The 251,055-nt window shown below is 33.6% G+C and overlaps 2 protein-coding genes and 1 long non-coding RNA gene across 6 annotated transcripts; 2 read left to right on the plus strand and 1 right to left on the minus strand.

Moving 5' to 3' along the window:
* Positions 1-11,919: 11,919 nt before the first annotated feature.
* Positions 11,920-67,876, plus strand: WDR4 (WD repeat domain 4). Of its 2 annotated transcripts, none has more exons than XM_031959223.1 (11): positions 11,920-12,095; positions 15,753-15,818; positions 16,577-16,720; positions 19,059-19,215; positions 31,682-31,794; positions 42,111-42,171; positions 48,106-48,204; positions 54,505-54,569; positions 57,643-57,826; positions 58,299-58,371; positions 66,708-67,876. In XM_031959223.1, exons 1-11 carry the CDS (start codon positions 12,007-12,009, stop codon positions 66,839-66,841), a joined length of 1,185 nt encoding a protein of 394 aa, XP_031815083.1. In that variant the 5' UTR covers positions 11,920-12,006; the 3' UTR covers positions 66,842-67,876. The 2 variants fall into 2 exon arrangements, with proteins under 2 accessions (XP_031815083.1, XP_031815084.1); XM_031959224.1 differs by having other exon boundaries at positions 11,921-12,095; positions 58,299-58,368.
* Positions 67,877-81,705: 13,829 nt separating this feature from the next.
* On the minus strand, positions 81,706-231,397 carry PDE9A (phosphodiesterase 9A). Of its 3 annotated transcripts, XM_031959226.1 has the most exons (18): positions 231,296-231,397; positions 207,152-207,222; positions 203,399-203,476; positions 191,552-191,595; positions 147,423-147,477; positions 145,516-145,586; positions 125,414-125,498; positions 116,519-116,600; positions 112,750-112,824; positions 104,699-104,785; positions 103,364-103,468; positions 99,017-99,099; positions 97,113-97,269; positions 95,889-96,002; positions 93,866-93,970; positions 85,961-86,089; positions 85,267-85,362; positions 81,706-83,014 (listed from the first exon to the last, which is right to left on the minus strand). In XM_031959226.1, the coding sequence occupies exons 1-18, from the start codon at positions 231,362-231,364 to the stop codon at positions 82,994-82,996; spliced, it is 1,527 nt and encodes a 508-aa protein (XP_031815086.1). In that variant the 5' UTR covers positions 231,365-231,397; the 3' UTR covers positions 81,706-82,993. The 3 variants fall into 3 exon arrangements, with proteins under 3 accessions (XP_031815086.1, XP_031815085.1, XP_012399828.1); XM_031959225.1 differs by lacking the exons at positions 93,866-93,970; positions 231,296-231,397 and having other exon boundaries at positions 207,152-207,208; XM_012544374.3 differs by lacking the exons at positions 191,552-191,595; positions 203,399-203,476; positions 207,152-207,222; positions 231,296-231,397 and adding an exon at positions 156,349-156,503.
* LOC116422328 lies at positions 122,339-236,045 on the plus strand. The gene is made up of 4 exons (XR_004232921.1): positions 122,339-122,608; positions 215,049-215,093; positions 230,872-231,340; positions 234,741-236,045. It is a non-coding gene; the product is annotated as an uncharacterized LOC116422328 (long non-coding RNA).
* Positions 236,046-251,055: the final 15,010 nt, after the last annotated feature.

Genomic DNA, 251,055 nt, shown 5'->3' on the forward strand with positions numbered 1-251,055 from the left:
TCATTCGATTTGTGTGAGAAGCAGGTGTACTCCCAAGGGGGACATACCAAATACATAATCAGGAGCAAGTTTTAAATTGTTAGTTTGGTTCCTTGGCTCTCCCCTTCAAGGTTCAGATTGGTTGGATTTATAGTCAGTGTTAGTTACAATTGTTTGGCTTTAAAATCCAAATTAAAATCAAAGTTACAATTGGTTGATTTACAATCCTTTTTATTCACCTATTCCATATATCAAAAGGCTTGTGTCCTTTTATTGACCCTGGCTGGTTTGGGTTGGTTTAAGCCTGAGTCCTTTTGACAGGAACTTTGTTGTTTAGCCAGTTCCTTGATTCATAGGATGATCAGTTGAAGATATCTTTAACAAGATACCCCTCCCTTCATCCTGTTTTGATATTTGTGGAAACCTAACTTCTCATACCCCTCACATATTTGATGGTAATTGGCAATTCTTTTGAAAACTATTTTGATTTTTTGACAACTTTTCTCTTAGACAGTGGTCTTTGGTTGTCTGTATTAGTTTTGTGTTAGTTCCCTTTTTGGGGGCTATACCAGGCCTTTATCAGAGGTATCTGACAAAAATTTCCCCCCAATTGATGGTCTTTTTTCTTATCCTACTTTCACTGATATTACATAGACACAGACTTTTTAAATTTTAGAATGGGAATTAGATCTATGATTTTACTTATATAAGGAATTCCCAGGTGAGGAAATTCCCTAGGGAAGCTAGGTGTCACAGTGGATAGAACCTGGAATCAGGAAGTTCAATTTTAATTTTAATTAAGGCCAAGTCTGGCCTCAGACACTTATTAGCTATACGGACCTAGACAAATTATTTAACCCTCTTTGCCTCAATTTCTCATTTGTAAAATGAGCTGAAAAAGCAAATGGCAAACCACTATAAGTATCTTTTTAAAGAAATTTCCAAATGGAGTCACAAAGAGATTGAAAACTATTAAACAACAATTTTCACTCTGTATGCAGTTCAGTCTTAAAGAGTTATCTAGCATTCAGAAAAGTGACTTCAAGGTTATACAAAGCAAATCAACTTTAACTCTAGTGTTTTGGTTTCAAGGCCAGATCTCTATTATTTTGTTCTGCCTGTTTTTAATTTCATGTAGCTGAAATTGGAATCTCTATTTCTTTTCTCTCTTAGTCATAGTTGAGAAAGGTACATACTTCTATGCTCCTATATCTTTCTGATATGACCTTTTATGAGAGGCAATATGGGGTAATAGAGAATTCTGGCTTTCATGTTACAATTCCAGAATGTACTGGTTGTGTAACCCAGGACAATTTAACCTTTCCACGATTTAGACAGCTAATTAAGATTGTAAATTTCTTTTTCTTCTTTTTTTTAAATTAAAGCTTCTTATTTTCAAAATATGGATAATTTTCAACACTCCCCGTTACAAAACCTTAATTTTTTCCCTCCCTTTCTTCCATTCCCTCCCCTAAACGGCAAGTGATCCAATATATGTTAAACATATGCAATTCTTCTGTACATATTTCCACAACTATCAACTATTATCACAATTATCACAAGAAAAATCAGATCAAAAAGAAAAAAATGAGAAAGAAAACAAAATGCAAACAAACAATAATAAAAAGAGTAAAAATACTATGTTGGGGTTCACATTCAGTTCCCACTGTCTTCTCTCTGGGTGCAGAGGGTTCTCTTCATCAAAAGATCATTGAAATTGGCCTGAATCGGCTCATTGTTAATGAGAACCATGTCTATCAGAATTGATCATAACATTATAAGTTTCAAAGAAGGTGATAACCTTCATTGGTAGAACTGTGGAGTTTTCTTACTGTAGGAGTCCAACTCCAGTGAATAGGATGACTGGATGAGTTTGGATATGATGATGTACTAGTCAGAAGGGAATCTGTTGAGTAGTCCACTTATTAATCTGGAGAGCCAGAGTTTGTATATTCTTTAAGCTAGCGCTACATTAATGCCAGGATTAAAACCAGAACTAAGCTAATTTTGCATTAACACCAGATATTTTCAGGTACACTATGTACATTCCAGGGTTAATGTATATACCATACTTTGACATTTCAGTTTGACATTAACTTTAAGCAGTAACTAGCAGTAATATTAACAGTCATAAATAGCAGTAACTAGCAAAAACAATGTACCTATCATAACAGAGTCCTAAATTGTATAGTTCATGATACCTTGCTCCTGTTACATGCATTCTTCACCAAGATTATTCTAAAGTTATTTTGAGCATGTTTTTCATTCATTGTTGGGAGATGGTGAGTCAATGCTTTGAACTGCATGCCCTTATACAGAGTAAATCTCAAATAATACCTGAACCAGACTCTTCCTCTACTTGGACTTATTCAGTACTGGCCCTCTTCACCTTACCTGGGAGTTTCCTATAAAAGTGAAATCACAGGTCCAATTCCTACCCTATCTCTAGCTTTTTTATATTTCTTTTTCATATCTATTTGAAATTTGAAGGGCAGAGAGTTATGTGACATATGGTATTAGATTTGCTTGCAAGTTGACAAAAGTCTATATAAACCATTATCTATCTAAAGTATTACACTAACATTGTGCAAAATGGCACTCAACACATATGTTTGGATGGGTTTTTAAAAAAAAAATTGGGGAATATGGATCTGTGATTTTCTCTGTGTAAGAAACCTGTGGAGGGGTAGTAGTCCACATTCATCTCCCAGTGTTCTTTCTCTGGGTGTATCTGATTCTGTCCGTCACTGATCAATTGGAACTGAATTGGATTTTCTCATTGGCGAAGATATTCACTTCCATCAGAATATATCCTCATATAGTATTGCTGTTGAAGCAATATCTGATGGAAGTTGAAGTGTATAATGATCTCCTGGTTCTGCTCATTTCACTTAGCATCAGTTAATGTAAGTCTCTCCAAGCCTCTTTGTATTCATCTTGTTGGTCATTTCTTTTTTTTTTTTTTTTTTTTTTATTTAATAGCTTTTTATTTACAGGTTATATGTATGGGTAACTTTACAGCATTAACAATTGCCAAACCTCTTGTTCCAATTTTTCACCTCTTACCCCCCAACCTCTCCCCCAGATGGCAGGATGACCAGTAGATGTTAAATATATTAATATATAAATTAGATACACAATAAGTATACATGCTGTTGATCATTTCTTACAGAACAATAATATTCCATAACATTCATATACCACAATTTACCCAACCATTCTCCAGTTGATGGGCATCTCATGGTTCTTTATTTCAAGACAGTGTAAAGGACTGATTTCCTTTTCATTTTAGATTTGATGTTGGAATAAGAGGAAACAACAGTTAATAAAAGGTTTGTTCATATTTTTGGATTATTTGCTATCTAGGGGAGAGGGTGTGGGGAAGGGAGGGAGAAAAAATTTGGAATGTAAGTTGAAAACTATCTTTGCATATATTTTGAAAATAAAAAGTATTATTAAAAAATTAAAGGTTTAGTTACCTTTAGCACAGAAATAAAGATATCTGTAGCAGCACTTGGATTGATAATTTTTGGAATTCTCCCCAGTCCTCTCCTAAACTCTATACTTGGCTAATCAGTAGGACATAGTATAGTGACTCAAATTGTCATTAGCCATTCACCAAGTTTTAAGTACCCCAATTCCATGTGGCTAGGCTTTTTTAAATGTTCTTAAGTAACTAGAAATTAAAACCCCCCTAGAAAGCTATGTCAAGGGAGGCATAGATTGAGTCTTAGTCACTTCTTACATTCAAATCTAGGGAACAGAGCTTTGGTGTTTAAAGTTTTTTCTTGGGGATTGGAGGAAAGCAAGAATGTAGCCTAACCTCCATGGAGGGTGGGAAGGAAGGGGGAATGCTAGTGGATAGGGATTCTTTCTAGCAGTGGGAGGACAAATATCACTGGAGAGCAGTAAAGACCTATTTTGATAATGCTTTGATGGATCTAAAATTTCAAAGTATCATGATTATTATATAACTTTCTGTGAATATATATAGTCAGAATCTGAAAATAAATGACCAAAGAGTCATAGTGATCATGCAATCACAATTCTGAAAAATACAAGAGTTCACAAAGATAATATCCCAATTTTAACTTTGAAAAATTAAAATAAAACAAAGCCAAAGAGCTTACAGGGGTTATAGGCAATAGGTTATTCTGCTGGAGGAGAAAACAGACACTTGCTGGGAGTCTACTCTAGGAGGAGACACAAGGGTAATACTTGAAATAGTGACTAGACAAAGAAATATGCAGAGAGCTGTAGCAATGGTAGTAAGGATATAACAGTAACAATGAGATAAGTCTGATTTGTAATAGGAATCCATAATCAGTATATAGTTCCTGAATGTGCTTGTAGAACCCAGGACTGTTGTGAAACAATTTTTGATTTATCAGCATTAGAATTCATGGTGGTTGTGGGTGTTACAAAGGATTGTTACTCTATCAAGCTCAGGGTAAATAAGATGGGGCGAATAAGATCACCGAAAAAGACCATTTTCCTGCTAACAACCTATTGTCTAGGTGGACCATAGGGAGCAGCATTGACAGGATCATTTTGAACCCATAGTTTCTGTATACAATTGGATGGTCAAGGTATAGAGGGCAATCGCTGAGGTTATTTTGTTTCCTATAAAAAGTCCCCCATTTCTTCCTATTAGTGGAGAGTTCTACCCACTTTATGGTGTCATAATAAAGCTATTTCCTTTTAACAAACAGTTTTAATTATAGTCTTGATGTTAACTGGTTAGTTTCAGTTATCTGACTGAAACTTTACAGTTTGAGATCTATAACTCTGGGGTAGTATTTGTAAGGGTCCTATTTTATCTGATACAGAGTTTTCTTTTTTGCCATCCATTTTTTTGATGTGTAAATCATTACCTTCCTTTTCTGTTTCCTGGAAAATGCCCTTGTGCCCATCCTACTTATTTAACAAATATCCATATAAGGTCACTGAAATTGCTGCTAACAGCTTACTGATTTTTGTATAAAGTTGGTCTGAGCATAATAAACTGATCTCTGAGAATAACAACAATTTTTTAATCTCTGTGTTGTTGATGGTTACGACTGGCAACATTATCTATCACTGGATCCCTGGAAAATTTCTGCTTGAAAATTTTCCTTTGAATTATATGTTAATAATTAACATAGAGACTATTATTGGATTGAAGGAATCTAATGATGTCAAGTGAAAAGCAAGAGCTCAAAATCAAAGATTAGTCAACATTCCAGGGAACCAAGACAGGATCATGAAGGAGAAAAGTGGTCACAATTTAATCAGTCAGTATTTCTTGTAACTGTTGCTATGCTTATGTGTTCATGGCCTTGATTTTTGCTAACTGGTGAGTTATTCTTGTAAATAAATATTAATAAATTTTAAGGCATAGTATGTATTATGCAAATCCTACGTGCTATGTATCAAGAAAAGTCATGTTTTGGAAGCAAAACAAATACTTAAATTAGCAATTTTGACATATGATTCTGTGTAGTACTGTTAACCTAGGTAGAAGATCTGAATATTATTTTATGTGAGTTCCTTGGCACTTTCTAATATCTGAATATTTATTATAGGTTATACATATTTCTTTATAAATAAATATTTTTTTGGGGGGGAGACTGCCGATTAAGAGTAAAAAATAAAGCTTATCTAAGAAAGCTCTCACCCAAGTGTCAGTTCCCTGAAGCCTATATTGTTGTTTTCTTTTTATTCTTAATTTTCAAAGAGGACTGAAATGACAAATTACTATGTTAGAGCCAAATTAGCATGTCCAAAATATGGGAATGCTCTCCCATAGGTTACACACAAATAGTCACTAAGAACATTTGGGTTGGATTCTCTAATTTTGTTCATCTCACATTTCTTCTGAGCTAATTCATTTCTGCTTTGCTTATAAAGAACATCACTTTCTCTAATAAGGGCGTTCCATGTGAGACAGTCTTGTGTCAGTATCTTCCATATCATACAATCAACTAAAATTATTAAGACTTTGAGACTTAGAATCTTGAGACTGTCCTTGTTTTACTTTTTCCTGATCACCTTGTGAGTGTTTGTCCTGTATGAGTTCTCCATAAAATAGTCTTTTTGACAAGTATACATTCGGCATACAAATGATGTCACCAATGGAATTGTGCTCTCTTTCCAGTAGAATTTGAATGATTGCTATTTATTTTGAGAAAGGACCTCAGTGTTTGGTATCCTATCCTGGTAAGTGATCTTCAGAATTGTCCTAAAACAATTCAAATGAAAGCAATTCGTTTCTTGGAATGGCACTGGTATTCTGTCCAGGTTTCACAGGCATTCAACAATGAAATCAGTACAACAGCTCTATAGACTTTCAATTTGGTAGTCAGTTTAATATTTTGCTCTCCCATACTTTCATTTGGAGTCTCCCAAACATTGTGCTAGCTCTGGCAATGATCTTGGTTAGTATTATTATCAAATGTGGCCATCCCTGGAAAGTATACTGCCAAAATAAGTGAACTTACCCACAATACTCAGAATTTCTTCATTCGCTGTAAGTGATGGTGTGGAGTTGATTGATGGAAGAACTGTGTTTGCTTGTTATTAATTTGGTAGGCCAAAATTAGCATAAGCATCAGAGAATCAATCTGTACTTTGTGGCATTTTAGCTTTGGAGGCTGCATTGAGTGAACAATTATCTGCAAACAAAAAAACATGTACCAACACTCCCTTCACTTTAGTTTTGCTTTGTAGCCTTTTCAAGTTGAAGAATTTACCATCAGTGCAGTAACTTTGTTGCCATGCTTGTAACTCATTAAAGGCATTGGACAACATCCTGAAAACATGCTATGACAAATATGTCCATATATTTATAAGAATTGTACATGTTTAACCTATATTGGATTTCTTGCTGTATTGGGTAGTGGGAGGGGGGAATAGAGGGAGAAAAATTTGAAACAAATGGTTTTGCAATGGTAAATGTTGAAAACTATTTTTGGATGTATTTTGAAAAATTAAATGCTATTAAAAAGCAAAAAACAAAAACAACATCATGCTAAAAAACATAGGGGCATTGATTGCATCCAGCTTTTTTTTTTATTTATTTCTGGTCCTTTCAAAATGAATAATTTACTATCAGTGTGATAGCTGATTCTGATGCTATGTTTGTCCTCATTGAAGGCATTTGATAACATGACAGAAAACATCATGCTAAAAAGCATGGGAGTAAGCACAAGGCCTTGTTTCACACCATTGTTGACTAGGAAAGCTCAAGAGCATTGTCCATTGTCCTGAATCCAGAGAAGCTTGCTATCATGAAATCAGTGCACTATACTGATGAACTTCTCTGGGCAACCACATTTTGACATAATTTTCCATAAGCTGTCAAGACTGACAGTATCACAGGCCTTGGTCAGATCTACAGGTGTTGATTTTACTCCCTGTTTTGCTCCTGGCATTTATTCTGGAGTTGTCAGGTAGCAAACACCATATTGACTGTTCCTTGGCCCCTTCTGAAGCCACACTGGCTCTCAGGTAGATGACTTTCTTGCAGGTATAGTATTAGCCTATTTACGAGGATTCTGGCAAAAATATTACCAGCAATGACTAAGTGAGAGACACCTCTGTGATTCTCACAAGACAATCTAAAGATGGATAGTGGAGGCTTCCTTGAACTCCCAGGGCATAATCTCCTCTTGCCATATAATCTGGAAAATTTTATTCAGCTTTTGTATAAACAATGGACCCCTTCACCTTGTAAATTTTAGCTGAAATAGAATCAAAACAAGCTGCTTCACCACCTGAAAGTAGCCTAATGGCATTCAAAACCTCTTTTTCAGATTGGAACTTCATTTAGGGAGTGATTGATTTCAACTTGAGGTATACAGTCAATTCAGCATTGATTGATGACAATCTGTTGAGAACTCTATGGAGATGTTCAGCTCAGCTCCCTAGAATCATGTCCTAATCAATGTGGCTCCATCAGCACTGAGTAGTTCAGATGCACCATAGATCTTTGGCCTATAAATTGCCTTTAGTGCATCATAAAGGTTCTTTGGATTGTTACTATAAGCATAAAATTAAATTTTATCTGCCTTTTTACTGAGCTAAAAATCCTGCATCCCTCTAAGTTTCAACTGTACTTTTGATGGAATTGAATGCTACTTTCTTAGAGATGAAGTATCCTGCTGGTATACCTTGTGGGGTTTTTATTTATCATTTAGCAGTGTCTGAATTTCCTCATCATTTTTTGTCAAAATAGTCTTGCTCATAAGTGTTCTGGCCCAGATGAATAAATACAGTGCTGTACATCAAATCTCTGAAAGCTGCCCACTCCTCTTCTGCTACATTGTTGCCAACTGTATGTTAGCTCAATTTACCCTCCAAATTAGCAGAAAGCAATTCCCTCTCAGAGAAGTGCTCTAATCTGTTGACATTAATTCTTCTGATAGTCTTTTTGCATTGGAGCCACTGGTTTTGTTAATTGTGAATATTCAGCTTGGAGAGGATAAATCTGTGATCAGTCCAGCATTCTGCACCACACATTGCCTTGATCACTCTCACATCTTATTTCTCTCTTTTCTTGTAGTTAATAGACTAGGTTATTAGTCTGTTAAATGCCTATGTTTTGCTGCGAGGATCTTTCCATGAAGTTTTATTGTTTATAGGTAAATGGAAGACAGTGCTGGTGATGAGAATGTCATAAGATGCACAAGCCTTCGTTATTAATTGACCATCGGTATTGCTGCTTCGAACTCTATTCTTCCCAAGGACTCCCTGCCACGTCTAGTAGTCTGAGCCCACTCTTGCATTAAAATCACCCAGAATTATAAGCTTTTCCTCTTTTGGCACTTGATGATAGAGGTCTCCAGACCTTCATAAAATTTTTATTTGACTTCATTAGCCTTGTCATGATGAGAACATAGCACTGATGATGGTGGCCTAGTATTTTCTTGCAAGTGGTGATGAGATTGTTATGAGCCTATCATTCTCTCCTTTTTCAAAATATACAATATGTTTACTAGATTAGTTTTGATTGTAAAGTCTACACCAATTTCATAGCACTCTGCTTCACTGTGGCCTCTCTAGAAAAATGTGTATCCAGCTCCAATTTCAGCAGATTGACCTTCATCTGATAACCTTGTTTCACTAAAGGATGTTTTTTTGAATGTAATGTTCATTGACTTCTCTTGCAACAAGAGATGCTTGTTTTTCAGGTCTATTGGATTTTGTGTTGTGTGTAAGTGTGTACACATTCCAGGTACTGAGGGTGAGTGGAATCAGTGTTGTAGAAGTTTTTGTACATTTTTTAGTGGTTTGATCACAGGGTAGGATTCCTGCCAACAGGATAAACAGGTCAGAATTGGGTAAGCAAACAATTTTTAGGACACTTTTTCTATCGTCTTCCTCACAGGTAGAGGTGAGCAGTTCAATCCTTAAAATGCTACTCAGACTCCTAGATAGTTGCTGAATCTCAGTGCTGCTTCCAGTGAGAAGACAATCCTATGGCTTGTGCCACCTGGGTTCAGGGTTGTGACTACAGTTCCCATTGTATGTGCACCTGCTGATTTGTAGAGATGGGTAGAAATGGTAAAAATTATATGGGGATGTCTTTTCATTCCTGTATAAATTGGATTTAAGTGAGGCAGAGTTGTATGAAGTCATTATCCTCACTCTGTCTTCTAGAGTCATTACTGTCCAGTGACAGAAAGAGTCAAGATGACTAGTGATGACTCTATTTTAGTATAATTGAAATGTTAGTTGGATTCATGTTCTTAAATTTAAAAAATGGCTTTTGGAATTCTGGTTTAAGTATACTCATTTCCTTTCTGAGAATCACTTTGAGGTATTAGTGTTATATTTCTTATCTATTTCATTATTAGATATTACATTTTCTGGAGTTGATATTAAATTTAAATAATTAAAATTTTTTTTCTCTTAACAAAATTCTATTATGTCTCTCTCCTGCCCTCATCCATTGTGTATTTTATGATTTTTGAGAGGCTATCAGAGACAGAAAATAAAGAGATTTTCTATAGTAATTGTCTGGTTCTTACTTGGGACTTTCACTATTTTCCATTCTAATTAAGGATATTTATAGGATAAGAGACTACTCTTACCTACTGGTATCCTGCATTAATATTTACCTTACCCATTGAGGGTAGCCATGGGACAAATATAAATTCCTTCTAAGCATACTGATCTGGATAAGATGTGTACATTCAGGACATGGGGCAAATCTAATTCTCCAAATTTCCCCATGTTATATTATTTAATGGAGGCAACACTCTTAGCTTTATATTTATATAATAAGCTTAAGTGTTAGGTCTATATAATATGCCTCATTACACTTAGACTCTTGAATTGATATTGGTCATTTGTATCAATCATTTGCAACTTTTTGTGACCCCAGCTGGGATTTTCTTGGCAAAGACACTGGAGTGGTTTGCTATTTCCTTCTTACAGATGAGAAAACTGAGGTAAACAGGGTTAAGTGACTTGTCCAGGCTCCCACAGCTAGTAGGTTTCTGAGGCCACATTTGAACTCAGGAAGATGAATCTTCCCGACTCAAGGCCCAGCACTCGGTATTATGGTGCCCTCTAGCGGCCTTATGGACTGATACCGAGTAAGGTAGTGTAGCAAGTATATAGCAAGCTGGGGATCAGCATATAAAGACAATCATTTCCTCTGATTTTGGTATCTTTTCCTTCGACAACCTGAAATGAATTGGTCTGTCCATTTTCACTCTTGAGCTTCGAAAAAGAAGTGCCTAAAATGAAAAGAACCTGAAGAGAGTAAAGAACTCAAAGAGACCAGCAGGACTCTCCCGATTCTGTCCTGATCTCTGCTGAGGAAAGTCCCTTGGGACTCTAATGACATAATCCTGTTTGAATATTGTCGTGTTTTGTAGCAGTGTGAAGAATGATAAGGCCCATTTGCCTAGACCTAGATTCGCCTAGATTGCAAAGATTAGTTGACCAGGTTGTGGAGAGCTTTAGGAGAATTCCTATATCAAGTGTAAGGAGAATGGATTTATCAAGACACTTGAGATAGTGACTCTGATTAGTAATTTTCTAAGTGAGAAGAAAGAAGAATCTGAAGAAGTATGGTGCTTGAGTGAATGGAAAGACAAGATGAAAAATCTCTTTTGTTGCAAAATCTCTAAAGATTACTCAATACTATGTGGTAGAGAGCAAGGCTTATTAAAAATTTTCCACTCCTGATCTCTTTTTGCCTGAGAAATTTTTACATGACTACAGGTATATAACATTTTATTTTTATTTTTTATTTAATAACCTTTTATTTACAGGTTATATGCATGGGTAACTTTACAGCATTAACAATTGCCAAACTCTTGTTCCAATTTTTCACCTCTTACCCCCTACCCCCTACCCCAGATGGCAGGATGACCAGTAGATGTTAAGTACATTAAAATATAAATTAGATACACAATAAGTATACCTGACCAAAACGTTATTTTGCTGTACAAAAAGAATCAGACTCTGAAATATTGTACAATTAGCCTGTAAGGAAATAAAAAATGCAGGTGGGCACAAATATAGGGATTGGGAATTCAATGTAATGGTTCTTAGTCATTTCCCAGAGTTCTTTCTCTGAGCGTAGCTGGTTCAGTTCATTACTGCTCCATTGGAAATGATTTGGTTGGTATATAACATTTTAAACATAATTTGCGACCCCAAATTCAGTTACCAGACACCAAATAGGATCATGGATCTTTTTAAGTTTAAGAAGTTGGGGTTTAGAAGACGAACACGTTAAATTCTCTGCACCTTTCCTTTCAAAAAACCCTTTATTTGTCTGTAAAATATAGATGATGCTACCTGCAGACCTGCTGATGTGACATGTATGTAACACACTTAATAGAGTTTACAGTTAATTCAACTGCCAGATGGGTCAGGGAGTGCAGGGTTGCGCGAGTCGTCTCTGCGCATGCCCTGTACTCCGAGGGAGTCCTCCTTCCCGAGAGTCCCGTCTCCGGCTCCAAGCGAGCTCCTGACGTCAGCACGCGGCGCGCGTGGAAGCCTGCGCGCGTTGGTTCGCCCCAGGTTCTCATGGCGGGCTCCGCTGCTCTGGACGTGTCCCGAAATGGGCTGGTGGTGAGAGGTGGCAGCCGCTTTCTGGCGACAGGTACAGACTGCAGGTTAGTGGGGTCGGGGCCTAGGAGCCGCGGAGCCGGAGAGTACCCGGATGTCCCTGCTTTGGGGCCAGCGAGATTGTGGCGGGCGTCGGGTGCTTTTCCTCTCCCTGAACCTCTTGGATTGCTGCATGCCGAGAAAGTTAAGAGTTGGGTGCAATAAACTTGCAAAATAATATTTTAATCTATATCTCACATAACACATAAGACACAGCGTCATCAAATAAATAGGTCGAAACTCCCTCGTGCTGCTTAACTTGATGATTTTTTTTTACCTGACATATTCTTTCACATGTGTTCATAGTTTACAACTCTTTCCAGATTCTTGCTAAATCATTTGTGCACGGCTGTCCTGATGTTTTCGCAAAATTATGGCTTAATCATTAGAGAGCTGACCTCAGAACAATCAGCAAACATTTTAAAAAATGCTTCCTGTGTGCCAGAGACCAGATGCAAAGCTAGGACCCTTACTTACCCTGCGGCAGAGTGCTATTTTGTAATTGATTCCTCTTTCTGCTTGATACAGTAGCTGTTAACAAAACTTTTCATCTCACAGGAATCTTTTTTAATACTCTCTTGCAAAGATCCTTAGCTCATAACTTCACCCCGCTCTTCCCCAATTGCTACCATTCATCTCTTCTCTGAGTCTTACATCTTTATTAAATGTCCCTGACTTTCATCTGTTTGGAAATTCTGGAACGCTGCTATCCGTATGTTGTCTGCATCCACTCCCTCATGCTAATTTTCAGTCTCTCCCTTCTTACTGGCTTCTATGCTCCCTACAAATAACACCCAAATCTTATTCATCCTTAAAAAACTCACTAGATCCGATCATATACCATAGCTATCTTTATTATGCCTTTCCTTCCCTTCCTAGCTACTGTGATTTCACTTTCTATCCTCTATACCATATTCCTACCTTATTAGCATTCAACTAAAATGGCTTTCTCCAAAAATTACCAGTGATCTCTTTTTTTCTCCAATTATGAAACTTGTTTTTAATAATCCCTCTTAAGTCCCTCCACTCCACTTGAAAAGAAGGAAAAATAAAACCCTTAATTAAAACTAATTCCCATGCGGTCCATGCTTAGAGAAACAACTCTTTCTGTCACCTCTCTGACTTGATGTGAATAGCATTCTTCATCACTGGCCCTTTGGAATTATGTTCCAGAATTTTTTTTTTTTACAACATTAACATAATTTATTGTATAGATTTGATTCTCATTTTACTCTATATCAATTCATGTTTTCTGAAGCAGACCATTTATTTCAGCACAATAGTAATTATATTCAAATACCATATTGTATTTAGTAATTCTTTAATTGGTGGGCACCCTACAAGTAGTTTCTTAATTGTTAAATCTAATGGCATTTTCATTATCTGTATCCTTTTTGACTACCTTTTTCCTGAACACTTTCTACTGTCAATTTCCATGACTTTTTTTCCCCATAGTTCGTTTCTCTCTCCCTTCTGAGTCTAACATAACTTCTGTTCTCTCCACTAGCACTGCTCCTACCTTTTCAAGCCTTTATCACATTTCTTTGACTATTGCTGTAGGTTTTTAATTGGTCTCCCCATCTTGTCTCTCTCTACTGACTTTCCAAACTTTTTCTTAAAGCATAGGTTTAACTGTCATCTCTCTTCTCAGTATCCTTCAATGATTTCCTATTATTTTGGGAAATCAAATGTAAAGTTCTTAATTTGATGCTGATGGATTGATTTTTGTGGTAATAACATAGAAGTGATGTATTTCTGAAGAGTGACTTACATTTATTTATTAGGCTCCTGATTTCTCCTGAGTTTTGCCCAAGGAAAATGAGTTTGGGTAACTTTTTGCAAATATTTATTGTGTTGTCTTGTTAAAACAGATTTTTAAAGAGTTTCAGGACTTTAGAGAGTATGTATTGGCTGTGATTTCAGATTTACAAAAGTTTTGACACCCCAAGCTATGTATGGGTAGTAACTTGAATTTATTACAAGAAAAAAAAAAAAAAAAGAATGTGAAAAACAAGGCAGGAATCCTGTGATTCAGGAGAAAGCTTTGGGCATTTAAGTTACAGGGAAAATGGGAAGTCAGGGGAGGAGTACTGGAAGAGTCCTCACCCTAGGGGAAGGGACAGCAAGAGTGGGGCCATTCTTCCTCCATGGGAAATGCTAACCCATGAAGGTGGAAGGATTTACTTATTCACAAGTTTTAACTGTACCAACAGTTAATCAGCTTGATACTGACTGTAGCTGCTCTGACTCCCAAGGGCTCTCTGAGAGTTTAATCAGGGTTGAAAGTAGCAAATAAACAAATCAAGCCAGTTTAATTAGGAGAGGCTTTATCCCTGACTTAAACTTCTTGAAAATATGGCAACTCAAGAAAACAAGTTCAGACCTCACTAATTCCCAAGTAGGGGTAAATAAGGATATTTAACTTCTTTGGAGAAGCAGATGAAATTTTGGGTAAGAATGATTGCAATAATTTCTTATCTAGGCTCTAAACAAAAATTAGTTTGATTAAACTCGTTGTATAGATAGCTATGTATGATGTTTTATGTACCTGGTGGTCATTTAAAGATTATTTTTAGATCCTCCCAAACATTTTAACCACAGATCTGTTACATGGCAAAAATATTTTAGTCTTATTTAGACAGTTACTGACAATGCTGAATAGTGATCACCAGGTTTATTAATTCATTCCAACTTCATCAGATGATTTTAAATTATTTGAGCAAATCTGAAGGGTGGCAAGCATAGATTTTTAATGACAAAATTCTCTGTTAACTTCTAAGTGAGAAAGCAGATGAAATGCAATCCCTTGTAAAACTTGACTTTCTAATGTTAAGTCTGTCTCTGGGTATATTTTTCTAAATAAGCAAGATTAATTCTGGATTTAGAGTTGAAATTTCAGTTCAGTCTTGCTTGATTTGTGATCTTTGGCAAGTCCTTAAGTCACTGCACAGATGCAATACTCAGAGGTTTTACTTGATAAATTTTTCATAGGTCATTTTCCTTGTCATAGTAAGATATGTTTAATTGGGAAGAATATGGCCTTCTGGCTAGAATATTGATCTCAGGGAGGAAGACCTGGATTCAAATCCAATTCTAGACACTAGTTTTGTGAATCTAGTTTTCTCAGTTTCTGTTTCCCCATCTGTAAAATTCGAATATAACAGCATCGTTGTGAGAATCAAATAAGGTAATAGTAATACTAATGATGATGATAGCTGACATTTATATAGCACTTGCTATGTACCAGGCATTATGCTAAGCACTTTACAATTATTATTTCATTTGATTCTTTGCACCACCCTTAGATATTCTTATTGTTATCCCTATTTTGCAGGTAAGGAAACTGAGGCAAACAGAAATAAGGTGATTTCCCTAGAGTCACACAGCTAGCAAATTTCTAAGTTGGATTTGAACTCAGGTCTTTCTGACTCCAGACCCATTGCTTTATCTATCAACTAATCTATGTAACCTCTAAATTTTAAAATTGTTGTTATTTAACAAGATGGGATTTAACCTTTTTTTAATTTTTATTTTTTACAATTTGTAATTAGAAAAAGGAAATTTAGATTCTCATTCTTTTTATTGACTTACTCAAGCACAGTAGTGACAACTGCTGACAAATTAGCACCTCTTTAGTAATATGTTCTTTTTAAAATTACTTTCAGTGATGATGACAACTTCTTTACATATGACTGCAGCAAGGCAGAAAAGAAGGCTCAAGAAGATAAAGGGTGAGATGATTGTGGGGAACATTTCAGGGTTCATTAATAGTTTTGAGATATTGAAATTATACTAGTGAAAGTTATTTAGAAACTGAATCTTTTAATTTTCCTGCAACTTTAGGAAATGGTATTGAAGTTTTCAATTTTGAATTTGAGAATTTTTTCGAGGTTTCTGTAGATACTCAGTAAATAGCGATCAGGAGTATTAATAGATATGTGTTTAATATTAACAACAACAACAAAAAAAAATCAAGTATCCCTTTAAGTTAAATGAATTAAAATGGTTTTGCTCCCGAAAAATTTCCATCCTTCTTCATCTCTTATTTTAGCTGGAAGTTTCCTTTTCCCTTCCATTTTCTTCTATTGGGCAATCTTTTCACTAAAGACATTCCCTTTTCTTTTTTTACCTTCTTCTCCATAACCAGCCAATTTTCCCTTTTCCCTCTCGCCTGCTTTCCCAGCAGCTAACCCCTAAGATTTGGAGGTGGCTTAGGAAGGAGAGGCAGAAGATCTTAGGCAGCTGTTAGATGCCTGGGGAAATTATTTGTGATATATAGTATCATAAGATGGATTTCTTTGATTCAATTCTAATTAGTTTTATTTTTAATACAGTTAATCACATTTTCAAACATGAAATCTTTTACTTGATGGATTTTATGAATTAATTTATAATGTTTTAGCGTAATTTTTCATGTGCGTATTGATGCCCAATCATGAAATTAGATAGTGATATTTATTTGATGTTTATTCTGTCTTCTGCTGCTTAGAGAAGAAGGACAGACATTGTATAAAGGAAGTGATAACATCCTGGCTTCCACCTTCTCAAGATCTGGCAACTATTTTGCTTTGACTGATGACAATAAACGTCTGATTCTTTTCAGTACAAAACCTTGGAAATGTCTGAGTATCAGGTATGAAATTCTGCTTTTTAAATCATTCAGGATATCATAAACATAAAATAATATCTATTGTTCAAGACTTGGGGAGTACTTTTTTTGTTTTGCTTTTTTTTCTTAACTATTGTTGAATTTATGTAAGTAATAGCATTTTAGTACTTAAATGCTTTAAGGATTTGCAAAGCGGTTTCCTAGTTGCTATTGCATTATTGTTATTCTTATTTTCAGTCAGGTGCATTCATTAACCACTTTTTCTGTGTTGTTATAGTACTAAAATCTGGGGATACTAAGGAGACTCTCTGCCATCAAGGAGCTCATAAGCTAATGGGAGAGACAAGCAAACACGTAATGTACAGACAAGCTAAATACAGGATAAAAAGGAAATTATTAAAAGAGAGATGAGACTAGAATCAAGAGGAGTCAGGAAAGGCTTCTTGTAGAAAGGGGGATTTTAGTTGCTACTTAAAGAAAGACAGGGAGATCAGTAGTTGAAATAGAGGAGAGAGAGCATTCCAGGTAAGGAAGAAAGCCAGAGAAAATACCTGAAGCTAACAGATGGAGTTTCTTGTACTCTTCAGTCCAGTGACAGTCATGAGGCCATTGTCACTGCATTGAAGAGTATATGTAGGGAAATAAGGTGTAAGAAGACTATAAGTGTAGGACAGGGCTAATTTATGAAAGGTTTTGAATACCAAACTGAGCATTTTTTATCTCTTCTTGGGGAAAATAGGAAGCTACTGAAGTTCATTCAGTGGTGGAATATGGGAGGGATGACATGGTCGAATCTGCAGTTTAGGAAATTAACCTTGGTGATTAAATGAAGGATAGATTAGAGTGGAAAGTCTTGATGCTGACAGATCCTCCAGTAGGCTATTGCAATAATCTAGGCATGAACTGATCCCCTAGAACGGCAGCACTATCAGGGAGAAAAAGGAGCAATTGGAGAGATATTGCAAAGGTGATATCAACAGGCCATGGCTACTGAATGTGGAAAGTGAGAGATAGCAGGGAATTTTAGGGTGAAACTAGGTTGTGAGCCTGAAGGACTGGCAGGACAGTGTTGCTTTCTGAAGTGGAGTGGGGATGGTTTAGGGGTGCAAAGATAATGAGTTTTGTTTTGGATATGTTGAGTTTAAGATCTTTACTTATGATGAGTTTGAGATGTCTGAAACACTTTGGGAGATTTGAGATTGGAAATCACCAGAGAGTTAAGGAAAGGGTGAATAGATTTGAGAATCATTAGCATAGAGGTGGTAATTAAATCCATTGGAGCTGATAAAATCATCAAGTGAAGTAGTATGATGGGGAAGAGAAGAGGGCCCAGGATAAATCCCTGAGGGATGAATGTGGTTAGAAGGTATAGGCTAAATGAGGATCCAGCCAGGGAGACAGTCGGAGATAGAGAAGGAGAGGTCAGATAAATAGGAGGAGAAATAGGGGAGAGTGATGTTCTAAAAATCCAGAGAAAGAAGTGACAATCAAGAGGAGGGGGGTGATAGATAGAGTCAGAGGCTGCAGAGTGGCTAGGAGAATGAAAATTGAGAAAAGGCTATATGAATCGGCAACTAAGACTTTTTAGGCAACAGAGAGAGCTTTTCTCTTCCATTTTGCCTCAGCATCCTCTTATTTGAAGTTAACTCCATTTGTTGGTATCAACCAATTCACATACTTTTTGCTATAATTTACTGAATTTTCAGGTCATTCTACCTCCTTAAGGAAGGGTTCAGTAGAGGAAAGGCAATAAGCATTTATTAAATTGTGTGTCAGGCACAATGTTTAAAAAGAGGAGATTCAATCTTTCTCCAAACCAACAGCTCCTTGAAAAACTAATAGAAATAATTTGAAGTCTATCTCAGCTATTTCTCACTGATGTGACAATGAATAAGGCACTGACCTATCTAAAGTTTAGGTTCCTCATCATTCCTGCTCTCTCCAAAATTACTGATATATATATTCTATCTTTATCCTTATGTGTCTGGATTAGTAACTTATTTTCATTCAAGGTTCAATTTAGGTGCCACCTCTATGAAGCCTTTCTTATCTTTCCCCTAATTTACATTTATGTTTTTATATATGTTCAACTTATATCTTTCCAGTAAAATGTTAGTTACATTTAAGAGCATGATCTCTTTATTTTTGCATCTGATTCCTTAGCCTTTAATACAGTTTTTGCTACATGTTTAGTGAATTGAATTGAATAATGTCACTGTTTCATTTTTTGTAAAATGAAGGAGGTAGATTAGTTAGTGTCTAAGATTTCTTTCATTCCTCACATTCAGTGATAACATTATAAGGATATATTATATTCTTTACTATTTTTATTAATCAATCCTTAATATTTTTTGACTTCCAGGACAGTGGTGAGAAGATGTACTGCTCTGACATTTACAGCTACAGATGAGAAGATTTTGGTGGCAGACAAGTCTGGAGATGTATATTCATTTTCAGTATTGGCACCATTTCAGGGTGGAAAACTTGAGCTTGGACATCTGTCTATGTTGTTGGATGTGGTATGTAGTTGACCAACTCTTTTTTCCCTTTTTCTTTAAAGACTAAGTTTCTCCATCTCATCTACACTAAAAGTATTGGGGTTATTTCTTAGTCTTACTGCTCAGCATGGGAGCTTTGACTTGCTCTATTTCCAACCTTGCCTGATTTGTCCCTTCTTAAACAACCTGGTGATTGGCAAAGCACACTATAGCTTAGAACTCCTGAGCTCAAGAGATCCATCAGCCTCAGTTTCCCTGGTAGCAGGGATTTTAACTGTGTGCTGCTATTCCCAACTCTAACTTTATCTTAAGCCCAGTCATGTGATATTTTAAAAAATAGTCCATAACTTATAATTACTTCTACATTGAGGTTAATGATATATTCTCTCCTATTTTTTTTTTTTTTAAATCATGTGAAGATAAATTGAGAAGGTATCTCTCTATGGTACCTATTAGTCCTAGGAGAATACAAAGTATCATTGTTATTTTCTTGGTTCAGTTCTTCAAAGATATTTAATTTTGTAGGGATGGATATACCTCCTCCAGTATTGTGGATTATAAATTCCATATTATTCACATACAGTTTTCGGAAGTAGCTATGGTTGAAAAATTCACCCCTTTGAAGCAATTTGACAATAAGCCTTCTCAAATTTAATTAAATTAGCTTTCTTATAGTCCGCATAGGAGCTTTCACCAGGCTTATAAAATCTTTCCAACTTATTTCAAGTGGAATAATTTACATTATCCCATTGAATTGGGAGAGTTAGGAAAAATTAAAGACAAATCCCTAAATTAAAATTCACCTCTTATTTTTTTCCCTATACATTGAAAACTTGTGAAATTTTGGGACTCAGAGTTTAGAACTAAGTTCTGTCAGTGATTTACATTTGGAGGAATATAAAAATTAAAATGAAAGCATTTCTGCCCACAGAATGATGTAATGCTGAGTTTGGGGAGCAGTTGGCATGCTAGGTTGGCTAATATCTGGAGCATGTGAAGGATAGAAGTATAGAGTAGATCTGGAAAGGAAGTTTGGAGCCAAATTTTGAAGTGGTTTCTGACCAAGGGAGTAAAATGGTTAGATCTTTGTTGTGGGAAAATTATTTTGGCAGCTGTATAGAAAGATCAGTTGGAGAAGTGAGACATTAGAAACAGAGCAATTAGGAGACTATTAGATACACTGTGTGGCATCCATAATTTGTGTAGAAATTTGTGGTCTTGAACTAGTGTTGAATTAAGGGAATAAATAAAGAAAATATTGTGGAGGTAATTAGCATGATTTGAACAATTCAGATCAAGGGTTTATTAAAAAAAACAAAAGTTAAATGGTACCTGCCTTCATGGAGCTTCTGTTATGATATATGAGCAAGAAAGAGTCAGGAATAACTCAGATTAAAAATTCGAGTAACAACAGACATAGGCAAACTTGCAAGAAGAGCAAGAGTGTGAGAAAAGAAAGAATTCAGTTCCGTGGCTCCTTATTGCCTATAGAATCAAATACAAAAGATTTTCTTTGATATTCAAAGTCCTACATAACTTAATTCCATCCTGTCTTATCAGACTTCTTACACTTTAGTCCCCAATGCATATTCTTCAACCTAATAACATTGGCTTCCTGAGTCTTCCATGAACAAGACATACCATCTTTTTGCTTCAGTTATTTTTTCTGGCTGTTTCCCATACTTGGAACCTTACTTCTACTATTGACTTCCTTTAAGTCCCAACTAAAATTCCATGTGGAAGAACTGTAAGCCTTCCTTAGCCTCCCTTAACTATAGTGTCTTTTCCCTTTTAATTATGTCTTATTGATCTCATAGAGATCTTGATTTGTATATATTTGTTTGCATATTGTCTCTCCAATTAGATTGAAAATTCCTTGAGGGCTTTGAGACCATTTTTTGCTTCAGTTTGCATCTTCAATGCTTACCACAGTGCGTGGCACATAATAGATGTTTAATAAATGTTTATTCATTGATTGAGTTTTGGATATATCATCTACATAGAGATGGTAATTGAAACCATGAATGGTGATAAAGCAGATTCAGGATAAAATTTTATGGGAGACCCATAATTGGGATAAAATGGGAATCATAAACTTATAAAGGAGATTAAGAAAAAATGGTCAGGAATGTAAGAGAATCAAGAGAGACCAATGTTAGTTACGCCAAGGAAGGAGATAATATAGAGGAGTAGTTAAAAATACTTAAAATAACAGAGAGATCACATTAATAAGTTGGATGAGAACAGAAGAAACCAGTGAATTTGCAGGTAAAGATCATTGATAGCCTTGAAGAGAACAGTTTTGATTAATTATGACCAATTGTGGTTAATGTAATGGAGAGAGATATATATATGTAAGGCTAAGGCCTTAGCCTTACTCCAGGAAGATTAAATTTTTCCTTAAAAAGTACTGAAATTATCCTCAATACTCATTGTCTACATCTAAAGATATGGCTTTTTGCTTTGTGATAACTTAGATATAAAGCCATGGCACAAGCAGCCATCAGCTCCTTTCATAACCAACATGTATAACAAAGAGGCAGGAAATCATACCTAATTTAATCAAAGCTATGTTGTTGCTGAATATCCTTTCCCTGCTTTAACTAAGCAAGTACCTTTTTGGTAACTTTATGTATCTTGCAAGTATCCCATTTCATTCTGCTCTTAAACTTGTACTAGACTGGCATGAGTTGGGGAAGTTGATGAATATTGCAAGGGTAGAGTGTTTGATCATCAAAGTTTATATTCAGGTCTGTGTATGAGAGTAAATAGTTTTAGAGCAAAGAAGACTGAAGACGTCATTTTGTTTTAGCTTTTTGTGTTGGGTAATGTGAAAGAAGTAGCAATCAGTTGTAGAATATGGAGCACAGATGCAAAGTCATCTGTAGAGAGGTTCCAGATGTTTCTGTTAATACATAAAGAATGAATATGAAAGGAAGAAGTCTAAACATGAAGTGAAATTGCTTGTCAATAGAATGGTAATTGCATTTCACTATTATAGAAGGAGGGATAGGATAGAAATAGAGGAAGAATAATAATGAGTGAGTTTTGGGAATGAGAATGTATTAGGCAAAGAAAGGTTTGCCTAGATTAGCAGTGTCTCCAAATGACAGATTTGGAGAAGTGGAAGAGGGAATTAGCCATCATATGTTTTCAAATACTACCAGTATTGACCAGGGCTTCTGCTTTATAATGTGATCATAGAAGATAATATGATTTAGAGAAGAAAAAATTAATCTATATAAAAGATGGGGATAGGGATAAAAGGGGGATAGGTACTCTCATTAATTTAGGAAATTCCTAAGTGAGGAACTTGGCACTTTCTCTGAGATTCAAGGTCTTATTTATTTATTTGTTTGTTTGTTTATATTTTTACCCTATTTTTTTTTTTTTAAATTTAATAGCCTTTTATTTACAGGATATATACATGGGTAACTTTACAGCATTAACAATTGCCAAACCTCTTGTTCCAATTTTTCACCTCTTACGCCACCCCCACCCCCTCCCCTAGATGGCAGGATGACCAGTAGATGTTAAATATATTAAAATATAACTTAGATACACAATAAGTATACATAAAAACATTATTTTGCTTACAAAAAATCAGACTCTAATTTTTACAATTGCTTTGAAGGAAATAAAAATGCAGGTTTGTAAATATAGGGTTAGAATTCAATGAATGGTTTTAGTCATCCCCAGAGTTATTTTTCTAGGTATAGCTAGTTCATTCATTACTGCTCCAAGAAATGATTTGTTGATCTTTTGCTGAGGATGGCCTGATCCATCAAACTGGTCATCATCTAGTATTGTTGTTGAAGTATATAATGATCTCCTGGTCCTGTATTTCCACTCAGCATCAGTTAAATTTAAGTCTCTCAGGCCTTTCTGAAATCATCCTGTTGGTATTTCTTACAGAACAGTAATATTCCATAACAATACCACAATTTATTCCCATTCTCAACTGTGGCATCCATTCATTTCAGTTTCTAACCACTACAAAGGGCTGCCACAAAATTGTCAAACAGGTCCCTTTCCCTTCTTTATAATCTCTTTGGGATATAATCCCAGTAAAACTTTCTGGATCAAAGGGTATCAGTTTGATAACTTTTGGAATAGTTCCAAACTACTCTCAAAATAGTTGGACCGTTCACAACTCCAAACAATCATCAATGTCCCGTTTTCCTCATCCCCTCCAATCATCATTATTTTTTCCTGTATCACCAATCGACGGGGTGTGTAGTATCTTAAGTTTCTTAATTTGCATTTCTCTGATTAATATATATTTTTACCCTATTTTTTCCAAATTTTATTTTCCAAATACATGTAAAAATAGTTTTTAACATTAATTTTTGTAAGATTTTGTGTTCTAAATTTTTTCCCTTCTACCTTTTTTTTCTCCTCTTGATAGCAAGTAATCTGATATAGGTTAAATATGTGAAATTCTTTTAAATGTATTTCCATATTTGCTATGTTGTTTTAAAAAAGAAAAGACCCACAGGGAAAAAAACTGTGGGGGGGAAAAAAAAACGAAAATAAATACTCTTTGATCCATAGTTAGTTTCCATAGTTCTATCTCTGATATGGATAGCATTTTCAATCCCAAATCTGTTGGAATTATCTTGAATCATCTCATTGTTGAAAAGAACCAAGTCTATTACAATTGATCTTCGTGTAATCTTGTTACTGTGTACATATTCTCTTGGTTTTGCTTGCTTCACTCATCATTCACTCATTTTCCCAGACTTTTCTGAAATCAGCCTGTTTATAATTTCTTATGGAACAATAATATTTTACTACATTCATATGTGATGACTTATTCAGTTGAGATTTATAGTCTTAATTGGCTAGAATATTAAAATCATAAGTGAATTGTCCTGAAAAAATAGCATCTGTCTTCCAGATAAATAATTGTACATTTTGCTCATAATAAATAATATATAAAGGTTAGCTATTATTAGCTGGTATTCACGATCATTAAACTGTATTCTTGAACTTAGGACATCCTGAAGTGGAGTATACATATTCCCTGTTTCTAGTGGAGTGATATTTTGGGTAAATATCTGTCCATTAGATCATCATGAGCCTTGCTTAACTTTTAACTAACTTGACTATTTTTGCCTCACCTTAAAATGGATAGTGAGATATGTCTAACAGATAGCTTGCAGATGTAGTTTGTCCTTGACTTCTAGCCAAGTGAGAAAGTCTACTAGCTTACTTTCTGGGTGCATAATGGCTGTGTGGTCCTAGTTCACTCATTTTTGGTTTCTGATGGCAGAATAGTTCTTACAAATCTGGCATTAGCTTCTGGGATAGGCAGACTAGTTTAACTGACTGTTTGGGATCCAGTATTCCATTGTTGAGTGAGTGCCATAGTAAGTGCCTACAAATGAGTGCCAGCCCTTCATTCCCCTACCTTAGAGATCTGGTTCATGAGATTTTGATTTTATTATTTTTCTTGTGAGACAGTAATGATTTGTGGAAACTTACCTTCAACTACATAGTCCCCATCTTTTAAAGTACTAGTGCTTAGGGAAGGTTTATTTTCTTTTCTCAGGACAGAATAAGTGGTACTGCTTTCTGGGGTAAAATGTTCTCAGCACTAATTCCTAGAATGGGAACAGGATTTGTGATGTAAATAGACGAGTTGATTAGAGGTGAGTTGTGCTCACCATCTAGATGGTATTTTATTATATTGGAAGGTAAAAATACAGTTTTGTGAGAGATTTAGTGACATAGGACTTACAGCTTCCAGAACTTATAGCAGGTTCCAGGATAGTAAGGTACTAAGTAGATAATCTATTTAGCACTGTTTGCAAGTTCTAGTTCATAATTCATGACTACTTCACTAATTCCTAGCAGTTAGTAAGCATTTAAACACTTTTTATGTGCCAGGCACCATGTTAAGTACTACAGATTAAAAAAAAAAAAAAAAAAAAAAAAAAAAGGGTAAAAAAATTTTTTCCTGCCCAGAAACAGCTCACATGTAACTTAAGTTAATCTCAGAGGAAAGGCACTGATTATCATTAAGACATTACCTATCGTTAATGGAGACAGGGAAAATCTTCTTGTAAAAGGTAAGATTTTAGCATAGTTGAAGAAGGCCAGGAGGTAGAGATAGGGAATGATTCCAGGCAGGCTAACAACCAGTGGAAGTATTGGAAGATGTAATGAATGGATGAATAAACAAACATGTACTTAGCACTCAACTATATTCCAGTTGCTGTGTTAAATACTAGGGATACAAATAAACTTTTAAGGCGCTTGCAATCTAATAGGAGAAAGCAAAAAGAAAGCTGAAAATTGGGAGAAAGGTGAGAAAGAAGATTCCCAGCACAGGGCATGATGTCTAGGGAGAGGAGCTGATGATTTTAATTGTTTTCTGATTTTAATTTTTTTTTCTGATTATACATGTTCATTAATTTTTTTTTTTTTTTTTTTAAAGTTCAGATCTTTTATTGTCTCCAATATATCCCAGTTAGTTTTCTTAGAGGCCTCTCTCTCTCCTTGGTTCTAAGAGCTCATGCAGCTTTGTCACTTGCTTCTGCCTCTGCTTTCTTTTCTTTTCTTTTTTTTTTTTTAAATTTAATAGCCTTTTATTTACAGGATATATACATGGGTAACTTTACAGCATTAACAATTGCAAACCTCTTGTTCCAATTTTTCACCTCTTACCCCACCCCTCCCTAAATGGCAGGATGACCTAGTAGATGTTAAATATATTAAAATATAACTTAGCTACACAATAAGTATACATGACAAAACATTATTTTGCTGTACAAAAGAATCAGACTCTGAATTATTGTACAATTAGCTTGTGAAGGAAATCAAAATGCAGGTGTGCATAAATATAGGGATTAGAATTCAATGTAATGGTTTTTAGTCATCTCCCAGAGTTATTTTTCTGGCATAGCTGGTTCAGTTCATTACTGCTCCATTAGAAATGATTTGGTTGATCTTGTTGCTGAGGATGGCCTGATCCATCAGAACTGGTCATCATCTAGTATTGTTGTTGAAGTATATAATGATCTCCTGGTCCTGCTCATTTCACTCAGCATCAGTTCGTGTAAGTCTCTCCAGGCCTTTCTGAAATCATCCTGTTGGTCATTTCTTACAGAACAGTAATATTCCATAATTTTCATATACCACAATTTATTCAGCCATTCTCCAACTGATGGACATCCATTCAGTTTCCAGTTTCTAGCCACTACAAAAGGGCTGCCACAAACATTCGTGCACATACAGGTCCCTTTCCCTTCTTTATAATCTCTTTGGGATATAATCCCAGTAGTAACACTGCTGGATCAAAGGGTATGCACAGTTTGATAACTTTTTTGTTCATTAATTTTTTAAAAATACACATTTCTTTATGAATCATGGTAGGAGAGAAAAATCTGAACAAAAGGGAAAAACCACAAGGAAAAAAAGGGGAAAAAGTGAGCATAGCATGATTGATTTACATTCAATCTCCTTAGTTTTCTTTCTGGATGCAGATGGCATTTTCTAGCCAAAGTTTATTGGGATTGCCTTGGATCACTGAACTGCTAAGAAGAACCAAGAATTTCTTAGTTGATCATTGCACATTCTTGCTGTTACTGTGTATAATGTATTCCTGGCTCTGCTTGTTTTGCTCATTATCAATTCATGTAAATCTTTCCAGGCCTTTCTAAAATTAGCTTTAATATACTATAACTTATTCAGCTATTCCCCAGTTGATGAGAATCTACTCCTTTTCCAATTCTTTGCCATCACAAAAAGAGCTGCTACAAACATTTTTGCACATTGCGCCCTTTCCCCTCCTTTATTATTTCCTTGGGATATAGATAAAATAGCAGCATTGTTGAGTTAAAGGGTGTGCAGTTTTGTAGTCCCTTGGGCATAGTTCCAAATTGCTCTCCAGAATGATTGGATCAGTTCCCAACTCCACCAACAATGCATTAGGGTCCCAGTTTTCCCACACCCCTTCCAATATTCATCATTATCTTTTCCTGTCATTTTAGCTATGAGCTCTCTTCAAATGGAAACTTTGAGAGGTGTTCTTTATTCTGCCCTCCAGGCCTTCAATCAGAAGAGTAGAGGGATCTGAGAGTATTAATATTAAAGAGGTCTAAGTACCAAAGATGATGCCTTTTCTCAGGATGATGCAATTCCTGATGAAAAGATTGCATGATGTGGAGTAATTATAATCCCTTTCCAGGAGTGTAGAAAATGAAGAATGAATTGAGAAGTCTTTGAGCTATTTTTACATGGAGTTTTATGTAGGGAATAGCAAGAAAGCTGGCTTCTACAAACCAGTCACACTGATGTCATTAGATTATAGAGTATGTGGAGAGGATTAAAATATGTTGTTTGTCCTTCATTCTTGAAGAGGACCGTGACATGAGGGAGGTGATAGTATGACTTCAGAGGGATTGGATTTAAGTGAGGGAGGGTTGTGCAAGGTCACCTGCCTTTCTCCTTTTGAGCTGTCTGGGTTTAGTGACCAGAGATCGATCAGGACTGCTAGAGATGGCTCTGGATGTTGTGGGAGACCTTGGCCTTTTTAAACTAAGATCTTTTATAAGTTTCTGTTGGAATTAGAAAGTTAAAAACAGTGAGTAATCAAGGATGGCACATAGAATGCAAGTCTGGTTGACTGGAAATAATTTTTTTTAAAATTTCAGTGTTATTTTATTTTCCTAATTATATATAAATATAGTTTTTAACCTTTGTTTTTGTAAGATTCTATGTTCCAAATTTTTTCCCCTCTTCTTTCCCCCTCCCTCAAGACGGTAAGCAATTTGAAATAGGTTTTACATGTACAATCAGTTTGAACATATTTCCATATTACTCAAGTTTGACAGAAAAACCAGAATAAAATGGAAGAACCAAAAGAAGAAAAAGTACCCCCCACCCACCCAGCTCCCAAAAAAGGTGAATATATTGTGCTTTGACTCTCATTCACTTTCCCTAGTTCTCTCTTTGGATAAGTGTGGCATTTGCTATCCCAAGTCTATTGGAACTTTCTTAGTTCTAGCTCTATATTGCAGAGAAGAGCTAAATCTATTATAGTTTAATCATCACACAATCTTCTTCTTACTGTGTACTATGTTCTCTTGATTCTGCTTACTTTATTCAACATCATCTCATATAACTATTTTCAGGCTTTTCTGAAATCAGCCTGTTCATCATTTCTTATAGAATAATAATATTCCATTACATTCTTATATCACAACTTATTCATTCATTCTCCAACTGATGGGTATCCACTCAATTTCTAGCCATTACAAAAAGGGCTGCTACAAACATTTTTGCAAATGGGGGTCCTTTTCCCTTTTTTATGATCTCTTTAGGATACAGGGATATAGTAGAGGCACTGCTGCATCAAAGGGTTTGCTCAATTTCATAGCCTTTTTGGCATAATTGATTAGGAAAATATTGATGTCCTTGACAATAATAGGACATTTGAATAGAATACTGGTGCTGCAGTTAGGGAGATTTGAGTTCAAAACCAGTACTAGCTGTGTGGCCCTGGGTAAGTCACTTAACCTTGGTTTACCTCAGTTTTCTCATCTGTATAATGGAGATGATAATCTTGTGGACCTTCTTTGTTCTAGTGACCAAAATCTTTATTTCTTACTCATTATCAAAGAGTTTTATGATTATAACTTTATAGTATTGTTTGAGATAAGGTGCTGGTAGGTTCTCTTCTCCCCACCCGCTTTTTTTTTTTTCCAATGATTTCCTTGATATTGTAAACCATTTGTTCCTACAGATGGATGTTATTTATTTATTTATTTGCTCTGTGAAGTTTGGCAGTATGATTGGTGTGATCCTGAATAAAGTTAGGCAATATTATCATTTTTATTATATTAGTGCAATACTTATGAGCAGTTAATATTTTTCCAGTTATTTATATCTCCCTTTATGTGAAGAATAATTTGTAATTTTGTGTATATAATTTCTGTGTGGGTTCTGGCAAGTAGACTCCCAAGTATTTTATTCTGTCTGTAATTATTTTAAATCAAATTTATTTCTCTTCCTCTTGAATTTTGTTGGTAATATAGAGAAATGCTGATGATTTGTGTGAATTATTTTATATTTGTACCTTTGTCCAGATTGTTAATTGTTTTCACTTAGGTTTTCAGGTGACTCTAGGGTTCTCTAGGTAACATATCATATCATCTGCAAAAAAAGTGATAATTTTATTTCCTCTTTGCCTATATGCTTGTTCCTTCAATTTGTTAACATTTTTAGTACACATTTTAGTACAGTATTGAAAAATAATGGTTATAATGAATATTCTTGCTCTATTATTGATTTTACTGGAAAAACTTCTAGTTTAATCCCATAGATAATGCTTGCTTTTAGTTTTAGATGGATACTATTTATCAGTTTTAAAAAAGCTTTTTTTTTTTTTTTTTGCTTTCTAGTGTTTTTAACAGTAGTGAGTTATATTTTGTCAAAAGCTTTTTCTACATTTATTGGAATAATTATCTGATTTTTGTTGCTTTTGTTATTGATATGGTCATTTATTTTTATAGTTTTGCTAATATTAAACCAATCTTGCTTTCCTGGTAAATCCAGGCTAATCATAGTTTATAATCTTTGTTTTTAATATTGGAATCTCTGACAGTGTTTTATTTAATGTTTTTGCAACAATGTTCATTAAGGAAATTAGCATATAGTTTTCTTTGGCTGTTTTTCTCCCTGTTTTAGACATTAAAACTGTATTTATATTGTAGAAGGAATTTGGAAGGACTTCTTGCTCTGTTTTTTTCAAAACTTATCTAGTCTTGGAATTGTGTTCTTTACATGTTTGCTAGAATTTGCTTGTAAACCTATCTGGTTCTAAGTTTTTATTCTTTGGGAGTTCCTTTATGACATGTTCAATTTCTTTTTTTCTGAGATTGGATTATTTAAATCCTCAATTTCTGTTTCTGTTAATCTTGGGCATTTTATATTTTTGTAAGAACTCTTCCATTTCCTTGAGATTGTCAATTTTATTGACATTTAATTGAAATGACAGGAGCCCAGGCAAAGACAGTGGCAAGAAGGACCTAGGACTCCAGGGAACAGCCACAGCTCTAGGCAGCAGGCAAGGGACCATAGCCTCTGCCTCTACATCAGTATAAATTTAGTATGAAAAAATTTAATTTCAATTTTGTTTTTCAAAATGATTATATCAGTTTATAGCTCCACCAAGAATATATCAATATTGCTTATCATTCCATAAATCCTCTGAAATTGAGTATTACACTTTTCTGTTATTTTTGACTATTTGCAGAATATGAGATTAAATCTTAGAGTTGTTTTGATTTGCATTTCTTTATTTTTAAAAGTATATAAAGTATAATCTGGGGTATATAAACTGTAAAAAATCAAAACAAAACAAAACTGGAAAAGTAGGCTATATTATGAAAGGTATTGAAGGCCAAACTAAGGATTTTGTATTTGATTGTGGAGGTGATAGGGAGCCACTAGAGTTTAGTAGGATGGTAACATGATTGTGTCTGTGCTTTAGGAAAATCACTTTGGTGGCTGAATGGAGGATAGATTGGAGTACGGAAAGACTTGGGGCAGGTTGACCCACCAGCATACTTTTGCATTTGTCTAGGTTGGAAGTAATGAGGACCTATACTAATGTTGTAGGGTCAGAGGAAAGAAGATTTGCAGAGTTGAAAATGGGTAGAACTTGGCAACAGCTTGATTATGGGAGGTGAAAGGTAGGGAGGGGTTGAGAATAACTCCTGAAGGACTCAGAGGATGGTGGTGTCCTCTATACTAATAGACTCTTTAGGGGAGGATTTGAAGGATATACTGAGTTTCAGATGTCTGCTCGTTATACAGTTTGAGATGTCTGAAAGGCAGTTGTGAAATTGGAATTTGATAGTTTGTGGTAGGATAGGTGGATTTGAAATTCATCAGTATAGTGACAAGAATTAAATCCATGGAAGTTGATGAGATCGTCAAGTGAAGTAGTAATAGAGGGAGAATGAAAGGGGGCACAAAAGAAAATACTGAGGAATACCCGGGGTAAGAGAATATGATCTGGATGTTTTTTGACATGGCCAATGCGGGAATTTGTTTTGCTTGATTGATAGATGTTTTTATTTGTTCCTCTCTACTCCCTTTTATAGTAGTGGGGCTGGAAAAGAGAATAAAGATTGTTCTTTGTGGGCAGGAACTGATTTAATTTTGTCTTTGTAATTCCAGTTCTGAACACAGTGCCAGGCACTTAATAGAAGCCAAAAAAGATTCTGAGTTGTTGGTTGTAGTTTTGGGAGTTGTCTACATGTGAAAAATAATGGAAGGCTCTAAGATAGATGGAATCATTTAGGGAAAGAGTATAGACATTTACAGGAGATGGATGGACAGATTTTTGGGGTGACCTCTTTTTTAGAAAGAAAAGCCAACTTACTATTTTAAACTGTTACTCTTTTCCTTGGTAAGAAGTAAGAATTTTGTAAAATGAATTTATGTGAAATGAATTTTTTTTCTTTTCATGGAGGCTATGAGTCCTGATGACCGTTATATTCTCACAGCTGACAGAGATGAGAAAATTCGTGTTAGTTTGTTTGCAGCACCACACAACATAGAATCTTTCTGCTTGGGGCATACGGAGTAAGTAAATTGTCCATCACTTTTGGTAATAGTTGTAATAATCATTCATGTTGATATAATATTTTATGGTTTGTAAAGGGCTTTCAACACAATTCTGTGAAGTAAATAATATAATTAGTTTTATTCTTAGTTTACTCATAAAGGAATTAGGTGATCTATATAAGGTTGCACATCTAGTAAGCAGTTAAGCTGAGAATTGAACACAGGTCTTTTTACTGCAAGGCAAACACTGCTTTTGTTTGATCATAATTCACTTATGAATTCATGTATGATGAATCATTATTTTTATTGTCTAATTGATGCTACAAGCCAATTTACTAGTTTTGTTTAATCCTTATTAGCTTCTCTGCATTGAAACTTAGTCTTCCAGTACATGTATCAATGAGTAGTCAGTATTGCTTTGGAGTTTCTTCTGGAATTAGTGATACGTGCTAATTGTTTATGTTAATTAATCATGGGTTTTTTTAAAGAAGGTTTATTTATTTAAATAATTTCCTTTTAGAACAAAATCTAGTAACTTTTTACGGAAGACAAAGTACAGTTTACTAGCAGAGTGATTTTTAAAGGAGTCTATTGGGTAGACATTCTATTGATTTATTTAAGAGTTTAAAACTTATTTTTGATGAAGTTTTTGTATCAGGAGGCTGGCCACATAATTTGTAGGTATAGAAATTTTCTTATATCATGGACAGGTATGCAGGCAGCAAGAAACATATAGCTTAACATTTTTAACATTTAAGAATTGATTTTCTGAACTAACAAGTTGCTTTTTTATTTTTAAATTTCATTGTGCTTAATTTTATTCTTTTTCACTTAACAAACATTTAGTTTCTTTTGCCTCATATCCTCCCTTGTTGAAAACAAAGCTTACTGGAATAATTCTAGTTTCTTCCCCATTAAAAATAATGCTTGTTAATGGTTTTAGGTAGATACTCTTACCATTTTTCAGAAAACATCCATTTATTCCTATGTTTTCAACAGAAATGAATATTATATTTTGTGAACAGCTTTTTTTTTTGCGACTATATAATTATAAAGCAACAAAAAGTTGCTTTTCTTATTGATAATTGCACACCTAGTTCATTGATCTGCTCTTTATTTTACTGATAGAAGCATTTAGAGATAAACATTTTCTTCTATTGTTTTTGCTGAATCATATAAGTTTTGATATATTGTTATTGTTATTCTCCTTAATGAAATTATTGTTCCTGTGAAAATACAGATTAAAAACTTCTTGATGACTAAATGGAATGAGTAGGTTAAAGAGCAAATCATAGAATATTATCAGTTATGTTTATAGTTTTATGTTATATCATTCTTGTATTCTTGATATAATTTATCACTTGGTCATAATGTATAACCTTTGTAATATTTGGCTCCTGGCTAGTATTTTATTTAGAATTTATGCCTTCATATTCATTAATGAAATTAGACTATAATTGTCTTTCTTTTTTTGGGCTCTTTATGGGTTAGGTATCAAATGAAAAAATCCCCAATTAAATATCACATTGGAAATCCTAAAATTTATAGGTAAAATTAATAAAATTGATGTAAGTTTTATTTATTAATATAATGATTTTGGTGAAAATCGTTGAATTAATAGATAAAACTAGGAATTGGTTTTATTTATAAAAAAACCTAATGAAAATAAAACATGTTAATATCAATTCTTTTTCTTTTTATATTTTTGCTGAGGCAATTGGGATTAAGTGACTTGCCCAGGGTCACAAAGCTAGGACATGTTAATATCCATTCTAAATTTATGTGTACCAAATGCTATAGCATCTGAATTTTTCAAGGAAAAATTAAATGAATTACAGGTGGGAATAAATAGTGATATGATAATAGTGGGGAGTTATTAATCTTCACCTTTTAGAATTATATAATTCTAACTGAAAAATAAATAATAATGGAGGTGAACAGAATCTCAAATAAGTTAGATATCTGTAGAGAATTAAATGGGAATAGAAAGGAATACACCTTATCTCAGTAGTAAATGGTATTTTTACAAAAATTGACCATACATTAGGGCATAATAACTTTATAGTTAAGCAGAACAGCAGCAATATTAAAGGTATTTTTTTTAGATCACAATACAATGAAAATATATTCAATATCTAGAAAGAAAGAAGAAGAAAACCAAATCACTAGTATAAAAATGAAAACGGTGAACATATCACTAAAGAAGAGAAATCAAAGATATTCTGAGGATTTATTTTGGCTACATTTCACAGATTTTGGAATGTTATCTCAATTGTTTTTTTAATTAAATTATTGATGGTTTCTCATATTTGTTCTTGTTATTTTCTTCCTAATAAATTTTTAATCTTTATTTCAAATATTCTTTGTTGAATATAATTTTGTTACATTATGATCAGAAAATGATGCACTTATTATTTCTGTTTCTTTTGGCATTTGTTATGAGATTTTTAATGCCTGATTAGTTTTTGTGAAGGTGCTTAGAAATGGGTGTATTCCTATCTAATTCTATTCACTATTCTTCAGACGTTTGTTATACCTGACTTTTCCAAAAATCTGTTCAGGTTCTTTACTTTCTTCTTTTCTGATTAGATTTATTTAGTCCTAAGATGAGTCATTTGAGGTTTTCCAATATTAGAGTTTTACCACTTTCTTCTGCAACTTTTCCTATAAGAATTTTGATGCTATAGATAATGCTCTTTTCTGTTCTTTTAAAAAAAAAACAAAAACTTTCATGTGAATCTTCTGTTTCTAACTATGTTTTTTTAAACAATATATTGTCGAGTTCTGGTTTCTAATCCATTTTGCCATTATTATGTCTGGATTCACCAGTCATTTACAGTCTCAAGTGAGAAATAAGAAAAGCTTCCATCTCTTGCTACTTTTGTCCCTGGAAGGCAACTTGTCCCTCTTAAAGCCATCCTGATGTTGTGAAGAACCTCTGGTGCAAAGACATTTCATCTCCTGCTGCATTGTACTGTGAGGGAATAGAAGTAGGGAAAGTTAAGTAGGGAGTGGACTAACTTCTCTTACAGTCCACATCCATCTCTTTCTGCAATTTCTTCCCTAATCTCCAGAAGAAGAGTAATGAAATGGAGCTTCCCAAGTGACCATCTTTCTTTTACTTTGTATTCTACTTATATCCAACCTGATCTTTAGTCTGTTCTAAGAAGAGGAATGGCACTTGGACTTTTATGAACATTCTCTCACCTAAGCAGATCCTACATGTCCTAGCCATTCTGTATCCCTATGGCTTTTCATCCATACCCCATTTCCTACTGCCTGATTACTTGTTCCCATTCCTTCCCATACGTTGTTCTACTTAAGTTCCAATTAAATATAATCCATTTTTTACACTGTGCTCTTTGTAATGCCTGTTTCATAGGCAACAGATCTCCCTTCAACTTAAATCATTTTCTCCACTCCTATATTTTAGCTTACTGACACCTGGCCACCTTTTATAGCATTGACTGCACCTTCACTTATTCCCCTCAACTCACTGGTCAAGATTGGGGAGTTGGAATACTCCTTGTTCTCTACTAGCCACTTCTAGGTTTTCTCCTTACCTTTACCATTCAATAACTTCTCCTGCTTTGAGGTTCATAGAATTAATTTCTCTTTCTCAAAGTAGGCTTATTGAAGATTATCTTCTAGCTGAATCCTTTTTTTTTAAACTTTTAAAATATATTTTATTTTTCCAAATACATGCAAAGATAATTTTCAACATTCATCTTTGCAAAACTTTGTATGCCAAATTTCTTTCCTTCTCTTCCTAAAAAAAATAAAATAAAATAAAGCTTTATGGTATAACCGTATACCTTACAAATTGTAGTGATAAATGGAGTAAACTTCATTTACCACTGCCATTCGGAATACAACTATGTTGCAAGGTAAGAGGAAGTCCTAAGGGAAGTTTCTTTTTTTTCTTTTTATTATTATAATAACTTTTTATGGACAGAACCCATGCCAGGATAATTTTTTACAACATTATCCCTTGCACTCACTTCTGTTTTGATTTTTCCCCTCTCTCCCTCCACTACCTCCCCTAGATGGCAAGCAATCCTATATATGTTGAATATGTCGCAGTATATCCTAGATAAAATATATGTGTGCAGAACCAAACAGTTCTCTTGTTGCTCAGGGAGAATTGGATTCAGAAGGTAAAAATAACCCGGGAAGAAAAACAAAAATGCAAACAGTTTACATTCATTTCCCAGTGTTCTTTCTTTGGGTGTAGCTGCTTTTGTCCATCATTGATAAATTGAAACTGAAGTAGGTCTCTTTGTCAAAGAAATCCACTTTCATCAGAATACATCTTCATACAGTATCATTGTTGAAGTATATAATGATCTCCTGGTTCTGCTCATTTCACTTAGCATCAGTTCATGTAAGTATCTCCAAGCCTCTCTGTATTCATCCTGCTGGTCATTTCTTATAGAACAATAACATTCCATAACATTCATATACCACAATTTACCCAACCATTCTCCAATTGATGGGTATCCATTCATTTTCCAGTTTCTAGCCACTACAAACAGGGCTGCCATAAAAATTTTGGCACATACAGGTCCCTTTCCCTTCTTTAGTATCTCCTTGGGGTATAAACCTAGTATTAACACTGCTGGGTAGGGTATGTACAGTTTAATAACTTTTTGGGCATAATTCCAGATTGCTCTCCAGAATGGTTGGAGTCATTCACAACTCCACCAACAATGTATCAGTGTCCCAGTGTTCCCGCATCCCCTCCAACAATCATCATTATTTTTTCCTGTCATCTTAGCCAATCTGACAGGTGTGTAGTGGTATCTCAGAGTTGTCTTAATTTGCATTTCTCTGATTAATAGTGATTTGGAATTAGAGTCAATTCTCTATATATTTTGGAAATGAGGCCTTTATCAGAACCTTTAACTGTGAAGATGTTTTCCCAGTTTGTTGCTTCCCTTCTGATCTTGTTTGCTAGAGTCAATTCTCTATATATTTTGGAAATGAGGCCTTTATCAGAACCTTTAACTGTGAAGATGTTTTCCCAGTTTGTTGCTTCCCTTCTGATCTTGTTTGCATTAGTTTTGTTTGTACAAAAGCTTTTAAATTTGATGTAATCAAAATTTTCTATTTTGTGATCATTAATGGTCTCTAGTTCATCTTTGGTCACAAATTTCTTCCTCCTCCACAGGTCTGAGAGATAAACTATCCTATGTTCCTCTAATTTATTTATAATCTTGTTCTTTATGCCTAAATCATGGACCCATTTTGATCTTATCATGGTATAGGGTGTTAAGTGTGGGTCCATGCCTAATTTCTGCCATACTAGTTTCCAGTTATCCCAGCAGTTTTTGTCAAATAATGAATTCTTACCCCAAAAGTTTGGATCTTTGGGTTTGTCAAACACTAGATTGCTATAGTTGACTATTCTGTTTTGTGAACCTAACCTGCCCCACTGATCAATTGATCTGTTTCTTAGCCAATACCAAATGGTTTTGGTGATTGCTGCTTTATAATTTAGATCAGGTACAGCTAGGCCACCTTCATTTGATTTTTTTTTTTCATTAATTCCTTTGAGATTCTCGACCTTTTATTATTCCATATGAATTTTGTTGTTATTTTTTCTAGATCATTAAAATATTTTCTTGGAAGTCTGATTGGTATAGCAGTAAATAAATAGATTAGTTTAGGGAGTATTGTCTTCTTTATTATATTCGCTTGGCCTATCCAAGAGCACTTAATATATTTCCAGTTATTTAAGTCTGACTTTATTTGTGTGGAAAGTTTTTTTGTAATTTTGCTCATATAATAACTGACTTTCCTTTGGTAGATAGATTCCCAAATATTTTATGCTATTGACAGTTATTTTGAATGGAATTTCTCTTTGTATCTCTTGCTGTTGGATTTTGTTGGTGATATATAAAAATGCTGAGGATTTATGGGGATTTGTTTTATAGCCTGAAACTTTGCTAAAGCTATTAGAAATAATTCATAACTTTAGCAAAGTTGCAGGGTACAAGGGAAGTTTCAAGACTAAAATTCCCTTAGGAAAAAACACTTAGCTCTGATCCACAAAAATAATATCATTTTCTCTCTGGGACTATAAAGAGAAGTGGAGATAGGGCAGAAATACTTATTTTTAGTGATATCATATTGACACTTTGTATATAAACTGATGAATTTTGTGACAGTGTTCATCCTCAAAAGGTCAGTGGAAATGAGGGTAGGAGGACGGTGTGGCTTACCTATAAAATGAAGATCTCTAGTTAAATGAACAGCTCAACATTTCTTTTCAGACCATGGCACTTATTACCAAGAGGCAAAGTGGTTTCATGGAATGCCAATTTAAAAAACCCTAGCTGTGATGTTTATGAATGGTGTAATAAAAACAAATCACAACATCACAACATCACAACATCTCAGTTTCTAAACTGTAATAGTGACAATAACTTTTCCACCTATATGGAAAAAGCATTTAGATGCTTTCTATAAACACCTTTCTCTTCCTCAACCTGCTTTTAAATAGCATCCACACAGATGATGGCTACTGAAATGAAAAGGGAAGAAAATAATTTGGTGATAAAACTATGAAAAGAACCCATATTCCATCCTAGAAACTGAAAAGAGAAAGAGAAAATGAAACAAAAAAAAGTGTAAGTTTTCCAGGTACTCTTGCCCCCAGGATTAAATATAAAATTATGTTTGGTGGCATTCAAAGGACTTTATAACTTAGCACCTACACTTATAAGCACCTACATTTTCAGTTTTCTGGAACTTTACTCTCCAAAACATAAATTCCACCTGTCAGTTTTGGACATTTTCTCTCGGCATTTTGTTTTCTTTCTCAATTTTTTTTTTCTTCTTGATCCAATTTTTCTTGTGCAGCAAGATAACTGTATAAATATGTATACATATATTAGATTTAACATATATTTTAACATATTTAACATGTATTGGACTACCTGCCATCTAGAGAAGGGAGTAGAAGGAAGGAGGGGATAATTTGGAACAGAAGGTTTTGCAAGGAACAATGTTGAAAAATTACCCATGCATATGTTTTGTGAATAAAAAGCTTTAATAAAAAAAAATGCAAGCAAACAACAACAGAAAGCGTGAGAATGTTATGTTGTGGTACACACTTAGTTGCCACAGTCCTCTCTCTGGGTGTAGATGGCTCTCTTCATCACTGAACAATTGGAATTGGTTTGAATGACTTGGCTCTTTTCAACAATGAGATGATTCAAGGCAGTTGCAATGGACTTGAAATGGAAAGTACTATTGGCATCCAAAGAGAGAAGTATGGAGACTGAATGTGGATCAAAACAAATAGTATTCTCACCTTTTTTTGTTGTTGTTGCTTGTTTGTTTGGGTTTTTTCTCTCATTTTTTTTTCCCCTTTAGATCTGATTTTTCTCACATTCTCTATGTTAGGAATGCTGTCCTTTTTTACCTCTATCTATTGACTTTCCTGGCTTCCTTTAAGTCCCAGATAAATCTGGCTTCTGTACATGGCCTTCCCCGCCTAAGCCCTCTTAATTTTAGTGCCTTCTCCCTTTTAATAGTTTCTTTTTTATTTTGTATATAGCTTGCTTTTACATATTTGTTTGCTTCTTGTCTCCCTCATGTTGTAAGATTCTTGAGAATAGGAATTGCCTTTGCCACTTTTTATATCTCTAGCATTTAGCACAATACCTGGCACATGGTAGTAATATTTAAATATTTATTTAATACTCAATAAATACATGTTGACTTACAATTGTGATTGCTAATTCTATTTCCATCCATCTTATTCTCATGATTTTCCTTGCCCTTTCTTTATTCTCCTTCTTTATGAGTCTGTCTTATTTCAGTCTAATGGCTTCCTTATTTTTTTCCTCCTTGTTCTCCTTTTTCCCCCTTACTGTATTATTTTCCTTTTGGGTAAGATATAGTTCTGAATCAACTATGTACATATATACGTATTCTTCCCTCCTTTTAACCAGTTCGAATGAAATAGAAGTAAAAGTATTACCCAGTTACTCCAACACCAACTGTTTCCTCTGTTTTATACATTTCCCATTTTTTCCACTACTGTTCTCATTTGAATTTTTAAAATCTTTTTTTTTTGCTCTTTAAAAAAAAAAGCCCAAATTTTTAAAAAAAGAATTCTTTTTGAGTTTGTGTTCAGTCTGCCTTTCTTTACTTGTAGATGTTTTCAAATCATTCTCTTCTCTATTTTTATCTTAAATTTCCTGTCACCACAGTAGCTATTTATGGTTTAGTTCATATTTTGCTTGTTCATTCTTCTATTACTTCTTCATTTTGGATTTTTAAGTTAGTCCTGGGCTCTGTACAATTATTGGATTGATGTCTGCTGTGGAGATTAACTCCATCCTTTACATCCTTCCACTGCTTTCATAGATCAATTTTGGGCCTGCACATTTTTAGTTTTTCTAAAGTGTTGTGATTTGGGAAGAGATGTGTTCATTGCTTTATTAATCTCTGAGCTCTGCACATTAATGACTCAATTTAAGTTTTGTTGGCTTGTGGATTGTTAATTTTAGTAGACTTCTGCTGGACTTAATTACTGTCAGTTCCTTGGGAGATTCTGTAGGTTCAGAGAGAGAACTACTGACTCCCTTTTGATTTGGCATTGCTGCCTTGGTTATTTTGCTGTGAGGCTGATGGCTGGAACTGAGTTGTGTCTGCTCCTCAAAGGCATATACTTAGGTTTCAAGATCTTGTTTCTTACCTAATACTCATTCAGGGCCCAGGCTTACTTTTAGTTATTTTTTTCTGCCCTTTATATGTGAGCACCTGACCTATATTTTAAGCTAGTTCGGTGATCCCTTAGGTTCTGCTCTGGGGCTACATGCCCTGGGGTTCTGTCTTAGCTTCCTTTTGTTTCCTTGTTCTTCAAAAGCTTTCTGTCACATGTTCTTGCCCAGTGCCTATGCTCATTGTTCATAGACCTCTCTCTTGGTCTCCATAAATTGCCTTGGGTTGAAAGAGTGACTCACTAAGACTTTTCTTGGCTTGCCAAATCGGACATTTATCTGGTATGTTTTTTATGTGGTGGAGAAAGTACGCTGGGTGAGTTGGATAGCAGTGTTTCATCTCTTTCTTCAGTCTTGACTGCTTCTTGTTTCTAAGATTGCTGATAATTTCCAAATTGTTTCTTTAACAATATATGAAAATTTGCTAAATTATCATGTCACACACTCTTTTTGGTATGCCATAAAGCATGCTATGTCTTTAAAAGTCTTATACTCATTCAGATAATTTTAGACCTTTGGAGAAGTTTTCTTAGATCTATGAGGAGAGATGTGGGAAAAATTGTTCTAGTACAGCTAAGATTGTGAATCTGAAATAGGCAAGATGATGCCATCACTAGTTAGGTTAGTAGTAGTTCTTGAACTTTTTTGTCTCAAAATCCTTTTATGCTTTTAAAAATTATTGAGGCTCACAAAGATCTTTTATTTATATGAGTTATGTTTCTTGACATTTGTAAAATTATGAAAAATTATTAACTAAAAATAGTAAAACAACTCCATGTTTTTAACATAAATACATATTTATGTTATACATAAACTGTTTTTATAAATACTAATATAAATACTATTTTTAATGAAAATAACTTTAAAAAATATAAATGAAATTCTTTTTCTGCCTTTTGGACCATGCCATATATTGATTTGGTTGAAGTATATAAAGAAAATCTGGCATCATGTAAATATGTAGTTAGAAAAGTAGGGGAATATTTTAATTGGGAAATAATGTTTTAGTTGTATTATGAAAATAACTTTGATTTTGTGGATTCTACAAAAGGGTCTTGAGGACCCCCAGAGGCCTGCAAGACCACAGTTTGAGAATCATTATTCTAGAGAAACAGTTGTGGAATATAAGATAGAATCCTGAGGTCTGCATATACCATCTCTTGTAGAACTCTAAAATGTTGTTATTTGGAATCATCAAAGAATAACACAAATTAAGAGGCAGCATAGAATGGAGGAAAGAGCTCTGCATTTGGACTTAAGGGCCTTGAGTTCAAATTCTGGTTCTGTTGATGAGGTTTGACCTTATGTAAGATTTAAGCTTTCTGGACCTCTTCAAAGGTAAAATGAAGCTTATCTCTACAGTCCTAACACTTATGATACTAATTCTGTATATATAATCTGTCATGAAGTTGATAAATAATTCACCTTTTACTCCAATTTATTTATTTTTTGGGGGGAGGAGATAATTATTGGGTGAAAGAAGGTTATTTTCTGAGGATAATTGTCTTTATTTAGATATGTAACAGATGATCTTGTTTGGCAAAGATAGTCATGGTTGACAAAAATTTAACATCTTTATGTCAATTTTTTTATCCTTAGGTTTGTGAGCAGAATATTTGTAGTGCCAAATCATCCGGATCTGTTATTATCTACCTCAGGGGTAGGTATTTTCATCATTTCTCTTCATTTTTTTTTTTAAATTTGGACAAGATATGTATGTGGTTTGATGCTACAACTGGGGATTCTTTTAGAGATAGGCTTTTGTTTGTTTTTTATTTTATTTTTGTTCAGTTATCCTAGATGGTATTTTCCTTCTTTTTCCCCCAAGATAAAGAGGTAATTATAATTCTTATTTCCAGCAATTTATTAGACAGAAAATATTAATTTCATGGTCCTTTTAATTGATCTGACATGGACTTAATCTAAGTTGCTTACCATCATTAGCTCTAAAAATGCCTTCATCATCTCAGTGCGGGAGATAGAAGAGAGACTTTTTGAATCTCTGGGACATTTAGATTCTACAGAAGTATAAAATGTAAGGCTATATAGAATGCAACTCTCTTACCTAAGTAAGATACTAAGATTTAATTTAGTCTTCTAGTATCTACTCCAGTAGATGCCTTATCATGTCATACCAGATTACACAGAGTTTTACTTTGACACCAGAAAGCAAGCTTATGTAGTTCCTAACATTCTGGCTTCATAATGAATTGTTGCTCAAAGTCCAGTCTTATAATTTTGGAGATATTTATCACTAGTTGATATTTTCAACCATGATACTCACAAAGCTCATTTGTTTTTCATAGGAAATTGTGATCTAGTTTACTTAAAGGCAGACTTCATACTAATGAAATTATAGCTTTTTGAAGTATTGTGATTCTAAGATTTGTCATCATTGTATTTTTAAAAAAGTTATTAATAAATAACTTTTGTCTTAAAAATAGTATCCAAAACCTAACTGCCAAATGAAAAGAAATTACGTTGATTATTTTTCACAAAGGGATTAATCTTAAGAAATCATTAAATTGAAATTTTGTTAAAATTCTCAGTCATTAAGCAAGCTTTTGAAAATAGTTTCATTTTCTTCAGAGGTCTTCCTTTTGCCCATAAACCTTTTTCCTTGTTGTTTTAGTTTTTAGATTTTTCTTTTATGCACCCAGATTCCTGTTTTTGTCTTTCATGGCTTTTTTGTCTTTGCTAATCTATTTTCTAGTGTTTTTTCGTGTTGATTTTTATCAATATCTGGGTTTATTGAGTTTTTACTTTTCTTTTACTTTGCTAAAACCTTACTTCCCTAGGATCTTAAAATTGTCTTAGAATTTTTCTATGAACAGTGGAAATTTTATTATGCAGGTCTTTCAATTAGTAAATGTTTAACAAGTTGCTTATTATTTATAGAATTCTTGCAATACGAATGTTTGTGGCAGCCCTTTTTGTAGTGGCTAGAAACTGGAAACTGAATGGATGTCCATCAGTTGGAGAATGGCTGAATAAATTGTGGTATATGAAAATTATGGAATATTACTGTTCTGTAAGAAATGACCAACAGGATGATTTCAGAAAAGCCTGGAGAGACTTACACAGACTGATGCTGAGTGAAATGAGCAGGACCAGGAGATCATTATATACTTCAACAACAATACTAGATGATGACCAGTTCTGATGGATCAGGCCATCCTCAGCAACGAGATCAACCAAATCATTTCTAATGGAGCAGTAATGAACTGAACTAGCTATACCCAGAAAAAGAACTCTGGGAGATGACTAAAAACCATTACATTGAATTCCCAATCCCTATATTTATGCCCACCTGCATTTTTGATTTCCTTCACAAGCTAATTGTACAATAATTCAGAGTCTGATTCTTTTTGTACAGCAAAATAATGTTTTGGTCATGTATACTTATTGTGTAGCTAAGTTATATTTTAATATATTTAACATCTACTGGTCATCCTGCCATTTAGGGGGGGTGGGGGGTAAGAGGTGAAAAATTGGAACAAGAGGTTTGGCAATTGTTAATGCTGTAAACTTACCCATGTATATATCCTGTAAATAAAAGGCTATTAAATAAAAAAAAAAATAAATTAAAAAAAAAAAGAATTCTTGCAATAGGCATGGATAATATAAGTGGTATTGGTTTTGAACTAAAAGGGCAAAATCACTATTTCCAGACAGGATAACCACTTAATCTCTTGGAAGTCATGTGATTTTTTTAGCCCCCTGTGCCCCTAACCTAAAAGGTTTTACAACTAATATTTCTTACAATTCCTCAAAATTGGAAGAGAGATTGTTTATTGTAGGGTCCTTCGACAGATTTTCTAGACCTTCCCTCCCATCTCTGAATTTTTATTTCTTTAAAAATGGAGAGAATGGCTCTTCAGAAACAAGATCTTTGTCCAGGTGTGCTGTTGTCTCATTTGTGTTAAGTGATGCTCTCTGAGTCATTAGATCTGGATTTGAGTGAGCTCCAAAAGGTGTTACCTAGGTGAGCTCAGGCAAGGCCTTTAACTTCTTTGGTCTTCAGATTTCTCTTCTGTTAAATGGGGATAACAAAATTCACATAGTTGTTGGGAGGAAAATGCCATGACAAACTTCTTGTGACAAAGAAATGTGAACTATCATTTCTCTCTCTCTCTCTCTCTCTCTCTCTCTCTCTCTCTATATATATATATATATATATATATATATGTATACACTCATACTTTTTTCTACAAGAGGGAACAAAAGACACATTGAAATATTCTTAGGTAAGGGCATAAAAAGAGAGTTGCCTTTTGTGTCCATTCAAACCAGTATGTTGACTGTGTCATTGGCCTTTGTAAAACATACAGGAAATTTCTTCTACTTGAAAATACTTTGTTTTCACACAAACAACCAAGCAAGCAAGATTAGAAAGGAAGCAGAAAGTTGGCTAATGATTTTTTAGCTAGTGTTTCTAACTACTATGAAGGCATTTTTAAAATATATAGAGAATTGAGTCAAATTTATAAAAATGCAAGTAATTCTCCATTTGATAAATGAGGGGAAAAAAGTAATAGGGAATTTTCAGAAGAAAAAAAATTAAAGGAAGCTATAGTCATGAAAAAAATGCTCTAAATCACTATTGATTAGAAAAATGCAATAGCCCTTACCCTAAATGCAGCTCTTTAAGTACCACTTTATACCTACACGATTGACTAATATAATAGAAAAGGAAAATGGTAGATGTTAGAGAAGATGTGGGAAAATTGGGACACTAATGCATTGTTGGTGGAATCGTGAACTGATTTAGCCATTCTGGAGAACAATTTAGAACTATGCCCAAAGAGCTATAAAATTGTGATCCAGCAGTGTCTCTACTGGCTCTGTATTCCAAAGAGATGATAAAAAAGGGGAAAGAACCCACATATGTAAAATGTTTATAGCAGTTCTCTTTGTAGTGGCAAAGAATTGGAAATCAAAGGGATACCCATCATTTGGATAATGGCTGAACAAGTTGTGGTATGTGAATGTAATAGAATACTGCTGTTCTATAAGAAATGATGAGTAGGTGGATTGTAAAGACTTATATGAACTGATGCTGAGTGAAGTGAACAGAACCAAGAAAACATTATACATAAGAGTAGCAAGATTGTGTGATGATAAACTATGATAGATTTCGATCTTCTCAGCAATAGTTATCTAAGACACTTCCAATAGATTTGGGCTAGAAAATCTATCCACATTCAAAGAAAGAACTATAGAGTCTGGATGTAGATTGAAGCATACTATTTTCACCGTGTGTGTGTGTGTGTGTGTGTGTGTATGTATGTGTGTGTGTATGACTTTTCCTTTTTGTTTTTACCTCATGACTAAATGTGGAGATATGGTTTCATGATTGCGCATACATACACATATACATACATACACACACACACATATATCAGATTGCTATCTTGGAGAGGGGGAAGGAAAGAGAAAAATTTGGAATTCAAAATCTTATATAAAAGTTCTTTTTTCTTTTTGTTTTTTAATAGTATTTTATTTTTCTAAATACATGTAGAGAGATTTTTGACATTGATTTTTGTAAAACTTTGAGTTCCAAATTTTTCTTCCTCCTCCTCTATTCAAGAGAGAAAGCAATCTGATATAGATTAAATATGTGCAATTCTTTTAAGTGTATTTCCTTATTTGTCACATTGTCTAAGAAAAATTGGATCAAAAGGAAAAAAAACCCAGGAAAAAAAAGCAAGCAAACAACAACAAAAAAGGTGAAAATATTCTTTGATCCACATTCAATTTGCATAGTCCTCTGAATGTGAATGGCATTTTCCATTCCAAGTCTATTGGAATTATCTTGAATTACTGCATTGTTGAAAAGAGCCAAGGCCATTACAGTTGATCATCACAGTCTTGCTCACTTCATTCAGCATCAGTTCATGTAAGTATTTCCAGGCTTTTCTGAAATCAGCCTGCTCTTCATTTCTTATAGAACAATAATATTCCATCACATCTATATATCATAATTTATTTAGCCATCCTCAACTTGTGGTTATCCACTCAATTTCCAGTTCCTTGCTACTACAAAAGAGCTTTTACAAAAAATTTTTGCAGCTATGGGTCCTTTTTTTTCTTTTATGATCGATCCAGTAGAGACACTGCTAGATCAAAGGGTATGCACAGTTTTATAGCTCTTTGGGCATAGTTTCAAATTGCTTTCCAGAGTGGTTGGATCAGCTCACAACTCTACCAACAATGCATTAGTGTCCTAGTTTTCCCATATCCCCTTCAACATTTATCATTATTTTTTCCTGTCATTTTAGCCAATCTGAGAGGTACAAAATGGTAATTGTCTTAATTTGCATTTCTCTAATCATTAGTGAAAATCTTATAAATATGAATATTGAAAACTATCTTTACTTGTAATTGGAAAAAAATCAAATACTATTTACAAAAAATCAAAACAAAACAATGGATGTCTTCTGATCAGTGCAAACCTTAACTTTTTTTTTTTTTTTTATAATTACAAATTACTTTTAATGCTATTCATTCTTCAAGTTCCAATTTCTCCATTACTATCTTTTTTTTTTTTTTTTAATTTATTTAATAGCCTTTTATTTACAGGATATATGCATGGGTAACTTTACAGCATCAACAATTGCCAAACCTCCCGTTCCAATTTTTCACCTCTTACCTCCCCCACCCCTCCCTAGATGGCAGGATGACAGTAGATGTTAAATATATTAAAATATAAATTAGATACACAATAAGTATACATGACCAAAACGTTATTTTGCTGTATAAAAAAAATCAGACTCTGAAATATTGTACAATTAGCTTGTGAAGGAAATCAAAAAATGCAGGTGTGCATAAATATAGGGATTGGGAATTCAATGTAATGGTTTTTAGTCATCTCCCAGAGTTCTTTTTCTGGGCATAGCTGAGTTCGTTCATTACTGCTCCATTGAAATGATCTGGTTGATCTCGTTGCTGAGGATGGCCTGGTCCATCAGAACTGGTCATCATATAGTCTTGTTGTTGAAGTATATAATGATCTCCTGGTCCTGCTCATTTCACTCAGCATCAGTTCGTGTAAGTCTCTCCAGGCCTTTCTGAAATCATCCTGTTGGTCATTTCTTACAGAACAGTAATATTCCATAATTTTCATATACCACAATTTATTCAGCCATTCTCCAACTGATGGACATCCATTCAGTTTCCAGTTTTTAGCCACTACAAAAGGGCTGCCACAAACATTCGTGCACATACAGGTCCCTTTCCCTTCTTTATAATCTCTTTGGGATATAATCCCAGTAGTAACACTGCTGGCTCAAAGGGTATGCACAGTTTGATAACTTTTTGAGCATAGTTCCAAACTACTCTCCAAAATGGTTGGATTTGTTCACAACTCCACCAACAATGCATCAATGTCCCAGTTTTCCTGCATCCCCTCCAACAATCATCATTATTTTTTCCTGTCATCTTAGCCAATCTGACAGGTGTGTAGTGGCAAACCTTAACTTTTTAAAGATTTGTTCCATCATATATATATAAAAGATTTAATTTTATTTGGTTGGTCTGCAAAGGGCAGAAACTTATAGAAATGAATTTTATTCTCTTTTTTGACTTTATGTAGGATTGTACTCTAAGACTCTGGGAGTACAAAATCGGAAAGGAATTACAGTGCTGTCATCTTAACAAACTGAGAAATCCTGAAACAACACAATGTGAAAAGGTGGGGTTTGTGATTTTAACTTTGTTTTTGTTAACATATTTGTAACCTTTTATTGAGTTGCATTGAGTCTACCAAGCAAAAGGTAAGCTAAAAATGTTTAGTATCTATACTAGACTTCTGGCAGGGTTAATTTAATGTTAAAAATAGTGGAAACAGTCATCATTTTGTCAATCACTCTAGGTTAGGGGAGGGGAACCTTTTTCCTGACAAGAGCCATTGGGATATTTTTATAATTATTTGCTGGCTATACACAAATATCAACTTAGTAGAACTCAAGCAGTGGGGGGTTTTCATTATCTAGCTTTCAGCTCGTCATCATCTGTGGTTGGTTGCTTTAGCAAATGATATCACAGGCATTATATAACTCTTGGGTTGGACATTGCCCATCTCTTTTCTAGGTTGCCATTAAAATTTTTTTTTATTCAAATGTATCTCATCTTGCTAAGCAATTGTTCCTAATTGTCAGGATCAATTAGAAATATTTTAAAAATCTTGTTTAGAAATGTCTTTGAAGTTAGTAAAGAATGGGATTTCAAAAGCAATTAGTATTGTAGTAATGAATTTGGTACTGTCATTTAAAAAATATTTTCCAATTTATTTTAAAGGTATATTTTGTAGCTATACTGCCTTGTGATAGTCACTGAGTTTTATGGTTGAGGAAACTAAAGCAGAGTAAGTGGGAATTCCACTTGAGTCACATGATGTAAAGAACAATTGCTTGGGAGTCAGAAGTCCTGACTTCTAGTCTTCTTCCTAGATATATGATCATGGATAAACCACTGTAACTTAGGCTTTAGATGTTTCTTCATCTGTAAAATTAATGTTTAGACCAACAGAAACTCTTAACCTTGAAAAAGTAAATTTTTTTATTTTTATTTTATTTATTTATTTTTTTTAGAAAAAGTAAATTTTAAAAAAATAGATATTGTTAACTGTATAATTGCTATTTTTTTGTAATCATATGTGTTTTGTTTTATGTATCTTAAATGTCATTTTGAGGAGGAGTCCATAAGCTTCATTAGACCACCAGAGTTCCATGGCTCAAAAAAGATTAAGGACCTCTGATTTATTTGGACTTTTAAGTCACCTTCTGAATTTTGATTTTGACCTCATTAAACAATATGAGGAAAGGTCACTGGGATCTTTATGGATAAATTTATAGATATTTTCCAGCTCAGAACTTTATTTCCTACTGATTTATTTATAGTTTTTGAGCTTCACTTATGAAACCAATTAATTTTATGTGTCCACCCTTCCCCTCCTTTTTTTACTTTTTGATTGGCCATTTCTCTTTTCATTGTTGCTCTACACTAAAGGCTTTAAGGTCTTTAATATTTCTTACACATTTAAAAATCTCTTTGATGACAGATCTTAGAGATATGAGATTAAGAGACTTGCCCAACGGGCAAGGACACAAGTGAAATCTTAGAATTCATGAACAGTTGATAGGCCATACAATGATTTTTCCAGTCAGAATTTTATCTCAACAAAACTCTTTTCTAATGGTCTCAAATCAAGTAGAGTGTAAGGAATGAAACACTAGATTTGACATGAGAATTCCTCATCCAAATCCCTTGATGTAATATTACAGAGTAACCATTTATTTATTTTTTGAACAGTGATTCTAATGTATGCAAATCTTAGAATTTAGGTTATTCACTAAAAAGGAGTCAGTTTAGTGATTATAAGTTTTCCTAGATCTTCCATTTTAGCTAGCATAACAAATTTCAGATTTTTTTTTTCTTTTTTAAACAATGAAATTGTTTTTCCTTCAATTACCATTATGCTATTTTTCTATCTTGTTTATTTCTTGTGGATTCTCATTGTTCATCTATCATATCTCTATGGTTGCCAAGCATATTTAATATCAAAAATATTTTCAGTTCTTTTTGTATTTTTTAAAATATGATTGTAACAATCATGGTGAACTATCTCAGAGCTCATAAATTGAATAATTGGACTTTTGTGTGAATATATGGCTTTAAGCCATTGTATTGAGTGGGACAGAGAATCAAAGACCTGTTTCAGATGTTGTAACATAAATTTGTACTGAACCCTGTCAGCCTGATAACATGATTTTTCTCTCCTTTTATTCAGTAGCCCTTGAAAAGGAATGAAGGCAGTGGATATTGGGAATAATCCAGGATTTAGGCTTGATTGACATTGGGATAAAAAGATAAAGAACTTGAAAGAAGATGGTAGGCATTATAAGGAATCCTAGTGAGTAAGGAATCTTAAGTTAGTGTCGGCCATGTCTTTTGTGTAACTTTTTTTTGCTGAAAACATGAGAATGTGTTTGCAGTTATCTCATGGAATGCCAGGGAAGTACATAAGAAGGGTCAGCCATCCTTCTGGTGCCTTAATTAATGAATATTCTCTATTGCAGGCCTATATTTACCCTAGAAACTTGGCCAGTTCCTGCAGTAAACATAATCCTCCTAAAGGAATGAACAAATATTCTCCTTGCTGGGCCTCTTGTGATGGAGCATCCTGTACGTGGGAGGCTGCTACATCTCAAAAGCCACGTATCAAATGAGAATACTTAGTGTAGTGCCTTCTTTGTTCTCAGCCTACAGAAACCCCTTAGTGGAAAGGGACTTTGAGGGTTCGGACTGGGAAGCATTGCACAGCTTGCCTAGTAGCTGCTCCTACTTGGAGCTCTGAATAGCTGTGACTACGAGTTCTCCCAGACAAGGAATTCAGATGTTGGTACTTCCTCGGAGGGGTGGTGATATATGTTGTATGTGGTTTGTTTGTTACAGTATCTTTAATGTGGCCACTGTGTTTGTTAGTTGTGTATTACTTTTGCACTATGAGTTTCCTCTTCCCTTATGTCTTATTTAAATCAAGATTCTGAGCAGTAATATACTTATACCCACCCTCTTTAAGACAATGCCTGCTGAATGCTAATTCTGAAACTATTTTAATCATACAGGCATCAAGATAGGGAAGAGAGAAAAGTGTAGCCCATGAAAGGGTACCTAATTCCTTTTAGAGATCAACTTCTGTATTCTTTAGTCACCATGAAATAGTTTCAATTAATATTGTTTTGTAATGTAACTGATATTGCTACGTCCTCATTTCCTACTTTCCCCTCATTATTTCCCTTGAGATTTTTTACGTTTTGTTTTTCCAAATATATTTATGGCTTTTTAGATATGTAAAATAATCCTTTTTGATTGGTATATGCATTGTATATTTATTTAGTTAGAATTTTCCTTTTTGTTACATTACTATGTCCCATCCACAACAAATAATATTTCTCCAATTAGCCCCATCTATCCTTATTTGTGTAAAAAACTTTTGTAGTATTATTCATATAGTTTTTGTATGTCCCTTGATTGGTAGGTGGATATTTTATTTCAATTATTTTATACATTTTGTAGATATTTTGAGTGGGATTTCATCTTGGATTTTGTTTGTTATATTAGAAAATCTGATTACTTGTGTAGGTTTAATTTATATATAGTGCCATTTTGCTACCATTTTTGTTTTCACTTAATTTTAAAATATTCTCTAGGGTTTACTACTAGGCCTTATGTAAAAAAAATCATGATTCTGTTTCATTTTTACTCATTCTTAGACTCACTTTATTTTACTTGTATTATTGCTATATCTAGCATTTCTATGACTATCAAAAATATTGGTGAAAATGAATATCCTTGCTATATCCTGGATCTGATTTGAAAGACCTCTATCCATATAATATTGCCTCTTGGTTTTAAGTAGGTAATGTTTTCCTTATTAAAGAAAGGTCCAATTACCATGCATTTTAGTGTTTTTAAGTGGGTTTTGCATATATTAATGTGATTTTCTGCTTTTAATGGTTTATATTCTTTTTATGGTTTTTCTTATAAATCCTACCTTGTCCTAGTGTTTAATCTTTATTTCTTTTTTGTAATCTCTTAAAATTTAATTAGAATTTTGGCATAAACATATTTTAGAATATTGGTTTGTAAGTTGCATTTTCTGTTTTATTTCTTATTGGTTTAGGAACCAGGGCTCTATTTTTATCATAGAACAAATCTGATTTTTCCTTTTCAATTTTTGTAAATAGTTTGTATAATATTCTTTGAAATGTTGGGACAGATTTTGCTTGTAAATTCATCTAATTCCAGGGTTTTTCAGAGTCCAAATTTGTTTATCTATAATTGAGTCTATAATACATATAATTATTTAAATTCTCTAAATCAACTGGGCAATTCATGTTTTTGCAAATATTCTTTTGATTTCATGTTGTCAATTTTATAGAATTGGACAACATATTTTCTACTAGTTTGCTTTATTTTTCACTTTTTTATATACTTTTTTTTAATACTGATAATTTTGTCCAATTTCTTTTTCTTTAAAATCATAATAGCTAATGGTTTATCTTATTTGCTTTTTAAAACCAACTTCTAGCTTTATTGTTTATCACATTCAATGATTTTTTTGCTTTCAATTTTGTTAATCTCTTTCATTTTTAGGATTCCTGTTTTGAATATTTGATGGTTGTTTTTTCCCTTTTCTTCTTTCTTTTGTGAACAATTTCTTGATCTTTTATTTCTTTTAGTGAAATTGTTTAGTGAATGAAACAAAAAATTCCTGTAAGGATGACTGATTCCATCCTTATCATTTAGAGATTTGTCTCATTTTCTTTTGTGATTGGTAGTGTTTTATCTCCCTTGAGATTAAATTACTTATTTTGATTCATTTTATGCTATATTCAAAATTTCTTACTAGAATAGAATTTTTATTGTGTTATAGTTAATAAAGGATATATTTCCTATTTCTCCCTTTGTTTCTGAGATCTTTATACTTTTGTGTATGTGTTTATACCTCTTAACAATTGCTAAAGGTTTGTTATATGTAATTTATTATTATAAAAGTCTATTCTAGTCTCAAATTTTTTTCTTTATATTTTTATGTTTGTCAAGTTCTAAGAGTTTCTCAATTATTATAGCTTTGTAGTGCATTTGTCCCTTTAACTTGTCAGTATGTAGGTGCTATTCCATTTGATACATATATAATAAACAGTTATAATATTGACAGCAACACAATGAGTCTTTGCCTGTAGTCAGGAAGAGCTGAATTCAAATTTGACTTGAGACATTAGCTGTGTGATCTTGGATAAGTTACTTAACCCTGTGTACCTCAGTTTCTTCCTTTGTAAAATGAAATAGAAAATGAAATGGCAAACATGTCAGTATCTTTGCCAAAAAAACTGGGGTAACAGAGTCGGACATAACTGAAAAAAAATCATTGGTATTAATTGTAGTACTTTTTATTAATGTAATATAATCTGCCTTTTCATCTTTTAATAATTGCTGTTTTTATTGTTGCATTGTCTGAGATCATTATTATTATACTTGTTTCTTTTAATTTACATTAAACAATAGACTCTCCATCTTATTTTTCTCCATTGTCATTTCTATTGCCATCCTTAGGTACTTTTAGAATAAAAATCTCTTAACAATTTCTCTGTTGTTATATCATTGTTGTTTTTGGTTATTTTATTTGTTTCCTCTTCTCTTTCTATTGTGTGGCATTTTGAGAAGAAATAATTTTTTTCAAGTCTGGTTATCTTTTTAAAAACTTAATATTCGTAATTTTCATTAATGATTAGGCTCTAGTTTTCAGGGCTCATCACTTTAGTTACATCTTGAATGCCTTTGCTTTTCAGAACACAATGTAATTTCTTGGGAGTACAGAAATTTCTTAGGGGTGCAGAGATGGATTGCATTATTGAATCTCTTTCCTGCTGATCACTCTACATAACTTGTTTGTCATAGGAGTTGTTCAGTTTAACTGCTATGAATCCTGATAATTTTTCCATAGAGTCTTTTGATTGGCTTTTTATTTTTATGTTTAGCAGTTTGGGGCAGTTTTTTTTTGTTGTTGTTGTTCCTGTGAGGCAAATAAGGTTAAGTGACTTGCCCGGGTTCACACAGCTAGAAAGTATTAAGTGACTGAGACCAGATTTGAACTCCTGACTTCAGTGTGCTGGGGCAGTTTTCTTATATTATTGCTTATATTATGGTATTTGGGATTTTTTATTTGTGTTCTTCTGGCAGACTTGTAATGATTAAATTGTCTATGAATCCTGTCCTTGACATCAATGTTTTCCTTTTATAGAGATCGTGTGTCCTTGACATCAATGTTTTCCTTTTATAGAGATCGTGTTTTCTTTCCTCATTCTTCTGTGATACCACTAGATAATTTAAAGGTGGCAGCCCTCATTGTGGGCTGCTGTATGAGAATTATTTGAAAGAGCTGGGGTACAGAAATATAAGCTGTTATCCTTCTTTTTTCCCCCCCTAGATATTTGCAGTGTCAAGGATAACTTACTGTTGCAGGGAAAACTACATTGCCATTTTATGTGACTGGTAAGCTACCAAATTATTGTAATTGCTTTTCCTTTTCATATACCATAAATCTTATTTCACCAGACATTATAGTGTACCATGACTTATAGATAATATAATATGTTAGTGGAACATTGTCATTAAAAATAACCTTTCCTTTTTGAGGCAGGGAGATCTTTGGAATCATTAAAAGAGCTGTTCTGTTTAAATCTCTGCACAATTCCCTATTTGTTTGCATTATTTAGTTAAGGTATGCATATATACACAGAAATATACATACATACACACATACCCCTCTCCCCACATAACCACATATTACATACATTGATAGATGAGCTTCATAGGTTCAACATCTACTTTTATATTATGTTCCAAACAATAAATATTCTAAATTCAGTTGTTTTTTTTGCTCTTTCCTGGCTAGTCTAAAATTTTCAGTACCACACAGTGGGCACTGAAGAGGTACATATGAATATGAAAAGGCTACAATGAAGAATCCAAATGAAGGATGTTATTCAAGAGTTTAGATGGTTGATATGTGTTTATTTGGCAAGAGTTGAGGAATAACTGTTATATGGCACATATGTACCACTTGTATTCTTGCAATGTCAAGAGAAAATAAGGAAAATCATTTAAAACTTGTCACCCTCTCCTTCCATCCCTCCAACTACTTTTAGGTCTTTGCTGTGGCAGGACCTAGGAAAGAGATCCTAGGGGTTGGATGGTCAATAGGTAAATAGTGAGAGGGAATATTTACATAAATAAAATCTCACATCTGTTTAAGAATTTAAATATATCAAAAAAAGGAGAAAAGGTACTTATTTCATTAGACCTTTTCCCTCTAATCTGGGTGCTATGTAATTATAAAGCTAGATTTCAATTTGAGAAATCTTAATAACTGCTTTATTGTCAGGATTCCTCCCTCCAGTGAATTTAGGCTATTACATGAAAATATATATACTTACACTTTCTGCTTTATTAATATAATTGTAATTCAACTCTTTGGTGGATATGTGATCTCTTTCAGTATGGGTATTCTTTCCATTTGATACAGATCATAATGAGTTTCTCATCCTGTTTAACTTGTTCATGTCCTCCCATAAATTTGTCATAAAGAATTCATTCACTGGGCTTGGGATCTGCCTCTATTGTTTTCAATTTTATTTTATTTTATTTTATTTTTTTATTAAAGCTTTTTATTTTCAAAACATATACATGGATAATTTTTTAACATTAACCCTTGCAACATCTTGTGTTCCCTTTTTTTGCTCCCTCCCCTAGATGCCAAGTAATCCAATATATATGTTAATCATGGAAAAAAAATATATGTTACATACAATATATGCATACATATTTATACAATTACCTTACTGTACAAGAAAAATCAAATCCAAAAGGGAAAAAAAAATGAGAAAGCAAATAAAATGCAAGCAAACAACAACAAAAAGAGTGCAAATGCTATGTTGTAGTCCACGCTGAGTTCCCACGGTCTTCTCTCTGGGTGTAGATGGCTCTCTTTATCAAAAGATCATTAGAACTGGCCTGAATCATCTCATTGTTACAAAGAGCCACATCCATCAGAATTGATCATTATCTATACCAATTCTTATTCTGCCCATCCTTTATTTTTAACTAAGTTTTCAATCAAGCTCCTTTTTTGATTTTATATTTCTTAGATAATATCTTTTCTTCTCTTTTCAGTGCCCTTTCATTGCCAGCAAGTTTCATTCTTTGAATGAGGACTTTGTGGTGCTCTGTATTTCATAGCCATATAACATCTTTGGCAGAACTGGTGTTAATCAAAGAAATGTTTATTAATCCACTGTTTTGGGGAGTATACTTTGTTAGAGTTTTCTTTGAGTATTTGTTAAAACAAAACATATCTAATTTTAAAGGAGAAAAAGATTGGGTTAATGTTTAAAGGAGGAGCATGAGATTGACAAAAATGACCTTGCAGTTTCTAAAATATTTGCAGTCATCTTTTCGCTTTCTCTTTTTTGTATATGAACTTATATTAATATATGGAAGGGTTTCAGATTGGTTTCTTCATGGGCATATTTCAGCCAAGATAGTTGGGACAATCATAGAGTAGTATGGATTTTTGGCATGCTGAGTTTTTTTATTTCAGTAGGATTTGACAAATATGTTTATTATTCATATTTCTTGCCACTTGACTTCTTTGTTTCTATTCCCATTATAGTAACTTTTTTGGAGGTAAATAGTTATATTTGTCAAATAGACTGGGATGATTTAGGGAACTCTAAAGGGTTCTGCTACAAACAAAAGTGGAGAGAATTTCATATCCTTTTGAAAGACTACTTTTGTCTAATAGTAAGCATTTGGTATTTTACAATTGTTTAGTAACTTATTCTGTGAAAGCAGTCTTTCTTTTAGCAATCAAGTTAATATAGGATCCTAGTACTTAAATTTTGCTTTTGTCTCTGTATTGCTTTTGTCTAATAGAATGCTTAGCACTAGTAGTCAGTTAATGAATATTTGTTTATTAATAGTGAGTATAGTATACAAAATATATGTAAGCATAGCATCTGTTCATTATAAGAGATGTCTGCAAAGAGTGAGTCAAAACTGTTAGTATTATCTTAATCCTCATTAGTTGTCTTACTGTGAATATTGGTCACATTGCCCCTGATAAAAATAATTTAAGCCATTGATATTGATTTGACAGTAAGTATTGCTAAGAAAAAAAGAACAGTATGATGGGTCACTGGAATGAAGTTAACTCTATCTAACCTTTGAATTAAAAGGGTGAGGCTTTTTAAAAAAACTTGCTGTTTATATAAAGCTGTGCATGTGATTGGTAAGTTTCTAAATGTATATACAAGGATCCTTGAGTATTATAATAGCTTTGAAGAAATACAATTAGAGATTTGGTTTCTGATGATACAACCTTCATATTCTCAATCTCAAGGAAATTTATGATAAAAACAAATAGCAAATCCCCTCCCCCAACTATGTCATAATGTAAGCTCATTGGTCTTGCACTTCACTAAACTCCCTAGTTTTTTGCATGTGAATTGTTAGACCCAGGTGCATTTAGTTATTTTTTCTAATCTTTCTTTTCCTTCCTTAAAAGCATTCCTGTAATCTACATCTTCCAACTTGATGACACCAAGAAACAGCTGATTTACAAACAACAACTTACCTTTAATTACAGAGTGTGGGACATTGCCTTTGAGGAAACACAGGGGCTTTGGATTTTACAAGAATGTAGAGAAATGCCAGTTTTGCTTTATCACCTTGAGAATGGACAGTGGCAGGTAAGAAATTAAGTAACAATAATTATTCACATTTTTATACTGGTTCTGTGCAACATATTTTTGTTTTTTCTTGAAAGTTTTATATGACTGTAGTCCAGATTTTTTTTTTTTTTTAATTAAGAAGAAGCATTCCAGTATAATTGAGTACCAGATTAGAATAGTGATGGTTTGGATTCTAGTCCTCATTCTACCAGTTTGTTAGTTGTTTAATTGTGTCATAACATTATTTTAGCTTCATTTTTTAAATCTGTAAGATAGGTTTATGATACCTTCTCTACTTATCTCATCATTTATAATGATCAATAAATAATGTATATAAATTGCTTTGAAAACTGGAAAGTATCATATAAACCCAAGGTAATTTCATTTCTTTTGCTTTCTTCTGAAACATTTGTTTTCCTCTTTATGGTGAGAGCTCCATGTGCATTGCATTTTAGTTCTGATAATTGTTTCCATTTTTTGTCTTTCTCAGCCTGTTTCCAAAAATGAAGTGTTAAAGAAAATCTCGAATAATCTACATGAGAACTGGACCATGGTGGAAGGTGGTGAGATATTTACTTGTTAATGTAATATTTGAAATTAATTCTAGGATATCTGATGAGGCATTTTTATTCCATGGAACTCTATTGACCATTTTTAGCATTTCCTTTCTACCTCAGTCTACAAATGAAAAGTTCTGGAAGTACCTTTACCATTACATGTCATGGCTATTTTGAGGAAAAGGATTCTGCATCTATGATTTCATTTGGTGTTAATAATTCCTTTGATCAGAGCAGATTAGCAGCTGTTCTTCAACCTAGTATTAGAGATCAAGTGACTTGTCCAGAGTTAGCTTCTATGTTTAAATCTTAGATCTGCCACTTAACTCAGTGAATCTTAATAGGTCACTTCACTCTTCTTGACCTCAGCCTTTACATAAAATGAGGTTAGGTTAATTGATCCCTAGAATCCTGTGTAATTCTGAGTTTTCTATTAAATTCATGCTTGTAAAGTGCATACAAGTGAAGATAGTTATCTCAAGCTCAGTCCAAGTGATCTTATGGCAGATTTAATTTGTTGTTCGTATTTGGTCAGAGAAGAATAAAAATCTTTAATCTTTGTGGGTAAAAGATATTTTAGCAATGTGCTAGTCAAATTCAGGAAACCTGCAATTATTTGATCTAACTTATTGGGGTTCTGCAGTTACATGTGAATCAAGTGGACCTTTTATTTTAAGGAAGGCACAGGAAGATTTTCATTCACTTCCTTGTCAAGTGCTGAGTCTTCCTATATATCTGGATCAGCAAAGTTGAACTGCACTTAATGGAAGTATTTAGGAATTCATTTCCCCATTTTAGCTGTTTTTATCTGCATAGTCTTCCCCTTTCTGTTGAGTGAAGGGAATAAATCTAATTGTCCTATATTTCTAAACTCTTAAATATTTCATAAAATTTTCAGTGTATGAAACTCTTCACCTAGTCATGATGAATGTTTTAAATTTTAATTTGCAGTTAGTCTAGTTATTCTTGTTAATAAGGAAGCATTAGGGCAGGGGTCCTCAAATTATGGCCCACAGGCCAGATGTGGCAGATGAGGACGATTATCCCCCTCACCCAGGGCTATGAAGTTTCTTTATTTAAAGGCCCACAAAACAAAGTTTTTGTTTTTACCATAGTCTGGCCCTCCAACAGTTCAACAGAGTGAACTGGCCTTCTATTTAAAAAGTTTGAGGACCCCTGCATTAGGGTGTATAAACTATTGACATCATTTTCATTTGTTTTTTGTGGTGTGAAGGTGATAAGTTTTGTTTTTACATGCAGATTTGCTTTCTAAATTATCCTTTGTTTAGGCTAATAATAAAAATTATTTCTGTTCTTAAGAACCCACTGACCAGGCAATATGACCCAGGAGTAACTTTATCCAAGACTGGTTATTAATTTAATATCCACATTTTCCATATTAATAGTAAAAAGGGCAATCACAAAGACATAAATTGCCACTATCCTATTTTCCCATTGTGCTGTGTCCACTACAAATTTGTTACATAATTTCAACTAGGCCTTATTATGGCAAAGTAATCTTTTTATGCCTTTTAATTGATTCATTATTCCAGTCTCTACAGAAACTCTTCCAAACCTTTTCATCCTTCTTTTAATCTTCATTGCTCTTGACCCTCTCAACTGAGAATCTTGCCTTATATTTCATTGAGAAAAGTTGAAGTCATTCAATAAGAGCTTTTCTTTCTTTCTCCTCATGTTGCAGAATCCATGCTCTTCTTCAGCTATGTCTCACATTAAAAGGTGGCTCTTCTTGTCAAGGCAAATCTCTCTGTATATTTCTATTCCTCTACTCTATATGCCTTTTTCTCTATTCTCAAAAATCCCTCGCTTAATCATCTTCAAAAACTTTCATCCTATATCATTCCTTCTGTGGCTAAATTCCTTGAGAAAAACACCTATGGTGGGTACCTCTACTTTTCTTCTGGTAGCTTTCCTATTATCTCTAGGATCAAATTAAAACTTCTATTTGACTTTTAATGCTGTTTATAACCTGAACCCTTCCCACCTTTTCACTCTTCTTATACTTGTATTTCCTCCATGTACTCAGTGATCTAGTGACATTCCTTTTTTTGAGTAGAAGTTATCAACAAAAATCTACAACTATAGAGCTCTCCACAAACAGTAAAAACAAAATTGGCTAAGTATTTAAGAAGAGTAGTAATTTACTTTGCCTGTTAGAATTTGTCAATGGATGTTAACATGTGTATATGGATAAAATATATTATCTCTTCTACCTATAATAGAAATAACAATCAAAGTTTTGATTAAAAATATATTTCAAATAATAAATTATGAATGATATAGGATTAAAGAACATTGTGATATTTTCACTTACTAATAAAAAAAAATTAATGCAAATGAAAGGGAAGAAGAGGAAAAGGAATTGGCAATTTCAGACAGTCTTCTGTAATAAGGGTGCAAGGAGTCAAAATATCAGGGAAACTTAGGACTTAATACTTTAATAAACTAAAATATAAAGTATTTAATACTTGCTTTAGCTAAAATAGATATATAATGTTAAGATTAATTTAACTTCTTCTAGACAATTTCAAGAATAAGAGGAAAATATTGGATCAGTTATATTTGTTCTATATAAAATAAATATGAATAGTCTAATTTTTCTCTTTAAAAGAAGTTTTAGAAACAGGTAAGACACATCACTTCATTGCTTTTAGGAAACATACTGACCAGAAAGATTTACTTCTATTTAATTTAAGATGGGTCATTCTATTGAATATTCAAAATTTTTTCTTTAATAAAGTAGACTTCAACTAGAAAAAATGTAATAAGGTAAATACCAACTTCATATAAGGATAAAAAAAAGGATAAAAAATAAAACTATTCTCTTTAGGCATGAAACATGTTAAATTCATAATGGATACTAATACTTAGTTGAAAATATACTCACCTAGGCCAACAGCATAATGTAGTGGAAAGAGCAGTGGCTTGACAGTCAGGGACCTGGGTTCATATTGGTGACATTGGACAAGTTCACTTATTTGGCTTGTTACTCATCTTTAAAATGAAGGGGTCGCACTAAATTTCCTCAGAGGTACTATGCTTCAAATTTTTCAAGAACAGATGATACTTGCGTTGCAAAGATTATTCAGAAATATCAGAAAAGATTGGCTGTTACTCATTTACTTGAAGCATACAAATATGGAATTGATTTTAAAACATGAAAAAGTAATACTAATAAAGTTATAGACCATTTTTGCTTTTGAATATAGATCCAATATTAGCTAAGAGTACAATATGTATGTATTTCATTTTCAACATTCACTTTTAAAAGAGTTTGAGTTCCAAACTTTTTTTTTTTCCTTCTCTACCTCCTTCCCGCAAGACATCAAGCAATCTGATATAGGTTATTCATGGAGTACTACAGTTTATTTAGAAGAGCTATTCTTGTGTAAAATAAGGAAAAATGTAGGCCAGACAGCATTCATTTAGGTGGATTTATAACTGGTTGAATGTTTGGACTCAGAGTACTCTTTAATGGTTCATTGCTGCATTGGCAGAGGTTTCCACTGAGGAGTCCCAGGGATTTATACTTATCTGTATACTATTTAACATATTTGTAAAGAACTTGAATAAAAATCATAGTTATCAAAGTTGCAGATGAGACAAAGGGGGAGTGGGATGAAGGAATCAAAAAAATCTTGACTGACTAGAACATTGGGCTAAATTTAACAAATTGAAATTTAATAGGGATAAATATAAATTAAAATATTTTAATTCAAAAGTTATTTTACAAATATGGGATGGTTGAAGTATAGTTGGATAGCAATTTGGAAAAGATTTGGGGTTTTTAGTGAATTACAAACTCGATCAAGTCAGTAATGTGATGTGCATTGTAACTGAAGTTAGGAAGACCTGAGTTCAGATTTGACTCCAGACATTTATTAGCTGTGTGATCCTGGACAAGTCACTTAACCTGTTGACCTAAATGGCAAGCCACTCCAGTATCTTTGCCAAGAAAACTCCATGGACTCTATGATCCATGGGGTCAAAGAATCAGACATGACTGAAGAACTAAACAACAATGTGATATGACTGCTAAAAAAAACAACAAAAAACAAACTAAACTAATTTTATCTGTTCTGCATTGAAAAAAAATATAGCTTGTAGGAGCTAGAAGCAAGATGGCAGCGGTCTTGATGTAGTCTGTCCTGATCATAGCATATTTAGAATTCTGGGTTTTATTAACTGCTGCTTAAGAATTTCATTGATAAATCAAAGGGTGGTCAATTGAGGGCAGCTAGAATTCAAAAGATCTTCAGTAATTGCCATATAAAGATCGGTTGATGGACTGGGAATGTTTAGCCTGGAGAAGAGAGAACTCAAGGGTGAATGATATCTTAACTTTTTTGAAGAATTGTCACTTGGAAGAGAAATTAGATTTATTCTGTTTATCCCCAGAATTCACAACCAAGAACAATAAATAGAAATTGCAGAAGAGTCAATTTAGGATTTATGACAGGAACATTTCCTTAATAATTTCCACTATTTATAATTGGAATTGGCTTCTTTGGAAGATAGTATTTTCTCCTTTCTTAGAGGTATTCAGTTAAAGCTTAGGGTTATATCCTTTTTCCTCAGGTATACATTGTAATAGTGTGTGTGTGTGTATATATATATATATATTTTTTTTTTTTTTTTTGAGTTTAGACTGTACTAGATGGCCAGTGAAGTCTCTTTGAGTTCTAAAACTATGATTCAATGGAAAATAACTGCAAAAATCTTCAAAGAAGTCTAATATAATATCAGTACGTTAATAAAATATCTTTGCTTAGATTCAATGACATAAAAACACTAAGTAAGTATAGAAAAACTTTTTCTCAATATAACACAATAAAAAGTCAGATAATGAAAGTAAGTCATTACTATGTAATGGAAAAACAGTAAAAGCATTCACACAAAAACATATACAAAGCATGAATACCTACCTAAACTGCTGTTATTTGAAATATAATATTGAGTTATTTGATATAGCAGATAGTAAGAGATTCACACTGAAGATAAGAGGTCAGGATGTTAGCATTTTTAAATAATGAGCTAGAACATTTGGGTTGTAAGTGTAATGCAAAAACGTTCAACTTCCTCCACTAAAGAACTCCTTAACTAAAGAGCTAATGGTTATAGAATAATCCATACAAACGTCTGCATTTCTTATTTACAAGTAAAATTAATAAACAATTTTTAAAAATCTGAATATAGTATTTGATAAACTTACATTCAAGTCTTTAGGTCAAGACCTCATTATTGACAAAAATTGTTGGGATGACTAACTAGAAAGCACTTTGGCAAAAACTAGACAAAGATCAACATCTTACACCAGATTCCAAGAGAAAAATCAAAATGTGTAGATGATTTAGATATAAATAAAGGGTGATATCATATGCAAATTAAAGACATGGAAAATTTGACCTGTCAGATCTTTGGACAAGGGAAGAATTTATGACCAGACAAGAGCTAAAGAGAAACACAGGAAGTAAAATGGATAATTTTGATACATAAATTAAAAAGGATTTACACAAATCAATGCAGCCAAAATTAGGATAACAGGAAACTGAGGGGAGAGTTATAGCAAGTTTTTCTGATTAAAAACCCAATTCTTAAATATAATGGGAACTGAGCCAAATTCATAAAAATAAGATTGTCCAATTGATAAATGGTCATAAGTTATGAAGAGGCAATTTTCAGAAGAAGAAAATCGAAGCTTTCTATAATCATATTTTAAAAACCCTCAAAATCACTACTGATTAGAGAAATGAAAATTCAAACAACTCTGAGGTAACACTTCACACTCATCAAGCTAAAATAACAGATAAAGAAAATGAAAAATGCTGGAAAGCATATGGAAGAATAAGAACACTGATGTACTGTTGGTGGAGCTATAAACTGGTCCGACCATTCTGGAGAACAATTTAGAATTATAATCCAAAAGGCTGTCAGGCTGTGTGCCTTTTGACACAGCAATACTACTACTAAGTCTGTATCCCAAAGAGATCAAAGAAAAGGGGGGAAAGATTTATATGTACAAATATATTTATAGAAACTCTTTATAGCAGTGACAAAGAATTGGAAGTTGAGGGGATGCCCATCAATGGGAAAATGGTTGAATAAGTTGTGGTATATGAATGCAATGAAATATTATTGTGTGATAGGAAATGATAAGAAGGATGATTTCAAAATAATCCGGCATATGAATTGATGCAAAGTAAAGGGAGCAGAACATGGTACATAGTAACAGCAATATATTTTTTTTTATTTTATTTTATTTTTTATTTTTTATTTTATTTTTTTTTTTTATTTAATAGCCTTTTATTTACAGGATATATACATGGGTAACTTTACAGCATTAACAATTGCCAAACCTCTTGTTCCAATTTTTCACCTCTTACCTCCCCCACCCCCTCCCCTAAATGGCAGGATGACCAGTAGATGTTAAATATATTAAAATATAACTTAGATACACAATAAGTATACATGACCAAAACATTATTTTGCTGTACAAAAAGAATCAGACTCTGAATTATTGTACAATTAGCTTGCGAAGGAAATCAAAAATGCATGTGTGCATAAATATAGGGATTGGGAATTCAATGTAATGGTTTTTAGTCATCTCCCAGAGTTCTTTTTCTGGGTATAGCTAGTTCAGTTCATTACTGCTCCATTAGAAATGATTTGGTTGATCTCGTTGCTGAGGATGGCCTGATCCATCAGAACTGGTCATCATCTAGTATTGTTGTTGAAGTATATAATGATCTCCTGGTCCTGCTCATTTCACTCAGCATCAGTTCGTGTAAGTCTTTCCAGGCCTTTCTGAAATCATCCGTAACAGCAATATTGTAATAAGGACCAACTATGAAAAACTTAGCTACTCTGATCAATGCAATTAGCCAAGGACTTATGATGGAAAATGCTATCTATCTTCAGATGGAGAACTGATAAATTCTGAGGGCAAATTGAAATAAACATTTTCAATTTCTTTTTCTTGCTTTCTTTTTTGCAACATGACTAATATGGAAATGTAGTTTGCATTGTTTCTTACATATAATTGATAATACTGCTTGCTTTGTCAATGACTGAGGAAGAGTCTGGAGGAAAAAAGAGAATTTGAAAATCAAAAATTAAAAAATGTTAACAAATAAATATGTTTTTTGGGGAGGCAAAAAAATCTGTATAGGATGACAAAAATTATTGAATGTTTGACATTTAATGTATCTAGAAATACAGAGAATCTCTATGCCAATAAGTATAAAACTAAAAACACTAAAAAACTTGAGAAATGATAAATTTTCTTTTTTCCCCATAATATTTGTTCTATAAAATGGCATTCAGGGAATCTGGAGAGGAGAGATAGTTGCAGAAATTTTTGTGATAAAAGATAGTGAAAAACTTAATTTTTAAAAAATGAAAATCATTGTTAGCCAAAAGAAAGATATACTCATTATTGACTTAATTGGAGTTTTCAATCATGTCCAAGTGTAATAAAATTCACAACATGGATATACTGTTTAACTTAGCAATTCCTTGGTTTGAGATGTACCTGAAGGTATTATATATCACCATCCCACCTCCCAAAAAGAAAGGACTGCAGTGCTGAATTACCTATTCAAAGATTTTTAGAGCAGCATTTTATGCCCCACAGTAAGCTCATTAGTTTAAAGATTTACTTTGATATGATTAAGACCAAAAAGTAGGAGGAATATAAGGAAATTTGGAAAGATGTTTATGAAAAAATGTATAATATGAAAAAAGCACAGCTGGAAGAGTGGAGTATGTTATGAATATGAGAATAATTACTGATGGGTAAGAGTTTAAAGGAGAAAAAAGAAGGAAAAAGTGCTACTATTGACAATGAAATTAATTATAATTACTCTGAAAATTTTTTCATTATGTTTGGTTAAGTTTTGAATAAAACATTTCCATTTTTTAAATTAAAAAAAACATTGGCTTAAATGCTTGATGAGTCATTGTAATCACAAAATCTCAAAATTTTAGAACTGAATGATCTAATCTAGTTTTAACAATAAGAAATCTGAGCCCTAGCATTTCATTTGATTAGCCCAGTCTCAGCTGTGTCCTTATTGGAAATCAAAAGTATAACCTAGGTTTCTTGATTGTAATTTTCTATACATTATCTTCTAGATGTTTCCTAATTCCCAAAGCTGTCCTTTCATCAGTTTGATATAAGGGCAATCCATTTTTCTTTAAAAATGTAATGTATGTGTTTATTAACTTTATAATGGGGCTTTGAAAAAGTTTAGTTATATTTTGGTGGTATAACAGCATCCTCCTATTAAAGATTCCCTATTAATTTTTTTTCCCCATTACAGGATCCCCTGGCATGGATGACAGTTTTAGCAGTCTTTACAAGACCACGTTTGATAACATGACTAATTACTTAAAGAAAAAAGAAGAAAGAGTACAGCAGCAATTGGAAAAAAAGAAGAGAAGGAAAAATCCTTGACTCAGTCTTAGGAGGCAAACAAAAAATAAATGAAAAACACCCATGTGACAGTTATTTCCCTAATTGTTTTGAATGTCATAGGATCATAGTTTTAAAAGTTTTTCCATCTTTATTTTATACATCAGAAAATAGGTTCAGAGAAGTTTTGACTTGTCTAAATTCACACAGGTTGACAGTGACAATTGAATATTAGTTCTATAACTCCAAATCCAGTACTTGGTAAAAATTCATGAGGGCAAAAAATCATTTTTTCATTGACTTGTCTTTCCATTATATTTGAAAAAAGAAATGGTGTAAACTGTTTATATCTCCTAAATTTGGTGATGGTTGGTGCTATTTAGAGCTAGGCACTTAAATCAAGCTGTTTGAGATAAAATGGCATTATCCTTTGTTAAGAGGAAATGATATTGTACCTATGGTCCTTTATTGTATATATGCTTTATCCTCCAATTGAGGGAAGAAATAAAGTTTGTAAGTTTAACTGAAGATATTATAAATAATTATAGTAAGGAATACAAGGCCTCTTACCTTCTTTTTGAAGGTAGTAATCTGGGACCTCTTGTTTCTCACCAGGTTAGATGTGTTATTTTGTGTCATCAGCTATTTAAAACCTCAGCCTTCTGACACTCACCAGTATATCTCTGAGCCAGACTATATAAGACGCATGAATTTCAAAGCAGAGGCATAAAATGAAAACCATAGTAAGGTATCTAATCAGGAATTGAATGAAATCTTCATTTCTTAATTTCAAAATATATTTTTAACATATCCCTAATTTGTTTATTAGAAAGTCTGATATGACCCATCACCTTCACATTAAATATTATTTTAAATATTGATAATTTATTTTATATGTCTGAAGGGATCTTTATAGAGTGGTGAAAAGTAGGGATAAACTGATCTTTTTCTCTGAACTTGACAAATATGAACAAATATAGATGTTTTAATAAAAAAAGGTTGCCTGCAAAACTGCATATTGCCATTATATGCTGTTTTCTTTTTAAAAATATGTAATAAATGCAACACTAGTTTTAATGCTGTTGTGGTTTCTAATTTTCTCTAGTTCTCTTTTATGCATTTGTTTCCTTTTTCTAGGAAAAAAGTCTCCAAAAAAATGTCTATTAAAAAAAACCCAAAAAACTTTATAACAAATATGCATGGCTAAGCAAAACAAATCCATACATTGGCCATGTCTGATAACGTGTAAAATTGTCTTCATCAAATGTAGTAGAACTTTGAAGAATGATAGAAATTATTTTCTTTAACATGTATATGAAGAACTGGCATTAAAAAGCAATAGGTATTCAGCAAGGAATATATTTTACTTGTGCTAGGAAGTTCCCTAGGAAGTCATAAAATTGGTTTCTTGAATCTTAGTGTAAGATTCCTACTGAACTTATCCTCATCAAAGCCCTGTATGAAACAAGACTGGCAAATGAAACCAGCTTATGGAAGTCAGAGCTGGATACATGTTTTTCTGGAGTAACCACAATAAAGGAATGCTGTGAAGATGGCATAGGTTTTGTCCTTAAAATTAATCTAGTCAGCAGGTTTGTATATTTACCAAAAAGAGTGAATGACATACTTATGGCAATGCAATTGCTCCATGATGAATCCTGATTTGATGAAGACCTAGAAGTCGCCATCATCAATGTGCTAAAAGAGGACAAGCTTATAATTCTGGGTAACTTTAGTGTAATAGTAGGCAAAGATTACCAGACATGATTGGAAGTCGGGAACAAAAACAGTCATTTACTGCTGACGACATGCATCTCATGATAATATCACCAATCATTTACCTAAATGCAACAAAACTTGGTAGGATGCACCCTTACAAGTAAACAGGATAAGAGACTGACCAAGGCTATGTGTAGCACAGAGTCTGGATTGGTCATTGACTTAATCTTTCCAGGCTAAATATTCACATTTGGCAAAAGTGGCAGCCCCCATGTAAGATGATTAATAGAAGGCTTAACATTAACAGATTAGAGCACTTCTCTAGAGGAAACAGTTTGTTACTAACTTGGATAAGTTGAGCCAGCACACAGTTGGCAACAGTGGAGCAGAAAAGGAGTGGGCAGCTTTCAGAAGTTTGGTATACAGCATCACATTTACTCATCTAGGCCATGTCCTTCACAAACATTAAGATTGATTTGATGAAAACAATGGGGAAATTCGGAAATTACTAAATGGAAAGTGAGAAATCCACAGAGTTAACCAGCAGTATAGTTCATCTTTCTCTAAGAAGGTTGCATTTAACTTCATCAGAAGCAAACTGCAAGTAAAACTTAGAGGGATGCAGGATTTATGGCTTAGTAAAAAGGCAGAATGAAATTCAGTTTTTTAATTTTCAAATTATTTTTAAAAATAATAGCTTTTTATTTTCAAAATATATGCAGAGATAGTTTTCAATATTCACCCTTCCAAAACCAAATTTTTCTTCCTCTCTCCACTCCCTCCTCTAGATAGCAAGTAATCTATGTTGAACATGTGTAATTCTTCTATATGTATTTCCACAATTATGCTGCACAAGAAAAATCGGATCAATAAAGGAATTGAGAAATGAGAAAATGAGAATGAAATGAAAATGAAATGAAATGAATTTGAAATGAAAAAAATGAAATGAATTTCATTTCTCATTTTTTCTCCCTTTGGGCATAGTTCCAAATTGCTCACCAGAATGGTTGGATCATTTCACAACTCCCTTAGCAATGTATTAGGATCCCAGTTTTCCCACATCCCCTCCAACATTTATCATTATCTTTTCCTGTCATTTTAGCCAATCTGAAAGGTATGTAGTGGTACCTCAGAATTATCTTAATTTGCATCTCTAATCAGTGATTTAGAGCATTTTTTCATATAACCTGAAATGGTTTTAATTTCTTCTGAAAATTACCCATATGCTTTGGCTATTTATCAACTGGAGAATGGCTTGTATTTTTATAAATTTGAGTCAATTATGTGTTTTAGAATGAAGCCTTTATCAGGATCCTTGGGTGCAAAGATTTTTTCCCAATTTTTGGCTTCCCTTCTAATCTAGTCTGCATTGATTTTGTTTGTGCAAAACCTTTTTAATTTAATATAATCAAAACTATCCATTTTGTATTTCATACTCTTTGACGATAGATTCCTTCCTTCACAGATCTGAGTAGATTATCCTTTGTTCTAATTTGCTTATCACTATGTCTAAATCATGAACCCATTTTAACCTTATCTTGATATAGGATGTTAAGCGTTGGCCAATGCCTGGTTTCTGCCACACTATTTTCCAATTTTCCTATCAATTTTTGTCAAATACTAAGTCCTTATTCCAGAAGCTGGGGTCCAGAAGTATAGATTACTATAGTCATTGATTATTGTGTCTTGTGAATTAACCTATTCCACTGATCAACTAATCTGATTCTGATAGTAATAATTCAAAGTGCTTTTATGATGACTTGACTATTTCTGAGCCAAGATCAATGGTACATCTCAACTACTTAGTGCTGATGAATTCACATTCATCAGTAATAAGACCATGATCCTGGAGAGATGGGCTGAACACTTTCATAGTGTTTTCAACAGACTTAACAATCAGCGCTGAAGCCATTAATTGTTTATGTGAAGTTGAAGTTAATTCCTGTCTAGCCAAATTTCTGATTGAAGAAGAGGTTTTGAATGCCATTCAGCTCCTCTTATATGGTTAAGTGCCTAGTGAAGATTCTATTCCACTTGAGATTCACAAAGCAGGGAGTCTGCTGCTTATACAAAAGCTGCCCAAAGTCATCTAGGTTAACTGGCAAGAGGAAGTTATTCCCCAGGATTTCATGAATGTTTCTGTTATCCATCTCTATAGAGGGCAAAGGAAATAGGTTGTCCTATGACAATTGGTGGAAGGGAGGGAACATAGGAGGGGAACATGTCTCTTAGTTACTGTTAGTAAAATTCTTGTCTGAGTCTCCTTAATAATGGCTGAAAGGTCATCTACCTGAGAGGCAGGATGTTTTCTGTCCAACTCCAGGTGAACAGAACAGGTTTGTACACAATATTCTTTAATCAAAGGCCTTTGATATTGTCAGTTCTGAAGATTTATTAAAAATTATGTCAAAATTTAGTTGCCCAGAGAAATTCCATCAGTATTGTATGTCATTTTTATGATGGGTTGCTTGCCTGGGTTCTGAATAATGGACAATGCCCATGTGCTTTTCCAGTTACCAGTAGAGTGAAGCAGACTATGTGTGCTTGCTCTCATGATTTTTATTTATTATTTTAATTTTAATTTTTTCTCCATGTTTTTTAATATGGTCTTTTCAGCAATGCTTTCAGATTACCTTCAATCAGGATGAAACAGCAGACATCAAGATTAGCTGATGCACTGATGATAAATTATTTAACTTGAAAAAGCTAAAAGCCAAAACATAATGTGGAGGGAGAGTTGGTGCATGATTTTTTGTTTGCAAACGATTGTGCTTTCAGTGTAGCCTTAGAAGCTGAGCTGCAGCAAAGTATGGATCAGTTCTCTGCTGCTTGTGCTAATTGTAGCCCAAACCAATTAGAAACACATGTTCTTCGCTAGCCAGCATCACACCATCTGTGTGTGGAGCCATTAGTTCTAGCTGAAATGGACAAAAGACTGGTCTCCTCCTCCCTGGGTCAAGGGGCCTCAGGCTTATAGGAAAATGTTGCTTAAACTAAAGTTAGGGAAGTGTTATGTTCAGACTGGGCTCCATCCTCTGGCTCATGAGACCCTAGATTTTCCGAGAAGCAATTGAAGTCCCAGACTTTCTGAGAAGTGTGTGCCTAACAGAGTCAGGACAACATTGCAAAACATGTCAACAGGTTCCGTTGTGTGCTTACTCACATCCAGACATATCCCCGTTGTAAACAAGAAACTTTGTCAGTGATTTCTGAAATTTGTAACTGCAAGGCTGGATGTGGCAAACACTTAAAAGTGTACCTCGCTAAAGGTTCGGGGCTGATCTCTACTAGTCTGTTCTAGTGGGATCAGTCACTGACCAGCCAGCCAATAAAGGATACTTTAAATTAAATAATCCGGTCTGAGCTGTCTATCTCGTGTCTCCATTTCACTAGCAAGTGGAGAAATTTTGAATACTGTGGATAAGTTCACTTACTTTAGCAAAATACTTTCCTTGGCTATCCCATCTAAATGATGTTGATACATGCATTGCTGGAACTAGCCTTGAATTCCTTCATGTCTGATATAGTAGGGGTGAAATGATTCAAACATGCCCCAGGAATACATATCAATGCAATTCATTATCATTTGAGGCAAATCCTGCTAAAACATTTCATATTCACACAGTTTTGCATAGTTTATGATGCTTTTGTATTCTGAATCAAGGCAAACTAAGATGAGTTAAATTTCATAATATTTGCTTAGACTTTTCTAGAAAAAAATTATTTTAAATAAATGAATAAAGATTGGACAAACCAAATAATCTGGTCCTTTTTATGTTGTTGTGTGATTTTAGGGAAAAGTTCGGATTCGCTTCTATTAATGACACTCTCAGACTCAGTCAAAGTGAAAGTAAAATTTAATTACGCAGTGCACGGAGTAGAGTGCTTACAATATCAATTACACAATACACAGAATAGAATGCTTACAATAGCAACTAATATAGCAAATAATACATAAAGGACAAAGAATAATGAGAATTATGATTAGGACAGCAGATAGAGAGAATACTTCACCGATCGGGGAGAGCTCCAACTCTGACTCATATTGGCTGGGAAACCCCGGTAGTTCAGCCTTTGAGTCCCGAACGGGAAAATCCTAGGCAGATCGTCATCTCCATAGGTGAGGTTTCAAATAGAGAATGTTTTACCTGCCTTTTATAGGAATCAGGACAAAGAAGGCTTTGAGCCAAGTAAAGACATCATATAAGACAGGGAAGTACTGACAAGGGCTCCAGGTGGTTGTGATCAAGTGTTGCATCGACAAGGAGGCCAGTCCTTATCGACAACAACTGTTCCAAGGAGTGGTGAGTTCCCAGAATCATGTAGTTGGAGCTAAAACACATGTGGTACATTCCCAGCTTATAGGTTAAAAAATGGTCAAGTTCTCATGGGAGAAGGAGCTAAAACATAGACTCCTATGGGTGAGAGAACGGTCAAGTTCCCACAGGAGAAGGAGCTAAAACACCTCTTCTTATGGGTGAGAGAACGGTCAAGTTCTCACAGAAATCACATCATACCTTGATTAGATTCACATGGTTTGCATGGTGATTAGGTTCACATGGGGAGAGTCATTCACATGGAGATTGGGTTCACATGGTTTGGATGGAGATTAGGTTCACATGGGGAAAGTCATGTTCTTACAATGATTTGAAATGAAGTTACTAATAATATGGAGATTTCCTATTCATATGTGCTAATAATTGACTTCACACAGCTAATGGCACTTAATTTAGAAAGCCCAAGGGCACCCTATTTACTCTGGATCATCATGAGTCATCTTGATTTTTCTCTTACCTCTGGACTTCCATGACTGGGGGAGAGAGTAAGACTGATGATTTTGTGTAACTCTGCCAATTCATGAGCAAGTCAAGATGTCATCCCTATGATATCTTCAATTGTCTTTGAGAATGAAAGACAACAAAAAGTTCTCCCTGATCACTTCACATACTCCTTTAATTTGTACAACTATTAGTATTCCACATCACTTCAACATTAGTATGAATTTACTTATTTTCTTTCATTAAATCTCTTAGTTTCCCATGTGGAAAGTTCCTTCCAGCTAGATGTTCAGTCAAACACAATAAAATTGGAAATCCATTTACCCTTGATAAAAATGAAATTGGTTCTTCAAAATGAAAACAAGGTCCCTTACTCCCAAAGGATCCTTTAAATCTTTTAAACTACTATTAGTCATATTGTATACTGCAAAGTTTTGTTATGTAAGAATTATTATGCAAACCATGGGTAGTGTTTCCTGTAGTATTGAGTTGTATTCTCTAGGATTTTCCTTGGAAACCTGTGCAAAGGTACCAACTGAGTAGATTTCTGTCAAAAGAACTGGTTCATTTCTCTTTGAATTTCTGAGACCTAAACAGATTTCTTGGAGAATTGTTAAATATTGTGGTATATGAATACCAAAGAAACATGATTGCATTATAAGAAATGACAAAAGAGGAAGGGAATAAGTGAACAAGCATTTATTACTAGCATGTGCCAGATTCTTTACAAATATCTCATTTGATCATCTCAACAAGCTCTTGAGATAAGTACTATAGTTACCATTTTACAATTGATGTAACAGAGGCAGAGGTAAGGTGATTTGTCCAGAGTCACACAGTGTCTGAAGTTGCCTTTGAGCTTGTCTTTCTTACTCCAGGAACAGAGCTCAATCAGTATAACCTCATAGCCATTTTATGCTTCTCTTGAGTATTGTGTTTGAATGTCCTATTTTCCATTCAGCTCTTGTTGTCTTTTTCATCAGGTATTTTTAAAAGGCTTTTTTTCCCCATTAAATATCCAGTTTTTTCCCTGAAGAAGTAGGGAGGAAGGATTCCTGTTTTGCTGAGTAGATTATTCTTAGTTGTAATTCTGATTCCTTTGCCTTTGGGAATATTATATTCCAAGCCTTTTTCTCCTAGAGCAGAGGAAAGCTGCTAAATCTTGTGAGATTCTGACTACAACTTTATGATACTTGAATGGTTTCTTTCTAGCTTCTTTCACTGGTTTCTCCTTGACCTGGGAGTTCTGGAATTTATTTAGAATTTTTCCTGGGAGTTTTTATATTGGGATCTCCTTTAGGAGGAGAGCATTGTATTCTTTCAATTTTTATTTTGCCTTCTGCTTCTAGGATATTGGGGCTGTAACTTCTTTTTAAAAATTTTTTTTATTATAGCTTTTTATATACAAAACATATGCATGGATAATTTTTCAACACTGACCCTTGCAAAAACTTCTGTTTCAACTTTTCCCCTCCTTCCCTCTACCCCCTCCCCTAGATGGCAGGTAGTCCCATAAATGTTAAATATATTAAAGTATATGTTAAATACAATATATGTATATGTATTTATACAGTTATTTTGTTGCATTGTTGAATAAGAAAAATCAGATTTAGAAAGAAAGTAAAAATAATGAAAAAATAAAAATGCAAGCAAACAATAACAGAAAGAGTAGAAATATTATGTTGTGGTCCATTCTCACTTCTCAGTGTTCTTTCTCTGAGTGTAGCTGGTTCTGTTCATTACAGATCAATTGGAACTGATTTGGATCCTCTCATTGTTGAAGAGACCCATGTCCATCAGAATTAATCTTCATATAGTATTGTTGTTGAAGTGTATAATGATCTCCTGGTTCTGCTCATTTCACTTAGCATCAGTTCATATAAGTCTCTCCAAGCCTTTCTGTATTCATTCTGCTGGTCATTTCTTATGGAATATCAATATTCTATAACATTCATATATCACAATTTATTCAACCATGCTCCAGTGGATGGACAACCATTCAATTTCTAGTTTCTAGCCACTACGAAAAGGGCTGCCACAAACATTTTTGTACATACGGTTCCCTTTCCCTTCTTTAATATCTCTTTGGGATATAAGCCCAGTAGTAACACTGCTGGATCAAAGGGTATGCACAGCTTGATAACTTTTTGTGTTCCAAATTGTTCTCCAGAATGGTTGGATCCATTCACAACTCCATCAACAACGCATCAGTATCCCAGTTTTCCCACACCCCCTCTAACATTCGTCATTATCTTTTCCTGTCATCTTAGCCAATCTGATAGGTGTGTAGTGGCATCTCAGAGTTGTCTTAATTTGCATTTCTCTGATCAATAATGATTTGGAACACCTTTTCCTATGGCTAGAAATAGTTTCAATTTCTTCATCTGAGAATTGTCTGTTCATATCCTTTGACCATTTATCAGTTGGAGAATGGCTTGATTTCTTATAAATTAGAGTCAATTCTGTATATATTTTGGAGATGAGGCCTTTATCAGAACCTTTAGCTGTCAAAATGTTTTCCCAGTTTATTGCTTCCCTTCTAATCCTGTCTGCATTAGTTTTATTTGTACAAAAGCCTTTTAATATAATCAAAATTTTCTATTTTGTGATCAATAATGATCTACTTCTTCTTTGGTCACAAATTCCTTCCTCCTCCACAGGTCTGAGAGGTAAACGATCCTATGTTCTTCTAATTTATTTATAATCTCATTCTTTATGTGGGGCTGTAATTTCTTGAAATATGATATCTGGACTATTTTTTGATTATGACTTTTAGGTAGTCCAGTAATTCTTAAATCGTCTCTACTAAATCTATTACTCAGGTTGATGGTTTTTTTCAATGAGATATTCCATATTTTCTTTAATTTTTTTCATTTTTTGACAAGTTTATTGTTTCTTTGTGTCTCATGGAGTCAGCTTCTACTTGCCTAATTCTAATTTTTAAGGAATTATTTTCTTTAGTGAGCTTTTATATCTTTTTTCCCTTTTGGTCAATTCTCAGAGAAATGGATCCTAGATGAATTAGCTGATTCAATTGCCTACTGGAACACACACATATATACATATATGTATATATGTCTTGCTTGTTGACTTCAAAGATATATTTTGTAAAAAAAAATTAAATGTAGTATAAACAGTCGCTCCTCAAGCTAACAATTCACAGAAAATATTTATTCAGGAACCAAATATTCAGAATTTGGCAGGCATAATGATGGCAAATATGAATCCATTTATTACAAGGAAACAGTCTTCTGATGTATTGGTTGGTAATATATAAATTAAGCCCATTAGTTTCTAGTTCTAGTTTTATTCAAAATATTTTTCCAGAGTAGGTTTCTATGAACCATTTTCACACTGCTATGTAAAAATGGCAATTCTTCGGCAATTTGAAGCAAACCCTATATTGTTTCTACATCATAAAGTTTATAATTCTTAATGTCAGGAGACACAGTCTTCTGTTTCCCAGTTACCACGATTGTTGACTAAGCTTGCACATACTGGCTTTGTACAAATTCTCAAGCAGTTCATGTTTGGTTGACCTTTTTTGTGTTTAAAATTTCTGAACTACCCCATTGCTACCTGTAGTTATATGTCAACTAATGTCAAACTTCTTTTTGACTGAATTTTGCATTATTGCGTTGATGACATCAACTGTTAGTTTCTAATAGCATTCTTCAATTTATTCAGCATGGACTCCATGATTGCAATATTATACAATTTTATTTCCCTCCTGAAGGGGCAGATGCAAGGGCTTTCTTCCCCAGAGCTACTACTCTGGTTATTCATTTTTGGTACAACTGGGCTCTGGAAGCCAGAAGAGGGGAGAGAAAGAAAGAATGGTACAATCCTTTTTGAAAGAGTCAAGATAAAATCTACTTTCCCTGGTCATTGGGAAAAGAAGCTAGGTACTGAAGTTTACATATGCTCAAGAGAGCTAATTGTTAATCAGTGAGAGTTTTTACATTTTGGAAATAGACAAGCCTTACATAACAGAATTTGATTTAGTGTTTTGTGGATTGTTTAGATTTAAGAAAGTGACAGACACTTTTAACAATGCAGATTAAACTTAAAAATGTCTTGTGCATTTTCAGAGACCTAGTTACTAAACAACATTTACTAGTATTCCTCTGCTAACAGCTGACTTAATCTCTACTAGTTTAGCTTCTTTCCCACCAAATGGGAAAGATTTACACAAATCCTGTACAAAAGAGAGTCATGCATAACAAAAATACATTTTTTTTATTTGAACAAGCAAATAAAACTTTAATCAGGGAAGTTGTGCAGATTAGGTTAGGCAATAGAATATAAAAAAAGGAAAGCTAGATCTGACCCAGGAGTTAGATGAAATCTCATTTCAACTTATAAGAAAATTATTTCACCTAACTAGTTCACTCTTATTAATCTCTGTGAGATACAGGCTTTAAGAGGAAATAATGGAGTACTGGCTCTTCCTCTCATACCTACAGCTGTTCCATGCCTCCTTCCTCACTTCATCTCTCCCCTTTTCTGTTTCTCTCTTCCAGAAAGATCTTAGCTAATCAGAAGTTACATCTCCCTAGAGCTATGTATTATGACAGGTCTGTCCATCTGGGTACTTTTGATCCTTCCTGAGTGGGGGAGTTATACAATTAAATTCAATACAGAGATAAGAGTAACATTGTAAGAAGAATTGTAATAAGAGTAACATTAAAAAACTCAACAACTTCAGAAGTTTAAAATGGGAGACATGGTTATTATGTACAACACATCTGTTGTACTATGTAGCACCACATTTTAGGAAGGATTTTGATAAAAATAAATATCAGCCAGAAGATGGTAGCTAGGAAGGACCACAAAGGGCCTCTTGATTTTGTCATATGAGAAGTGGTTGCATGATGAACCTGGAAACAGAGAAGAAATAGGAATTTTAACCGCCTTAAAGTGTTTTAAAGGGTTTTTTATGGAAAAGGTATTAGACCTATCCTATTTGACTGCATGACTGCAAAAAAAGTAGAAGCAGTAGCTTAACTTCAGAGAGGTCTCTTTTGACTTGGAAAACCTTCCTTAGTGTTAGATTTATCCTTACTTGAGCAATTCAACAAAACCCCGATGTTGTGTCAGGATGATGTGGCCTATTCTAGCCATTAATACGTTTCTACTGATGTATGTTCTAGATTCAAGATGCCCCAAAATATCAAGTACTGAACAAATGTCACTGAATGAAAACTCCTTGTTCATTGAACTTGAGCAAGTTTTAGTCTGGAGATCAGCTCAGAAGTATTGAATTGATAACAGAATTTATTTCTATGATCAAACATATTAGAATTTTTTTTGCCATGAAGCTCCTAATGAACTATTAAATAATGAATCTCTAGGAAGGTTTCTCAGACTTCAGCCAAGGCCGCAGAAGTAACCCTCTAAACCTATGAAAAGAGCAATAAATCAGCAGTTAGACAGAGTTGAGAGAAAACAATTTTTGCTTCCCCAGAATTTCTGGGAAGAGAAGAAAACATCATGGACATATATATATATATATCAGAAATGGGGCCTTTCCAGAATTCCTCTAAAGGGAAGTCTAAGAAGCCATTTTGGTTGTTTTTCCCAGAGCCTATCACAAATTGGTTTAATCTGATAGGCATAGCTACCTGGTGCCTTTAGACAGCTAACAGAAACCCACCTTGAGATGGGAACTCCCAGATTTACAGCCTCCCCCCATTTTCATCTCTTTGGAGGCCTCTTTCAGTCAATCAACACATTTTTTTTTTTAAATTAAGCACCTGTGTGTGAGCACTGTGCAAAGATTGAAACAATCATTGCAAGAAGTTTACATTCTTATGGATTAGACAAGCAGTCATTTGAGCTAGACACATTCTCCACTCCTTAAGCATCTCTGAAATAGGAATTATGTGTAAGAATTATAGCTAAGAAATCAAGAACCCTAATAAGGTATCAACCTGATTGACAGAAGAAAAAGCTGATCCCTTTTTTGCTCACTCAGCACCCTCACTAGACATATTATTCTTGTAGGGTTGCCCAAGAAGAACAAAGGACTTGCAAAAGAATTCAACTCTACCCCTTCCCTCCCTGTATCAGGAAAAGCCAAAAGCCAGATGCTTGCTCTTTTTAGAACTATAGTGTGACAACGCTTACTAGCTACAATGAGGAATAGAGGAAAATGGGGTAGGAAACAGGATGTTAGTGTATGTGTGTGAGTGTGTGTGTGTGTGTGTGTGAGGGGGAAGTATGTGCAATAAATCAGAATTTTGAACCTGTAAGGGCAGGAATTAGAAGCATCTGAATTTCCACATACCTTATGAAGTGCCCTTTGACCTACTCAGAGAGACAAATGAGCTGCCATAGAGGAGGGAGCAAGAGGTTGAAAAATGTCAATAACTGCAATAAGCCTTGTTTCAATTCTGCTCTTTGTTTTGACATTAGTGGGGAAGATAAGAAGATTGAGATAGAAAAGGATTAAAGAAATGATGAACAATTTTCTAGTTCAAAATGAGAAGCAGCAGCAACACTATAATATGTACCATGAGGGAATATATGTTCACTCACTGGAAAACAGTAAACAAGAAAAATGAATGTTTATCAAAGCTTGTTATAATATAGATAAATGTTAAACTGTTTTCAATGTTGAGATTTTCTGGAAGTTCACTATGAGTTTTAGAGAAATGGGAATAGATCTTTTTTTGTTTTGTTTTGTTTTGTAGAGAGTAAAACTAAGACTATATATAAGGGGAAATATGAGGGAAAAGCCTAGGTTTTATTAGAGCAATCCAAAAGTGGAATAAATTTTTGAGAACTACATTTAAAATGGAATGGGCTGCAGCAGGATGAATTAAGTTCTTCATCTGTGGTGATGTCCTTTAGGAAGGATGTAGGAAGAATGATCCTTTGTTGGGGAAGTTGCTGTACATCCTTTGTTCTCAAAGAGGACTCAAGGGGAAATTGTGGTTCATCTGGAAATTAAATAATCTCTGAACTCTCCAGACTATCTGGGTAGTTTCTCTGACTCTAAATCTCTTAAAGTTTATCACCAGTGCATTCTGTCAGATCTGCAGTAGAATCCTTTTGTATTGTCTTTCCTAATTGGAATGTGAGCTTCATGAGATCAGGAATTGTCTCGATTTTCTATTTGTGTCATCAGCACAGTGATGAAGACATAGTACTTAGTACTAAGTACTTAAATACTTTTTTACCTATTCCGCTATAAATAAGTGGTCTATGAACAAACACTTCTTAAAAGAATTGCAGGCTATTAATAAACACATCTAATAAGAGAAATGTAAATCAAAACAATCCAAAAATTCACTTCAAACATTACAGGCTAACAAACATGACAAAAGATGGGAATAGTCAATCTTGGAGGGTTTGTGGAAAGATATGCACATTAGTTCATTGTTGATGGAGCTATGAATCAGTATAGCCATTTTTGAAAGCATTAGAAATTAAGCAAATGAAGTGACTGAAATGTCCATATCCATAGGTTCCATTGTTGGAATTTCTCCCCTGAGGAAGTTATTGATAAAAAAAAAATGTCCAAAATATTTATAGCTTCATTTTTGTAATAGCAAAGAATTGGAAACAAAATAAATGCCCATTAGTTGGGGAATGGCTAAACAAATTGTGGTGCACAAATATAATGGAATATTAGTTTTCTATGAAATGATAAATTTGGTGAATGTAGAAAAGCATAGAATGATCTATATAAACTATGGAAAGTGAAGTAAGCAAATCCAAGAAAACCATATACATGATGACCACAAACTAGAAAAGAATGAAAAAATGAGTAAACAGCCCTCAATTGGGGAATGGCTAAATAAGTTATAGTATATGAAAGTAACGGAATATTATTGTTTTATCAAAAATGATCAACAAGCTAATTTTAGAAAGACCTGGAAAGATTTACAAAAACTGATGCTGAGCAAAACAAACAGAACTAGGAATACATTATCAATAATAACAGCAAGATTGTGAGATGATCAACCATGAAAGACTTGGTTCTTCTCAATGGTTCAGTGATCCAAGCCAATCCCAATAAACTTTGGATAAAAAATGCCATCTGCCTGCAGAGAGAACTATGGAGACTGAATGTAAGTCAACATATGGTGTCTTCATTTTTTTTTCTTCTTCTTTTTTTTTTAATGTCATGGTTTTCCCCTTTTGTTCTGATTTTTCTCTCTCAACAGGATTCATAAAGATGTGTGTATTAAAAATTAATATACATGTATAACCAGAAAAAACAATAAAAAATAAAGTAAAATATTTTACATTGATATACATTTTTAAAAAAAGAAATAACCATAAACATAAAAAGGGCATGTTGCAAAATTAGAAAGAACAAGCATAGCTGGAACAAAGGGATATAAGAAGATATTCCCACTCTACTCCTTTGCAAAGTTGGAAGGTTCACAGGCATTGCAGATTGTACATGTTTTCAGACTTTAAAAATGTAATGATCAGTTATGAAGATTTTTCATCTTTTTCTTCTTTTTCGGCTTGTAAAAAATAACATGTTATATATGGGATAACTCTATGGAAGGGAAAGTGGGAGAGATATTGGGAAAAATTGTGGTAAAATTAAAAAATCCCAAAAGATCAAAAAAAATTTATTTAAAAAAAGAAATGTTTTTCAATCATTCCAACTCCTGTTTTACGAATCCTCTTGAAAGGAAAACCTCACTATATAGAGACAAATTTTACTTCACATAGAAGATATTGTTGACTATTATTTTTAAAAAAATTATCTAGGTTTAAAATAAAGTCTTGAAGTTGGAAAACATGGCTTAGTATATGTCTAATTCTTTTCCAGAAAGAATTAAAGCAAATGTAAACAATTATAGGCTTTGTCCTCAACTTCTATGGGTATCTTGTTATACAAAATATTTCTAGAACATTTAAAGTGATAGTTTATCAGATAATTTTTGATAAGAAGCTAGTCAAAAACCGTAGTTTTGCCTTCCCCAAATGCCAAATTTCTTGAAATTGTTGCCCTCCCTAATCTTTAAAGCAAACATTTAAATCATCATTTCACTGGAAATGGACATATTTTTGTTTTCATTCACAATCATTTTACATGTTTACATATACTCATAGGATACTGAATCAGTTCACCCTCAATTATACTGTATAGGCTGACATATCGTATATGTCCACATGATACATATGAATGGGTTTCATTCTTACTGCATGAACATTTCAGAAGCACATTCTATTTGCTTGTACATATATACCATTCCAAGTTTTAATATTATAACTAGTTTTCATATATATATATATATATATGTATATCATCATACCTGTCAATTGTTCTAAAATATGTTCTAGAAAAAGTATAAATTTCCTTTTCTTCATATGTGAATAGTAGAAATGCTTCCTGTTTTCAATTAAACATTTATTCAACAAGTGTTTATTTTGAAACAAAAGTAGCTATTTTACACACAAATGTACAAAGTAAGAACAGTACCTCTTTCTGTATAAGAATATGTTATTTAAAAGACAGTTTAAAAATAAAATTCTATAGACTATGATGAATTCAGTTCTCCTTTCCTTTGACATCTCCCTTTCCTCTTCTCTTAGTTTTTCCATTAATAATAATTCAGTTCTTTAGAAAATAGGGTTCTGTAAGACTTCAGGATGTATCATCTTTGTTCTGTGCTGAAGAATCCCGAGATATCTAATAGACCAGTCTATAACTGAGTTCAACAGTCTTCTAATCTTCCTCATAAATGGCCTGGAAAAGGAAAAAGAAAATATTTTCAGTGATATGTGTGTGTGTGTGTGTGTGTATGTATGTGTATGTGTTCAAAATTCCAAATCAACACTAAAATCCATAAGATTACATCTCAGATCTGTGGCATATGTAGAGAGCCCAGTAAATAGTCCTTGAAAGGTATGAGAAGCAAAGCCTTAAAGTGTTCTTTTGGTTTGCTTGGAAATGCTTTATACAAATATTCTAATAGCACTGTTGACACAGGTGGAGCTCATTTGACCTTCACTAATTTGGATTATGAAAAGATCTGGATGGTTTAATGTTATATTTCAGAGAAGACTGAATGCATGAGGCATATTAATAATAGGAAGAGCATACTTAGAAAATTTAAGTAAGAGAACTCTTTTCAAGCATCTATAAATACTTTGGGAGTGGTCTTTTAAAATACTGTACTTTAGTCTTCACAAAAAGGAAGTAGAAAGGAAAAAAATTTTTCCTTCCCCAATCCAAGTAGCTAGGTAGCAATGGATAGGGTCCTGGACCTGGAGTCAAAAAAACTCGAGAGAAAATATCGATTCAGACACTTACTCTTTGTATGGCACTGGGTAAGTCACTTAATCTGTTTGTGTCCTTATCTGTAAAATGAAGCTAATAATAGTCCTATCTCCTAGGGTTATAATGAGGATCAAATGAAATATTTGCAAAGTTCTTAGCATGGTGTCTAACACATAAAAGGTATTTAATAAATGCTAGCTCCTCTTTCCCCTTCTCAAGCTCCCCAGTTTTTATTGGTAATGAGCCAACTAAAAGATTTTTGTACGATTTTGATTTATCCATAATTCTTATAAGTTCCTGAAGAGTAGCAATAACTCAGGATAATTCATGAGTAATCAAGATTCTGGTTGATTAGGTAATCCAACATTCTCAGTGAAATTTGGGATGGAGGTCCATCTAAAGGAAGGTCATCTAATGGGAGAAAGAAAGTCTAGAAAAAGTGACTGTGTCCCTAAATTCTGACCGTCTAGAAGAAAAGAGGAATCAATCTCTTATTGCTTTCAATTTCTACTGGAATCTCCACACCTTGCCAAAAAACACCACCTTTAGTTACAACTGTCTAACTACATATGTCTTTGGAAACATATGTCTTTCTTATATGCATTAGGAAAAGAAAGAATCTAATTAAGTAGTTTCTCCTTTTAGTTGACAGAATCCTCACTTTTCTGGTATCATCAAAGAGGAAGACCAAGAGATTATTTAGGTCTCAGCAATAAGTATTTTCAGTTTTGAATCATAATATGACTGAAACATCTAGGAAATGTGTCATCTCCTGTGATGAAGTACCAAATCACATACTGTACCTGCTTGGCTAGGGATAGGTAGAGAATATCTGTACATGCTATGTATAGCTCATGTTACATAGAAAAGCAAATAATATCAATTTTTTTTTTACATCAGTATTTTTGCCTATTCATTTCTCAGGACAAATAACCTGTATAGCCCTCATTTTTTTCATTTGCAAAATGAGAATAATAATAGCACTTATTTCACAGGGTTAATGTGAGGATCAAATGAACTAATATGTACAGTGTTTTGTAAACATATTAATGCTAGTTATTATTTTTAATATCAATTAACAATGCTTTTGTCAATTGGGCTCACTTGCAGAAACTTGAAACAATTCCCTTTGGGTGTGGGGAAAGTTTTTTTTACTTTATTTGTTTTAAATATGTACTTTGTTTTCACTGTAATGTTTACCATAGATGTTTGCTAATATGGATTAATTTGTTAGACATATAGTTGAGAGGAGGCAATTGAGTAGAGAACATCATCCAAGAAAGAAAGAGAAATCTAATACTGATAGCTATTGCTAAATGCTATCTCTGGCTGGGAACTTAAAGCTAAAAAAAAAAAAAGAGTAGGGTAAGTGGGGGCAAATAAGAATGACTGAATAATCACACTTAACCATTGCTATAACCATAATGCTTGATATGAGAATAGCCTTTGGATTTGCCATATTGCACTATTTTTCTTTTTGGGGAAAAAAAAGATCTACAGCATGAATATGAATTTGGAGGACTCTTTCTATACTTAAGAGAATTATCTATTAACGTATTGCTTTTCAGGAAAATTGAAATGTGCTTTTACTTATTCTTATATAGAGTATGTTAGTGTCATTATTTTCAGCTACTATGAATTTTAAAAGTTTTTCAATATGTAGTCAAGAAAAATAGCTGGCACTTAGGTGCCATCAGTAAGGTGTTAAAATACTTTACCTTTTTCTTGGCATCATCTATTTTTTTTAATTCCTCATAACGATTTTTAGATTCCCAAAGAGGCTGAAGCATCAATTCTTCAACCATAGGAAAAAGCTGGAAGAAATAAATATACATTTAAATATTTCACTATTCCCAAAACAATGAAAAGTAATCAAGAATAAATGTATCTTACTCCTCTTTTTTAAAGGAGCTAAGCAGACGACATCTGGAATTCTAGTTTAATAGACACTGATAAATTTCTAGGTGAAGGCATAGATGGCCTTCAAGTCCATACCAGGAAAATTAGTTGAAGAAAGGCTCAGAGTAGTTATAAAAAGTTTGTTATTTGAATGAAAGATTTTACTTTTCTACTTGGGCCCAGAAGGTAGAATGAGTGGCAATGGGTAGTAGTTACAAAGAAGCAAATTTAGGCTTAACAAAAAATTTTCTTTCTAATAATCAGAACTATCTAAAAGTAGATTATGTCATTTGAAGAAGTAGTAGGTCTCCTCTGACCAGAGGCTTTAAGGCAAGGGATGGTTGACTACTTGTTAAATATATTGTAGGGGAAATTATTTTCAAGGCATGGGTTGCCTTGAAAAGAGTGTATGTATATATACACATACATACAGTGAGAATCACAAATATATATATATATATATATTATATATATATATGTAGGTAGGTAAATATTCCAATGCCAGTTATTTACCTTGGTAACTGTTTCAAACATTGGGATCAAAACAAACTTGATGAATCCAATTTGGGCTGTAGGTTTGGTCACTTTATCTCGGTCCATGAAAGGTGCCACTGGAAGTCCTTCAGATTTTTCTCTGTCACTCTAAGGTAATGCAAGAAGCAGTGTATTAAAGACTAGAGCTTAAGACTATCTCAGAGGACCACAGTGCGTTTATATATCCTTTTTAATATAGTATTTTATTTTCCCCAATTACATGAAAAAACAATTTCCAACATTCTTTTTAAAAATTGAGTTCCAAATTCTTTCCCACCCTTGTTGAGAAGCAATTTGATATGGGGGTAGTCATGCAAAACATATTTCCATATAAATAATGTAAAGTAAAATTGTAATATTTACTTGTACTTATTTGTATTTAAGGTACATTTGCATAGAGGAGAAATTATAGTAAACCATGATAAGATGGTAGAAAATTATTTTAAAATTATTGCATCAATTGGCATTCCTGGTCTAATATATCATTGGATAGCAGTTCAGCTAATGCGTAAAGCATTTATAAGTATAAAACTCTTAAATTTCTTGGAAATTTGAAAGGATTGAAATCATTCTATTTATATGCTCAATATTAAGTAATTATAAATATTCTGTTATTGAAGCTGTCAGTGATTAATGAATGAGAAGTCATAAATTCACATAGCTTACTATAGCTAGTCCTAGACTGGGCCATTCAAACTATAACTCATATTCCCTCTAGCCATTCATCTGGAGCATAGACTTATAGATCAAGATTTAGCCATTATAGATTCAATCATCTAGCGTAAGCCCTTCAATTTATTTACTGTCATGGTCATTTGGGATCATAGTTTGAGTGCTTCCTTTTAGTAGAAATTAAAATCAATTTATGGGCTTTTATTCACATGATGAACTCTTGATCATAGACTTCTATCATTTCATTTGTCCCTAGATCTTACTTTATTAAACTTATTCTTCATTCTCATTGTGACTTATAATCTATTTACTCATTATTTTATCAGGCCATCATTCTCTTTCTGGTTTCCTATTCTTTGACCTTTCCCTTGATCCTATATTTAGCAATTTAAGCTCTATCCTATTTTCCACTTTCAAAAGTTTTGGATTAAACTCCTACATCATTTATTTGTACTTTGCCAATCTCTCAACTCTGGAATATTACCTTCACACACCTCATCCGCTACAAATCTGTTATTGAATAGAGCTGAAGTTATAGTACTATGCTAAGTCCACAACAAATGTGTGTTATTTAATATCATCTGGATGCTTATAAGATAACACTTTCATATTACCCTAATTGATTTTTTATTTCATTTATCATCCTGATTATTTGAAACTCTCTTTTCTCTCCTTAAGTGTCCCATAAAGATCTCCTCTCAAGCTCACTGCTAAGAATGTCATATCACATTTTACTGAGAAAAACAAGGCTATTCTATACAATCTCCTTCCCCTCCCCCCCCCTTCTCTACATCTTATTACTGCTTTACTCTCTGCTCTCTTTACTTTCTCTTCCCACTTACTCTACTTTCTAATGAAATGGCTTTTATCCATTCTCTTTCCTTTCACTCCCTTGAATCTTTTCTTATAGATTGTCTCTTCAATTTTCCCTTCTCTTCCTAATAATGCCTTCTTCTACCTACTAGTTCATTCTCTGTTGCCTACAGATACATCTCCATATAGTTTATTATTTTTTAATATAGTATTTTATTTTCCCCAATTACATGAAAAAACAATTTCCAACATTCTTTTTAAAAATTGAGTTCCAAATTCTTTCCCACCCTTATTGAGAAGCAATTTGATATGGGGGTAGTCATGCAAAACATATTTCCACATAAATAATGTTATTAAAAAAACACAGACTGAAATAAAAACTTAAGAAAAATAAAATAAAGAATGTGCTTGGCTGATTCAAGATGATTTCAATAGACTTGGGATGAACTTGCCTTCTGCATCCAGAGAGAGAACTATGGAGACGGAATGTGGATTGAATCATGGTATTTTCACCTCTTTTTGTTTATTTATTTGCTTTTTCTTTCTCATGGTATTTTCCCTTTTGGTCTAACTTCTTGTATAACATGACAAATATGAGATATGTTTAAAAGAATTTGACATGTTTAACATTTTTTTAAAGAATATGCTTGTATACAGATTCCATCAATTCTTTCTCTGGAGTTGGATAGCATTTTTCATCATAAATCTTCAGTTGTTTTCGATCATTGTAATGTTGAGAATAGCTAAGTCATCACAGCTGATCATCTTACAATATTGCTGTTACCGTATACAATGTTCTCCTGGTCCTATTCATTTCACCTTGCATCAGTTCTTGTATATCCCCAGTTTTGTTTTGTTTTGTTTTTTAACAATTCTGAAATGCTTTATTTTCTAGGTAGCTGAACTATGACTATTCTTGAGAATGATATGCTGTTTTGAGTTCTTACATACTATAATTCTTTTTTTTTTTTTTTTTTTTTTTTGCTGAGGCAATTGGGATTAAGTGATTTACCCAGGGTCACACAGCTAGGAAGTATTAAGTGTCTGAGGCCGGATTTGAACTCAGGTCCTCCTGACTTCAGGGCTGGTGCTCTATAGAACATACTATAATTCTTAAACTTATATTCTAATTGCAACTGTACTTTGATTAATAAAAGGAAACTGTTTTTTTCCATGCAGCTCTTTTTTTCTCCCATGGGACTATTAATACATAGGTCATGAATAAATGTGTCACTGATTTTTATATATCTTGCAATTTAACCATCTGAACAATCACCTAAAAATTTTCTAAAGTTTACCTAGTCAAATAGATTATAATAAGCTTCATCAACATAAATGGTTATTGCTTGTTTAAAAACAAATTACTCTCCCTAAATAATAAAGTTTATATATTACTATGAACATTTCCATTTGATAGATTATGTTTTAATAGGTACTGTTTGTAAATATCTTGGTTGTATGGTGGAAAGGATACCAGAAAAAAGAATCAATAAGATTGTTTCTTAACCAAATAGCTGTGATTTTGAACAAGTGATTTAATCTCTTTGGTATCACCTTCCTCATTTCTCAAATAAAGATGGTAATGGATGGGACTGAAGACAAATTAAATTTTACATTAGCATGTTCCCAGGAATTAGGATGTTATCAAAGATGCATTCATTCTTCATTGATGCAATTAAAGAGTTCCCTAGACCTTCCATATCTATAAAGCCTAAATGTTTGTTATAAGATTTCTAACTACCAAAGCTACATGAAAAATTGAGTTATTTGATGCAGTTGTGGAATTATGAAAAGAATACTTATAACCAGTGTCCTCCAGTGTCTCCAGGTTTTTCTGAAAGCATGTAACATCATTTCTTATAATACAATAGTATTCTATCATAATTATATACCACAAATTGTCCAGCCATCCCTTAGTTTATGGGCATTCCCTCAATGTCCAATTATTTGCCTCTAGAAAAGAGCTGCTATAAATATTTGGGCATAGTTTCAAATCACTTTACAAAATGATTGAATCAGTTTGCAACTTTACCAATAGTGCATGAGTATCTCAGTTTTCCCACATTCCCTCTAGCATTTGTTATTTTCCTTTCTGTTTTATTAGCCACTTTAATAGGTGTGAGATTATACCTCAGAATTATTTTAATTTGCATTTTCCAATCAATAGTTATTTAGAGCTACAGATGTTCTATATTCTTTACCTGAAAATGATTCATTTTTTTGATCATTTGTCATTTGAGGAATGGCTCTTATTTTTATAAATTTAACTCAGTTCTCTATATATTTTAGAAATGAGATCTTTATCAGAGAAACTTGCTTCAAAATTTTTTTCCATGGTGATGATTGCTAACTATATTTCCTTCCATATTATTTCCCCCTGTTGATTCTATTTTTCTCTCCTTTTAACCTATCCCTTCTCAAAAGTATTTTGCTTCTTTTCCTCATTCTATCCTCCATTCTATGAGTACTCCCTTCTCTCTTCCCCTTTCTCTCCTACTTTCCTGCAGGGTAAGATAGATTTCTATACCCTACTGAGTGTTTATGTTATTCCTTCTCTGAATCAATTCCAATGAAAGTGGGAATCAAGCATTCCCCACCTCCTCCCCATCCAACCTCTCCCTTTCTCTTTCTCCCAGTGCATTCTTTTTTCTCACTCATTAAATTTATTTTTTTTAGATAATCCATCATCTTCAAGTCACTCTGTGTCCTCTGTCTATATATACTCCGTGTAAATGCCCTAATAATGAGAAAGTTATTATGAGTTATTAGTATTGTCTTTTCAGGTAGGAATATACATAATTTAACCTTATTGAATCTCTTGTGATTTCTTTCTTGTTTACCTTTTTATGCTTCTTGAGTTTCCTCCATTTTAAAAAAATCTTCCACTATATCCACCTTTACCTCAAACTATTGTCCTTTTTCTCTTCTCTCTTTCTTAGTTAACGTCCTAGAAAAATAAGATTGTTTCTTAACTAGGTAACTGTGATTTTGAACAAGTGATTTAGTATCATCTTCCTCATTTCTCAAATGGAGATGGTAATGGATGGGAAATTTGATAAACTTGGTGCCTGTTCTCTTTCCACTTCATTGCTCAGCTGAAACTCCTCTATCCAGAATTATCTCTTAGGACCCAAATCTAGTGGGTTTTCTCAATCTTCCTTCTTAATCTATCTTTGTATCATCTGACATTTTTGATCACCTCTTGTACACTCTTTTTGTTGTGTGTGTGTGTGTGTGTGTGTGTGTGTGTGTGTATGTGGAAAACATTACTCCTTTCTGGAGAGAACATACTACCAGTCCAATTCCTCCACTATGCAGTCACTCAAAAAACATTTAAGAAGTACCTTCTATGTGTCAGATAGCACACTAAGAGCTGAAGATACAAAGAAAAGCAAAAACCAATTTCATGGAGTTCATAGTCTTATCAGGAAGGCAACATACAAACCACTATGTACAAAAAAGCTACATTTAAGATAAATAGGAGATAATTAACAGAGTAAAGCCATAGAATTAGAAGAGAATAAAAGGCCATAGAATCAACCACAGCCTCTTGTAGAATGTAGAATGTAGGATTTTAGCAAGGATTGAAGGAAACCAGAGAAGTCAGGATGTAGAGATGTGGAAGACAAGTCCAGGAATGGGAGAAAGCCAATGAAAATGCCCAGGTCATGGAGTATCTTTGTGCAAGGAATATCAAGGAGGCCATTGTCACTGGATCACAGAGTACATTATATAAGAAAGATATAAGACATAAGAAGACAGAAGAAGTAGGGAAGGGTCAGGTTATGAATGACTTTAAATAACAAAGAGAGGATTTAATTTGAACCTGGAGGTGATAGGGCATTACTGAGGGGAAGGTGTGGGAGTGACATGGTCAAATTTGTAGGTTAGGAAGATTAATTCGACAGCTGAGAAGAGAATGAAATGGAGTGGAGAAATATTTGAGGCAGGGAAACCACATAGTAGACCATTTTAATAGTCCAGGTATGAGGTTATGAGGCTCTGTACCAGAGTAGTGGAAGTATCAGAAGAAAAAAAAGAACATATATGAGGGATGTCACAAAAGGAAAAATCAACAGGACTTGTCAATGGATTGGATATAGGGGTAGTGATGACAAAGAGTGAAGACTTGAGAGTGACATCTAGCATGTAAGGCTGGGTGACTGGGAGGATGGTGGCACTCTCAATAAAAATGGGAATTTAGGAAAAGTTTTTGGGGAAAAATAGTGAATTCAATTTTCAACATGTTTAGTTAAAAATGTTTGCATAATATCTGATTTTAGATATCCAATAGGCAGTTAGAGATGCAAAATTGGAGGTCAGGAGAAAAATTACCATCACCACCATAGAGAGTTGATTAGATCACTAAGTAAAATGCTATGAATGAAAAAGACAACAGAAACCAGAATAGAGCTTTGTTGGATATCCACACTTAATGGACATGACTTGGATAAAGTGCCAGGAAAGGGTACTAAGAAAGAGTTGTTAGATAAGGAAAGGAAGCAAGAGAGAGTGGCTATGAGGATATCACTTTTAATATATTTCTGTTCTAGATACTCAACTCTTCTTTCTCTACACTTCTCAGTCATCTTATCAGCTCCCATAGGTTCAATTATTATCTCTATACAGGTGACTTTCAGATCTATGTAGCCAGTCCTAGTTTCTCTACTGAGCTGAGTTCCATATAAAATGTTCCAAAATCAGAAACTTACATGATTTCATCAATGGAAATTATATTAAAATTGCATAACTATGTGCTTTATCTTTGCATCTTAAGGACCACTGAAGAAGGAAGGGACAAACCACTCCAAGTATCTTTGCCAAGAAAACTCCAAATGTATTCATGAACAATTGGATGTGACTGAAATGACTGAACAACAAGGATCATAAAAACTTTCCATTTTGCTTTCTCAAACCTTCCATATTTGTTATTTTCCCATTAGAGCATGAGTTCCTTGAGAGGAGGAATTGTTTTGCTTTTCTGTTTTCATCCTCAGCATTTAACACAGTCCTTTGCACCCAGAAAGCATTTAATAAATCTTTTTTTCATTCATTTCATTCATTCATTCATTTCTAATTTAACAGGTCTAAAATTTAATTATCTTTGATTCAAATCCATATATCTCTCGAATTTTCTTATTATTCTCAAAGATATACTTTTAATCAAAGATTTGCAATGTTGATGTCATCTTTGAATACTCACTTTTCACTCAATCCACATATTCAATCAGTTGCTACATTTTGTTATTTCTACTTTCATAACTTCTCTCTTATTCTTCCTCTTCTCTCTACTCACATCATCATAGTTGAGGTATTTAGCAGTTTTCATCTCGACTGTTATAATTGCTTCTTAATGGGCCACCCTGCTTCAAGTCTCTTTCTCTTCCAACTCTTTCTCTATAGAGCCACCAATATGATTTTCCTAAGAGATGATCCTAACCAGATGACTTCTTTAATCAGTAATCTCCAGTGACTTTTTATTACATCTTAGATCAAATATAAATTCTTCTGCTTAGCATGTGAAACTTTTCAGAATGTGGACTCAACCTGCCTACACTTACCAAACATTGCCAAACATTATACTAAGCAGTAAAAATAAAAGAAGAAAGACCCTTTCTCCAAGGAGCTCACTATTCAGTTATTGCAAATTCTTCTATTTGTCATCTATTTCATATTATTTCATCTATTTATTCTCCAGTTGAATTAGCCTTCTTATTTTTTTTCATATATGGCACAGTGGCTTCTGATATCATGTCTTCCTATTGGCTATCTCCTATTTCCAGGATGAATTCCTTTTCACCTCAGCCTTATAGAATCCCTGGTTTCATTGAAGGGATTACTGCAGATACTACTGTCTTCTCCCCTGTTATCTGGTATTTACTTTGTTCATCCATCCATCCAGCTAGCTGATGTTTGTCTGTCTGCCTATTTATCTAACAGTATCTACATAATGTGTATGTGGGTGCGTGTGAATGCATGCATAATCTTCCTTAACTCCTTCCAAGACTCTATTTTCCTTTTTTTTTTTTTTTTTAAATTTCCCCAATGCCTAGCATAGGGCTTAACACACAGTAGGAGCTTTAATCTTTTAAAACATTTTTGACATTGTATTTTGACTCCCATGCAGTTTTTTTGACCAGTTAGACCAGGGGAGCATTCATTAGTAGTGTATTGTGATCCAACTATATTAGCATTTGTGGGTTGTCATTGTCTTTGATTTCAAAAATTGTAGCCAATTTTATTTCAAATATAAGCAAGCAACAATCACCCCTAATTTTATCAAATCTGTGGAGATATGTGATGTTTCATTACACCTTATATACAACTTTCAACTACTGACCATTGATAAAAACATGACTAAATGCCATGATATAAAGCTTAACTTTGCAACATTCTTACCTGCATGAAATATTCTTCTAATAAACAGTCAACCCAGGGTTCTGCTACTTCCATTGGTCTGACTTCATTGGATATATCACAGCATTTTATCAATATCATTTTTAGCTGAAAGAAGATGTTTTATTATCAAGAGTTTTGATAAATATCCATAGACATGTGGATTTACAAGTCAGTTTCTGACATTTATAGTAATTAGAATTTCCAGGTAAGTCACTTAATCTCTCAATGATCTAGGCAACTTATTGAAGACTAAATTTCAGAAAAAGTGTTGACCTTGTCTTGTTGTATAGTTTTCTTACCCAAGGTTCCTTACACCAATAAAATAAAAGATTTATTTCCCATTCCTATTTGTCTTCTCTTTTTCACTGGTTGATTGGTAGACTTTTCACATACTTTTTATTTTCTAGAAAGCAGATAATAGCAAATGTATTGATTGATTAGGAGAGTTTATCTTCTTATCCATTAGTCTTTGCTATGGTTTACTGGAAATAACACTCAACTTGAAGTCAGGAGAGAATGCGTTTTGATTGTGTTCCTTTATGTAAGTCATAACTACTCATCCTTAGTTTCATCATTTATAAGTCCATTTAAATACTTCAGTGGATCTGAAATCTTATCAATGAAAGTTCTCTCTCCATCATTACATACCACAGTCCATCTATGGGTTTCTTATCTTCTATGATCTTTTTAATATTCTTCCATATATCCTTTGTAAAGAATCCACACATTGAAGGTCATCTTTAGATGTTTTATGGGTAATAGTGGAAAACTTGGTCTGTCCAGTTGTTATTCCTTGCTAGTACCATAGGATCAGTACATTTTCTTTTCTAAATCATCAATTTCCTTTTGGATATTCTTTACATCACTCCTCACACATGGGTCATTACTGAGAAAATATTGCAGTTTATATCCACCATGGATTTCTCCATCTCTTTTATGTCACCTGTAACTTATGTCCTTTGGAAGACTGTGGTAATCCAAATAGCTTAGATTCCTTGGAGATGATGGAAATCCAAGATTCACAACCAAATCATATTGCCAAGTATACATTTGTATTAAAAAGATGATTTCAGTATAATGAATATTCTATGGTCACATTCTCAGAACAAGTCTATTATTATATGTGCCTTTCATTGTTCTAGGGGTACTTTGCATTAATCCTGTGAACTAGGTGTATTCATATTATGATGTCCACTTTATAAATTAATAAACTGACAGAGAAATTAATCGACTTGCACAAAACCATGCAGTTTATATTAATTGCAAAGCCAGGACATGAGTTTAGTTTTTTCTGAATCCTAATCTATTTGAATTATAGCTCATAATCCATTTCAAACCAAAGAGTTTAGGAACATAGATTAATCTTTTTCTGATGATCTATTTGAAATTCTTGCAGTGTTGAAGCGTGATCTTTTTCTCTTTACTATGGATGTGCATATTTTCCTGTTTTAAATAAATTTCAGTCTAATAAAGTGCCAGATGTAGAGAGTTCATTATAGTAACAAGAATGCAGAACAAAATTAATTAATTTCCTCCATTTCCAAAACAGATCACATAACAGAAACTGGAGAATGTATTATATTTCAAGGCTGTTCAGCAATAAGAAGACCTCAGTTTTTAGAAATCAACTGGGATTTCATAAATCAGTATTGTTTGCTGATAGAGACATAATCTTTCAAAAGCAAGTTTACATTATTGTCTTCTTGGTTAGTTTTCTTGGGAGGCAGGTACACTGTGATATATTAACAGCAGGACACTTTAATTAATTCTGTGATTTTTCAACTTTTAGTTTATCGATGTATATTTGTTATGGATTCTGTCATATTTGGGGCACAAATGGCATTTTACAGAATTGACAATAAACAAAATTCTGATAGCCACTTAACAGTTATAAGTTCACAAGGAAAATTATGACTTTGCAAGGTGGTAAGCATTGCATCCTGCACATAAATATGATAATATAAGCAAAAGACTTTATTGGATTGTGGTCACTGGAAGAATGAAACATCAGAAGCCTACTTACATAAATCATATGTTCCTCATTTGTGTAGTCAAAATTTTCCATTTTTTCCTTAAAAGAATCCAAAATTTCTGCATGTCTTGCCATGTCAGTGGCCAGGATTAATGTAATTATCCCCTAAACAATTGAAATGAAAATGAATGAATCAAATAATCTATCAAAATATTTATAAACACATTTATAAATATAAAATATTTATATGCCCATTAAACATTTTCTCTGGGATTATATTTTACAGCCAACCAGCAGTAGGATTTGGGAGGAGTGCAAAGTATTAAATCAGTTGTGGCAGAGATGGTTTCTGGATCTCTCAGCCCACAGACATTAAGGGGATCAAACAATTGGTCAGAAAGAGACTACATGGGTCCCTTTATTGGCACCAGGGGCAGAATTCTTTTGTATTGTCTCTATTTGGATCTGGGTTATATTCCTGGGTCTTAGTCCCAGGATTAGGAGGAATCTTAGTATATTAGAGCTTGTTTCAACGAGGGATCTGGGATTCTGGTTGTGATTTCAGGGCAGAAAAGTGCTTGTATACACAGACTAATGTATAGGCTAGAAGAGTAGAAACATGCCTCTTCCTAGATCATGCCACTTTGGAAGAACTGAAAATGTACAGGTCTACAGAATTATATCTGCACAAAACCCCTAAAGCTTGGGACAGTGCCCCTTATACTTCAGAAGCAGCCCCACTTTAGCAGAGCTCTAATAGTCAAGTAGACTAAAAAAATGTTCCTGACTATAGAAAACTATTACAGTGACAGGGAAGCTCAGAATACAAACTCAGAAGATAACAAACTCAAAACTGCTACATTCAGAACTTTAAATAAAAATAGGGGTTGGTCTGAGGCTGTGGAAGAGCACAATTTTTTTTTTAATCAAGTAATGGGGGCAGCTAGGTGGTACAGTGGATAGAATACCAGCCCTGAAATCAGGAGGACCTGAATTCAAATCTGGTCTCAGACACTTAATACTTCTTAGCTGTGTGACCCTGGGCAAGTCATTTAACCCCAATTGCTTCAGCAAAAATAATAATAATAAAATAAAATAAATCAAGTAAGGTAAGTAGAGGGAAAATTGGAAAGAGAAATGAAAGAAAAATGAAATATAAAAAGAAAAAATAAAGTTATGAAAATTAACTGCAATAACAGAAAGAAAATGTCATAGAAAAGTGTCCTCTGCTCCCACAGCCTAGACATAATAGTTATTTGGTCCCTATTTACAAACCTGCCTTATCTTTTTGAAATCTTCTGGTGTTACATTGGAGAAAATATTGCATTCAGGCTGGGAAATGATCTGGAAAGCCACTGCACAGTGATGGTTCTCCAGAGGTGAAATATCATTGTAACGTATTGCAAGCTCTGTGCGTGCATTAATCTGGTAACTGATATCAAGAAGAGAGTGAGAAATGTAAGTACCACATACATTTTATACAGATGTTATATATATTGTGATAAAAATCTATGCTATCTTAAATTATATATATATATTATTTAATTTTATTTTACCCATATAACAACACTGTTAAGTAAATAGTTTCCCTATTTTACTATCCTTATTTTAGAAACGAAGATATTATAACTCAGAGAAGGTCATAAGTATTACATAGGAGAGATGTAACTCAAATTCAGACCTTCTATTGACTAAATAGATTATATTTTGGACTATATCCTACATATAAGGTAAGAATTGCAACATATAAAACACTGAAGCCTTGTAATTATTTTCTTTGGAGTAGAATTTTTTACACATTCAATTCAATTTCATTTAGCAAAGTTTTTAAAAATGTTACTTTTTTTATTAAAGTTTTTTATTTTTCAAAACATATGCGTGGGCAATTCTTAAATATTAGCCCTTGCAAAACTTTGTGATCCAATTTTCTCCCCTTGCCCCATGCCCTCCCCTAGATGGCAAGTAGTCCAATATATGTTAAACATGGTAGAAATATATGTTAAATGCAATATATTACAAACTTTTTTCTAACACCTTCTACATACAAAGCACTGTACTAGGCAATGACAATACAAAGATGAAAACCATATAGTTAACTCTTGAAGAACTTAAAATCTAATAGGGGGAAAATTTAGAGACAAATTTTATGTGTCAAGTTTGATCATAAAGCTAAGAAGTCTATGCTGTGAGTGGTTTCTGAAACTAATTTCATTACTTTATGTCTTATTATATATTTATGAACTTGCTCTAGCTTTCACAATGTATCTACCTCTCCCCCATTTACACATGTATAAATATGTCTGTGACAAATATATGTGTGTGTGTGTGTGTGTGTGTGTGTGTAGTTAGGGATTGTTCATAGATTTTTTTAATACTGAATTTTGAGAAAAAGGTATTCCATTACAAGGTCTTATAAAATGCTAACATTTTCAACAAATTAAAAGCAATTACTTAATAAATAAAACCAAAATCTATTTTCAAGTCAAACAGTTTTTAATTTATTTCCTATTTCATAGGATCATCAACCTAAAAGAAAATTTAAAAGCTGTTTAGCACAATCCTCTCAATTTCTTTGCATGACCAATTAAATAAAAACTTAGAATTCGGGGCATCAGAGAAACTGAGAGATTTAATTAAATTCACACAGCTTATCAGAGTTGAAATTTGAACCCAGGTCTTAGTCTATAATCAGTGATGTTTTTATCTTGTCAGACTGTTTCATATTCATGTTTGAGCATATGTTGCTGAGTGTGATTATGCAAAGAAAGGACATAAATTTTATAATTTCCTCTAAGGAGGTAAGTACATTCTCTATTTGTGAGAAACCATGATTATAATGGATAAAATGAGGATAAGAAAAGAGTATCTTCATAAATGAAATCATGACCTTCCCAAAATACCATTACTTCTTCTTAGAAGAAAATAGAACTTACTTTTATTTTTTCAAATTTGCCATACTGGAAATTCATATTATAGATGATAAGATATATATAAGGAGAGACATGAACACTTTCATTAAAAGTATATGTCAAATATAAAAAAAGAGAAAGTCTAATCTTACAGCTACAACTTTGAATTGTTACGAATATCAGATGATTGTTTGATACAATGAATCACTTCTCTTTTGCTTGTAAGTTTATCCTTTAAAGTAAAGATGACAAAAACAATTGTGAACATACGTATTATTGTATCCTGGGTGATCCAGATCATGGCAGATAGCTGCAGTCATTAGAACTAAGATATCCATTTGAGAAAACTTTTCCTTCAATAGAAAAAAAAAATGCAATATTGTAGTGATTCAGCTTTTTACTCTCACTTTACAGAAGAATGATGATATTTGATGAAAGTGAACGATCAATCTCACATAGTTAGAATGAATTCCTTTCTTACTTTGACTTCTTAGAACTTCCTTCAAAGGGACACTTAGGAGGTACTATTTGCATAAGGACTTTCTAAATGCTTCTCCTACCCCCACAATTAACAGGATTCCTTGTCTCCTGAAATTGTTTTGCTTGTTCTTTGCATTTACTTATATATCACACCTCTTTCAACAAAGAACCAAACAGAATGCTGCAGAAAAGGTAGTTTGTGCTGGCAATTGGGAATGAATTTATTATTTCTTATTATGATACATTCTATCCCATGGATTCAGAGATGGTGTGTACTTTAACTTTGAAGTTTATTACATGAACTGTGGAGAAAATAGAAAGGAAGTGAGATGAAACTTATCTCTTATGAAAACTGTTTTAACTGTTAATATATGAAGAAGTTTATGAAGAAGGGGCAGTTCACAGTAGCTTCTGCAAGACTGCTCCCTGCGATGGCTGAAGAAAGGACAAATTTGAAAGACTATCATAACTAGCTATTTTCCCTAAGAAAATGAATTTAACTCTCATCTTGAGGAAAAGTGTGAAGGGGAATCTTAAAAGACTTTTGTCAGCCTCCTTAAAAGTGTTTGTTTCTGACCTTCCCCAAACTTCCCTCTCTACTATCACTTTCACCCCTTTGAGAAGAGGCCTTTTAAAAGGATGACTTTTACTTGATTCTTCTCAGGGGTTTAGTGACCCAAGGCAATTCCCAATAGATTTGGGATAGAAATTGCCATCTGCATACAGAAAAAGAACTTTGGAGCTTGAATGTAAATAAACACGTTATGTTCCTTCTTTTTTCTGTTGTTTTTTTAAATTCTCTCACATGGTTTTTCCATTTTGTTCGGATTTTCTCTCCAGCATGATTCATAAAGCAATGTGTATTAAAATAAAGTTTAAAAATAAGAATAATAAAAGAAGTGTTTTTTTTAAGATTTTAGTCATTATGTAAACTGAATTGTGAAATTATGTGGAGCCCAGAAGTGAGCTCTAATGAACTGGGGTGAAAATTAGAGGTAACAATTGAGAAAGAAGTTACAATTTTATTAATTAATAAAGTTCCAAACATTCCCCTAGATTACTTTAGAATTCAGGGTGATATTAAATATAGGAATAAGTTAAGTAGCAGACTTTAGAAATGGCCAACAAGGATATAATGGACCTCAGACCTTCTGTAATCTTGATTATGTATACATACTGCATTTCCCCAGTACATATCTCCTAATAGATTCTCTAACAGACTCATAAACATCTGTTTAAATCTTCCCCTCTCTTATCAAACTTCCTATAATTTTGTTTCCTACCACTCTCTCTGCTGAGGACTTTGCTTCATAGTTCACCAGAACAATTGAGGCCATTCACTGGGTTTGACCCTGACAAGGAGAAGAATCACCTTTTTTTTTTTTTCCCCCATCTGAAACTGAAAAGAAGAGTGGGAGGTGGGAGGAAGACATTTGAGTGATATGAAATGAGCAGGGTAAGAAAAAAGGGAGTTTCTTGGCAAATGATCTTTGAGGTTTGTTTTATTTTTATGTTTGTTTTGGAGAAAGTAGATTTGATTTAGTTGACATAATTGATTTATGGAATACAGTGAGTCACATGTGATAAAGTATTATATTTTAATAGGCATACATATTTATACAATTATCTTGCTGCATAAGAAAAACTGATTAAAAAGGAAGAAAAATGAGAAAGAAAATAAAATTCAAGCAAACAACAACACAAGAAGTGAAAATGCTATGTTGTGATCCATATTCAGTACCCACAGTCCTCTCTCTGGGTGTAGATAGCTCTCACTGTCATAAGATCATTGGAATTGGCCTGAATCATCTCATTGTTGAGAAGAGCCACATCCATCAGAATTGATCATGTGATGAAGTATTGATTCAGTAAAAAGGCTCTGATATTTGTTAATTTGTTTATGAAATATTAACATTTATTTCTAAGTCAGAAAGGGCAATATGGGGACAAAGGTCAATTTATTAAAAAAAAACTCACTTTGGGTTCATGAGAAAGGTAGGCCCAAATATTGAGAGATCAGCCCAAGAAAGATATGACTTTGACATTTGGAAGAACTAAACAAGGAAATAACCTTAGCCATCTGTGTTCTCTCTATGTGTGTCTCATTATCATTGTACAAGTTTATGCTTATTCTTTCCATGGATGCTGTATGTACTTTCAAGATAATGGACCCTTAGAGTTATGGTAAGGGTAGCAGGGAGGTGGTCATGGTGGAGGTGAAGTGAGAATGTTTTGTAATTATTGTTTTTGCTATACCATCTTAGTAAATGTTTTTGCTAACAGCTAATACTATGTCTACGAATTGATTGTTAATGGAAAGTAATAAGGATAATCATAATAATTAAATAGCTATTACTATGTGTCAAGTATTTTACAATTATTATCTTATTTGATTCTCACAACAACCCTGAGAGATAAGTGCTACTATTATTTTCATTTTACAGATGAGGAAACTGAGGCAAAAAAGGTAAATCACATATCTAGTGTCTGAGGCCACATTTGAACTCGGGTCTTCCTGATTCTAGGCATCGTGTTCTATCTATACTATGTAGCTACATACTTGGTGTACTTCCCATTTTATACCAGTCTTGTGGATCTCACAACATGGCCAGACCCTGTTTGAAGTTAATAAGGAGAAACTGGTGCAAACTTTTTTTCACTAGGTTTTCAGATAAGGACAAACCACTTCCTGCCTCTTCCTTAGGGATTCCAGACTGGGAAAAACTAATCATCTTCTCACTAGGACTGTGGACCATTCAGAGAGTACAACTCTTACTGTTTTTCTGCCAAGAGGGGACTGGGACAAACCACTTTGCCATCCCGTTCCCATCAATTTGATTTTAAACTCCTGGCTTCTTTGTTTAGAGACGGTGTGAATAATGGAGAAAGAGGCAGATGGTGGAAATAATTTAGGGTTAGAGTTTAGTAAAGCATTATTTGCAATAGGAGAAGAGAGCAAAGGATGTAAAGTTAAAAAATAGTGTAGTGTTGGGCTAATTCACCAAAGAGTTAAGTTTGAGAAAATGGAAGGAATGACAAAGGAAAAAGTTTAAAATTAAAAGAAGTTTGTTCATTTTGGAGCAGGTATGTCAGAGGACAAAGTGGGCAGCCAGATCAAAAGTGGAACATTAATGAGTAGAGTTGAGATGAATGGGAGTAAGCAAGTGGGCAGCTGGTTTTGGAGAATAATGTTTGTACATCATTAGGTGAGCATTCTGAATTCCTGAGATTAGAAGCTGGAATGTGCTAAATATTGAGAAGTTTGTCCAGCTAGAGTGAATTTTGTGAGAGAGAAGTCCTGCCTTGAAGGAGACAGATGATAAAGACTATTTGAAGTCCTTGCTTGAGGTGGACCTTGCAGCAAGTGGTGATGCTAAATGCAGTGAGGCCTCAGGAGATCTACAATGCAGTAGGAAAGATTCAGGAGGCAGTGGTACTTCTCTTTCTCTCTCTCTCTCTCTGTGTGTGTGTGTGTGTGTGTGTGTGTGTGTGTGTGTGTGTGTAAATGAAAGAAGAGCTCTTATTCTAAAGCTGTAGGATATCTAGGAGGCCATAGAAACCACCTAGCCCTGGCTTTGTGGTCCCAATTGAGTTCTGCTTTGAAAGTGGCTCTGAAGGAAGGTAGGAAACTGGTGATATGATGACAGAGGGCAAATGGGGGAGCTTGTCTCTTGTGCAGGTTCTATAGCAAAGACCAGAGCCAACAGAATCTGTAAGCTACATGTGAGATGAATGGTTAGGTCTTATCTTCAGGGACTAGGAATGGTGGTACTGCTGTGTCAGATCTCTGGGACATAATGGTTAGATATGAATAGTAGACATGGGAGGGTCTTGTGTATTCCACTGACAGTCAACGTATAAGAGGATAAGAAAACAACAGAATATAACATTAACGGCTTTGAAACTCTTAATTTTAATTTTAGGCTGGGGTAAATTTGGAGGTAGATGTCTGTCAACGAAAGACTGCTAATAGAGGGTTCTCCTTTTCCTCTGCCCAAAAAAGGACACCTTTTTTTCCCCCCAGATAAAATTTGGATCTTGTTTTTATTCCTTCCTCAGCATTATGAAGCTGTGATGAGAGCCCAGACTGAAAGGAAGGAGATTTATGTTCCTAGAGGAGGCAGAACAAGGACCCACCTGGAGAAAGCAGAGAGATATCATGCAATACATCATCTGGGTCACACAGAAGCAGTGTCGAAAGTTATGAAAAGGGTTGTTTCTATAGTTATCATGGATGCAAAGCTGCCAAAATAAAATAAAATAAAATAAAAATACACACACCCGAGCTGAATTTCTGACACTATTAAACACTTATGCTTTTCTAATATGAGGAATACTATCCATCTTTTCTCTCCATTTCTGACACTAACTTCAGACTTTGTTGTTCTTTTTCCTTCCCATCTACCCTCAACCAGATCTTTTTAAAGTAATAACAATGGTCTTTATTAGTATCAGGTGCCTCTCTCTGAAGATACTGAAATGACCTGATAGATTCCACCTGAAGCAATTAAGATTACCTTTGTGACACATGAGAAAGATGGTTTCCATAAAGTGAAATTACTTCCATGAGACATGTATGAAATCAACAATAAAGCAGAGAATAGAACTTGGATCTTCTAAAGCAAGACCCATTAAAAGACATCATATCACTTTACTTATGTTAGTTTGTACATTTTTTCTTTGATTCTCATTTTCTTCAAACTCATCAAATACAGAGATTAAGATGCAAGGTATATTGTTTTATTTATAGTAAAAACAGGCTTTAGGAGTTGTGTCACCAATCAGTTCAGTTGTCCTTTGTTTTTATTTTTTATCTAAAACTGTAATTTCAGTGAAGAAAAGAATTCCTGATGAGGAAACTCAATATACAAATGATGATCAACCATTCTTGAAATTTGTAGTCTCAGAAGTGGTCTTGAATAGAAGCTATAAATTAATTCATTTTTTAATCAACTCAGAATTAGAAACATCACACACACACACACACACACACACATAGACAAACACACATATACATACTTGTCTCATCTCTATGGTCCCAAGACTTTTCTTGAGCTTCTGGTTGCTAACATTTTCCTTAGATCTTGAATTTTTCAGGCCATCACATCAGAAAAAATTTTTCAAGTTGGATTTGCAACCATATCAATTTCTATTCTCATTATATACTATAAGCTACTTCATATAATATGCTTATATATAATTTCATCTAATTTTTCTTGTTTCATATAATATGAATATACTTCATAAAATATGAGTAATTTGCTGTTTCATATAATATGATTAATAATAGCTTATATAGAAGTTATTTCAGCTTGGTAGAATTAAAAATCTTTTAACAAGAAATCAAGTTTCTAAAAGCGCTCCTGAGGCCATCCTTCAATTTTAGGAAGCTCAGTTTTGTTGGAGAAGTATCTGGGGAATCAAAACATTTGCAATTCCAAACGAGAGACAAATTATATGCTTAATAGTTACCAGCCACTTCTTTAGCGTGATAGGGTTGATATTAAAATCTTTGACTAGACCAAGATCATGGTACATGTGTTCTAAACAGCTTAGCATCTGTAAGGAAAGTGAGAAAGGAATTGTTACTAAACATGCTGACTCATTATAGAATCCAAGATTGGAGAGGGATCTGAGAGGATATCTAAGACTTCCAGAACAAGCAGATTCTTGTTCCTGACCAAATATCCGTGCTACAAATCACTGAAAGTGGTCATCTTGCTTCTACCTGAAACTTCCCATTTCACTTTTGGATAGTTCTAATTGTTAGCAAGTTTTTCCTGACATCAAGTCAAAATCTGCCTCTAAAACTTTCATCTAGCTTAGTTCTACCTTCTGAGACCAAACAGGAAAAGTCTAAACCCTCTTTCTTGGCAATACTTCAAACATTTGTGTACTAATTTCTTCAACAGCCTCCTGCTTTGAATATGGTATAAATTTCCCTTGCATTATCTACATATTTAAGGTATCAAAGAGATGGGTAGTTTAAAGCCTTACTAATATAAATCTAGTGACAGCATAAAGAATTCTTTATTTTAGAAGTCAAGAGGAATTCTATAAAAGGAGGAGGGGTAAACAAAGGGAAAAATATGTAGATGGGATGGCAAATGGCCATCTCAAGGTTACATTTATTTTTTCTGTGTATTTAGAAAAACATCTATTAGGGAATGGCTGAATAAACTGTGATATGTGATTATGATGGAATTCTATTATGCTATAAGAAATGATGAGCTAGGTTCTCTCAGGAAAAATCTGGAAAGACTTTTATGAGCTGATGCAAAGAGATATGAATTGGGTAAAAAGTAACAATATCATAAGATGATCAACTGTGAATGGCATAACTGTTCTTATCAATACAATGATCAAAGACAACAGAAGGACTTAAGATGAAAAATGCTATCCATACCCAGAGAAAGAACTGATGGTATTTTGAATGCACATCAATGCATACTTTATTTTATTTTATTTTTTTGAGGGGTTTCTTTCTTTCTTTCTTTCTCTTTTTATGGTTTATGTTTTCTTTCGTAGCATGACTATAATAAAAAAAATTACATCACTACACATGTAAAGCCTATTTTGAATTGCTTGTATTCTCAAAGCAAATGGGTAGTGAGGGAGGAAGAGAAAAACATGGAACTCAGAAGTTTAAAAATAAATGCTTTTAATCCACTCTGCTATCTGCTTCTGATTCATGGGAGAGTTCATTCCATTCACATTCACAGTTAAGATTACTAACTCCAAGAATAAATGTTTAAAAAAAAGTGTTTTTACATGTAACTGAGAAATTTTTAAAAAGAAAGAAAAAACATCTCTTTAATTAAAAAGTTAGCTCAAGACTCCAGTATAAAAATATTGAAAACAAAATCCAAGTTCATTTCTCTTATAAAAACACTTCAAAGGTGTAATTCAAAGGTATACATAAATATATAAAGCATAAATATAAAGCAAATAAAAATAAACTTTGTTATACTTCAGTAATGTCTCATTCTTCTTGATCCCATTTGGGATTTTTTTTCTTGGCAAAGATACTGCAGTAGTTTGCTATTTTTCCAGCTTATTTTACAGATAAGGAAACTTAATTGAATAGGGGAGTCACTTGATTTAAAGAAAATCACTTTGACAGCAATCTGTAGGATGGACTGGAATAGAGAGAACCTTGAGCCAAGGAGACCAATTAAGAGTTCCTCTAGACACGAAGTGAGGATTACTTAAACTAAGGTAAGAAGTAAGGTAAGATTAGGTGAGGTAAGGATTCACACGCAAGAGGAAGGGGTAGTATGTATATCTATATGTGTAGGTGCATACATGAAATGGTAAGATTTGTTAATTAATTATGTGGGATAAGGGAGAGTGAGAAATTAAGGATAAAATTGAGATTATGAACCTGGGAGATTAGAAAAATGATAGGACCCTGGCAAAATTAGAGAAGGAAAGAAGGAGGGAAGGTTTTTTTGGAGGGAAAGATAATGTATTCAGTTTCTGACATATTAAGTTAAATGCTTTTGAGAAATCTAGTTTGTAATGTTCAGAAGGCAACTGGTGATGCAGAACTGAAGTTCATGAGATGGACTGGGACTGAATTTATTGAATTGTCTGTGAGATTTTATTGGCTCAGGGACATTTAAGACTTGGGATACTGACGTAGCTTTCTGGCCTTCTACATACAACATAGCAAGGATTTAAGGGGCTAGACTTTTTCTATTAGGTTTCTGACTGAAGACTATTAGGATAATTTAATTCTGACTTAGAAGAGATTAGTTTAGCTGAATCAAAACTATATTCTGAATGAATATCTAGTCCCTGCTCTGAATGGCCTTACTCTGAAGGACTAAGCAAAACTTTCTTTGTTAATTTGTTAGATGGATTATGAGTTTCTCTTTTCATTCTAATTTCAGGCCCAAAATACAGGAGGACTAGCCTGAGTTGGTTTGAGTCCCTGACATGTGGCAACCGTTGACAGTTTTTAGAATGAGCCCTAGGTGACCTCTGTGCTTTTGATGATTCTTCTGGTAGTTCAAATATAGGGTGGCCTTTTATGTAAGGTTTGTCTCATAATCCCTGAGGGACAATAAACTGTCTGACCTTTCAGTAACTAGTGTTTCTAAACTATGTTTATCTTCAGTTTCATCAATAATTATACCCTGAAGGGAACGGCAGAAATATTATGCATTGAATTTGCATATTTTAGATGGAGAGGTATGATAATTATCTTCAGATTCATCAGGTGTGTTGACCCTGGGCTTTCTAATTTTTATTAATTTCTAATTTTCTAGTTCTACTAGGAGATTCTCTCTGAACTCAATTTATGTTCAAAACAGCTGGGAAGGATTGGATTTTTTTTTAGCTTTTTATTTTCAAAATATATGCATAGGTAGTTTTCAATATTCAATTTTGCAAAAATCTTGTGTTCCATATTTTTTCTCCTTCCCTTAGCTCTACCCACTCTCTTAGAAGCAAGTAATCCAATATATGTTAAATATGTGCAATTTTTCTATACATGTACATATAAATGTGGAAACATTTATTATGCTACACAAGAAAAATCAGATCAATAAGGGGAAAAATGAGAAAGAAAATAAAAAACAAGCAAACAAGAACAAAAAAGGTGAAAATATTATGTTGTGATCCACACTCAGTCCCCACAGTCCTTTCTCTGGGTACGGTACAGATAGCTCTCTCCATCACAAGTCTATTAGAATTAGCCTGAATCACATCATTGTTTAAAAGAGCTCGGTCCATCAGAATTGATCATCACATAAACTTGTTGTTACTGTGTACCATTGTACTACTCACTTCACTTAACATCAGTTCATGTAAGTCTTTCCAGGCCTTTCTGAAATCATCCTGCTAGTCATTTCTTAAAGAACAATAATATTCCACAGCATTCATATAACATAACTTATGCAGCTATTCTCCAATTGATGGGCATCCATTCAAGTTCCAGTTCCTTGCCACTACAAATAGGGGGTCTACAAACATTTTGCATATAGGATATTTCCCCCCTTTTTATGATTTCTTTAGAATTCAGGCAAAGGATTGGATTTTTGAAATGAGAAGTTTTCCCCTCAGCAGAAAAAAAATGAATAATGAAGAATCCTGCCTTGCCTTGTCTTTGTTGGATCTACATAGATTTACATTGATAGTAGTCATCTACTGAAGCCCATTGAATAAGGGAAGCTCCTATAACCTTTAAGGATTATATAAATTATATTGTATATAATCTGTTAAATAATTTTGATAACATTCTATTTTGAGAGTTTATGACGAATGGCTTTTATCTTTTAGAAACCTTAATGCTTTTTGTCTCTCACGTTGTATCCTGATTATTTTCTAAATTTGGTGGTTAGTGGTCTTTATTGCCAAAGAGTGATTTGATCTTTTTGTGATGTTTGTATATTAATGAGGGAAAGAACTGTTTAGTTTTCAAATACTTACCTGAGCTGGAGCTAAAGCTAGAGGTAGAGGGAAAGTTTCTCATGTCCTTGATATTATGAATTTTATGAAAAATACTATGTAAACTGTTGTTCCATAATGCAGTATTGTTGTTTTTATGTTTTTCCCTCCTCCCTTATATAACCATACTTCTGTCCAATCCTGGGTCTAGTGTCCTAACTCATTTTTTTTTAAAAGAAAAATTTATAAAACATAGGTGTTAGGTTTCTATATAGTGCATATATCTTTTGTACTTTACTCCTAAGTCAAATTTATTTGGCATTTTTTTTTTTTTTTTGGTAATTCTCCCACCAATCTTTTCACTGAAATTACTGAATATTAAACTGATTTAATTTTGAAGTTATTTTCTTACTCTTTATAGAATTTCTCTATTGCCATATCCTTTATAAGAGTAGTTAGTATAAAAATTGCAATTAATTTCTTGGGAATCCTTTAACAAATATTCATTATAAGCACTGGGATATGAGTTAACAAAGTGTGATAAAGATCTGACATTTAGCAATTAAATAAGTGTTTATTTTTAGCACTCTGATTTCCATTTTGCCACCTATCATTGTCATTGTTGAAGCAGAAAGTGGTCTTTACGGACTTAGTTCTCTTTTATTTTTCTTTGTTTCATTTCCATTATAACCTATGGTTCGTGGTTTCCCCAAAGACTTTTGGTTCAAGCATCCTCATGTTAAATTGATGTTGCTAGGGATTTGACCCTAGGTTTAGAGTTTCAGTTTCCTGACACTCTATTGTTTCTATTCCATTAATCTCTAAAATAAAATAAGCATAGGTCAGTTTCTCCAATTGTGGGTAACACGACCCTGTCTTCCTCAAAGGCACTGTTTATTTTTGCTCCCATGGAAAATTGATAAAGTACTAAGGACTCATAGCAATCGATGATCAAATATATAAAATTAAAATCCATTAAACTCTACTTGAGAAGTAAACATATTTGGGCTGTTGGAGACCTTTCTTTAACTCAGACCTATATCATCTAAGTAACTTACTACCTTTGCTCTTGAAATTGAATTCTTCATATTATTTCCCTCTGGGCTTTGTAGACCTTTCTTCTCTTTCCCTGAAAAGTTCATAAAGGCTAGCTCTCAAGACCGTCAGTGCCCAAACACTTGAATTCAGGAATTATTAGATTGGGTAACTCTTGATTTTGACCTCTTGATTTTGGGATTACCCATAAAGTGCTTCTGAGAGCTGAAAAAATCCAATTTTCATATATCTCCCTTTAGTCCTTGTGAAAGCAGGAATATCTACAAGCAGGTCATGTATGAAAATATCTAGTTCTGCCCTGTGTTTCTTTGGGGGTTCTTTTTAATGTCCTGACTACTCTCATGTCTTGGATATAGCAAGTACATTCTTAGATAAGTCTGCTTTCTGATTTGTCACCAGGAAAAGAAACAGAAAATAAAAGGTGATCAAGAACTGAAGATCTTGGAATTTCCTTTTTAGACTTGCCCTCCACTTATCTTTCAATATCATTGCCACCAATTTTGGAACTGTCCAGGAAGAAAAATTTTGATCAGGTACTTACAAATTTGTAGCAATTTGTTTGCATTTTCATGAGCTAGACATATATCACCTACTGCCTGCTGGTTTAACTCCTAATTTTTACTTGATCAGATTTTTCTCAGAATTTTATAGAGTTAAGAAAAGAAGAAAAACTGTACTTAGTTTTCATTTTTAGGTGATTTTTGTTTGCAGGGGGAAAATCATAGTCATTAAGTAACCAGGAAAATATCAATAAAATATATGATAATCACTATACACATGTAATACTGCATATTAAGAGGCTTCCATATGTAAGGAATACATAGGGAAGTTGGTAGGAAGTATATTTCCTTTTAAGGATGTCCCACCAATAATCCTGATGACAACTGTGGCATATAGGAACAGGGTTGGGTGCTAGAGCTTGTATTTTGAATATAAGCTCCCTTTAACTTGAAAAGAATGTAGGGTATTTAAAGCAAATTTTCCTTGAAGCAGGAGGTTTCACATGCAAATTCTTTTTTTTTTTTTTTTTTTTTGAACTTGGCTTATTTTTGCCAACAAATCTAATCTCAGTTTGGAGCAGGAGTGATACTAAATTGCTTATACATATGCATATCAACACGTGTACACATATACATATATGCACACATACATAAATAAAAATTTGATGTCACTACTGATTCTGTCATGTATGTACATCTGTGAGTATGCATGCATATGAATACATATATGTATTTATACATAAACACATAAATATGTAATAAATAGATGATTGATTTTATCATAGATAGATATTTTATTTATGGAAAAATGTGCCTGCCAGGAGGCATGATTTTAAAAGGCCTCCATTGCATTTTAGAATTCAAAATAGAGTTAGTGGCAGATTTCCTTTTCCTTGTGCTCAAATGTACTAAAGTGGGGAAGACTTCTGTCCTATAGAGATCCAAAACTCCAAATCTCTATGATTACTAGCATTAATCATCCTAGACAAGGATTTAATGTTTATCCAATTTTCTTTTGTTTAAAGAGGGTAGGGAATACATTATTAGTGTAAGAGTAGTGAGCAAGGTGGAGGAAGGTGTTGCAGAGTCTGTTTGGAAACAAAGCTGGTGGTTTGTGCTGCCAGCTACTGGGACAGAATTAGCTTCCCCTTCTGAAGGTGACCTTCTCCCAAGGGGAGAAGAAGTCATCCAACAGCTTAATGGAAATATTAACTTAGAACTAAATTTGTTTTTTAATAGACAAGGGAGGGAAAATACAAACATTCTTTTTGTTGATCTATAGTTTTATCCTGAGTACTTTACTAGATTTTAGCCTAAAAGTAGAAGGTCACTTCTCAGCTTCCAATTCTCATTTTTTGCAAGTGAAGCTTATGAAATGATAGTGGAAGGGGCAGGAAAGTTGACATCCTGAAATCCTGTGCTTCACTTGACTCTGGCTGCCTTTTCTACTGAATAGCAGGGAAGGAGAATGGCCTCTGGCTTCTCTCTCTCCTAAATGCTTCTAAAATATTGTCTCAGAAATCCAAGGTCCACACACATTACCACCTGGTGAACTCTGATATCACATCTATTTGATTATCTTGGGGTCTGTCAAACAAAGGCTACTCAAAAAAGGAATTTTTTTCCCCCTTTGGAGAACTTTTAATTTGAAATGTGAAAGAAAATAAAATAAAAGAGCCTTTGTAAATAAAACAGAAAACCCTTAAATGACCATTTTCTTCCCAAAATTAAAGTCAGTTCCCAGCCATTTACAGTGCTAAGACAAGTTCATATCCCATGACATAATTTTCTATTCTAACATTGATCCTCCTGTAGTTCTTCTTGGCCCCAACCTCTGCACAGAAGAGATAGAGATAGAAACACAGATGAAAGTCCCTGCTTTCAACTAGTTTATATTTTATTGGCAGATATATACATATATAATTATACACAAATTAGATATAAGAAAAGTTTGGGGGAAAGGTATTGTGTAATGCTAGCATTATTACTAAATTCTTTAGTTTCAAGGTCCTACTTTTTGTGTGATTAAAGTAATGATGCTATGTTGTCTTTGTCCAGTCATTTTAGTGATGTTCTACTCCTCAGGACTCCATTTGGGGTTTTCTTGGCAAAGACATTCGAGTGGTTTGCCCTTTCTTTTTCTAGCTCATGTTACAGATGAAGAAACTGAAGCAAACAGGTGTTAAGTGGCTTGCTACACAGCTACTTAGTATCCAAAGCCAGATTTGAACTCAGGGAGATGAATCTTTCTGACTCCAGGCCCAACACTATCAATTCTACCACATAGCTGCCTGATGATGCTATACAAATCCTTTTTTGGACTGCATAAGATTATATATCCTTATCTTTGATTCACTATCACTTAGTTATGAAATATATAATTTAAACAAGCAGCCTGGATATTAAAAATAAAAGAGGAGGCTGAGAAAGTTCTATTTAAGGTTAAGTTTAACTCGACCTATCTCTTTTGTCATCTTCATTAGGGCCATAGAATTAGATGAGGAAATAAGTTTTGCTTAGGATTGTTTTCAAGTGACTAATTGAGGATGTTAAATACATTGATTGTCCACTCACCTCATTGGGCTCCCAGAGCCAGACATCAAATGTAGGCTTCTTGAGAGCTTCTATAGTCTCTTGAGAAAGCATGTACTGAAGAAGAAGAAGATTCAGTATTATTTGTGACTGCACTCCTATTCAAGCTATGTAGAGTTAATTACAATATACTTTAGAAGAATAAAGAATTGGTAAAGTAACTGTAGAGATTATGTTCATGCTTGGGTCGTACCAATATAATAAAAATGGCAATACTGCTTAAATAAATTTATATATTAATTGCTATGTTAATTCAAAAAGCAAAGACATACTTAGGAAAAGGTCTAGAATCTCAAGGGAAAATGTGGGAAAAAAGAAAAAGGGAGAAATAATTCAATATTCAATAAGAACTATTGGGAAAATTGGAAACCAGTTTGACAGAAATTAGGCTTTAGCCAATATCTTACCACAAAATGTTCTACATTAATATTCAATCAGAATATTAAATTCATACCATAAAAACTAAGAAGAGAATCAGCACACATATGACAGTGGGAGAGTTCATAACCAAACAAGGCAGAGAGATGATCATAAAGGAGAAAAAAAAAAAGGTAAAGTTTTATTACATTAGGTTGGAGTGTTTTTTCACTTTTAGTGACCTTGTCAACCCTTATGATCTTAATTATCATATGACTCACAAAACACATTCATATATACAATGTGTGTGAATATATGTATAAGCATATATGTACATATGCATACAAATATATGCATATGTATATATAACCACATGTTGCATGTATATATGTACACACACATATAAGCACATACACATAGTTTTTTAGGTAAGTGGACGTACCCAACGTCACTAACTTTCTATCAAACATTTTAAACAATCCCATAGATGTCTCAAACTTAACACGTTTAAAACAGAACTCAGAACTCATTATTTTTTTCTCCCATACCTATCACTCTTCTAAACTTCTTTGTTTTTGTTAAAGGTACCATCATTAAATTAGTAAACCAGGTTTATTACCTTGGTATACCAAGGTATACTTTGATTCTTATTCTTCTTCATCCTACAAAATCAAATTAATTAATTAATCTTGCTATTGTGACCTGCACCATATTTCTTACATCTGACACCTTCTCTTTCTTCACATAACCAGAAGCTCCTAGTTCAGGCCCTCATTACCTCCTACGCAAATCATTACAATTGCTTACTAATTGGTTCCATGTACTAACTCTCCCCTTACCCTAATTCATCCTCCACAGAAGTGCCGAAGTTATTTTTTTAAGCAGAGATCTGATTTTGAAATTTTCTTTACAGATGAGGACAACAAGGCACAGAGAAATTAAGCTATTTGTTCTTAGTCACACAATCAGTAAATGGAAGAGCCAGGATTAGTACCTAGGTCTTCTGACTGAAAGTTAGTCCTCTATTCTTTCTCTGTATCACACATGGTGACAGTGCAATGTAATGTGAAATATGATAGGAGAGATTTGATTTGAATATCCAGTCCATTATATAATGTGTAGCATACTGGAAAATATATTGAACCAGAAGACCAAGATACAGGGTCTTTCAGTGTGACTAAAAATGAGTCACTTATTCTCCCTGTGACTCAAATAAATTACATATTTATGTGTTTATGTATAAATACATATATGTATGCATGTGCATGCATACTCACAGATGTACATACATGACAGAATCAGTAGTGACATCAAATTTTTATTTATGTATGGGTGCATATATGTATATGTGTATATGTGTTGATATGCATATATCAACTCTTCTGTTTGGTTCAGTCATTTTTCAATTCTGTCTGACTCTGTGATCCTATTTGGGGGTTTCTTGGCAAAGATACTGGAGTGGTTTGCCATTTCCTTTTCCAGCTCATTTTACAGATAAGGAAACTGAGGCAAATAGGGTTAAGTGACTTGTACGGGGTCTCACTCTAATAAGTGTCGAAGACCAAATCTGAACTCAGGAAGATGAGTCTCACTGACTCCATACTCAGCATTCACTCCATTGTGCTACCTAGTTGCTTGGCTTTATCTGTACAATGAGGTTAATAATAATATTATAATGAGAACATTACTATGTGTTTGAGCATATAACTTGAGAAAACTATCTACTAGATAGACTACACATTTGAAAAAGAACAAGACTATGAGGAATTCTGTTCAGCACAGTGCTTGGCATATAGTGAGCACTACACAATATTAACTATTATTGTTGTTGTTATTATTATTATTATAAGGGAACTCCCTTTAATAGTGCATATCATAATGATGCAGTCTTACCATCCTGTACAATTCTTTTATACACACACACACACACACACACACACACGTTTATGTACCTATATATATGCTTACTCCTAGAAATTCTCCATATAAGATATTTTCAATTTGTTGGGGATCTTCCTCTAGATCACTTGCTACTAAATTGATACCAGTGATATGACTAGTCCAATTTTATTTTTCAGGGTTACATTTCTTTAATAATATATTTTACTTTATTTTTTCTGTGGAATTCTTCATTGGTAAAATACTACATCCCACTCAAGCCTTCCATTTGCCTTTTAGTTATTTGAAACTTTAATTCTTCACTTAATTCTTTTAATTCCATGTTTTAGAGCTTCATGGGGATTCTGAAAATTTTATGCATGGAAACTAGTTTTGTGATTTCACAGGTATAGGGAATTTTCATTGAGAAAACTTCCTTGACTGATTCAGATTGGTACCTTCTCTTCCGTGGATAGTTTGGAAGAGTTGCTTGAGGATACTAAGAGTCAAGTAATTTTCCCATAGTTACATAGTCAATATGTATTCAAAGTATAGGAGATGAACACAGATCTTCATGATTCTAAAGCAAGTTCTTTATCCATTGCATCATGTTTACTCTCATTGGAGAAATATTGGTAGTAAAAACTGATGCTAAAAACTTCTATTCCTGTGAGAAATTTGAGGGGCATTAAAAGCACCTAAGCATATTTTCAAATGTAACTCAATTATATTTAACCTCTGACAGAATTTTGGACTCAGTTTATTGACTATTCTGCATTGTTTGCCCTATATATACCCACACATGATTTGAAGGAAGCTATGAGGCAGAGATGAGGAAGGGAGGATATTTCAGGTATGAGGAATGGGGCAGAGAAAATGCATGGAGCAGAGAGTTTCCTATTCATGGAATAACCAGAAAGCTAGTGTCATTGGATTGAAAGATATGTGTGGGTAGGAAGTATAAAATGTTTTCAGATCGACTGAAAAGGTAGGGAAGAGAGAAGAATAGGTCATGAAAGGCACTGAAGGCTAAATAGAGGATTTTGAATTTTATCCTGATGATGATAAATCATTATTTATGTAGCACTTATTATATATCAAATACTGTGCTGAACATTTTACAAATATTGGGAACCACTGGAGTTTATTGAGTAGGAGGATGACATGGTTGGATTTGTATTTGAAAAGAATTACTTTGGGGGCTGAATGGAGGATACATTGGAATAGAGAGAAACTTGTGGCAGATAGACCAACCAGAAGGCTGTTGCAGTATAGCTAGACTATAGTATAGCTAGACAGTTGCTATATAGTTAGACTTGTCCTCAGAAAGCTAACACAGTTTATTGTCTTGATAATAACAGCCTGGCAGAACTGGCAAAACTTATGAACCACTGATATAATTTTCAAGAATTTTCAAGAAGGTCACTTTTATATCATGACAAGGCATCAGAATGCATGAGGACCACATGAAAATAGACTTGCTGATTCTTTCCTTGGCTAGAGTTTTATGTCTTACCTTTGGATAGGCTGGGATATCTCTCTGTGGTATCAACTTCCTGTTGTTATCCAACAAACCATACTTACAGGGACAGGTTGTCCTAAAAATAGGAAAAATATGTCTTATTCTTTCTGCAGATTTTTATTCATGAGTTTATTGAATCTACTTGTAGAATCTTAGTGTTGAACAAGACCTTAGATATTATCTAATCCAATCCATACCTGAACAAGAATGAATAAATTTTAAAAAGCATTATTAAATTATGTGCCAAGTATTGTGCTGAGCTCTGAAATACAAAAACAAAATTAAAGACATTCCCTGCCCACAAGGAGCTCATAGGATATAATACAAATGGGGAAGTAGAGCCCAGAGTTTGTTATTATAATTTACAAAATTATAGGGAAAAAAGGAAAAAGTTAAAGGGATGAAAAGAGGAGCCAAAGAGTAGAGTGATACACTTTTTCAAGTGGCAATGGCAGTATTGATTTGATTGAGATTCTAGCAGTGGAAAGCAGAAGAGAAAGGAGATTTCACAGATCACCTCTAAAAAATAATACGCTTCAAACTCCAAGACACGTAGTGGAGAAATTCAACAATTCCAAAGACAAACAATGAATTCTGTAAGAAAAGGAAAGGAAATTCAAATAAATCAAGACTATTCATCATCCACCAGAAACCAGAATAGGATTTGGAAAAAAATATATTCTGAAAAGTAAAGGGGCTTAATATGCAACCCAAATTGGCATATCTTGTAAATCTAAGCCTAATCACCAATAAAAAGAATGGATATTCATGAAAAGAAAGATATTTGAAGCATTCCTGAAAAAAAAGGGAACAAATTATTTGACTTGCAAACAACAAAAATACAAGAAAGTTAAATAAGTACAGCTATCCAAAAGAGCACAAAATAAATTTCTCCATTTCTAGAGATTATCTAAAGAATAGAACTAAAAAAAGAAAATATCTATTTAAAAAAACAAGAAATTACAAAACTGGGACCATCAAGGAATTGTTTTCTTAAAGTATAAAAAGAAAAAAATGAAAGCCGAATTTAGAGAAATGGGAAAAATAAGAGGATAAATAGGCCTGAAACACCATGGTCTAAAACCTCAAATAATCTCTACTAGTGAATCAAAATATTTTGTGGGACTAAATTACAGAAAGAGAGGGTGCATTGCCTCTGGGACTGGATCTCAAAGCTGTTTCAGCTTCTCGTACATTGAGAAATTAACATTTCATGGACCTTAGTTCGCTTTTGGGGAGAAAGGGATAGCTGATTATCAGTCATAGTTCTTTCAAAATCTATACTGAACCTTTCCCAAGTGTTTCTCTGTTCTCTAGGTCTCTGACTGGACTGAGTCATTGTTTGTCCTTTTTTGCAGGTCTGAGACAAAGTATTTTAAGGAAAGTTTCTGCAATCCCTAAACTATGGGCCAAATCAAGTAAAGCATGGTTGCCCTCCACCTGTATTTCTCCTCTTATACTGGTGGCTGGTCAGAGACTACGACTCTATTTATCTAGGTTATGGATGGGTTTTTGTGCTGTGATGGATCAGGGATAATAGTTTTGGTGAGACATGTTGAGTATATATATATATATATATATATATATATATATATATATATATATATTAGAGATTGGACTTCTGTTGAACCTCTTAATTTATAATTCTATGGAGAAGGCTGGATTGCTCTACCTTTAAGGCATAATTAATAATTTAGAGAGGGTTTTTTTTAATAGTTAGTAGGAATTGGACCCCTTCTTTTTGGTCACATGATCCAGAACTTTTTTTAAAGGAAACTTTAAGGGATTTTAAAATTGCTGTATTATAATCAAATATAACTAAAAAGTCTAGTATTATACTGCACAGAAGGTTATGTTAAATGCTATATATATATATATATATATATATACATATATACACAGCTATTAGCTATTATTATTAGCTATTATGAAATAACTCTGCAATGATCTTTTTATAACATGCATATTTTTTAAACATGGAAAACCACTTAATTTATCTTCTGTAAGAATGGATTTTTGTCTATAGGGTTCTACATAAGGAGGAGTACATCCCTAGAAGATTATGCAGCTAAGGGATAGTCTACAACATATGTAAAAATTTATATATAGAAATTTCATTACCTTAGGTTTTTTATTATAATCTGTTATTTTTGTCCTGTGCTACAGATAATTGAAGTAAACTATAACTTCAGTGATAAGTCTTACTAAAAGTCAAAAGTATAAATGTATAATTTTTTCTCAGTCTAGAGCTATTGTAAAGAAAAGTAATTTTAAAAGTTTCAAATGCTATACAAATGTCAATTATTGCTATCATCACACAGAGGAATATGTATTATGTTTCCACAGGCCTACAAAGAATTTTTAATCTGAGATAAAATGGTAGAACCAGCAACATTCAAAAGAAGTACTTTGACTTTTTCTAGTAAACAATCCTGTGTAGCCATGCAAACTCTCTGATGAATAACCAAAGACTCCTTTATCTTGGAACTTAAGTAAATCTTTTTTTGAGCAAAACCAAATGGTCAACGGAAAATTAGTATTTTAAAAATAACTTTCCCCAAGTCATATCCATTATATTTAAGAAAAATAAAAACACTTTAGGTCTAAGTGAAGTAATTTCCAGGATATCAAAAGAACTAGAAGATTGGTAGGCGTTGGCATTATCATCGATATTTGGATGATCTTAGGAGATGTAATACTGGATAAAAGTAAATATGCACTGTTACTGAAAAGAGGGAAGAAAATGGAATCTTCAAATTATGGACCAATGAACTTGACCTTGATTCTAGGTAAAATTCTACATCAAATTAGATAAAGGAAAGTAAATATATAGAAAATACACTGGTAACTACAAAGAATCGACGTGACTTCCTCAAGAACTGAAGATTGAGATTCATATATTTTTCAACAAAACATTTGATGTAGTAGTTCATACTATTCTTGAGCAAAAGATGAAAAGATATAGTCTAGATTTAGGTAGATTCAGAAATAGCTGAATGCTAGATCTAAAGAATAGTTATCAATAGCTTGATGTCAAAAAGTAAAAAAGTCTGTGGTTGTATATGTCAGGGATTTGGGTTTGGCCTTTGTGATTTTATGTGGGGAAAATTATATGTTTATATTATGTGGAGAAAATTATATTTTTATCAAATTTGCAGAAAACTGAGGACATTTAATATTGTGAAAATATGAATTATAAATTGTTTGTAAGTTAATTCATCAGTTTTTGAGAACAATCTCCTAATAAGGCAATTCAATCAGTATCCAGAAATATTTAAACAGGCTAGATAATAATAATAGCTAACAACAAATAGCACTTATACATGCCAGGATCTGTGCTAAGTTCTTTACAAAACCTTAGGGGAGGGTAGGTATCATTATTATTTTCATTCTATAGATGAAGAAACTGAGGTTTAATAATTTGCTTAGGATCACATCACTTGTGTCTAAAACTAGATCTGAACTCAGGTCTTCCAGACTCCATGCCCAGTAACTTCGTCACTGTACCAAATTGCTAATGATTAAATAACAAGGCTCAAAAGAGATGAAAAATGAAATGGAATCAGGAGAGCATTAGGATGTGAGAGAAAAAGAAGCTTGGAATTGAAGTTAATGACCTGAAGCTAAGACCAAAAGGAACCAGAAATTGTAGAATTAGTTGTACTTAGCTCTATAAAAGTCTCTCTAAGTCTGTCATCTGGGGGACCTATTTACAATGCTCTGCCTGCATGAAGAAGAGAGCTGAACTTTTTGTCCTCAGCCTTGAACACCTCTGTGCCCTTTGTTCTGACATGCCTTCTAGTGAGTATACCCAATCTTCTTGCCAAGACCCTGACAACTGTATACTTTTAATCTTCTGATTGGCTATCTTTATTTTTTATTTGTTTATTTTGATTTTAATAGTATTTTATTTTTCCAAATCCATGCAAAGGTAGTTTTCAACACTCAACTTTGCAAAACCTTGTGTTTAAAATGTTTCTCCCTTTTGTCCCCTCCTTCCTTGCCCATGATAACAAGCAATGTGATATAGGTTAAACATGTGCAATTTTCCTCAACACATGTCCATATTCATCATGCAATGTAAAAAAAATCAGATAAGGAGGGGGAAAAAAGATGAGAAAGGGAGAAAAATTCAAGTAAGCAAACAAACAACAAAAAGGTGAAAATACTATGCTTTGATCCACGTTCAGTGTCTATATTTCTCTGTGGATATGGATGGCTCTTTCCATCACAAATCTATTGGAATTGGATTGTCTCTTTTTATCAGAGCTTTTCTTATTCCCTGCTACCTCATCCTTAGTTACTCTTCTTAGCTTTGCAACAGTTAATCTGCTTCTCTCTCTAGCCCCCTCCCCTTCTCCCATAACCTAGTTTCTTATGCCCTACCCTTCCCTTTCCATATACTACTCTAATTATGCTTACCATTCCTTTCTATTGTAATGTCTTGAATTCCCATACCATAATGAACCAATCTCTATTAATTATAAACATTTTCTTCTCATATTCCCTTTAGCAGCTAATACTCTCAGAGACCCGACTTTGCCAAAAATGACCCTACATCTAGTCATCCTCTTTTCATTGGCTGAACTTCTTTCTTGCCACTCTCCTCCCCACTGTGACTTAGACTCTTTTTTCACTGCCAACTCTCAGAAATCTTCCTCCTTTTAAGAATGTAACCTTTCTAGGTCAGGCTCTTCATGTGACTGAATATATTCTGGACCATATGTGTGTGAAGGTAGGCAGGCCCCTTATTGGGGATCTCTCTCTTTCTCCTCTCCTCTCCTCTCCTCTCTTCTCGTCTCCTCTTCTCTCCTCTTTTCCCCTCTCCTCTCTTTTTCTGTCCTCTCTTCTCTTCTCTCCTCTTTTCTTCTCTCCTCTCCTCACCTCTTCTTTCCTCCCCTCCTCTCTCTTCTTCCCCCCTCCCTTCCATACCTTTTCCTCTCCTCTCTCTCTCTTTCTCTCTCTCTTTCTCTATCTCTCTCTCTTCCTCTCTCTTTTCCCTCTTCCTCTATCCTCCTTTTCTCTCCCCTCTTCCCTGTTTATCTCAACTTCCTCACACAGTTATATATTATCATACTATATAATACATATATTACATGAAAATATCATTATTATATGTTAGATAATAATAGATTAAATTATTTTCCTTCCTACATTGTAGAATTCATCTGAACTTGCTCTCCTTTGCTCCTCCCTCCCTGCCCCCTCCCATTCTGAATTCTATCTCCTTTCTCAGTTCTTTGATATAAGTTGCCTCCTATGTTTGGAATATACACACTCATCACCTCTTCAGCAAAGGATGCCTTCCTTTAAGATTTACCACAAGCACTAATTTCTCCATGAAGCCTTCAGTGATCTCCTTGACTTCTGATGACTCTTCTCTTTCTTCTCTACTGCAGCTCAGCCCTCCTTTCACTTTTCCATTTTAGTCACATTTTTCAGTTTTTCCTTTTTCTTGTTGCACTTGTGCTGTCAATTCTTTTTGCCTCAACTCATTAAATCATGGGTGAGGTGTATATAGTGTTTCCCAATAACTGCTTTCTTTCAGTCTTTTTCTTATAGAAGGTGTGTGTCCTTTGTTTACTACAAATTACTGTAATGCAAGTATATCTTCTGTTTACAAAACTGCAGTAATCTTAAATCTCAAATGAGAGGGAATGGTTATTCTTTTGAACTACAAGAAAGTAAGGAAAATATTAGAATTAAGTAGAAGGTGAGATTTTAGCTGATACTTGAAGGAAGCCAGGTAAATAAAAAAAATAGATGAGAAGAAGGAGCATTCTAGGTTTCGGGACAAGTTGTGAAATTCTCTGGAGCCAAGAGATGGAGTATCTTGGTGAAATATTGAGGCCAGTATAATTGGATTGAAGAAGGGAAGTGTGAGAAGAATGGAAAAGTAAGAAGAGTAGGTTATGAAGGGATTTGAAGAGACAGTCTCACAAGTAGGCTATGTGATTGATGATGACATAATGTGATGAGGTTCTTTATCAGAATGGTGGAAGTATCAGAGAAGAGAAGGGGTATATTTGAAGGACATTGCAAAGGTGGAGTTAATAATTCTTGGCAACAAATTGAATATATGAGGTAAGAGAGATTCTAAGTTGTAAGGCTAGGGAACTAGGATGATGGTGGTGCTCCCAACATTAATAAAGTAATTTGGAAGGGGCAGAGTTTAGGGGGAAAGATAATGAGTTGTTTTGGACATACTGGGTTTGAGATGTCTTCAGGATTTCCAGTTCAAGATGTCTAATACATAATTAAAGATGTGAGACTGGAGGTCAGCAGAGAGTTTAAGCTTGGTTAAATGTATTTGAGAATTATCAGTATAAAGAGGATGATTGAATGCATGAGAGCTGATGGCATCACCATATAGCTCGAGGAAGTAAAGAGGGTCTGGGAAAGAACGTTGAGGGACACCTAAATTAGCCAGTATAATCTGGCTGAGGATCTAGTGAAGGATATTGAGAAGAACAATCAGAAAAGTAGAAGGAGAACAAGAAGGGCATGGTTAAATAGCTGTTTTTCCAAGAAACATTTAGGAATTTTAGAGAACTGAAAGCATAGTATGAGGTAATAGTGTGATGTAGCAGCAAAATAAAATTTTAATGCAAATTTAGGCAGCATTTAATGAAGCATATATCTAGGATTAGGTATCATATTCTGATTCAGTTAGATTGAATTTAAAATGCTGTGCTCCATCCATTCATTTCTGAGTGCTATAGTTTAAGGACTTTGATCATCTAGAAAGTATCTAGAAGTAAGACGCCAGGAAGGGGAAGGACCTTGATATCTAACTATAGGAGGATAATTTGAAGGGACAGAGATTGTTTACTCCAGAAAAAAAGAAATTTAAGGAGGACTAAAAAGTTGACTTAAAATATTTGAAAGTTTGGTATGTGGAAGAGTGGGTAGAACTGTTATGTTCAGCCCCATACTGAAGAATTTTGGGCAGTGGTTAAAAGTTCAGAGAGGCAATTTTATGTTTGATGCAAACTGAAACTTTCTAACAATTAGAGTTCTCCTAAAGCAGGAGACAGTGGGTTTTCCTTTCAGGATACTTTCAAATAAAATATGGATAATCAATGTAAAGTTTAATTGTAGAGGGAATTCTTTTTAGTTGTGGCCCACAAGAGGTCCCTTGTAATTCTTAGTCTGAGATTCAGGAAAATCCTTTTTTTTTTTTTTTCTTGCTAGTAATACTCTACATTTTCTAAGACATTTGGTTAATTTGAGAGTAAATAATAAAAAAAATTTAAAAATTTTGGAACACACACATCTGACATAAACACACACATATATGAATTATATATAATACCTATATATATACAGAATATGTGCTTATATACATATGCATATTTTGTCTGCAGATTTAACTTTCTAATTTTATTTTGCTTAGGTGCAATTGAGATATTAAAATCAATGTGCAGTACTGTGACATATTTAACATGTATAGGACTGCTTGCCATCTTGGGGAGGGGGTGGAGGGAGGGAAGGGAAAAGTCGGAGCAGAAGTGAGTGCAAGGGCTAATGTTGTAAAAAATTACCCAGGCATGGGTTCTGTCAATAAAAAGTTATAATTATTAAAAAAGAAAAAGAAAAAAAATCAATGTGCAGTTTTTAAGTATATATATCACATAATATAAGTGAAAAGTAGTCTGGATAATAGCATAGACAATATGTAACAAATCATTAAGGATTAGCAGTTTTCTCTATTATTTCTGTGTTAAAGAACTATAACTCTGAGGAAATAATTTTGTTAAGTATTCTTAGAATAATTGTTGTAAGAAATGATTGAAAACCAAGATGTCAGTCCCATTATTTTTCTGGCATACAAATTTATGTATTTTAATTTCCATTTATTCCTATTATATAAAGTAAAAAGGATTGATGACAAAAAATATTATTGTTTCAAGTAGGAATTTTACATAAACCCAAAGCACTGGAAGGTCAAGTGACAGAATATATAGATGATTACTTTTTTGGGAAATATAAAAGAATTAATTCTTTAGTTAGGGTTTGGATGACATTCTCTCTAAAGTATGATTTAACAATGATATCGAATTATTTTTAATAAGATTAAGGTATAAAAAACATATTATAGCCACAAAGTATTATATACAGTCATATCATCATCATCTTCTTCTCTTCCTTCTCCTTCTCCTTCTTTCTCAATACTCAAGCATTACAGAGTCTAGTAGACTCTGTATGAAACATACAGCTTTTTCTCTTAATCTGTTTCATCAATTCTCTTGTGCATGTTATTCCTTGACAAAATAGACTGCTTTTGTATTTTGAAAAACCAGGGAAAATTTGTATGCCAATTGCACATAAAATCACCATGTCTTTTTTTTTTTTTTAATGTACCGTGCTTTTTACTGAACCTCGGTAAATATTAATGGGATTTCTGAGATACCAAATTAGAAGGATAAGTATTTCATGGTCGCATGCCTTCTTGAAAACCTTTCCTATTATAAGAACAAATGGCAATAAATAAACAAGAAGATGGTTAAATAGGTTTTTCTCTTTTTCTTTATCCATAAATCAATTTCTGAATACCAAGTCTTTGTGACTCCATTTGGTATTTTCTTGGCAGAGATAGTGGATAGGTTTGCCATGTCTTTATCCATCTTTTTTAAAAGATGAGAAACTGAAGCAAACAGGTTTAAGTGACTTGCCCAAGGTCACATAGCTAGTTAGTGTTTGAGGCCAGATTTGAACTCAGAAAAATTAATTTTTTTTTGTTCCAGGGTTACAGCCCATCCACTAGACCCCCTCCTACCCTTGTTTAACCTTAGGGAAAAAACCAGATTACAAACTTCTTCAGTCTTAACAAACAAGCCTCCTCTGAGCAGATAGTTTTTGACTGAATATTAAACTGATGTCAGTTACCTGTTGTTTCTTGCAGCCATCTCTTCCCTCATCTTTTTGATGTCACTCTTGCATTTTTCAATCTCCACCACTTTGAGTCCTTCCACTGGCAACAAAGAGAAATAACAAGAGTGTCACCATGTAGAAACTTGAAGCATCTTTTTTTTTTTTTTTTAGTAATGGCAATAACTCTCAAAGGACTTCTAAAGGGTTTCAAAGCTAAACAGGTCCTTACAAAGACATGTTGGCATTGACTTTTATTCCCATATATGCTCATGATGCTAAGACAAGATTCAACCACTACCATTCAGGTTTTGCACAACACTCAGTCCAACAACCGTAAGCAAAGTCCTATTACCAATTTTGAATCATTGCTTAAAACACCTGTTCATATAAACCCTATAATACTGATGATGATATGAATGATAATAGTAACAATAATAATAATTATTAAAATAGCTAATATTTATATAGCGCTACATGCCAGGTACTGTGCTAAATGATTTACAATTACTATTGCATTTGATTCTCAGAGCAATCCTGGAAGGTAGGTGCTATTTTCACTCCCATTTTATAGATGAAGAAACTGAGGTAAACAGAGGTGAAGTGATTTGCTCATAATTAGTACGTGTCTAAGGTGAATTGAACTTAGATCTTCCTGATTCCAGGTCCGGTGCTATATCTACTGTGCCATAAAGCTGTCCTGCTCCATCTCCTTTTCTCCTCATATACTGCATTCTGTCCTTAATTACATTAACATCTCTGGCTCTAATTCTTGTCTTCTCCAAACCTGAAGACCTTTGGACATCTGATGAAGATGTCCTTTGTGAGAAAGTTCACATCCCCAAGGAATACTAAATGAAATGAAATATTTGGGCAGCATGACACAAGGTTTCTATGAAAATAATTAAGATAAAAGCTTCTCATTTATGGATTATTCCACAGAGGAGCAGTTAACCAGGGAATGTTGCTATTTTAAAATATATGAGAGGCTAATAAGCAATGTAAAGGATTTGCAAATTAGACTTAATTCTGCTTGTATTAAATTATTTCATAGAAGCATGACCTAAAGGGGTTTAAAAAAATTTCACCATAATTTACATATCTAAATGAATATTATATCAAAATAGTAGTATTAAGAGTATCACATAAGTATAATGTTTGAGTATATCTTTACTCAAAATATTATTCAATCCTTTTTTAGACTGCTTTTGAAAGCAGTTTACAGCAAATAGCATTAGTTTAATTATTTTTAAAAACATATTCCATTATTTATAGTGAAATAAAAATGGGAAATTCATTTCATATACTCTTTTAATGATTCTTTTCTCTCTCAATGACTTTTTCTAGTTTTTAAAAATAAAATCAACTATCAAAACATATAGATTGGCTAGTAATGATGTTTTACAGATTATGAAAGCAACTTCAGAGGAGGAGCTCTAAAAAAGGCTTTTGAGCAATCTGCATCATTAAAATAAGTGTATAGCCTATCAAAGACTATTTTAAAGGAATAACATTAATTTCATTCATATAACTTGAATACTACTTTTCTTAGAGATATTTGATGCAAATATTTTCCCCACTTGATAGATTCTCTTTTTATTCATTTGGCATTAATTTTGTTTGTGTAAAAGCTATTTAATTTTATGAAATAAAAATTTCTAGTTTATTTATATTCAAATGATTTTACTATGAAAGATATTGATGAAATTTTAAAGTTTTATTAGTTTATAGTTATACCATATAGTTCTTCCTTTAAATTTCTAAGAGTTTTTGGAATCAGAAGCTAAAGTAATTTATTGTGTTTGGAAAACTCTTCATTCTGCTAAGATGGAATGTTGAAATTTGTGAAGAAATTTGACATCAGGTTCCACATTCAATTGTCATGATATTTAATTCTATGGAGCTTGGAGAGCTTTTGTGTATAGTTCAGAGATCACTTATCTCCTTCCTGCCCTTTTATTTATCACTGCATTCAAGAATATATAAACTTGAGGCTTTTAAAGTCTATATTTTTGAGGTTCAGATGATTACAAAGTTGCTTGTTTATTGAACTGAATACCAGTAGGCATATTGATATTTTGGAAACTAAAGGAAATTTATTATTGTATAAATTTATTAGTTCATTAAACAACAGTCAGCAACTTCTCCCTCATACATGGCATAATTTTTAATGAGAATAAAACAATTTAGAAACTGCAGAGAAGAAATTTTTTGCATTATATACTTTTTTTATGGAAGTGAGAACAGACCTTGGTGTCATTCTCAGAAGAATGTTTTAAATACATAAGAAAATACATAGAATTACAAAGGAAATTAATATTGAAATATAGGTATTAATAATAAAAATTGGAGGCAATAACAGAAAGGGGGATTCCATTCAAAATAATTATAAAAGGTATTTAAAGATCAACTTACAAAAGCACAGAAAATGATTTTATAGATTCAATTACAAAGTACTCTTTTAATAAATAAAAAAACCCAACTTAAATAGCTGAAGTAATATTGAATGCATATGTCTATAATGTGTCAATATAATAAAAAATAAATATTATAGAATGTTAAAAGATAACAAAATTCATTTGGAGTGGTAAACTATAAACAAAAAAATGAACAAATAAATAAAATATAAAAGGGATTTACTGAAAAGAGGTAAAGATAAAGGGGAATAGCATACTGAGACCTCAAATTATATTATAAAACAGCAGTTATCAAAACCATTTGCCACTGATTAAAAATAGAAATTCTATCTAGACACGGAAAAATAACAACCAAGGGAACTCAATAACACAGTATTTGATAAATTGGAAAAAATAATTTTTGAGGGGAGAGAAGCTCCTTATTTGATGAAAATTTTAGGGAATATGGAAAACAACCTGGCAGAAATTAGATTTCTAATCTTTTAGGCTTAATGGCCTAATTAGACCAATACTTTACACCATATTCCATAATACATTCTAAATAGACATGGCTTTAATATCAAAGATAATAATATAAAAAATTAGAAAAGATGCAGATAATTCCTTTCACAACATTGGTAGATGTATCCTTAAGCAAACAAATGACTGAGGCAATTATAAAAGATGACTCCACTTCTATGACTTTTATTCTCTTCTTAATTTTCCTGCATTCTGATTCTGGAATTTACTCTGCTGAAACTGTTCTTTTCAAACTTACCAATGATCTCCTAATTTTCAGATCTAATGGAGTTTTCTTAGTTGCCATCCCCCTTGATCTCACTGAAGATCTTTGACCCTGCAGACAACCTCTTCTTTCTCTTTTTTTTTTTTTTTCTATAATAACAATAATCTCTCTTCTTACTTGTCGGCTCCTTCTCAGACTCTTTTGCTGGATCTTTATTGAAGTGTGGCTGCTAAATGTGTATCCCCCCAAGACTCTGTCATGGGCCCTCTTCTCCTGCTTTTATATATCACTTAATCTCTTGATAGTCTTATTAGTTCCCATGGATTCATTGACTACCTTTATGCACATAATTCTTAGATCTATTTGTCCAATCTTAATATCTCTCACGGCCTCTAGTTTCAGATTTCCAAATGCCTATTGGAAATAGATGTCCTGTAAACATCTCATCCTAACCACTCATTCATGTCAAGGTAACTACCTCCCTCCCAGTCATACAGGCTTGCAACCTAGGTGTCATCCTTGGCTCATTCTTTCTCATCCTCCATAACCAAATAGTGGCCAAGTCTTGTCCTTTTTACATTTGTAGAATCTCTAGTCTATTCTCTCCCCCAATCTATCCTCTGACAGTGCTTCCCCCAATTCCCTGCAAGATTTTATCATTTCATGCTTTATCAATTGCAATAGATTTCTGGTTGATCAGCTTCAAGTCTTTTCCTAGTCCAACCCATCCTCCACTGAAATTGATTTTCTTATGTCATGTCATGTCAAGCACAATCATGTTACTCTACTATGCGATCAAATCCAATGACTCCTTGTTGACTCTAGGACTAGAACCTTTCTTAACTTTTAAAACTCTTCATAACCATGCCCTTTCTACAATCTTCTTACATCTTACTTCTTTCCTACTCATTGTGTGGTCCAGTGACAATGATCTTTTTGTTGTTCCTTGCATAAAACACTCCATCCTGCAGCAAGCATTTTCACTTTCTATACCCTATGCCTGGAGCTCTTTCCATAATTCTCTCAAACTCCTGGATTCCCCAACTTCTTAGTAGCTCTATTGACGCCCACTCTACAAGGAACCTTTCTCAGTCTTTAATCTTAGTGTTTTCTTTCTGAGATTATTTCCACTTTATTATTTATATTATTTTGTTTGTACATTTTTTGCATGTGCATAGTTGTCTGTGCCATTAGACTAGTCTAGATATTATTGATGTCTTTATTATGATTTGGTAATACCACCAAAACTCATTTGTGTGTTTAATGTCATGAATTTCAGTTAAAAAGCTTGAAATTCAACTAAAAAGCAATGAAGGGGAATTTGTGAAGTGATAAACAAGATGGAGGAACAGACATTTTCTCTGATCTCTTTAACCTCTTAAAACTCTTCAAAACAGAAATCATATAGCAAAGATAAAGAAATTACATCTGTCTCCAGGATATAGGAAACTTGGAATTCAAAATAAGGAAAACAAATAAACCCATGAACTGGTTTCTACAATGAGCTCACTTAACGTCCATCTCCTCACTTCATTCTACAGCTGACTCATACTAAGTTTACCACAAAATCTCCAAAACATAGTCAGATTTTTTCTCTCCCTCTTTTTAGTATTGTGATGCTACTGGCTTTAGGCTGAGAAAGTTTTCTCAGACTAAGACAGAGCCAACATGAATCTACAGCATTCCAGACTATGGAAATTTATTGGGGCTATGCAGAACAGATGGCAGAGTGAATAGAGCACTAGGTTTGGACTCAAGAAGACTTGAGTTCAAATTCAGCCTCATACCACACTTACTGTGTAACTCTATGCAGGTCAGTTAACACTATTTGCCTCAATTTCCTCACCTATAAAATGAACTGGAGAAGAAAATGGCAAAACACTTCAGTATCTTTGCCAAAAAATTCCCAAATAGGTTCACAAAGAAACACTATTGAAACAGTTGAACAACAGCCAGAGTTTCAGTGGTCAGCAGATCAATTCAGAAGAATCAAGAAAAGAAGGAAAGGTATCATATATGTCTGGGCTCAAAATAGAGCACAACACCACATTCTCCCCAACCCCCAATTCTATCATATCTTTCTAGAGCCTCAAAAACCAAACTATACAAATCAGTCCAATGGCACCTGCATAGGTGCTTTCTGAATTGTCAGTGCCATTTCAGAGAACTGAGGAATAGAGGTAGTAGAACAGGATGCAATATATTTAGTAGCTACATAGCATTCCATTAAGCCTAAAAGAAAGTACGCAACATTCAGCTACTGTTAGTTTGGTGCACCCAAAAAAATCACTTGGGGCAGAGATATAGGCTAGTGTATCATGAATTGCCCAGCATGGGAAGAAACTGAAATGCTTTAAATTAAGGAAAAAAAAAGACAGACATTACCAAAGATCTCAGGAAGAAGAAAACTCAAGAGTCCTGGAACATAAACAGATAGATCAACAAAAAAATCAACAGAAGAAAGAAATATGGCCTTCAGACATAGTAAACAAGTTCAGGAACCTATGAATAAACACTGAAAAACAAAGGAAAATTGTTCAACATCTGATGAATCAGAGGACCTCATAGAATTTGAGAACTTGGAACTACAACATGTCATTCATAAGTGATTCAAAAGAGAAATAAGAATGGTGAGAGCAGAATTAATGGCTTGTACAGTAAAAAATAATAGGTAGAATAGAAAAATTGGGATCCATAATGGCAAATCAAACCAAAACAAAATCAAAAGAGAACAATAGTTTGGGAATGAAAATATACAGAAGTGAAGGTCAATCTACAAGAAGAGAAGCAAAAATTCCTTAATAACTTTAAAAGAAAATATATTCATAATGTAAACATAATATATAAACCTCAAAGACAAGATGTTTAGAAACAACTTATGGATCAAAGGTCACCGAGAAAAAGAAAAGAGGATGAAAACACTTTACATCAGAAATGCAGGAAGAATAAATATGATAGCCAAGGACAACAGCAGAAATAGCAACAGAATGACAGCAGAGGGTCCAGCAAGAAACTGTTTTCATATATACACAGATACATAAGGTAAAAGTCAGGTAGGTGAAAGTCAGTGAAGAGATAGGCCTGGGCTATTATAGACAGAACCTATACAGAGGTGAACTGATGTGCCTTTTTTTTTTTTTTTTTTTTTGATGAGAGTACATTATAAAAAGAAAGAAGATGGGAGAGGGGATAGAAGGGAATCTGTGATTTGCACAAGTTAAATCAAGGGTTAGCAATACGGGGAAGATGATCCTTATGATCTTAGTAAGAGAAAAACCTGTAGGAAAGTGGGTGGGAATCAGGGGAGGAAGACTGAAAAGAAGGGCAAAAGAAAAAGGACTTTTTTGGTGGAACAGGGTTCTACTGATGAATGCTTCTATGGGTGAAGAGAGATCTTCTGTGAAGGAATATAGGGACCAAGCACTGAATATGGTTTGGATGATTTAGTGCTTCAAAAGGCCATTCATTCTATCTTGGAAAAGTGAAGTTGAAAATTCTGGGGGCACTCATCATCTGTGCAAGCAAACCCAGGGGGAAATTTTGAGGCAAATTGAGAAAAAAAAGTTAAATAGGGGAAGGTATAGATTAATGGTGGATGGTATAATAAGGGACATAGTGGGAAAGAGACCCTACCATGTCTCTTTTCTGACACTTGACATAATTAGTATTGTTCTCAAAGTGAGACACAATGTAAAAGAAGAATACATGGGTGAATTCTATGAGGCAGTGTCAGAAATTGTCTAGAATGGATACTTTAGAAATTTTGATTGAATAAAAAATACAGAGAATAGAGAGATTATAATTATAGGGATCATGAAGGTTTGTAGGAGAAAAATGAGGATGATATAGGAGAAAGAAAGAGAGAATGAATAATGAAGAGAGAAGGGAGATAAATACCTTTTGAAATGGGGCACAAAAATGAAACTCAAAAATTAATGAACAAGGCTCATTGAAGGGTAGGAGGCAAAAGAGGAATTTACTTGACTAAGAGGGAAAAAAAGAGGGAGAATAATTATATGATCAGATAAAAAGGAGAGAACTAATAGGAAAACTCTAAAAGAAAAGCATTAACAAAAAAGAGGAGAGGATTAGGGGTGAGAGAAAGAGAGCCACTGAAATTAAGACCACTTAAAGAAAAAGATTAAGGTAAAGAAACTGAAGGAACAATTTTATAGCAGAAGAAGGAGAAAGATAATAATTTTAAAAACCCTATAATTAAAAAGCAATAAAGAAAATCTCATAACTTTAAATGTTAATGAGTTAGACAATCCAATAAAAAGAAAAAAAATGACATATTGGGTAAGAAAATAAAACCCTACATTTTTTTCCTTATGAAAAAATACTTAAAAACAAAGCTATAGACAAAATAAAACTGAAGGTCTGGGGAAAATTTTACTATACATGAAACAAATCTAAACAAACAGAAAGTACAATCATGCTATCTGACAGCAAAAATAAACATTAAAAAAAATAGGAAAAAACAAGGAAACTACATTATGTTGGAAAAAAAACATAAACAATAAATCAACTCTGTATTCTGTAAATCTGTTAGCATCCACATTCATAAAGGAAATATTATTTGAGATGAAAAAAACATACACACTATCATGATAATGATAAGAGACTTCAATATCCCCCTCTTAGTTCTGAGTAAGTCTAACAGATAAATATACAAAAGGGAAAATTTGGAAATAAACAAATTTCTGGAGAAACTAGAGTTGAAAGCTATATGCTGGTTTCTAAATGGGAATGCAAAAGGATGTACATATTTCTCAACAATAAAAATTTACAATGTACTAGGGTACAAAGATTACAAACAAATCTAAAAAGGCAGAAATGGTTAACAAATCCTTTACAGACCATGATACAATAAAAATAATCATTGGTTCAGTAACTATAAACAAAAGACACAGAACCAAATGTATTTTTAATGATGAAATCCTAAATAATGAGTGAGTCAAGGAGCAAATCATAGACATAATTAATAACTATATGAAAAGAAATTATAATGATGAAACAACATACCAAAATTTCTGGGATGCAGCTAAAGCAGTCCTCAGAGGAAAAATCATATCCCTACAAATATACATTAACAAAATAGAAAAAGAGAGAATTAATGAAGGGATATACATTTAAAAATTAGAAAAACCAAAAACAAACTTAAAATTATAGGGGAAAAGGATAAATTGGAAGCAAAAAATAATATAAAGATAAAAAATAAAATTAAGATAGTTATTTGAAATTATTAATAAAATTGAAAATCTTAGTTAAAATGATTAAAAAGAAGAAAGCAGAAAATCAAGCCAAGAAAATAGCAAATGATCAAGGTGAAATTCCAACAAAACCAGAAGAAATAAATAAGAATAATAAAAATATAATAAGCAGTTACATTTTATAAGAATCAAGAATACAAAAGAAATACAAGAATAACTAAAAGAAATAGCTTAACCACATCAATGATAAAAGCAACAAAAACCATATAATAGTAACAGTAGCTACAGAAAAGTTATTTGACAAAATACAATACCCATTTCTATTAAAAATACTAAAAAGCATAGGAATTAATGGAGCCTTTCTTAAAATGATTAAGTATATCTATAAGATAAGTATATCTTAATATCTAAGTATTATCTGCAATGAGGATAAACTAAGAGACTTCCCAATAAGATAAAGGGTGAAACAAGAATGTCACCACTATTATTTGGTATTGTGCTAGAAATGTTAGCTAAACCAATAAGACAGGAAAATAAATTTAAGGAATTTAGTAGGCAATGAGGACATGACACTTTGCAGATATTATGATGGCATACTTAGAGAACCAAAGAGAATCAACTAAAAACTAATTAAAACAATTAACAAATTTCTCAAAGTTGCAGAATATAAATTAAATCCACATAAATTTTCAGTATTAATATATATTACCAAAAAACCCCACAACAAAACAATAAAAACCTTAGGAGGAAAAGATAGAAAGAAAAATTCCTTTTAAAATAGCTGCAAACCATACAAAATACTTGGGAGTCTTCTTGCCATGATAAATCCTGGTACATATGAAAATAATTACAAAATATTTTTTACACAAATATAGAACTAAACAATTTGAACAATCTTCATTGCTCATGGGTAGACTAAGCCAATATTATAAAAATGACAATTCTACCTAAATTAATATACCTGTTCAGTCTCATATTCATCAAATTACCAAAAGGATTATTTTTATAGAACTAGAAAAAATAATAACAAAATTCATTGGGAAGAACAAAAGGTCAAGAATATCAAAGGATTCAAGGGAAAAAAAAGTCAAGGACGGCAACCTAGAAGTACCAGAAGTATCAATAATAATTATGGGGGGGAAATGGTACTGGATAAGAAACTGAGCGGTGAATCAGTGGAACAGATTAGATTCACATTATACAGTAGTAAATGACTACAGTAATTTAATGTTTGCTCAATCCAGAAATCTAAGCTTTGGAGGTAACAGTCCACCATTTGATAAAAATTTCTGGGTAAACAGGAGACCAGTTTGGCTTAGATCAGCATCTCATACTATAGAAGGTCAAAATGGGTAAGTGATTTAGATATGAAGAGTTATATGATAAGGAAACTAGAAGACCATGGAAATTTTCCCTGTCAGATTAATGGATAAAGGAAAAGTTTATGACCAAACAAGAGATATAGAGGACTATAGGAAATAGAATGAATATTTTTTGGTTATATGAAAATAGAAAAAGTTTTGCACAAACAAGACCAAAGCAGCCAAAGTTAGAAAGAAATCAGAAAACTGGGGAAAAATTCTTTCACATCAAGTTTAATAAATACCTTATTTCTCAAATATGGAGGGAACTGAGTCAAATCTATAAAAAGAAGAGCCATACCCCATTCGACAAATAAATGGTCAGGGGATATAAATAGGTAGTTTTTGGAAGAAAAAAATTCATTAATAGATATTATTAATTAGAAGAATATAAATGAAAATAATTCTGACCACCTCATACCTATTAGATTGGCTAATATGACAGAAAAGGAAAATGATAAATGCTAGAGATATTGTGGAAAAACATATATTGTTGATGGAGTTGTAAAATGGTATGACCATTCTGGAGAAAACTTTGGAACTCTGCCCAAAGTGCTATAAAACCATGCATACTTTTGGACTCAGTTATACCACTATTGTTCCTTTTTTGGTAGCAAAGTTTTCATATACAATTGTGATGAAATACTACTATTCTTTAAAGAAATGATGAACAAGGTAGTCTCAGAAAAAACCTGGAAAAGTGAAGTGAGGCAGAGTGAAGTGATCAGAACCAGAACATTGTATACAAAACAATAATATTGCAAGATGGTAGATTGTTAATGACAGCTACTCTGATCCAAGACAATACCAAAGAACAAATGATAAAAACTGTTATCCATCTCCAGAGAGAGAGAGCTGATGAACTCTGATTATGTACTGAAGCATACTTTTTTCACTTTATGTTATTTTCTTTTTTTTTCCCTGTCAGCTAATATGGAAATGTATTTTGCATGACTTTACATGTATAATTGGTATCAGAGTGTTTGCTTTCTCGGTAGATGGGGAAGAATAGGAGGGAAAGAGAATTTGGAACTAAAATATTTTTAAATAATAAAAATAAATAAAATAAAATAAAAATGCATATTTTTATGCTTTAGGAACTTTAGGAAATCACAGTCTCAACTCCAGAAAAGAAAAGAGATCTAGTTGTAAAGGAATTTCCAAAGGAAAAAAAAAGCTCCTAGTTTTGATGGATTAACAGAATTACAGTAAACTTTCAAGGAACAATTAGCATATTTAACAAATTATTCTAAAAAATTGGAAAAAAAGGCATTCTACCAGAATCCTTTTACAAGACAAATGTAATTCTAATACCTAAAGCAGGGAAAAATAAAACATGGAAAGAAAACTATATGCCAATGTCATTAATAAATATTGACTTAAAATATCATTAAACAAATTCTGTCAAAGAGATTATAATATTTTATCTGAGAAATTTTTCATCATGACCAAGTGAGATGTCTACCAGGGATTCAATATCAGAAAAGTGACCAACATAACTAATAACATAAGCCTAAACATTCCAAACTACATGATTATCTCAATAGATGCATAAAAGGATTTTTGCAAAACATTAACTCTCTCTTCTGCTAAAAAACAAACAAACAAACAAACAAACAAAAAAAACACCCCTGTGTAATATAGGCATGTGGGGACTTTACAAAAATATTATAAACAATTCTGTCTAAAACAAAAAGTAAGCATCTTATGCAATGAGGATACCTTAGAAGTTTTCTTAATACATATAGTTAGTTGTGAAGCAAAGATGTCCACTCCTCCAACTATTATCTAAATAGCTATTGAAATGCTACTAATAACAATAAAACAAGAGAAAAATGTTAAAGTTATAAAAATAGACAAAGAGGAGATAAAACTATTTCTGTTTGCTGAAGACATGATGTCATACCTCTAAAATCCTAGGAAATCATCAAAGATACTAATTGAGATAAAATCTTTAACAGGGTTGCAGACTATGAAAGAAATCCTCAAAAGTGAAAAATATTTTTACAAAATAACGAACATAAGAAGCAATAATAAGATAACCAAATTCTAAATAACTGTAAAATATATAAAACATCTGAGGATCTATGTATTCAAGCATACAAATGACTTACGTACATGCTACTACTACAATGTACTCCTTAAAGAACTAAGAACAATTTAAATAGCTTCAAGAATATTCAGTGTTTATGGCTAGGCTGTGTGAATTACCAAATTTACCAAAATTCATTTATATATTTAATATGACAACAATCAAATTATGAGATACTTTATAAAAGAACAAGATGATAACAAAATTTATTTAGGAAAATGAAAGTTAAAGAATATCTAGGGAAATAATGAAAAGAAGTAGGAATGAAAGGGTAATAGTGCTTGCAGACCTTAGACTTTATTATAAAAAAAGCCATCAAAAACCATCTGGTATTTGGCTAAAGAACTCAGAGATAGAACAATGGAACAACCTAGATAAGGGAGAATCAGAAACAATATAAGTTAATATCTCAGAGTTTAATAAAAAGTAAAATATCAATTAGCTAGGGAAAATTTATTTGATATAAACTCCTGAAAAACTGGATAATAGTCTGGAAGAAATTAAACTTAGACCAACACTTTATACATTATTCCACAATATATTCTAAATGAATATATGACCTTAACCTTAAAAATAAGGCATAGTGGGGATACCCATGATTATGTAAAAAATAGAAATCAATAAAAACTTATTTTTAAGACAAAATCTATGAGTGTTTTATAAAAAGATATTCTCAGAAGCATTAAACATTTTTAAATGCAACTAAATTTTGATTCTGCAACTTGCAGGGACAGTGTCCTAGACTTCAGAGAGATCTAGAAAAAAAAGGATTTCTATTTTGTAAATTAGAGAGAAAACAATCTTTGTGGCTCGATGAGATTAGAAGCTGTATTATAAGAGAAAGAACTGAAAAAAGAGAAGAGAGAAACAGGAAGCCACTGTTGTATATGGCCTCAAGAAATTTATATTATAAAATGATATTTTAATTTGAGGGATCTGACAAGCAGGAGGTTAAGGAAAGTTATAGAAAGAATTATTGAAGGACTAACCAAGAGAAAATGGGCAGTTGTCCCACAAAAGGTAAGAAAGGGGAATGATCTGTTGTTTTTAGACTTTAGAAAAAGTTCTACAACCAATAATAGGAAGTATCTTATCCTTGAAAATTTTAAATGAAGGACATTTTGGGACTACTTGGATTATTTGGTTCCTGGAGAAACCATATTCCATGTATGATATTAAGAGTATGGACCAACATCCTGCCATCTAGGGGAGGGAGTGGGGGGTGGGGGGGTAAGAGGTGAAAAATTGGAACAAGAGGTTTGGCAATTGTTAATGCTGTAAAGTTACCCATGTATATATCCTGTAAATAAAAGGCTATTAAAAAAAAAAAAAAAAAGAGTATGGACCAAAAAAAAAAAAAAATGATTTGACCTCAGTTTAGATTTACTATTATGGAAAAGATAGCCCTGTCAGTATATTATATCATTATGGAAATAAAGAGCTTGACCCATGGTATGTCACCAAAACTGAAAATACTGATTACTATATTAGAATGGGCCAGGATCACCCCTAATGACTGGGATAGAAATCACTCAGTCAATGCTTAAGCAGATGTTATTTATAACCAGAGTTATGCTCACACTGAAATTTTAACAATTGGCTCTCTTGAGCCTATTTGAGCTGGCTTCTGTTTGCTTCTGCTTGCCCTGAGAGAGCCAGTGCAAGAAAACATGTAATGGGCTGAAGTTTGAGTTGATGCACTTAGGTCCCAAGTACATGAGGCTAAATAGTAATTGGGCTATACTCTATTAATATACATGATTGGATAAAGAATGGTCCCTGCTCACTCTCTGTGCAAGTCCTGATGTGTTGTACAGGAAATGACGATTTTGGTGGGTGGAGGCAGAGAGAGGAAAAGGAAGAGAAGCTGGGAGAGATTGGGCCTGGATTCCATTTTCTCCTGGCTGCTGGTCGTGTGGCTGCGGGTCTAGCTAGCTTCTTGACTCAGCTGCACACATTGCTATCGCCGATTCTCTTCCACCTCCGATCCTTCTTCACTGAGAATAAAGACTGACGATTTTCCCCTAACCTGAACTCCTGACTCCTGATTTTAAAAATACACGGTCTTCACAAAAACAGGAACAAAGCTTTTTCTGTGAGAAGATAGCAGCCCATCTATATTGTTAACATGCCAACTCAGGGATTTCACCAGATCAGATAAAACACTTCCTGTATAATATAATGATTAATTATCATTAATAATTAATAATTGATTATCAATCAATATTATTTATAAATTATTATTAATCATTGATTAATTAATAATTAGTTATTAAAATAAGTAATGATAAGAGTTAATAGACATAATCAATGCATATGTCATGAATGAGAGCATTATTTTCATTCCACAGAGCATGAAGTGGCAATTTGCCATGCCAAGCTCATTCAACTGGGGAGCAAATCATCTTAGAAGACAATAGAAAGTGAGTCCAATATTCTGAATTAAGAGCAGTGTGGTTAGTAGATATTGTGAAGCTATTCTGCATATATTACATGAAGGCATTTTGTATGGCTCCAAGGAAAGCAGGTTCTTCTTCCTTTTCCTTTCTTCTTCCAAAGGAGACCTTAATTTCTGCCAGAATAGGTAACAGGAAATTGGGGAATAGAAAGTTGGCCACTTTGAACTATTTGTAGAGTAGGGTGTTAGGCTGAAATTATATCTATCTGTTCTTTTAAATATTGTTAGTCTAAATTTTGAGATACCATTACACACCTGTCAGATTGGCTAAAATGACAGGAAAAGATAATGATGAATGTTGGAGGGGATGCAGGAATACTGGGACACTGATGCATTATTGGTGGAGTTGTGAATGGATCCAACCATTATGGAGAGCAATTTGGAACTATGCTCAAAGAGTTATCAAACTGTGCATACCCTTTGATCCAGCAGTGTTACTACTGGGCTTATATCTCAAAAAGATATTAAAGAAGGGAAAGGGACCTGTATTTGCAAAAATGTTTGTGGCAGCCCTTTTTGTATTGGCTAGAAACTGGAAATTGAATGGATGCCCATCAATTGGAGACTGGCTGAGTAAATTATGGTATATGAATGTTATGGAATATTATTGTTCTGTAAGAAATGACCAGCAGGATGAATACAGGGAGGCTTGGAGAGACTTACATGAACTGATGCTGAGTGAAATGAGCAGAACCAGGACATTATTATACACTTCAACAACAATACTATGTGAGGATCAATTCTGATGGAAATGGCTATCTTCAGCAATGAGAGGATCCAATTCAATTCCAATTTATGAATGATAAACAGAAGCAGCTACACCCAGGGAAAGAACACTGGAAAACGAGTATGGACTGCTTGCATTTTTGTTTTTCTTCCTGAGTTATTTTTACTTTTTTAAATCTAAATTTTCTTGTGCAACAAGAGAACTGTATAAATATGTACACATATATTGTATTTAAGATATGCCTTAACATGTTTAACATGTATGAGACTGCCTGCCATCTAGGGGAGGGGGTGGAGGGAAGGAAGGGAAAAGTCAGTACAGAAATGTTTGCAAGGGTCAATGTTGAAAAATTACCCATGCATGTCTGTCAATAAAAAGCTATATAAAAAGGAAATATAAAAAATATTGTTAGTCTAAGGGATATAATTTTCAGGTTCAAGATAAAGTCCTAGTCACTATTAATGGGGAGAGAAGGATTTTACCCTCTTCCCCCCACTGAATTAGTTTTTTATCCAAGGTTTGACTCTCTTCTCATCAGACACCAGTTCCATAATGAACACATGGAGCAAGTAAATAAGAAACTTACTTATTCAAACACAATTACTCACTTATCTTGCTATTGACTTAATAGCAAAACAGAAATAAAATAAAATAAACATAGGAAAATATATACCACATAATATAGAGAAAAGGGGATCTCCCATTGAGAGTGAGGTAACTCAGTTCAATTGAGAGACACACAGAGAGAGAGAGAGAGAGAGAGAGAGAGAGAGAGAAACAGAGAGACACACACAGAGAGAGACAGAGAGAGACACACACACAGAGATAGAGAGACACAGAAAGAGAAGACACAGAGAAACAGAGACAGAGGCACACAGTGAGAGACAGAGATACACACACACACAGAGATAATGACAAAGAGACAGAGATACACATAGAGAAATAGAGACAGACAAGAGACAGAGACAGAGATAGAGACCCATATTTCACCCAAGAGGAAATTCTCTGAAATCTATAGTATAAAAAGTTAGGAATAGGGACAGGGTGGAGGCTGCTAGCTCCTCTCATGTCTTTCTCTCAGAGTCTTATTCTCCCTTTAGCAACCTGAAATGGATTTGACATTATGAATGAGGAGAGATTCCCATATCAAAAGGCTTTGGGTGTCAGTTTATAGAGTCATGAGAACTATAAGGGAGAACATGGATAATGATGTAATCAATATTGGCTCTTGGTCAATAACTAATAGATTAGTCACATAAAGGAAAGGTAATTGGAAAATAAAAAATGAGGTATGGGGAAATGAGTTATTGCAGGACCTAGCTAAGCCCAATGTAAGATTTTAGGCTGGGCGTTATTTTTTTGTTGTTAAGTCATTTTTCAATTGTGTCCAACTCTTTGTGATCCAATTTGAAGTTTTCTTGGCAAAGATACTAGATTTGCCATCTCCATCTCCATTTCTATTTTATAGATGAGAAAACTGAGGTAAATAGGATTAAGTGACTTGCCCAGCATCACAGAGCTATTATGTGTCTGAGGCCAGATTTGAACTCAGAAAGAAAAGTCTTACTAACTACAGGCCTGGTACTTTATACATTGTACCACCTATCTGCCCTGGAGCGTGTTATAGCTCCTACTAAGAGAAATCAAATGAGGTAAATTGGAAGAAGGTGGTAAATTAAGGAAGAGAGAGGTACAAGAGGATAGCGAAAGGTATAGAATCATGGAGGAATGGGTACAGAAGAAAATCGGACATTTGGGTATATGTCCATGACATCTTAGATAGAAGATAAAATGTGAATAAGGGCAGTAAAAACAGGCAAACAAACAAACAAAAAACTCCTATATTACCCTATCACGTTTTCAAAAGCTAGATAACTAATGATTAGGTTCTGAGAACAGTCTAGCAAGTGGACTACAAGTGGGTAAGTGGCCCAGTTGATGATAAACTTAATAATGATTATCTAACAGTGATCTATATATGAACAATTTAGTTTTTGTGTGTTCCTGTACAAGAGTTGATACCAACTTTACTATAAAAGTAGTTAAATGTATCATGGGCTATAATAGTCAGTCTGTGAAAATTAGTAGAGATTAAGAATCATACTTTACAGCTCAAAAGATTAAGAATTAGGCTGAAGTCCAAAGAATCATGTGGAATCTAGATTTACCATATAATCCCCAAGTGACCTGAATGATGGAAAGATTTAATGGAATGCTTAAGACCCAAGTTAATAATAGACCCAAATGGAGACTTACCAATGAAATCAAATGAAAAAGTCAAAGGACAAATCATGAGGACAATTAATAACTATGTGAAAGAAAATGATGATGAAAAACATACCAAAATTTCTGGAAAGTAACTAACAAAATACAAAAAGTGAGGATTAATGAACTGAGTATATATTTTTAGAAAAACGAGAAAGGCAACAAGTAACCTTAAAATAAGCTCAAAAAAGGAGACATTAAAAATTAGAGGAGAAATACACAAGTTGGAAGGCAAAAAACTCCCATAGAAATGATAAATAGAACTAGAAACTTTTTCTTTGCAAAGACTAATACAATTGGTAAAACTTTAGCCAATATAATTAAAAAGAAGAGGGCAGAAAGTCAAAACAATAAAATAGCAAATGAAGAAGGAAAAATTACAACAAAACCAGAAGAAATAAAAAGAACATTCAGAATGCATTATACACAATCAAATACTAATAAAACTAAAAACACAAAAAATAGAATAGTTTGAAAAATCTAAAATACTCAAATTGATGAAGACCAAATCTAATCTTATATCTCAATCTAAGAAAAGGAAATAAGATTAAGTTTAAAGAAATTTCCAGTCAGAAAAGGACTCCTAATTTTGATTGATTCACAGAAGAATTCTATCAAATTTATAAAGAACAATTAGCATGGATACTGCACAAATTATTCTCAAAAACTAAGAAAGAAAGCACCCTACAGTAATTATGTTATGATACAACTATGGTCCAATTCGCTGAGCCAAGGAAAGATAAAAACAAAAGGGAAACTATAGACCAACGTCATTAGTGAATATTGATTCAGATATTATAAGCAAAATAAATAATTCACTATGAGCAAATTGGATTTATACCAGGGATACAAGGACGTTTCACATTAATTAACATTATTAATCATATTAAAATCTAAAATATCCCAAACCATATAATTATCTCAATAGCTATAGCAAAAGTCTTGGACAAAGTATAACATTCATTCATTCTAAAAACTCTACAAAGTATAGGCATAGAGGGATCTTTTTTAAAAATATAAAAGCTAGGTGCTGCAGTGGATAGAGCACTAGTGCTGAAGTCAGAAGGACCCAAGTTCAAATTTGATTTCTGACACTTAATACTTCCTAGCTGTGTGACCCTGGGCAAGTCACTTAACCCCAAATTACCTCAGCAAAAACCAAAAACCAAAACAAAACATGTCTTTGGTTTTTACTTAGTATCCTGAAAAATTGACAAAGATGAGAATAACTTGTGATAATATTGGAAGGGTTATAGAAGGGTAAGTACACTAATACATTTTTGGTGGAGATATTAAATATCAATCATTTTGGAAAGCAATTAGGCAAAGAAAGGGATTAAGATGACCATATTCTTTGAACTAGAGACTTTATTGCTGGGCTTATATTTCAAAAAAGTGCATCAATAAGAAGAAAATCCCAATATATATCAAAATATTTATAGTAGTACTTTTTGTGAGAATAAATAATTACAAAGAAGATGATCATTGGGGAATATCTAAACAAATAAAAGTAATGAAATTCTACTTTTCTATAAGAAAAGATATTTCTGATGAATATAGAGAATGAAAATTTGTATAAAAAAGTAATGTAATGTCAGAAGATCCTTACCTCTGGAAATCGAAAGAACAATATAGACATAGACACACAAATAAAAAGTGAATGTAACAAAATTATAAAGCATGACTTAAATGAAAAATAAAGAATGGGAAGACATATCACCTTCCTGGAGGTGAGAGGTCCATGGGTGTTGCACATTATATTTTCATATTTTTTCAATGTATTGCTCAGTTGCCTAATTTTTTCTTCCTCTTTTTCTTTTTTTCCCCCCCTTTAATCATAAACTTAGGTTATCAACCACCAGTTACAATATAGATATAATTTGTAAATATTCCTAGTCAAAATAAAAAAAAATCCACCAGAAACCCTATCCATCAGTTAACTCATGGGCTATAACTTGGACAGACTCTTATTTTCTCCAAATGTGGAAATCTGTGTACTATTATCTTATCATCTGTGTATTGTCATCTTAAAGGGAGACACACAGCCTCTGGCTTGTGCCAGAGGGAACTTTGTCATGAATAGTGGTATAAAAAAAATGTTTATCTGGATTTTATGAATCAGGTTGATGGTTTGGTCATAGTGTGTTTGAATTGGTATTATTGAATAATCTACAAGGTTTGAGTGTAAGTAAGTGTGTCTTATTAGGCATGTCACTTCTACTAAGTGTAAGTAATGGTAAGTCTGTATTAAGTTTGGACTGTGAGCAAAAGCATCTCATTGATGCTTTGTACATATTTGGGAATGTACATGCCAGACTGGTGAAGGAAATGTTTTGTTACTACTGCTATTGCTTTTCCACTTTAATATATTTTTTTGCTTTGAGATTTTTTTTATCAATTTTTATCAATTGCTTAAATATTAAAATGGGAAGCACTGCTCTGTGCTTGTGCAGATTCACAAAATATATTCAACCAGGAATATTTCCTTTGGGGATCCAACGCATCAATGTGAGTTGGGGAAAGAAGGTACTCTGGATAGCACCACATTAATAATGTAATAACAAGATAAAAACTTAAATTTTCCTGATTTCTGGTATGAAAGGTATGACATAAAGTGGCCAAAATTCAAAATTATAAAGTTTAAAATATGGATTTATATTCACTATATACCCATATGTATATAACCACAATGTATATTGTGCTTTGAGATATTTACTCAAGGGAAAAGGGATATTTCTTATAAAACATTTCAGTAGGAAAGGTATGATTAACTCCTATCACTTACTCAAATTCAGAGAATATTAACTTCTTCATTGAACTATATTGTTCATTTTAATAATGTGGATGTCAGGGAAACACTTACATTCAAATCGTTTCTCCAGCATTGCCAAGTGATTAGTAACTTCAGTTTTCAGTTCATTGATTTTGAAAGCCCTAAGAATGTAAAAAGAAAAATACATCAAAAACATTAAAATACAGATCTACAATATTTCATATTATCACTTCCTTTGATGTCTTTTTGGTAGCAAAGGCAGATGCTTTCTGAAAATCATGGAGCCAATGAAAACAGACATAACTTTAAAGAAATAGAAAACATATATATGGTAGAAAAAACACGGTCAATCAAATATTCTGGATATACAAACAAAACACTTTTTCATAAACTTACAGTAAGTACTACTAGAAAAAACTACTCCAATCAAATAAAAATTTCTTAATTCATAAAAATAAATAAAATTTATACATTTTTCAATTAAATGAGCAGCATCAAGACAGTATACAATATACAGCATACAATAACAGCAATATTATATGATGATACATTGTGAATAATGTAGCTATTCTCAGCAATACAATGATCCAAGACAATTCTGAAGGACATGATTAAAGGTGATGCTCATCACCAGAGAAAGAACAGATGTAGTCTGAATGCAGATTAAAGATACTTTTTAAAAAATTTCCTCTATTTTTTTTGTTTTGTTTGTTTGTTTTGGTCTATGTTTTCTTTCACAGCATGGGCATGTATTTTTTTTAAATTAATTAATTAGTTAATTTACTGATTGATTTCTGAAGCAATTGGGGTTAAGTGACTTGCCCAAAGTCACACAGGTCCGTTCAGGACTGGTGCTCTAACCACTGTGCCAGCTAGCTGCCCCATGTATTTTAACCTCTGTCAACTTGCTTGCTTTCTCAATGAGAATGGAGGAGAGAGAGAGAATTTGGAATTAAAAATTTGAAAAAGGAATGTTAAAAATTATTTTTATGTGAACTGGAGAAAAAAAATCATTTTATATTACTTTTTATTTTGAATCATAATGATTGTATGCTGTGTCTTGTTAGAACTAGGCTATTTGATTACCTCTTTTCTTACTTTCCATCTGGGATGGTTGAAATACTAAATCCAGGATTGGTGTCAGCCCTCTCAAATTGAACAAAAACTCTAGATTCTTTTTAGGAACTTATTAACATGACATTAAAAAAGTTGTAAATTATTTTTAAAATCTTCACACATACTTTCTTTCATAATCATCCAGCAGTTGTGGAAGAAAATTTGTAAGACACACAAATGGTATACTGGAAAATTATAGTATGGTTTTAAATAAATTAGAATTAAGTTAAGATGAATCTACCTTTAATATGGTCAATAGAGGCTAGTTGTTAAAATAAAGGAGGAATTCTGTTACAAGATTTTTCATGTAATAACAGGAGCCCTCAATAATGATATAATAGCAAAGCTTTAAGTTTTGCACCTCCTTTTTAAAAGAACCATCTCCCTTAATCTCCTCTTTTTCTTCTTCTCTCCTACTTTTTGGCATCCTAATTCAAACAAATTATTTCTCTTTTTAAAAAATAGTATTTCATTTTCCCAAAATACATGCAAAGATAGTTTTTAACTTTCACCTTTGCAAAACCTCTTGTTCCAAATTTTTCATCCTTTCCCTGTCTTCCCCTCTTCTAGACAGCAAGCAATCTGATATAGGTTAAACATATGCACAAATTATTTCTTTAAGAATATATTATACCATACATCCATATGTCTCTAATATTTTGTTTTTCATTGTAGACACTCTTACCATTGACATATTTGCAGCTTGTATATGACTTAGATGTTTTTTGAGAATTGCTGTGAGTTTCATTACCTAAGAGTTTCTTAAATTTAGTTAAGCTGGTTCATGAATGGTACTTGTATATATCTTTATCTAGATAAATAGATAACTAGATACAAATGTCACTTATATGTGGATATAGATACGTATTTAAAGCATTTACCTTGAAAACTGCTCAGCAACCTGTGTCAACACACTCTGGAATAACTCCTCTTTTTCTAAAAAACAAAAGGAAAATCAATGGAAAAGAATCAGCAGATACTTCTCTATCCTAAGTTCAACATATTGTGGGTACATAGGCATTTGTAAACCGATTCAGCACATTGAAGAGTTCCAGTTATGTTATGTATTTAAATTCAATGTAAGGAAAATTTCCTGGAATTTCAAAGTCATTCTATCTTCTTTCAAAGACAGAGGAACTCATGAGGAAACCTGCTAATCTGACTTCGATTTCTCACTAAAGCAGAATTAGTTGTTGAAGTAGAAGTAATAGGAAACTTAGCTGGGAACTTATCCTCATCTCCTGCCTCCATGCCTTTGAAAAGGATATTCAACAAGGATACAGGCTTAGCTCTAGAAATGGCTCCTTTATCTTCTTTTATTCACCATGCCTAGAAAGTGCTTCTTTCTCATGTCCATTTTCTAGAAATCTTAGTTTTCTTCAAAGTCAGCTCATATGCTATTATCATATATCCTTAGTTATTAATACTCTCCTTAAAGTTAGCATGTATTTACATAGCTGTTTAAATATTTTACCTTCCTAGCAGAATGTAAACTTCTTGAAGTTAAGAAATATTTTAAGTTTTGTTTTTTCATTCCCAAAGCCTAGCAGAGTAGTATATCATGGGAAATTAATAAATTCTTGTTAGATTGTTTTGGAAGGAATAAAAATAATTTTAAAAGGAAAGAAAGTGGAACTGAACAAATTTTAGTTCATCATAAGAATGGGCTTAGACAGAAGAAGACCTACAGCTAAAATGAATTTATGAGGTTCAAGTCAATGACATAATATAGCTAAGGTATGGTTTTTCTGGTTTGTTGTTTTCCACTCATATTCAATACCATATGCCTCAGAGAAAGACATAAAATTACTCTGTGCAAGTCTACATCATTAAAAAGATATGAAATTACCCATGCATATGTTTTGTAAATAAAAAGCTTTAATTAAAAAAAAATAGATATGACCTGTTTGGTGATGAATTCATTTAGTTCTGTTCAATGAAAATAATAAATTTGAAAATTTATTATTTGAACAAATATTATACTCTGAAGTATGTACTATGCTAGGCACTAAGTATAAGCACTTAAGTATATATAAGTAAAACAAAAACAATTGTAGACCAATTTAGAACCTAAGTGAATATGAAAAAAGGTATTGTGAAGATAGAATCAATGGATCTCAGGAGTTAGGGTGTGGAGAATGGAAATACACATGTACATGCAAATGCAAAATATATACAAAGTAATAGCAAGAAAGAGAGAATGCTAGTAATTGGATTAACCAGAAATGGCTTTGTATAGGGAGTGGTCATTGGTCTGTATTTTGAAGGTTCTGGGATTCTTTGTGAGACAGGAGAAGATAATGAGGAGAGAATGCATCTTTTGCCTGAGGGATCATTTATAAAAATATGTGGAAGCAGAGGATGAAATATATTGTATACAAGAAAACTATTGGGCCATTTTGACTAGAGCCAAAAATGTGGGAAAGGAACTAATATGTGTTCTAGACTAAAACTAGACTAGAAAGGTAGGTGGGAATCAGATTGTGAAGGGCTTTAAATGACAGTCTAAGGATGTCTAGTTTATCTTAGTGGCAATAGGGGAAAATTAGATTTTTTTTTTTTTTTTTTTTGGTAAGGAAGTAAAATGGTGTTTATGGGCTAGGCCTGATTCAGACTAGTCACCTGGAATGAAATGAAACACTAAACCTTTGTAGCTAATAATTAACAAAAGGAGTAATACTGAGCCATGACAGAAAGGATATGGAACAAAGTTACAGACTTAGCTCTGGTAGTGGCTTTCTTTGTTTTTATGTGGAACTGTCTCATATCAGCAGGGCAGGGTGTGATAAATAGTTGACAGTCTTGTTACTGTCAGGGCCTAACTGTTATTAAAGGGCCTAACTTTTCAAGGGAAGGCTTTTTTTTTTCTTTGCCATTGAGTAACTAGGAAGTCATTACAACATGGTCTGAGACCATCAGGAAGTTATGTCAACAGCTAGGCAGCCTGAGATTTAGCTCTCTGGGCCAGGCAAGTTTTGGGGATAGCTTCTCTTGACTTTTAGGTAAAAGAATTAGTCTAGCCTACTTTGGAAGGAGAGCTTGGGTAGATACTGATCATATAACATAAGGTCATAGTTTTGTTGTTTTTTTTTTTTAGTTATATCAATCTGGCTTCTGTGTTGTTTGGAGGCAGTTGAGACCAATTTGAAAGCTATTGCAAGTGAATATGAGAAAGGTATTATGGAGATAGAATCAATGAGATTTAATGATTTATTTGATATGGGGGTTAAGTGAGAAGAATTAAAAAGTAAGCTCAAAATCTTTTATAAGTTTTGGTTTAAATGGCATTTCTTTGATTTTAAATGTTTGACTATTTTTCTTTGGACTTAGGATATTTATTTTAAAATTAAATATAAAGGAAACTAAATATCTACTTAAAATTATAACATTAAGAGGTATACTTCAAAAAACAAAAAAAGCAGAACTTAGGGATACAAACTAATTTTATTGGATTCAGTGGAGTACTGGATTTTGAGGGTCTGAGCTTAGATTTTGATATTTATTAATTCTGTAGCCTTTTCCCACTCATTTTATGGACCTGTTTTCTTACCTATAAAAACGAAGGGTTTGGATTAGGGACCTTTTAGGTCCCTTCTAGCTATAAATCTATCATATCATAGGTGGAAATACATTTAGGAGAGACATGAGAATTAATTTAACTTTAAAAGTACACCAGAAGGTAGCTGCTACAATAGCGGCAGCAACAGCAACTTCAGGAGATCTTAATTCTGGCATAGTAAGGGAGTTGGATACCTTATCAGAGAGACATTACACATGACCCTTTACTGATAAGAGGTACAACATATTCTGATTGACAACTCTATCACCCATATTCAGGCCTGAATCATAGTTCTAGGGCAGAGAGAAGCATTTCTGATCTGCCACAAAGGAATAGGGGAACTGATCACAGTTTCAAGGAGAGAAGTAGCAGCACTTATAGCTCTAGGGGAATGGGGGACTAGGTCTCAGGTCTAAGATTGAGAGTAGTGTTAGTTTTTTTGTGGCTGCAGGGAAGCAGAGGTTCTTCTTAGGTAAAGACCAGAATTTAGATCAGAAGAGCAGTCACTATACCTCTCCCCACATCACACCATTTTGAAAGCTATAAAAATCAGCAGACCCCCTAGAACTAGCTCTGATGATAGCTGCAAGAAAAACTTTACAACTTTGCCATCTACATTTATGTGCAGTCCACATTTAAGAAAAAGTTCAAAGTCAAAAAACAAGGTAGAAAAATGAGTGAGCAACAATAACAACAAAATTAACTATAAAAAAGCTACTTTAAAAGCTACTGGCTAGTAAGAAAGACTAGAAATAAGATCAATAGAAGAAAAGACTGAGAAAATGGCTACAAAGCCTCAAAGAAAAATACTAATTGGACACAAGTCCAGCAAAAATTCCTAGAAAAGTTAAAGAATGAGATTATATTGATAGAGGAAAAATTAGGAAAAGAAATGAGAGTTATGGAAGAAAATTATGAAAAAAGAATTAACAGCTTGGCAAAAAAAGACTAAAAAAATACTGAAGAAAATAGAACCTTAAAAAAATAGCCATATGGTAAAAGACACATAAAAATTCATTGAAGAAAAGAACCTTTTGAAAATTGGAATTGGTTAAATGGAAAAAGAACAAAATCTCACTGACGAAAATAATTGCCTAAAAATATGAAATGTGCAAGTGGAAGCTAATGGCTCCATGAGACATTAAGAAATGATAAACAAAGTCAAAAGAATGAAAAAATAATAAAAGAAAATGTGAAACATTTCATCAGAAAAATAATTGACCTGGAAACTACATCAAGAAATGTGATTTAAAGAATTATTGGCCATGATCAAAGAAAGAGCTTAGGTATCCTTTTATAAAAAAAAAAAAAAAATTATCAGGGAAAACTGCTCTGATCTCTTAGAGTCAGAAAATAAAATAGAAATTGAAAGAATTAACTGATAATCTTTTGAAAGAGATCCCAAAATGAAAACTTCCAGGAATATTTTAGTCAAATTCTAGAGCTGTTGGTCAAAGAAGAAATATTGTAAGCAGCGAGAAAGAAAAAACACAAGATTCAAAAGAAGCATAAAAAGCATAATTATAAAGAATTCAATAAAATTAAACTGTTTACATTTTTACATAGGGGGATGATACATGTAACTCTAAAGAACTTTTATATTTTTTGTTGTTTATAATTGGAAGGGGTCTAAATAGGTAGAGGATATGAATGTGAGTCAATTATATTGGGATTCTATTTTTAAAAAAAGAAAGGAAGAGAAAGAGATGCATTGAGAGAAAGAAAAAGGGAGAGATAAAATGGAGAAATGAACCAGAAAGAATTTTTATTTTGAAGGTAAAATAGGGGGAGGTGGTGGGCAATACTTGAACCTCACTCTTATTGGAATTGGTTCAAAGAGGAAAGAATATGTATCACACTCAATTTTGTACAGACATCTATTTTACACAACGAAGAAAACAAAACAGATTTTTGAGGGACAGGGATAAAAAGAAAAAGAAGAGAATAAAGGAAGAAAATATAATGGAGAGTTTTTTTTACCTTAAGGTACAAATGATCACTGAGGACAAGAAAACATACTTAATACAGTTAATCATAACTCTGCATGTGAATGGTATGAGCCCATTCAAAAAATGGAAGTAAATAGCAGACTGGATTGAAACCAGAATCCAACAATATGTTGTTTATGAGACACTCTTGAAACAGAAAGACACACAAAATTAAAACAAAGGTTTGGAACAGAACTTAATATGCTTTAGCTGAAGTTTAAAAAAAAAGATAGGGGTAGCATCCATGATCTCAGATGAAGCAAAAGCAAAAATAGACTTAATTAGAAGAGATAATTGGGGAAACAACATTATACTGAAAGGTACACTAGCCAATGGAAAAAAAAAATACATCAAGTTTAAGGCATCATTTCTCAGATATTTAAGGAACTGAGTCAAAGTATAATAAGTACTATTCCTCAATTGGTAAGTGGTTAAAAGCTATGAACAGGTAAGAAGTTTTCAGAAAAAATCAAGACTAGCTCTGGTCATATGAAAAGCAAATTAAAACAATTCTGAAATACCAACTCACCCCTATCAAAAAATGATAAATGCTGAAGTGGATGGGGGAAAATAGATACACTATAGTACCATTGCTAAGTTGTGAATGGGTCCAACTGTTCTAGAGAGCAATTTGGAACTATACCTAAAAGGTTATAAAAACTATCCATAACCTTTGACCCAGCAATACCACAAGTAGATTTCTATATCAAAATTTCAAAGAAAAAGGAAAAGGACCTATATGTACGAAAATACTTACAGCAGCTCTTTTTGAGGGATGCTCATCAAATGGGGAATGGCTGAACAAATAGTGGCATATTATTGTGATGAGGTACTATTGTGTTATGAGAAATGCCTGGAGGGATGTGTTATGAGAAATTTCAGAAAAATGTACAAAGAGAAGTGAGAAAAAATGAGAGACTGCCATGCATTGTAATAGCAATGTTATAATTCTGATTAACTGTGAAAGACTTGGCTACTCTGATCAATACAATGATCTAAGGCAGTTCAAAAAAATTCATAATAAAAAAACACTACGTAATTCCAGAGAGGGAACTGGTGATCTCTGAATTCAAATTGAAGCATAATTTTCTTACTTTATTTTTATTGCTTTTTTTGGGACAATATGGCTGATATATAAATGTGTTTTGTATGATTTAAATGGATAATTGATATTATTACTTGTCTTCTCAGTGGGTAGAGCAGGGATTGAGAGGAAGAGGAGAGAGAATTTGGAACTCAAAATTTAAAAAAGAAAAAATGTTAAAAAATAAATAAATAATAATTTTTAAAAGCCTATAGAGATCACCAAATTAAAACTGAGAGGAATAAAAAAGACATCTCCCCCCCAGTAAAAGGTATTTACAATCTCCTTCTGTAAGTCATTTAAAAGTTTGTTTTTTTTTTTTTAAAGAATGCTTCAAAGAAATATGGTGCTATTGATTTTGAAGTTAGCAGAGAAAAATGTTCAAATAACAACAAGTGTAACACACCCCCTTTGACAGTGACTAAGATTGTTAGAGTAGACATTGGCGTTGGATGATTCCAGTTCAGTATGGAAATCTCCAGTGTATCCTGACTCAAAGACTAAAGGGATTGTGATCTCGTCTGAAACAGCAGTATCCCAAAAGCTTCAATGCCACCCCCCCAAAAAAATGGAAAAATAGAGAGTACAACCATGGTGGATGGAAGACTTCAAACCCATGAGAAATGAAAATCATAGACTTAGTGCTAGAAACTCCTCATTATAGATGAGACAAGTGAGGCCAGAGAAGTTAAATATCTTTTCTGGCATTACACAGCTGACAGAGAAAGATTTTGGATCCAGGTTCTCTGAGTCCAAATATATTACCACAGTTTCTACTAGACAATATTCCCTTTAGCAGAGGATGCTGTGACTTTACTATTAGCACTATGTGATTAGAAATGGGGAAAACCAGGCAGAATAATGCAGAGGCTGTGTTTGAGCTATGGAAAGTTCTGCTTAAGTCTACATTTCCATTCTTTGTCTCTTTCCCCTACCTTTTCATTTTCTTTCTAAGGAGAGATGAATCTGCTTTACGAATCCCTGTTCATTAAAGTCTATTTGCTTTCCATTTTACCTCTTGATCAAAAGAAAGTGATTTTCTCTAAGACCACAAGGTCTTACTTTATCCCTCTTATGACATTCAAGTGGGAAAATTTAAGCATATAATCTAAAGGACATTGATGTTTTTTTTTACCTTAAAGTACAAATGATCAGTGAGGACAAGAAAACAACTTTGAAATAATTGATTACTAATTGTTCTTCATGTCAAGGATATTATTTAGGTACTATATGGGTCCAGAAACTGAATTTCCTTATTCAATTTGTTGAATAAAAAAAAAAAAAAACTAGGCAGAAATAAAATTTGCTGAAATTATGGATAGGGCCTGGAGGCAGGAAGACCCAAATTCAAATCTAGTCTCAGACACTAATTGTGTGACTGGGCAAATCATTTAATCCTGTTTGCTTCAGTCTCCTCATTTGTATAATGATCTAGAGAAGGAAATGACAAACCTCTCTGATATCTTTGTCAAGAAAAGTCCACATGGGAACAAGATTGAAACATCTGAACAATAATAACAACAATGTTATGGAAATATTATTGTTTGGCAAACCTGACTAGGTGACTATTAGGATTATCAATGCCCCTAATATTTCTTGCTTGGCAGAAGTCAGTTTACTTTTGGGAAAATTCCAGAGAGAAACTGAGCAGAATTTAGTCCCATGTTAGCTCAATTTCAGGAAACTATTGGGAAATCAAAAAATTGTATGCTATATTGGAGATACCATTTTACTGTTGGGTAGAATAATATCTGTTCTCCTTATCTTTAAATTTGTTCTCAGAAAACAAACCAGAATGGATATGGAATCAAGTCAACATCTAGACTGAGAATAATCTAAGATTTGTTTGAATTAGATCATAATCCCAGCATCTATCCTGAAGTGCTTCAAATATGATCTGGCCCTGGGGCGAGGGAAGCAGATGGACACTGATTCTCCTGCTGTTTTGTCAGCTTTCTTTTGCTAGCAATTAGGTCATAACAAAATTGTTCTCTTACCACCATACCATTTGCACATAGTTAAATTTATTTTTTGTTAATATCTGATTTTCTAGTTTGCAAGAAAAGAGAAAATAATGGAAAATGATTTAAAATAATTTATCATAGAACCATGGATATCACAGATCAAAAATTTAAACCTCTGTCTTCTAACACCAAATCCAGTTTACCAATAGATTCTTTTTCATAGAATTGGAGGAATAGATGCTTCTAGAAACTTTTAAAATCCATTTAAATCTAGATGACTGCTAGGTCTATATAACATAAATTAAATAACTATAATTAGTTTATTTGATTACACCAGGCAGATAAATTATGTTGCTGACCCTGGAACTCTGGTTTGATTAATTAGTTTATCAATTTATTTCTAAATAATTTTAATTTGTAATTAAAAAAATAAAATGTATGTCTCAGATACAAAAAAAATTAGATAGTATGATGTTATATAGTGGAAAGGGCACAAGATTTGAAGTCAGAGAGTCTGGGTTCAAATTATGGATCTATCATTTATTATGTGTGACCCTGTGCAAATAACTTCTGCTCTAGTTTCCTCTTCTGTAGAATGAGATGTTAGGCTCAATGACCTCTAAATTCCCTCTCAGTTCTGCAAAGCAACATGGACCTTGAATTCAAAGCATATAAATTTAGGTGAGTAATTAAAAGCATAATTTTAAAATCTAGCTGTTTTTTACACTGAATACTATTATACAAACCTGACTTATATGAGTATTGCATATGATTTTAAGATGTTTCACTTTTTCAATAAAAATAAACGACTATATTGTAAGCATTTCCGAATGGCTTAAGGCTACTACATTTTTTAAAAAATAAATTTCCTTATCATAAGGCTGTACTAGAGACAATGAGCCATGTCAGTCCATATTTCCTCAACATCTGATTTATCCAACTGGAAGATCTCAATGTCACCCCTACCATCATACCCACAACAAACAAACAATCAAACAAAATATATATTTTTTTAAAGTCCTTAAAGCCTAAGAGTTAATTTGTTCCCTTTGTCATTTTCTGACCCCAGATTTCCCAAACATGAGAAAACAGAAGTTCCGCAAAAGGGAACAGGAAGAGTTTTCACTTGTACAATAGGAAAGAGTCGATACAAAGGCAACCTAAGCAAGACTTGTTATTTTAGACTTTTAGGAGAACTCTAATTCCACTTACCATTCCCAGCACATTGGATACCATGAAATCTGGTGCTAAGCATGAGCACAGAGCCTTTTCTGTTTCTGTTTATTTTGTTGTTTCTCCATCACGATGATGGTGGTTACAGGAAGAGGAGTAGGTCTCATTGTTCATATGTGCAGCTGAAACTCTGTTCTACTTTCACTCTGTCCCTATCCTACAACCAATCAAAACACTCTAAAAGTATCAGTACATTTTAATACAAGGAATGACCATTGGTAGTTTATTCTTTATAGATGTAATAAAAATAAAATTAAAAATGAAGATATATGAAGATATGCGTCTTTACAACTCCAGAATGTTGTAAAATTATATGGTTAGAAATGACTTATGACTATTCTCTTAAAGAGACAAAGGCCCATTTTTTCAAATAGTCTGTTTAAATAGGAAAGCATAGATGAAACAAATGAAAAGGAAGAAAATGAAAGAATATTTTTGAATTCTGATGTCCTTATCAATGCTTAAATTTGTTTATGTTTTCAATTTAATCTATTTTGTGTTCAACCGGTTTAGGCTTTCAGTTTAACCTATAAATAGGTTTACCCATAGGTTTATAACCTATAAAATAGGTATAAATAGGTATAAATAAGTTAGTATAACTTATTTGTGATTTCAGGAGCAAAATGTGAAGGAAAATATTAACAGCCAATACTAATTATGGGGTCATTCTAAAATTCACAGAAGCTTCAATTATGTTTTGGAATAAGTCTTCTCTGTTTTTGAGGAATTGCTTTTTTCCCTCTCTATTTTTAATTTGGCTTGAAATATTTACTTATGATTTTTCCTCTCTACCTGGATCCTTTACTCTGATATTCTTATAGATTCTTTCTTGGTGCATGATCTGAAGCTCTTAATTTCTATGACCTCTCGATTTACAATTCCTCTATTACTTTCTGAGTGGGAAGTAGGAAATTGTTGTAGAGTAAGAGGAAGAGAAGAGACTCAAAACTGAAGAAATTGTTACTTCTGTGTACTTCCACCTCTGCCTTGGCTAACTGCCTTTCTCCTTTCTAGTTCAGGACTGTGCCTTGCTGCACTGTCTCAGAATGGTGTTACACCCAGATATGGCAGGGTAAAGCTATTCTTTCTTATAGAAAAATAACAGCAACATACTTTCAAAGTTACGCCTCTAGAAATCTTTAAAAATCTTCTTTGTCTATGATGGAGTTTGAGGGAAGAATTAGGCACAAAGTTTTATAGTAATTGTCTTCATATAATTTTAGATAAAAGTGCAACAGGGACTATATTAGAAAATAAAGATAGTCTGTATCCTTGTATGTATTCTATCAACTAAGTATGCCTGTAGTGAAGCCTGTAGTGAAATCCAATTCTTGTTTTTAGGCTTATGAGAAAAATTTTGCTGTATCAGTCTTTTGCATTTTTCAGAAGAATTATAAGACTAAAATACAAAGTGATATCACATTCCTAGAACTGTTGTGAAGATTTAATCTATATCTAAATATCTATCTATATGTATATGTATCTATTTATATCTATCTATCTATTTATCTATCTATAGTATGAGCATCCTAGGCAGCATTTCGGGTGCTAATATAATGATAGTTGCTCATGGCAAGGTGTGACTTAACCTTATACCAGAAAAGGAGTATAGTTTATGGTTTTTCTCAGCAGTTGGCATGTCACAAACTTATTGTTTGAGATTATTAGATTTATAATTTATAGCTCCAGAATCCCTATCTCTGTTAGTCTGAGAAATTTCTAGTTCTCTTTCAACACTAGATGTTGACAATATACAGGCAATGAACTCTTCTGTAGCCATAGAACAGTAAAGTAAAATTGCAAAGAAACTATCAAACTTTCTATTCCAGAGCACTTTGCCCAGTAGTCTCAAAATCACTTTCCAATGACTTACTTTTTTGAAGTACCCTGAGGGACATTCCTATACCACTTGCTACTACAACTCACCAAAGTGATTAAAAAGAGAGTTTTGCTACTGGTAATGTCCTGGGGTATAGCCTTATATAAATGTTGGTAGGCACAAGTACAGAAAGTAGTGTTGGGGATTCAGAAGTATCTCTACCATCTTATTAATTACAAAGATTTTTGGAAACTATTCTTACTACAGTTTTATCTGTGCTCTCCACATGCTGGTTGCTGATGGGTTGCTCTGGCTGCTAGTCTGATCCAATTCTTCTATGCTTCCAAATCTTCCTCCTCTTTTCAGATAAAAGTTCAGATCCCATTCAGTGTGCTGTCAGCTTTCTGCCAGAATGGCTGATAGGAAGTTTCTTTTGGGCTAAGGACATACCTTCCACTTGATCTGAGAACCTTAATTCCCTAGAGTTAGTTAAAACTACTGAGTCTCAGTTAGCAGTGAACAAATGTCTCTATCGTATGCATGGTAAAGGGGGAAAAAAAGAGGGAAGTTCCCTGAAGCTTCAAAGTAACATGGGAGGAGGAGGAGGTGAGCAAGTTTCTCAGCTTTGTCACAGCTCTGTCCTTTTTTAGCAGCTTCCTGCTCACCAGGATTCTCTCCCCACCCACTTCCCTAGGAGGAAAAGATGACCTACTCCAAGGTCTGATTTTCCTTATATAAGGAAATTTGTGTAACTTATTTGTTACACAAATATTCTCAAAGGGCAGAGACAAAGCTAGGAATCAAAGTTCTCAAAACTTTAATCCTTTAACTAAGACTAATTGATGACATTAATTAGTAGCAATTAGTAGTAGAGCTAAATTTTATTCTTATCTTCTAAATAGAATTACATATGATATTAAATGATAGAAAATATCAAAAAGGAATAAATATGAAACATTTTATGTAAAATGCATACTTAACTTGAATGTTAATCTATGTGATAATTTATACTTCTATGTGATGAAACTAGTTTTTTGTGATTAAGTTAGATAATAAAAAAAGTAGAAATTGAATGGGATAAAATATGATCTTTCAGCAATCGAGTTATTAATATTGTATTGAATATTTTTCATGCAGGCTTATGATTTTTATTAATGTAGGGAATTCCTCGTGTGGTAACTCCTCAATCCATTTAAATTCTTACTGCTATCTAAGGCATTGAATTTAGGTGACTTTTTCCATGGCAACAGAGCTATAAACAGGACTTGAATTAAAATCTTTTTAAAAATAAATTTTAAATGATATATTTTGCTTTTGCATTGCTTACATTTCCTTTTAAATAGCTTGTCATTTTTATTTTTCAGTGAACACATATTTTAAATTAATCTCTCCCTTGCCTTTTCCCCTGTCTCTTGCCAAGCAAATTAAGAACAAAACAAAACAAAAGTCACAAATGTGAAGCTAGACTTTGGCAAAACAAATCCCCTATTAGCCAAGTACAGAAACATCTTTCTCTGCATTTAAATTCATCATTCCTTTATCAGAGAGTGGGTGGCATATTTCATTTTAATTCTTTTGGACTTATGTTCCATCCTTGTGTTCAGAGTTTTAAAGAGTTTCAAAGTTGTTTTTCCCCATAATATTCTATTTCTGCTCATTGTACTCTTCATCATTTATAAAGATATTTTGAAGTTGTCTATTTATTATGGCACTGAAATCAATATTTATTGTGGCACTGAACTATTCCATCACAAACTGTACTTCAATTTGTTTAATCATTCCCTAACAGGACATCTGATCTCATGTCTTCCTAAGATTAGTCTGTTCTTCACAATATCTTATTGCCTTTCAATTAACTGCATTAAAATATAATGATAATAACCCCCCTCAAAAATTCAACATGTAATGTGTGTGGTAGTGGTGGGGGAGAATGTCAAAATAGGGTCATAAGGGTGAGGGTGATACATTATGGGGATACAAAATGGCCCAAAGACCATTATAGCAGCTGTGAAGACCTGGCAAGAATGCTGAAACTGGAAAACGGACTGCTGTTATTCTACTAATTGGAATATTACACTTGTTTATGTGACACAATTATTTCTAAAAATCATATAGTCGACATAGCAGAGGAATATTGACTAACCCTACTAGAAATCATTGCAATGATTAGCTCAACATGAAAGATAACAAAGTAAGTTGTTCCTTTCCATGTTCTGGTACCACTAGACAGATATGCACATTAGATCAAATCAGAAATACCAGTACTCATCTGGTACAAATACTTCAGTGAAGATGACATTGACCATTAAAAAGGATGAATCATAAATGTAAATGAAATGAATGAATATTTTTATTGTGCATAAGTAATATATCATAACAAAATTGGGAATATATTAACAATTATAAGTAAGGGTTGTATGTTATTCTTTTTTTAATGGAACTTTCAGTTCCAAGGCACACAATAATGTATTGCTGACTAGTATTGGGCAATAGTAAGAAATATCTTCTTCCCTAAAGCTAGATTAGATAAGAAATGAAATTGAGAAGCTATTAAAATCTGAAAGGGAAAAGATGGAAAGCCTGAGGCCTGAGGTCACTGAAAATATACAAACTCCAGAAATTATATTTAATAATGAAAAGTATATAAAGAAGACAATATCAATGTGAAATAATTTTCAATGTAAGATGGGCATATTAAATTGGAACACCAAAAAGCTCCTTTTGAATTTGACAGGATGAATCTGATTATAAAGCTGGCATTTGCTACATTCATCCTGAATACTTGACAGAAATTATAAAATTATTTCAATACTTAGACATAGCAATACAATGCCATACTAAGAATGATAAGGGGAAAGGTGGAACTATTGAGGAATATTTCATCAAATACCAAAATGGGAGAAGTAAATGAAGGAAAAAGCAAGTATGAAACACTTATTATTTGCTAGGCACTGTGATAAGAACAGGAAAGTGCAAATGCATGTAAAGTAAGACAAACAAGGGCTTATATTAAAATGGGGAAGATAACCCATAAAGAGGAACTAGAAATTACAAAGGATAAGCTTGTTTGCCATAGCATGGTATAGGATTGGTCAGAAAGTGGTGAGGTGTCTTGGTTTTAGGGAAATTAAGGTGAAAACCTGCCTGTTTTAACCCAGGGTATCTAAGGCAGAGTCTAAGCTCCATTGGGAGGGGGATGAAGAAGATGGCTAGTTTGTACATGATATGCTTTGGAAATGTCCAGAAAGTGATGTAATGACTTAGTTATAGTCCAGATAATGTGAGAACTCGCCTATCAGAGCCCAATATTCCAAGGACAGAATCCAGGTCCAAGTAGTAGAGGAGTGAAGAGGATGGTTAGAAGATCCTCAAAAAAGTAATGGAATATTATATCATTATCTGGCTGATACATGCAGCAGAAAACTTGAACACCTGCTTCCTCAATTAGTCAATCAATCCCTTAACTAGCATTTATTAAGTACCTACTGCAAGCCATGGACTACGTTAAGCACTGAGAAAATGAAAGGCAAAGAAAAATTAAAGGCAATAAAAAGAAACATGCTAAAGGAATATAGAAAACAAAAAGGTGTCAGAAATTCTAGATTTCTTTAACAATCGAAAACAAAAATAAAAAAGATTAAGGAAATACAAAGAGACAAAGCAGTAGGAAGAACAAAATAAACAATTCAATACCATATAAAAACTTTGCTACAGAGGTTTGAAAGGTAAAGAAATCAAAGTAAAGAGAAACTAGGAAAGAGGATGCAGAAAATGTCTGGTCATCTATTTGGTCACAAGAATTCCAACACAATATAAATACAAACTGAGTTTAACATGAAAAAGAAAGTTTTTATTTTATTATTATTATGAAGGGCAGAACAGTTATAACAAGGTCTCACATTCAAGTTTCTTTGCAAAACTGGAAAGCAACAGAACTAAATTCCATGATTGTTGGCTCAGAGATTTCACATTGACAAATACATTATTAAGTCACTTTACTAGCTTCCTCCTCAGATGCATGTGAGTTTTCCACCTTTCTTAGTTTGCACATAGTAAATGTTTAATAATCCTTTTCTTTCATTCATTCTTAATCAAAGATATGATCAAAGCAGAACATCAGTGATCACTATAACTATAGAGCAGTTACATGTTTATGTATTTAAATAATGAAAAAAATTTATTCCTAAGAATATTTTACAAACACTTAAATAAAACAATATATTGTCTGACAAGAGAAAATGCACCCCAAAGTTTCATGAGTATAAAGAAAAATAATATCTATTAATTAATTATGGGCCAAGTAAACTGAAAGTACCCTAACATTTCTTTATTGATTATTAGAACGCCTTTTACTCAATTTCTGCATTCACAATGTACTCCAAATATAGAAACTATCTATAAATATACTATGGCATTTGCATATATATTCAACAAAATGAATATGCTATATATAATATTTGTATGTAGTTCTTATTATATGAAAATATAATATTTGTTCATTATAAATATATAATAAAAATGCTATTGCATGTGATGTCTACATGATAAATTGGTTTCTATTAAAACATGCTGCCACCAAAATGTGAAAAATATTTGATATTAAATATGGCATTCCTCAAGAAAAGATCATCATGATTCTTTCCAGCCCTGAATTTCTAGCTCTGATATTCCTGAATAGAAATGTGTAATAATAAAGATAGTAAGAAGTTCAATTGAACACAGCATCCCTATTTGTCATGTTGTTGGGTTTGTCATCCAAAGCCTCAGGCCCATTTGGAGTTTCTAAAGGCCAATAAAGGCTCAAGGACAGTTTTAAAAATCTTAAGTCTGTATGGTAGAGGAATTATATTCTATATCCCTTGACCTCCTGAAAAAAAAATTTTTTTAATAACTTATTTAGCTTTAAGATTGTAACTGGACAATTCTGATTTCAGGAATGCAAGAAACATGGCATAAGCACTATTGGAGGAGGAAAAAAAAGACTAAAACAGAGCAAAGAATGCAGTAGCCATTTGAAGGGGTGACTCAATAGGGGAGAAAAAATATTAGCAACTCTAGTTTCTCTACTTCAAAAGGATTGAGTCATGGATCTAAAAATTCTAGTTCATGTGGTGGATGATGTCAGACATCTATAGTTCAGAGTAGTATAAAAAGGGGATCATGAGCAGGAGTAGGACCAGAGCCATAGCAGATAAAGTAACTTATATAGTTATTTACCTTTGTTATAGGTCAGAATCATTTATAGTTGGGGAGCTAGGAAGTCATTACTTTCTTGTATGTATCTTGTTTCAGTGATAGGTCAATACCAATAATTACTCTGTACCACTACTCACTTTATCTTCTCTGATCCACCATTGTGACTTCACCTTCTCCTTAAACTCTTGAGTACACAATGAAATTTTGCAAATATAGTATCACTGATGTGCTGGCTCTTCTTTGATTCAGGGTGCTGTGCTCTATTCCTGAGATCAGAACCACCCACATAGCTACAATTTGTTCTGGAACTTGTTCCAGGCACAGTATCAGCTAAGACCATTGCTCACATCCATTTTTCTTTACCCTGGATATGTGAATATACAGAACTGGTTAGTGGTTGACAGAATTGTCAAATGATATCTATTTCTTCACCTAGTGCTGGCTCAGGGATCCCTTGAGATCTCTTTCTGTCCAAGTACTTCCTTCCCTAGTATGCTGGCATGACCCACTTTCCCAGCCATTCCATTCTTGTACTTCTGACTGGATCCTATTTCCAATATTCACAGCTCTCTGTCTTCTCTTGAAATTATTGTGAACTGCATAAATGACTCACTATGATTTTTTTTAACTTTCCCAATCATAATTCAGTCTGCTGTGTTCTCTAGACTTTTGTCAATGATATAGGGGGCAAGGAATTGCCAAACAAGATTCTAAAGCTTCCTCTCATTCTGCTACCTTGATTTTGCCTCTTTGTATTATTAGGAAAACAGTTTTGAGCTTGTGGATCTCCTAAAAAGGATTTCAGTAACTACCATAAATCTTTGTATCATAACTTTGAGAACTACTGGTTTATAGAATTTTTGCTAACTTAGATATTACATAGTAAACCTGTTTTCCAACACTTGAGAAAGATCTTGAACATAGTAAAATACTAAGGCAAGCACATTTCACATTTCTGGAATCTACATTTCAGTGTATAGAGGCCAGGTGTCTTTGTAAATTGTGTGAACTGTAGCTTTCAAAAGATATCAGAGAGAGGAACAATAAGATATGGAGAATAGAACAGAGTACTATTGAAAGGATTGTGAAGAGAAAACTTATGTAGAATCTATCAAATCTTGTGAAATCGGGAATAGAAAGAAGTATGAAAGAATGCAAGAAGGATTACCATTGGGAGACCAAATTTGCAAATACCTCAAATGGGTTAAGAAAACAAGTCAATATTATTATTATTCAATTGTTTCAGTCATATCTAAATCTTCATGACCTCATTTTGGGTTTTATTGGTAAAGATGCTGGAATGTTTTGCCATTTTTGTTTCCAGCTCATTTTACAGATGAGAACACTGAGGCAAACGTGATTAAGTGACTTGCCCAGTGTCACAGAGTTAGTAAGTATCTGAAGTTGGATTTGAGCTTAGAAAGACAAGTCTTATTGACTCCAGGGCAAGTAGTCTACTTACTGCACAACCTAGCAAAAAAAAAAAAAAAAAAAAAAAAAAAAAAAAAAAAAAAAAAAAAAAAAAAAAAAAAAAAAAAAAAAAAAAAAAAAAAAAAAAAAACCCAGGCAGAAAAAACCCTCAACCCCACAAACAAACAACTCCTTGAGATGCCATTTGGGATTTTCTTAGCAAAGAACTGAAGTGGTTTGCTATTTGCTTTTCCATTTCATTTTGTAGATGAAGAAACTGAGACAAATAGGGTTAAATGACTTGCCTAATGTCACTTAGTTAGTGTCTGAGACGGGATTTGAACTTAGGTCTTCTTGACTTCACACTAGGAACTTTATCCACTGTGGCACCTAGCTCAAGGCAAAAATTTGCAAGAAAAATTTTTGAAGTATAACCAGTATTTAAAGGAGTATACCAGAAGTCCATTCCTTTGGATAAGTAGGGGGAAAAAATGAACTGAGACCTTTACAAATGGTAAACTGGGTGGGGAGTGGAGGGAAGAGAGAGCAAGAGTGAGAGAAAGAAAGAGATAAAAAGACAGAGAGAAACAGAGCCAGAGAGACAAAAAGAGAGAGACAGAAACAGAGAGAAAGAACAAATATCTCTGGCAAGGTGAGAGCAGCTACTTTCAGGCAACTTTCATGTCAGAATTGAACTCTAAGAGTAACCTATTCCTGTCTATTTATCATATTAGAAAATTCTTGAGAACAACAAGCTTTGATTAAATTTTTGTTTACTTTGATCATCTATGTGGTTTGTGCAGAGGCATAAAAAAGGGCACAGTTAAGTAGTGACAATGAAATTTTTTAAAAAAAAATTATAAGCTTTTCATACTCTAAAGTGAATTCAGGGAAGCCTGACTTGGAAGTTTTTCCAATATCAGAAGAATGGAAGAAATGATTAAGGCAGAGGTGTAGTAAGTAGAAAGGAGTGTTCTAATTTCATAAGAACCTTCTGTCCAGTGAGAGAAGTAGGTGTCATTGAACTTGGTCTCTTAACTCCCAAATCCCTATAGTAGAAAGGAAAGCCCTTATGCAGTCATCTTGTTTTACAGTGACACCTGATGGTTGTACCTAGAATGATCATTTCCTCTTCAATTTCTCACAGAATTCTCTCTTCCTTCAATCACCAATTTTTAAAACGAAGCTTTTCCCAGTTTCTCCAACTTCTCCAGTGCCCACCGTATCTAACTTCTTTGTATTTAAATATATATTTGTATTTTTTGTTTTCATACTTATATATATGCTTGATATGTCCCACATTAAAGAATATGTTATTGATCCTTTGCTTTTGAAGAGATTCAATATTAAATTCCCCAAAGGAAGGGATAGTTTTCATTCTTTGTAACTGTATCCTTTGCACAGTGCCTAACATCTAGTCAGTGATTAACAAATACTTGTAATTGTTGATTGACTGTATCTTCTCATTGAATGTAATCTTCTTTGGAGAAGGACTTTTTAACTTTGTATCCTGAGGATTTGATACAGTGCTTTGAGCATAGTATGTGTTTAATAAAAGTTTTGTGAATTGAATTAAATTATATTTTGTGAAACATAAAGATAGACTTTTAAACAAAATAGAATTTTACAAATAGCAAGTGTGCAGTTATTCCCATAGAGAAAAATGGCAAACAGATTTAATATAAAATGGATTTTTTGACATATACTGGGATTTGACTCATAATATATATATATATACATATATGTATATGTATTCATTGATATATGCCTTTCTATGAATATGTGTGTGTATGTGTGAGTGTGTGTGTGTAAAATGTATTTGTGTGTTCTAAACATTGCCTTTACAAATAGTAATTCATTTGATCCACACTACAACCCTGGGAGGTAGGTAATATTATTATCCCATTTTTATAAATGAGGGACCTGAGACAGACAGAGATTTGTCTATGGTTCAATTTGAACTCTCTGACTCCAGATCCAGATACTCACTCCTCTCTAGTTTTTCATAACATGAGACTCTTTCCTCGCTCTCCTATCAGATTTACTGCTCCTTTTATGTTTTCTCATCCATGTTATACCCAGTAATTATAGATTTCTCTCAAGAGATAACAAGTAGGAAGTAGATGTTATGGAAAGAATTATTAAAGGACTAACCTAACTTCTAAATCTTGTTTTCTCCTATCTTGATGACATTACTTAAAAAAAAAAATATTTCTATAACTCCACTCATACAACTGCAATCCCAGTTTGGGACCTAATCACTTCACTCAGTTTTGAAACAAGTTTCTTTGCACCTCTTCATTATTCACTGAAGGAATTGAAAATGATGAGGTTCAGCGCCCCTTGATTTCCAGTCAGGAAACCAAAAATGATGAGATTTGGCACAGGGCAAAGAGTTGTGGGAACCCCTGGTTGGAGCAGGTCCTTTGTAAATGAATTTATAAATCCGAAAAGTTAGACTGGCAAAAGAAGTTTATTGGCACTGGGAAGTCAGGTTTTGCAGGCTAACTTCCTTAGTGGCAAGGTCCCAACAGAGAAGTAAAGGTCTAGCAGAGAAGTACTGGCAAAGAGAGAGATAAAGTCCCTAGGAGAGAAATCCTGACAGAGAGGTAAAGAGAAGTATAGTCCTATTAGGGAAATGTGTGAGAGAGACAAAGAGAGGTTAACACTGAAAAGAGAATGTCTTTTCAGTGGGCAGAGAGTCCCTCCCATGCAGCTATGCCAAGTGAGGTTCCTTGGCCTGGCATGATTCCTGTTTTGGCCCTCTGCAAGGAATTGAGCCCAGTTGCCTCTTTTTATAATTGAAACTTTGGCTGGAGGCTGGGGAACTTTGAGTTGAAATTGGAATAGAGATTCTTCGAATTAAATGAGAAGGCCTAGACTAATCTTCAACTCAATAGATGAAATAATCAGTAATGGGTGTTATCAATGGGGATGTGCTAGTCTAACAGAATGAAACTACTTGTCTTGATTCCCTGAGGCAAGTCTTTTGCAAAGAGAAGGGTTCAAGGAGACTTTCTCCTTCAAGAGTTTTGATCTCATGGCCCCCTTAAGTTAGAGAGAGAGAGAGAGAGAGAGAGAGAGAGAGAGAGAGAGAGAGAGAGTGTTTTGTTGCTCCCCTCATCAGAAGTCTTGTAGAGGAGTTGTAGAGTTTTGTTTATGGTAGTTCAGTTCTGTTCCTTGAGCTTTTCTTCACCAGTCTTTATATGATCCTTACATTTTTATTGCCTTTCAGGATAGTTTACCTCTCAGACCTGTGGAAGGGGAAGGTCTTTATGACCAAAGCAGAACTAGAGATCATTACTGATCACAAAATAGAAAATTTCGATTATACCAAACTGAAAAGTTTTTGTACAAACAAAACTAATGCAGACAAGATTAGAAGGGAAGCAATAAACTGGGAAAATATTTTTACAGTCAAAGGTTCTGATAAAGGCCTCATTTCCAAAATATATAGAGAATTAACTCTAATTTAGAAAAAATCAAGCCATTCTCCAATTGAAAAATGGTCAAAGGATATGAACAGACAATTCTCAGATGAAGAAATTGAAACTATTTCTAGTCATATGAAAAGATGCTCCAAGTCATTATTAATCAGAGAAATGCAAATTAAGACAACTCTAAGATACCACTACACACCTGTCAGATTGGCTAAGATGACAGGAAAAAATAATGATGATTGTTGGAGGGGATGTGGGAAAACTGGGACATTGATGCATTGTTGGTGGAGTTGTGAACGAATCCAACCATTTTGGAGAGTAGTTTGGAACTATGCTCAAAAAGTTATCAAACTGTGCATACCCTTTGATCCAGCAGTGTTACTACTGGGATTATATCCCAAAGAGATTATAAAGAAGGGAAAGGGACCTGTATGTGCACGAATGTTTGTGGCAGCCCTTTTTGTAGTGGCTAGAAACTGGAAACTGAATGGATGTCCATCAGTTGGAGAATGGCTGAATAAATTGTGGTATATGAAAATTATGGAATATTACTGTTCTGTAAGAAATGACCAACAGGATGATTTCAGAAAGGCCTGGAGAGACTTACACGAACTGATGCTGAGTGAAATGAGCAGGACCAGGAGATCATTATATACTTCAACAACAATACTATATGATGACCAGTTCTGATGGACCAGGCCATCCTCAGCAACGAGATCAACCAAATCATTTCTAATGGAGCAGTAATGAACTGAACTAGCTATACCCAGAAAAAGAACTCTGGGAGATGACTAAAAACCATTACATTGAATTCCCAATCCCTATATTTATGCACACCTGCATTTTTGATTTCCTTCACAAGCTAATTGTACAATATTTCAGAGTCTGATTCTTTTTGTACAGCAAAATAACGTTTTGGTCATGTATACTTATTGTGTATCTAATTTATATTTTAATATTTAACATCTACTGGTCATCCTGCCATTTAGGGGAGGGGGTGGGGGGTAAGAGGTGAAAAATTGGAACAAGAGGTTTGGCAATTGTTAATGCTGTAAAGTTACCCATGTATATATCCTGTAAATAAAAGGCTATTAAATAATAAAAAAATAAATAAATAAAAGGCTATTAAATAAAAATTAAAAAAAAGAAAAAGAAAATCAAGGCAAACTAAATCTCTAGCATGTAGTATCCCTTTCATAAAATAAGTAAAGTTATTATGACAAAAAAAAAAACCATTTTTATTGCCTTTGATATAATCTCTCTATTTCTCACTCCTTCCCTTGACCTCTCTCCTTTCTTTTCTCTGTTGTCTGTTCCCCCCACTAAATCCCTTCCTTAGATCTCCTGTCCTTCTCCTGACTGGACTGAATCAAAATCTTCCTCTTTTTATATGGGGAATGTATGGGATAAACTGAATGAAGAGCTCTCATGGGAATATGGCCTTGAGACTTTGCAATAAAAAGTTGAGCTGTAGCTAAAAAGCTACAGGTGTTTGATTGTTTTGGATAAATAGCTATCCTACACATCCCCTCTCCCCTACCCCCATTAGTATTTAAGTACTTCTTTTAAAGGTGATGATAGCTTTGGGAATTGCGGTAATAGAATTCTCTCATCTAAGAATATCTGCTTGTATATCAATTTTCTCAAAAAAAATTTGAGTTTTTATTTACTAATATTTCTTTGTTTTTGAGATAGATTGCCATGTTTAGAATGTAAGTCCATACTCCCCCAGACAATGGGAGAAAAGAGGGGAATTCTGTGTTTATGGTCTATTTAATCTTGGGTTTTGCAGTTTGTGCTTTGCACTCTTCTATTAAAACCTTGTCTCTTAGTTGTTGCCCTTTCTCTTGCCCTTTATCGTAATAAATCCCCTTTTGCTTTTTCTTACCTTGAAAGTCTGGTTTTTTTTTTTTTTTTTTTTTTTTTTTTTTTATGGTTGCTATTATCCCACACAGGGAGAAAAGGCACAAAGGGTATTTGAAGGAGGGTTTCTGCAGGTCTCTCAGGTCTTGGTCAAAAGGCAAGTTTTTTTTTTTTTTAGCACCCCTTTTCTTCCTCATATTCATGTGACTAGGCATGATGAGTGCTTTGTAAGAATCTCCACAGTAGAGATATATGTGATGAATTCCAAAATGAGACGCAGTCATAAACATTTAAGTTATCTTATGCTGCTAACCACAGAAGCTGTAAGTAGAGGATAGTTGCTGAGTGAATGGTTTAATATTTATACATTTTTGGTGTATTAATTTATAATGATTTTATCTTGTCTGGTGATGTAAACTATCTTTCCCTGTCAGGAAGAAGCTCATTTGGCAATTATCAGATAAAACCAGTTTTCAGACTATCCAGTTGGTTCAGAATGATTCCCACTCCCTCTTGAGTTTATGCCTTTACTCTTTTTTATTTTTATTTATTAAAGCCTTTTATTTTCAAAACATATGTGTGGATAATTTGTCAACATTGACCCTTGCAAAACCTTGTCTTCCAATTTCTCTCCCCTTTCCCCATCCCCTAGATGACAAATAATTCAATATATGTTAAACATGGTAAAAATATATATTAATTGTATAAATATGTATGCATATATTAGATTTATCTTGTTGCACAAGAAAAATCAGATCAAAAAGGAAAGAAAATGAGAAAGAAAATAAAATGCAAGCAAACAATAACAAAAGCATGGAAATGCTATGTTATGATCCATACAGTTCCCATAGTCCTCTCTCTGGGTGTAGATGGCCCTCTTCATCACAAGATCATTGGAACTGGCCTGAATCATCTTGTTCAAAAGAGCCACATCCATCAGAATCTATTATTGTATAATCTTATCATTACTGTGTACAATGATCTCCTGGCTCTGCTCATTTCATTTAACATCAGTTCATGTAAGTCTCTCTAGGTCTCTTTGAAATCATCCTTCTGATAATTTCTTACAGAACAATAATATTCTATAACATTCATATACCATAACTTATTCAGCTATTCTCCAGCTGATGGACATCTACTTAGTTTCCAGTTTCTTGGCACTACAAAAAAGGTTGTCACAAACATTTTTGCACATATGAGTCCCTTTCTCTCCTTTAAGATCTCTTGGGATATAAGCCCAGTAGAAACATTGCTGGATCAAAGGGTATGCACACTTTGATAGCCCTTTCGGCATAGTTCCAAATTGCTCTCCAGAATTTAGAATCCACCAGAATTAGTGGATCACTTAACAACTCCACTAATAATGTATTAGGGTCCCAATTTTCCCACATCCCCTATAACATTCCTCATTATCTCTTTCTGTTATCTTAGCCAATTATGCCTTTCCTCTTGGGAAACTCCCAAGGCTATATTTCCCCTATAAAGGATCTGCTTATGAAGATCTTTGCTCTAAGTTCTCTTTAGGACTAAGCTTATTATGAGGTTACTCTCCCTCCTCAAAGTCCCCCCTTGTTTTTGCTAGCCTGTCAAATAACTCTATGGCTCTAACCTGCAAGTCAATAATTTACTCCCACCTCATATGGAGTTAATTATGAGTTCCCCTGGGGAATTTGCCTTTTCCTTGTTAATTATATGCTTTCTCAACTCTTTAATATTTGTCACTTCTGATGCCTATTTTATCTCTTATATTGTCTGTAAATTCTTCTCCTAAACAAACTTTCCTTTTGGCAAAGAGGATAGCCGTTGTAAATCTGTACATGTTTATTTCAAACTAGGTATTGCTACCTCGACCTTATCATGGGTTCATTCTTCTTTATTCTAGAAATTTAATGTCTAATTGGTACATAATTCCTTTTTATTTATTTTTTTGGGAATGGTTACATTGGTCTAGAGAAAATGAATAATCTACTATCTTGATAATAGTTATGTAGAATAGAAGTCAAAGCTACATAATTTTAAGGTGATTGAGGGATTATCAAGGAACACAAAGAGGATGCCAATTAGCAACTTTATTGCTTATTACCCAGTTCCCTGGTTTATAGATCCATCTTATTAGTGACATTAAAAAAAAAAAATCACCAAAAAAAATAATTAGTGATCCACATATCTACATTCCCAATTGTATAAAAATTTTATTGAAAATATTCTACATACACACTGAATATTCTTCTTGATGTGGATATTAGAAAGAAATGGAGGCTCTTGAAATTAATATTACATAGTAGATAATATTTTATTTTAACCAACAATTAACTGGAAAAATGTAGGTAATAATAAAACAAACCCGCAATACACATTCTTATTAAAAACTGATTCAGTATGTAAATACATTACTTGAAGGTTCTCCACCAAATGGATATCTTCCATGCATGTGTCAATATTGTATTTTATTTAAGAACTCTCATATTGGGAATATACATATTAATTTAGGATGAATAATTATTTTGCTTTAATCTATCATTGTGCAAGTAAGTAGTTGTTATGTAAATTTGTTTTTTCTGATAAATGTGTTATGGCATATGTGTCTTGAATTTGATAAACAACTACTAATGAATTGTGGATATGTTCCAAATTTGGTAAACAACTAATAAGCACTTGTCATTGATTTTAATTTTAATAATTTTCTTTCATCATAAATTCAAATAATTGATCACCAAACAGAACTTAGATGTAAGTTGTACACATCCTTAGCCAGAGTCATAAAAAACCTGGAGATACTAACCATTAACCTACTTTTAAGTGGCTATCAGAACTGACTTCTAGTTCCTTTCACTCACGGATTTGAGCACCCTTTTTGTTTGAGAATGCAGATAGTTGAAGGAGAATTGCTAGAATGCTACCTCTACAGATATACATGCTTCTGGCTAGACAGAGAGGAACTTTGTCAGGGGCACTGATATGAAAGGCACTTACTAAAACAAACTACTTTTCCTCTTTACCCCTTTCCCTTCTCATTCCATATTTTCTTACTTATAGAACTCTCCCTCATGATGATACAAGTTTCTTGGTTATCCTTTTCAGTGATGGTCACATTTCACTCATATTCCCAAAGTCACTGGTCAAGGAGGGAGAATTGAATTACTCATTGCTCTCTATTATTTCCATTTCCAGACTCTCTCTCTACTACCATCACTTAGTAGACATTCATTCTTTAAGGTTCATTTAATACATGCTCATCACCCCACCAAGTTTCCAGTAGCTCTTGTCAGACCTCCAGGACATTTTCCTTCTTTATTCAATGAATTCTGTGCCTGGAAGACAGATTTTCTCTCTTCCCTAATTCTGGACCTCATATTATGTAATTTCAATATATATTTTGATGAGAAGTACTTTTAGGAGAAGCATAATTAAGATGGCAGAGTGCTAGGAAGAAATACAGCCTAGTTCATTTACCATGCCTCTTGCACAAATTTTTATAAAGTACACCAGATTGAAGATGGCAGAATAGCTGGAAGAAATATAACAAGTCCTTCTCCTAAATCTCCACCCCCAACAAATTTTCTAAATAAATTTAGAAAAAGTACCAAACTGAATCCTGATGAGAAAAATCAAAGAAAAAGTTACAATGAAGCTTTTTCCCCCAGTCTATATCAGCATAAGGAGATGTAGTTATGGAAACACTGGGAAAACAGGTTTGGCCAGGAGCAAAACTGTATGGAATTCTCTAATTCCCTGAAGAAAAAAAACAACCATGTACCAGAGCAAGAGGAGGTCCCAAGTCATGTAGATCATCAATTTGCATGCAACAGAATATGAGAAAAGATGCCAATTTGTAACTTTATTGCTTACTACCCAGTTCTGGCTCATAGATCCAGCATAGACTAAGGAGGGGATTTATGCCCAAGGGTGGTAAAATAGCAGCAGTGTGGTTCTGAAAATGATGTAAACTGAACTCTTTTGGGGAAAAATGATGTAACCTTTGAGGGGAGCCCTGGATACTCCCAAACCCTGGGAAAGCATACTTTCCAGATAAGCCCTTCCCAAGTTAAGCTGCGTCATTCAATTGGAGATCTTGGTCAAATCACGCTCCATTGAATCTTTTGGGGATGGCCTGGATCTCATTCAGGGAATTCCCAGACTCTGGGTAAAATCCTTCAAAATTTTATTTAATTGGAGATCGCTGTCTGGTGGTTCTTTATTGATTAGTCCAGACAGCTGCCAGCCCTAGGCCAAGATGTATCCCATATAATCATGACTTGTCATCCATCTCTTGCCAAATTCCTCATTAAGAATGTGCCCACTAAGAAAACTCCTTCTTACTGAACAATAAACTTTCCTTTTCTGCCATTCAGACTTTTCGGGTTCGTGAATTCTTTTGTGTTGGACCTGCGTCAATTAGAGGGGATTCCCTACTCTAATTCTTTTCCACTAGCCTCATCATTTGCATCACATCAATACTAAGAACATTAGTGTTTCATTTCCAGTTTCTAGCCTAGTCAGAAATCTGTATAATAATCAGGGAGAGCAACAGAGAACCCTTCTTATTGGAAGAGAGCAAGAAAGCAGCAAGAAACCAAGGAAGCATAAGGACAAGTCTCAAACTTCTCTACAGAAGTGCCCAGAGACCACCCCAAAAATCAATGGTGGAAGTCAAGAAATCAAGTCAAGAATCAAATAGGCAATTAATGGCTTATTCTAAGAGTTACAAAAAACTATGCCAGATCAATAAATTCTTTTAAAATTAAAATGTACCAAATAGAAGCCAATGACTTCCTGAAACAAGAAATATTAAAACAAAGTCAAAAGATGAAAAACAGAGAAGAAACTGTAAGATCTCATAGCAAAAACAACTAAGAAAACAGATTAAAAAGAGAAAAAAATCTAAGGATCCTTGGACTACTTGAACACCAGGGCAAAAAGAAAAAGCCTAGAAATTGAATTTCAGGAAATCTTAAAAGAGAAAACCAGAGTGCAAAGTAAAAATAGAAAGAATTCACCAGTCACTTATTTAAAAAAACAAAACAAAACAAAAAAACCTTCAATCCAAGAATTATCAAGAATATGATAGCTCAAATCTGGAATTTCCATGCCAAAGAAAAATTACCACAATAAGGAAATAAGATTTCAAGGATTCAAATCCCAAGGGGCTATAATCAGCATCACACAGAATTTGGCACTCACCATTCTAAAGAAATAGAGAACTTGGAACACAATATTCAGATGGCAAAGAACACAGACCTACAGCCAAGAATTACTTTCCTGGCAAAACTAAGTATAATCCAAAGGAGAAAAATGTCTTTTACTGAAGTATACAAAGCATTCCTAAAGGAAAAATCATAGTTGCATAGAAAATTTCAAATTCAAACACAGTACTTAAGAGAAGTACAAATAAATAATGATGAAGTATAACTATTCATATTCTACTCAGCAGCAAAATAGGAAGGAGGGAGAATTAGAGGGATAGCAGATTAAGGGAGGGATTAATCAAAAGCAACAAGAAAAGATTCTTAAGAAAGTACAGTAAACAAAGAAAAAGAAAAGTATTAGAATATAGATTAAAGAAAATGCACAATTAACACTCATAACTGAATGTGAATAGGATGAACTCATCCATAAAATACAAGAAAATAGAATTATAGATTAGAAACTAGAATACAACAATGTTATTTAAGAGAAACACACTTGAAAGAGAAAGATACACAGAGTTAAAAAACTGAAATAGAATTTATTCTTCAGTCAAAGTAGAAAGGGCAGGGGTATCAATTATGATTCTAGACAAAGTAACAGCAAAATAGTTTTAATTAAAAGACAAAAATTTCTTGGTGGAAAAACTATTGACAATGGATTGATATTAATTCTAGACATATATACACCAAGCAACATAGAAACTAAAATTTAAAAGAACAGTTAAACAAATTACATGGAAAAATAAAGAAAAAACTAGTGAAAAGCCTCAAAATTCTTCTTCCAGACCCCCCCCCCCCCCCCAAGTAAAAGACATAATAAAATTTTAGAAAAGTTAGATATGTAATCCTAATGGACGTGGCTCTCTTCAATGAGATGAACCAAATCAGCTCCATTTGTTCAATAATGAATAAAAGCAACTACACTCAGTGAAAGAACTCTGGGAAATGAGTGTGAACCACTACATAGAATTCCCAATCCCTCTATTTTTGTCCACCTGCATTTTTGATTTCCTCCACAGGTTAATTGTATGTTATTTCAAAGTCCAATTCTTCTTGTGCAGCAAAATAACTGTATGGATATGTATACATATATTGTATTTAACATATACTTTAACATATCTAACATGTATTGGTCTACTTGCCATCTGGGGAAGAGGGTTCCAAAGGTAGGGGAACCTTTGGAACAAAAAGTCTGCAATTGTCAGTGCTGAAAAATTACCCATGCATATATCTTGTAAAAGCTATAATTAAAAAAAAAAGAAAAGTTAGATATAATAGACTTTTGGAGAATACTGAACTTCCACCTCCATCTCTTGCTTGTCCCTTTTTCTGACTGATCTCTACCCTTTGCAGGAAAGAGGCAAAATGAAGTATGGCCTTCCATCTGACCATGTTACTCCCATTTCATGTTGCATTTACCTCCAGCCTTATTGGTAATTTAAATTAAGAATTTAATGATGAACATTCTTATATTTTATCATATCTTTCACTCCCCAATGATTCTAAACCTTTGAAGATAAATTTCCAAATCCCATTCCCCACTCTTCCCATCACCTAATTCCTTATTCTTATGCCCTCTCAACTCTCCTACACTCATGTTTCATCAAACATCAGCCAGTTTTCTTGGAATAACCGTTTCATGAGCAATAAAGTTCCCTTCCTAATTTTTTTCATCTCTCATTCCTTCCATCTACTAGATATTACTGAAATCTACTTCTCCCCAGATGACAATCTCCTTGGCATTCTTTCCAGCACAGGCTGTACTTTCATTTATTCTCCTCAGCTCATTAGTCAAGAAAAGGGAGTTGAAATATTCCTTGTTTCACATTGCTACTTCCAGGTTCTTTCCTCAATTCCATTAGTCAGTGACCCTTCTCTTTCTTTGAAGTTTATGCAATTCATATCTATCACCCAAACAATATCCTGGTAGTTGTTATCTACTGATTGCTTCCCCCTCCACCAGATTACTCCTCTTTTTCCTCAGTGAGTTCAGTGTATGGCTCACAATTTCTCTCTTCTTCCCAAAAAGGAAGGTTTTTCATCTGTACCATAACTTACATTTCTTTGATTCCTCCACTCTCTAGTTGGTCAACTCTTTAGCATTAGCCACTTCCTCTTTTTGCCCCATTTTGACTCTTTGTTGTACCAATCCAACTCCATATTGTTCTTTGTTTTAAATCCCTAGCTCACTTATATTGCTGATTATATTCTGGTTTATGACCTTATTATTCATCTGAAAGTAATCTCTTCAAAGTTACTGATGATTGCTTAATTGCCAAATCCAATTGGCTTTTCTCAATCATCATCATTCTTGACCTCTCAACAGCCTTTATCACTATCATTCCCTCTTTTCTGCTTGATATTTTCTTCTCTCCAGCTTTTCATGACCCTTTTTTTCTCCTTGTTCTCTTCTTACTTATCTGATGGCACTTTCTCTATCTCTTTAGATGGAATTTCATTCACATTACAAATGCTAATTACAAATGCTGGGGATCTCCCAAAGGCTATTACTATTTCCTCTTTTCTTTTCCCTCCATATTATATCACTTGATGATCTCATCCTGCTTCCATGATTTTTCATTTCTATACAGATGACTTTCAGATATACTTATCCAAACCTAACCTCTCCTTAACTACATTCTCACATCTCTGACTATCTACAACTGGTTTTCCTTAGACAATCTGCACTAAATATGTTGGGAAATGAACTCATTTTCTTCCCAGATCAAACCTTTCCCTCTTCTTAAGTTCTATGTTATTGTTGAGAGTTTTTCCAGTCACCCAGGCTTACAAATCATATTTCACTCTTTACTATCTTTCATTTTTCATATTCAATTAGTGCTCAGTTCCTGATGACTTTACTTTCATAAATTTTCTCACATGCTTTTTACACTTTATCCCTCTGACACTACCATCACCCTCGTGTGAACCTTCATCAATTTACACCTGAAGTATTTCAGTAACCTGCTGATTGATCTCCCTAGCTCAAATTCCTCCTGACTCCAACACTTCTCCAACCAATTGTCAAATTGATCTCCTTAAATGCATTCGATGTCATTTTCTCTGTTCAACAAACTCTAGTGGCTCCCTGTTACTTTTAAGATCAAATATAAAATCCTGTTTAACTTTCAAAGCCCTTCGTAACTTGTCACTTTCTTACCTTTTCAGTTTTCTTACATACCTTATTTCTCTCCACATACTCTTTGGTCCTGTAACACTAGTCTCCTTGCTCTTCCTCAAACACAATACTCCATTTCCCAATTTTGAACATCTTTATTGGCTGTCCTTCATATTTAGAATGCTCTCCCTCTTCATCTTTACTTCCTACATTTTCTGATGTCCCTTGAGTCTCAATAAGAATCCCACCTCAGCTCAAATCCCAAAATACCTTTTCCAGACCTCTTTAATTTTAATCATTTCCCTCTTAGACCAGTTTATTATTTTATATTATAATAATTATTATTATTAGATCCTATTCCCAGTTTATCCTGTCTGTATCTTTTTTTATACATAGTTGTTGCATGTGGCCTCTTTCAATAGACTGTGAACTCCTTGAGAGCAGGAATTACTTTTTTTTTTTATCTTTCTCTATATTTTCAGATCTTGGCACAGTACCTGGAAAATAGTAGTTGCTTAATATTAGTTGGATTTAATTGATTGACCTTTAAGAATCAGGCTGGTGTTTTGTTTCTGGAGAGATTGATTTATATTGTTTTGTATGTATTGATTAATGAAGTTTGATTGCATGGATTGAGAAGTGAAAGTCCAGTTGGTGTTAGTATTTGTAACAATAAGTTATTTTGAAATATGCACCATGTTACATCCCATTTAATAATATGAAGTGAGCCATAAGGAGATCCACTGTAAAATAAAAATTGAAAATATTCTGTATATATCGTGTTTCTGTTTGTGGATAACATTGAATGGATTCAGTTAAACCCTAAAACATTTCAGTCTTTTGGTTGGGATTCATAATTATTCAAAGGAATTTGGTCTGATAATACATGAAAGAAAACAATCATTGATATATGGCTGGATGGACAACCTAGCAAAGTTATTCATGAGTATCACTATCTGTCTCTATCATTTCTCTATCTATTTATTACTATCACCTATCTTAATCTATTTGTTTATCTCAACTACTACAAATTAAGAATAAGTGAGGCTCTGAATTAAACAGTATAGTAGGCTAGATTGATTATCTTTAATAATTTGCAAAGTAATTTTATTGGCTCTAAGCCTCTTTTTGAAACAAAGAACTTTCTTTTTAATATCACTATTGTTCCAGTGATGTTATATTGCTGAAAGACATGGAAAACTATAGTCTCTGAAGAACTGCAGTGAGAATGGCTTTGGAGAGAAGATGATGGGAATGGGCAGAGTCACATGGGTAGTATATAACAGAGGTAAATCGTGAAACAATGTGTTTATATCTTCTAGTTATTACAATATGCTGCCTCAGCATATGGACTACACAAATTAAACCAGGACTTTCCACTCAGCTTTGTTTTCTTTGTAAAAATTGTTTTCTTCAAAAATACTTTCTGTCTCATGTCATGATTATTTTAGGAGAATAACTATAAAGTACCTTAATAACTTGTACTCATTATTTTATACTAACATACTTATTATTCAAGATGTTTTGAGCTGTTAACAGTGAACATGAACAATACAATCCTTTTGGTTTAATTTGAATCAGTTTTACAAATTTCCTGTTTCTCCTGATGGTGGGAATTCTAAGCTCCCCTCTCCTAATACAAACTAGGGTAATTGTTCTTTAAAAGGTATTGAAAGTATCTTTGAAATTTACTTTGATACTGATATAGACTACTACTGTAGCTTTATGGCCCACTGGGTACAAAACATATAGACCACAAGAGATTGCTATTTCTTCTTCATGTTTGTGGCCATAGCTCAGTAACAGGAATAATGTGGAAGTTGTACTCAGCTGTGCTTTAGCCTCTATTGGAAAGGTAAAAGTCAACATTTTTGTTCAAATAAAATGACAACTTTTCTCTTGGAAAGGATTCCCAGTCACACCAAAAATTTGATAAAGCAAGTAGGTTGCATAATAAACTGATGAGCTTCCTATTCATGTAAAACCATTAATCAGCTTTCTTTGTACAGAAGAATAACTCATCCAGTTAAATATAGCAGAATGCTAGTCATTGGTTGTATATTCTAGAAGAGTTATATAAACCAAATATGTACATTGGGGATGGGGTGGGAGGAAGGGTTGCTGTTACTAGTAGGAGGTCTCCCTTAAAACAGTAATACATTTCTTTTCCTTTCAATTTATTTGACCTCTAATCAAGTAGATCATCTGGTGAGCAAGATTCTCTCTGGATTTCTCTAGGAACCTGATTAAGAAATTCTCCGACAATATATATCCTTTACCTGCTCTGAAAGTCCTTCTCCTGTCATAACTAAGTAAATCTCTGCTTGTTAATTGTTAAGTGGATTCTGAGCATTTTGTTTCATTCCAATTTCAGACTTAAATTAACAAGGAACTGGGCTGCATCAGGTCAAGTTCATTATATTTGCCAACAGTTGTGCTAGATTAGAATCAGGGATGAGCACATTGAAATGGAGTTGGATGATGCAAAAGGTAAATCCTAGGTGCATTCCTTGCTTCTAGTATAGCATCTTGAAATGGTGATTTTTCCCATTTTCTCTGGGGCAATGGTGAATAAAATGCCTGTGACTTTTAGCCAATTGAAAAAAATGTGGATATGTTCTATGTCATTAAGCATTATACCCTAAAAGACCTGCAATAAACTGTTGATGATTGAGACTGAATTCTCCTTTTTTGTAAAATAGTAACCTTCAGGCTTACTGGTTGTCTTGATTCTGAGCCTTCCAATCTGGTTGCTTGAGTTTCCTCCACATTCTATTAAAGAATTTCCTCAGATCTCAGTTTTCCTTGTGATAAGAAAAACTCTGGCTTAGGCTCCATCTTGAACCTCCTGATGTCATTTGCTTGAAGCAAGCACATCATGTACCCTGCTGTTTTCAAAATCAAGCTTGAGACTTAAACCACAGTTCCAGTTTTTTAACCTACTAGTTTCCTGTTTTTCCTCATGGGATAATATTTATCTTCCCCTTCTGTTATCTATAAAAGTCTACTGAACACTCCCCTTTAAATTGCTTATGCAACTGAATGCTATAAAGGACCCGATGATATTTATGTAGGATATACATTATTATAGAGATGATTATCCAGTACCACCTTTATTCTGGGTGAATAAATGGCAGTAAAATTTTTCTTTGACTTGTGCTGCCTTATTGGCGCGAGCTAGTTGATGAATTCATCCAGCACCTTCAAAACATCAGGAAGGAATTAACTTTGAGGAATGGGAATTTTTTTTTCCTTTATAGAAAAAGACAAAGACTTTTTGGAAGCAGTATGATTTATAGTAATCAATAAATTGTTTTTAGGGAAAGTCCATCTAATTTAGAAACTAATAGGAAAAGTCCACCTAATATAAATTTGACAGTATTGTATCTTGATGATTTAAAAGAGAACATTTACATTTTGTTAGACCTAAGATCCATTATTGTAACTTGATTGGATTAATTGGGGTTTTATCTCCAAAGAGTAATTCTACTTTACTGAGATTTGTGTGTGAATGAATGAGTAAAAAACTCTGGTTTTCAATGGTTTTAGGTGACCATAATTATAACTTATAATACCACTAACATAATCTCTAACATCAACCTCCCTGGGAAGGCAGCCATTACATTACATTACATTATGATTCCCTGCACTAGACTGTTGGATTTGTTAGAGAAAGAGGCAAATTTTATTCCATTGTGCTTCCTCAGAAAGGAAGAAAACACCATTCTTTCCCTCCAATTATGTGTCTGAATTTGTTTCTGTGTGGGTACCTTTCCCACTTCTACTCTTTTTCAGCTGCATTGCAGCTTGATAACCTGAAAAGTCTCCACACTTAGGCTGAATTCTTAGGGCTGTTAATCTGTCTGAACTTCTCTCAATGATTAACAAATTCTTACCCAGTCAAACTCTCTTCATCCTAATGGCTGCCCCAGCAGTCATTATACAAACTGCATTTCCCTTTCTAAACTTCCCACTCTTTTATTCCTATCTTCCTCAATCCAACCCCTCCTTAAATATTCAGCTCTGATGAGATCTACCCCTTCTATCATGTTCTTTGGAATGCTTGTCCTGTCGTTTAAAAACAAACAAACAAACAACTGGTTTTCATCTTGAACATTTTCCTTAATATGCTTCTTTCATGTTTTTTTACTCCCTGAATTTGACACTCTCCCATTGATATAGCTTCTCTGGTCACCCTTTCCAATTCATGCTCTTGACTTACTGGTTGAGTTGGAGAAATTGTGATACTTCTTTCTTCCTATTACTACTTTCAGCTTTCCTTTTACTTCCATCACTCAGCAACATCTCCTCCTTTGAGGATCACCAATCTACACATAATGCTAAACTTTATACAACGATGGACATAGCTTTTATCTTTTGATTATTCATGAGTGTTTCACTTCCATGTTTATAAACTATGAAATTCTTTTATCTGATAACAACCATTTATCATTGCTTCTTTTCCTCAGCCTCATATCCTACAATCCTATTCACCATTCTCATTGTGATCTTTTACTCCTCTTCCCCTCTATTCTTTTCCAGGTCATTCATCTGCACTTGTTACATTGTCCTCCCCTCTCCATTTTGATTCTCTTGATATCCTCAAGTCCCTTGACATTTTATTCTCTTGCCTAACATGCCATTTTAAACTTAATCTTGAATTATTTCCATACATGATTTTCTTCACATACTGCTAACTAAGGTTGGAGAAAAAACACAAAACTTCACTGGCTAGGTCCATTGACATATGATATATTATCTCGATTGAACCTTCACAATCCTTTTACTCTTCCTTGATTGATTCGCCATTCCATTTACCACAAATCATTGGAAATGAACAAATTAAGAAACTGGGAGATATAGAGTATTTAAGGGAATATAAATATGTATGTAGGAATCTCTAGTATGAAGGTAGGATTTGAGGGGGAAAGAATATGAATCAGGCACTGAATTCATTGAGGAGAGGAGAGAATCTTGGAGGTTGGTAGGTAATAGTTATTGGAATCTTAGTTGGGTATTAAATATGTATTGAGTGAATATTAAAGGTTACTAAGTGATGGCAGTAGAGGGAGAATCTAGAAGTGTCAATGAGGACAAAGAGTATTCCAAATTCTTTAACATAGCTATTAATTAAGAGAGGATATGAAATTTTGAAAGTAAAACCATTGCTGGAATGAGTATCCAGTGCCATCTGGAAGGTACTCTGAAATTCCTTTATCTGGTAATAAAATTTTATCATTTCTTCTGTCTTATAGCACGTAACCTTATTCATCATTCATATTGTGATCTCAGGGTGTAAGAGAGAGTAAAATGGTTAGTACTGTCCTATATCTTTTCTGTTCTTTGTGAATAAACTCCATTCAAAGGAACCACAACAGATGCCTCCGTTTTCTTACCTCTCTCAACTCTTTAAAATCCAATTTCTGACCCTATCATTCTATCAAAACTTTTCTTTTCAAAGTACCAGTGATTTCTTAATGGTGAACTTCAATGGCTTTTTCTCAATCTTCATTTTCCTAGACCTGCCCATAGCCTTGACACAATTGATCACTCTGTTGTTTTTACTATTGTTTCTAGGTTTTTCAGGACACCACTTCCTCCTGCTTCCTCTATATATCAGGTCATTACTCAAATCTCTTTTACTGGATTCTCATCTCCTCTGAATGTAAATGTCTAATAGATTTCTGTCCTGAAACCTCTTCTTGTGATATTATCAGCTCCCATAGATTTAGATACTAACTCTTTGCTGATGATTTGCACATTTATCCATCTTGCCATAATCTCTTAACTGTCCTCCAATATCATATTTCCAATTGCCTTTCAGATATCTGGAATTGACTGTCCAGTAGATATCTTAAACTTAACATATTCACAATTAAATCCACACTCTTTCCCATTAAATCCTTCCCTGACCCCCCAACTTCCCCAATGGAATTATAGAGGGCAACATCCTCTTCCCAGTCCCTGAGACTGGGATGTTATCCAGATGTTATTCAGATGTTATCCCAGACTAGATCTCAACCCCCATCTTCAATCCATTGTCAAGGCCTATATATTTTACCCTAGCTATATCTCCTAAATATGTACTTTCTCTCCTTTGACACTGCCATAACTTCATCATGCTTAATTGTTGTAACAGCTTGCTGGTTGGTCTGCTTGCCTTGAGGCTTTCCCTATTCCAATCCATCTTCATTCAGGCACCAAGTGATTTTTCCTAAATTACATGTTTGATCATATCAACACTGCCCTGCCTCCCCACCCCAATATACTCAATAAACTCCAGGAGCTGCTTATCATTTCTCTATTTGGCATTCAAAGCTCTTCATGTCCTAGCCTCCTCCTATCTTTCCATTTTTCTTAGATTTTACTTCTCACCACACACACTTTCATCCATTGAAACGGGTCTTCTCTCTGGTTCCTCAAATATAACTCTATATCTTGACTCCAGGCATTTTCTCTGGTTTTCCCTCACCCCTATACTCTCCCTCTTCATCCCAGCCTACTACCATATTAGATTGTTAGTCAATAGGTAGAGTCAATAGGGAGACTGTTAATCCATTCTACTTTGAAGCTCTTGTTCTGGAGTTGAACCATCTTGATTGATGATATAGTTACTTTAGACTTACCAAGTCTATTTTAGGTAGCTGGATCAGATCATGAATCACAATCAAATGAGCTAACCAGACAAGCTATTTTATCATCTATCCTATTTCATCTTCTTTAGGCATGGTAATCAATTACTACCATTGCTTCTGATATGTTCTCCCATTTTTTCTCTCCTATCTCTACTCTGGTATACAATTTCTTTCTCTTTTTTTTTCATTTCTTCTTCTAAGATTATTAAAACACAATAAGAAAACTTTATTCTTTTTAAATTTGATTCTTTCTAAGGCATCCCTGAAGGCATTAGGGTTGAAGAGACACATAATTAAAATGTAAATAGTTCATCTTTATAAAGTAGTTTCTGATTGCTCATGTGTATTTTACCTTTTTGTGTTTTTCTTGATTCCAATATTTGTATTCAGTTTCTACTCAGTTCTGGTCTTTAAGACTGCTGCTAAATCTGGTATGACCTTGACTGGCTCCTCAGTTCTTGAACTCTTTTTTCTTGGCTGCTTGCTTTATTTTTCTTTTGACCTAGAAGACCTTTATTTTGATTATAATGTTCATGGGAGTTTTAATTTTTAAGCTTCAGGAAATAACTTTCTATTTTCACTTTCCTGCTTTTCATTAAGAATGCTGCTAAATCATGTTACTACTGGGCTTATATCCCAAAGAGATTTTAAAGAAGGGAAAGGGTCTTGTATGTGCAAGAATATTTGTGGCAGCCCTCTTTGTAGTGGCCAGAAACTGGAAACTGAGTGGATGGCCATCAATTGGAGAATGGCTGAATAAATTGTGGTATATGAATATTATGGAATATTATTGTTCGGTAAGAAATGACCAACAGGATGATTTCAGAAAGGCCTGGAGAGACTTACATGAATTGATGCTGAGTGAAATGAGCAAGACCAGGAGATCATTATGTACTTCAACAACAATACTATATGATGATCAATTCTGATGGACCTGGCTATCTTCAACAATGAGATGAACTAAATCAGTTCCAATGGAGCAGGAATGAATTGAACCAGCTACACCCAGCGAAAGAATTCTGGGAGATGACTAAGAACCATTACATAGAATTCCCAATCCCTCTATTTTTGTTCACCTGCATTTTTTATTTCCTTCACAGGCTAATTGTACACTATTTCAGAGTCCGATTCTTTTTGTACAGCAAAATAACTGTTTGGACATGTATACTTATTTTGTATTTAATTTATATTTTAACATATTTAACATATATTGGTCAACCTGACATCTGGGGGAGGGGGTGGGTGGAAGGAGGGAAAAAATTGGAACAAAAGGTTTGGCAATTGTCAATGCTATAAAATTACCCATGCATATAACTTCTAAACAAAAAACTATTAAAAAAAAATACTGCTAAATCTTGCATGATCTTGACTGGCTCCTTAATCTTTAAACTCTTTTTTCTTGGCTGCTTGCTTTATTTTTCTTTTGACCTAGAAGATTTTTATTTTCGTTCTTAGGAATTTTTGTTTTTATGTTTCAGGAGGAAACTTTCTATTTTCATTTTGTTTATTTTAATATATGAAGGCAGTTTTTCTCCTATGATTTATTCAAATATGATATCCAGACTTAACATTTGATCACAGATTTCAGGTAGACCAATGATTCTCAAATTCTTTCCTTGATGTATTTTCCAATTTAGTTCCCTCCTCCTCCCCATCCCTGCCCAGGTTAGTTGTGTATGACAAAATGGTTTGTACTTTTATTTTTTTCTATTTTTTTATGTTGCTTTAATATTTTTTATTGTCTTGTGGAGTCATTAACTTCTGTTTGGTCTGTTCACATTTTCAAGCAATCTATTGACTTAGTATTATAGGATCAAGGTTCTTCTCTCTCTGTTTCCCCTAAAACTAGGATTAGTTTTCCCTAAAAGCCAACAAAACTTTGTCTGGGACCTGAATGGCCCCTGCCTCCCCTGATAAAGCTTACTGATCATGTGAGGGCATACCAAGTCCTATCCATGTGGAGTCAGGGTTTCTTTAACTTGGCAAATGTCTAGAAAACAGGTGAGTTAGTTATTAGACTTTGTTCTGCTGACCAGATGGGTTTCCATGGAGACAAAGTGGAGGAAGGGAGAAACTATGTCCAGAGAAACTTAAGTGCCACTTTATTTTTTTTTCATATTTTTACTATGTTAGGGCATAGCAATAACATTTTGTTATGTTCAAAGACTGTCCAATGACTTATTTTATTCCAGAATTGAACTTGGATTAATAGGATGCTAGCTAGCATTAGACTTACTATCAATATTTGGCAAAGACAGCAACTGAAATGAAAAACGATGACTTATATATGTTCAATCCAGAAACATCTGGAATAGAGAACAACCACAAAAAGCAAGTAGATCAGTGCTGAAAGAGGTTATCATAAAGAAAGGTTATGTCCAATATTTTTTCATTGTTACTAACCATCCTGCAGAGAAATCAGACTGAAAATATGTTGACTAACAAATGAACTGGTCCAGCTCACTTGGCAAATAGAAATATCAATTTTAACTTTAGGGACTGTGCAATGAAAGATGAAGGCTACATAATGGAGATGGTAACAGACTACATCTAGGAACCTACTATATGGTCTCTGTCCCAAAGGTTCCGGTTCCACTGCATTTCATTGAGATTGGCGCCATGAGTCAAAAGACTTAGAATGGAAGAAGAGACTTGGGAACTCCCAATGGTGATGGGAAAAAAATCATCTTATTTGTGCTCACTAAAAAGTTGATTCCCTGTATTGAGGAAGCAAGAAGGGCTTTCTTTCCTAGTGAAGAAACTTGGGAAATTTCATGAAAAGTTCAATAGAAAACTGATAGAATGATGAAAATCTTTAAGGCATGGTCTAAAGGAGCCAATGCTGAAATGTTCTACACAGTTCATTTCATAGACTCCAGGAACAATCTAATGACTGAATTTTACAGTTTCATAAATTTAATGAAGCTTACAGAAAGGGATCACTACTAAGTGCCTACTTAGGTGCTTAAGATAGGAGTTATTCACGTCTAGCTCCATGAAGATGAATTTTCATTGTAGCTGGCTCCCCAGTAGGTAGTCTACTGGGAAAGAAGGGAGTAAAGTTCCTAAATGAAGTAAATTTGATAAGCTGGGTTTATGTGGGTCTCCCTACAGTCTGCTATACCCTGCTAGCCTTAGGGGCAATTAAATGCCACCTTCAAGGTAAAGTCCTACCAGAATAGTTTCAGAATTTAGTCTTGGTAGTCCTTTACCACAAAACTATTCTGATGTGGACTGATCATTTGATGAAATTTGAACAAGATGCTGAGACAGCCATGGAGTGGAAAGATGCTGCTGTCAATATGAATAGGTGCAATGATAATGGTGGAGGGGTCATGGAGCCCACCAGGTTTCCAAGAGGGCAGAAGTCAATGATTGTTGTCATCTCAATTGTGTCTTACACTCAGTAACTTCCTTTGGAGTTTTCTTGACAAACTTACTAAAGTGTTTTTCCATTTCCTTCTTCAGCTTGCTTAGTGACTTGCCTGGGGTCATACAGCTAGGAAGTGTCTGAAGCCAGATTTGAAGGAAGAGAAGTTCACCTGACTGCAGTCTTGGTATTTTATTTGCTGTACCATCTAGAGATATGATTCCTGAAATGAGGGGGTAAGAAAGGAATTGATTGCTAGTCCTCATGGATGCTAGCAAAACTCTATAGGAAAATTCTGTACCCTGGCAGTAGATGCTCTTGAATCATGTCAAGATGAATCTTGAATCATGAACCAAAGACAATCCCTAAAACCTTAGGCTCATTTGTATCACCCTGAGGAGATTAAAGAAGGGAGAATATGGAGAAAAACATATTACATATTTTGTGGAGACAGAATATATTTGAGACCTTTCAGCAACTTCTGTGAGTTTCAGTCAACTGAACTGTAGTTAACACTGAAGAATATTAAGTGTGAAAGAAATTTCATTTCTAGTGATGCAGATGAAGGAAGTTGGAATACTCTGTTATATCAGCTCCTGTAGAGAGCCAGAACTCTGGAGAAGTATACTTGAAACAAGGATACTTACAACAAGGTGTTAACTCAGTGGAATTGATAAGATGATGGTTCTTTAGTATACTTATACTTAGTATTTAGCATGGTGATGTAATGGTTCTCTAATTCACACATATTCAGTATGTTGTAATGTTGTAATTGTAATAGGGTATTTAAAGGCTGAGAGGACTGGAAATGAGACATTCCATTTTTGACCATCCTCCTGGTGGCTCTCCTGCCCCCCTGCACTCCTTCACTAAGATCAAGATTGGGCCAGAATAAAGAATCTAGACTTTACTCCTGATCATTCTTGTGGTGTCTGTCCTGCTGATGAGACCAAGGCTCATCCAAAGGAACTCCAGAAAGCTAGCCCGAACATTATAAGCTCCTCTTATAACAAACATGGCTTATCCTTGTAGGAAGACAGATAGTACCTGATATATTACAGTGGGCTATAAGGAACTGAACAAACTTAGCATACCCATCCCTAAAGCTGATTCTGACTTCACCAAAAATTGTAGAACATCTAATTCAGGGCTAGAGTAAAGGAGGTAGGGAAGTATGAGAGTTATTGACCTTACCACTGCTTGTTTCTCTATTCCTATGGTCAAGACTAGTCTGGGAAGGTGTCTTCTATACCTTCTCCATGGTTACATGACCTTTCCTTCATACAGCCATGTTATAGTAAGCAGATACCTGAAACAGGTCTTTCTTCCTGAAAGCACTGATATATACCACTACATTGATAATATAATATTGGCTGACTAGAAGAGGCTATGGTGGCAGAAACTTTAGATCAGATAGAAAATAAAGGATAAGAGTTGGAAAATCAACCCTAAGAAAATCCAGAGTTCACCCTACTCATTCAAGTTGTATATAATAATGAATGGAGAAACCTTCAAATGTTTCCAGGCATAGTCCAGAATACACTATTGATACTTGTTTTCCCACAACTTAATAAGAAAGCCTAGAGATTTATATGACTTCAGGTTTGGAGTACTTACTGTTCCCATTTGGGTATCTTGATGGTACTCATTTACCAAGTGTACTACAAAGCCACCTTTTTTTTTTTTTAAAGTGGGGCCCAAAGTAGGCTATAACCTCAAAAGATATAAAGACAGATATATAATAGTCTTTCTTCTTAGACCATTATGACTCTGCAAGGCCAACATTCTAGAAATTTTTTACCATAAAGACTAGGCTGAATAGAGTCTTCAGCAATCATCAAAGGGTATTGTTAAGCTTATGGACCTTCAAGTTCCCCAAGGCAGCCATTCATAACAGAACTTTTAAAAAGCAGTTGCTTGATGGAATAGAGTTAATACTAAACAGAAGACGTAAGGTTGAACAATCACCTTTTTTTCCCCTCTACTTTACAATTTTGTCTATTGTTGTTGGATTTCAAAAAATCAAGTCCTGTTTTGTAGTATTTGTAAGTTTCTAAGGTACAAATATTCAGACTGAAAGTCTAACAATTGACACCTCTGAATATAATCTTTCTGAGGGCAAAGACTACCTTTTTGAATTTGGGTTCCCAGGGTTTAGTAAAGTACCTGCACATTGTGAGATCATACAAACTCCTGTATCATTTAAATTTTTAAAATCTGGCCCCTTTCTACCTCTTTAATCTACTTACATATCTTCTTAAAAGACAGACAAATCTATTTGCTATTCCTCCCAATTAAATCTTCACTTCCTATTTCTGTGCATTAGCAAAGAATTGGCATTGGATGTTATTCAGACTTATAATGCTTTCCTGACATCCATGCCCTTATTGCTTGGAGCTCCCAACTTTCTTCAAAACTCAGCTTAAGAACTATTTTCTGCATGAGGCCTTTCATCATCCTTTTACTTATTAATGTCTTTCCCTTCACAGTTACTTGTTATATGATTTGTATATCTGTTAGGACAGGGATTGTATCAATTTTTTCTTTGTATCTTCAGAGATTAGCACAGTAATAAGTACTTTGTTAAATGCTCAATTCTTACTCTTTTGTTGATTGATTTCATTTGTATTGTGAGAATGAGAATCAAAAGATGACCAATTACAATATTTGTAATACAATATTTGTATCTCTGAGATACTAAAATATGTAGAAGGCTTTAATGGTACTGGATACAAACTTCATATAGGGTTTATGTGAAAACATGTACAAGGATCACACAGAATGAGAAGGCTTAGAAAGACTTCCACTTAAGAAGAAAAATTATTCACATCAATGGACATGTAAAATGTGTCCATTGGATATGGACACATAAAAATGTAAGTATGTAGAGTAACAGCTAATCTAAGATCTTCATTTACAAATTCATCATCAACATAGCTAAACATAGATTAAATCATTTTTTGATCAAATGCTGTTATTTGTCAGTTTTGGTTATTGATTTTTCTACAGAATATTTTTATTTATATATTTTACATATCAAAAGTTTCCATGGACTTAGATGTATATTTAAATGCATATCTGAAAGAATATATCCTAAAGTATGGCATTATTCAAGCCCTTTTGAAAAATAAAAATAGGAACTTACCAGAGAATTGTTTGATGGCTACGGGTCTCACTTTGTAAGGAGTGCTGTAAAAAAGAACATAGTTCCTTTTTTATTGACTCATAAAATCTTATCTTATGTTGAATATAAGAGATTTATACTTAGAGTCAGTTAAAATTCAACAGACTGAGAAATAAGTTAGGAAGTTCCGATCTCTTCTACAGTTGAATTTTAAGTGTTTTAAAATAATTGTTGATAATCATTCATGAAACTCATAAATGATCAGCAAAACAAATATTGTACCAATTTTAAAACTCACCATGTTCGAATGTATCAGTTAAAGTAATAACTATATGACTTTTACTTGACTTCTTAAAATCCCAAGTTCTAAAGGTAATCCAAGCATATTTTTGAATACTTCTTATTTAATCATTAAAAATGCAAACACTTTCTCATTAATTAGTCACCACTTCAGTTAATTAAATACTGATTTGTTAGTATACTTGAGAAACTCAACTTTTGTTCAGTCACTTCAATAATATCTCTGACTCTAAAAAAAAAAGTTATTTTCAAAATATATGCCAAGATAGTTTTCAACATTTGCCCTTGTAAAATCTTGTCATATTTTTCTCCCTCCCTATCCCTACTTCCTCCTCTAGACAGCAAGTAATCCAATATGTATTAAACATGTGCAGTTCTTCTATATGTATTTCCACATTTATCATGCTTTGCATTAGGAAAATCAGATCAACAAGGGGAAAAAATAACAAACAAAAGGAAAAGCAAGCAAACAATAACAACAATAAAAAGATGAAAATACTGTGCTGTGATCCACATTCAATCCCCACAGTCCTGGGTGCAGATCTCTCTCCCTTCACAAATCTATTGGAATTAGCCTGAATCAACTCATTGAAAAGAACCACATCCTGTGGTGTTCTTTTTCTTTAAAATATAAAGGTTCTCTCTGGGAGCAGGTTTCTTGGGGAGGTTTTCTGGAGGCAGCCTTAGTTTCAGTTAAAAGTAATAATCATCCAAATGCAGCCAGGTGCTGAAAGTTCAGATCTTTTATTGTATCCTTCAATATAGCCCGGTTAGTTTTTCTTAGAGGCCTATCTTTCTGCTTGGTTCCAAGAGCTCTTGCAGCTAGTCCTTTGCCTCTGCTCCCTTCAGCCTCCAGCCAGTACAAAGATGGAAGATGCAATGAATCTCTCTTGTCTCAGAGAGAGGGCTTGTGGGCTTCCTCCCAGAGTGCTCCTCTCTGACCCCTGGGAATGTTCCAAAGTAACTCCTTTGAAGCTCTAAGAGTTTCTTCTATATATATGATCTCCCAAAGGTTAACTCCTCCCAAGGGAGGGATTAAGGGAGGTGTGAATTTGGATATCTCATACTAAACCCTGAAATCTCCCAAACATGTAAACTCCAATGAGTACTTAAATACTTCTTGCTTATATGAGCTCTCTAAAGGTGTGAACACAAGCACTGTTTCTATCAATTGTACTTAGTACCTTGTTTCAAGTTCTGGCCCATAACATCTCCTCGTAGGATCAGATTAATCATACTGAACCATGCTAAATTAGATAATTATTGTCTCTATCAACTCTAATGACTTAACAGTTTGTAAAGATTCCAACAACATCCATCAGACTTGATCATCACATAATCTTGTTGCTGTTTACAATGTTCTCTTGGTTTTATTATTTTCAGTTATCATAGTTCACGTAAGTCTCTTCAGGCCTTTATGAAATCAACCTGCTGATTGTTTGTTACAGAACAATAAAATTCCATAATATTCATCTATGATAACTTATTCAGCCATTTTCCAACTGATGGGCATTCACTTGGTTTCTAGTTCCTTGCCACTACAAAAAGGGCTGCTTTGGGATACAGACAACATTTGATTCTTTGTGACCCCATTTCAGATTTCCTTTGCAACAAAGAGGCGTGTTTTGCCATTTTGTTCTCCAACTTATTTTATAGATGATATATTAAGGCAAACAGGATTAGGTGACTTGCCCAGGGTCCTTCAGTTAGTAAGTGTCTGAGGCCAGATTTGAACTCAGGAAGGGGAATCTTTCTGATTCCAGGCCTGGCATTCTATCTACTAATCCATCTAGCTGATCTATGCAGTTTATTAATAGAGCATTCAATAATACAAAGACATAAATAATTATAATATTTAGCTGTGAGATAGATTATATCTCAAGTCACCCCTAACAATCACTATTACTCAAATATAGTCTCACCATTCAGCCTTTACAGAGAGCAATCAAAGCCTTTCATAAAGAAGAAGAATATTCTATTGCTAATATAAAGGTAAATTCAATCACTTGGTGGAATAGATTTATTCTTTCTGTTACCTCATAGTTAATCTCTAGAAATGACAGGAAAACAGTTGACTCATAGGTGACAGTTAGATTTCTTTATAGCTCACAATAAAAACTCAAAACTTTTCTTTCTTTTTATAGAAGAGAATTAAAAATCAGTTTCTCTAAAATAATTAAAATTCAATCTCTTTTCAAATAGCATTTAAAGCTATTTGTCCCTATAGACTTCTCATATATTAAGTCTCATATGACTTAATTCTCATAAATTAAGTTCTAGCTATTCCCATTAAATCATAAGAAAATAGCAGTTAGATTGCCATTTTCTTGCATACTTTTCAGAGAATGATCACTGACCTATAATTATTCAAGATAACAAAGCCAGCAAAGATGGAGGAGTAAGGGAAACAGTATATCCTAATTCTCCCCCACAATGACTCTGTAAAAGATCTAAGAAAAATATCAGACTGAGTTCATTCTTAATCATTCATTTTAGATGAGGACCATTGACAACATGGAGTGATGTCTTGACTTGCTTATGAATTGGATTTGAGTGGGCAGAGTTACACAGGCTCTCTCTTCCAGACTCAATGAAATCCAAGGGCACTACAAAAAATGAGGATAATTGGTTGCAGTGGATGACCACGAGTTCTTTAATATCTGACCAAGCTCTAAACACTCCATATCAACTGCTTCAGCTGTTTTCATGCTTTTGGAACAATTGTTCTCTTCTGACCATTCTACCAAGGGGAAATATTCACACACTAGTGTAGACATCCCCCTAACACCTCAAACAAGTTTGAAAATTGTCAGTTATCCTCAACCTAGTTTAGTTTGTCCTGAAAATCTAGGAGTCATTTTTTGACTTCACACATCTAGGTAAGTAACCAGGGCCCAAACTGTGGAACAGGAATGAATCTGCAGCTGTATCACTTTGACCCCAGAAAAGGATGCTATACTATACTATAGTATACTATATCTATAATCCTGGTTCAAGATCTAGATTAAACGTCCCTTATGCAGGCCTGCATCTCTTACCTCTGAATCTATGGTCGTCTAGCCAACTGGTAAGCTATATCTAGCAATTGTCTACTGGAAGGACAGCTCTACAACTGTGTTGTCTTACCCCATACTTGGCTCTGATTCCTGGAAAGTCCATGAAAGCCCTGATAAGAAAACTGTCTAGATCAATCTCAGTGAATTTACTGTCCTTTAGCTGGAACTGCCCTATGATTCCTGAAGAACACCACACTCAGTAAACAGAGAAAGCAGGAACAAAATCCTAGACAATACAAAGCAGGACCAAACAAGGCCCCAACTTACTCTTTAAAAGTGCTCAGCACCTGATTCAAACAAAAGGCCCAATTCAGGATGTAAGGCTGGAAGAATGATTAAATCTGAAAAAAGATTCCTTATAATAATGTGTCACCAAGAATTCTCAAAATAGAAACCCAGCAGTAATAAGTAACACAAAAAGGATGAACTCCTCCTACCATGCCCTTATAAAAGCATTTTTAAACATGTGCATCTCATTCCTTTTCCTAGATCTCCACATCAAATACTGTAGAGGGCTAAAACTGGTGCTAGCGCAGTCATCACAAAATACCTCCGTCCCTTTCCTCCTAACTGTTAAGTAAGATATTATCTGATAATGGCTTAAGTTATAACACTTTCCAGATGTATGTGTTGTTGTTGGGGACTCAAAAACCTATAAGCCTTCATGTCGCAAGGAAATGAAACTGAGGCAGCTAGATGGTACAGTGGATAGAATACTGACCCTGAAATCGGAAGGACTTGAATTCAAACCCAGACTCAAATACTAATACTTATTAACTGTGTGGCTCTTAATGTCAATTTCCTTGCCAAAAAAAAAAAAAAAAAAAAAAAAGGATAAAAAATGAAACCATATTGGTATTTCTCCCTCAAGTAAGAATGCTAGAAGAGACCTTCAAGAATACCTAGTTAATTTCCCTCCCTGGGGATAAGGAAAGTAAGAATGCTTGAAAGGCAGTGTGGAATAATGGAGAGGAACTTGCCTTGAAATGCAGAAGATCTGGATTCAACTCCTGCTTCTGAAACATAGTGGCTATGTGAGCAAGAACGCATCATTTGTCACTTACATCTCAATGCCTTTAAGCAACTCTAAGACTGAGTACAGAGAATCTGGTAGAGAGAGAATTTCATCATTGGGAGTTAGCTATAATCAAGAGATAGTATATGCTATCTAGGGTGGCAGGGAAACAGGAGGATCCCTCTTCCTTTTAACTCCTTTTTAGCCAAGCCAACCTACTCTTTAATCCAATTAGCTGCTTTACTGCTGACACTACTTGGATGAGATGAAATTAACCAACTCTTCCTTCCATTGAGATGGATGGCAATCAGGAATCCTAATCATCTACCCTTTCTCTAGCATTGTTATCTGAATTATGGATGTAACTTAAAAGATCCTAGGGCCTGGCCACCAACCCAACCCTTGTATCCTAGGGATTTTCTAGCTATTCCATTTATTATGATTTTATGTGTTAGCTCTTCCTAAGAGAGTAAGCTCCTTGAGAGTAGTAACTATCTCCTTATTTTCTGGTTTTATCCCCAGTTAAGTTTGAAACAAATTTGGCAGAATAGTTAACATATGAACACACCTAGAATGAGTTCCTGTAAAAAGCTTTGTTTCCTCCCTTCATTGGTTAAACTTTATTTCCAGAGATTTTTGTTGTTTTCAGTTTTTTTTTTTTCTTACTGCTTGTTTAGAATTCCAGTTTATTTCTCATTTTGCTATGCAGTATCTTTGTATTATATCCACATATTTAAATTTAAAAATTGTAAATTCCTCTCTGTCCCCCACCTAGAGAAGCTATTCACATGAACAGTATACTACCTCTATCCTTTTTGGGAGGAGGTGAAAGGAATTCACTCCATGAGTCAGCTAAGAGTAAATGCTGGTTATCTTTAATTAAGAGGGGACAATAAATAAAAACTTAAGTAACCTACTGGCCTTTTTATTGACTAGCTAAGTGGAGCCACTAAATAGTTAACAAAACATCGAAAATTCATTGATTAAATCTAAAGCATGTGGCCTTGGACATCTCTTAGTAAGAGAATGGTAGCTTCCCTCAAACAGTGAAAGCAGAGGCAAGAAGCATCAGGCAAGAAGCATGTTGATGTTTCAGCAGGACAGAGCAGAAACTCCAACAAATAGTAGCACAGAAACAATAGAGAAGCAATGTATAAAAGCTTCAGAGTTTTGGATAGCACTTTAGAACATTACATTGTGGAAGTGGAACCATCCAAAAGTAGCACAAGAGCTCTAGGCAATAAGGATTTATGGAATTGTAATCAGTAACAACAGCAAGAAATGGAAAAAAAATGTGGAAAATTAGGTAAGAGATTTTCCAGCTACAATGCAACAAAGAGGCTAAAAAATCTTTCCTCTCCTCATGCATGAGATTTCTTCTTCCCTTCTCCAGCAAAACATTACAAAACTTCTATTTTTTTTTTTTTTTTTTTTAGTGACATTTCCATTGTTTAAGCTGTCTTTGCTGAAACATTTGACAATGCTAAGGACATGGATAGTGAACAATTTCTGTAGTTTTTCAGTAGCTGGGGCTGCTGAGGAGGTAGAATGGATAACAGCTTTAGTAGTAATTGCCATGATAGGTCTTTACAAGGTTGCTTCCATGACCAGTGGCTACAGAGGGTATTCCAGAGGCAGTGGATGCAGAGGAATGCAGCTAGTCCTAGATCTCTTGTGTTTACCTACCAAGTAAAAGCTGGTTGTAGTAGTTGGTGAACTCCTCTAGATGGACATAGAGGTCAGAAGTGAAAGCAGCACTGTTTCCCATTGCTCTTTATATGTTAACTACAAAAGTTTGACCTAACCATATATATATATATATACAGGGGGAAAAGTCAGATTAAAAAAAAAAAGATTAGCCTAAATTTTTGAGGATGCCAGAATATATGAACAATGTCTATTATCAGAATTATGACATGCAGTTACTTGGATGATCTATAGTGATAACTCATCAATTCATATATCTGAGACAAATATTGCAAATGGACAACTTTGGTTCAAAATTAAACCAGAAGGAGAGAACAAGCTGGATTGACTTTGAGAAACTGTGAAGCTCCTTTAAAAATGCTAAACATGCTCTAGAAACAAATGCATATTTTTAATATCAATGTTTTGGTGGTAGTGTCATAAGACTGTGAGTCATAGAATTCTATAGTTTTCAAAGAATTGAAAATGACTTTCACCCAGAAGGCAAATGGAGAGGATTAAAGTGGGTGTGAGTAGGCTGCAACACAAAATAAATACTTATGAAGAACTAGAATAAAGTATATTATCAAATAAATGTATGGGCAAAAAAAAGATGGATCAATTAAGTAGTAAGAACTGGACAACTCATGTTCTCCACTGGTTATCTGTGGGTTATTGAAAGAAAGCAATGGAGATCAACAGGCTGGACACTTTGGATTTATGACAAGAACTGTATAGGTGAGGCAGGGGAGGATGAGTTTGTGATTTGCAGTATGGTAAGGAATTAACCATGTTAATGAGATCACAGGTCTATTGAAGTATAAATTTTGCCATTCTTTCTCAATTATATATAGTGTTAATTTATAAATCCTGATAGAACTGTAATGAAGTACTGGATGGAACCTCAAAATGTATTTTTTTCTCACACTGATTCTAGACTTTATTAATATATCTTTTAATTGTTCCACTGGGATATTTAAAAAAGCAAAACAAGTAGACCAGTTCTATTAAAAAAAAAAAGGCTTATTGATGCTTTAAAAAAAACTCATACAACTGTCACGTTCCAATAATCCCCTTGGCTGACCTCTTCCCTACATAGAATTCTTCTTTGTAACAAACAAAAGCAGTGAGATAGAGCAAATTTTCACAGTGAAAATTGCTAATAGTTTATGCTACATTCCAATTCTGCTATCCATGACTTCTCTACTGAGTGTGTCAAATCGTTAGTCCTCTAGAAGCAATATTGGTTCTTTCATTCAATCTGAGTTCTGATGTCTTTCAATATATTTTGCATATGCATATATATGTTCCTACAAGTTATCTAAATTTTTCATATTTGTCATTTCTTATAACAAAAAATATATATTCCATTCCAATTTAACAAGCACTTATGAAATGCCTCTTATGCATGAGACACTGTATTAAATGCCAGAGACACAAAGCAATAAGGAATTTTTATTACACTGAGTAGATATGTAAACATATAATATATGCATGACAATTTGAGGAGGGGGAAAGCACAGACAGACACAAGGATCAAGAATAACTTCCTAAAGGAGATGGCATCAGTACTGAACACTGAATGAAGCTAGAATCTAAGAAGTAGAGATGATTAGTACATTGCAGGAAAACCACATTTATTCAGTCATTCCCCAAAATGTATGTTTTTTTGTTTCTAAAAATTCTTGTTTTTTGAGGTTTTTGTTTTTGCTATCACTAGAAATGCTGCTCTGAATACTTTGGTACAAATGAGCTCTTTCTGTCTTTCTTTAGCCTTGATGAGTCATATGCTCAGTAGTGGGAGCACTAGGTCAAAGGATCAAATAGCCTGGTAACTTTTCTTACAATATAATGGATTCTAATGTCCATATGTTTCCTTTTTCAGTTTTAGGGAATGTGTTTTAAGCAAAATACTATGATTTAAATCACCATTCCTCTGATCTCCAAGTTAAGAAAATTAAGGAAAAATAATTTAGGCAAAGGTTGGACTTTTAAACTAATTTTCCATTTCCATTTATTTTTATATCTAACCTATGGAATTCTACAATGGAATATATATGTATGTATACATATATATATGAAATATAACCTACATGGACTATGTACATATATCATATATAAATATGTGTGTGTGTGTGTATATATATATATATATATATATATATATACAGAGAGAGAGAAAGAGAGAGAGAGAGAGAGAGAGAGAGAGAGAGAGAGAGAGGGAGAGAGAAATGTCTGTGCATTGACAAGCATCAGGAAGTTGAAGAAAAAACTGACACTTTCTTGTGATTTCTTTCACCCTGGAGAAGTGCTCTCAGTAGCCTGTAAAACTGAAGAACTTCCTCAATATGTCATTCTCTGACCCATCCTCTGATACCTTTATTCCTTAGAAGTATGCTGGAAAGTAAAATGCTACAATTCCCATTTCTGGATTTTTCCTTCTATTGAACTTGTTGGTAATTTATAGATAACTCCTAGAGTTGTGACCAAATTTCCCAGCCTATTGGAACAATTTTCTATTTGGCATTATTTTACTTCATCCAAAAGTTTTCAGAGACTTAGACTAAGATATTTTGGGTGATTGATTGCTTGAGATATATTCTCATTTAATTAAGGCATCAGAGCTAATATGGTTCTTTATTATCTGGTTTAAATAAATTCTGCAGAGCCTTCTGTCAAGAAATCTCCAGAAAAAGCTGAAATAACTAGTAATTAAATAAAGTAATTAACATTCTTGTTTTCTTCAGAAGATTTAAAATCCCAATTTAGCAGAAACCCCCCCCCCCAATTCCTCCCTCAAATTCTAGTCCCAAGATATCTTCCTCTCTTTTCCTCCTGAGAAGAAATACAATTCTCAGCATTTTTAGCAACATAGGATACCTACTCTAAATTCTGCTAGAAAACTGTTTCCTAGAATGCTAGAATGACATTCACATGAGGATAACATTGGTAGATTATGTAAAATCTATATCGAAAGTGATGAAAATCTGAATATAGCTGGTAGCTGGAGTGAAGAGAAGAGGAAGAATTCAAGACATATCATGAAAGTAGAAATATCTGATGGAGATGGGGTAGGAAAAAGAAGAGTGAAAAATCAAGGATAATGTTGAGGTTACAAAATTGAGAGGGCAAAATAGTAATGCCTTTGACAGAAGAAGAGAGAAGAATTTAAGGAGTAAGATAATTAGTTCAGTTTTAATTATGTAGGTTTAAGATGTCTCTTGGAAATTCAGTATGAAGAGTTCAATGGACAATTTGTGACATAGGATTAAACCTTGGGATAGAGATTGACACTGGATTTGTATAGGCATGGGAACTAATGAGAAGGAGTAAAAAACTACCAAGTGAAGGGGTAAAGAGAAAGAAGAGCAGAGGGTCCAGGACAGAACCTTGGGGAGCATCCACAGAAGCCAGCAAGAGTCTAGTAGGACAGGAAGGAGGTAAAAACTAGGAGAGAGTAGTGTTACAAAAATTCAGAGAAAAAGAGTATCCAGGAGAAGATAGTCAACAAAGTGAAATACAGCAATTAGGTTGAGAAGAATTAGAAGAAAAGATAGCAATTAAGAGAAAAATGCTAACTTTTGGAGAGAATAGTTTTAGTTGACTGATGAAATCTGAGAAAGATTTTAAAATGAGAAGTGTGTGAAAAGAAGAAGTAAGAGATTATAGGAAACTTTTTCAAGGAGTTGAGCTGAGAAAAGGAAGAAAGATATATGACAACAGCATAAGGAGATTGAAAGATATATTGTTGCTCAATTCTCTATTTTCTCATAGGTGTCTTTACAGGGTATGATGGAAGAATATTCCTGAGAATCAGAGTGTGTGTATAGGAAATATCTAACAGGCAGCAAAGTCACTTGACCTTTATCTAAAATTGGAAGGAATCCTAGAAACCAATTCCCTCATTTATAGAGAAGGGTAGATGAGTTCAGTAAGATATCATGGTGTAGAGAGCGCCAGGCCTAAAGTCAGGAAGATATCTTCCTGAGTTCAAATGTAGCCTCAGCTATTTCTTAGCTGTGTGATCCTAGGTAAGTTACTTAACCCTGTTTGCCTCAGTTTTCTTATCTGTAAAATGAGCTAGAGAAGGAAATAATAAACATTCCAGTATCTTTGGCAAGAAAAATCCCAAATGGAGTTACAAAAAGTCAGACAAGATGGAAATAAATGAACAACAATGATAATGGATGAGGAACCTGAGGCCTACGTAGACCCAGGTAATAAATATCAGAGATACGATTTGAACACAGGTCTTCAGAGATAATATTCTTTCCAATGAACCATGCTGCCTCCCCACTCACTACAGAAAGAAGCATCTTGAGAACCAATCCTGGAGGAATTAGGGAACACTTTGTTATCTATGTAGATTATGGGCATTCAATTTAACTCTCATCAACCTTATCAATGAATTTTTATTGAGAATAAACATAATATAGGTTCTAAAAGGAATATACAAAAAAAGTACTAGGGATTGTCCTTGCTTTTGCTATTTGTATTCGCAATATATAACCCCATGCTTGACATATAAGTGCTTAATATATGCTTTATTCATTCATTTATTCAATACAGTAGTATTTTGCTGGCACAGAATTTACCAATTTTTTTGAGAGACGAGACCAAATTTAACATTGAAAACAAACATTAATTGATCAACTACCATTAGCTAACTACAGTGCTAGTTGTCATAGGAGTATAGGCAGTTATGCAAAAATTCAATGCTTTTAGGAAAGCTATAATTTATTTAGGGAGATAATATATACAAAACAGTAATATAATACTAAAAAATATAAATAACACTTCTAAACAACAGGACAACAGGAGAGATATCACAGAGTAATACAAAGATGTTAGATTAATTTCTAAAACAATAATTTCAAAAAAGTTCACAGAAAAGAAAACTCATGTAGGATGATGAAAAGTCTTTACAGATTAGGTGAATTTTTGCTGGTCTTGAAGAATGATGAGTGGGTAGACTTTCTACAGGTCAGTATATGTATATGGATGAGGGTTGGAGAATAAGAGGTGAATAAAGTATAGACCATGTTAGGAGCAAAGTTTTTTGGTTTTAGACACTACAACTTAAGAAGAACATTGGCAAACTATAATATACACAGAGCAGAATGAAGAGGAAGATGAGAGGAAAATTAGAGGAACTAGTTAGTTTTTTAAAAAATATTAAATGAATTAGTGAAATTTCCTGTTTAAAGGAATTTTATTAAGAATATTTTCAGGGTAGCTAAATGGCCCAGTGGCTAGAGCACCAACCCTGAAGTCAGGAGGACCTGAATTCAAATCTGGTCACTTAACGCTTCCTAGTTGTGTTATCCTGGGCAAGTCACTTAACCCCCCACTCCCCAAAAATATTTTTTATACTGCTGCAAAGTAAATAATATAATAAGCTATAAAAATACATTTTCTGATCTGGGTTTGCTTCAAGCAAATTATGTCTGTCAGTTTAAAACTACTAGATATTAATTATTTGGAAAGCAAAATTTGTCTACTAATAAAAATTAAGAACACATGTATCTGTTCTCTCCAAAATCTGGTATTTAGAAGTGTGGGATATTGCACATATTGTAAGACAAGGTTGATATGTTGGTAAATTTGTTGGATTGCTTTTGTTCCTCTTTCTTTTTTACTTTTTGTTATAAGGCATACCTTGCTGGGTGCTAAACAAGAAATATATTTGGAAATGAAGGTGACACAAAAACTCAACAGAACATTTTAAAAACAGAATGGGGGGATTTTTTTTAAAATTACAGAACATTGTGTTAGGTCACATAGTATGATAAAAAAAGAAAATGTTATTACCTTTCTGAATTTGTTGGCATTGTTGGATCAATAGAAACCATAGCATCATCTATGGTCAAAAGTGATATTGTTGTATTCCTGAAAGATATATTAAATAAATTTTTTCAAACCTTAGTTTTTTGAAGACCTCTGAAACAATACATCATGTTAAAGATTTTTTTTAACTTAGAGGAAATATAACCACAGTAAGTTCAAGATATGATATGCATTCAATTAAACACTTATTAAGCAGATACTATTATAGAACTATCCTAGGTATTAAGGAAGATTCAAAGAGAAATGGCATAGTCTCTATCCTCAGAATTTATAAACTCTGGAGTTTTGAAATAAGGATAATGATTGAATTGGAGGATATGAAAAAATATCATTTAATAAAAAAGAACCAACAAAAATTACAATTGCATTCATAGAAAAATAACTTTATTACATCTTAAGTAAATATCATAAAAATTGAAATAATTGGATATTAAATTTATTTTGTTAATTTCACAAGTAAATATCTTTATGGGGCAAGTAGGTGGCACAGTGAACAGAGCACCAGCCCTGAAGTCAGGAGGACCTGAGTTCAAATCTGTCCTCAGACACTTAACACTTCCTAGCTGTGTGAGCCTGGGCAAGTCACTTAACCCCAAGTGTTTCAGCAAAACAAACAAAAAATAAGTAAATATCCTAATCATGACAAGTAAAATAAAATTACAATTATTGGATAGAGGTACATGTGAGAGAGAAGGAGACTGAGTTCTTCTTAAAAAGCAAAACTGTTTAATTCCTGATCACAAAAGGACCATTGTTATAATTTAATCAGTGCAATAAATCTCTCAAATTATGTGTAGTGGGATTCTTTTCCCCCAAGAAAAAATAATCTATTCCTGATCTAATCATGGTTCTTTATAGTGCTTTTATTTGCATTTGTATTAAATTTGTTTGTGAACAAATCTTACATTAGGCTCCAGAAGGACAGGAACCCCACATTTTATTTACCTTTGTATTGGTTTCAATGCCTTGCACACAAATGCTTCTAAAATTCTCAAATTAATAAGCTAAATTTACAAATGAATTTGTAGGGAAAAAAATGACAAGAATAATCAAAAAATGCCTCTTTTTCAGTTATAGGATCTGAAATACTTAGGGGAGTGGCTAAAACTAAAAGGAAAATTAAAATTAATATTTACTTTGAGAGTCAATAAAACCATATTTGTTCTTTTCTATTCACATTTCTCCCAGGATTCAGTATCTGAGTCGGCATATACTCATAATATGAAATACAGAAATAATATAAGCTTTTCCCCAAGATTCTTTTTACAAATAAAGTATATTGCTTTCTGATTTAGTTGCTAACTTGGGACCTTACAGGTTTTTGTTTCCAAATGAAGTCTAAATTGAAAGGCAGAAGCCTAAACTACTTTAGCTTTTGGGTTTTAGTAAAACATGTTCACCTTGGTTTGAGGATAAAAGCTCTCCCTTTTATCATACATATGAAGGTTGCACATGAAATATTTCTAAGAGGTAAAAATGCTTTCAAGCATGGGTACTTCCATTAGTATAATTTTGCATGGAAGGTGGTCTTGCTAATATGTCAGCTTCCATAAATATTCATTTGTTCATTTATTCATGAGCCCAACATTCCTTTCAACAAGTACATATACCCACAAATTCTTACATATATTTTTTAGCAGTAGTCATACAATTTTTGACAGAATCTCTGACATCAGGAAAATTCAAAAATGTAAAGTAGAAAATATCAGTAACCTTCATCTATAGAATATTATTCAAATTATTAGTCAATTTAATTGCAATCAGTTTCTCTTCTAACAGGAATGAAACAGATGATTTTCAAGGATATTTACAACTCTTACATTGTATGATATTAGAATTCTTTCCTAACTGATTGTTCCTTACTTATGAACAATTTTATAATTAATAGAAAGTGTCTGACACTGAGAGTGAGAAGACGTGCATTTTAGTGCTGGCAATTATCATTAGGAAATTCATTTACTAAAACAATTTATCAAGAAAGTACCAATAGGAGTTACCAGAGAATATCTGCCAATCCAGTGGCATTTTCTCAATCTTCATTCACCTCAATTTTTTTCACATTTTGAAAATGTTGATCATTTTTTCTTCCTTCAAACTTTCTTCTCTCTAAGTCTCCAGGATACCACTCTCTCCTGGTTTACCTTTTACCTATTTGACAATCTGCTCCTCAATCTGCTTTGCTGGCAATCTCTTCACTTCTCCAGCTATATTACTTTACTTAGTATACCCATCAACTCCTCTGGATTTAAATAACAATCCTATGCTAATGATACTCAAATCTAACTTTTTTTTCCCCCATACCCTCTCTATTGAACTTTTATCTTACATCTTCAACAGCCTTTCAGTAATTTCAAACTGAATGTCCAATAAACATCTTAAACTCAAAATATCTAATACTGATTTTGTTATTTTTCTTCCTAAACATTCCACTTCCTACTAATTTTCCTATTATTATAGAGGATGATATTATTCTCCAAGTCACTCAGGCTCACAACTTAAGTAGCATCCTTAATACTTCCTAACATCTGCTGAACACTCTCCTTTCTTTCCTTTGATCTCATGCCTGGACTTTTACAATAATCTGCTATTGGGTCTACTTGTTCAAATCTTTCTCATCCTCCATTCAGCTACCTAAATCATTTCCCTAAAGTAATTTTCTTACCATATCATCCAAAGTGCTCAATAAATTTCAATATTGCCTCAAAATCAAATGCAAAATCCTCTGGCATTCAAATTCCTTTATAATCTAGATCCCTTCTGCTATTCAAATGTTCTTACACTTTATTTCCTACTACATGATCTTTAATGCAATAGCATGGACCTCTATACTATTGCATGAATAAAACATTTCATTTCTTGACTCCAGGCATTTAATCTGGCTGTCTCCTATAACCGGAATGTTCTTCTTCCTCATCTCTGGCTATAAGGTTTCTTGGCATTCTTTCAGTCCCAACTAAAATCTTATCTTCTAGGGGAAACCTTTCCAAATTCCCTTATGCCTAATGTCTTCTCACTCTTAATTTTTTTCTTATTTATCCTGTATATAGTTTGTTTATACAAATCTGTTTACTTGTTTCCCCCATTAGATTTCATGATCTATGAGAATAGGTACTATCTAGCACAGTAAGTGGACAGTTAATAAATCATGATTAAATTGACTGATTGATACAGCAACAAGTGATGAAACTATATTTTGACCTTTAGTCTCATTTTTGATCATGTTTTTGCCTGATGTTATGTTTATACATGCAAAAGGCTAAAACAATTAGAAGATTCACTCAGTTTTGTTATTTAGTATCTATTGACCAAATCAAATCAAAATGACTGTTTTGTCCTCCAAATATATTTGTGTTTATATAAAACTTGTTTCTTCTTTTGTCCTTTGGCATTGTTATTGTGGATATTAAGTAGTTAACTGAAAAAAGCTTATTTTCCATACTATCTGCAAGCCAAGAGAAAAGCCAGAATTTTAAATCTTAATCTAAGTCCCTAGTCCTCACAAGATGACAATGCTTAAGTTTTGCTGACTTGAAAGAACTCTTAGGGCAGAAGAGGTGATCCATGTTGGGCATGTCTTTAATACTGCCTTATTTTCAGCAATACTCTAGTTCCTCATAGTGATAATTTTCTCTGCCTTATCTTTTCCATGAATTTGAACTTAGGAAACTTACAAGACAAAATACTTGGTCCAAAAAATGACAATTCTGGAGAACTTACCGAGGTAAACCAGTTGCGATGCAAACTAGATCCATGATGTCACTGGAGCTGCAATATTTGCTAAACACCACCTTTGAAACAGAATAGTAACAGAACAATAAAAAACAGGTCAGGAAAATCTCCGATTAGTTTCCTGATGATATCAAATTCTATGTGCTTTTAATATAGTTAAAATTTAATAGTTCATTTTTTTGAGCAAGTAAAATATCTGTGAATACTGGAATATTATTATATTACTAGATACATTTTAAATTATGCCTTTCTGTAAGTATTATGTAGCAAAATACTTTTATATAGTATAAATACAATTTTGAAAAAAAGATAAACTAATCTTAAAATAGCTGCTTATAATAAAATATTACTCTAATTATCATTAATATTAGACCATCTTAGCATTCTAGGCTGAAACATCAAACTAATATAGTGGTGGTAGTGGTGATGGTGATGGTGGTGGTAGAGAAGAAATGATTGGGATACCCCTGATCAATTGATTTTCTCACAGATTAATTAACAAAATCCCAGAAGCTGAGGAAATAGTTATTAAAGAAAACAGGGTGTTAAGGTCTTAAATAATTTTTTAAAAGGTTACACATTGATAGCATTTCAAAAAGTATGAAATTCTCCCATTAAAACTGATGGAATTAATGGGCAGCTACTCATTGACTGATTAGCTATGATCCAAATAGCTCTTTAAAAAGTGAGACATAATCTTTAAATCATCATTTGAAGTAGGATCCAATTTTGAAGAATTTGAGGCCTGGCAGCATGGAAGAGAGTATGTTAGGAAATAACTTTGTCTCTTAGGAAAGGGGTGGAATGGAATTTCTTCTCCTTCTTTTTATTGGTCATGGTGTCTCCTATCAGTAGGAGACATACTGAGGCAAGAAAAACTTGGAGTTGAGAAGAGAGCTACCCCTGGCCATTAGACATTGAGTCATGCAGAAAAAAGAGGCTCAAGGGACCTAGATGAATGACCTACCCACTAGAAATGGTAAATCCAGAGGAAGAAAAATGAGGATATTTAAAGAAGAGAAATGATTCTGGGCTTTGAAAAGTCCATTATTTGTGAGTTGCTTTGATCACATGTTCTTCCTAAATATGCACATTTCTACTGGTATATTCTATATGTGTGTTCAATATTCTCATTGCAGCTCTATAGAATTGTAGGATAGTGTAACCTAGATTTGTGATGATGGTACAGGGAATATATTAAATATTTTTATTATTTCACTATTGATGGTGCTTTTAAACATCAAGTAGCTTTCCTGTTTGTTCTTTTAATCATGTCAATTTTTTCAAACTGGTCTAATACCTTCATTTTGTAAAGTAGAAAACTGGGACCTAAGGAAGTTAAAAGGCTTGCCCAAGGCCATGTAGAATTGATCACATGCAATATTTAAACCCTGGGATTTTTTTTTATTATTATTACAGAGCCAATGTTCTTTTCACTGAACTGAGCTTTCTATTAATTCTGTAAGCTTCTTGGCTAGTCTTTTATAATCTTTTTTGACTATCACATTCATCCACATAAGTATAAAATTGTGGCAACATTCTTTTCAAAAAGATTTATGACTTTTCCTTTGAAGACTTAGGGATTAAGGACAGTTGCTTATTTCACATTATTTCCCAAACTCTTTGTGAGTCTTCAAACTTTAAATATATTTCCTGTAAACAAAATATTGAACTTTTATCCATTCTGTATTTCTCTTCCATTTATGGTTAAGTTTATTCCATTTACAGTCATGACTATGACCATTAATTGTGTATTTAGCTCCATCAAATTCTCTATTTTCTTTCTTTGCTGCTATCTTTTACAAAAAAAGACAGAAAAATAGGACTGTAAGGAATATTGCTATATCTATAAATAAATGGCTGCTATCAGTGCATTATCTCTCTTCTTTTTATGATAGCCTGGTGCCAGTTACTAAATCTTATATGTTCTTTATTTTTTAAAAAATCTCTCTATTAAAACTCACCCACTGAAACAAACAAACAAAAAAAATTACTTCTGTGTATTCTCTGACATACTTTAATCTGTTTTTAAAATTCAACTTCCTTCTCTTTTCATTCCCCATCTATTTTTCTTTAGAGTCTAATTTATTGCTGCACTGAATTATATGTATGTGTTTTGCGTTTTTACTTTCCCTTACCTGGTTCAGATAAAAGTGAGGTTCATAAGATGCCTGTTCCTCTCACCCCTTCCTGAATATTTTCATAGTTTTCTTGTGCTCCTTAATTATGAGAAATAGTATGTCCCTCATCCTACTTTTTCGTTTCTTTCTCACAATGCATTAATTTTCCATTTCTTTTCTTACATCTTTAAAAATAATCAAAACAAAACAAAATCATCCTAAAACACAGAGTTTTTCTTATATCTTCTTCATAAATATGATTTAAGCAGTTCATCATCATTTTGTTGATGTTTGGTAATGTCTGACTGTGGGTAGATCAAAGGAGTTTCTTTTAATTAACTAAATATAAACAGAAAGTGACTGAAAAAATTTATATTAAAAAGCTAACATGACAAAGATTAAAAAAAAAAAAAAAAAAAAACTTCAATCCAGAGCAAGTGATTCTGAAAGTTTAAAATTGGAATGAATTCTAGAAAAAATTGACAATTTTCTGTATGCTGAAAGGTTTTTTCCCTTTTTGTAAACCACTTTAATTTGTATGATCACTGTGATGGACTTGGCTCTTCTCATCAATGCAGTGATTTAAGACAATTCCAATATTCTTGGGATAGAAATGCCATCCACACCTAGAGAGAGAACTATGGAGACTGAATGAGGATCAAAGCACAAAATTTTAATTTTTTTTCAGTTTGTTTTTTTTCTTTCTCATGGTTTTTCTCCTTTTTGTGTGATTATTTTTATTCAGCATGGCAAATGTGGAAAAAAAATTGCACTTGTTCAACCTATATCAGATTGTATATTGTCTCGGGAAGGGGGAATCAAGGGAAGGAAGAAGAAAAAATTAGGAACACAAAGGGTTACAAAAAATGAATGTTGAAAACTATATGTGAATTTAGGAAAATAAAATATTGAGAAAAAATTGCATGATCTCTTAAAATCCCCTGAATGATCAGAGCAAGAGAAAAAAAGATCTCTATCCAAATTAGGAAAATTTAGTTTTCTTAAGTGACATCACTTTTAAAGACATTGGAAATTTTCCCAGGTTCAGTGGAGCTTTTCTCCTCCTCTAGCAAATTAGATGACAAGAAGAGAGTGCTAACAACACAGGAAAATATTGAGAGTATGCATGAGCAGAGTGACTGTAATGGCTACTGAAAGAATAATTTAAAAAAAAACAACAATGTTTCAAATTTTCTGTGGCTTTATATTTCTAATCCTGCAAAGTTCCATTGAGTTCCAGAGTCACTATGTTCAAGAGTCAACTATCTGAAACTGCATCCAAAGCTTTTTTTTTTTTTTTTTTTTTTTGGCAAGTATTCCCATTCCAAGTATACAATGATGAATTATTATTTCTTGGAGGAGGGGTGTGGAGTAGGAATTCTCAAAGTTAATTCGTCCTGAGGCTCACAACAAAGACATGAAGGATGGTTACTGCTAATTTTTTGGTATCAGGAATCATGAGGCTGAGCTGTATTTTAAAAGAATTTTGGAGTGTTTTTGGAAGATATGTAAATTTGAAAGATACATTCTTTTGAAGAGTTTTTCATAGAACAGAAGATGTCAAAACTAGGAACATAGCAAAAGGATGCAAGAGGACTGAAGCTCAGTTCAGTCATTTCCCCCACCCTTACCTCATTCTTTGTATCTAGTGAATTAGAGTTAGAACCTTAACTTAAAGACCATTGTAATAGACTGAAAAAACTAACAAATAAAAAAAATCACCATAAAGAGCTATTATGGTGAAAGGGGAATTCAGCATAAGAAGAGAATGACTTCAAAAGATCTGCAAGCAATGTCTCCAAAAAATGCAGCTAAGCACAAATTCAATTGGAATTTTTGAAAGAGATAAAGCGAGTTAAATAATTTCATAAACCAAATGAGAGAAAAAATAATGAAGTCATTAAAAATATGAAAAGAGAATTGAAAGGTTGGAAAAAGCCAAAAGCCTGAAAAAAGTAGAAAAAAGGGAATGCATCTCATAGCAAAAGTAACTAATCTGGAAAGCATATTTAAGAGAGAGAATCTAATCTGTTTGAAAGTTATGACCAAAAAAAAAATCCTACACAAACAAAAGACAAATACATAATAAAAATAAGAATTCTATCATAAAAGAACATTGTCTGAATTATCTTAGAACCAGAGGTCAAGATAGAAATTGAAAGACTTCACTTGTCACATGTTGAATTCAAGTGAACTTCAAGTGAAAATTCCTAGGAACATTATAGTCTAAATTCAGAGCTTCTAGGTCAAAGAAACAATACTACAAGTCACCAGAAAGAATGAGTGCAAGTACTAACGATTCAGTCAGAATGATATAAAATTTAACTGCCAACATTATAAAGAAATAGAGAACTTGAAATGTGATATTCCAGAAAGCAAAAGATCTAGGCTTACAACCAAGAAAACTGACCAACTAACCTAAGTATAATCCTAGAGGGGGAAAAATAGACCTTGAAACAGAGAATTTTTAAGAAATTCTAATAAATCCAATGAAAGAAAATACACAATTAACAACCACAGCCATGAATGTAACTGGGATGCGCTCATATATAAATCAGAAGAGGGTTATATATAAGAAATCATACAAACAGAACATACAAAATCATACTAAACAGAAGAGGAGTTATCTATTGATACAAAAACTCTTAATTCTTAAAGGAAAAGAAATTAACTTGAAACAGAAATATAAACATGGTATTAAAATGTGGGATTGGAACTACAATGTTTCTATAGAAATAAAAAAAGGTGGGTTAGCAATCATATTGTCAGAAAAAAGAAGAACAAAAAAAACTAATTAAAGGCATCAACAGGAAAATTATATTTTATTAAAAGATTCCATAGACAAAGGATTAATAGAAATACTAGATGCATATGTACCAAATGATATAACATCTACATTTTTAAAGGAAATATTCAATAAATTACAAGGCAAAAGAGACCATTACACTATGATAGTGGAGGATCTCAGTTTATCCTTTCAAATCTAGATAAATCTTACCAAAAAATAAAAGAAATAAAGGACCTGACTAAGATTTTAGAAAAATATGCATATGATCAAGTTCTGAAGAGTTTTGAATGAGAATAGAAAGGAGAATACTGATTTCCCATCTGTGCATAGCACCTTCACAGAAATTTATCATGAAAAAAAACCCTTTCAAACAAATTCAGAAAAATAGAATTATCAAATGCATCTTTAAGTGGCCTTCAGGTAATAAAAACAACAATAAATGATCTTTGAAGCAAAGATTAAAAACTATTTGGAAAATAAAAAAAAACTATTTAGAAAATAAGTTAATTCTAAAGAATAAGTGGATCAAAAATAAATGACAGAAAAACCTAATAATTTCATTGAAAATAATCAAAACAATCAAAACAACATGTCCCAAATTTTGAGATTCAGCCAAAGCAATACTTTGGGGAAAACTTATGTCTTTAAACATATTCATCAATAAAAAAGAAAAAGAACATATCAGTGAATTAGATATGCAACTAACTCTCTGCCCTCTAGAAAATCAACAAATCAATAATTCCCAATTAAATGTCAAACTAGAAATTCTGAAAATCAAAGGAGAGATGAACAAAATTGAAAACAAAAATCCCCACTGACAATAAATAAAACTGAGCACTTAAAAAAACATAATAAAATAACTAAGGCTTTAGATAACTTAATTAATGAAGAAAGAATCAAATCATCAATATTAAAAATGAAAAACATGAATCACAACAATGAAGAAGAAATAAGATGTTATTTGGAGCTATTTTACCCAAATTTGCTGTATGCCCCAAATGGCCAGTTTTATTATGCTAATGAAAATCTTACTCTAAATGAAATAGAAAGACATTTATTTATAGGAATAAAACAGGAAATTGAGTACTTAATCCTATATTTGAAATAAAAATTGAACAACCTATAAATGAACATGTATAGAAAAGCATCCAGGACTAGATGGATTTACAAGAGAATTCTATCAAAAAGAACAATTCTATTATTGTTCTGTAAGAAATGACCAACAGAGATTTCAGAGAGATTTGGAGGGACTTACATGAATTGATGCTAAGTGAAGTGAGCAGGACCAGAAGATCATTATACATGGCAACAGTAAGATTATATGATGATCAACTCTGATGGATGTGGCTCTCTTCAACAATGAGATGATTCAAACCAATTCCAATTGTTCAGTAATGAAGAGAATCAGCTACACTCAGAGAGAGAACTATGGGAAATGATGGTAGACCATTACATAGCATTTCCATTCTTTCTTTTATTGTTTGCTTGCATTTTTGTTTTCTTTCTCAGATTTTTTCTTTCTTTTTAGATTTGATTTTTCTTGTGCAGCAAAATAACTGTATAACTATGTATACATATATTGAATTTAACATATACTTTAACATATTTAATATGTATTAAACTACCTGCCATCTAGGGAAGGGAGTAGGGGGAAGGAGGGGAAAAGTTGGGATGTAAGGTTTTGCAAGAGTCAATGTTGAAAAATTACCCACGTATATGTTTTGTAAATAAAAAGCTATAATAATAATAATAAAACAATTCTAATACTATACAAACTGCTTGAAAAAATAGGAAATTCTATATCATTTTGGTAACTTCAATCAAGAAGAGTCAAAACAGAGAAAGAAAACCATGGAACAATAGCCTTAATGAATATTGGTGCAAATTTTTGAAATAAAATACTATCCAGGAAACTACAACAACATATTACCCAAGACTGTATATATAAGTGTAGTGGAATTATACTATTAATGCAGAGATAGCTCAATATTAAGAAATTTATTAAGATAATTGGTCAATATAAGAAATACAACAGAAATCATATGATTATATCAACAAATGTAGAAAAAGTTTTTGACAAAATATTATTCCCATTAAAAACATTAGAAAGCATAGGAACAAATGAAGCATTCTTTAATATAGTAAGTGACATATGTCAAAAACCAAGAGACATTGTTATCTGTAATGAGGATAAGCCATAGAGATGCCTTACCACTAAAATCAGATGTGAAAAAAGGATATTAATTATCTTTATTACTATCAAATATAGTGCTAGTAATATTAGCTATAACAAAAAGAAAAAGAAATTTTGGGTGATAAGTGTAAGCAGAGAAATAAATAAAATTATTACTTTTGTGATGATATGATGGTTTATTTAGAGAATCTTACAGATTTCATTAAAAATTAATGAAACAATTAACTTGATCAAAGTTGTAGGACATATAACAAACATACATAAATCACTATCATTTTTATATATTACTAACAAAATCCAACAGGTAGTGATGGAAAGAGAAATTCCATCTAAAATAATTATGTTAAGTTGTTTTAGTCATGTCTAATTCTTTGTGATCCCATTTAGGATTTTATATTAGCAAAGTTTGTCATTTATTTTGCCAGCTCATTTTGCGGTTGAGAAACCTGAAGCAAACAGGGTTAAGTGATTTGTCTAGAATCAATAGCCAGTGTCTGAAACCATATTTGAACTTATGAAGATGATTCTTCCTGAATCCAGGAGTGGCACTTTACCCATTGTGCCATCTAACTATTCAAAATAATTATAGATAGGAGGCAAAAATGACCAGTTTTGATTGCACAAAGCTCCTAGGTTATCATATCAGGAATTTCTAATCTTAGGATAGAGCTAGTCCATCATAGATAAAGATAAGAGGAAGCCGGGTTGTCATCATCATGTTTCTCTGACCTTGAAGGTAACATCTTTCTGCTGAAATTGCATCTTTCTCTTTATTTTCTGTAGCTTTCCTCAAGTCAAATCCCTTTTACGTCATGGTCATGCAACAAGGTAAGGAAAGTGCTGACAATGTTAGAGAACTAGAAAATCCAGATGCCCCATTTCTCCATGCACTGGAAGATTATTTGAGGTACTTGATGCATCAACTGATAGCCTAATTCTAACCAAAGACAAAAAGCTGTACTCATCCACTTGGAATAGTCAGGTTCCTTCTGCTAACTCTAATTAAACATTACCTCCCCATGTTGGAAAGATGGTGATTTATTTAGTAGTGGCCCCTCAACTATGACATCTCTTAATTACAATACTAATAAGTGGGCTTAATAACTCAACAATAGTTTAAATAAATTCCTGGATGATGGATCAATAATGAATTAGTTGAAAGATAGTAATGCCTGGAATATATCCATATTGCTTAGAATTGTTACGAAAGATAACAGAACATGTTTCTTGATACCACTACCTGGGAACAGATTATATAGACTGAGAATCTGACTTAAAATCAGTTGAAACAGTTCCAGGAGTCTTTGAGCAATTTATTTTTTAGCTTTGGATTTTAAACTGCTTTCAACCAGACTATTATCTGCTAAATCTTACTGTCTTTTCTGCACTAGTGATTTTCAGGAGATATTAAACAATACTTTGCAATCTGTAATGAATGTTTTGTATTTCGTAATTCAAAATCTGTTTAATTATCCTTGATGTAGTCACTGGTTTTGTAATTTTTCTTGTTTGTTTTCTTCTTTGTTTTCCCTTTATTGTCTCTGAAGAGGAACTATAAAATTAGATGTAGCAATAAACATGCTGCACCCAGAGAAAATGGAATAATCATTCTCTCCCACTAAAAGACTGCTAATTCTAGGTTTATATTGACTGGGTTCAGGTCTGGGAGATGAGGAAGCCTGGTATCTAAAGAAAGGGGTCAAGTTCTTTTTTTGATAATTTGGGTTTGTCTGGGTTTGCCCAGATTGCTTAATAGGGAGGCTCTCTGAGGGACTTTTGGAACATGTCTATATTGTCTAACAAGGAAGCCTCTGTACCTTCTATCACATAGGTAGTTGTAAGCCTCCTCTGACAGGCTACATAGTTAGAGAAGGCAATGTTTTTAAACCTGGCAGGACTGAGATGGCTGTTTTCCTTTTTGTCAATTTTTCTGCTGCTCTTTCAGTCTCACATTCCTTTGTCCTTGCACTCTAGAAGACCATGACTTAAACTCAAACCACTCTGAACTTCATTGATTAGCCAACAAAAGGTCTGAGACTGCACTTATTTGGTCTTTGTTTTGACCCAGTTTGGCTCAGAGTAAAAATAAATATCAATTTTTTTTATCAGAAACCCTGAGGGCCTTCCCCTTCCAGATAGATTACTTTTGGGGGGGGGGGGCTAGGTAAAAAGGGTTATTCTTTACCTCATTTCTTTCTAGTCTTATTCACTGAAAAGGTACTTATCTCAGTCAAACTGAGATTTGTTCAAGACCTTACCTCAAAAAGACCAAGGTCCACTGTATTAAGGTAGTCATCCTGATGGATAACTGATCATTTGGATGGGCCACCGGACCTAGATGGTTCCAGAGGAGATAATGAACCTCTCACAGTTTTCCTTCACTCAAATCCAATTCATTTGCATGATATGGCAATACCTCCTTGATGTCATGGTTGTCTTTGAGAACAAGAACAAAAAACTTTTTCTGCTATATTCAAAGGGTAGAGATCACAGTTCATCCATGATTCAGGTAGTGCCAGGAATTAAATTAATAAGAGGAGAAGGATTTTCTTCCCTTACTCATAGGTGATCTGGGCAAGCACCAAGAATCTCTGATTATGTCTCTTTTTGCCCCCACCTTAGAACCCTGAGGAAGATTACTTAAGGTTGAAGTTCGGCTCATAGCTAAAATTCTCCCTGAAAAGGAATATTAAAGTATTCAATGTACAGAGTAGATCAGATATAGTATAGGTATTTACTCCACACAAAGGAAGTGTATAAAACACAAAATGCCCAAATGTACAAATTGACAAAGACTTAAATATTATACAGTAAGCAATAAAGGAGAAGGAAACACGTATGTTCCATGCACTTTGTAAAGTGCTTTATAAATATCTCATTTGATCTTCATAACAACCTTTGTGAGTAGGTGCTACTATTATTTCTTTTTTACAGATAAGAAAAATGAGGCTGACAGAAGTGAAATCACTTGCCTGAAATGATTTAACAGAGTTTAAGTGACATACCTAGAGTTACAAACCTATTTAGTGTCTAAAGCCAAATTTGAACTTAGGTCTCCCTGATTAAACATGTAGTGTTCTAACTACTGCAGCACTTTCCAGTTCAATTATATTCTTCTAAAATTCACTATAATAACTTAATTCCCATTATACTTTCACTAGAGATTGATATTTAAAATATTAAGATATGAGGCAATACCTTAAATAGGCATTTGACTTTAACTTGGATTCTGCACTGTCTGAACAACATCCTTGAGGACCTTGAGGTCCATATCTTTTGCCAAATCAGGGACAGGGGTAGTGTTTATTCTTCTGTTGCTGGTCATTTTTTTTTCCCCTGAGGCAATTGGGGTTAAGTGACTTGCACAGGGTCACACAGGAAGGAAGTGATAAATGTCTTGAGACCAAATTTGAACTCAGGTCCTCCTGACTTCAGGGCTGGTGCTCTATCCACTGCGCCACCTAATGGCCCCTGCTGGTCATTTTCTGAGAAGTTTTCAAGTGTCTGCAGTATCCATATGATGTAATAAGCACTGATGAGTAATTTATAAACTCATGGGCTTCCAAGGTAGTCATGGATGTTCAGTTATTTATGTTCAAGGAAAGAAACATGGAGCAGAAAAGATAACTGGTGGTCTGAAGTGCAGATTCAGACTTATCTAGGCAACATTTGTTGTAGCTTTTATTTGAAAGTAGCCACAATAAATACTCCTAGGCCAGAGGAGAAGTAATTCTAGGGAATCCCAGAGAGAGAGTTCCATGCACACATTCTTGGAGTATGTTAAATCAGGGTGGGATTTCCAAAACATCTCACATCTTGTAGCCTGGTACATGATTTACTTGTCTTCAATATTATCCTTGCAGAAATCTTGTCCATATATTTTCATAAGTTAGCCAAATTCTAGGGACTATTTCTCTTTTATTTTGATAATACAACTCTCTCCTTGCATGATTAGCCCAATGCTTTGTTTTGTTTTTTTAATCATATATTTATTTCTTTGATAAGAGAGCTCAGGGCTTTGATCCACTTTTTAGTAGTTTAACAGATTAATTAAGCAAAATGATGCACTCATATCTGTCCATGCTTCCTTTCTCTTTTTTCCCTTTCCTCCTTTCTTTTTTCTTTTTCCCTTTCTTTCCTACTCTATTCTCTCCCCTTCATCCACCATTCTTTCATATATATCCTCTACTCTTTTCTACCTCATCCCTCCCCACTTTCTTCTTTCCCCTTCTATTTTCTTCTTCCTTTCTCTTTTTACCTTGAGTTTTTCTTTAGGAAACAAAAATCTTATTTCCCTGTCAAAAAATATAATTCTTTCCATGAGAACTTGTAAAAAGGAATTGGAGTTTCTCCCAGATCTACTTCATATCTGCTACTTATAGAACTGGCTTCACATCTGACTCAGTTATTATTTATGCAAAAGGTTGGCTACCACAGGCAAGACTGAAAGCCTAAATTACAGTTTTTGTTTCCTACGATCTGGGATGTTTGCTTGCTTTTTTCTCATACCCAGTGACAAACTCTTTAAACAATTCTTCATCCTTCTCATAGTTGGTCCTTCTGGTTTTTCTACCGTGTGATATGATACATGAATGTAAGGAATATTTCAAAAGCCTATGCAGGTTTTGATTGGCTATATCTCCACATGCAAAGACAGGGAAAAAATTAGGCTGGTAGAAGAGGCAATGACCTTACTCCTAAGATTTAGCTTGTCTCAATAACCACCTATCCATCCCCAACAAACACACTTACATAAAGTAAAAGATATTTTGGGTTTGCTAACCCAATGTGGTTGGGAGACAGGAAGTAAATCACCTTTACTTAGAGCATAGTTTAGTGTTCAGAGTTTGAAAATTGGCAAGTACATAAAATGCCTGCCTTAAACTTAGATGAGGTTTCTGATAGAGATACATAAGTCCCTGGACTAGGAAAAAGAATACAGAGAATACACCAAGTTTTAGGTAGTTAGGACAACCCCTTCCTTTGATCAAAAAGTTTGACATTTGGGTTGAAGAGTTTCTTGCTGGAAGGATAAAAGATTTTAATTTTAAAATCTTTTACCCTTCTAGTTTATCCTACTAGTTTAGACAGATGGTGACAAAAGAAGATAACCAGAAAAGAGGCTTTTTGATCACTGCTTAGTAGACATTTCTATTTTTTATTAAAAAAAAAAAAAGATGAAATTTCTGGACTTAATTTAAGCTGAGAGTCCTGCAGCATCTACTTTTTCCTTGAAGAGTTATCTAATAGTTTTCATCTGAATGAAAAGAAGTCAACAGTACCCAGAAGAGGAGTTTCTGGTAGAAATTTTTGTTAACTAGTTGTTTAGTAAAGTGGCATCAAAACAAAATGATGAATCTAACAACGCTTTATCCAGGAGAGCACAGGGCAGTAGAACAATCCCAGGTAAAAATTATAAACCCATTTGAGCAATGTCCATAATAAACTATGAAACTGTCTGGAAGCAGGCCATGTGGAAACATTGAGATGACATCACTGAGGACAAAATAGGAGCCTTTAATAGCATCAGAGATAGGAGTTGCTCTTCCATGAATGTGCTGCAATTCCTTTGACCACGTATTTACACCCTCCTATGCATTCACCCTAAAGACCTGTATCCTCTACATATGTGCTTCTATACATATATAACCTCTGGCCACATATGTCTCCAATATGTGCCATCTAATGCTATGTGCATCTAAAGATAGAGATTATTTTACAAGTAGGAATTCCTTAAAAGTAGGGATTATCTTGTGTATATTTACATTCCAGGAATTTAGCAGGGTACCTGGCATAATAAATACTCAATAAATACATTTTTATTTATTTAAAAAAGAAGGAACAAGTAGTGGGAGCTAAAGACATATGAGTAGTACTGTAACGTACTGGTTACTTTACTAATAATAAGGTACATTTAAGGTATTGGTTACCTTACTGGCCAAAATGAAGAGAATTTTACTTGTGGACTTTTTCTTCTCGCTGCATATTATTTAATGATGGTGTTTGATCCATCCTTGGGGATCCTCCAAAAAACAAACCTTACATTATGTTGGAAAGAATTGTGAACTTGTTATAGAGTGGTTGGAGAAGTTTCAGCAAGGTCTACAGAGTAGACTGAAATTATAATAGAAAAAAAAGCTTAAAAAAAAAAAAAGAAGAAAGAAAGCCAAGCACAGTTTCTCTAGCAATTTTTTATAAGTGTGTATCCACTTCCTCCCAGAATGCATTGGTAGAAAAGTGTGACCAAAATTTATATGCGAATTGTGAGTTTTATCAATTGTGTACTTGCTTTAATATAAGTGTTTGTGGTATTTTTTTTGCCTTATAGCTAAGTAAATTTAGCTGTTTTTCAGACCTAAAAATGTTATTATTACAAGTAGTTAGTTGTATAAATAACACTGACCATGTGGGTGTATTACATTTTGAATGGTTGGTTGAATAAATAGAAATGCATTGGAGGAGGATAAGAACTAGAATGTAGAAGGAGGGTGAATTGTCCCTTAACAGAGAATATGACTCTTTGGTAATTTGATAATAATGGAGAGTAGCATTATTGTGGATGGGTTTTCTCTTAGGTTCTAAATCTGTTATTATGAGAAAAGGTTGAGTTGACTGAGCCAATCCAGAAACTAAATAGATATCTAATTTGAATATATAGAGAGATAGATAGATAGATAGATATTAAATTGCAATATAGAAAAGGAAAGATAATTTTTATCAGTGCTTCATTAGTCATTTTCATTCTCAAGACTGTGCCTGTACCTTAGTTATTATTTATATGTACTTTGTAATAGTAATTTGGATAGAACTTTAGCTTTCTCTGGAATGCTGCAGACCAAAATCAGAACAACCAGAAGAGAAAACTAACAGTCAACAAAAATTTAGTAAGAACTTACTATATGCATGGCATTTTTCTAAGTATTATGGATACAAAAAAAAAAGCAAACAAATATTATCTTGTCAAGGAGTTTAAGTTCTAAAGGGGGAGGCACGCAAGTTAGAGTAGATGGAAGGAAATCTGAAAAAGGGAGGGCATTAGCAACTGGGGGGGGGGAGGGAAATCAGAAAAGATCTATAGAAAATAGATATAATCCAGGCTTATCTGGCATATCCAGTTTGCCTAACATGGAGGAGCCCTTGGAGGCATTTGGAGCATGTCCAGACTGCCTAATATGAAGGGATTCTGTGTTCCTTATCATGGGTATGTGGATAGGCTCTTTGAATTGGCTGCATGCATTTAAAAACTAGTCATACTTACCTGATTATTCTCTTTTAAGACACTTTTTCCTGTATTCTCCTTCCTGTAGCTTACTCACCTATAGCAATGAATGCCATGAGCTGGTAAAGAAGGAAAGTATTTCATTCCTCTGCTCTTGTTTTACTTTGGCTCAGAGAAATAAGCCTGGGAATGTTTCTGTTCTGTGCTGTTTATCCTCCGCAGGTTCAAGTGCCAGAGGTGATCCTTACAGGATCTGAAAGTTCTTTTTGGAGCCAGGATTGAAAACAGGAAGATGTGACCAGCCAATATAAGTCTATATAAGTTGTGATGATGCTTTTGAAAATCAATATTGACACACAAAAGCCAAAATCTCTGTTATAAATTACAATATAATAGTGTAACAAAGACCATCCTGGTTGCCACCACCTGAAGGCCAGGTAGAAGATATGTTACATTTCAAGATTCTCTTCTAAGATTCTCTAGTATTTTTAAAAGGGTCATGGGGAGATGGGGTGGAGTTTAGGTACTTTGTAAATGGTTCTAGCTCTCCCCATTGATATTCCCTAAGTGCAAGAGATGGTCTTTTGCCTCCTAGTTCCATTAGCTGCTAACAGATTAACACAATATACAGAAACAAATGAGTACAGTAGCCTAATATTTGGTAAATACAAGGATCTAAGCTATTTAGGCAAGAATTTACTATTCAATAAAAACTGTTATGGAAACAGTAAAGCAATCTGGCAGAAACTAATTATAGACCAATATCCCACACCATATGATGAGACAAACTCCAAATGGATACATGTTTTAGGCATAAAGGGCAACATTATGAACAAATTAGGGAACAGAGAACAAAATATCTATCAGATCTTTCACTAGAAGATTTCATGACCAAACAAAAGATAGAGAGAGAGGTCTACAGAAGGTATAATGGGCAATTTTGATTAAACAAAACTAAAAAAAATTTTTGAACAAATGCAGCTAAAATTAGAAGTAGCAAATTGGGGGAAATCTTTGCAAAAGATTTTTTCCATCAATTATATAGGGAATGGATTCAAATTTATAATATTAAGAGATATTCCTTAGTTGATAAGTGATCGAAGAATATAAAAAGGTAGTTTTCTGAGGAAGCCTTGATAGGCTTCTTGCTTTCTTATAGTGTAGATTTAGTTATCATTGCTCTACACTAGTAATTCCTCTTTTGAGAACACTTGGGAGTTAGAGGGTATCTTGGTCACATAAGCCAGAAAGTTTCAACTCCATATATTTAAAGAAACTCTAAATGCTGAAAAATCGGAAATGGATGAAGAAATTAATGTCAGTTGAGACTATTACCATTTTCTATTGAACTTTAAATGATATAAATCATTCATGAAAATGAGTAGCTAAAAGAACCTTACAACTTCACAAAATCAAAACTTGTTTACTTTGTCATGTGGCAGCTAAAGACAATTAGAATATAAAAACATTTATAAAGGACCGAAAGGGGTAATGGAGAATTTAAAGGACTGTTACTAGGAGAGAGACAAGGTTTATTTTATTTATCATAATGCAGTAACCACCACAACTTGTAGCCATATGAAAACATATTCTTGATAATTATAGATTTTTTAAAAAGAGAAAATCCAATATCTTTATTGTGTAAGTCCACCCATGGCAGGGTAAAGGAGTCTGTAGACCTTTAGGTCTAAGATACTTTTTGACCTTGGAGTTGGCATGGGTGATACCTGATAGAAAAATAGTTATTACTCTTCATCCTTCAATTAAAAGAAATAAGGGGGGTAGGGCTCTTGCAGGCATTTAACAAGTGTTTGTTTTATCTCATAAACTCTTGACATAGGAGTAGAAATGGCAATTGAAAAAGAAATAATTAATTGTGTAGCCAGAAGATAATATAAATATGAAAGGTGACTTGCATTTCATTTCATATGGTCATTAATGCATGTGGTAATTGCTGCATATTGTCATCAGGTAGGTATAATTTTGCTGCTTTTTTGCATACACCATTCACATGCATAACTTACATAATCTGTTATTATGTAGTTCTTCTTATGCTACTATTGCATTTAATTTTAGGCATATTTATTGGTATCTATAGGTATGTACTGCTATCACATATACACATAATATGCATATATCTTAGATTTGTGGTCACTAGGCAGCTATCCAGCATTTAAAACTAGTATGTAGACAAAATCAATTGTTTCTGGGAATAGTATATGTTTAACTGGAGGGAGTTGTGCTTCTATAAACATAATCATAGAAAAAAGGGAAGATAAAGTAATTGACAAAACTGGCCAAGTCAGAACCCTTTATGGAGTGTCAAAGACTCTATTAAGTGCAACACCAAAAGATAAGGAATGTTAGAATAATTAATTTGGAACTATGCCCAAAGAGTTATAAAACTGTTCATACCCTTTGATCTAGCAGTGTCACTATTGGGTCTGTATCCCAAAGAGATCATAAGGGAGGAAAAAAGACCCACATGTGTGAAAATGTTAGCAGCAACTCTTTATGTGAATGGCAAGGAACTGGAAACTGAATGGATGTCCATCAATTTCAGAACAGCTCAATAAATTATTGTATATGAATGTAATGGAATATTATTGTTCTATATGAAATGATAAGCAGGCTGATTTCAGAAAAGCCTTGAAAGATTTACATGAATTGATGTTGAAGGAAGGGAGCAGAACTAGGAGAATATTATATGCAGTAACAGCAAGATTATGTGATAATCATCTCTGATAGATTTAGCTCTTCTCAGCAATACAGTGATCCAAGAGAATTACAATAGACTTGGGATAGAAAATTTCATTCATATTCAGAGGGAAAACTATGGAGACTGAATACAGATTAAAGCATAATATTTTAACCTCCTTTTTTGTTTTCTTTTTCTTTCTTGTGGTTTTTCCCTTTTGCTGGCAACTTAGATTGAACAATCTACTTGTCCGTCTTAGAAGTTTCTCAAAAATAATAAATATAGGAGTCATTGATGGCTTATTCTTTGTCCAAAAAGCAACTCTATCTTAGGATCATAGGATCAAAGATTTAGACTTTGAAGAAACCTTCATGAGCTTCTAACCAATCCTTTTATTTCCCAGAATTCTGAGAAACCTAGAATCTTGTTTAGCTTACTGAATTATTTCCTCCCTTCCCCAGTTTTTATGAAACATTGCATTTATTGACAGCTTTATAATTGTTTCTCAGGGGAAAAACATTTTTTGTATGACTGTGTATAACTACAAAGATATTTGTGGATATGATCCAGTATACAATGTATAACATAAAATTTATTTCCATATCTTTCCACACATATGCACATAAATACATATAATAATATGTAAGACATATATGTATAATAGTCTTACAGATAGTTTTGTAAATAAGCCATTTTCCTTTTCTTTCTATTCAACATATCAAAATTTTCTTTTTGGACCAGGCTATGTAAAATTTCTAGCAAAAATGGATTATCATATTTTGTCAATTTTTTTTCTGTATCTCTTGATATAATTATAACATTGAATTTTAATAGTTTAGTAGCTTATCTATTTACACTCTTGTTAATCATCAATATTGTTATCTGTTTATTTTACTTTATATCAATTCAGATAAGATCTATGTTATTGTTTTCATCATATCCATGGCTTCTAATAGTATAGTAACATTCTATTACATTAATGTATATATTCTATTTATTCATTCACCAATTGATGATTTTCTACTTTGTTTCTAGTTCTTTGCCTCTACAAAAACTACTATTATAAATATTTAGGTTCATATTATACTTTTCTATTTATCAGTAGCCTCTTTGGGAATTATGCCTACCAATGAGATATGTGTATCAAAAAGTTTGGACACAAAATCATTTTCTTAGCATCATTCCAAATTGCTTTCCAAAAAGGTTAGACCAATTTGCTACCTCATCAGCAATGTATTAGTGTGCCTTTCTTTCCACAATCCTTCCAACTAGTTCAGTTTTTTGTCATCTTTGCTAGTTGGCTGAATGTAAGATGAAACTTTAGAATTTCATTGACTGATATCTTGTTTTTCTTTATGAATTAGTAATTGTTTTATAGTTGTTAAGTTTGAAAATTTTTCTGGAGTTCATATTCTTTTGACCAGTTATTCTTTAGAGAATAATAATAAGTAACATTTATATAGTGATTTAATGTTTGGAAAGAACTTAGCAAATCTTATCTCATTTTATCCTAACAACAACCCCAGGATGTTTTCTATTTTACAAGCAATAAAATGGAAATAAAATTGTTATTGTTCCCATTTTACAAATGAGGAAACTAAAGCAGACAGAATTAAAATGATTATTCTAGGTTTTTTTGTTCAATCACTTTTAGTCATGTCCATCTCTTTGTGATCACATTTGGGATTTTATTAGCAAAGATACTCAAGAAGTTTGAAATTTCCTTCTTTAGCTCATCATACAGATAAGGAAACTGGGCAAACAGAGTTCAGTGACTTGTCCAGGGTCAATGATTTGAACTCAGGAAGATGAGTCTTCCTTCCTCAAGTCCAGTGGACTTGGATTCATTGCTCCACTTTGCTGTCTCCTTTTCAGGATATATAGCTGGTAAATGCCTGAGGTCAAATTTGAACTGAAATCTTCCTAAGTCAAAGACTAGTTTTCTTATCTGGGCTGCCAAAAATGATTTTTGAGCTTACATATTTGTGCTAATTCCTAATATATTGTGGATATCAGATTCTTAGCAAATATATTTAATACTAACAATTTTTTTCAGCCACTTCTTTTCTTGTCTTGGTTATAGTAATTTTGTAATTGACTATTATCCTTTTTATAGTTAAGAAGTTTTGCCTTAGCCATAACTGTTAAAAGTTTATGGTCCACTTTTCTTCTACTACATTTTTAAATGTATAAGTTTTTATGGTTAGGTCATATATAAATTTTTAGCTTATTGTAGAATATGATATAACTTATTGGTCAAATTCTTATTTTCACCAAATTCCTTTCCAATTTTCTTAGCAATTTTTGTCAGAAAAAACATATGTTCTTGGATTTATTGAACTTGAGATTATTGAATTTAATTGTTATTCTTATTTATTTTTTCCTTTTTCCTTTCTAATTTTTTTTAGTTAGCAATAAGTATAAAAGAGATTTGAAAGTTTATCTTCTTCCTTTCTATGTTCTTTGTGAAGGATATACTAGGAACATAAGTGATATAAAAACAAAAGATGTCAACTTGAAATTTTAAAAATAAAATTAAAATAATGACAATATTATTTTGATGAACCTCAGAATACCAATCAATATATCAATAAACAAGCATTAAATAAATGCCTATTCTGTATCATGCATTATGCAAGAATCTAGATATGATACAAAGTAAATTGTCTCTACTCTCAAGAATCTTATATTTTTATCAGACAAAATAGTAGACAGAAACAATTGAATTTGTATCTATACAGATTGAATAAAAAATAAATTTAAACTAGTTTATGGGGGAGGGCAGAAAAGATACCATGTAGGAGATACTGACTGAGTTGAGTCTTGAAGGAAATAAAGAACTCTGAAGTAGAGGTAAAGAGGCAGATCACAGACAATGGTTACTACAAAGGTGTAGATAGGAGAGAGAACATCAATTACATGTTAAGAATAACAAGAAAATAATTTTGGTTAGATAGTAGGGTGTGAGAAGAAAAATGTTGAATAATAAGACCAGAAAGGAAAGTTTATGAAAAACTTTAAAAGGAATTTATATTTTCTCTTAGAGGTAGTAGTGGGAAACTGGAATTTATTGACTGAAACTATCAGACCTGTGTTTAAGGAAACCATACTCATTTTAAAAAGGAAAAAACTGAGGTGTTTTCTGATGATTGATGATACAATACAGGTGAAAATCTGATGTTTTTCTGGGCACAGCTGTATAGTTAAGAAGACAATTAAATCAACTATACCAGAACAATTGTACCTATGAGAAAAAAAGTTTTTAAAAGAAAACTTTTATCCCAATGAATCTCCAACAATTTGATTAACCAACTGGTAATTTGTGAACCCAACCAAACTCAAGGTCAATGATTTTAGCCATGCTGGGAATTGAGGACCTTTGAAATATATTAGACTTGTCATATTCTTGGGTCACAAGGTAGGAGGGTCAAAATTTAAAGATTTGAAGGTCTTCAAATCTCTGTAGGTTAGAAGGAGCAGTTATGATTAGAAATTGCTGGCATGTCCCTTGTATTTTTTAGGGTTAGCAAGCATTTCTAAAAGGAATGATGTATGTAGTTGATTAGGTATGGCACAGTGAAATAAACACTGTACTGAACTGGTCATCTAATTCTGCTCTTTCCACTGTTTATTGTTTAACTTTAGCATGTCACTTTTCTTTCATTCCCCATTTGTAAAATGGGAGAGTAGAACTCCATTTCCAACTCAAATTTTCAATAATCAGATTTTTCTCTAAATATCTCTTGCTCCAACCCCAATACAGAATTTCCCAGTGGAATTCTTTTTTTTTTTTAAATCATCTCCTGAACTTTGGGAGTTCATTCTGGATCCTCTTAATAAAGGTCAAGAAACATAGTGGTCTTACTATGAAAGGTTAAGGAACTCTGTAATAGAGGGTGAGGACTTAGACACAATGTAGAATAACAGAATTTCAAATCTGGAAAGGATCTCAGAGGTGGTCTAATCCAATCTAAGTAAGAATACCTCTCTCCGGTATCTAGTATAAAATAAAATCAGGAGCTTGTAATATTTTTGAGGATGATGAAAAGTGAAAATATGAAATCATCCTAGCAATTTTCATGATTATCCTATTAATACTTTCAACTGCCCCTCTATAGAACATATGGTGAAATATACAAAAGTGAATCTCCACCACAACATACCTTTCAAGTGAAGATCCAGCCTCTATTTAAAGATCACTGGTGAGGGGGAAGCTTGTTGTAAAGAGCTTTTATGATTAGGATGTTGTTTTTGTATCAAATCTTAACCTGCTTCTTTACCATGCTCACTTTTCTGGTTCCAGTTTTGTCCTCTGTGATCAAAGAAAACAAGTCTGCTTCTTCTGTGTGACAAATGCTTCATGAAAGTATTTTTCTAGGCTAAACATTCCTAGTTCTTTCACTTGGTCTTGGTGATATGACACTGTGGTGATCTTGAGGATCTTTCCATCCTGGTTAAACTACTCTGGACACTCTCTGAATTATGAATATTAAAATGAAATTACTTGCTAGTCCAGGAAACATTTGTTTGGATCCAGGCCTTGTTTCCATTTTTATAATAGAAATAGAGCAAAATATAAGGAAATAATCCCTTTTCCCTTGGTGGAATTAATTATATATCCTTTTCAGTGTGCCTTTAAAGATTTTATTGTGAAATTATGAAGTATGACTATTATTGATAGTATTTTCAGGCTGTAAACTAGTGAGGATAAACTAGGAATAACAGCTATATATATATATGTGTGTGTGTGTGTGTGTTTATACATACATACATGTGTTTATATGTGTATGCATACACACTTATACAATATATGATATACATACATGTGTACCTATATGTAAGTTAATATAGGACTATATCTGCATATCTACATATATATATGTATATATATATATATACACACACACACACATGCACAAGTGCTATACAAGTAAAAAATATTATACTAGACTATGTGGTACAAGTACAATAAATGGCAGTGTGTTACATTGGATTTGACTTAGAAGTAAGAAGATCTAGGATTGATTCCTGGCTTGTTGTTTGCTACTGATAGAGTTTTAAGAATTTTTCTCCATAGGATTTAGGGAATGAACATCTTCATTTTTCAGATGAGTAAAGAAGCTAAGAGTAGATAACATGACTGATTCAAAGTAAAAAACCTAGTAAGTAGCAGAGTCAGGATCTGAGACCACATTTTTGGACTATAGATCCAATGTTTCTACTATACCTTTCTCGTTCTATTGTGTGAGCTTAGGTAAACTATTTAATTTTTTTGAAATCTTCAGTTTCGTTATTTATAAAATGATTGGAGTAGATGATTTTTAAAACCAAGATTTTAAATAGTAGTCTAACTCAAAAAGTCAGGCTTCCTTTTTTTTTTTTTTTTTTTTTTTTTTTTCTAATCACCCTGGTAAAAACAAAACCTATCTCACCTTAGTTTAGATCCTTCCTGGTAGCCAGATCTGTGTTATTTTTTAGCTTTATTCTTCATTTGTTGAAAAGAATACCTACAGGATTAGTATTAGGAAAAGTTTATTGTCTAGTTTAACATAATAAAATTCCTTTAGTCGTTTATTTAAAAATTGGAAAGGCAGACCCACTCTGATCAGGTTGGATTAAATCAGACATTTGTGGAGTTCAGCAGGATATTAATGTCATTCATTTGTTGGAGAAAGGAGAATGGCAAATGCAGCTTCAAATGGCAAGGGAAGAGGGGTGTGTGTGTGTGTGTTGGTGGGGAGAAGGAGAGGGAAACATCAATACTTTTCATTTCACTCTAGGCTTCGATTTTAGCTCTGTCTCAACAGAAAGCAAGCTACATTTTTTTTTTTTTTTTTTTTTTTTTTGGAGTGATTCAAACCATACAGTTTTGGTAGAGCATCATGTTCCCCCTCCCCCATCCCCATGATCCACTTTCAATGCTATTCCTTTTATATCAGTGAAGACTTGGCAGCTGTATTTGATTCACTGAAAAATCTAAAGATTTATCTAGGATATAATTTTACCTCACATTTTTGTCCTCAAGAAAAATTTAAAGGTACTTCAATCTGCTCAATTTGGGGGTGGGAGGAGGGCATTCCCTGCCAATCAGAATGAGACAAAGGATATCATAAATGCTTGTTCACGTTAGAGTTCATTTTCAGATAGGGAGAAGGCAATTTTTGATTCTTTTTCTAAGTGAGTATGAAGGGCACATGCCCAAGAAGAGGGGGAAGGGAACGAAATAACAAACTAGAAAAATATATTATCATGGATGTTTGGAATTTGGCATAGCAGAAGTAGCACAATATCAACAGTAATTTATGAAGATAAATTCTCTTGGAGATTACCTACCCTACAGACAGGGATGGAACAGTCCTTTCCATTTCCAACAGTCTGGGTCTGTAATCTCCCAAGCTACCTCCTGTTAACTGTATTTGAAATAATACTTGCTTCTTAGCTTACTGAGGATGCAGCATAGCTCAGATATTAAAATACACAAATATACTAAATTTTATGTATGTAATATGTGCATGTTTCTGTGCAATTGCTTGTCTTACCTGAAAGTAAATTTAAAATTAATTTCATTAACAGCAACAACCTATTAGTTTAAAAAAAAGGGGGGGTTGCTTTAGAAGCAGGGGGAAAAGCTTTGTCCCTATAGTCTTCGTTCTCAAGGACTACATCATATTTTCACCATCACTTTACAGTCTCTTTTGTAAAGGATGAAAACTGGAAAAAGACCTCTCTCTCCACATGCTAAAGTTGGCACAGAAGTGAAAACACTGGCACTATACAGAAGCCTGGGGAAGAATCCAAGAAAACAATTATCATAGGCATTTGCATGCTGACCCAGGAGTTCATGCAGCACGAAGACCTTGCTATTCTTTCCAAGAAGAATCATTTCCTTTTTGGAAACCCAGGGGAGGCACAGAGTGGCAGATTCCTTTCAACCCAATGTACTGGGCCATCTGCCATCAGGACCATTCAAACCCTGAGAGTCACCCTTAATCGGTAAGCAGCAGATGCAATATACAGCACTCAGAAAGCTAAGACACAGAAAATATGGAAAGGGGAATATACATTTCCGAAGAGCTTTCTGCCAAAAAGACAAGGACAGAGAAGTAAGGGTACCTTTTGAATTCTTCCATCAATATCCAAATAAATTGCCTTGGGCCGGTAAGTTGAAAAGCCAGATCCCATCTTCTGCTGAGCAGCTACTTTTTACTGTACTTTCCAAATGCCCCAGCAGTCTAAAGGGAGAGAGTGGGAGGGAGAAAGGAAAGGGGGGGGGGGGGGGGGGGAAGATTAACCAACCAGAGCTGAGCCACCACAGCCGGATTTCTTAGTGTTTCTGCTCTATATAATAGAGGGTTCAGTGCTTATAGCCCCTACTCAATCAAGCTGTATTTTGACCACTTGCTTCTCTCTCCTCCCCCTCTCTTCCTTTTCCTTTTCTTAGTCTCTCTTTTTTTCCTCTCCTCTTTCCATTCACTCTATAGTGGATCATGAGAGAGGGAACTTTGGACATCAGGACAGGATAGCCAAGACTATAATGTTTTGTAAGAAGATGTGTATTTCTTCTAGTCCAAGAATATGGAAAGACTGAGAAGTGATGAGAGTCAAGGTCATGGGACATTTGTTATCAATAAGATGCAGATTCCAGTGGCCCCAATAGAACAGGAAGACTCGGGAGAATATGGGCTATGAAGGGGCAATTGTGAGATGAAAAAGTAGAAGGGGCAAAAGATTTTCATTGTATAAATGTTGCCTCGGATAAGTAGAACAGTAACTGGGAATCTGACCCTCATAGCAGAAGACTTGATCAATTAAAAGAGGCCACCTACCTTCTGGGATCCTGTGATAATTGAGTCTGGAATCAATGCCTCTGTCAGTGGCCCAGGATCTCCCAAGGTTCTGAAGCCTTGATGCCAATGGAAAAATAAGGGGATCATTAGGTCTCTTAAGATTAGGTTGAACTCATGTTCTGTATTCATGCTGGTCTTTCCTGAAACCTTCCCTCTTCAGAATATACTCTTGATTCTTCAGATTTTTCTCTACCATGCCTCTAAACAGTATTTTTTCATTGATGTTATTCCCTAATTATCATATAAGGTCCTCGAAAACAAGCCTTTTTTTTTCCTCCTTGTATTCTCTTCCCATTGGTGAAAATGATGCCCCAAACAAAGGGAAGGATAGAGTTAGGTGAAAAGCTGAACTTTACTTTTCAGCCAGTCCTTCTTGGAGGACTAATCATTAAGGTACTTCTGATTTTCACTTTCAAGAGAAGGGGTTTAAGATGCCAATACCACGTCAGGTTTCTGAAGGAAAAGACTGGGAAAACATGAAAGGAGCCAATAGTCTCCAACCCGTCCCTGATTCCCAACTTGCTACTCTAGAAACTTCAAGGAGTTTCCACTTAGATGAAATCAAAGGCATTTTATCTTATTTGAGCTAAATTATTCCAAAGGGAAAACTCATTCACTCTGTATCATTTTATACACATTTCCTCTCATTTTTTCCTCTCATTTCTGTTTTGCTACAATTTGGATAATAATTATCATTATTTGCTATATATATTTGTTGTGGAACTGGTATTAGGTGGGAGGGAGTCAAGCTTTGGATATAGAGCTTGGGATCCTCCTTTCTCATTAAATGACAAAGCAATCAAAAATCAGATATTCCCTAGACAAACAATATTTAAGGGAACAATATCTATAATTCTGGTCTGGTCTGGTCTGGTCAATATCTATAATTCACCTTCTGGCAGGACTGAAAGTTTCTCTAACTTTCTTGGGTGTGTGAGGGAGGACAGGAGCGAGGCAGGGAGGGGGGGTAAGGGAGAAAAGAGAGAGAGAGAGAGAGAGAGAGATGGAGAGAACATTAGAGAGTCTCTTGCTTTCCTATAAGCCACTCCACTCCCACTATCTCATTCTGATATATGTAGTCTCTCTCCATTAGAATATTATTTTTGATCACTTATTTTTGCAAAATATTGTTGGGTTTGGTGGTTAGATTTTTTTTTCCTTAAAGTTGGAACAATTTACTTTCTGTCCTGTATTACTTCAGTTATATTTCCCCCCCTTGGATCAGCCTTTTGTGTTTCAAATGGAGTTAATTAACTACACTTGTAACCCCAAATCACTTTAGATTTTTATTGAATCATCAATAAAAGCTAGTACAAGCCTTTTGGGGCTAATTGTTCAGATTTTTAAGGCTTTAAATAAGTTAAAATCTGTGATTGTTTTATACTAACCTTTTGATTAGAAAGTTAAAGGATCTTCCTTTTGCATACCAATATTTTTGTGTTCTTGAATCATAAGGTCATCTTCTTTTGTCTCAATTCTTATCTACTCCTTAGTGATTGCATGCCCAGTGCCTAAGATAAGTAAACTGAGGTTTGGAAACTATCCCTGATTTAGAAAGAAAGCTTTGGCATTTTTTTTCCTATGGCTAGGATTATTCCAGAAGTGAGATTTCTCCCTCCCCCCCCCCCCATTTTGGAAAAGACTTGTTTACATTATTATCTTTTATTTTCTCATCATAGGAAGTAAAACATTTTTAGCATCACAATTTTATTTCTTCTTGATTATGTCCTGGGTACTTTTTTCACGTAATTTTCATTTCTTTATATTATATTTCTCAAGGTATAATAGCTTAGCTTCAACCTAATGTTATATTGAAACATAAAAACTTATTGATACTCTTTCTGTGATTTGAATTCATATCTTTTACTATAATACTATAATACAATAAAATTATTTAAGCACAGCATACTAATTGAATAACCAATTGCTTCAACACTGTACATTTGTTAACTGTATGAATATTTGTGTATTAATGTGGGTACATGTGGAACAATTTTTAGAAGAGGTATGAGCTAAGATACTTCAGGAGTACTTTTTTTTTTTGCAGTTGAAAAGCAAAGAAATCTCTTAATAACAGAAATCAATTTATTTTAAGGATATTGAGCAGAAGGTTGAAAGGGCTGGATGATCATACAATTAAAATCACTGATGTGAAGGCAAGGTGAGATAGCTCAGGAAGTTGTTATAATTCTGCCTGAAAATTTGACCATGGAAATATTTCTAAGGAATTAACAATATGAATTTAGTTATTCTTGGGAATTTCAGACTTGTCCAACCTTTAAGGATGAGGAACTGTTTAAAGAAATTGTAGCTTTTCTAATCCAAGGAGGCAATGCTATGGAGAGATTGAATATTACAATTATATTGAGGAATTCTATTTCATTAATGAATAAGGCAGAGGCTATACACTGTGTGATTTACAAAGACCATATACCCCAAATTGATAGAACTATTTCCCCAAAGAGAACAATCTTGGGACATTTGAGTTGGACCCACAAAAGTGGACCCAAGATTTTGAAAGATCCCTGGGGTTGATCAAGTGATGGGCATATAAGAGAGCCTTAGGCAGACACCTGCAAAGGCAGTGGATACCTCTTAGAGGTAAGAACAGATGTCACTTGGATAGAATGAATAAAAACTTTAGCTCAGATGTTTGAGGGGATGCCATATCTATAGACTCATATGCTAATTTTGTCTCTAATATTGTGCAGCACCTGTTGAGATCTTCCTCAGAGTGAAGCAACCTGTGCAGAGACAGATACAGATGGACTCTACATCCTGAAAATGCTGGAAAAATCACATTGCTGAAATTGTTCCAGGGCTTGGTACTTGACCCTCATTTGGACCTCATTTGGAGTACATATGATGGGATAATGTCAAGCACATATAAATAAATGTTAGTTGTTATTTTTTTATCCCTCCACAGCATGGAATACAATATTTTTAAGTTCTTTACATTTTTTCCCCTGAAGACATCATTGGATGATAGTTTTGTAGGAAAAAAATATTTTTTTTTTCCAATTGAGATTGTCACATGATTCTGCTTGACTAATTTAAGGCCAGTTGCATAACCAAATGTGCAGAAGCACAGGTAAATGATTAAAACAATAACTCTATTAAGACACATGGAGAACAGGATTTGAATCTCTTTTATATATCCAATATAGTAACATGCATACATGGTTGATAGTAAATTATTGGAGTCAGAAAATACTGAAATTAATCATTAGAAGAGATTTAAAATTTTGGTGGTGACATATAGTGGAATCATATGTCCTTGTTATACTAATATATTGATTCAGAGTATGGATTTGAAATCACAGGATCTAGGTTTAAATATTGGTTTTACTAACTTACTATCTATAAAACATAAGCAAGTCACTTGGATTTTCTTAAACTTCAGTTTTCTCATTTATAAAATGAAATGTAGGTAAGGTGGTCTGCAAGAAGCTCTTCCAACTCTGTATTGTATAATCCTATAAATTTTCTTATTTTCTTTCAACTAAATCAGTAAATAATTCTTATTCTTTGGTCACTATAGCTACCTGAATGATTTAGATGCCTGCTTAAGTTTTCAGTTTTTGCTAATATTTTTCTTCCTAAACTGTTCGAGAAGTCCCACATCATTTGTCTTTGTTATCTTTCCCTTTATGAAATACAGTGCCTTTCTCTTAGGGGTAATACACTGATAAATGCTTGTTGAATCTTTGTGAATTGATAAGTCTATGACCCCCTTGAAATTCTGTAATGCAGTGGTAAAATAGACTGTAAGATGTTGACCTATAACACTTTAAGATTATTTGTAAATATGCTTCTTCATATTATCTTGTGAGTTTATGTATGGTGAATAAGTAATTGATATATTCTAATAATGGATGATATATAACAATTGTTTTGATTCTGTGTTCTTGGCATTTTAATTCAAATGGGTATGTTACTGAACTTCTTTGCAATATATTAAAACAGGGGCAGCTAGGTGGTGCAGTCCTCCTGAAGTCAGGAGGACCTGAGTTCAAATGTGGCCTCAGACACTTTAACACTTCCTAGCTGTGTGACCCTAGGCAAGTCATTTAACCTGATTGCCTCAGCAAAAAAAAACAAATAAACAAAAAAGAAATATATTAAAACATTAATAAATATTTGTTGAATATTTGTGAATTGATACATCTATGATCCCTTTGAAATTCTATAATGCAATGGGAAAATACACTGTGAGTTGTTTATGTATAATACTTTAAGCTTATTTGTAAATATGCCTCTTCATTTTATCTGGTGAATTTATGTATGGTGAGTAAGTGATTAATATATAGTAATAATAGTTGATATATATTAATTCTTTTGATTCTGTATTCTTGGCATTTAAATTCAAATGGGTGTGTTATTGAAACTCTTTGAAATTTCTCCAGGTATAAAATAAGAGGATAGGAACAAAAAAACCCTAAAATTCCTTTTAAGCTGATGATTCTTGAATGAGTGCTTTGACCATGCTTTATCTGTATAAAACTATCAAGTAGAATTAGAGATCTCTGCTTCTCCTTACCTTTCACATTGGCAACCAGGCCAAGATGAACGGCCCTTCAGATATCCAGTTAGGAGGAAGTAATAGGTTCAATACTGGATTGAAACTTGGGTCAATACACCTAACACTATATACCAAGATAAGGTTGAAATGGGTTCATAATTTAGAAATAAAGAGTGATATTATAAGCAAATTAGAAGAATATAGGATAGTTTACCTCTCAGATCTGTGGAGAAGGACGGAATTTGTGACCAAAGAAGAACTGGAACTCATTATTGAACACAAAATAGGTAATTTTTATTATGTTAAGTTAAATTATGCATTTATGCATTATGCATTAGTTTTGTTTGTACAAAAACTTTTTCTTGTACAAATAAAACTAATGCAGACAAGATTAGAAGGGAAGTAATAAATTAGGAAAGCATTTTTGCATTTAAGGATTCTGATAAAGGTCTCATTTCTAACATATATAGAGAATTGACTCAAATTTATAAGAATTCAAGCCATTCTCCAATTGATAAATGGTCAAAGGATATGAATAGACAATTTTCAGAGGAAGAAATTGAAACCATTTCTAGTCATATGAAAAAGTGCTCTAAACTACTATTGATCTGAGAAATGCAAATTAAGATAACACTGAGATACCACTACACACTTCTCAGATTGGCTAAAATGACAGGAAAAGATAATGATGAATGTTGGAGGGGATGTGGGAAAACTGGGATGCTAATACGTTGTTGGTGGAATTGTGAACAATCCAACTATTCTGGAGAGCAATTTGGAACTATGCTCAAAGGTTATCAAATTGTGCATACCCTTTGAACCAGGAATGTTTTTACTGGGCTTATATCCCAAAGAGATCTTAAAGGACGGAAAGAAATCCACATGTGCAAAAATGTTTGTGGTAGCCCATTTTGTAATGCAAGAAACTAGAAACGGAGTGGATGCCCATCAGTTGGAGAATGGCTGAATACTAAGTTATGGTATATAAATGTTATGGAATATTATTGTTCTATAAGAAACAATCAGCAGGATGATTTCAGAGAGGCCTAGAGAGACTTACATGAACTGATGCTAAGTAAAATGAGCAGAACCAGTATTTCATTGTACATGGCAATGGCAAGATTATAAATTGATCAATTCTAATAGATGTGGCTCTTCTCAACAATAGGATGATTCAGGCCAGTTCCAATGATCTTGTGATGATGAGAGCCATCTAAACCCAGAGAGATGACTGTGGGAACTGAGTGTGGATCACAATATAGCATTTTCACTTCTTTCGCTGTTGTTCACTTAAATTTTATTTTCTTTCTCATTTTTTTCCCTTTGTGATTTGATTCTACTTGTACAGCAAGATAATTGTATAAATACATATTCCTATATTGGATTTACATATTTTTTTACCATGTTTAACATATATTGGATTGCTTGCCATCTAGGAGAGGAGGTGGGGAAAGGGGGGAAATTGGAACATAAGATTTTACAAGGGTCAGTGGTGAAAAATTATCCTTGCGGAAAGGGACCTGTATGTGCACGAATGTTTGTGGCAGCCCTTTTTGTAGTGGCTAGAAACTGGAAACTGAATGGATGTCCATCAGTTGGAGAATGGCTGAATAAATTGTGGTATATGAAAATTATGGAATATTACTGTTCTGTAAGAAATGACCAACAGGATGATTTCAGAAAGGCCTGGAGAGACTTACATGAACTGATGCTGAGTGAAATGAGCAGGACCAGGAGATCATTATATACTTCAACAACAATACTATATGATGACCAGTTCTGATGGACCAGGCCATCCTCAGCAACGAGATCAACCAAATCATTTCTAATGGAGCAGTAATGAACTGAACTAGCTATACCCAGAAAAAGAACTCTGGGAGATGACTAAAAACCATTACATTGAATTCCCAATCCCTATATTTATGCACACCTGCATTTTTGATTTCCTTCACAAGCTAATTGTACAATATTTCAGAGTCTGATTCTTTTTGTACAGCAAAATAACGTTTTGGTCATGTATACTTATTGTGTATCTAATTTATATTTTAATATATTTAACATCTACTGGTCATCCTGCCATCTAGGGGAGGGGGTGGGGGATAAGAGGTGAAAAATTGGAACAAGAGGTTTGGCAATTGTTAATGCTGTAAAGTTACCCATGCATATATCCTGTAAATAAAAGTCTATTAAATAAAAAAAAAAGAAAGAAAAATTATCCTTGCATATATTTTGAAAATAAAAAGCTTCAATTAAAAAAAAAAAAACTTGGGTCGAGAGGTCTATAGGATCTAATTTATTGACTATTGAGATTAATGAACTCCTGTGAATGAATCCAACCATTTTGGAGAGTAGTTTGGAACTATGCTCAAAAAGTTATCAAACTGTGCATACCCTTTGATCCAGCAGTGTTACTACTGGGCTTATATCCCACACAGATTATAAAGAAGGAAAAGGGACCTGTATGTACACGAATGTTTGTGGCAGCCCTTTTTGTAGTGGCTAAAAACTGGAAACTGAATGGATGTCCATCAGTTGGAGAATGGCTGAATAAATTGTGGTATATGAATATTATGGAATATTACTGTTCTGTAAGAAATGACCAACAGGATGATTTCAGAAAGGCCTGGAGAGACTTACATGAACTGATGCTGAGTGAAATGAGCAGGACCAGGAGATCATTATATACTTCAACAACAATATTATATGATGACCAGTTCTGATGGACCAGGCCATCCTCAGCAATGAGATCAACCAAATCATGTCCAATGGAGCAGTAATGAACTGAACCAGCTATGCCCAGAAAAAGAACTCTGGGAGATGACTAAAAACCATTACATTGAATTCCCAATCCCTATATTTATGCCCACATGCGTTTTTGATTTCCTTCACAAGCTAATTGTACAATATTTCAGAGTCTGATTTTTTTGTACAGCAAAATAACGTTTTGGTCATGTATACTTATTGTGTATCTAATTTATATTTTAATATATTTAACATCTACTGGTCATCCTGCCATCTAGGGGAGGGAGTGGGGGGGGTAAGAGGTGAAAAATTGGAACAAGAGGTTTGGCAATTGTTAATGCTGTGAAGTTACCCATGCATATATCCTGTAAATAAAAGGCTATTAAATAAAATAAAAAAAAGAGATTAATGAACTCCATTATTTCTGATTTGTTTTTTTCTAGTTTGTTCTATTACTCTACTCTTTTTTTTTTTTATGGAAAAGGCAACATTAAATATCTTTAATGGCTGTTGCTTAATAATCCAATGTTCAGAAGCATCATTCCCCATTCATTTCTATCTTTTAAAAGAAAATTATTTCCTTAGGACAGCTAGTTGGTGTAGTGGATAGAGCACTAACCCTGAAGTCAGGAGGCACTGAGTTCAAATTTGGTCTCAGATACTTAACACTTCTTGGCTGTATGACCCTGGGCAAGTCATTTAACCCCAATTGCCTCAGCAAAAAAAAAGAAAAAAAAAAGAAAGAAAATTATTTCCCTTAATGGTCTAGATCTTTTCACCAAATGAATTTTATTTTGTTAGTTTAATATTTTTAAAGTATCTTTTTATTGATATAATAATAATAATAGCAATAATAACTAACAAATAATGCTTATTGTGTGTCAGATACAGTGTTAAGCATTTTACAATTATTATTTCATTTGATTCTCAAAACAACTTTGAGAGTTTTGGGAGGACATTAAGATAAACAGATGTGAAATGAGTTTAGCAAGGTCATCCAGTTGTATCTGATGGCAAATATGAAATTAAATCTTCCTGACTGAAGATTCTAGTGTATGGAAATTAAAGAGATTAGAACTCTAAGTCATAGTGGTAACTAAGTTAACTCCAACTTGTGACTCAATTCTGGAGTTAGCTCTTTCCATTGGTCCTTTCTATTCAATTCTATAGTCCAATTTTTGTCTTGCAAGAAAATTTTATTCAAGTGTGGGAATTGAGAGAAAATCATCACATTGTTTGAACCTAGCCCTGTGTAGCTGGGAAGTTAGACTACCTCTACTTACTGTTTAGAGAGACCTTTAACTAAGGACTTAAGTTATCCTGATCGTAAAACCAGTGAGATCTGAAGATTGATGCAAAGAGTTTTCTCACAAAATAAAGAAAACCACATGGCTCCTATTCTCAAGGAGTTTACATTCTGAAGGAGAAGATAAAACATAAAGGGAAGCTGGTGGGGATACCAGGTGGAAGAATTTGAGTTCCCCTCCCCCCATCTTGTTTTGAAACATTATCCTTTGATAAAGTTGCTGGCCAAGAAAAGCACCAGACTGTCTGATGTATTGCTTACTGTGTAGTTAGCAGTAAAGATAAATTCTTTTTTAGAGGTGAAAGATAGATATGCGTATATATATACATACATACATACATATATATACATATATATGTATATATATATGTATGTATATATATTTGTTTTATTCGGGATGGTTGAATTGAGGGCTAGAGCCATAGAAATAAAGGGGAGCCAGTGATACTTTCTACAGGTCTTACAAAAGTATCTGAAGGCAAACATAGCATAAAGTAAATCATGAGCAGCAGTGGTTGTGGCATGAAAAATTGTGACTTTTTTAATTTGAGAAGTTTGCATCAGCCAGCATTTCAAAACATAACCCCTGGGGAAGGAGGAGAGAACTAGTTCACTGAAGCAAGTAGTAGCAATTACCATGGTGGCACAATCTAAGTCAATGAACAATTTTAAGGTCTGAATTCACTTATGGATACCCCTTGGTGGCTTGAATATTTTACATTTATTCTTATACAGATAATAGAAGAATTTGTTTAATTCTCTGGTATAAGGAAATCCCAGTGTGGGAATTCTCCATATTAGATGAAACTGGCCTATAACTTAATAGATAAATAATAGTAGTTCCCTGAGGCATGCAGAAAATAAATGATTTACTCAGGTTAACACAAATAGTGTTGGAAGTAGGTTTTCAATGCAAGTTTTCTTGACTTGACGCTTATGTGCCACTTCAAATTTTTACAGATTGGTATTCTCCATGGAATACCATACAAGTATAAATAACCATGTGGGATAATTGAAGTTTGTTGTACTTTTTATTAAAGCTTTTTATTTTCAAAATATATGCATAGTTTTCAATATTCACTCTTGCAAAACCTTGTGTTCTAAATTTCTTTTCTCCCTCTCTTCTCACTCCCTCCCCAAGATGGCAAGTAAGCCAATATATACTAAATATGCGCAATTCTTCTCTACACAGTTCCACAATTATCATGTTGTTCCAGAAAAATCATATCAAAAAGGAAAAAATGAGAAAGAAAACAAAATGCAAGCAAACAACAAAAAAAGTTAAAATACTATATTGTGATCCACACACATCCACTGTGATGCCACAGTCCTCTCTCTGGGTGCAGATGGCTCTCTCCATCACAAATCCATTGAAACTGGCAATCACCTGAATCACCTATTGAAAAGAGCCATGTCCATTAGAACTAATCATCACATAATCTTGTTGTTGCTATGTACAGTGTTCTCCTGGTTCTGCTTACTTCACTCAGCATCAGTTCATATTGAACATTCCTTATAATATTCAATAACATTCATATGCCATAAATTACTCAGTCATTCTCTAACTGATGGGTATCCAGTCAGTTTCCAGTTTTCTGCCACTACAAAAAGGGCTCCTACAAACATTTTTGTACATGTGCATCCTTGTCCCTTTTTTATGATTTCCTTGGGATACAGACCCAGTAGAGAAACTGCTGGTTCAAAGGGTATGCACAGATTGATAGCTCTTTGGACATAATAAAGACTTTTTTTAAAAAAAGTTTAGGGTCATTAAAAATAATGCACAATTTCTCAAAACCAATACAATTACAGATCTAATTTATTATTTATTAGTAATCTCTGTTTAATAGAAATGTTCTAGTCTTTTGGCCATAGTTCCAGAGCCAGGGCTTTTTGCACAAATAAAAATTACTGCAAACAGCCAGAAGAAAGAACAAGTAATCAGGAAGAATAGTCAGAATTATATAAAATTATGCGGCAAAGAAGAGAAAATCTTGAAATATGATATATAAAAAGGAAAAGTAAGGAATAGGACCACATATTTCTGTGAGACAGAGATGAAGAGGAGATAATAGCAAAAGGCTTGTGAATAAGGTGAGATAAAGAATAGTAGAGAAGAGTGAATGCATGGAGAAAGGCCTTAATTTTCCCCCTATAAAATATGAGGTAAGGTTCTCCACTGAGACAGTGTTAGAGAAGGGACCTATGTGAGGTCTGAGGAATGATGAAAAGGTGACATCTGCAGCATCAAAGGAGTACCTCCTCTTTTCTTTTTGGAAATCTGGAGACTAGTCAATGTGGAAAGTAAGAAAGTGAGTTGATATGGGAGAATTCCATTGAATTAAGACTAATCAAGACTAATTAAGACTAATTCAATTCCAGCTTAAGCCCACCCAGCCCCCATCAAGAGCAAATCCCAGTTTGTAGCCAAGTCTTCTTTTATAAAAAGAGCCAATTTTAAGCTGAGTCCTTGCAGAAGACCTAATATGCCATGCCAAGGAAACTCTCTCCCTGGCATAGCAGCAAACCTCTGCCTGCTGAAATGATATTCTCTTTCAGCGCAATCCCCTCTTTATCTTTCTTACCTATTTCCTTAACAAGACTTTATACCTCTCTGTTGGGATTTCTTTACTAGAAACTAACTTTATTTCTCTGTCAGACCTTGCCACTAAGAAATTCATTCTTTGTATTCATAGCAAAAGCTGATTTCCCAATGCCTATAATAAACATCTTTTTTATGAGTCTAGCTTTTCAGGTTCATAAATTCCTTTATGAAGACCTCTGTGTCACCAGAAAGGGATTCCCACAACTCCCTGCCATGCATTGAATCCAAAGGGCATTTAGGGGAGCCAAAGCTCTTCATTTTCCCCCAAAACCTGCCACTAACCTTATCATTTAACTCCCAGACAACCAGTTACCTCATCTCATCAGTGGGAATCATCAAAGGCTAAGATTATCAGGACTTAATCATTAGTATGATAAAGGAGCCAAAGAATCAAGTCAATGGTATAGTGTAGAGGTGACCTGGTTCACTAAGGGTTGGAGATTGGAAGAGGAAAAAAAAAGGTAGTATGGATTGATGGCTTGTGAGATAACTGAGGATTCAAGGGATTGAAGGTCACAGTGTTGATGAATTTGGTTCCCTGAGATAAGACAGAGGAAGAGATGGAAAGCCTATAGATTATGGCCTGATAAGATTTTTGGAATTCTCAAATAAAGTTACACCTTCTGTAACAAACTTTTCCCAATCCTCTTTAGTATTCTAAATTTATCTTCTGCTTCTCTTTCTCTGGTTTTCTCTTTACACACAGATACACACAGACACATATATACACACATAATACGTGTCTACATGTTTCTACATATGTATCTCTCTCTCTCTTCCTCCCTTTTTCCTTTTTCTTCCTCTCTCTCTCTCCCTCCTTCCTTCTCTCTCTCCCTCTCTCTCATTTATAAAGTTAATTGTACGTTTTCTTTTCATTAGATTGTAAATTCCTTAAGAGCACACTGTTATTTGTTTTTACTTTGGCCTTTCTTTTAATCTCCGGGGTTTAGCACCATACCTTACAAATAATAGGTGCTTAACAAATGATTGTGATAACTGATTATATGATTCCTATTCAAAATGTTTCTGTGGCTCATTATTTCCTTTAGGATAAAATGTTAGGTCCTTTACAATGTTTCAATACTGTTTTGACTGTATCCCATAAATTTTGATACATTATCTCATTATTGTCATTCTCTCTATGTTTTTTTTATTTGTTCTTTGATTCACTTATTCTTTAGGGCTAGGCTAATTTCCAATTAATTTTTACTTTATCTTTCCACTGCCTTTGTTGAATGAAATTTTTTAATGCAATATGATCTTGAAAGAATATATTTAATATTTCTGCCTTTCTACATTTGATTATAAGATTTTTCTGCCACAATACATGGTCAGTTTTTGTGTAAGTGCCATATACTGTTGCTGAGAAAAAAGTATATTCTGTTCTGTTCTCATTCAATTTTCTCCTCCTTAGTTTCTTTCTTGTTAATTTTTGGTTGAATTTATCATGTTTTGAGAGGGGACAGTTGAATTTCCTCACTAGTATAGTTTTGCTATTTTCTTCTTATAACTCATTTAATTTCCCCTTTTAGAATTTGAATGCTGTACCACTTGGTGCACATGGATTTAGTATTGATATTATTTCATTGTTTATGGTACATTTAGCAAGATGTAATTTCCTTCTTTCTCTCTTTTAAGTAGATCTATTTTAGTTTTGCTATGTCTGAGGTCAGGATTGCTACGCCTGCCCTTTTTTTTTCTTTTTTTTTTATTACTTCAGTTGATGCATAATAGATTCTATTCTCTGTGTGTCTGTGCTTTTAGTGTTTTTCTTGTGGGTTTTTTTTTTAATAACTTTTTATTGACAGAACCCATGCCAGGGGTAATTTTTTACAACATTATCCCTTGCACTCACTTCTCTTCCAACTTTTCCCCTCCCTCCCTCCATCCCTTTCCCCAGATGGCAAGCAGTCCTATACATGTTAAATAGGTTACAGTATATCCTAAATACAATAGATGTGTGCAGAATCGAACAGTTCTCTTGTTGCACAGGGAGAATTGGATTCAGAAGGTATAAATAACCGGGAAGAAAAACAAAAATTCAAGCAGTTTATATTCATTTCCCAGTGTTCTTTCTTTGGGTGTAGCTGCTTCTGTCCATCTTTGATCAATTGAAACTGAGTTAGATTTCTTTGTCAAAGAAATTCACTTCCATCAGAATACATCCTCATACAGTATCATTGTTGAGGTATATAATGATCTCTTGGTTCTGCTCATTTCACTTAGCATCAGTTCATGTAAGTCTCACCAATCCTCTCTATATTCATCCTGCTGGTCATTTCTTACAGAACAATAATATTCCATAACATTCATATACCACAATTTACTCAATCATTCTCCAATTGATGGGCATCCATTCATTTTCCAGCTTCTAGCCACCACAAACAGAGCTGCCAGAAACATTTTGGCACATATAGGTCCCTTTCCCTTCTTTAGTATCGCTTTGGGTTTTTTTTTTTTTAATCCATTCTGTTATCCACATCTGTTTTAATGGAAGAGTTCATCCTATTCACATTGACAGTTACGATTATTAGCTGTGTATTTCCCTTCCTCTTGTTTTTCCTATTGTGTGCCTCTTTCCTTTCACCATTTTTTTCTCCTCAGCATTGTATTGCTTCTGCCTACCACCTCCCTTGATCTGCCCTTTTTTCTGTCATTTTCTTCACTGTGCCCCCCAACTTTACTTAATCTCTTCCCCTCCTAATTCTGTGTTGGGTAAAATACATTTTTATCTTCAACTGATTGTGTATATTATTCCCTCTTTGAGCCAATTCTGACAAAAGTAAAGTTTAAGGGACACCAATCGTCTTCTCTCTCTCACCTAACTCTCTCCTGTAATATATTTTTTGTACCTTTTCACGTGAAATAAAAATTTTTTTGGCTAGGCAATTGAAATTAAGTGACTTGCCTAGGGTCACATAGCTAGGAAGGTCAGATTTGAACTCAGTTCCTCCTGACTCCAGGACTGGTGCTCTATCCATTGCACAATCTAACTGCCCCTATCTGAAACTATTTATCCCATTCTCCATCTCTTTTCCTTCTGCACCCAGTGTGCTCTTCTTTCTCATCCCTTAATTGTTTTCTTAGATCATTCCAAGAATTTATCTTATACCCATCTCCTCTGTCTATGTGTATTCCTTCTAGCTATACCATTAGTGGTACAATTTTTAAGAATTACAAATATTATAATCCCACATAGGGATATTACAAATATCATATTCCCACTAGGGATGTAAATAGTTTATCTCTATTGAGTTCTATGTTTTCTTTTCTTATTTAGGCTTCTATTTGGTCTAATAGTGGAGATCAAATTTTTTTTGTTCATTTCTGGTCTTCTAATGAAAGCTTAAAATCCTCCTCCTTCATTGATTGAAAAATTTCCCTTTGTATTATTATGCTTAATTTTGCCAGGTAAATGATTTTTCTTTGTGATATTTTTTTCCTGAGGCAATTGGGGTTAAGTGGCTTGCCCAGGCTCAAACTAGGTCACACTAGCTAGGATCTCTAAACCTTCAATGTTGCAGTTGCTAAGACCTGTGTAATACTGATTCTGTCTCCCCAATATTTGAAATGTTTATTTTCTGGCAACTTGCAGTACTTTTTCCTTGACCTAATAGTTCTGAAACTTGGTTATATTCTACCAAGGAATAGAGAAAATATCACATGAGAACAGATGAGCACAATGACACACATTGTAATGCACTATTATAGTGTTCCTAAAATCATCTTTCTAGGTCAGGACTTCATTATTTCCTTTTTAGGCTCCTGTCATAAATGGTTTTCTATCTCCAATTACTTTCAACTGCATCCTTTTAACACAATTAAAAGATAGTAAAAAGGTAAAAGAGAGGCTGGACATATCCCCTAGGCACAGAAATATACTGGAAGGCAAGATACCAGGATGAAGGCAACAGCACCTCATCAATCAATCAAACATTTACTATGACTGTTTGGTGGCTGCCACTATATTAGGTTCTGGAGAGACAAGAACAAAAAAAACCCAAACAAAAACCTTGAGCTTTTAAAAAGCTTATCTTCTAAAGGAGGAGACATATATATACATATATTTATGTTTATATATATATATATATATATACACACACACATATATATACATATATATACATATACACATACCTAGGATGCATATATATATAAATATATAGATGTCTGTATATATACATATGCATACATACATATGTATTGCAGTCTGTTGGAGTAGAAGTTAATGTGCTGGGGAGATGACTAAACAGATGATCTCTTGCTGGGTTTCCCCTGGTTGTGTGGGCAGTCACTCATAAGGCAATCATCTCAGAATGTCAAACTTTCAACTCTCTAAGTCTTCACTGACACCCGTCAACTCATTTTATTTAGGACTGGCTTTTCTAGGTATCCTTTCTCTTTCTTTGGAATATTTGAAAAACATAAATCATTAATATTTCTCTTTTGTGTAGCCCTAAGATATAGTTTTCCAGGAAAAGTTTCATTTCATATTATATATTTATAAAACACACACACACACACACACACACACACACACACACAAAACTCTTTGCTGGATACTTTACTACTTCTCCCTGATTATTGTTGCACAAGAATACTCACACACATACACACACCAGGAATATATGATTAACCACTTTTTTTTTTTCATTTCAGAGAAACCAAAAGCCAGAAACCAAAACAAATTTCTAAGAAATTGGGATCAAGAAAGGAGCTCATTTCTCTTTCAATAAAGCAGGAGTGAAAAAAATAACAGGAAAGTACATATTTACCAACATTACTCGCAGCAGCATAATTTATTCCAAATGACTTTGTTTCTGGTCCCTGTGGTTTCTACACTTATTGGTTTCAGATTTCAGCTTTGCTCTTTCTTGCCAGTTCAATGGTAGCTGTAGTACAGTGACAATCCCATGTTTGGGACCCCCAGACTTCTCAAACCTATCTCTCTAGTGCTTGCTTCATCTCTACCTTTCATTCCTCTTGTGAGACTTCTCCTCACTGTAACAAGAGATTAAGCTCTTAATCAGTCTCATGAGATTTCATGGCTTAATGTAAACATATATTGAATAATTCTTTTCTACCATCAAGGAGATTTCCAATATCTTGCTACATTCACATAACTAATATATGAAATTAAAGCACATATAAACAGTGATGCTAGCAGCTGGAAGGAGAAGGAAAAGCCCCTTGTAGAAGTTGGTACTTGTAGAAAAAAATGTTTTTAAAAATGAATGGTTCTACCTGAGGCGAGGAAGGCAAAGTATTCCAGATACAGGGGACAGACAATGTTAAAAAAAAAAAAAATTACCTAGAAGAAGCCATGTTATATGTAAAAGCAAATTGACTAGTATGGACCTTTAGAGAATAGGAAGAGGAGCAATGCATAAAAAGACTAGAAAAGTAGGATAGGCCCACATTACAAAAAAAAATGCTAACTGTAAAAATCAGTTTTTATTTGATCACAGAAGTAATAGCATATTTTAGTAAGTAGGGAAATAATGTTACTAGACCCATGCTTTAGGAAAATTACATTGGCAGAAATGTGGAGGATTGGAGTAGGAAGATACTTGAGGCAGGGGAAAGAACAATTTCCAGATTATATCCACGTGAGTGTAGAAAAGGAAAACTACATGAGAGATATGGAAATAGAAATAAGATTTGAAATGAAGTTTTTAAAGTATGAAATGATGATCCTAGGAGAAACAGTGGTAGGGATAGATAAACCTGGGTTTGAACATTGGAGAGTTGTAATTGAATTATTTGATGAGATACCAGTTAGCTGGGGTTAGGGTGGGTTATTGTTCTTAGTTGGGTATTGATGAAATTAGAAGAATAGGGATGGGAATTTGTAACCACTAGAAAATGATCCAGCCCCTGACACATGTTAAATATTTTGTTTCACCCACATAAAGGCAGCTATCATGAAAGAATTATTACTATTATTTTTCTGAATAATATTTATCTACATGTTTTGACTTTCATATAAGTTCTACCTGAGAAAAATCCTTTAAAAATCTAGTATATTCTTTTTTTTCTTTATACAATAAAAAATCCTGAAAATCCTTCTCCCTATTCTCCATTCTTAAGAACTCTTGCTTATAAGTTTTTTAAAAAGTTTAAAAATTATTTTATAGCATTATTCATTAAGAGTAAAGCTATTTAAGGCAGTTTTCAGAGTTGTGTGCTGCTAGTACTTATTATAGCTGGGTAATGAAATGTCTATAAAGCATTTTGAAAACCCTAAAACTCTTTATCAATTTCATTTGTTGTCAACATTTCCCCATTTGTTTTTCAGGAATCAAGCTATGAAAACCTAATATGCTTATTGTATAGTGAACCATCAATTTAAGGTTAAGATAATTATTTGTATGTTTTTCTGTTTTTAAAAATTGTATTTCCTTTGGACATGAAGACTTGCATATGTGATACCAATTTAAAATTAGTTGTAGGGAAAAAAACAAAACAAAACAAATTATGCCTAATACCCACTACAGTGTCCAGTCGTGAGCCAGGAATCTTCTATTGCTTGACTGTTTTGCCACAGGATTCAATTGACCAAGTTCTTCCATATTTAAAGTTCTACAAATTGTGGTCATCTTGTTTGGTTGGCCAATCAGAAAACTCCAAGAATACTTAACTTTTAGGTCAAGGACCCCTTTGACAATCTGTTGAAGCCAATGTATCTTTTTTAGTATAGTTTAAGTACATAAAATGAAATATGTAAAGTTACAAAAGAAATTACACTGATCCATAATTATTAAGACATTTTTGAAAAGTACACGCAATTATTTAAATACTTACTGAAACCAAAAAGGAATACTGATCCCCTGGTAGTTTAGGTACAAAACAATTTTCCATCTAACATTTAACATGAGACTTACTTAGCCCTAGGAGTATTCTGAGGTGCAAAATCATTTTCATCCATGATAAAGCACTGATTCAGTTAAGTATAACTTACCAGGAGCATTCATGACTGTGGTCATAAACCTGGGCAAAGAGTTCTAGCCCTTTTTCTTACTTTATCAACTAAGAGTTTATTTTTTGCATAATATTTTAAAATAATTTTTTTTTTTTTTGGGGGGGGGAAATCATTGATGTAACCCTAGCTTGTCAGACTTAGAAAGTTGCCAAGAAGGATCTGGACATTAGATGAAACTTTTACTTTGAATACACAGGATTTGGATTTTGGGAAGAATGACATGGATAGTCTATCTTGGCCAAGTGTGAAGTCACAGTGTTTGGCCTGGCTCCCTAGGTGATTTGTCACACCTCTTTCCCAAGCTGTGTAGGTTGCTATTGGAGACAATTTCAGTTGAGAGCTGTAAATGGAAACAGCTAATGGTGGAGTGGGCTAGTGAATCTCACACACACACACACAAATCTGACATTTTTCTTTTTTTCTTCCTCCCATTCTTGTCAGGGAAACAGCCTTCTATTAAATATTCAGATAACTACTTTCTGGTTCCCTTCTCCAGAAAGGAGCTGAGTTAATAGGGAGGGTAGAAGGGGACAATTTATTCTTTTCCCACCAGCTATAGCTGCAGGCATTCCAAATAGTTTTCCAATTGCTTATCCTAATTGCATAAAAGAAAACCCAAACTAGTGGCCATCAAATTATAATTAGCTATTATGTTTTATTTGGAGGAGGGGGCACAAATATAGGAAGAGGGTTTGCTCTTAAAAAGATTTAGGACAGTTGAATCCATGCTTAAATAGGAATTGAAGTGAGAATGGGGAAAGGAGATCTTGAGAGTAAAATATATATTATCAATACAAACCCTTGTGAAAAAACACATTAAGGAAAAATGAACCCTAGATATAAAAGCATAAGCTTGAGGGGCAGAAAAT

The sequence above is a fragment of the Sarcophilus harrisii genome, chromosome 3 (assembly GCF_902635505.1).
Source record: "Sarcophilus harrisii chromosome 3, mSarHar1.11, whole genome shotgun sequence".
NCBI classification, from domain to species: Eukaryota; Metazoa; Chordata; class Mammalia; order Dasyuromorphia; family Dasyuridae; genus Sarcophilus; species Sarcophilus harrisii.

What these genes read in the sequence shown, in the direction of transcription:
- WDR4 (XM_031959223.1), top strand. Translation starts at nt 12,007, where the DNA reads ATGGCGGGCTCCGCTGCTCTGGACGTGTCCCGAAATGGGCTGGTGGTG. An exon ending in GCGACAGGTACAGACTGCAG is followed by an intron (nt 12,096 to 15,752) that starts GTTAGTGGGGTC and finishes AATTACTTTCAG; the next exon opens with TGATGATGACAACTTCTTTA. An exon ending in TTGAGAATGGACAGTGGCAG is followed by an intron (nt 57,827 to 58,298) that starts GTAAGAAATTAA and finishes TGTCTTTCTCAG; the next exon opens with CCTGTTTCCAAAAATGAAGT.
- PDE9A (XM_031959226.1), bottom strand. Translation starts at nt 231,364, where the DNA reads ATGGGATCTGGCTTTTCAACTTACCGGCCCAAGGCAATTTATTTGGAT. An exon ending in ATCGCAACTGGTTTACCTCG is followed by an intron (nt 203,477 to 207,151) that starts GTAAGTTCTCCA and finishes TATATCTTTCAG; the next exon opens with GAATACAACAATATCACTTT. An exon ending in GCTGGAGAAACGATTTGAAT is followed by an intron (nt 125,499 to 145,515) that starts GTAAGTGTTTCC and finishes CTTTGTTGCCAG; the next exon opens with TGGAAGGACTCAAAGTGGTG.